The sequence below is a fragment of the Vipera berus genome (assembly GCF_964194415.1).
Source record: "Vipera berus genome assembly, chromosome: 3".
Classification (NCBI taxonomy): domain Eukaryota; kingdom Metazoa; phylum Chordata; class Lepidosauria; order Squamata; family Viperidae; genus Vipera; species Vipera berus.
The window spans coordinates 32,218,023-32,506,380 of record NC_138204.1 but is presented as its reverse complement, the minus strand read 5'-3'; the positions used below and the strand labels follow the sequence as shown (position 1 = coordinate 32,506,380).

The 288,358-nt window shown below is 38.7% G+C and overlaps 2 protein-coding genes and 1 long non-coding RNA gene across 6 annotated transcripts; 2 read left to right on the top strand and 1 right to left on the bottom strand.

The window, feature by feature from the left end:
• Nucleotides 1-34,784: 34,784 nt before the first annotated feature.
• Nucleotides 34,785-90,980, bottom strand: SNTA1 (syntrophin alpha 1). Its single transcript, XM_081325677.1, has 8 exons — nt 90,266-90,980; nt 86,352-86,537; nt 45,279-45,474; nt 42,175-42,382; nt 41,189-41,319; nt 39,161-39,357; nt 38,426-38,613; nt 34,785-36,615 (listed from the first exon to the last, which is right to left on the bottom strand). The coding sequence occupies exons 1-8, from the start codon at nt 90,537-90,539 to the stop codon at nt 36,523-36,525; spliced, it is 1,473 nt and encodes a 490-aa protein (XP_081181803.1). The 5' UTR covers nt 90,540-90,980; the 3' UTR covers nt 34,785-36,522.
• Nucleotides 90,981-152,734: 61,754 nt separating this feature from the next.
• CBFA2T2 (CBFA2/RUNX1 partner transcriptional co-repressor 2) lies at nt 152,735-237,562 on the top strand. Of its 4 annotated transcripts, XM_081324307.1 has the most exons (12): nt 152,804-152,820; nt 185,744-185,805; nt 216,337-216,480; nt 217,895-218,136; nt 219,208-219,297; nt 220,597-220,778; nt 223,071-223,321; nt 224,253-224,341; nt 226,751-226,946; nt 231,218-231,289; nt 233,483-233,673; nt 234,559-237,562. In XM_081324307.1, exons 3-12 carry the CDS (start codon nt 216,363-216,365, stop codon nt 234,847-234,849), a joined length of 1,722 nt encoding a protein of 573 aa, XP_081180433.1. In that variant the 5' UTR covers nt 152,804-152,820; nt 185,744-185,805; nt 216,337-216,362; the 3' UTR covers nt 234,850-237,562. The 4 variants fall into 4 exon arrangements, with proteins under 4 accessions (XP_081180431.1, XP_081180430.1, XP_081180433.1 ...); XM_081324305.1 differs by lacking the exon at nt 185,744-185,805 and having other exon boundaries at nt 152,735-152,820; nt 233,486-233,673; XM_081324304.1 differs by lacking the exon at nt 185,744-185,805 and having other exon boundaries at nt 152,735-152,820.
• Nucleotides 237,563-244,119: 6,557 nt separating this feature from the next.
• On the top strand, nt 244,120-259,334 carry LOC308667007. Its single transcript, XR_014026210.1, has 3 exons — nt 244,120-244,141; nt 246,219-246,256; nt 258,918-259,334. It is a non-coding gene; the product is annotated as an uncharacterized lncRNA (long non-coding RNA).
• Nucleotides 259,335-288,358: the final 29,024 nt, after the last annotated feature.

The window sequence follows — 288,358 nt, the reverse complement described above, 5'->3', positions numbered from 1 at the left end:
AGTGTGAGGCAGTGGTTAGAGTCCTAGATTAGGACACAGAGAGAGACTGAGGATCAGGTCTGGCCATGGGCATGGCAGCTCCTTGGATTACTTTAGCTATTTACTATTCCTCAGTCTAGTTTATATCACAGGATTGGGTGTGAGCATAAAATTGCAGTAGAAAGTTTAGGATTTGCTGGTGTGGACTCAGAAATGGTAGAATCCAAACCTAATCAATGAGTAAGTATCCATGTACAATTATCTCTGCCACAGGCCTATACAGAACCAAATGTTTCTGTTCTGTCACAGTCTAGAATGCTTCACAAAAATTGATCATTCTCTATAAATGGGAAGGACAGTCAGGAACATATACTGTACTGTAAAGTTCTGCCATAATCCTTCCGAGGATTCCACCTCCCACGCCTTCTACTTGAATTCAGGAATCTTTGGTGCATATACACTAATTCCTGTGAAAGCCTGACAGTGAAGCTACTTTTGAGTATCTTTCACATGTTTTCTAGAAATTTGATGGGGCAGAACTAGAGAAAACCTAGATTTTGAACAAATGGTTCCACTTGTCCCCTTTTTCCAATGTTACCCACATTGTTTTGGAATGTATGGTAGTAGTACAAAGCCCACATTGAAGTAACAAATATTTTGTTTGGGGTGGGGGGAAATAATAACTATAACAGCAATATACTTTGAGAATAAGGTAGCTAAGCCAGGTTGTAGAATGCTTAAATCTACAAAGCAATTCTAGCAATCATATACAAACAAAGAACTAGACAGACAGAGAATGTGAACAAAATTAAAACTACAATACTTTACAGGAAGTTTCAACAGGGTCTGAATGTATACAGAGCTTAGTTAGATATTTAAAGAGTTTTCTGGGGGAATTGTAGAGCTGAAAGAAAACTTGTCTGACTTCTCTGTTTTATTTAATTTAAATCATTTCAGTCTAATGCTAAAAGAGCTAAATACCCATGGTCCATAGATTGTTTAAATAAGATAAGAAACCTTTAGCAAAGAGTGCACAATTTCTTCTGACCTTGGGCCACAATTGGTTTTGAGTGTGTTATTGGCAGCACTTCAAAAAAATAGGACAAGGGCAAAAATTTACATTTAATAAAAATTAATGAGATTTGTAAAATCTCATAGTGATTTAAGCAAATACCTGGTTCCATTCATAACTCATTTTCTCCTTCTTTCCCATACCTCTCTAGATCATTCCCATGGATATGATGAAAATAGCATCAAAAATATTATCTCAATTTTCGTCCCCCACCCAAAAAGAAATCTCTCTTTACCTTGATGTTTCTCACAGAGTTTTCTCCATTCAATCAGAGCTATATTTGTTCAAATCCAAACTCAGGAAAAAAATATCAGCTAAAGGAGGGAAAAAAGAGTAAAAGGAATAAAATTATACTAAGGAAGTAAAGCCATTGCTACCTTTTCTCAAGAAATGCAAAATAGATTAATATTTATCTTTAGTATTTGGAATTCTGATTGTTCTAAGTATGTCTGGCATAGTGATTAAGGTGCTGGCCTAGAGTCAGTGGGAGACTGTGAGTTCTAGTCTCCCCTTAGGCATGAAAACCCAGCTGGGTGTCATTTGGGCCAGTAATTCTCCCTCAGCCCAACTCACTTCCTAGAGTTGTCATTATGGGGAAAGTAGAAGGAAGGAAGAATTAGGCATGTGAGCCACCTTGAGTTATTTATAAAACTAATAATGGTGAGATAAAAATCTAGAAAACAAATAAAACATAAATACCTATACTCAATATACTACAAATAGCTTCAAAAATATTTAAAACTTAGAAGAGTGAACTTGGTAAAAAAAAATTAAAAGGTAAGAATTGTGGACTAAAAATTAAAAGGTAAGAGTTGTGGACTAATACTGGTTTAAATAATATAGGGTCATGATTAAAAGATCACAACTGGTCTGGGTCAAATTAAGAATTCAAAATAAATTCTTTTCCAATTAACTGCCATTAGAAGACACACTAAGGGTTCTTGAAGGAAAGAAGAAGAAGGAAAGAGGAAGGCATTCCCACAAAATGTGGAAATCACCCCAGCAGTGCCATTAGTCAAGTAATTCTCATCCTCCTCTTTGGTTTCCTGTCATTTTCTTCTAACGAAAGCTTTCCTACAAAGAGATGGTAGGAAGGCTAAGATTCAGTCTGCTTGTTTCATTTTGAAGAACTTTCACTGGTGCATAAACAGGTTCAGGTGGTTTATCATCAGCAAAAACCAGGTGGGGATATGTGGTAGGATATGACTCTAGGCAGAATATCCAGCAAGATGGGCTATTGGTAATTTGCATGTCCAGCAAGAACTTGTTTATTTATTTATTCACATTTAGATGGGCGCCAATCTCACACAAAGTGACTCTGGATAGTGTACAACAATTAAGCTTAACTTGGGTCCTAAGGAAAAGTTTTGATTTCTTCAGGTCAATACTAAATGTGTTGCACAGGCAGAAATGAAGCATGGCGGCAATCATATTTTTAAAACCTGCACTGTTCTGCAGAGATAAAAATTGTACAGCATTGTATGGAGCCTCTAAATGTTGGTTGCTTGGTAACATCATGGGTCATCTTCCTGTGTATCATCAGTTAGCAGTAAAATTAATGGCTATTCTGGAACTTGAGGGGGGAGAAGAGATCTCCTGTTAAAATTGCTTTCCCCCCCCTGCTGGGGCTTCAGCCTGCTGGCTTTGTTCCAAGTGGTGTGAAGTGGTTAAAGTCATTAACTTCCTGCAGTTCTAATCTGGCTGTGAATGAGAATGAGCAGTAGGACACCACATGTTTAACTGCATGATCTCCTTGTGTTTATTATTCACACAATCTTTTGCAAGCAAGGGAATCCTCTTCTGGGCCTTTGAGACGTCAGAGAATTGGTAAATCTTTGTAACAGGTGCCTCCAGATAGAAATATGCTAACACCTTTAAGTTTGTTCCCAGAATTCTCGTGTGAGTTTGTGTATGTTTGCATACATGTATAGACACCTACCTGCAATAGAAACACTTGCATTGGTCAGGAATATTATCACTGAAAGATTTTACTTACAAGATTTCATTGCTAAAGACAAATATATCTGAGTAATACAAAGATCACTTTTACCAATCTGGGATTTTTCACTTATGTTAGATAACACCTTCTTGAATCCCAGGACTTAGAACATGCTAGCTAGAGAGTTTAGGAATTGATGCTCTGTTTCTAGCAGGCTGGGCAAGACTCCTCCAAGAGATGTCTAAAAGAATTGTAATTTTGTTTTAAATAAGTTTCTGTACTTTTGAGAATTCCAGCAGGTGTTATCCAGGAAATAGTGGAAGCTAGGTTTGTAGCAAAACAAACAAATTTCCAGCATAATCAAAGTGTTGGCACATTTTGTTCATCTATTCATTCACTGGAAAACTGACTGATAAACTCTTCAGGAGACCTCCACACAAGAACTCTGTACCTGCTTGAAATCAAGTTACCCTGAGCAACTATGGATTGTCAACAAATTGTGTGATGGGGTGGAGGAACTTTCCCCCCCCCCCCCGGCCCTCTTGCCTCTGTTAAAACTCTAACAAAGCTATTTTTTTCTTTGCAATCCTGCTAGCCTTGGGTGGGAGAGTTGTTTTACTATTAGTAGGAATTGCAGACTCATCCCATTCTCTGGCTCCATGAATTTCTTCCTTTGAGTCAAATGCTATCATTTCTGATTCAGAGGGTTTTTTAAGACTGCAAAGGAATACTGCCAACATATCTTAGAAATTTACAAACGGTCTTTGGTACATGAAGGAGGGGACACTGTGAGCAATTAATTCTGTGTCTTCCTTGTGTGAAGCACCTGTGAGGTCTCAATGTGTACATCACTGGTTGAATAAAGTATTTGGTCTCTCCTATTGGCAACTGCCAACCTAGCAGTTCGAAAGCACGTAAAAATGCAAGTAGAAAAATAGGGACCACTACGGTGGGAAGGTAACAGCGTTCCGTGCGCCTTTGGCGTCTAGTTATGCCGGCCACATGACCACGGAGACGTCCTCGGACAAGCGCTGGCTCTTCGGCTTTGAAACGGAGATGAGCACCGGCCCCTAGAGTCGGAAACGACTAGCACGCATATGCGGGGGAACCTTTACCTTTACCTTTTTATTGGCAACTGTAAGGAGCATAGATTAGCTCAGGAGCTCGTGATGCCCAGCATGTTCTCAGTGATTTGAAATTTGCAGTAGATCCCATGAATTTGATATTCTTTTGGTGGGAGATGATGGCTCAAAAATGTCTGTTGCTACTTTTTGATGTTTGACAATTATGATAGGCCGAAAATATTCATGGACTGAACATACCAATTGTTGACAATTCAGTTGAAAGAAGGTAAGAAAAGACTGCATGGAAAACCTATCTGGTAATTTTTAAAGCAAAAATGAGATCTCTCCAGTTTTATCTCATCTATTGCCTGCTATAATGTTGCTGCTGTGGTGCAAGAATGGTTACAATGCAAGTATTTCAGTCTAACTCTGCCCACAGCAGGAGTTTGAGTCTGACCAGCTCAAGGTTGACTCAGCCTTCCATCCTTCTGAGATCAGCAAAATGAGGAGCCAAATTGTTGGGGGACCATAGGCTGACTCTGTAAACCGGTTAGAGAGAGCTATAAAACACTGTGAAGTGGTATATAAGTCTAAGTGCTATTGCCATTGCAACGATCTGAGGCAAGTATGGCAGGGACTGCAGCACTTAACCAACTATAAGGGCAGCACGAGGAGCATGGCAAACACCAATGCCTCGTTGGCTGAGGAGCTGAATATCTTCTTCGCCCGCTACGAGGTTAAAAGACCAGACCCCGTAGCCTTTGCTGGCCAGCCTTCTGACTCTCAGCCACTCACCCTGTGTGAACACCAAGTGAGAGCTTTATTGAAGGCTGTGAATCCCAGCAAAGCCGCAGGCCCAGATGGGGTGCTGAGGATAGTGGTCAGGAATTGTGCCGATCAATTAGCAGGGGTCCTGACAAGGATTTTTAACATCTCCTTGCAAACGACATGTGTACCATTGTGCTTGAAAGCAGCTACCATTGTCCCAGTCCCCAGGAAAACTGCAGTTGAGTGCCTGAATGACTACAGACCTATTGCATTAACGTCTGTAGTCATGAAATGCTTCGAAAGATTGGTTCTCCAACATCTCAGGACATGCCTCCCACTGGACTTTGATAAACATCAATTTGCCTACAGGGGAAATAGGTCGACAGACGATGCCATAGCTACTGCTTTACACTCTGTAGCAAGTCATCTCGAGAAGCCTGGAAGTTACGTCAGGATGCTTTTTGTTGACTACAGCTCGGCTTTCAACACCATTTTGCCGAGCATTCTCATCGAGAAGCTGACTGACTTGAAATTCTCCCCCACCATCTGCGATTGGATTCAAGACTTTCTTAGGGATCGGTTACAAACAGTGAGGGTCGGCTCTGCTTTGTCCACCCCCCTGAAGCTTTGCACCGGCACGCCACAGGGCTGTGTGCTTAGCCCCTAGCTGTACTCTTTATACACTTATGATTGTGTATCATCTGACCCATCCACTGCGATAATCAAGTTCATAGATGATACAACTGTGGTGGGTCTTATTACAGGTGGGGATGAGACAGCATATAGGGCGGAGGTACAAAAACTATCCATATGGTGTAGTAACAACAACTTGCACCTAAACATCGGCAAGACGAAAGAGATGGTGTTAGACTTCCGGAGAAAAAAGGAGGAACCTGCCCCACTTTACATCGGAGAGAACTGTGTAGAGAGAGTTTCCTCCTTTAAATTTCTGGGAGTCTACCTCTGTGAAGATCTGACCTGGAAAGTTAACACAACTCAGGTGGCTAGAAAGGCCCAACAGAGGCTTCACTTTCTTAGGGTCTTGTGGAAGAACAGGGTAGAACAACAGCTAATGACCCTCTTTTACCGGTCTACTATAGAGAGCGTCCTCTCATATGGTATTGTGGTTTGGTATGCTGGTCTGACAGCCGCGGATAGGAAAGTATTACAGAGGGTAGTGAGCACAGCACAAGACATTGTGGGCTGTTCCCTGACACCACTGGATGACATCGCCAGGGCTCGTTGCCTTGGAAGAGTGAGGAAGATTCTCAGGGATGACTCACACCCTGGACGGTATCTCTTTACTCTCCTACCATCCGGTAGGAGATATAGGAATATAGCCAGCCGTACCAACAGGCTGAAAAATAGCTTTTATCCATGGGCTGTTAGGCTTTTAAATGGGACATAATCTTATGCAGAATTGACTTGGGAGGCCGGTGTGTGGTGTAGTTGGTTCACATAGTGTGGTGGGATGGAGGGTTTGTTGTCACTGTGTGTTGGGGGGAGAGAGCACGAGGGGAGGCTCAGCTAATCTCAATGTACACATGTTGTACTTTGACAATAAAGGTTTATTATTATTGCTACCCTCAGAATGACTTTAAAAGGGAGTAAGCTACATTGTAGTATTGCCTCAGTTTGGCTGAGGGATGTAAGCAAATACAAAATTCTGCATGTGAGTAGCAGTGAGCAGACCCCACCCTCCCTGCAAGTCATTCACAAATATATATAATAGTGAGGTGAGTAAGTCTATGGCTCTAGATGTATGTGTTTTTATGTGATATCAGTATCTGCATAGTCAGGGTTTGAGTTCAGATGGAAGATTTTGCACCTAATTCATTGCTACAAAACGTTGTGCTGTTCTTATGGACAAGCAACTCTCCACTGATATTACAATATCACATCGAGGGGGGAAATGGCTCAAGGATACATTTGTGGTAAATTTTGTATTGTTTTTGTCACTTCATCCAGTTACAGAATTATCACATTTGATACTTCAAAGGGACACACTGGGCATAAGTATGAACTTCAGGATTGCCATATGTGTCATGATAGCATCACACAATGATGCAGATAGCATAATTGGTGCCATGTGCACAATGCCATCTTGATGCAACTGAAGTTACCTACTTCCACACAAAACCCCTCACTTCAAGGTTGTTCATTATTTTAAGTGGGGGGGGGGAGAGTCACTGGCAGCTATGATTTCTTTTTCAAATCCTTTTGCAAAAATGTTATATAGCATTATTTTGGAACATGCTGGTTAAATGCAGTTAAGCAGACTCCAGAATAGCAATGAGTTTAATATCTTATACTTTAGACTTTTGCTCCATCTGTTGAAATAGTTGCATTCCCAATTGCTGTCTTGAAAGGAATTGTGGATGAATGTTTGCCAGTCAACTGTAGTTTGACAGTTTAAAAAAATTATCCAGGAAACAGGGATCAGACCACTGCAGACCAAGAGATGTCTGTTTGTCTATCAATCTATCACAGTTTTAGATTGCTGCAATTTTATTACTCCTAGGAGTGTAAAAAATAATTACAAATATAAATATAAAACATCCACAATATAATAGTGACAATATACAAAAATAAAAAACAATAACCTACACAGAGCAATGTAAACATAAACATTCATATGAAATTCATTCAACTAATTTAAAAAGTCATCTAGAAGAACTTTATTTTTAGTTGTTTGCAGAATATTATAAAAACTAATCTTGTTTCCCAAGGGAAAGCTGTTTCATAAGATAGAGGCCATTACCCCCAATGGCCTCAGCATTGCTAATTTCATGGCAGTGGGGATTATAACCTCATAGCCTCACCTCTATTACTAATCTATTGAATAAGTAAAAACTAAGTTAGGTGAAATCTTTCTTTGTTGTCATGTCACATGGTGTGCCCAGGGAAGTCATTTTGGTTCAAGAAAACTAAATGTATTTTTAAGGACACCGTGATTATTGTGTTACGGTACTTCAGAAAATTATAGCACAGGATTGGATGAATGATGATGGTATTGAGGACTTCAGGATTGCTTTAAGCACTCTTGTGAATGCTAGATTTAAAAGGACCTCAGAGTTTCAGTCCCTGATAGAATGTAAATGGGAGGGGGGGGAAACATTTTCCTGTATTTTTAAAATTTAGCTTCTAAAATACAAAGTCCATTGTCTGAGCTACTGAAAGCACAAACATTTCCTTAAGTATAAGGTTCACATATAAACCAATGTTTATCTGGATAAAATAGTATGTTTGAAAGACATCAAAACTAGATGTATCAATTTTTAATTTTTAATTCTATGATTTTCTGTAGACATTAGCACATGCTAATTGCTTTCATAGCATTAACTACTCCATCTTTTAGGCTAAAGTCATACCAGCTTTCTTTGATCTGGTACAACTCCCATGCAGTCATGGAATACAATGAATTGGGATTCAAAAATGTGGAAAGCAGTAAATTAATTACGGACATATAGAAATTAGGCTGCTGTGAAAAGGCACTAAGGTAGTTAGGAATTCCACAGGTATTCACACATATATTGAACAATGAAGCATCCTTCCAAGACTGTTACTCAAACTGATGGGCAAATGCTAACTTTTTTTTAATAGCTCTCAGGTGTTGTGACTTGAAATCATGTTAATCAGCTAGATAACCACTGTATTAAGAAGCAGCTGAAGAATTACCAGGCTTATATTTCTGACTTTTCAGCACCATTCCTCTTTTCTGCCCCATTTTTCATCATACTCTTCAACAAAATGCATATTTCCCTTTTGAGAGCTCTCAAAAGAATAATATATTTTTATTGTGACAGTGAGACTGTTGGTTGCCATAGTTACATCCCCTGGCTGGGATAGGAGCTCTGTGGATGTTTTAAATTCTGCTATTTTCAACCATCCTCCCCTCCCCTCCTCCACCTCTTTTCATTCTTCACACACACACACACACACACACACACACACATTGCCTTTATTGACATATTTACATCATCATCCTATGCAATACCCAACGTTTGCAAAATTCTGGAGCCTTTAGATTTGTTACCAACACAACTCATTCTAAGTGTTCTAAAAATGCAAACATGTAATAGTTCGTATATGTGTATACACGCAGACTGCAACCATGTACATAAATGAGAACCTCCAAAAGGTCTCATCTGTCTTTGTTTGCTCTCTCTATTATATACTAAATCCCATCCTAGTCTTCAAGACATTTGAATTAGTATTGCAAAATGAATTTCAATTTGTGTTGCTTTCATAGACTCCTTACTATAGAATCAGCTTATATCTTCCACTTGTCATCTTGCCCTTCTCTAGTCCCGTAGCTTTTTAAACTTAATCTGTTTTGAACTACACAGAGACGTGGGTGGATATATTTGCTTTTTATTTATTTTCCTTATGATTTACCAATTGGGTCTGTCAGCAACCAGCTAACTGACAATTTGCAGTATATATGAATACATTAAAGAACCAAGGAGTTATTTAATAGATTATTATGAATTGGAGTTCTTTGAAAGCAGGGCTGTGTTTTCTGACATGACATTGTAAAAATCTGAACCACAGAGGTCTCTACAAGATGTTATGCTATCAGAGGTGGATATATCTGTACTTTGGTTTGCAATTAAATCCTGGCTGAACATATTTATGCATTAAGCAGAAAAAAATGCAAGTGAAGTTTTTCTATCAATTGAATAAAAATAAAAATTAGCTCTGAAAAATCTGAGTTGCACAATTTTTAAGGACACAATGGTGCCCTGCTATGAGATGAAATTGGCATCTTTAATCTTTTATAAAATTATTAGGCTAGTGACCATTCAAAATTACAATGCCACTGAAAAAAGGGACTTATGACCATTTTTCACTCTTATGACTGTTGCAGCGTTCCTATGGTCAGTGGTGGGATTCAAATATATGAACAACCAGTTCTCTGTGTGGATGCCACTTCCAGATGTCCATTCTGGGCCTGGACAACAAAAAATTAGCTACTGGTTCTGCTGAAGTAGTGCGAACTGGCTGAATCTCACTACTGCCTATGGTGATGTGATTTATATTCGGATGCTTGACAACTGGTTCATATTTATGACTGTCATAGTGTCCCGGGGTCATGTGATTCCCTTTTGTGACTTCCTGTGAAGCAAAGTCAATGAGGGAAGCCACATTCATTTAACAACTGCAGGGATTCACTTAACAACTGTGGCAAGAAAAGTCATAAAATGGGGCAAATATCTCGCTTAGCAACAGAAATTTGGGGCTCAATTGTGTCGTAAGTCAAGAACTACTTGTACTAGAAAGAGTACAATTTGTTCAAAAGGAACAGACCCATCAAAAAGAGAGGTGGAGTTGCATCATGGAGTTGCATGATTATGCCTCTATGGAAATACATGCTTCCAAAGATCAAAATTATCTGGGTGAGTATTAAGGGAAAAAGCAGTAAAAGTGACATTGTAGTGGGTGTGTACTACAGGCCACACAACCAAACAGAAGGTATAGTTGAAGTGTTTGCAAACAAAATGACCAAGGCATCCAGGCAACATGATAATGATAATGTAGGATTTCAACTATCTTGACACCAACCAGGAATCAAAGTTGCAGTAAGTAGGAAACCTAACAGGTTCTTGATGTGCCTTGCAGACAACTTCATTGTCCAAAAGAAAGAGAAATGAGACAGAAAATCAGCTATATTGGATATAATAGACAGCCAGTTTGATCTGGTGGTTAAGGCACCAAACTAGAAAGCAAGAGACCATGAGTTCAAGTTCTGACTTAGCCATGAAAGCCAGCTGTATTATCTTGGGTCAGCCACTCAGTGATGACCTAGGGAACAGCACAGAGGCAATGCAGTCAGCTGGCAATTCAAACAGTCCTTTAATTGCTCCAAATTTTCCCCAAATGCTCCCACATTTCTGGCAAGCCTCCAACAAAAGAAACACCCCCCCCCCTTCAGCTGATTCTGGCTGCAAGTAGTTTCACATACATTCTGATTAGAAGCGGAATGTACTCAAGGCCACAGAGATAACAAGGAATAACACATAAATCATAAACCTAATGAGTCTGTGTGAAAACAGGCTTGCCTGAGCAGTTTCAAAAGAGAAGCCAAAATACAGTCCGAGGTCTTTAAACATTCAAGCAATGTTGTCAGTCAGTCCAATAGTCAGAGTTTCCAGGTTTCCAAGCAGAAGTCACAGAACAAGAGATCAGCAACAATACACAAAACTCCAAGGAATCAGCATTTGTTCCCAACAAATGCCCCTCCCCACAGCGTCTCCTTAAATCTCAGTCTCCACGTGTGCCTTGTGGAGAGGGGCGGGATGCTCTCCTCCCCAGTAGTTGAGCCTGCCTGCGTTGTTCCCTCCTCTGCACTCTCCGTGCTCTAGGATCAGGTGGGGGTGGCTCTTGCTCATCGCCTGAACTCTGTCTCTCCTGTTCATCCTGTCCCAATCCTGAAGGGCCCTGACCTGCCTTGGCCGGCTCCTCCCCACATTCCTCTGAAGCACAGACACCTCTCCCTCGACCTCCATAGGGTCCCATTCCAGCTCATTTTTCTCCGCAGATTCAGGGTCCAACAGAGGCATGACACACTCTCTCGCAGTCCAATCCACTTCACAGGGTCGTTGTTGTGTGGAAAATAAAAGGAGGAAGGTATGTTGGATATGTTTGAGTTGCTTGTAAAAATAGTAAAGATAGGATATAAATAAACATATTAAAAAATGCTTACCAGCAGAGAAAAAGTGATCAAAGAAGTGGAAATGATAGGGACCTTGGGGGAGAGTGATCATGCAACATAGATTTTACTATATTGCAGATAGGGAGAAGTAATGATAATCAAAAATAGTGTTCTAATTGCAAGAATTCAACAGGCTAAGAGGAAAAAAAATAGGAAAGATTCTGAGGCTAGAAATCTTGAAGAAGGAAACAGCTCAGTAAATCCTGTAAAATGAGATAACTGAAGCCCAAACACAATCAGTACCAAAGAGAAAAAAAAATGTAAAATACCTAATAAGACTGGCTTATCTGATAAACTGAGAGACAAAAAAGAACAAGTATAAAAAGTGGAAAGAGGGACACATAATAAAAGCCAGAATATTAGGAAATAGCCTGAATCTGCAAGGAAAGTATCAAGAGGGCTAAGACTCTGCATGAAGTAAGGCTTGCTATCAATGCCAGAAGTAATAAAAAGGGTTTTATGGTTTTATGTCTGTGGGGGGGGGGAGTGGAAAGTCAAGGAAACAGTTGAACCACTTGTTAGATGGCAAGATGGTGACAGGCAACAGGGAGGAGGCAGAACTGCTTACTTCCTTTGTTTTATTTCACAAAAGAAAATAGCAGCCCAGCTTGTCAGAAATGGAACTGTGGATAGCAGACAAGAAATGTGGATCAAAATAGGTAAGGAATTGTCGAGAGGAGACTTTGTAATTTTGAATGAATTCAAATTTGGAACTGGCAGATGTCATCTCAGAGCCACCAGCTGAAGTCTTTGAGAAGTTCTGGCGCACAGGGGAGCGGCCAGAAGACTGCAGAAAAGCCAGCATGGTTCCAATATTTAAGAAGGGTTGCTGTTCTGCCCTGGACTCGGGTTTCTTATTTCTAACCACTGCCTACATATAGTGGCTCTTCCTTCTGTCCTTCAAGGCTATTCCCTTAATCCTCTAGAGATAACAGTTTTCTGTTACATGGAGGAAATAGATTTATTTTCTCTAGTACCTGAAGGAAAGAAAAGAACCAGTGGGTGGAGGCTTTACAGTGAGGATCCAAATTTGATTTAAGGAAAAAATTCCTGACTGTGAGAAATATTAAGCAATAGAACAGCCTTCTTCCTGGATCTGCAGCTGCTTCATCATTGGAGGCTTTCAAGGAAAAAAAACACACATAGAATCTTTTATTTAGAATGATGTGAAGATTCCTAAACTGGGCAGGGGAGTTTATAGTAGAAGACCTTCAAAATCCCTTCAAACTCTATGATTCTATGAATATAGATGCCAGGGGAATCTTGCATATCAATAATCCAAATTATTCTATCAATACTAGGACACAGTCCTCTGAGGTCATGTTAGTTCATTCTCTTGCACTAACTTTCTCCAGCCTCCAGACGTCAACTGCAGGGACAGAACGTTTGGAAATATAGTGCTCAAAGTGCAACATGCTTCAAATCAATTGCAACAATTGTAACCAATTCGATGTGGGACAAACAGGAAGGCAATTGAAAACAAGGGTTTATGAACATCAACTGGCAGTTAAACGGCATGACCTAAAATCCCTGATCTCAAACCACATTGATAATAAACAACACCAGTTTGATTAGGAAGGAACAAAAATGATTGGGCATGCCAACACCCGCCTCACATGTGAATTTATTGAAGCCTGGTATTCCACCAAAGGAGCAATTAACAAGCATATTGATCTAGATCCAGTATATAAATATGTAAGAAACCAGACCATCTGAATGATCAATCGACCAGAGAACCAATCAGCTCCTCAGAATTTAAATATAGCCCCAAAGGAACAACCAATCACACGACTGCACTGGCACACAAGACATTGATAAGCTAAGGAAAATAGGACAGGAAAATCCTGCTGCTGCTGTTACCTAGTCTGGTAACAAAATGTTCAGAAAATAAATTGAAACAAGCTTGGAGAACAAACCACTGCCAAAATGTTTCGGCGTTCTCCTGTGGCTTGCTTTTGGACATAAATGATCTCATATGTTAACGATTGAAAGATTCATTGGTTTCTTCTTTTGTAACTTTGTAAAATTATATGCAGTTTGGAAATGATATAATTAAATTTAATAAATAATTGTATATTTGCTATATTTAATATGCTACCAACATTTAACAATCAAGGGAAAATAGGATAAAACTTATAATAGTGCAATGACATACTGTTGAAAACCAGACCTATCTTGTGAAATTTGGCATGTTGAAGAAGAGGCATAGTTCATTATGCCTAGTCTTAAACTTTATCTTCATTATCTTCTAGGCATAGCAAATTAATTTCTGGCCACCAACAGACATGCACATATATATGTGGAAATTTGTCCAAAAATACACATTTGTATTTTACACACCCAAACTACTAGTGCAAATTTGGAAAGCAGAAGAGCTTACAACAAGATCGAATTCCTATTCTCTCATTTGTCTTTCCTAAGCAGTTCTAAGAAATTCAGAAAGCAAATAGTTTTATTTCCCCATGCAGCAATCTCTAATTAAGAAAAATGCATTTTTCTTTCCATGTTATTTGGCCTTCTTTGTAGTCATTTACTTTCCTTGTACAGGATCTGCTCATAAATAATCAAAGCACTCCAATCTGGTGAAGCAGTGAGTATCCAAGATTTGAAGCAGAGATTCTAGAGTGGATAGTATAAAATTGTTAAAAAATAAATGAATTCAAAGTTTAAAAAAAGAAGCCAAGATTATAAAACTGTATAGCTGCATAATTCTTTGCAATTTGTTTCCTATAACTTTTAATATATTTGTCTAAGAAGAGCAAACAAGAAGCTGCAATTGGAAAAATGAGAGACAGATACAGAAAGACCTAAAGTATAACTTTTACATGTATTTCATTATTTCATTAATTTTTTCAATTTGTATGGCTGCCCACTTAACATACAACTCTCTCTGGGGTTCCAATGAATAATTAAAAAGCTAAACTCTGCCCTAGCCTATACTAATAATGTGTTTGTAAGTAAGCCCCCAAACTGAATAAATACCTTAGTTCTTGTCATACCTTTCCAAACAAAACAAGTACTTTTTAGCACAAATGTAAGCATTATATTCATTATATAAATATCTCTATTGAATTTTTTGGCTTATGGACTCCATAAATGCAAGAATGCATTGTTGAGTTTTGTCAGTTAGAGGCAGGTTATTTCACTTTTGTTCCCATCATTTGCAATTAAAAACTTTAAATATGTCTACATATAAACAATATTCACATGGTCATTTTTTCTATAAGTTGGTTGGTAGATAGCCCTTAGTAATGATTACCATTCCACATCCATGAAGCCTCCATAAAAAACAAGAGAACAAGCAGTTTGCTTTAAGTTCTGATGCCCCATGTGGGGGAAAAAAACTGAATTGTTGTTTTAGTAGAACACAATCAACTGAAATGCTTAGATGGAATATTTTAAGTGGGACCATTTTATTCCAGCACTATTTTTCCTCTATTTCATGCATACTTTGATTTGGTTTTGGTTTAGTATGTTGTGTTAACTCAATCGTTTTGTTTTGTATCCCATAGTTTAGTTGGTTTAGAATACTGCATACCCAGCTAATAATCCAGAGTTAATTAATTGAAGCCCTAATATGGTTGGCCTGCAAAGCCAGCTTGTCATTTGGTTCTTGACCTACTATACTGATCTTGTTCCAATGGGTGATGTATAGAAGAGTCTGCAGACACTTCAGTTGTTATGCCGGTTCAACACATGGAAGTTAATATTCTTTTTTTTTAAAAAAAAACTCTGTGGGAAAAACTGTGCACCCAAAAAACAGACAGCAAAGACAAACTAAGTGGCAAGGAAATTGGTTATAAGCAATCATCAAGGGAATGGAATGGGGAAGAAAACTAGTATCTAGTATTAGTTTCTTACCAGTAAATAATACTTCCATCAACTTGAAAGTACACTTCAAGTGGCACCTGCTCTTCTGTCATGTGATTTCTCAGCATTTGGGGCATTATTGTCAGAATGAGACATACTCCCATCATACACACCGTATCTGTTTTAGAATCTCTTTAGCAATGTCACCCATTTAAAGTGCATTTCATCAAAATGTGATTTACCTTTAATACCAATGGAGAGGAAGTTCAGAGAAAGGGAGGGGAGAGAGAAAGGACAAAAAGCGTATTCATGACTCATTTCTTGGTCTATCCATTCAATTTCACATCACAAGCTGTTGCCATGGAAATGTCACACATGTAAGACGGGAGTGGGAAGTCTAATGCAAGTGCTGATTGGTACAGGGAGGGATAAGGGAAAAAAAGAAAACATTTTTTTTTATAAACAAAGAAAGGAAGTGAAAAATGCTGGCAAGCAACAACTAAGCAGAGGCTGTGCCCTTAAAATGGGAACTAATACTAGGGAACACTTCAGTATATCTCAGGAAAGAGCAACATTCCTTCTATGGATTGGGGCAACAACTTTCCTTTCCTTGCATCCACCATAGGATTCCAGATTGAAGGCAAACACTCAGCAATTGTAATTTTGGTGTTTTTTTTGTTTGTTTGTTTTATTTTGTTTTTCTGTCAGCTATTTTTGGCAATCCACAGGCATGGATGCATGGATGATCATGTGTTAGCTGCTGCAGAGAAAGTGTAGTTAAAAACATAATTACAGCTGCTTGAGAATTTGGCACCCTAGCAATCCTCATATGGTATAATTTACATTTGCTAGCATGCAATCTGCTCTGCAGCTACAAATCAAACACTCTAGCTCTTTTTAACCTTAGCATCTCAGAGGGTTTTTTTAATAGATTTCTACTGATCTTTCAAGTACATTCACAAATCATACATGTAATCACACATCACCACCAAGACCTGATTTTTTTTTATTTCTGATAATTGGTCATGGTTTATAAATTACAGTGGCTGTGTTCATGTAAAATGCTAAGTTGGAAGCAAGCAAGCATCACTCTCATTAGTGCAATTTTTTATTATTATTATTATTATTATTATTATTATTATTATTATTATTATTATTATTATTATTATTATTATTATTATTTCAGTTTATATACCGCCCTACTCCCAAAGGATTCAGGGCGGTTTACAAGGCAAAATTTAAAAACAATACAATATAAAATTTAAATAAAATTAAACTAAGTCTAGCCCCAAAAAATTAAAATCACAATTTAAAAACATTAAAACCCCTCAGTCCAGACCAGATAGCTCAAAGAGCCAGGTTTTTAGGTCCCGGCGAAATGAATGAAGGTCCAGAGTTCCGTTGGCAGTTGATTCCATAGGGCAGGCACACCCACAGAGAACGCCCTCCCCCTGGGGATCGCCCGTTGGCAATCCTTGACCGGCAGTACCCTGAGGAGGCCGTCCCTGTGGGAGTGCATAGGACGATGGGAAATTGATGCTGGCAGCAGGTGCTCCCTTAGATAATCCGGGCCCATGCCATTTAGGGCTTTATAGGTCATCACCAGCACCTTGAATCTCACCCGGAGGGCAACTGGAAGCCAATGCAGCTCGCGGAGAAGAGGTGTTACACGGGAGTATTGGGAGACTCCCATCACAACTCGCGCAGCTGCATTCTGCACCAGCTGAAGCCTCCGAGTGGTCCTCAGGGGCAGCCCCATGTAGAGAGCATTGCAGTAGTCTAGCCAGGAGGTCACGAGCGCATGGGTGACGGTGCGTAGGGCATCTCGGTCCAGATAGGGCTGTAACTGGCGCACCAGGCGAACCTGGGCAAAAGCCCCCCTGGCCACGGCTCCTATATGATCTTCCAAACGGAGCCGTGAATCCCGGAGGATGCCCAAGTTGTGGGCCCTATCAACGGGGGGTAACACCTCACCCCCCATAGTTAACCAAAGATTGGTTAGTCTGAGATGCTGGTATGCACAGCCACTCAGTCTTGGCAGGATTGAGTCGAAGACTGTTTCTCCCCATCCAAACCCGGACCACCTCCAGGCAATGGGACATCACATCGAGGGCATCACTGGGTTGGTTCGGGGTAGAAAGAAAAAGCTGGGTATCATCAGCATACTGATGATACCCCACCCCAAAACCACGAATGAGCTCACCCAGCGGCTTCATATAGATGTTGAACAAGAGGGGAGAGAGGACCGACCTGTGAGGAACTCCACAAATGAGAGGCCTCGAGGCGGACCTCTGCCCTCCCATCAACACCAACTGCGAGCGGCCCAGGAGGTAGGAGGAGAACCACTGTAAAACAGTTCCCCCACTCCCAACCCCCTGAGACGCCGCAGTAGGATACCATGGTCGATGGTATCAAAAGCCGCTGAGAGGTCTAATAGGACTAGGACAGAGGAACAACCCCTGTCCCGAGCCCGGCAGAGATCATTCACCAGCACAACCAATGCCGTCTCTGTGCTGTACCCGGGCCTGAAACCCGATTGGTATGGGTCCAGATAATCAGTTTCCTCCAGGAACAGAGGGAGCTGAAGTGCCACCACGCTCTCAACCACCTTTGCAAGAAAACGAAGGAGACTAGACGATAGTTGTTCAAACTAGCCGGGTCCAGGGCAGTCTTCTTGAGGAGGGGCCTCACCACTGCCTCCTTCAAGGCGGCAGGGAAGGTACCCTCCCTCAAAGAAGCAGTTATTACTGCCTGGAACCAGCCTCGTGTCTCCTCCCGGGCTGCATATACCAGCCAGGAGGGGCACGGGTCCAATAAACACGTGGCGGAACTCAGTCTCCTCATGATCCTGTCCATCTCATCTGGGGTCACAGGATCGAATTCACTCCAGGTAACATTCTCTAGACCGCTCGATTCCTCCCCGTCAGTCTCTGCCCAGTCAGAATCCAAACCAGCTCGAATCTGAGCGATTTTGTCTGTCAGATGATAGCTAAACTCCTCGGCCCGCCCCTGCAAGGGCTTTTCCCTCACCTCCTGATTAAGGAGGGAGCGAGTCACCCTAAACAGGGCGGCTGGGCGATTATCTGCGGACGCGATGAGAAATATTAGACCTGATTTACATACTGCACTAAGCAATGAAGTGATCTGTGAGCCCCTTTATTGTGGTTTGCAAATCATGGTTTATGGTTTCATATTTGATCTAAATCCAACTATTCAATAGAGCAGACTTAAAATGAAGCATGGTTTGATACAGCGTATGGTATTCCAGAAAGACATTGCAGGTAGGAGATCACCACTTAAAATTATGGGCTACATTGGTTATTCATATGTAGATTGATTGTTCCACATTCTGGTATAAGATGTAATAACTCTACTTTGCAAGGTGTACTGGTTGTCAGTTTTTTCTTTTGGCTGGTCTGTACCTATAAAGCCATACATTGCATAGGACTTGGTTACTTGAGGGACTACCTATCTCCCATAGTATCTTAGATTGCTAAGGTCTAGTAACAGAAATTAATTAATTAATTGCCATCAAGTCACTGTTGACTCTTAACAACCACATAAATAGATTTTTCGCCATTTGCCCCTTACCTGGTCTTTCAGGTCTTGCAATGATGCATTCATCATCACTCTTAACAAAATACATCCACTTTGTTGCTGATTGTCCTCATCTTTTCTTTCCTTCTACCTTTCCCAGGTTTAAAGCCTTCTTTGGAAAAGTAGGTCTTTGCATAATGTATCCAAAGTAGATAATTTGAGGCTGGTCATTTTTGTCTCAAGCACTCTTAAATGATCCATGTGCTTCTTTTTGGGCCATCCATGATATTCTCAGGAGTCTTCTACAAAACCAAATTTCAAAAGCATCAATACTCTTCCTATCTTCCTTCTTCAAAGTCCAACTTTTACTTCCCTTGAGTATCACAGGTAATACTATAGCTTGCACAATTCTGATTTTTGTAGATATAGTCACATCACAGCACTTGAGTATCTTTTCCAAGACCTTTATGACTACTCTACCAAGGGGTTGCTTGTTGTTGTTGGTTTTATTGATAGTTGACCCTAAAAAAACAGAAGCTATCCATCACTTCAATATCTTCATTGTCAATTCTAAGGCAAGTTGTTGCACTTGTTCCATTTATATTTATATTTCTTCTTTATATTTAATTTCAGTCTCATTTTTTTCAGTGCGGTCCTTGACTTTAATTACTAGAGCTTGCAGATCCTTTTGCATTTTTATCTATCAGGGCAGCGCCACCAGCATAGCACAAGTGTTGATGTTTCTTCCTTCAATATATTTAGCATATAGGTTGAGTAAAATAAGGGGCCAGTAAACAGCCTTGCCTCTTTCCTTTACCAACCTGTGTGTAGCCAGTGTGTTTTGCCATATTTTGTTTGCACTGTTTCTCATGAGGGCACTGAAATGTTCTGAGATAACCATTTTTCTGAGCACATCCCATAGTTTGATAAGACTGATACAATCAAATGCCTTTCTATAATAAATAAAACACATAGTGACTTCTTTTTTATATTCCTTAGCATTCTCAATTATCCAGCATGCATTAGCAATATGTTATGTTCCACAGCCTTTTCTAAAACCAGCTTGAACATCTGGCACTCCTTTTTCCATGTAGGCCTTTAATCTGCATTGGATGATCAAAATAAGCATTATTTTGCTAGTAGTGGCAGAAAACACCACCTCCTAAACACTAATTGGCTGTGGAGCCAAGCCTTGCATTCATCTGTCATCATATCTGATAGAAAAGGAACTAGTGCCATCACATAGCCTTGCCCCGACCTTCCTGAAAAAAGACCTTATATGGCATACCAAATACTTTCTGGAGATAGTGGATGTGATTTTAAAACTGATGACTTTTAATTGAGTTGGTGCATTTATGTCCTGCCAAGAACTACTTGTAAAGAATTGTAATTGGGTTAACATCTGATAGGGTTAATTTTATGATGGGAATCAGGCTGTTACTGCTTAATACAAGGAGTGAACCCCAGTTATAGCTGGCTGTTGAGCATAGTATTTTTGATCCTAACTGGCAATAATGTTTTAGAAGCTGAAGAACAGCCTTCTCCTATTCGTTATTACTCATTCCTTTAAATTGTTGATACCAGAGATTTTGCATCCCAGGCATAAACTACAGTTTTCGTTCATTTATTCATTAATATTAACTTGATTTATATACCCATCTAACATGATTTTACAAAGCTTACAATAGAATACATAAAATGCACTATATAAAAAATAAAAATAAAACATAGTAGCTGAGATTTAGCCATACCATAATCAGCTGGATAGTTTTCCACTTGATTTCTCCCAGCCTGCATGCCCAGCTCTTAGAAAGCTATACAAAAAGACAGGGATATGATTGAGGCACTACACCAAGCTACAATAGAGTTCATTGGTTTGGGATCAGCTGTGCATGTGTTATTTCAGCCAATGTGACTTATAACTTATGAGTTGTAGCTTAGAATGAACTATGACCCAGTCAACCATGATGTACAGGTAGTCCTTGACTTACAACCACAATTGAGCTCAAACTTTCTGATGCTGAGACAGTTACGTGAATTTTACCCCATTTTACAACTTTTCTTGCCACAGTTGTTAAGTGAACAATTGCAGATGTTAAGTTAGTAACACAGTTGTTAAGTGGCTTCCCCATTGATTTTACTTCTCAGAAGATCGCACAGGGTGATCACATGATCCCAGGACACTGCAACTGTCATAAATATGAGTTAGTTGCCAAGCATCTGAAATTTGTTCACATGATCAAGGGGATGCTGCAATGTTCATAAGTGTGAAAAATGGTTATAAGTCACTTTTTAAAGGATAATTGTAACTTTGGTCACTAGATGAACTAAATGAGGACTATCTATAGTCAACAAATCAGGTTGAATATACTTTCATTCCATACAATGTATGAACTTACCCAGAATCTTCTTAAGGACTTCTTAGCCAAATTTGAGCACTTTCAATAGGATTCTTTCAAGTTATGAACTTAATAGTTTCTCCTTTTATTATATGTATTAAAATTAATTTGATAATAACTTTGGAAGTCTTTAGCAGCCTCATCCAGGGTATTCAGGAGCATTTTTTGCCACCAAGACCTTAAGTTCTAGCTTGCTGGACTATGCAATTTAGACCTTGGTTAAGAACACTGCATGACTCTAGACTGAGAATGCCTTCTATGGACCTAGGCAGGGACCCCCAGATAGAGTTGCCTAAAATCCAGTGGTGCCTTGTGTGGCGGTATATAAGGCACCTTTGCACCTTCCCTTTTAGGAGGATCCTGAGTTTGGTGCTTAATCCTAGGTATTGCTATAAGGATATGTATCTTTTGCCTTTGAACAAAATGTCAGGGGTAGAACCTCATCAACAGATATTCATACTGGATGAAAAATTATTACTTGCAATTATTGATAAATGCCTCCTTTATAGTCTTATTGTGATCTTAATTGATTTCCCAATTAAATTAGTTTAAGAAGTCATTAAAAACAACTCTTCTACTTTCCACATAAGTCTCCTATACAGAAGACGCATGTGCATCCAGAAAAAGGCATTCTTAAGGAGGTATGTTGCTGGTGGGCATAAAATGAGGGGGAAGGTTGCGATGGGGGCTGCATCTAAAACACTATGCCTTGCTGCAAAAACCTATAAATTAGCTTGCCAAAATCTAACTGTTTGGGGAAAAGAAATTCTTGCTCACTAATAGGAATGAAATGAAAGAAGCAACGATGTCAAGGAAATAGCCATTTCTGTTTCTATTGTGAAGCATCGCTTCGTAGCATCAGAGAAGACAAAGCCTTTGCTTTTCTAGGTTTCAGAAATTGAAGCAAAAAAATTTGCCCTGCCGAACATATCACACTATTCCCTTCCCCAAATATCAGTTGTTCTTCATGCTAATCAGATGCAATCTCCTCTCCTCAGCCTAGGAAATAGATGTGGTATCTTGGATACCTCCAAGTGCCAGTAATTCCAGATGAATATTGACTATTTAATGACAACTATTCCAGTACAAATATCAAGTGATATTATTCAGTCAGATACAGATGATTGAATAGGGATGACATACATGTTACTCAGCAAATGAATTATTGGATTCGCCCATGCCCTCAATGCGCTTGTCGGCTAGGAAATTTTCATTTGGCCTTCTAACTTGAGAACCAATTGTAAATGTCAGACCTAAATGCTCAGATTTAAGTGTTAGGTTGTCTTGTTTGATTACAGAAGTAAAAGGTCACAAATGACTAATGAAAAGTACAAGTGATATTGCCAGGGTAATGCTGTACGACTGAAAGAGGCAAACAGCGTAGGGGACAATCTTATTTGAGATTGCACTGTCTCTTTCTTTGAGAGGCTAGACGTTATGCTGCCCTCTCGTGGTCTCTGCAGCTATTCCCCTGGATTCTCCTTCTCCTGGGCTTTTTACATGCACCTGAGGGATGTTTGGGGCTCCAGCTTGTTCTTATTTTGGCCACCACTCAAACAGGAACATATTTTCTCACACTGTCTCAAACCTCTTGCTGTCCTTTCTGTCTCCCACTTGCTGTAGTCAGTTTACCAAAAGGCAGAACCTGGAGCTTGCCTCAGTTATTACATCAAGGGAATATCCTGCTTTCTATTGCAAACACCCGTCTTATTAACTAACTTTTGGGTTTGTTTGGCTAAAAAAAAGGCAAGATGCACTTCTAATTTTTATTTTATTTTTATTTTTCTGGCTCATTTTTCAAAATACATTAGAATTTTGTTTGATGGTGTGTTTTGGAGCACATTATAGTGTAAAGGGACAAAATGTGTTGTCGCTGTCTCTTCCTTTCTCCCCCTCCCTCCCTCCGTGTGTGTGTGTGTGTGTGTGTGTGTGTGTGTGTGTGTGTGTGTGTGTAGAAAGAGATAGATGGAGGGAGAGGGAGAGAGAGAGAGAGATGAAAACATCGGGGTTTTTTAATAGTTTATGTGGAGGGAGAGCATTATGGCTGTCTTCTCCATAGGGGCAGAATTCTCAAAGGGGTGGTGCTCTTCAATCTATGGTAGCTTGATTTCCAGTTTGTAAGCCTGATTGTTCAAGTTCACATATTGTACAGAGATCCTAGGAGAGTCCTGCTTCAGGGGTTCACCAATAATATGAGGGACATCATGGGAGGGAGAGAAAATATGTGCACTTCGCACTTCCTCCTCATCTATTACATCTGCTCAGATTGGTGGGCCATCTTCTTATAGTCTAATTCTAATAGGCAGCTGCTTTTAAAAATCTAAGACAGAGATAATTGCTTGTCCCTAATACAATATGAACTTTAAAACAATCACAGATGCATTAATACTCTGTGCCCCCATATTCTGTTCCTCTGCAAAGCACTCTTCTATTTTTCTGGCTCATTTTTCAAAACACATTAGAATTTTGTTTGATGGTGTGTTTTGGAGCACATTATAGTGTAAAGAGACAAAAAGTGTTGTCGCTGTCTCTCTTTCTCCCTCTCCCTCCCTCTCTCTGTGTATGTGTGTGTGTCTCTCTCTCTGTGTAGGTCTATATGGGGGGGGGGGGGAGAGAGAGAGAGCACTACACATCTCTCCATCATTCTGCAGCTTCCCAGTCTGAAAAAGTTCAGTGACTGAAGTTCCTTCCAATGTTTGCCCTTGCAGTTGCCCAGAAGCTAGAGATGCCATGGAGGTTATAAATCATCCCACAAATAATGCTGTAAAATATTGGACATTAATAGAATTCTTCATGCTCAGGAAAATTTCACTGAATTTTTCTTTTTCTTTCTTTTTTCAGGAAACAAAAATCAAAGACAATTCGAATACATTGGTCAATTCCTCCCCTGTTGTTACCCGATTCCAAAATGATTCTGAATAGCTCACAAAGCTATCTGAATGTTGAGGTAAATAGGTGTCCCCTATAAAAGGATAGTACTGACTGATGAACAGTAACTTACATCTTGAATGTTGGTCAGTAGCTCTTGACCTTTGAGAACTGCCAACCTAGATGCACAACTCTAAGGTACTATAATGTTAGCCCTTTGAGGCAGGAGTAGCAGGGATACCAGTAACACAATTTATTGCTGTAGGATAGAATTACAGAATCTTGAAAGCTGTCTCATTTTGTACCAAACAAAATCAAGATAGGGTTACTTTGAGTTTCTTTCTTATGCTCTTCACATTCTCAGGATTGAGTTGTTGTTTCTCCTTAATAGTTTGTTGCTTCCTTCCCTCTTCCCAAAACCAAATCTATGTTCTTCACAGATAAATATCAAAAAACCAGAGACACAGAAAATTAAGGCTTTTAGAAGTTTGAGAGGAATGAATATAACTCTCTTTGCTGCATGAAATAATAAAGGGAACAAAGATCTTGTAACATATTAGGAAAAGATCTTCCTGATATATGTAGGAAATGCAGTTTTCACTTTTTTTAACTTAGAAAATTAAAACAAAACCCAAAGACAAGGTCACTTGTTTTCTTTTACACTAATATTCTTTTAAGAAATAATATAGAGGTTTCTTATATGGTTGAATTCTTATAATTATACATCTGAGATATTCCATAAATTAGTACCATATGGGATTTCTACTACTATCTGTAAAATAATGTAATAGAGAAGCAAATATTTATGAAGTGTAAGAATTTTCTGTTCAGAAAAAGATATCCTTAAATACTGAGCAATTATATTTAAAAATAAGTAATACTAGACAATGAAAAACCAGGTGTATGTGTGTGGGGTGTGTTAAAAAAATCAAGATGGCAGTCACACTGTACAAATCCCCACCCCTTTTAAAAGATGTGATGGGTGCTTCAATTGTGTGGCCATAGTTGCTGTAAAAGAATCACGCCAAGAATTCATTGAAACTGGAGACCAGTAGTGAAGCATCAATTGTTTAGTACTATACTAAAGAGAGAAAAATTAAACCTAAAGAGGGACAGTGAGTAAGCCCTTTTATGTAGTGTTATGTACTGGGCTTGTGGTGTTACACCACGTGCGTTGCTGGAGCGGCTAATGGCTCCCCAGTAACCTAGACTAGCCGTCTCCGGTCCTGTAATTGGCTAGCCCCAGGCGGCAAGAGTGGGTTCAAACCTATTGGCTGCCGCCTAGGGGCTAGACTATATATTGCGGCTTGTTGCAGCCCAAGCTTCAGTACAGTTCTAGCAAGAATAAATAATGAGTTATTTTGTACTCAGCCTCGTGTCTTCCTTCCTGCACCAAAGAGTCCACGACGTAACAGTGGCGATAAGGATGGGATCCAGCTTTGCCATTTAAGAGCTGAAGTCAACGAGGGGTCGGCAGCACACGCCGGAGGGAAGAGGCATTTTCCCCCCCTCTCTAGGCCGGCTAGTAAGCCACACTAGAGGCCTTGCGCTCAGCAGACGCATTCCCTGAGCCTAGAAGCAGGATCCGAAGATTGCAGGAAGCTGAAGGAAGAATGCTGAAGGTCAGCAAATTAAGAGAATTTGACGTGAAGCATCCAGAAGAATGGCCACCTTACCTTTCACAAGTAGAAAACTATCTGAGAGCAAATCAGGAGGAAGGCCTGAAGGCCGCCACGTTGCTTTGCGTGTGCGGCCCAGCAACTTTCAACCTGGCAGAGAATCTTTTCGCACTGACGCCCATCGAAGCAGTCTCATATGCAGACCTTAAAAAGAAACTAACCGGGCACTTCCAGCCCAAGATGTCAGAGATGGCGTGGTGATTCAAATTCAACCAAAGAGTGCAGCTACCCAGGGAGACAGCTTCGGAGTTCATTGCGGGCCTAAGACAAGCTGCACGCCTTTGCAAGTTCTCAAACTTAGAAGAATGACTAAGAGACCGGCTAGTCTGTGGCCTTCAGGACAGAACACTTCATCAGAGACTGTTTGCTAGACCCAACTTAACGTTTTCTGAGGCACAGGATGAGGTAATGGCCAATGAAGCCACCAGGGGCATGGTGCAGACAGTTCAGCCTACCAAACCTTCCAAAGTTGAAGATTCGGTCCATCTAGAGGTCGCCAAATGCGCCAGAGAATCGTCAGAAGAAGAACCTGAGATCAACAGACTTCAAAGGCAATCCAATGCACAAAACCACAGCAACCATCAACAAGAGGAAGGGTACAAGGCAGTTCTCTTACCAAGATGTAAGGGGTGCAGAGGCAACCATTTTCGTGCCAATTGCAGATTTCGCTCGGCCATGTGTAGAGCTTGTGGAAGAACAGGCCACATCGCGGTGGTTTGCAGAGCCCACCAGAGAGACCGGCCACCCAAGGGCCCAGGGTCCAGTTAGTGTGGGATTCTGCAGAAGCCGTAGAAGCGTATGCTGCACCGGGGCTCGACGCCCCCTCAAACCCAAACTTAAGCTCTTGGTAAAGCTTCAAGGAGTTCCATGTAACATGGAATTGGACTCTGGCTCTGCAGTCTCAATCATTTTGCAAGACATGTTTGACTTCGTGTGTAGGTGCAGTAACAATTGGGCTAAACTAAGACCCTCAGATATCATTTTAACGGATTTTCAGAACGCTCATGTTAAAGTTAAGGGTGAAGCCATGTTATTGGTAAAATTTAAAGGGTTTTTGGGGCACCTGGATGTAATAGTAGTAGGGGGCCAAAGAACAAGTCTTATTGGACTTGATTGGTTTGATGCCTTAGGTATTCAGATTACTGGCATAAACCGGACACAAACTGCAGACCTCATGTCAGTGTGCGAAGAATACACGGACGTTTTTGATTCAACCCTGGGGACATACACAGGCCCGCCTATCCTAACGTTGTTCCAATTAGGGTTAAACCTCGCAGGGTCCCCTTTGCCTTAAAACACAAAATTGATTCCGAAATCAATAAGCTTGTAGTACAGGGTGTGTTACAGCCTGTCTATGGGGGGGAGTGGGAAACTCGTATTGTCACCCCAGTGAAGTCCAACAGGGAAGTTTGCATTTGCACTGATTATAAATGACATTAAATAAAGCCCTCAAGCAACACACTTACCCAGTTCCTGTAGTCAACCATATTTTAGCCTCTTTGCAAGGGGGAACCATTTTTGCTAAACCTGATTTAGCACAGGCCTATCAGCAATTGCCGGTTGATGAGGCCACAGCCGTGGCTCAAATGATTGTGACTCACAGAGGGGCGTTCAAAGTTAAACACTTACAGTTTGGAGTCAGTGTTGCACCGGGTATTTTCCAAGGAATTATGGAACGTACACTTAAAGGCATCCAGGGCATCTGCCCTTATTTCGATGATGTTCTTATTGCAGGGGAATTCCCAGAAGTGTTGGCCAGAAGGCTCAGGGCTGTTTTGCAGAGGCTCCATGAAGCAGGCCTCAAATTAAAAAAGAACAAGTATAGTATTGGGGTTTCATCAACAGAATTCTTGGGGTTCCAAATTGATGCTAACAGCATTCACCCCGCTGATTCTAAAGTGAAGGCCATTAAGATGGCTCCTATGCCCAAATCAAAAGGAGAGCTTCAAGCATTTTTGGGTCTCCTAAATTTTTATCATACATTCCTACTGCATAAGGCAGCAATAGCAGAGCCCCTCCACAGGCTACTTGACAAAAAAGCTCCTTGGAAATGGATGAATTTACATGCAGACAGAAAAATAGACCATCTCAACATTCTTGGAGATAGTCACAAACCAGGGAAGGAAATGGGCCACGCTGATGGCCTCAGCAGACTACCACTGCCACTAAAGGATCCAGATCTGGCTCCTGCTGCTAGAATACTGTCCATACAGGACATACCTGATTTTCCCCTCCATGCAGGGGACATTGCTGCTGAAACTGCCACAGATAAAATACTTAGTAGAGTGTTGTCATGGGTATACACAGGCTGGTTGGAAAAAAGTCCAGGCTCTGAATTTCAAAGTTTTTTTGTCAGGAGACATGAGTTGTCTGCACATAAAGGGTGCATTTTATGGGGGGGACAGAGTCATAATTCTCACTTCCCTAAGAGACAGGGTCTTACACTCCTTACATGAAGGACATCCAGGCATTGTCAGAATGAAAGCCTTAGCTAGAAGCTACCTTTGGTGGCCTGGCCTTGATAAGGCCATCGAGGGTCAGGTCCATGGTGGTTATAAATGCCAGCAATTGAGGCCTGAAATGCCACAGCTCCCAGTTCACAGGTGGGAGGAAATGCAAACTCCCTGGTCTAGGATTCACATAGAGTACGCTGGGCCTTTTCAGGGGCAGCTTTTCCTGATAGTAGTGGATAGCCACTCCAAATGGCTGGAAGTAATTCCAGTTCCTAACATGACTACTGCTAGGACCATCCAGGTGCTGAGAAAACTCTTTGCCACACATGGATTGCCTGATGTCTTAGTTTCAGACAATGGGGCCCAATTCACTGCTGCTAAATTTCAGGCTTTCCTTAGAACTAATCTCATCAGACATGCAACGTCTGCACTTTTTCATCCATCTTCTAATGGTCAAGCTGAACGCATGGTGAGGACAATGAAGAAGTCACTCAAGCGCATTGTTACAGGTGACTGGCATCACAGATTGGCAGATTTTTTACTCTGCCAGCATTCTACACCCTGCACGGCCACAGGTAAAAGTCCTGCAGAACTACGTTGGGGGAGGCATTTGATTACTAAACTGGACAGGTTGCATCCAGACAGAGTGGCAGCAGAAGCCTCTCGACCAAAGCCTCCGAGGGGGCTGCACATGGTCGATTGGGTTTGGGCCAGGAACTATGGTCAAGGGAATTTATGGGTTCCTGGTCAAATAACCAAGGCATCCAGACCCCTATCTTATGAAGTGGGGTTGGAGGGAGGGCAAGTTGTCAGAAGACACATTGATCAACTCAGGAAAAGATTTCCAGAATGGCCACTAAGTAAGGACTGCATCATAAGTCCCTCCCAAGGTCCTCAAACTTGTGGCCAAGCCAGCCCTCACTTGAACCACCAGGTTTTTTCCTTCTCAGTGGAGATGGAATCAGGAAAAATCAGGTAGCACGGGAGTGCAACATGGAACCCCTGACAAAGCGAGCCAGCTGAACCTCAGCAACCACTGTGCCTACTCTGGAGAATAGACTGACTCTGGGGTGGGCCAACCTGGTGAGGCCAGCCAGTGCATTTCGGTTCCCCTTGACACTGGAGCACAAAGGGACATGGGTCTACCCAGCCCACTGGGTAAGCTGGTAGACCACAAAGTGATAGGAACTCCAAGACATTCCTCTAGGCCACACAAGCCTCCTGCATACCTCACAAATTACATTGTAAAATAAATTGATGCATAGTGTTGTAAAACTGTACCACTAACTACAGAAACTTGTTCATTGTGAAACTGCCATTACTGCAATGTAAGCCTGTTCATGAGACATTGTTTAATCTCATTGTAACCACAGTGAACTTATTATTATTATTTTTATTATTATTTTATTGTTATCACTACAGTTGTATGTGAGTTGATTAATAAGTCTTAACAGCTGTCAAGACTAAATCACGGTTGCCATAGTCTGATCAAAGGGGGAAGGGGTGTTATGTACTGGGCTTGTGGTGTTACACCACATGTGTTGCTGGAGCAGTTAATGGCTCCCCAGTAACCTAGACTAGCCGTCTCCAGTCCTGTAATTGGCTAGCCCCAGGCGGCAAGAGTGGATTCAAATCTATTGGCTGCTGCCTAGGGGCTAGACTATATATTGTGGCTGGTTGCAGCCCAAGCTTCAGTACAGTTCTAGCAAAAATAAAGAATGAGTTATCTTGTACTCAGCCTCGTGTTTTCCTTCCTGCACCAAAGAGTCCACGACGTAACATGTAGTATTATACAAATTAAAATATGCATGTGATTGGGTTAAGCATATGTGTAATTCAGTAAATTCAGATAATGGGGTGGATTGGAAGAGGAAAGTGGGTGGAACTGCAAAACAACAATGTACTGGGAAAACAGCCATATAAATATGGTTATTTCTAGGGAAATGCTGCTATAGGTTTAAATTATACTGGCCTTGTTTCTCAGAGCCTATGCTTGCTTAGTGTCTTCTCCTAGCTTTATCAATTTTGCTTGTCTTTTTAAGTAACTTATGGCTGAGCTGACAACATTGTTTTCCAAGCCCCTGGGAAGGTAATTAGAAGATGGGATGTTTTGTTTGTGTCATCACCATATTTTTCTCCACAACAGCCAACTTCATTGTTTTAACTCTAAAGTTGGATTTTCTTGGTTTTTTTTAACAATTTACCTTATAAAGAGTTTTGGAGAAGCTGAAAATGTGTTCCTTCAAAAACTAATACTCTCTTGTCCTACGAAAAATCTGAGTATAATGTATGTTCCATTGTGTCTGCAAATGGAACTGAGTCAGAAAAAGTTCAATGCACAAGGAGTGTAGCTGCATGGAAATATCTGTGTTTTCTACAAAAGAGAAGAATTGCTCAGCCTGCATAAAATTTATACCGTATATAGTCTCTTAACTTTTAACATTTTCCCAACACTCGACTGCAATTTGAAAGGATGGGGGAATGATCTCATGTGAACATAAAGTACCTGATATGCTGAATATAAATCCACTACAAATACCATTGTAGTTTTGCTTAAGGGCAAAGGAAAAAAAAGCATGAAAATAGACTTTCTTTGGTGTGGCTTTTCTGTTTTGGTTCTCTTTTCTTTCTTTTTTTCTTGCACTGATTGTACAATCATAAAAACAGACAAGGTTGAACTATGAACATGAAAGTCTGAAGTCTGTCGAGAAACTTCAGTATAAATACAACTTTCAGGTCCATGTACCTTCTTTAAAAGAAAAGCATGGTGTGTTTGTGTGTGTTCCGCATGGGGAATTGATTGTGCGATCTGTATTAATCAGTCTTCCTCAACTTGTTCTCTCCAATTCTGTAGGCTTTCAGAATTCCCAGTGAGCAGGGCCTTTCAACCAATCTACATAGAAGGTACCAGATTGGAGAAGGCTAATGTGAATGATTAAGTGTCTGTATGTACTCATGCTGGTGATTACCTATAAAGCCCTAAATGGCATGGGTCCGGACTACTTACGGGATCACCTGCTGCCGGCATCATCTTCCCTTCGTCCTGTGCGTTCCCACAGAGAGGGCCTCCTCAGGGTGCTGTCGGCCAGAGAGTGTCGGCTTGCAGCCCCCAGGGGGCAGAGCATTCTCTGTGGGTGCGCCAGCCCTTTGGAATCAATTACCGGTTGACCTCCGGATGGCTCCCGACCTTCGCTCTTTCTGCCGGGATCTGAAAACCTATTTATTTGAACAGGCCGGCCTGGTTTAAGGGTTAGGGGTATTTTAATTATTTATTATTAGGGCTTAGTTAATTTAATCTCATTTTAACTTTTGTATGGAAAGCTTTTATTGCCCTGTACACCACCCTGAGTCCTTCAGGAGAAGGGCGGTATAGAAATTCAATTATAAATAAATAAATAAAATTTATTGCTAAATGTGGAAAGAATTGAAAACTAGGAAAATTAGCCAAGACAGTGAAAGTTTCTCAAAAGATAGTTTGTGATAATTGATAAGACACACGAAGAAGAAGAAGAAGAAGAAGAAGAAGAAGAAGAAGAAGAAGAAGAAGAAGAAGAAGAAGAAGAAGAAGAAGAAGAAGAAGAAGAAGAAGAAGAAGAAGAAGAAGAAGAAGAAGAAGAAGTTGGAAGGGATCTTGGAGGTCATCTAGTCCAACCCCCTGCTTAGGCAGGAAACCCTATACCATTTCAGACAAATGGCTGTCCAGTCTCCTCTTAAAAACTTCCAGGGTTGGAGCATTCACCACTTCTGGAGGCAGGTTGTTCCACTGGTTAATTGTTCTCACTGTCAGGAAGTTTCTCCTTAGTTCTAGGTTGCTTCTCTCCTTGACTAGTTTCCATCCGTTGCTTCTTGTCCTGCCTTCAGGTGCTTTGGAGAATAGCTTGACTCCCTCTTCTTTGTGGCAGCCCCTGAGATATTGGAACACTGTTATTTTTTATTTTAATCCCATTTATATCCCGCCCTTCTCTGAAGACTCAGGGCAGCTTACAATTTAAGCACAAACCAATGTGCTTAGCAATAGCCTTCATTCTATGTATATGCCTGCTTATTAGGGCTTTCGGCCCCCACCAAGCGGCATTATTACAAAGTCAGCTTATTGCCCCCAACAATCTGGGTCCTCGTTATCATGTCACCCCTCACCCTTCTCTTCATTAAACTAGACATACCCAATTCCAGCAACCGTTCCTTATATGTTTTAGCCTCCAGTCCCCAAATCATCTTTGCTACTCTTCTCTGTACTCTTTCTAGAGCCTCAACATCTTTTTTACATAGTGGTGACCAAAACTGGATGCAGTATTCCAGGTGTGGCCTTACCAAGGCATTGTAAAGTGGTATTAGTACTTCATGTGATCTTGATTCTATCCCTCTGTTAATGCAGCCTAGCACTGTTTTGACTTTTTTTGGCAGCTGCATCACACTGCTAGCTCATATTGAAGTGATTGTCCACTAGGACTCGGAGATCCCTCTCACAGTTACTACTATTGAGCAAGGTACCACCTGTACAATACCTGTGCATTTGATTTTTCCTGCCTAAATGTAGAACAGGGGTGTCAAACTCAATTTCATTGAGGGCTGCATCAGCATTGCAATTGCCCTCAGGGGGCTGGGTGGGTATGGCCTGGGTGGGCGTGGCCTACTGGGTGGGCATGGCTAGAGTGCGTATGGCCTACTGGGTGGGCATGGCCAGCTCTACATCATTCGCATCAAGGGTGCCTATGGGGGCCTGGGCAGGAGTGGGACAGATCTGAGGGTCTCTGGCAGAAGGAGGGTCTCTGGGCCAGGGCCAAGGCAGTGGGGGCCGTTCCCTCACTGTTTCCAGGATGACTTTGCGGGCCGCATGAAACTGCTTTGCGGGCCAGATCTGGCCCCCGGGCCTTGTGTTTGACATGTCTGATGTAGAACCTTACTTTTTTCACTATTGAATTTCATTTTGTTTGATAGCACCCAGTGTTTGAGTCTGTCCAGATCGTCCTGTATCTTAAGCCTATCTTCTGGAGTATTGGCTATTCCTGCCAGCTTGGTGTCGTCTGCAAATTTGATGAGTTCCCCATCTATCCTCTCATCCAAATCATTGATGAAGATGTTGAAGAGCACTGGGCCCAGAACAGAGCCCTGGGGCACCCCACTACACACTTCCTTCCATGTAGATGCAGTTCCATTGAGGACCACACGCTGAGTACGGCCTGTCAGCCAGCTACGAATCCATCTGGTGGTGATGCTATCTAACCCACATTTTTCTATCTTATCAAGTAGTAGGTTGTGATCTACTTTATCAAATGCCTTACTGAAGTCCAAGTAAATTATATCTACAGCATTCCTCTGGTCCACTAATTTTGTCACTTGGTCAAAGAATGCAATAGGATTTGTCTGGCATGATCTGTTTTTGACAAACCCATGTTGACTTTTAGTGATGACTTTGTTTGCATCAAGGTGTTCGCTGATTTGTTGTTTGATTATCTTTTCTAGAATCTTCCCAGGTATTGAGGTCAGGATGATAGGTTTGTAGTTTCCTGGATCTATTTTTTTTCCCTTTTTTGAAGATGGGAACTACATCAGCTCTCTTCCAGTCCTCTGGTAGTTCCCCAGTGCTCCAGGATCTTTGAAAAATATAGTTCAGTGGTTCTGAGATCACATCTGCCAGTTCCTTGAGAACTTTGGGGTGTAATCCATCTGGTCCTGGTGATTTGAACTCGTCTAGGCTGGACAGGTGCTCACTTACCTTACCTTAAGTACACATAGTTAGGAGACTGATAGCCAGAAATATTTCTTCTCATTACCTGTAGTTGCTTTGATTTTGCTAAAATAGAGTGAGAAACCTATTTAATGACTGTACCCCCCATCACATTTTTGTAATCTTCAGTTCCAAATATGCAGCTAAAATCCAATAGCAAAATAGCAAATTTCAGTAGTATGATTTTGTTAACAAAATACCCTCCAAAAAGGTACGTGAAGCTTCTCTTGATATTGCCAACATGTTCTTAAGAAGTAAAACAAAAGAAAGCCTGGCAAAACAGACACACTACAACAATAATCTAGGCTATAGAAACACACACAAAAGCCTTCCCTGTGTTGTGGCCAAAAGTGCAGAGGAGAATCAATCAGGGGAACCAGCTGATGTCTGGTACTTGATATCAAAAGATGGTTTACTCTTTTAAAATGGGATTATCAACTTTTAAAGAGACCATTCATCTCAGCAAGTTTTCCAAAGTCTCCTTTTGTAGGAAATCTGGGGTCAGTTGTAGAAACAGCTGGATCTCCTGGTACAAGCTAAGAGGCAGATTAAGACAAACACTATGATTTTGAAAACTCACAGTATGCCTGTTCGTAGCTCTACACACCTGGGACAAAGCTTTTTTGTCCTTCACAGTTGTAGGATCTGTGTATCTTTCCCACTGTTTATGTAATTCTCTTTCTTTCTCATTTATATACATAGAATGGATGTCTTCATAAGTCATTTCTATTATCCCATCAGCTGAAGTTATTTTTATAAGTGCAATATAATCATTGTTGGTTTAGCAACAATTTCTTGCAGTGTTATTTTGTGCTCTGGTGAATATTAATAGTATACATACAGTGATACAGTTGGAGAGTTATGTACATAAAATCATCCGATTCCACAACACAAACTTTGTACCCATAAAATCCCAGACGCCATTCTTGAAATGGCATGCTCTATCTGTTTGTTCATTGTGGCATCACTATAATCATAGGTAGGAGAAATATTTACCCCTTTGTCTTCTGCATTTATTGACAATAGTGAGGAAACAGCTGTGGTTGTGCAGGTTATAGAATTGAAAAGAAAAGCTGAATATATGGCTTTTTCTGGAATTGAAGAGGCACAATACATAGTTCCATCTGCCCCCCCCCCCGGTTGATGTTTTTTTTTAAGTGGGTACAAGGTGATTGGGTTGGTTGGATCCAGTTTAATCTCTGTGGGAACAATTTGCCCAACCTTCTGGATCCTGGGATGCAGTTTAAGAACCACTGTAATGACAACTTAAAATTTATATTTACATTTGACATTTAGAAAATTTCTCATTGCCAGTGTTCATTTAATTAACAGTCATGCTGTGTTTAGAATGTGTGTGTTACAGTCTGCCTAATATTAATTCACTAATATATAAATTAAAACTTATTAGAAGAGCAAAACGTGAAAAGTTATGTAGGCAGTTTCAATATAGTTAAGATTGTTAAACAACAGGATCCTGATTAGACTGATAATAACCATGGCAGCAGTTGGCAGCTAGAAAGCCACTCCAATTAAAATTAAATTGAGAGCCACTGTTGTGTCAAAAATTGATAGATTTCAAGCTCAATGAGTAATTCCAAACATTACTTTCAAGATAAATTGGAAAAGGTTTGTTTTAGTCATCTTCAGCAATCTAGATTTATTCTGACAAAAATGAAAACAAATTTCATGCACAGTTTTAGCTCATAAAATTAATTGCTTCCCCTGTCAAAAGCACCTCGTTATATTTGAGAAATAAAAACTATGGGGCTAGGATTAAGTAAAATTAAAGTTATTTTCTGCTCTTTCCTTAAAAAAAGCCTTTTGCAACTATTTCCAAATTTTAGATAAATAAAAAAGGTTGGATTTAGACAGTTAAACTGTGTCTGCTGCATGTAAAAAAATGGCTTTCTGCTAAATCTTACACACTTTCGCTGAATTTTCAGTTCAAACTAACGCATGTTCACTTAAAAATAAATCCTTCTGAGTTCATGGATTAATCCCAGATAGGTTGGTACAGTGTAGTATCTTGGGTCTAAAATAGTGTTGAAATGCTAGACTAAAAGCCACTAAGACAGCAAATGAACTATATATAAATATAAAACCTTGATACAAACAGATTTGATATATATATATATATATATGTATATGTATATATATATATTTATGTATATATAAAATATCCTCAAGGCACTAATGTGATGGCTAAATTGGATTGGCATGACACCTTCACCTTCTTTCAAGCTTCTGATGGAGGATATGGGATGGGGATGTCATATCCTACTGTATCTTGGTATCAGTTGTCAAGTCTTAAGATGGAGATTCTGGACAGCTGTCCATTTGCTTTCTTTAGTTGTCCTGGAAGTTTAACAGTTTTTTTATTTCAGCTGTGGATGTTGAAATGTTGTTCTTGTTCTAGTTTGTATTTCAAGCCTTTATTTTCACCATGAAGGTAGAACCATACTGCATAGCTTGCACAAAGTCTTGCTTCTCTCCAGAGTTTGCTCTATGTCCCTATGCCAATAATCCAAGCCGGGTCACCTTGGCAGAGAGGAATGAATGGATGATGAAGACAATTGTTTTGGGACAGGAATGAAGATCCAGTTGCTGCAGTGAAGGGAAATATAGATATTGATGAGTAAGCCATACACAACATTTCATCTCCTTACATTTCTCAAATTAGTCTATGCCACTAGCTGGGTAATAGCTGGCAAGTAGCAAAAACAGAAGTGTTTATCAAATTTATTGCTTCCTGAATATCTCCAGCAAAGAAGTAACTGAATCCAGTGTTCAGGGGGATAATCAGTTCTAATGTATTCATTAGTATATAAGAAGCCTACAGTCTTAACATATCACAGAACAATTTTTATTATGTCTTATAGGTAACAATAATTATAGACCAAAACTGTAAGAGCACAGTCGTTGACTAATTAAATTTACTCCAGCCATTCTTTACGGTGACTTGCAAACAACAACAACAATAATAATGAGAGCAGTACTCCATCTACATTTTAAATTCTCTACACGTACTACTATATCATTGTGAGGGTACTTGCATCTCTGCATAATCCATTACTTTATGTTTATTCTTAAATAGCGAGGGGACAGAAAGAAAGGAGAAGTCCTAACAATTGGGGTGGGTCAGAGCAGCTGAGGAGAGCACCCCTAAAAGTGTTTGAGGAACTATCCAAGATGCTGAATATTATTCACTGAAAGCAGTGAAACTAAATATTATGCATAGGCACAATGCATAGACCAAGATTTTTCCGTGACAGGTGTTTTTTTTTGAAAGCATGCTTCTAAATCAATTATTGTCTTGCTTATCTGAATGTAGCATTCTGATTTGGAATTCAAAATCATCCATGACTTTTTTGGCCTATAATAGTGTTATCTAATGTTTGCTCCCTCCAGATGTATAAAATTCAACTCCCAAAATTCTCAACATTGGCCAATAACATTAGGAATTAAAGGAAGTTCTCATATCTAAAGACCTCCTGAGTTGGAGAACATTGACCTGCACATTATTTTCACCATATCCATGTTTTGGCCAAGTGCTTTGGTCAAACATCTGAATTCCTGAGCAAAAAGGACTATATCAGATTCCCTCAAAAAAAGCTTTTTCCCTTTGGGGCACAGTTTAGGAAATTACAGATAACAATTTTTCAGTGCAGCTTCTATTACTTTTGTTTCTGAAAATGTTGCAGCTGGGAGAGCACAAGGAAAGGGGAAAATGTCTCTCAAATTCCTAGGCAAGGCCCTCCTTCCTGCCTCTGCAATAGTTCCAGGGGCTGAGGGCTGCAACATCTTTGGCACATCATCCTGTATTCAGTTTGATCTCCTCCAATTTCCACAATCTTTTGTTATTGGCTGTGCAAATAGTTGCCATTCGAAGCATCCAATGGCCTACCGCTACAATATAGATTACAGGGTATTTTGCTTTAAGAAATGTATCATGAAATAGCACAGCACCTTGCTTCTAAAAGCAAAGTAGCCACATTATATCACTTCATTTTACTTTTGAGGCCCCTTCCAGATATTGGGAGTATTGGAAGAAGATTTAGACAACCTAAATGGCCAAGGAGAATCATGCTGTTCTCTTGCACAGGCCTCATTAAGATACAGGAACCCCATATCACTTCTTGCAAACTTATTGATATAACAAAAGAAGAAAATAAAGCTTAGTTCGTGCTAGTTAAGGTGTGAATTTGGAACAGGCAGACTAAAGTTCATCCCCATTTGAATACAGAACATAGGGGATGACTCTAAGTGAATCCCTCTCTCAATCCAACCTGCTTCAAAAGAATGCTTAGAGTGGAGACAAAATTATAGACAACTTCCACTTAAGCTATTTTCAGTTATCAAAGTAAAGTCTACACACACACACACACACACACACACACACACAAAGAAAACCCACAATCTCTCCCTCTGAGCTGCCAAAATCCAAGTGAAGCATCTTGGCCCCATCATCTGAAGACATCTGTAGCTTCTCAAAGGGTTGCTGGAGAAGAACAACATTGGTGAGGCCTGGCTCCAGGGTGGAGATGGTGAAACCCTTGTCAATGTGGATGGACAGGGTGCAGTCCCTCCCGTTCCATGTACAGGCTGGGGGAGGGGGGGCAGGAAAAAATATATAAATTTACTTGTTAGGACAGGAGGCAATAATAATTTCAAGCCAAGAGGATAAAAACAAAATGTTAATTGAATTCAAATGTAACTCAAATTATAAATCAAATTACCATGAATATGATTACTTCACTATGTACCAAATTATTTTCTACTTCAATAATACAAACGCTGAAGGAGACAAAAAGAAAAAGCATTTCAACCAGAAGTACTATTACTCATTTCTTGGTCACCAAAGATATTATAAATAGTATTGGCAGCAACTAACCTACATGATGGACTGAGTTTGCTAAATTTGTTACCAAAACTGGCTTCTCTCGTAATGAGTTGCCCTATCCTGCTTGAAGTTACTGAATTAAGAAGCACAATAACATGCTTGACAAAGAATGCCTAATTCTATATTGGTATTACAATGCAGAATTGGCAAGCAGAAAAGTTTCACCAAGCAGGCAGACCCATGCTGTCACCCCAGTTCATTAAAGTTTCTATGGCAAACCCCAAGCATGAAGCCCATCTGCTTGCTTACCAGTTGACACTTCCTGGACACACTCAGCTGCATTATGGCAACCATCCACCAGCATTCTTGTCCATGTGGCTAGGTCCCGGTGTGTCTCCACACTAAAAAGATGTGTCTCCACACCTTTCTTAGTTCCAGTCCGCAAAGCGAATGAGAGTTCTGAGTCGTACAATAAAGAACCTTTTGATGGGCCAGAGTGTACAAGCCTGGATGGATCAGAGGTGGAAAAAAAGTAAGTTTTAGATATAAAAATCATTAATTGCAATTGGATATGGCTTTTTATCAAGTACAAAGAGAGGCTTATTGTAAGGTAAAATGTATACCAGTCGCCAGAAAAAGAAAAAGAAAAAACCATTTTTGAGTCTCTTGTTATTGACTAATCATGTGTGATAACAGCCACTAGAGGCCACTCTTGTACCGTTTTTGTAGCTTCATCAGTTCCCTATCTTGCACTGGAATACAAGAGAAATAACAAAAAAAAATATTAATTAGATCTCTTTTTTCCTTTTCTGTCTCTCTTTTCCATTCATGCAGAAACAGAGTTAATTAATAACTGGACTCCAATATGAAGTGCTTTGAAGTTGCAGATCCAATCATACTGTAACAATAAAAGACTGATTCTTGGAAATTATTAAAATGACTCTAGGCAATTCCTCTTTTTAAAAAAAAAATCAGCAAAAGGGGAGACTTACGTAATTACATTTAGAAATGAAATTAAAATCCCAGGAAAGGCCATGCTTACGATCTAGGCCCTTAAGTGCCTGGTGAAATTGTTGCCAGCAAGAGAAAAGCAGGTGTGAACAAAAGGCCGGGGGGGGGTGTCTCTTTGGCCACAAGAAAAGAGCACAATGGAAACCCAGGGAGCAAAGGACTAATCACAAGAATCAAAAATATTCTTTCTCAACTGCAGGGGCAACCTAAACATTTCCAAGTGCCAATTATTGAGGAGAATCAAGGGAATTCTCAGCTCTCTTCAGATAAAAGTTTTACCCAAATCTCAAGATAATGAAATCTCACATGTATACAGGATGACTGAATGGGTGGCTTTTCTTACACACTGGGGCTCAGGGAGATGTGTCATTTATTTAGCTTCCTATTTAGGCTGACAAGTTACGTCCCTCTTCTCTTGGCGCAAGGTGGCAGTAAAACCTTAGAAAACCTTTAAGGCAGCAAGACAAACGTTCTATTTCTGATACAAGCATTTGAGAAGCCAGCTTTCCCTACCTAACGTTTCCCCCTCTAAAATTCTCTAAGACTATTTAAGAGATTTAACATTGCCTGAATAATCAAAAAGCATTTTTGGAAGAATTTTCGCTTCCCTTTTTCCAATCAAAATAATCAAACTGCCAGCCTGCGGGCTGGATACATCATAGCAAAACCGCGCCCACCCCATTGCTGGCAATGGCAAAACAGTCACAATACGTCACTTGAGATTGCGAGTTTGACACCCCTGCTTTAAAATGAATGGCTTGCAACAGCATAGGATGGAAGTAACTTGCACTAACTGCCAGCAAAGAAACTGAGGATTGCATTGATATGGAGCAGTCTCTAAAAGCTTCAAGTTACAACAGAGATAGATACAGAGAGAGAGAGAGAGAGAGAGAGAGAGAGAGAGAGAGAGAGAGAGAGAGAGAGAGAGAGAGAGAGAGAGAGAGAGAGAGAGAGAGAGAGAGAGAGAGAGAGAGAGAGAGAGAGAGAGAGAGAGAGAGAGAGATATGCAGGCAGGCAGGCAGATAGACAGACAATGCATTTACATGAAGTTGCAACAGACCAATCTTTTATGATTTCCTGACCCACAAATGTACTTCAACAAAAATATTTTGCTACACAATTGTTTTACTTTGTTCCACTTCTAGGGTAGCTGCAATGTAAGGATCAGCCAGGCTGGAGAGAAGACAGTACTTGATTAAAGAGGGAACATTTCTTGGAGTAAGATGTTGCAACACACTATTCAAAAATGTATCTTTTCCCCAAATGCTTTCCCTGGAAGAAAAGAGAACAACATCCCTAAGCCAAACTGCTGTCATTTGTAGTTACCTGGTGGCTATAAGAGGGAATCTGTGAGTTGGCTTGTTCAGAACATCTCTGTTTTGGGGGAGATTGCCATAGAAAAGAAGCTCCTTCTCTGTGAGAATAGCAAGGATATTTTTTGTCCCATCACCTGGGAGCTGCAAATAAGAACGTAAAAGGTGCAGCTGTCAGAATGGCAGCCAGATTGACATATGCCACTGGAAAATGCCCACTAAGAATGGAAGTGATGTTCTTGCTGGCATCTTGTAAAAAGTGTATTTGAATAAATCACATCACTAGGTATATTGGAGTGACAAGCACCAGGGCAACATAATCAAAGGAATTCATGGAATTAGTATAGAATTATCCTCTTTCTATTATTCTTCTACCAACATGATTAATTTTTTGTTATGAGATCTTTCAAGATTCACAAAAGCTACTAAGTCAGTCCAGCTGGTCTAAAAAAATCTGTACAAAATGACAAATGCTCTCCTGAGTTTCATTCAAAGGCCTTTTTTCAGCTATACCTTAAATGCGAGGAACTGAACATGGGACTCAGAGCCATGCAAAATCTATACTATGATAATAAGATAATATATGGTAACCTTTATTGTCATTTTTTTTACTATGAGCGCACTGGCCCACATTAAAAATGAAATTCTGTTGCCTGCAATTCTGTCACCTGCTCTGATGAGGCACATTCCAGCAAGAACAACCTTAAAAATGTGTATATGTTCCCACCTTCAAATGAGCAGAAACTTGTGGACTCCAACTCCCAGAATTCCTCAGCCAGGCATGCTGGCTGAGGAATTCTGGGAGTTGAAGTCAAGTCATAAAAGGGCCAAGTTTGAAGAGCCCTGATCTAGTAGCTAAAAAAAGGGGGGGATTAGCATGCAGGTTCTGTGTTGCTCAACCCTGACTTTAACATGGCTTTGTCTTCCCTGACCAGTGAATACTACAATTTTTTTTCTCACTAGAATCAGTGCAAATCAAACTAGGAACCCCAATCTTACCTGTTCTGTGAGCCAGCCAATGTGCTTGATGTCTCTATTTCCTACAATGCCAAGTCCTGATTGTAAGGCCTTCAGCTCCTCTTTGACTCTTGGCAACAGAATGCTAACATTGCTATGAATAGCATTGAACCAAGACTGGGCAGATGCTTCCTCTTTTGCTCGAAGGAACAAGGAGATCCGTCCATCTGCTGAACACACTTCTAGGTACCTGCAAGATGAATTTTCCTTAAGACTGAAATGTGGGCAGCCAAAATGCAAACTGTTGTCATAAAATGCCCAGCAATATTTCTGAATTTCCAGTTGCAAAGCCTTTGTGTGTAGATAGTTCATGATCACACAAGCTCATAATTTTTATGATCTTACCAAGATAGCCCCCTACTTCTTAGGGAAACAGAGGATCAGGTCACCTTCATGTAGCATAACACAGATTCAGAGCCTTTGCTTTCTAAAGTCTGCCGTTTCGATGCAATACATCTACATCTGTTTTAGGCTCAGTTCAGCAAAATGAAATGGTTATGGGTTTGGGAACTATCTGATTCCAGAAAAGGAAAAAAAAAACCCACCGTATTCAGTTCTGAATAAGGTTAGACTTCCCTATATGGAATTGGAATAGAATTGGGAGGCGGGGGGGTTAAGGGCTCATAGATTCACAGTTCCTGTTCAGTGAGCACATAGAGATGTAGCTAATAGGCCATTGCACAGTTCCTTCAGTGCGCCAGCTATAACCCTGCCTGGAATGGAAAGGATTTCCTTCACAGATAGTCATTCCTTAGTCATTTCTCAACTGGGCTATTTACAATGCACTCTTCATAGAGCTACCCTTGAACAGTATTCAGAAAAGTGGATCCAAATGCAGCAATCTGAATAGTCACGAGCACCTCCTGATTTGTCTATATAAAGCATCACTACTTTGAGAGCTGGTTGGTTTCTGGCTTTAAGTCAAGGTACTATCACTTTTAAGGGACGCGGTGGCTCAGTGGGTTAGGATGCTGAGCTTGTCGATCAGATGGTCGGCAGTTTGGTGGGTCAAATCCCAAGTGCCGCATAACAGTAGAAAAATAGGGACCACTACGGTGGGAAGGTAACAGCGTTCCGTGCGCCTTTGGCGTCTAGTCATGCCGGCCACATGACCACGGAGACGTCCTCGGACAAGCGCTGGCTCTTCGGCTTTGAAACGGAGATGAGCACCGGCCCCTAGAATTGGAAACGACTAGCACGCATGTGCGGGGGAACCTTTACCTTTACCTTACTATCACTTTTAAAGCATCTCTTGGTTCAGGATCTGGGTATCAGCAAGACTGCCCGCTCCCAGTAGATTCTCTTCATATTCCTCTGTTTTGGGAATGCAATTCTCACTGATCATGGTTATTTTCAGTTATTAGCCCACTTCTCAGTTATTACCCCACTTTTGGAGAACAGTATTCTCCAGATAACTAGATTGGTTGTGGGGTTCAGAAAGGGGATTAAACGTGGTTATTCTAGCAGATCTTGCCTCTCAGAATGTTGTGATATCTTTCTCTCTAGCAATGGAATTTCTTGGTTTAAGACATTAATATTCCTGGTGACTTTTTGTTTTATTGTATATTTGCAAATGTTCGAATGTACGCTGTTCCGAATTTTTTGTGACCAGAGTGGCCTACAGGCACAGTAAAATAAGTAAATAAAATAGATCTATGTAGAGAGACCTTGTTGAGTGTATGCAAGAACTTGGCAAAAGAAGCCAAGACATTTTTAAGTTCTGAGAAACAAGATAATATTAAGAAGTGACAATGGCTGATGCCTCCTTGAGTCACTGGGATATAAGAAAGAGGGGAAGTACAACACAATCAGACTTGCAAGATTCTGTTCTTATAGCCAGTCTTAATAAAAGTAATTCTAGTCTTCCTATGGAGATGATTTCCTGGTCTAGTCTACATAGTGGGGATGACTATCTATGACACCTCTGACAATCCCAGTATTCTTTTAGGACCCATATTGAACACAGTTGTGTTTGTATTGTAGAGAATATCATTATACATCTCATTTTCCTATCCAAATGAGAAGTGATGACACCTCATGTTGACTGCTCAAAGCACTTTAATAGTGCTTTAATTTAACATCTTTAAATTATGATCATCCCCATATTGCTGGGGCTGAAAGAAGGATGAAAGTGACTTTTGAATTATGAATTTCCAAAATTACATTACCTTTTTACCAGAAATGCTTAATGGTGGTTGCCCGATATGTTAGTGTTAGGATAAACCCGCGAAAACCTCAGAAAACATATATAGGCAGCATCGGCGGAGCCGTCCGGCATCGGGCGGGAGCCGGCAGGGCAGTCCTGCGCACGCACGCGCTCCCCGGCTGTTAAGGAGCACTCCTTAGCAGCCGGGGAGTGCGCGCGTATGCAGGACTGCCCTGCCAGCTCCCACCTGACGCCGGACGGCTCCGCCGATGCTGCTTCAAGAGGGAAGAGCGTGAGGCACCTGCCATGGCTCCCCGAGGACTCCTTAGGAGCCGGGGAGCGTGCGCGTGCGCAGGACTGCCCTGCCGGCTCCCGCCAGACGCCAGCCTGCCCTGCTTCCTCCACAGTGAGAGGGGAGGGCGTGCCTTCCCGGGCTCGCTGACTTGCAGCCAAGCCGGAGCCGAAAGGGGCTTTTCCTTCCACCCACCCTTTGGAATAGACGCAAGAGGTCCCGGGGTCTGGTGTTTGCAAGGGGGAGGGAAAGGGGCTGAGAGGCTCTTGGGGGTGGGAAGGGAGAGTCACGTTGGAGGGGGGACTGGACTAAGGAGGCTTGAAGTTGCTTTGCAAGAACGGGGGCTCTCGATTGATTTATGTACTATTTTCCGGCGTATAAGACGACCCCCCAACTTTTGAGATGATTTTCATGGATTAAAAAGTCGTCTTATACGCCGGAAAATACAGTATATGTCAGACCCTATCATTTGTGATAATTGAGTATGCAAGTTAGAATTGATGAGATCTTGAGTCCACCATTACCCTTTAATACATTCACATACCTTTCCCAACAGACGAATTCTTCAATTCTTCGGAGAAGGGCGGGATATAAATGGGATTAAAATAAATAAATAAAAAATAATGACCTGAGTGATTGTTGGGTTACCTGTTTTCTGGATCATTTAGAAGACACTTCCTTGATATGTAGCACATTTTTAACGGGACATTCTTCCCTTCTTTGAGGTCTTGCAGGGAAAGAGTAGGAGAAGCTTGCTTCTGAAACCCTGGTGAAGAATCCCAACTTACAGTTGCACCAGTTGAAGAATTCTTAAAATAAGGAGAGATTTCCTTCATGTATTTGACTGGAATAGAGGAAAAACAACATAGACCATTCAATATGCAATTCATTAAGTCCAAGTCCTACTTGAAGATCGGTGAGCCATCAACAGACAACTTCTCTATAACATTTAATACCTAGATAGCAGACTAAGCAGATATCTGGTCATTATCCTCCCTTCTTTAAGAAGAATTGCATTTTCTATATTATCTATATACTTTCTTATAACTCAGTATAAAATTATGCAAAGGTCCTCTATTTGCAAGATTATTTTTCATTTTTAATGACACATTAGTGATTACCCCATCTGATGCTCTATACATAAATTAAAACAGTCATTAACAAAAATGAGTTCACAAGTAATGGAAAAAACAAATAATGTGATCACCATAGATAAGACAAACTTAAGTGAAAGATTCATCACAACCTTTTTTTTTGATTATTCAGTTCCTAGAGAGCATGAGCCTTTAAATAACCAATGTTTCTATCCTATCTAATCAACTATCCAACTGTATTTATGTGTTTCCGTGATAAATACCACAAATGGCCACAGTTAGATAATACATTTGAAACTGCATGTAATACATATATATAGTGTTGGTGTAATGGTTAAGACATTCCAGCTAGAAAGCAGGAGACTATGAGTTTTATCTTGCCTTAGACATGGAGGCAACTTGGTGATTTTGGGCCAGTCACTTTTTTCAACCCTAGGAAGAAGGCAAAGGTAAAAAGAACTTAACAAGAAAACTGCAGGAACAATCCAGGAAGTTAACAAGGGTCAAGACTGGCACACACACACACAAAAAGAAAAAAGTCATCTCTCTATCATCTAGCTATTCTGTCTGTCTGTCTATCATCTATCTATCTGTCTGTCTGTCTTAGAGAATGAAATAAAAATAATAAGAAAAATAAATCATACAAAATAAATTTTAAAATAGATGTAGGCTAAGCATGTGTAGATATGAAGAGCAATTTAAAACAAAAGAACTTTTGTGTTGTAAATCTGATTACAAAATATAACATGCAAGGTCTTCCTTCTAATAAGGATATAATTGGCCCAAAATGATAAAACTCCTGTTGAGACACAGTTCTTGGCCTCCACATACTGGACTAATTGACGTTTTTGAATTCTTTCTGAAGATAGGTCCAAATATAACATACAAAAAAAGTAAAGAATGCAAAATGGGTGTGGGATGACTGTTTCTTGAACTGACACAGTAGGTGCAGATGCCATTCTTCCCAGGTTTAACTCAAGCATTAACAAATAAGCCTGCACTTAGCAACAAACTTTTTTTTGCAGCCATGTGGTAGTCTGATAACTGAAGAGTAACTTTTCCAGTAGCAGCATGCACAATGAATCAATCATGCCATGACTATCACATGCCAAAAAACACTCAGCACAGATCAACTCAACCCACATTCTCAAAATGCCAATATCGTTATGCAAATACACCAGATGGTAACTAACCCAAAGCCTTTCTTTTTCGCTTCAGGCCAATTCCAATATTGATACAAAAAATAAAATAAATTTGTGTCCCATGTTGCTGCTTCTACTGGAAATGTTTCATTAAATGTATTCAGCCCAGTTTCTTTCCTTTTCTAGTTTGTGACATCCTCTTCAGAATAATCATCCCTTCTTATTAGATTGCCTTCTGATGTGTTCTAAGAAAATATTTTCTTTTCTTTAAACTGTCAGAGTTTATGAACCAGGAATATGTATTTCTGATATCTATATGTCATACACTACATTCACAAGGCTTCAACACACCCTTTTGTATTGGCATGTTCTCTGAACTAATTGGCTATGTGGCATGTTTTGCAGATGTTATTTTTGTGAATGATGGAAACAGGAAATTGCTTCAATGAAAACTATTTCAAGTGGGATTAGGTTTCCATGCATGAGGTTGGACCTTGAAGCTGAGTTCTGATCCTCATCATACCATTTTTGTGATTGGTGCACCCTCCAGCAGCCACTTAAACTGATTGAATGGAGCAGGGAAAGTGCCCAAAATTTGACAGTATTCTAACCAGATTACATTTTTTACGTGTGTCCCCAGCATGGCAGATAAAAATCTGTCATTGCAATGGGAAGCTAATCAGCTGATAAAAAGGAGTGAAAAATAGCTCATGTATGCAAAGCTACAGACTTCTGTACTTATTATTCAGCAGAAATGGGACATGCAAAGAAAACCATCCATCAAACATTTGGAAGAATGAAATTTGTTATATACTGGCTAAAAGATTAAGTGACAGACAAGAAACAAAAAAAAACAATTAGAATGACCTAGAATCACTTTCAAGAAGACATGGAGAGAATTACCCTTTGGGGGGAAAAAAACCGAGTGGAGCATTCAGAGACACAATAGAATGCTGCACTGTATCTCTGTTGTTCTAGAAGTAGGGTCTTATGTTATAGGAAAACAGGTTCATTTCAGTTTCTCAACCTTGATGGAGTTGGGCTCAATGAACTTTCGAGTTCTCTGGTTCTGTGATAATCCCACTGACGGAAACTGTGTTCTGGAAGACATGAATTGGCTATAGAGAAGCTACATTCTGCTGGTATCTTCTGCACCAAGGGTGAAAACATTCATAAAGCTAGTAAAATGTCAAGGAAAAAAATATAATATTGATGATATTTCAACATTATAAAATGCTAGATACGTGCTATAATTATAATAGGTATATGTTATTTACAGTTCCTCAGAAACAGCAGGTTTAGAGTTATGATTACAAGAAATATAGCACACACAGAAATACAAGAATAAGATAAGTCAAAGTGAAGTGTGTTTCAGGTGGGGCTTAATGACAAAGCATCCATATATTGAAAACTGATACTCCACCAGCTGCCTTAACAGGCTTCACAAGAATATTTTCAGAAGCTTTTCCAAAGGCTGAAGAGGCAAAGTGAGCTTTAAGCCAATGTAGAACTCTGGCTTGTCTTTTCAGCAGTGAATTTCAAAAAACCAAAACTACAGCTGGCTGCATCCATTATTCTTTCCTACAGATGCACATTTATAGCTGTTCTAACACTGAAAAGATTACAAGCAAAGGTATGAACCACAAACAGAAATCTGTAAACTGTTTGCTCAATGATAAAACATGTGAAAATTGGAAAATAATTTATAGTTTATTTAAGTTTTGGATCCTAAATCTGGTATTCTTTTTGTATATTATTCTGCAACCTATATTCCTTTTCCAGATTCCAGTAGGACTGATTCATGGTCATTATTCTCTGTATTGTCATGCCTCCATTTCCTAAATCCTGCACTTTGGCTATACACGCTGTACTTCATGGAGTTTGGTTATTAATAAAAGTATTATTTTAAAAAAATAGTAATCAAAATGAAATGCAAACAAAAAAAATGCCACCAGATGCTCAAAATATGTAAACCTGAGAATAGAAACAATGGTCGATTTGAAACAGAGCCAGCCTGCCTGGAGCTTTGAAGTTTCTAGTAGCAAACAAATAATGTCACAGCATCTCTCTGTGAGGAAAGGGGATATGGCCTGCTTTAAAAAGTAATAATATCCATTCCTGAGGTGGTCAATCTCTGGCGAATGACTCAGGCTTTCCTCAAATTAACTCAAATGCTTCCATGTGTTGGTGTTTCCTTTAGAAATGCAAAGCGTATTAATGCCAAACGTCTCTCCCCCTCCCTTCTCCCAAATCCAATTTACTTGGAGTTCAGACGGGGGTGGGGGGGTGCCTCTCTTTTTTGGTACATAAAAATGGACATTAAGCACAGAGCAAACAGTTTTAGCTCCATCAGTGGCATCCCTGCATCTCAGTTTCATTCCTGGTCCTTGGAGAAACTAGAGGGAAAAATAATACTAATTAAAATAATGCAGCTCACACTGAAAATAGAAATTTTGGCACTGTTGTGATTTTACAAACTGGGGTGACTAGGCATTTTTTACATGGCTTTGAGCAGCTCACAACAGTAAAACAAATACTGTATATATAAATACAAAATAAAAAGAGAAATAGAAGACACAGTATTAAAAGCCCTCAGCATAAGCAGGAAATGGGCTCCATCACACACCCAGAACCCCAAGCTTGACCACAGAACCAAGTCTTCAAGCCTTGCAGAAGGTCACAGTGAGGAGGCCAACTTAATCTCTGGAGGGATGATGTTCAAGAAGGTGGGGGCCATGAGAGAAAAGGCCCTATTTTTCAGTGTCACAGTTGAAACTCCTTGAGTGATCCTCAAGTCAGATTGGATAATATGGGTAGAAACAACCAGTAGTAGATGGTCCTGTAGGTAACCCAGCCCCAAGACATATAGGACTTTAAAACTGACACCAGCACCTTGAACTGAACCTGGAAGCAAACTGGTTATCAGCACAGCTCACAAATGTGTCACATTAGGGAAATAACTGATGCCATTAACTGCCCATGCCAGTGACACTGCATCAAACGAAACTTCAAATACTCTTCAAAGGCAGCTCCACCAGGTTACAATAGTCCAATCAAGGAGCCACAAGGCTATGAGCGACTGTACGCAGGACCTTCCATCCATACAACTGATGTATAATGTCAAGGTAATGATTTAAAAGCTAACCAGCTAATGTAATGTAAGATGTATGATGTAATGTTGGAAATGACTCAGCAGGGTCTACATCCCTTTAAAAGCCAGCTGGGTCTGTATCTCTTTAAGAGCCTTATATAAAAACGGAAGGCTCCGCAAAAGTGTGCTCTCTCTTCTGTTTTCCTGCTGTAACTGCTGTGTGTGCTGTATTAACACATGTATATATATTGTTCCTGGTGTATGATATTGTAGATAGTGTAATATAAACCACCATTTAATATAGACCACTGTTTACTGTATTTACTCCTGGGTTATCTCAGTGCAATAAGACTGTGCATGCTCTGACATATAACATAATTGCCCTGAAAAGATAACAATCTATGAGTTAATTGTAAACGTTTTATGTTACTGTCTGAGAGGGAAAGTAGCATTGTTGGTCTTTACAGAGGGTGGCAAAATAACTTGATCCAGCTTCATATTTTCTATCTTTTACTTTGGGATACAGTTGTGCTGTGCTTTATTCAGCAAGATGACTTTGGGTCTCTCTAGAACAGGAGTGTTAAACTGCTGGCCCATGGGCCGGATGTGTCATGCAGAAGCCGCACCCACCCCATTGCCAGCAATGGCAAAACCGTCCTGATATGTTGCGCGACGTCCCGTGACATCGCGAGTTTGACATGTCTGCTCTAGAACAAGGGTGGGTAATTAATTTTTGCAAGGGGCCACATGAGAAACTGGCACTGTTATGGGGGGTTGACCCAATGTAACTTGATCTGATGTCCTCAAACTCTATCATCTCTATCTATCAGCAGGTGAAGACTGCTGTGCAGATGCAGAAAAGCACTTTCTCTTCTCGTCTTCCCACAACTCCCAGCTGACTAAAGGAGCACATGGTGACTGTGCAGAGTCACCCCAATCAGCATCTTCTCCAGCCCTGTCTGGAGAATGCTTATTTACATTTGATTTCTAATTTCCAACTGACCTCAAGCAGGCCAGACAGGGACAGCCAAAGGGCCAGATGTGTCCCGAGGACCATAAAACCCCAGGTCTGTATACCCTGAGAAAGAATACATACAGAAACCATGTCACTGACAATGATTTAATGACAGATAAGAAGAAAGAAAATTAACAGCCATGTTGCAATCTTACAGTGTATCCTATTCATGTCCATTCAAATGTTTAACAGAAAAATATGCACATGGAAATGATCTTTTTAAAACAGTTTGGAATCTACTGGCCTTGAGTCAGAATTTTTTGGGAACTCTTTTATAGGATTTGTCCTTGATTAATGTCCAATGTTTGGAATTGCTTCTATTCAGAGATGTCTGTGAAATTCATATTGTATGTATGAATAAGACTGTTGCAACTGATCATCATTCTTTCCGTTTCTAAAATGTGAAGTTAATTATAGTCAAGACGCATCAGTGATGTCAGAAATATCCCAAAAAATAGATGCTCCAGGACTGTGTGTGTGGTCTTTGGGAGGGGTAACAAATTCTATATTAGTTGAAGAACTAATTTGATCTCACTTTTTAAAGATATACATACTTTTTCTAGGCGGAAACCTACACCATTTTGGACTGTATTCCCAAAAGAACATTCTAGTTCAGTATATTGCTCTCATGTTCAGAAGCAGCTTGCCAATAATAATTTCATTCCTTCCCCCTCAAGCGATGTCTCTCATACATACTGGAGAAAAGTTCACTAGAACTTGGCAAAAGTTATTTGTAATTCCTTTACAAAACCTGCTGAGCAGCATCACTCTGCTGGAATATCCATACATCCTCCCCAAACAGGTTTCCTAAGTCCCACTATTACTCAGTTTTTAAAGAATTTTCATGCATATAGAATGACTGTTTCCCACTACATTTCGTTAAAGCAGACACAAAAGCATGGAATTGAGAAAGACCATTCATGCCACTATCTCCCTCTGTGTTGGAATACAAACCAAACATTCAAACTCTTGAAACCAGCTAAGATGAGCTTACCATCTTTAATAGATAATTGAGTCTACTGGCAAACTACTCTTATTCTTATGATTTTCTTTCTTAGTAGTCAATCATAATCTGCCTTTGCTATATCTTCTTGTCCTACATTCTAGGATGTTAAAAAGGATGGTTATAATATAAAGTTGACCACCTTATCAGAATAACACATTATCTTTCTTAAAGAAAACTTAAAATCTCTCCAAATTGAGCCATTTCCCCATTGGTGAGATTCAGCTTAAAATCAAATGTTTCAAGGTTCTAAAATAGAGGTCACCAACCTTGCTTGGTTGGCGGACCAGAAGGAAAGAGATGGGGAATTCTTTTACGCGCAAACGCATGCACGCACACACACAGGGCCGTGAGCATGCATGTGATGCAAATGGGGCAGGGCTAGCACATGTGTGATACTCACTAGCCCTGTCCTTTTCTTGTGTACAGTGCCATTTCTGCACCCCAAGGTGCAGTGTCAGTACATTTTTGCACAGTATGGCGGTGCGGTGTCCCGCTTTTGTGCTGCGTGGTGGCAGGCATCCCATTTTTGCATCCCGCATTGCGGTGGCAGCCTATTTTTGCACCCTGCATCATGACATCCCATTTTCACGCTCCGAGTTGCAGCAGCATCCTGTTTTCATGCCCCTAGGTGCAGCAGCTGCCCATTTTTTCACTGCACGGTGCAGCATCCTGTTTTCGCACCTGCAGCCACGGGGCAAACATGAGTGGGTGGGTGTCCATGCACACGTGCACGCACGTGGCCCAGTGGCCAGCAGCCCACGGCCCACTACCAGGCCTTGGCCCACAGGTTGGGGACCCTTGTTTTACAAGGCTTAAGGCAAATCACTCCCCAACTAAATCTTGGCTATGCCTACTTCAGTGGCACCATGTTATCTCTCTTTCTCTCTTTCATAAACATATACAAAAAAAAATCTCATTCTTTTCTATTATCCAGTCATTTTTCTTAATCATCAAATCCATAAGTCATTAGTGCGTTTATTTCCATTTTATGCAAAAAAGTCTATAGTGTTTCCAGTCAACTTTTTCTCATCTATTATCTACCTATCTATCTATCTATCTATCTATCTATCTATCTATCTATTCTAATCTATACATGTTGTTGTTCAGTTGCCAAGTCATGTCCAACTCTGCAATCCCATAGATCATTGCACACCAGACCTCTTCCCCCATCCTCCATTATCTCCCGCAGTTTGCCCAAATTCACATTCATTGTCTCAACGACACTATCTAAATATCTCGTCCTCTGCCATCCCCTTTTCCTTTTGCCTTCAATCTTTCCCAATAACAGGGTCTTTTCCAATGAGTCCTCACTTCTCATTTAGTGGCCAAAGTATCTGAGCTTCAACTTAGGTATCTGGCCTTCCAAGGAACAGTCAGGGTTGGTTTCCTTTAGGATTCACTTATTTGATCTCCTTGCAGTCCAAGGGACTCTCAAGAGTCTTCTCCAACACCACAATTTGAAAGCATCAGTTTTTTAGCGCTAAGCCTTCCTTATGGTCCAACTCTCACAGCCATACATTACTAGTAAGAAAACCATAGCTTTGATTGTTTGCAAGGTGATGTCTCTGTTTTTTAATATGGTATCTAGGTTTGCCATACTTTTCCTCCCAAGGAACAAGTGTCTTTTAATTTCATGGCTGCAGTCGTCATCTGCAGTGAAAATAAAATCGGTCACTACTTCCATTTCTTCCTTTTCTATTTGCCAGGAAGTGATGGGACCAGATGCCATTATTTTGGTTTTTTTAATGTTGAGTTTCAAGCCAACTTTTGCACTCTCCTCTTTCACTGTCCTCAAGAGTTTCTTTAGTCCCATTTCACTTTCTTCCACTAAAGAGGTAACATCTGCATATCTAAGATTGTTGATATTCCTCTCGTCAATCTTAATTCCATCTTGTGATTCATCCAGTCCAGCATGGTGTAGTCTGCATATAAGTTAAATAAGCAAGGTGACAATATACAGCCTTGTTATTCTCCTCCTCCTATTTTGAACCAAGCAGTTGTTCCATGTCCAATTCTAACTGTTGCTCCTTGACCCGCATACAGGTTTCTCAGGAGACAAGTAAGATGGTCTGGTAGTCCCATCCCTTTAAGAACTTGCCACAGTTTGTTATAATCTACACAATCAAAGGCTTTAGCATAGTCAACGAAGCAGAAGTAGATGTCTTTCTGGAACTCCCTTGCTTTTCCCATAATCCAGCAAATGCTAGCAATTTGATCTCTATTTCCTCTGCATCTTTGAAATCCACTTCTGTACTTCTGGTAGTTCTTAGTTCACATATGGCTGAAGCCTAGCTTGCAGGATTTTGAGCATGACCTTGCTAGTGTGTGAAATGAGCACAATTGTTCATTTTGTGTGTGTGTTTGTGTGTATAGCTTTTTTCTCTATTAGGTCAGCCATCTCCACAAACTCCATCATCTTCACCAATCATTCCTCCATTTTGAGTAGTATTAAACCTTTCTACCTTTGAGCATAATACAGATAATTCTTGAGTTATGACAGTTAAGTTAGCGACCATTCGAAGTTATGATATAAATGCCAAGTACTTATGACAGTCCCGAAGTTATGAATGTTGCAGTACCACAGCAGTTGTTCACCCTTATGAATGACCGCAGAAGCACTGCAACATTCACCCTGCCTCCCCCCCCACCCCCGTCTGGGTCTCCACAGGCACTGGACCTGTAGATACTCACATTGTGAAGATCTAGCAAGCCTTCGGTTTCTTGGCCCACTTTGGTGCTTCAGGCCTTTGGTGCATTCGCAGAGAATGGAGGCCTAAAGTACCACAACATCATGTGAGATCAGTAGCGCAAGATCTTGCACTACTGATCTTGCATGATCTCACAGTACTTTAGGCCTTTGTTCTCTACTAACGGAGCCCTGGATGAGATCTCCAGCAACAGATCTTTGCAAATGGAGGGAAGGCCTAAAGCACCAAGGAAAGACCTAAACAGAGGCCCAGAGGGATGCACGAGCCCATCCTGACCTCTGTTCTCAGTAGCAAAGGCTTTTTGCAACAATGACCGGAGCCTATAGGGATGCAATCTCTCAACCCTGAAGGCCTCTGCAAGCATTTGCTCGGCAAAACCACAGCAGAGAGGCTGGAGAGGAGACAGCTCCCTTGATCATCAAGATCTACGTAAGGTAAGTGACCCAGTCAGGCAGGATGGGTAGGGGGGAGGGGGAAGCATGAGATATCTCAGTAGGTCGAGGGAAGGCTTAGGTGATTAGAAGCACTACCCCCCCCCCATGGCCTTCCCCTGCCCTAAAATACCTCGTGCACTTAACAACCCACACATTTGATTAGCAAATGCATGGGCGAAAGCAGGGAGTGATCACATTCAAGTTACGTGATTCACTCCTATGAATTCTTGGGCTACAAATATAATTGGCAGGCTCCATTACATTTATAACTTGAGGATTATCTGTAGTATCACTGCAAATAAAAAATCCACAACTTTTTTCTAGATTATTGTCTATCAGTTTAAAAAAAATCTGATTTCTATTGTACTTCAACCTTTAAAAACTTCTTAATTAATGTATGTATTTGTATCCAAAATTTTCTGGCTTTTTTACATGTCCACCAAGCATGTCCCTTGAAAATGGACAGCATGAAATGTCCCTTCATGCTGTTCACATTACCAAGCTCATTTCCTACAGCCTTTGAAAAAGGAAAACAGCAGCCATGTCAATGCAAAAGGTGGAATTAGAATAGGAGGTGGAAAACGAAGATCACGTTGATACCTATTCCTTTCAGTTGCTACTAGTTCATTTACTTTCTCTTGAAAGAATCAGCTTGTGGGGAAATATGAAAAAATACCTTCTAATTTCTCACGTTTCTACCACTGTGAAAAAAGATCTTGTTTTTTCCCACTTCATTCTCAGATTGCTTTAGAATTTCTTTTGATGGTGTATTGAACTTACGCTGATGATAGAGTACATAATGTTATTGTGCGTTTAACAATGACTTCGCTATCATTATCCTAGTGGACAATCACTTAAATGAGACCCAGCAGTGTGCAGCAGCAGCCAAAAAAGCTAATGCAATCTTTGGTTGCATAAACAGAGGGATAAAGTCAAGATCACATGAAGTATTAATGCCACTTTATAAAATCTTAGTAAGACCACATGTGGAATACTGCATCGAGTTTTAGTCACCACATTATAAAAAAAGATGTTGAGACTTTGAAAAGAGTTCAGAGAAGAGCAAATAAAATGACTAAAGGCCTGGAGATTAAAACATATGAAAAAAGTTGCAGGGAGTGGGTATGGCTAGTCTAGAGAAAAGAAAGGAATAGGAGTGACATGACAGCACTGTTCCAATATTTGAGAGGCTGCCACAAAGAAGAGGGGGGGGGGGTCAACCTGTTTTCCAAAGCAATAGAGGGCAAGACAAGAAACAATGGCTGGAAACTAATCAAGAGAGAAGCAACCTAGAAGTAAGGGGAAACATCCTAACAGTGAGAACAATTAGCAATGGAATGGCTTGGGTTCAAAAGTTGTGGGTTCTCCCTCACTAGAAGCTTTTAAGAAGAAACTGGACAGCCCCTTGTCTGAAATGGTACAGGGTCTCCTGTTTGAATAGGGGGTTGGACTAGAAGACCCTCAAGTTCCTTTCCAACTCTATTATTCTGTCTGTATTCTGTATTTCAGAATCTTCCAGTCTGCCTGTACTTCTGAAACCGGAGAAGTCCCCCTTTGGGATAAAATTGAAGCATGAAACAAAACAAAAAAAACTCCTTGTAGATCACTAGAGAAATACATAAATACATCAAAAAGATACATCAAATACATGACAAACCACACCCCTTTTCTTCCTTGTAACTAATATTAAGCAAATCAGCCCAGCATTTCCCCAATGAAGCTTTTATTGAAATGGTCTTCTCTGTTGAGAAGTGAATTTCTTTTCCATCCAGCTGAGTGAGAGGTTTAAACAGACAGAAGAAAGTGTGAAGAGCAGCAGTCTTTGTCTAGCTATTTTTTTTCTTTCTGAGCGGTCACCTGGATTGGATCAAATAATGGTGACCTTAAAGTTGGGAGTTGCAAGGTCAGAGAACATTTTGCTTAGTGAAAGGAAGTGATGAAGCCATCTAGTGAATACTGTGAACCATTTGGAAAATATACTTCTGCCCATAAAACTATAGATCTCATACACATTTGTTTCCAATGAGTGCTCATTTCAGGTTCGTATCAACATACATCTCCACTTCAAAGTTGAAGGTGCTCTGCGGGGAATTTACGTTTCAAGCAACTTGCTCATTTGATGTGCAATGTGAAACTCTTGCATTCCTTTGCTATACCACACTGTTTCATCTTTTAGCACTCCTAGGCATGAAAAGCAATTATTGGCTTATCCTGAGGCAACAATTAATTAAATGCCACTCATCCCAATCCTGACCTTGCTGTCCTGCATTTCACCTTTGCCTCATTCAAGGTTGATTTATATTATTCAATCACCTTCATCCTGCCTTTGGAAATTCCTTGAGATTTCATTAAACATGGACTTCATTAAACATGGGATTCACAACCCACTGCTTATGGGAGAAAACCAGGGTATGCATACAGTTGCACACACATTCAATGATCCTTTCTGTTGTGCATTCAACAAAAAATTGATCAACGGGCATTAACACTTGGAAACACTTTTCTTCCTCTCCACAAAAGCTTCACCTACTGATTTTGGAACATCAAGCTATTCCTAGAGTTCTTGGCAACCTAACTCTGAAATCAACCAAGGATTTCCTGTTTTCTAGCACAGTCTTAGAATGAACATCATCATTGAAAAGACTTGTTAGAAAAGAAGGAGGTCACTCTGTCCCACTTCCCATTCTTATTCAGCTAGGCAGATATTATATTTCTAATTGAATTTTAACGTTTTGTGCTTATTTATAAAGCTGGGCTTGTGATTTTACAGTCACCTGGAACTGGAAAGATAAAGGAATGGCAATTTTTGTCTCACGCATCAGTTAGAGATTCAAGAACTGCAGGAAGGCTGAATCCATTTCTTCCAGGGAATAACATCAAAGGGAGCTACATTGAACAAAAAATGTATGCATTGCCCTTCCCTGCCAAATCCCAGGGAACTCTGGGCCTGGAAAGGCAAGTTCAACCCCTCTAGTTCACTCCTCTCCTCTTTTCTGCATTAGCTCTATAGTCCGTGTAAGCCTGAGAGCAGAGTCTGTCTCTCTTTGACTTATGCAGGCCCCTCTAAGAAGACAATAATCAGAAAGATAAAACAGAACAAATCAATACACAGCAAGCCATGAAGAATTTATTTCCTTCATTTATGAGTTTCAGAACCTTCTCCCACGATTCCAGAGCTCTAGACTCTTTGGGGCTCCAAGTATACTGGCATGTAAGCCACCTTTGGAAAGGAAAATGGCAGTCCAACTTCATGCACTTAACTGTAGAATAAAGCATTCTATAAAAGGATAATGCTGCTGTTTGCAGAAAGCTGCTGCTGCTGCTGTATTGAGTTTCATAAATGAAGCCTCTGTCCCAGTGCCTGAGTGGGACCAGGGCCTGGGAGGGGAAAAGTTATGAGTGGGTGAGGGAGAGATCCTCATATGCCGTTAACTATAAATAGCACCCTCTTTCATTTGAGTTTTCCTCTGAATTCTTCCTGTGTCATTAATCCAGGCAGACAGGGCTTGTCAATGATGATTACAGTGTTCAGAAAGTCACTGGCATTTTATTTAATGATAATAGTAAAAATTACAGAACAGGGTTAAAACCATGCTCTAAAGGTTTACATCTTTTCAAATAAATTGTTCAAGAAACAGAAAATGATCTAGCTGAGTATCTCATAAATCAGAGTTCAATAACAATATATTAGCAGAATTAAGTTGTGTACAAGGTCCAATTTTGCGTACAAAAATCTATTAGGAAGAAAACAGGAAAGGCAGAATGCAATATTCCAATAAAGGTAAAGGTAAAGGCTCCCCCGCACATGCGTGCTAGTCGTTTCCAACTCTAGGGGCCGGTGCTAATCTCCGTTTCAAAACTGAAGAGCCAGTGCTTGTCTGAGGACGTCTCTGTGGTCATGTGGCCAGCATGAGTAGATGCCAAAGTCGCACGGAACGCTGTTACCTTCCCACCGTAGTGGTCCCTATTTTTCTACTTGCATTTTTACGTGCTTTCGAACTGCTAGGTTGGCAGAAGCTGGGACGAATAACAGGCACTCACTCTGTTACGCAGCACTCGGGATTCGCCCCACCAAACTGCTGACCTTCTGATCGACAAGCTCAGTGTCCTAACCCACTGAGCCACCGCGTCCCTAATATTCCAATAAAACTATACTATTAGGACAGTGAATGCAAATGTCATAAAGGCTTCCCTGAATTTTTGTCTACATATCCTACCTACGTAAATCATGGCATTTAGAGGAATCATTGGCTAGATACAGGCTGAAACTAGAGTAAGAATTAGGAAGTATTGCTGGATTCCCCAGAAGTTTATTTGTAACAGCAACCATCCAAATCCACTGAAAATCACTAGCAAGCAGTGCTTTTTTTGTAAAAGAAAAAGGTGCCAGAACTCACACATGTCATACAACCTGCCTTGCCTACCCTACAAGGTTCTATCCAAAAAAAGGTGCCGGAACTCCGTTCTGAGCATTCTATGAGAAAAAAAGCCCTGCTAGCAAGTAATGACATTGATGGATCTCTTCCATTGCTTAGAGGCCCAATATTTTTTAAAGCAGAGACAGTGTGTCATTAATCACGTTGTCCAGGAAATCTAAGAGTTTCTACATTTTTCCTAAATATTGCTGCACATCATGGATCAGCAACCTCTTCAGTTCCATGAGATCCTTTGGATACTCCATCCCTATCCCTAATCATCACTTGAAGGCTCAAAAGGTGTCAGTCTCAGAAGATCTTATGTGTAAACTCCAAAACCTCATGAATTCTGAATATTCCACTCTTTGTATAAATGGGAAACTGGGCCCACTCTTCATTTGTAGAATAATAGCATTGAGTCTTTGGACTATCCACGATCAACATCTAAAAATAAACCTGTAAGAGAAAACCAATATTGAAACTCAAAATGTAACCTGATGTCTTATAGACTAAAAGGAATAGCAATGGTAATATGATTTTCTGCCTTCCCGTTCATTAATATTTTATCTGAAAACTCCAGATAGTTATTAGAAGCTTTTTTTAAAGTAACCTAAAATTGAATTACTTTATACTTCTTAAGCTAGACTTTTTGCAGTCTAAAGAAGGATCTTAATCACGCACTGACTGGTCTGTAATGAGCTTTACCAGTAAGAAAGCTTAGAAACATCCATTAATATTATAAAACAAAAAGCGTGGGCTTCCTTAACACCAGATGGCAAAGATTTAAAATAGGCTATAAAAACATAAGCAACTGAATGGAAATACTACTGTCAACGTAATGGATTTACTTCTCCACCCACAGAAAAATATGCTGCAAAGCCTATGATGATATACATTCATTTTCATTTTGCGTAAATGGCCAAACATAGCATTTTTTAAAGTTCCAAGGGAAGACACAGAGATATATTGATTCAGAGTTTTTCTCCACAACTGCCTTTAGTCATTCTTCTCACTGCTGGCAATAGCAAGATCCAGTAAATACAATACTAGTAGGCTGTGTATGAGGAGATAAAGAGCTAGCAGAAAGAAAGACCAGTACTCAGTACCTTTGATATCTAGAAGTGACTGTTTGCCAAAGCTATGTCCAGAATTCCAGGCGTTGGCTGCTTTAGGGATGGAACTGGAGATCCATCACTGCCAAGGTCAATAAACTATTTTTCCCCCTTGGGATCTCATGAGGTTCTTTGAAATTAATTGAGGAGGAAATGTTCAGAAAAGAAATTACTTTTAGCAAGAGCCATCTCTGAGTGTTCCTACAATACAGCTAGGGGACCTTGAGCCACCTTGACTGAAACACAGGTAGTCCTTGAATTAAAGCCATTCATTTAGCAACCGTTCGAAGTTATAATGGCACTGAAAAAAGTGACTTATGATCACACTTATAGCTGTTACAGCATCCACATGATCACATGATCATCACCATCAATTAATTATTACAGCCAAAGGCTGTAAAGAGCTCCTCCAAAAGTAAAAGCTTTATTTTATTCTATTTTTATTTTAACTTTTAAACCCCTTTTAACACTGCATTTTAACCTACTTTTAACCCATTTTTAAATCTGTTTTAACCCTTTTTTGACTTTTTATAATAGTCAAAGACTTTTTATAAAGGATATACAGTATACTGGAGAGGCTTCCATTGTTTTACCTACATTTTAACAACTCTGGTCATGTGATCTGCTTGGTTAACTGGCATATATTTTATGACAGTTGCACCATCCTGGTGTCATGAAATCACCATCTGTAAACCACCTCCCCGCTCCCAGCCAGCTTCCAACAAGCAAAATCAATCAGGGAAGCCAGATTGGTTTAACAACTGCAGTGATTCACTTAACAACTGTGGCAAGAAAGTTTGCAAAAATGGGGCAAAACTCACTTAACACCTGTGTTGCTTAAGACAGTTGTTCCATTGCTTTTCAATGAAAATTTTGTGTTCAACTGCAATCGTAAGTCAGGGAGTACCTGTACATGTGATTTTGGATATAACAGACTTCATCAGATATACTTGCTTCTCAGTCAGCAGATAATCACGTTGAGATGCACAGTTTGTTCGTATGAAAATACAGCATGTGCATGCACATACCCACAGTATATATTTCAAACTTTTTTAAGCAGGTCATCCTAAATTATTTTATCCCGAAATCTTTGTATTTGGGAATAAGAACCATTAAATTCAATTAGATTTGCTTCCAAGTATAGAAGAATAGAACAACCATGGGCATCCATAGTATTGGCAATGGGGGGATATGATGATTCATGCATTTAAAAGCACAAAGTTATTGTATAAATGAACACTAGGAAATCCAAGTCAAAATATTAGAAGGGCTGAATTTGGCCATGCTGCAATTTTGCAGAAAATGAATTCTGTACAGACTAGAATTTATTTGAACCCAAAAAAAAGAGAATCAATAAATGGAAATATTTTTTCCTGTCTTGTTTTAATAACAGATAATTCTAAAAAAACAATAAGCCATTATTACATCATTATAATATGACCAGGCTTTAACTGTGATAGTAATCTCCGTATTCCTGTCATAGTATTTCATATGTCCTTTCCTATTCCATTACAGCTAGGGCATACTTCTATATTTAGAGTAGAAATGAACAACCTGTGGCTCTCCAGATATTTAGAGCTTAACTGCCGTAAGCCTTAGCAGGACAGTCAGTGGAATCCTAGGAGCTGCAGTTCAAAGCATACAGAATGTATCAAGTGGCTACTCCTGTTGAAATAGTAAGATGTATACATTTTCCTTACTTCTACGGTATTTCTATTTTTATGATGAATATCTTATGGAACTGAAACTCACATGCCACATTGCGTATGTACATGCATATAACAAACATATAATATTTTGAGAGACACAACATATAGTTTTCCTTTATCATAAACACACTACAGTGACTGTAATACTTCATTTAACTGTTCCTTCTGGTGACCAAATTGTCTGGTAACCACAGTGTCTGATGAAGAGCTCTCAGAACTTAAAAGCTTGCAGCCAGCTCCCATAACATTGTTTGGCCAATAATAAAGGCAAAAGTAAAAGTTTCCCCTGTCCAGTCGTGTCTAACTTTAGGGAGCGGCGCTCATCTCAGTTTCTTAGTCGAGGGAGCTAGCATCTGTGGTTGTGTGACTAGCATGACTATATGCCGAGGTGCACAGAACACTGTTACCTTCCCACTGAAATGGTGCCTGTTAATCTAAGTAGATTAATAGATACCATTCCAGTGGGAAGGTAACAGAGTTCTGCCTTGTACGCTTTTGAACTGCTAAGTAGGTAGGGGCTGGAGCAAGGAATGGCAGCTCACCCTGCTGCACAGCACTGGGTCTGGAACCTGGACTGTCGGCTTTCCAGCTGACAAGCTCAGCGTTTTTAACCACTGAGCCAATGCATCTCTATTGATCAATCATAGATTCGCTCTATAACTTTAGGGTTCTATTTTTTAACAATGCCTCCACTTTCATCCACATATGGCAACCCTGGGAATCTATAAGAATCTGTTTACTTAGAAATGAGGACTTAAGCTGCCCAGTCAGTAAGATAACTTTTAACCACCATTTCCCATTTTGGGCAAAGTGGCCTTACAATTATCAGATAAGAGGCAGAAGACAGAAAGAAGTCCTCCAAGTGCTCACTTTCAGCTTATGGGACAAGATGGGATCTCTGTCCCAATAGATCTGAGTGAAGCACCCTTAATTTGGAATGTTTGATGAGTGACAGGCTCTCTGGATTGAAATATACAGAAGTCCAGTATCTTTATCTTTATCTTTATTATATTTGTATACCGCCCTTCTCCCGAAGGACTCAGGGCGGTGAACAGGGCACATAAAAATACAAAATACAAAAATTTAAAAAGAATTAAATAAGAGCCCGAGCTAAAAACAGTAGAAAATGTCTGAAAAAGATATTGATCCAATAAAGACAACTACCAAAATTCAGATGGGAAGCAGGCTTCTACATGAATTTTTCTTCAGATTCCTTCCTTCCTTCCTTCCTTCATTCCTAAATATGCTTTCATAAATCAGGGTTAACTGCAGATCTGGATTTAAACTTAGATTTACATACTTGGCTATGCTCAGAATCAGACACACAGAATGTGCAGCCTCCTCATTGCAGATTATGGATTAAAAGGCACATTCAAAACTTCTTATGACTGGCTGAGCATAAATTGTTCATACATATATACCAAGGAAAACTTGTTATACCTGTTGATGGAATAGAGCCATCAATTTGTAAAATCAAGAATCATCTAAAATGGTCAAAAGACCAGATTTTCTTTTTGAAGAATCAAAATGAAGGCATCAGCTTCTAACTTTAAAGTACTTTTATTTAAGGCTTGCTAATTATTTGTGAAACTGCATGCTATTTGAACAGATTTATTACTTATATGCACATTAAGTACACAACTACACTATAGATGCATTGTTGATGATTATCATTAAATCTAGAAAGTGGCTTTGATTTAATTAGCATTCAGACAGAATTCACACTGTGAGTATTGAGGCTAAACTATGAATAATCAGAGTAACCAGAATAAATTCTCAATTTCCAATGCCTTTTAGGCCATATCTAAGGTCCTGGGTTCTTTAGATGTGATAACTGGGTGCATATCCTGTGATAAATGTATCTGATTATTTATTTTGCTATATTTATAATGAACCTTAACTCCAAGAGCTGAAGGCAGTGCACATAGCATGACCTCCTTCAACTCCCCCCTAAAAGGTCTTGGTGATGGTTTTTAAGTCCTTACATGGCATGGGTCCGGAATACCTCGGGGACCACCTGCTGCCGGCGTCGACTCCCCTCCGCCCCTCCGCCCTGTGCGTTCCCACAGAGAGGGCCTCCTCAGGGTGCCTCCGGTCAGAGAATGCCGGCTGGTGGCCCCCAGGGAGAGGGCCTTCTCTGTGGGCGCCCCGGCTTTGTGGAATCAATTGCCGGTTGAGCTCCGGATGGCACCTGATCTTCGCTCCTTCTGGCGCGGGTTAAAGACCCATTTATTCGAACAAGCTGGCCTGGCCTGATGGGGAGTCAGGGTTTTAATGTTTGTATATTTTGATTGTTTTAATTTGGGCAATAATTTAATCCTTTTTTAACTTTTGTACTTTTGTATTTTTATTCATATGCCCTGTTCACCGCCCTGAGTCCTTCGGGAGAAGGGCGGTATAAAAATTCAATAAACTTAAACTTAAACTTAAATAACCCTGTGTGGCAGGTGGGCTGAAGGAAATGAGGTGCAAAATTACTCAGTAAGCTTCCATAGTTGAGGGTGGACTAAACCCTAGTCATCCTAGTCCAATGCCAAATTCACTATTTCATGGTTTAGAGCTTAGCATGATATATGAACTCAACTGAATGTGTCTTTTCTAACAGCTGATCAGCCATGGCCATTTGTGAATGTAGCCAATGTTACCCATTCTCTTTCATACATCCTAGGGAATGTTTCTGATGAATTTTGAGACACCATTTTATTGACCTAAATTCTGACAAAATTTACTGATTGAAATGAAAGAAAACCAGTTGTTATGTCACAATACAGACATAGCAATCAATTTTCCTCCATAAAAATGCAGAGAAAAATTAAATCAACGTATTTCCCAGAATGATTACCTCCATTTCCCATTTTCTTAGAGATTTTGCTGGAGAATGCATTTAAAAATAAATATAATACTTTTATCTCTATGAAAAATATTCTCAAACTATTTTATTTATATTTGATGGTTGAAAATAGATCCTTTTTTCAAGTGAGAACATATCAAATTAAATTACTTAGCTATATATGAAACAGATTGCATTTGTTAAAGATCTTTATATTTAACAAATTATTAACAGCCAAAAAAACCTCTCAGACCAATCAATCTCAACTGGAGAACATCTGGAAGCCTACATAGTCATCAATGAGATTGTCAAAACAAGATAAAGGATTTGGGTTTTATTAATCTCCCTATAGCATTCCAGGATATTCCAGAATATGAAATCATCCAGTATTTAAATTTATGGTCCATGGAGCTTGAAATGCAAGTTACTAATTTACTAAGGATTTTGATACATTTGATGTGAATATTTAAATTCAGATTTGTATATAAACAACAAATGAATCATTATCAAGTCTTCAGGGATGGGTTTGTGTTCATTCATTTATCTTCCACCTTCTTTTTTGGGGGGCTTTAAGACTAGGAAAAATATGTTAAATATAATAGTTTCTTAAATCCAAAATCAGAACAATCCTCAGCCATAAACAGTCATCTGAAACATTCAGACACAAAATGATTACAGGCATATCTTCAATCCAACCAGACCTGTAAATCCAACATTTAATTTATCAAGCAAAAAACAGTTCTAGAGATCATGATGAGTTAGATAAATTTTCTCTCAAAAATTAAAGAATGATATGGTCATATGATTAAATAGAAGAGATTAGCTGTAGCTCAGGATTGAACTGTGGGATTGTTGGTGCTCTCTGAGCTTAGCTGTTTGGTTGCAGACGTTTCATTACCCAGCTTGGTAACACCATCAGTACTGGTGAATTTGCTGCTTTCTTCCTGTTTGCAATTTATAGTAGCTTCCCCTGCCAATTTTGGTGGCAGTACATTGGTTTTTGAAAACCGAAATTTTAGCTGTATTGAAACAAGCTTTCATATATTATTTACTTCTTAAACTGATATGAATACTTCCAAACCAGGGCCAGAACCTTATACATTTTAACCATTTACAAAAATATTCAGAAATATTTTTTATTATTTCCTAATCTCCTCCCCCAATGTTTGGAAAACAACAAGGCAAAAATGATGGTGGGAGAATGACTATTAAGCTATTATTGCCCCAGGACTTCCCATTTCTTTATAGGATGAACATTTTAATGTTGCTTGCATATTTCCCTTTAGATTCCAGCAAAAGATGTAATGCAAAACAGAACAAAAATGCTCCAAAATCATTCCATTCCAGAGACCATTCCCTCTCCTTCAACTGTGCAGTGTCAAATTGGGCATGTCTTCATGCCTATTGTTATTATTTCCTTTTAACAATCTGGAAAATGAAACATAGCCTTGGAAATCTTACTATCTGTTGTTAGAGCAATATTTGAAATTTTACCAATATTAACATTTTCTGTTGGAAGGAAATAGAAAATCAGAACTCCCTCTACTTGTACTGCAGATCGCTGAAAGTACTATGATCTGTTTTTTCCTCATGGTTGTTTCTGCTTAACCTAATATATTTGGTATGTCAGGAAACTAAAGTTCAACAAGAGACAATGCTTGTTCAAATGGGCATTATGCCATGCAAACACCTTCACAGTCCAGCAGGTTTAAGAGCTTTCAATGACCTCAAAGCCTTCAGAACACCTCATCATCCATAGATCATTGGCTAGGAGAGAGAAACTCAGTTAGAACAAAAGGCATTCAAAAACTGCATTCAAAAACTGCATTCAAACGCACAACTGGGAACATGTCAATCTGTCCTGACAAAGTTACATGCTTGCATTTTTGCTAACATGAGTAAGTAGCATAAATCATATGTATACATGCCTGACAACAGAATTCTGAAAAAAATCAGTTTGCAGGTTCTATTTATAGTATGTGGTGCATAAATTTGGAAAAAACAGTTTACAGATTCTATTTGCAGTGTGTCGTGCATAAATTCTAAAACATCTAGATATTTTTATCTCTACTTGTGCAGTTGTCATGTTTAGTTTACTGACGGTTAGCTAGAAAACTTTTATTTAGAGCTACTCCACAGCATAAGAATAATGAACTTTACTGTCATTTTCATAAAGAGATCAGCAAACATTTTTTTCTTCAAGTTAGGATGGCTATTGGACATAAATTGTCTCTCCTATCATGTCCGAAGCTGGTTTATTGTGACCCATCTCTTGGACAGTTTGCCTGAATGTCTCACAACTTTTCAGAAAGCTACAAAAAGGACATGTATTTCTAAATAGAGCAGAGATAATGAACATAAATTAACATATTTCATCTCCTTAATCAAATTGTTCTAAAAAGTTAAACTTCCTCCCTTAGCTGAACAGTTACATATTAATGCTATTTTAATCGGTGGAGTTCTAGGGCTACCTCAAAATATTCTATTGACCAAGTTTGATATTGTCAATATTCTATTGACTGGGCCAGTTTGAAGTGGCACATAGGAAGAAAATTATTTCCTGATAAAACAATAGTTTTAACTATTATGCTACCATTTTGACCTTACTTAGCATTGCTTCTGCACATAATAGTGGTTGCTATCATCATCATTCCAATCAATGTACATCCTGCATTGATTCAGATCTGTGTAGCTTTAATATGATAGCTTTAAACATGCAGCACTACCAAATGTGTTCCTGAAAACAGTAGATACTTACAGTTCATTTTAATGGGTTGATCAAGATTTCATGAGAATATTACTCAGACTTAACATCTATTTAATATTCAGTGTCTATATAAAGTTTGAAAATGGTTAAAAAGGAGATGCATAAATCTATTCCCAATCATTGTTGGGAGACCGACAATGAACTACACCTGAATAAAAATTACTAAAAAAGCAGAAATAGCAAAGTATTTTTTTAAAAAAATAATAATTTAATTAAGCATTAAAACATTACAATAAACATTTCTTTAAAAAAAGTACTAATATCATCTATAAACTAACTATATACAGTATTTTAAAGAAGTACTTAAAGAAACTATATACAGTACTTTAAAAAAGAAATCTAAGCTATTATATAGCGAATTATTTGGTAAAAGGGAGAAAAAAATATACCGGTACTTAATTTCCTAAGAAGGAAAAAAGAAAAAAAACAGCAACCCTAAATAACAAAAAGGAAAAATAAACTAAATGAAATAAAAAAACTGAAATATCTATATGAAATTCCAAAGTCTCTGTGTGGAATGAAATAAAACAGTTATGGGATTTGGTGAAACCTCTGAATGCCTTGCTGATTCAGCAGTTACAAGCTTGCCAATAAAACCAAGTGGTTCATGGGTTCTCAAGATGTCTGCTTATCTACAGCAGCACATTGGTAATGGAATTTCCATTTGCCTGACACAGAAAGGGCTTAAATATTCACAAGTAATTAATCAAGAATTGGAGGAGAAGTAGCCTTCCTTCTTAAATTGTTTGTTGATAGTGATCTTAGGTTACTGAAAATGGTATCTGGCTTGTTGTAAATGCAACAGTATCCAGTACGGTAAGAATTAGGCCTGACAATTGATTAAGGAAAGTAAAAAGTATGTTAAGCACATTTAATATAGGATATTACAATTTGAATAACTTCAAAGAGCTGAGTAACATATGCTATTTTAAACTGATTACTACTGAATTTGAGATAACAGCTTCCAAAAATATCAGAAAGAAACCTGAACAGTAGAGACCAATGTTTCAGAGCATTCAGTTAAGACAAGTAGAATAGTCTTACAGGATAGGTGCTGACGTAGGATGCACTAAACTTCATTAATTATTTTCCATTCCCATGGAAAATATATCCCATCAGTATATCCCATTTCCAAATACTAGTATACCTTGCCAAGGGGTATACACACACACACACACACACACACACACACACACACACACACAGTTACAGACATGGCCAAGAAACCTGAGTACAACAAGTAATGGAGACAAGAGAGAATTATCAACCACAGCCTTGACAAAAAATAGTCCTTGCAAGCCCCAATGGATATATTGATAGTGATTTTCATTGATGTCAAAAAGAATTTTCCTTAGAATGCAAGGTAGCTTCTATGTCAAGCAGCGTGAGGGTTAAATTCTATTTCTGCCCTTCCCCTGTGCCCAACCAGAGGTTGTGCAAGATCTTGTGACATCATTTCCATAACAAGTAACCAGTATAAACTACAAGAGAACTATGAAGTACATAAGTGCCCATATTTGTACATGTATAAATGAAAAAGAACAGGTGAAGGAAGGTACTTTTGCTTCACCTAGTCTTTCATCACTATTTTTTTAATTTGTGGGACCACCTCTCTCCAATTGTTTCTACCAGGCACATGAGATCCAGTAGTAGTGGGATGCTGGAGGTCCCATCAATCAAAGAGTGTCATCTAGTGGGACTCAGAAAGCAGAACTTCTTGGTGCCAGCTTCTTGGAACACCACGTTCCATGAGATTCAACTTATGTTGACCATGCCAGCTTTTCAGAAAGCCTTAAAGACTTGGTTGTGTTCCCAGGCATGAGGGTCAGAAGATAATTTCTGTCCATAAAATATTGTAACTTTTGTTGTTATGGATATTGCTGTTAGTGGCCATTTAGATATAAATGCCAAGGATCTAGTGTTGCATAGATTGTTGCCTATATTTACCTTTAAAGTTTTTATAGCCTGCTTAAAGTCACTGTGATGAGTTGCACAGCCATACAGATTGACTATATAAGTAAATAGTGCTCATCCTAGAGTGTAACTGCTAGCATTTTTAGATTTTGCTGAAAAATACACTTTTAGCTATCAATCTGAACAATCGTTCCATCTAAATTTATCCTTACTAAACTTCAGTTTAAGATCATAAAACATCAAGTATCAGTTTGTGGATTACAGCTGCCAGCATTTTATTAGCAGGCTACATGTGGATTCATTTAAATTAGACTCCCTGCAGCACTTTTTAGAAATTCCCTCAAATAGCTGGAATATAGATCAGTTTCAGTTATGCAACCAAGAAAACCAAAATGAAGGAGCCTGCAGTGCTTTTCATTTTTTAGAATATTGTTTCGTTATGTGATATCCTATAATCACAACAGCTTCCCTCAATGACAGAGTTCTTATTCATGTCAGTGGCACTGCACTAATTTTTTTTCCTACATGAAAGAATCAAGAAAAAGGAAGGAAGGAAGGAAGGAAGGAAGGAAGGAAGGAAGGAAGGAAGGAAGGAAGGAAGGAAGGAAGGAAGGACGGACCTACAACAAATGCTGTGTAGAAAACTTCATGAAAGGCTTCTCCAGAAAGGGGAAGAAATGACAGACAAAGGTCTATAGACAACTACAGCCAGAAATGTGATATTCTTATCCCATCCTTGCTCTGAATTAATTGCAGGGTTACACTGCAATTCAAACACCACCATTGAAGGCCTTCTCTTCCTGATTTATCTCAATCTGTGGTTTTCAACCTGGCTGCTTGTTTTTAGTTTCATCATAATGAGGACTATGGCTGCAGATATTTTTAAAAACATCAGTGTGATGATAGGATCTAATAGGGTATGTGGTCTTGTGAGAAACTGATACTAGGGGTTGATTAGGTAATAGTGGATAGTATTTATGACAGGCAAAGGTACATTTTAGAGGTTAGCCAACATGGTGTGCGGCTGACATAATGCACATCACAGGGAAGGCTGATTCAGCACCCTCTTTGTTGGTAAATTTCATTCTGGGCATGCTGAGGTCTCTGATGCATCTGGAAAAGTTTTGAGCTAATTGAAAAAATATGCAGTTGGATATTCAAGCCTGCTTGAAGCAAAGTTTAAGGAACTGTATCAGAGTAACATGGAACTATAAATCACAGCAGAGAATGTTTTTTATTAATATGTATCTGAGAAGCCATCTCACCTCAGTGGGACTAGCCTGCCCCTCTTGTGCCAGCAAGAGAGGCCTGCTAAGGAATTTTGGCAGGCAGAGTCAAGGAAAAGACCGTTTTCTGTTGTGGTCCCATCCCTGTGGAACATTCTACCACTGGAGGTAAGAACTGCTCTTACCCTTTTGGCATTCTGGAAGGGTATTAAAACTTGGCTTTGCCAGTTGGCTTAGAGCCCTGAGAGTGGCTGATGGGGTAAGAAGACTTCATCCCCCTGTCACCTGTTTCTTAGTCCTGTATTATTATTATTTTTGTATAGTTTAACATTTTAATTAGCTGTTTTAATGTTTTAATTACTTTTCTATTTAACTTTTTATAATCTGTAGGCCACCCAGAATTATCTTACAGTGCAGTTGGGCAGAATAAAATTTAATAAATAAATAAGTAAATGAACTTTGCAAAACTAATAAAGGCCCATATTTTGATAGGCATTTAGAGTTTCAGGAACTCATAGATGTTTTCACAAAACCACCATCTTGGAGAGAATCTGGAACGACAGAGAGCATCCTAGCAAACTTCAATGGTACAACCTAAACAGTTTATTTGCCAGCAAATGGTTGTTTGTTGACTACCACTGACACATCTCTTAGACCAGTGGCTACTGTGGTACAAAGAATTTGAGTAAACTCCATGGAAGTGAAGCTTTTCTGTGCTACCCTCAGCTTTTTTAACAAAATGAATGAAGTCTCCTTCCTTCAGTGCAATAAGAATCGTGGGCTGTGTGTGCAAATGGAACAATGAATCAGTAATAACTTGTTACTATGCAATGGTATAGTAATACCATTACCATTACATTAAATACTGAAACATTAATCTGTATCTGTTCATTATCAGTCATCAACTGAAAATGGTTTCTTCCAGGGTTCACAAATATTATTATTATTATTATTATTATTATTATTATTATTATTATTATTATTATTATTATTATTATTATTATTATTATTAATTTTATTTGTATACCGCCCTTCTCCCGAAGGACTCAGGGCGGTGAACAGGGCAGTACATATTAAAAGACAAAATACAAAAATTAAAAGAGATTAAACAAATGCCCACAGTTCTTACAATAAGTTAAAACACATTTAAAATAATAAAACCCAACCCCATCCCATCAGGCCAGGCCAGCTTGTTCGAAGAGATAAGTCTTTAGATCGCGCCGGAAGGAACACAGGTCGGGCGCCATCCGGAGCTCAACTGGAAGACGGTTCCATAAATCCGGCGTGCCCACAGAGAACGCCCTCCCCCTGGGGGCCACCAGTCAGCATTCTTTGACCGGTGGCACCCTGAGGAGGCCCTCTCTGTGGGAGCGTACTGGGCGGAGGGAAGTTGATGCTGGCCGCAGGTGCTCCCCAAGGTATTCCGGACCCATGCCATGTAAGGCTTTGTAGGTCAATACCAGCACCTTGAATCTCACCCGGAAGACAACTGGAAGCCAATGCAGCTCGCGGAGCAGAGGTGTAACATGGGAGTATCAGGAAACTCCCAGCACAAATCTTGCGGCTGCATTCTGTACCAGTTGGAGCCTCCGAGTGGTCTTCAAGGGCAGCTCCATGTAGAGAGCGTTGCAGTAGTCCAAACGAGAGGTCACGAGTGCATGAGTGACCATATGTAAGGCATCCCAGTCTAAATAGGGCCGCAACTGGCGCACCAGGCGAACCTGGGCGAAGGCCCCCCTAGTCACAGCCACTATATGGTCTTCTAAGGAAAGCTGTGAATCTAGGAGGACTCCCAAGTTGTGAGCCCTATCTACAGGGGGTAATAACTCACCCCCCATAGAAAGAGATGGGATATCCTGAATATCCCGAGATGCCGGTACACACAGCTACTCAGTCTTGTCAGGGTTAAGTTGAAGCCTGTTCCTCCCCATCCAGACCCGAACCGTCTCCAGGCAGCGGGACATCACGTCAAGGGCATCACTGGGGTGGTTTGGGGTCGAAATAAAAAGCTGGGTATCATCAGCATACTGATGATACCCAACTCCAAAACCACGAATGATCTCACCCAGCGGTTTCATGTAGATGTTGAACAGGAGAGGCGAGAGGACCGACCCCTGAGGGACTCCACAAGCGAGAGACCTCGAGGTCGACCTCTGCCCCCCTGCCAACACCGACTGCGAGCGTCCCAGGAGATAGGAGGAGAACCACTGAAAAACCGTGCCTCCCACTCCCAATCCCCTGAGACGCCGCAGCAAGATACCATGGTCGATGGTATCGAAAGCCGCTGAGAGGTCTAATAGGACTAGGACAGAGGAATATCCCCTGTCCTGGGCCCTCCAGACATCATTCACCAGAGCGACCAATGCCGTCTCCGTGCTGTACCCGGGCCTGAAGCCCGATTGGTACGGGTCTAGATAATCCGCTTCATCCAGAACCAGAGGGAGCTGATGCGCCACCACACTCTCAACAACCTTCGCAAGAAAGCGAAGGTTGGAGACCGGACGAAAGTTATTTAACACAGCTGGGTCCAAGGCAGGCTTCTTGAGGAGAGGTCTCACCACCGCCTCCTTCAAGGCGGTGGGGAAACTATCCTCACTCAAAGATGCAGATATAACCGCCTGAACCAGCCTCGTGTCCCCTCCCGGGCCGCATAAACCAGCAAGGAAGGGCACGGATCCAATAAACATGTGGTGGAGCTCAGCCTCCCCATAATCCTGTCCACTTCCTCCGGTGTCACAGGATCGAACTCATCCCAGATAACATCGACAAGACCACCCGTGTCCCCATCGTCAGACTCTGCCCAGTCGGAGTCCAAACCGGTCCGAATCCGAGCGATTTTGTCCGACAGATGTTGACTAAACTCCTCGGCACGACCCTGCAAGGGTTCCTCCCTCACCTACTGATTAAGGAGGGAGCGGGTCACCCTAAACAGGGCGGCCGGGTGATTATCTGCGGACGCGATAAGGGTAGCGAAGTGGTTAGACCTCGCCACCCTTATCGCTGCGAGATAAGACCTAATACAGGTTCTTAGTCGCAATCGGTCGGATTCGGATCGGCTGGACCTCCAACGGCTCTCTAGGCCCCGTCTCCGATGCTTCATCTCCCAGAGCTCCGCGGAAAACCATGGAGCCCGCTGGGATCTGCATCGGGTCAGGGGCCGCAAGGGTACAACTCGGTCAAGTGCCTCCATGGCTGCCCTTTCCCAGGCTTCCACTAAGGCATCCGCTGAGCTGTAAGCAAAGGAGGCAGGTAGTAGTTCAAAAGAAAAGCATTTTAATGAGCAGGTGGGCTAGTTTTTGAATGAGGAATTATGTTTTCCTAACCTTTCTCATTTTGCATTTCAAAAGCTTCTTCTTAAAAGCTACAACCTGGATTTTCCAAGGAACATCAATATGACCTTTTCAACCTATCCAAAATACTGAAGGGTTTTAATAGCTTTTTTAAAATTAAAATGAACATGAAAGCAACAAATAACTTAAAAAGAAACATCAAAAGGAAACCAAAAACAGATAGAAGAATAATTTGAAAAGGAATAAAAACATTATAATGCTCTATCAGATTGCATTGCTAAAATCCTATGGATGTTGGAAACACAAGAGAACTTACTAATTATACAGTTGTACAATTTTTGCAGACTGAAACTTGTTATATATAGTCCTTAATGTATAAATAAGCTAGGCTACTTCATCTGCCTACTTCAGAATTTATATGATAACCATTAGAAAAGAATAAGGAGAAAATAAATGGTTTGAAACCATGAACTTCAAAGTATGCTGTTGAAACAGCTTTTAGGTGTCTAAATGAGGAAGAGTCCTAAGGCGGCCAACCCCGTCTATTTTAGGATGCAATCCTGTGTACCTTGAATAAACCCCACTACACTCAGAAAAAGTTGTTCTGAACTCTGAGCAGGCCAACTGAATCATTCCCACAAATGTCAAATAAATAAATAAATAAATAAAAACAAGACATTTAAAAAGCATAAGGTATGACAAACTGAATAAGCTGATTTATTCTTTGCATTCAGATCATTTTAACTTAGCCAGGTCATAACCTTCTTGAGCCAATTCAAGGAGATAACCTAAATTCTGGAGCTGCATCTGTCTCAATTCTTTTTTTAGAAGAAGGAACTACACTCTAATTATTTTCACATGGAACCTGAAACCAGTTTCCACCCAACAGATCTGGACTGGAAATATCAATAGATGGCAGGCAATCACAGTCACTGGCACCATGTGTTGCCAGCCATCATGGTCACATGCTTTGACAGGAATCTAGATTAGTGCCAAATAACATTATAGATTTTGCTACTGTAGTTTTATCTATTAGTGGAGGCTTGTAAGAATCCTTTTTTTAAAAAAAATAAAAAACCAGGCTAGAAGAGAATTGCCTGAGATTCTACCTATGGCACAGACCCTACCGAACTAAATTTAATATTATTTCTGCAACTTTGCTTAAATGAAACAGATTTTGAAACAAAAATTCAGAATCATGTTCAAGTTACTATATAATATTAGATGGGTTATAACCAAGTAATCTGAAAAGAACTCAAAAGATATTCTTCTAATAAATATAGATCTAGAGTTATGCAAATCTTTAGAAAAAAGAGCTCTGCAGTGTTAAGGAGAGCGTACAAAACATCTCCATGGTAGGAAAAATACATGAAAATAAAACGGCATATTCATTGCATATGTATATAGAAAGCACAATGTGACCATGCTCAACATATAGAATAGTTCTATTCGTAAGATGTCAAAAAAGGAAAGTGGAAAGCTGGAAAGAATGTCAGTCAAACTGCATGGGAATGTGAGACGGCAGGAGCTGTGACACCCAGATCAACTAGACCCGTACCAATCGGGTTTCAGGCCCGGGTACAGCACGGAGACGGCATTGGTCGCGCTGGTGAATGATCTCTGGAGGGCCCGGGACAGGGGATATTCCTCTGTCCTAGTCCTATTAGACCTCTCAGCGGCTTTCGATACCATCGACCATGGTATCCTGCTGCGGCGTCTCAGGGGATTGGGAGTGGGAGGCACAGTTTTTCAGTGGTTCTCCTCCTATCTCCTGGGACGTTCGCAGTCGGTGTTGGCAGGGGGGCAGAGGTCGACCTCGAGGTCTCTCGTTTGTGGAGTTCCTCAGGGGTCGGTCCTCTCGCCTCTCCTGTTCAACATCTACATGAAACCGCTGGGTAAGATCATTCGTGGTTTTGGAGTTGGGTATCATCAGTATGCTGATGATACCCAGCTTTTCATTTCGACCCCAAACCACCCCAGTGATGCCCTTGACATGATGTCCCGTTGCCTGGAAGCGGTTCGGGTCTGGATGGGGAGGAACAGACTTCAACTCAACCCCGACAAGACTGAGTGGCTGTGCATACCGGCATCCCGGGATATTCAGAATATTCCATCTCTTTCCATGGGGGGTGAGCTATTACCCCCCGTAGATAGGGCTCGCAACTTGGGAGTCCTCCTAGATTCGCGGCTTACTTTGGAAGACCATATAGTGGCTGTGACTAGGGGGGCCTTTGCCCAGGTTCGCCTGGTGCGCCAGTTGCGGCCCTATCTAGACCGGGATGCCCTGTGTACGGTCACTCATGCGCTCGTGACCTCTCGTTTGGACTACTGCAATGCTCTCTACATGGGGCTTCCCTTGAGGACCACTCAGAGGCTCCAACTGGTACAGAATGCAGCTGCGAGAGTTGTGTTGGGAGTCTCCCGATACTCCCATGTTACACCTCTGCTCCACGAGCTGCATTGCCTGCCAGTTGTCTTCCGAGTGAGATTCAAGGTTTTGGTAATGGTTTTCAAGGCCCTACATGGCATGGGTCCGGAGTACCTCGGGGATCACCTGCTGCCGGCGTCAACTTCCCTCCGCCCTGTGCGTTCCCACAGAGAGGGCCTCCTCAGGGTGCCACCGGTCAGAGAATGTTGTCTGGTGGCCCCCAGGGGGAGGGTCTTCTCTGTGGGCACCCCGGACTTATGGAATCGGTTGCCGGTTGAGCTCTGGGCAGCGCCCAACCTTCGCTCCTTCCGACGCGATCTGAAGACCTATTTATTTGAACGAGCCGGCCTGGCCTGATGGGGGATGTGTTGGGGTTTTTTATTGTGGTTTTTTACATTATTATTTATTGTTTTAGCTTGGGCTTTGTATTTAATTCTCTTTTAACTTTTGTACCTTGTATTTTATATGTGCCCTGTTCACCGCCCTGAGTCCTTCGGAAGAAGGGTGGTATACAAATATAATAAACTATAAACTATAAACTTGTGAAATTCCCATAGACAGCTACTACTGTAGAAACAAAATCTGAATCATGTAAGAGCACTGGATCAGATCAGATCAGATCCAAATCTTATTCTATTTCATCTTAATTTTGGAATCCAGCAGTATCTGCAACCCCCTTGAGATTCATCACAAATTAAATAGAAAACATAATATATCAGTGCTATGCTTGGACTGAAAAACAGCAATTATATGTGCCTTTTAAAATTTGCCACTCAAAAGAACAAAAAATGCAGAGATCCTTTTTGTTTACACTCTTAGAATTGCCAGAAAAAGGAAAAATGTCAGCATTAATTATCCAAGTAATTAAAAGATAGCTGTCATGAAGCTGAGCATAGACTAACTGGCAAGATCTAATTTAGATCTTTAAACACAGTGTTAAATCCCATTTGATTTAAAAGATTCTTCTAGGTCAGCAGTAAGGAATTTGTGATGCTACTGAGCTTGCAAAATTTAATTCTCAACAGTCCCAGCTTGCTTACCTAACAGCGAAAGAGATGCTAACTATATGGAGCCATCCCCTGTCCTGGAGTTTTCCATTTTTCATGCCCCATCAGTTGAAATACAGATCTAAGGGAGATCTGTTGGGAGAACTTCTTCCTGCAGTGGCTCACCTCTTATAGCAGCTTCCTCTTTTAAGGAGGAAATTCATTTAGAATTTTTTCAAATCTTTTGAGGGGAATGCTCACAAAAGCTTTGATCATTCGTGAGGCGAATATTCGTGAGGGAATATTCACAAAGTTCTGCCTTGATTTATCATTAAACTTCAAAAAGGCTGTTTACTGGCACACTCTGGCTTCTTACAGGCACGTTAACTCTACTGTTGTCTATTTTCCCCTCTCCCTAGTTGGCTTGAAGACTCCCTTTTTGTGACTCTGTTTAATCCAATCCAATCTTAGCTAGGTTCAGCCCCATCTCTTAATTAGATCCTGTCCTAGCCTCCCCCCCCCATTCTTTTTCCTCCCCATTATCATTGTGCAGAACGCACAAGCTCTGCCCTCTTGGTCATGTCAATTTCATAACCCCAAAGGGAAAACAACCCTTCTTTCTCTGCAGACCTGGGATCGAGGCTTCTTCAGGCTAATAGCTGAATGCCACACTTTGTTTATTTCTTAGTAGGAAAAAAAGGATTGGAGTCCAAAAACTTTTTTTTTAAAGTGTGATTCTGGCCTAAAGACAAAGCTAAAATGATTTCAACATTTTTAGCACTGGAAAGTAGCCATCTAAAGATAAAAGTTGGCTTGCATATAGCAGCCCAAGAAGCATTCTGGAAATAAAAAAATATACTAGAGGCTAGCATTTTGCACTGCTTCTTTTCTAAATTATTATTATTATTATTATTATTATTATTATTAGTAGTAGTAGTAGTAGTAGTAGTAGTAGTAGTAGTAGTAGTAGTAGTACAACAGTAGTAGCAGCAGCAAAAATGGTGCATTGGAATACCTGCAAGAAATCCATGAACGAGGACCAGTGGGACCACAAAGTAGACAAAGTAATCGAAAATGAAGAAGCTAATGTATTCTGGGACTTTAGAATTCAAATACACAAATACCTGCCACATAACACCCCAAACCTAACAATTGTTGATAAGAATGACAAAAATATCTGAATAGTTAACAATGCAATACCTGAAGACAGCAAAAGAGAAAGAACTGAAGAAAATCACAAAATATAAGGACCTGCAAATAGAAGTAGAATGGCTGTGGCAAAAGAAAGCAAAGCAAAGGCACCAAAACATCTGGAGCCCTATGTGAATACCGCTGGCATTGACAAGATCACCATCAGTCAATTGTAAAAAGGAAGCTTTACTTCAACAGTTTACATTCTGCAACAGTACCTTTAATATTATTAAATATCTGCATTATCTCAGGTCCTTGGGAAGGAAGGCCTCGATAAATAAAAATGCCAAATCCAGTGTAAATATTTAACTGACTGTGTGACCAACCATCATACTACTAATAATAATGAGACATGGTAAGACCTGGCACTGACAAGACAAGAAGCATTAAGTCTTTGGCCAAAGTAATTACTTAGAAAGGAAGAGAGATATGCAAATCTCAAGGCTGGAGGAAAGAAAGCCAGGATTGAGTTCCTGGAAAGACAACATTTACTGCTGTGTCTGGGATAAATGTGACAGAGTGATGCCAGTTAAATTGGTTCTACTGGAATAATTCAGAAAGTTCTTGTTGCCAGGAATTTGGGACATGTACAGCAAAAACTATTAGTATTATACAGTAACATCTAGGTAATACAAATGGCTGATTAGTAGCTTGGTTGCTTCTTAACCCCTGGAAATTGCTCTACTATGAACATGGGAATACATTTACAAATTTAAGAAAGTGATGAGTAAGGAAATGAAATTAGGGAGACATATTAATCCATAGTCTGTCTCTTGTATGCTCAGAAACTGAAATAGCAATTTCTATCTTAAAATGTGAAATCTGAACTGAGGTGACCTAACTTGATAGAGACATCTGGTCTACATATTACATTGCTATTATTTGCCTCTGTTTCTCAGATTACCTTCCTGAAAATATTATTCAAGTCAAATATCTGCTGTAAATCTTCTGCAACAAAGAGGAAAAAGAAATCATTAGCTAGAATCTTGTTTATCTCCTTTAACAAATATGCTGTTGAGCCAAATTTGATTTGCAATGATTCTATGGACACTACCATATAGTTTCATTGGCCACAATATGTATATGGTTTGCCACTAGTTTCTCCCAGGATGTTTTAATTTCTCAACCTGTCCCACAACTCTAATAATCCTTAGTGTTCTCTCATCCTAATAGTAACTAGTTCCACTCCTTCTTAGCTTCCAAGGTTAACCTCTAGACAAGGTTAGCCAGAAGCAGTTTTACTCCCTTGTCATCTAATAGGCAAACATTCAATGTGCATATGTAGTACACATGCACAACTGGGCTCTATGCTATTTTAATATACTATTGAAGTGAATGGCATATTTAACCAATCAAGTGAACCTTAAATCAACTAAGATTGTTTTAAGTGTATGGCAGTTTTACAAATTAGACCACCAGGTTGCAATGATGTGTTTGAAAGCCTTCCTTTGGAGAAGGACTATAATAATACCAATGAAAGCAACATGCCAATCATCTGCAATTAGAAGAATGGCTAAACTATGGAAGTGGTATGCATTTTGCAAACATCCTTAATTACACACAGCATTTCACGATATATTCAGTGGTTATAATTCCTCACTATCAATACAACATTGTTAAGAGGTACTCCCTTTCTCTAGCTTTAATTCATCCAAGAGTAGCACAGGTTACTTCTGCCTGCTCAAAAGTCAAGGTACACATTCAGTTTTTGCTGAATGGAAGAGTACTAGAAGTTGTTTTATCCCAAAGAGTTTATTCATTCAACTGTAATCCAAATCAAAATGCTATTCTAGTAAAACAAAGTAACTTGAATAGAATCCCACAGAGGCATCCATAGGATAGTCAAGGGGGCAAATGATAAAAGCAGTATTGTGCATCATGATGCAAATTGTGCTCCTATTGCACACCCATTTGTCATTTTGATGAAAGCATCAGTACCTGCAGATACTTCTGCAAAATTATGTTGAGTTATACAACCCAAAGTTTAGGGCAAAAAGCAAAACAAAAAAAGACAAGTTCTCAAGTTTATCTACTTTACAAATGGAATCTCTCTGTAGTCTTTACATGGTCTATCTGCAAATACGGACTCACAAACTTACATATTTGATAATTTTTTCTGTTTATAAACAGTAAAATTAATATGGTACAATTATTTCCCCTCCTTTATTGTTCCCTGACTACTGATTAGTGTCCAAAAAGAATTGGGAATAAGCATACTATTTATAAAAAACTAGCAGGTGCTGTGTTTTCTTTGTGACTTGTGTTCTTTTATGTGAGCATACAGTATGTAGATGCTGGTCTTGGAAAACTATTGCTCTGATCCAGCAAAGTTTAGGTTTTAAGTTGCTGAAACTTTCCAAGCCATCTCATCATATTTTCCAGCAGATCAATTCTAACTGAAGCCACAAAAGGATCAACTTCCTCCACAGAGATCAAGAATTCAAGGTCTGACATTTTTTAAAAAATCTGTGTTGTTTTAAAAGAGCAAGTTCTATTAATTTTTTGTAACGTCTCAACAAGAGATCTGAACTTTACAGAAAGAATTTGCCAAGGCTGTAAGAATGGATTAACTAAATCAACTCCAGTTCTGAATATGAAATTAATTGGTTTTGCTTAAAGAAATTCCTTTTCTCATATTTTTTTGTACGAAGTGCTAAAAATGTAGAAAGAGCCTATGGTTTTTTTGGTGGCTGATGGATTTTCCATGCTCTCATGGACTTTTGTGAGTTGATTGTCTCTGAACATAAACTTTTGTAGGCAAAGTTCATGCACTTACTAGAATTGACTAATTAATAATAATAATAAGTTGGAAGGTACCTTGGAGATCATCTAGTCCAACCCCCTGCTCAGGCAAGAAACCTTATACCATTTCAGACAAATGGCTGTCCAGTCTCTTCTTAAAAACTTCCAGTGTTGGAGCATTCACCGCTTCTGGAGGCAGGTTGTTCCACTGGTTAATTGTTCTAACTGTCAGGAAGTTTCTCCTTAGTTCTAAGTTGCTTCTCTCCTTGACTAGTTTCCATCCATTGCTTCTTGTCTTGCTTTCAGGTGCTTTGGAGAATAGCTTGACTCCCTCTTCTTTGTGGCAGCCCCTGAGATATTGGAACACTGTTATCATGTCACCCCTCACCCTTCTCTTCATTAAACTAGACATACCCAATTCCAGCAACCGTTCCCTATATATTTTAGCCTCCAGTCCCCCAATCATCTTTGTTGCTCTTCTCTGTACCCTTTCTAGAGTCTCAACATCTTTTTTACATCATGGTGACCAAAACTGGATACAGTATTCCAGGTGTGGCCTTACCAAAGCATTGTAAAGTGGTATTAGTACTTCACTTGATCTTGATTCTATCCCTCTGTTAATGCAGCCTAGCACTGTGTTGGCTTTTTCGGCAGCTGCCACCAAGTGAGTGTCGACTCTTCACAACTACAAAGATAGATTTGATTGGAAACTACACATTATGAGAAATGAGGCCAGCAATATCTCCCTGCAGCATTTTTCTAGAAGTACTGCATAGAACAGATTAATAAAAGCAATGAATAAATACATAATGTGAATTAGAAACTTGGATAATCTCATGTTTTACACAGGGGCCAAAAACTAAGTTGAATTTTCCCTAATATGTGTTTTCCATCCACCTCCTTCAATGTATGTTGGGTTCCTTGTGATCTAAGAAAAATTCTTACAATTTTCTAAGCCTGCATAGTGTTGTATTAGTGTCATTATTTTAATTCCCTCTTCCAAATAAACTGAAATCCAGGTATCTACCTGAGTATATTATAATGCTTGAAAACTAACATGATTATAAATGTGATTATAAATGTGATGATTTTTAAATAGTACAATTTTTCTTGTTGTTTGGATTCCCTATTCTTCCCTGACTCTAAATTCAAATTGCAAAATTTCTTTAAAAATATTTCTCTGGAATCTTCTGTCAAACTCTACAACTAATTACTTTTTATATATTGGAGAGAAATTCTGTTCAATTAATGAGTATTTCTGACATTTCATTCAAGTTCAGGGACAACCATCAGTGGCTGCTCACAAGAATCAAGATAGCTAAACTCATAATGAAGTTCATGATAACTCCCTGATTATTTCAAGTAACAGGAACAGATGCTTTATCTGTCTTTCCCATATAGAGTGGGAATGGCAGCTCCAATCAACCCTCAATCAATGGTTAATGTCTAGGAATAAAAAGAAATGCACCTGATTCTCCACCATGCTATAACAATACAGATTTCTAAAGGTTTGTTGATGAAATGAGCAAAATTTGGTTTATTGTTACTCTACCTATAATCTGCAAAGGATCAGAGTAGTTTAAAGCAATCTTCCTTCCAAGTGGCAGTACTGAGGAATTCTGGTGAATTGGGAAAGGCTGATGTGGATATTGTCCCATTTGCTATATGCCTTCACAAAAACATTATACAGTAAATTACAGTACACTGGTTAACAACCAATGACCTTCAGAGCCAAGCAAGGATTTTAAAACCTCAGCTCATTATTTCACCAGCTCTCTTTCCTTGGATGCTCAAGTTCCACACTCCAATTTAGCAAATGGTTATGGGATGCCAATTTTCTCCTATAAAGATTCAGATGTATTCTGCAAGAAAATGAGAGCCAATATTTATTTTAAACTAGAAGAAGCTATTATATAATTGCAAATCTGGTAACCATAGTAATAGTAAACTAACCATCTTAAAGTTTGGAGTATTATAAGAAATGCAGAATTATAAATTAAGGTTCATGTATATAATGCACAGATTAGAAAACAAGAGTTGCTAAGCAAACACTACTATTCTTTAACATTATAAACAGACTTCTATTGTCTCTGATTAAATGTTGAGTTTTATGCTATAGACATCCTATCTCAGCCTGTAGAATAAGAACCATTGCATCATTATTCATAGACAGCAATATGGACAAGTAAGTTGAATAAATCTATACTGTATCAGCCATATAAAAAGAAGATGTAAGTGAGTGATAATTTTTCAAAAGGATTGGAGCTCAGACTCAAGAAGGTTAGCTGCACAACTTTACAAAATGGCACTGCAAACTGTTTCTTAAACATGGAAGAAATCCAAATCTTTTAAAAATCAAATCTATTTGGCTTTATCAAGGTAGATAGACAATTTATATATTAAAATGTTAAGATTGGGGTGTGGTAAGGATGTTGATTCCTTGTAAAAAGATTCACATCAAAAACACTCTACTAGATTCAGACTTCAGGAACTTGCTACCACCTTCTCCTTTCCTTTTATTTTAAGACACATGGAGTAAATTGACAAGTTATGGCACTGAAATCTGTTCCCAATCTCAGGAGGAGCATCCATTTTTTCCTAGGGTTGAAATTATAAACCCCAGCATTTCCACTGAGAAAATAATACTGTTCATGTCAGATTCTATAAGAAATATTGATACTTAGACTCAGTCTCAACTTCATAGAGAAAAAAAAGTTCCACTGTCTTTCTGAAACAACAGCCACTTTCTTTCAGTTTCTTGGGTGTTAAGGAGAAAGAGAAGGCAGTGAAAATTACTTATATCAAATTTTCATGATTGTACAAACCAAGCTTTTTGAAAAAGCTTGGATGTGCCTTCATGATTTTTTTTAGTTATTCAAATATTAAACCAAATTAACTGCATAATACAAATATAAATGGAAGGGCAAGTCCAGTGTATTTGTAATTATCCAGGTATTTGGGTACACAGGAGAATTAGTGACCTAAATATTTCAGGAAATAGTAGATTCCCCCCCCCAGATAACTAATTATTTGTAATACCTTAAAATTCCCCAAAATGACAGATAAATTTCAGCAGACACAACCTTCTGCTTGACAGTAGTAGCTAATCCATACTTCCCCTACCACCCCATCATCCAAATAATAGGAGTTAATAAATTCAAGTCTCTGTAAAATATATTTCCAGCAATCAATTACATATTTTCTGATCAGATAGTCTTGGTCATCTCCAAATATCAAGAATCAACAAATAGACAGAACCAGCACTTTGCTTTTGATATATAGTCCCCATAGTGTGCTTGCTTATTCTCTTGTAATCTCTTCCTCTCCTATCTTTCTGCTTTGCAAGAGGGAGGGAATAAAACCACAGATCAGGCACAGGTCTAGGCATACTGGCTGTAATGGTTGGAATTACAATGGTTGGAAACTGACCAGAGAGAAGCAACCTGGAATTAAGGAGAAACTTCCTAACAGTGAGGACAATTAACCAGTGGAACAGTGGAACAGCTTGCCTTTAGAAATCATGGGCGCACCATCACTGGAGATTTTTAAGAAGAGACTAGACAGCCACTTGTCTGAAATGGTATAGGTTCTCCTACTTGAGCAGGGGGCTGGACTAGAAGACCTCCAAGGTCCCTTCCAGCTGTATTCTATGTGACTGAAAAACACTGCAAAGATAATGGAAGAGGAAAGCTTTTTTTCAGTTGTTGTAACTTTGAAAGGGTCACTGAAGAAGGTAGGCTCTCAGCTTCTTTGGAAATATATATGGCTTGAGGTTTACAGTTGGCAGTTGTTAGTTTTCTGTTAGTTTTCTAATATCTGTAATAAAATTATCTGTAATTTTATCTGTAATAAAATTAGAGTTCTGTCCCTGAATTTCTGGCCACTGGTCTTTTGAGTTTAAACAACTGTCTGGGTGAAGACTGGAAGCCAAGGAGCTGTGCCCGGCTAGAACAGTGTGCACCATCCCAGAATGCAATTATGAGATATGGATCTTAATTATTACGGTGAAAGAATAGGAAGGTTTCTGCTACAGCCAGGTGACTCTTCAGCTAAATTTGGTGTTCCATATATAACAAAACCTACAGTTCAAGTTGACTTAAGAATAAGAACAAAGCTATAGTCATTCTTTCTCTTGCATAAATTTTGAGCTGGCATATTTTGAGGATGTGAGATCCCAGATCACATCTACAATTAAACTATTATAGGAGATAGAAGCATTTCTAGGAAAGAGCAGATGGGTGACATTTGTTTGTTTACCTACTTCTCTATTATATTTATTACCACACTCCACAAACATTCTTGGTAGTTTATAATATAATCAGGTAAAATCAATGACACCTATGTATAGTTGATATAGTAACCATAGCATAACACTGGGTGATGTCAGAAATGGAAGTGGTTAGGGCAGGGGTAGGCAACCTTGGCTCTTTTATGACTCGTGGACTTCAACTCCCAGAATTCCTGAGCCAGCCATGCTGAGGGGAAAGGGAGGTTTCCAAGCTGAGCCATGGGGCTCAGGAATTCTGGGAGTTGAAGTCCACGAGTCATAAAAGAGCCAAGATTGCCTACCCCTGGGTTAGGGCCTTAGCAACTTTCAACCACCTTAAAATGGTCTGCTTACCTTCCAGTACCACTTCCTTGCCAGTCTTCTTCAGAGCTTGCACTGCCTCATCATGGGAAGCATCGGACAGGTCAGCACCATTGACGGAAAGGATGGCGTCCCCTACAAACAGTGCTTCTGTCTGGTCTGCAGCCAGCCCCTTAAAAATCTTGGATATCAGGATGGGCATTTTATTTTCCCGACCACCTGGAAACAGAATCCAAATAAAAGCCACTAAAGAAGATGTCATACAAACATACGAAAGAAAACAGAAGATTTGTTCTATGCAAACCTTCTCTGGTTTTTTGTACCTTCTTTTTGTATTTTTTGTTTATTTTGTTTTTTGCAGTGGTGGTAATTAAGGATAGACTCAGTTACATTTCTGGAGGATTTCTGGAGTTGTTACAGGGAGAAAAGATATCTGAACAATAGCAGTTTTTATAGAATGGCCCAGCTGTAAAAATAGAGATAAGTGCAAAACAACATTGTTTTCTGATGATTCAATTTTACAAAATAAATGTTGTCCTGAGTAATGCATAGAAATACTTGTCCACATTCCAGATACAATTCTATAGATACGCTTTTACATGCTTTGAGTAATATTGTATTTATTTAGTCCGGACCCAAGCCATTTAGGGTTTTATAGGTCATTACCAGCACCTTGAATCTCACCCGGAGAGCAACCAGAAGCCAATGTAGCTCACAGAGAAGAGGTGTTACACGGGAGTATCGGGAAGCTCCCATCAAAACTCGCGCGGCTGAATTCTTACAAATATATTTTAAGCCTAAATATTATGAGTTGAAGACCCAGCTCTGTGTAAAAAGCTCTATTGCTGTGAAAGGTAGAAAGAAAGAGAAGAAGATGAGGAGCAAAATAGACACAGTTTACATTGGTGATCAGTGTACGGTTGGGAGGCTTGAAGGATCAAGTTAGGGAAAGGTCATCACAGAAAAATTGTTTATCTATGTGGCTGCTAGGAGTCAAAAACAGCATGGTCTCACATAATCAATTATCAATAATGAGTCTAAATATAGTTGCCCATCTTGACTTCTGTAGTGGCTGAACAACCACACAAATCCAAAGGTATATTCCCCTGTTTTTTAGGAAAAGCAAAAACAAAACTTTTCCCATAAAGAAATATAGCTCTAAATCCAAGTGGGGTTTTAAAGGATAAGATTGACCTAAAAATATTAGATAACAGCACATTTGAAATTTTATGTAAATGAACTATTTTTAGCTATTACCTGAAAGTATCTGCATAATGAAGAGAATGTGTCTGCATATTTAATATCCCTCTAACTAGAAAGCCCAAATTATTTGTTTTCATTAATTGATTTGACCTGGAATGTCACTAATAAGATTACACACAGAAACAAGATTAGATGTTCCCCCACTCCCAAATCCTTGTAGCACCTTCAGGACTAGAAAATTTATTGTAATACAAGCATTTATGGACTGAAGCCAGCTTCTCTAGATGTATGAGACAGGAAAAGGCTGACTCCTTCACTTTCCATTCATACTTACTGACCAAGCTGAGTATTGTTTATAGATGTGGTGATAACTTTGTTTTCTACAATTCCCATGACACTTGCATGCAAATGAAAACCCCTTGTCTCTACAAGGTGTGCTGTCCCTTCTCAATTTGAAGGTCAAAGATAATATGGCATCAAATGCTTTAGAAAATATTATCTGAGAAGATTTGATTCTTATTTTACTATATATCACCTGTCACCCATAGACAAGGCCTTCTGTCTTTTACATCTGTGCAAGTCTCATGGAGAAATGTGTTCCCTTTTGTATTTCTGACCCTTTCCATTCAAATGAAAGAAACATTCATTGGATATCTGATTTTACCCTCTTCTGCTTTTGAGGCCACATGAGCAGTCACAAGAAATAAGAACACAAGAGCCATGCTAGAGACTAATGAAGTGTGACCTTCTCTTCTCCCAGGATGGCAAAAAGCTCTTCCAAGCAACAGTTTTGAGAAGTGGTATGTAAAGCATTAGACCAGCCTTCTCTAAACCAATTGCTCTGCAAATATATCGGTCTATTACTGTTATAATTTTCAGCTGGCATGGCCAAACCTATGTGGTACGTATGATAATTGTAGAGGTTTTTGCATGTCCAATTTTGAAATTATTGTATCTATATCTATCTTTCTATCTATCTACACACACACACACACACAATTAGTCTTGGAGCTTTTTTAAGAACTTCTTTCATCCTTTCAGCAATGTAAATCTATATAGTTACCCAGAAGCCAGTCATCATGAATTTAAAGAAATATATTTCAAGGCAAGCGTGTATAAATTTTTAAATAAGATAACCTTTATTGTCATTTTTTACTGTGAGCACAATGGCCCACATTAAAAATGAAATTCTGTTGCCTGCTCTCAAAAGAAAATATGTATCTACCCATATACATATATAACATACATATACATGCTATATACATATATACAAATATGTACACACACACACACACACACACATATATATATAATTGTCCATTTTGAATACAAATTTAAATTTGTAATTTAAATCTCTATTAAGGATACTTAACATTTCCTTTGCATATTTCATATGTCCCTCGGGAGAAGGGCGGTTTATAAAAACAAATAAATAAATAAATAAATAAATAAATAAATATTTCATCTGCAATTAATTAGACAATTTATATTTTTTCTTTGTTGTGCAAAATAAATTGTTCTTAGGAGTTTTAATATGTAGTCTTGTGTATTCTTAACTGGGTATAGGTATATATAGGATCTGCATTGTTAATATTGTTCCACCCTAAAAAGTTCTTCCTATATTTAAGAAACTCCTGCATAGTACAATTGGACTAAGCTTTGAACTTGATGTCAGGGCAAACATTATACACACAATATACACACACGTACTATGGATTTACGTATTCATAAGAGAGAGGCAGTGGCAGCAGCAACAGCTTTTGCAGCCTATGGATCCAGAATCTAGGGAAATGTAGGTAGCCACACCTGACTACCTGTAAACAGCAGGCAGCCCTGGACTTTCACCAGTGCAGCATTGAAGCAGAATCTTGGTTCATGCATTGCACTAATTTATGTTATGCCTAGCTCTTGCTTATTGAATAAAATATGATCTGCTGGATCCACACAGCGTGTTAAGCATGTTAAATCAAACAAGCTAGTATCTATCTGCTTTACCCACTGCACAAGTCCAGCCAGAACGTTCAGTCTGAAAACCTTCATCTTAAAAATCATTATTTTTTAAAAAAATAGAACCTAAACATCAGATCCTGCAGAACAAAATTTACATAAATTCCAAGGTTTATGGGATTGTTGAATACTTTCTCAGACTGGATTTTTAGTCTGCAAACCATACACTTTGCAGCTGTCTAAGATCAAGCTAAGAGAAGAACGCAGCACTATTTTCCAAGCTGTTACTTTCAAACTTTAATACAGTTCTAGTTCCTTAGGGCGGATGAACTTGACTGCAATTAATAAATTCCTTAATTTCGTCTCAACTTCAGTGGGGACTTTCCTCCACTCCTTTCCACTATCCTCTGGAGTTTTGCTTTCTTTTTTCTGAAGGCGGGAGGAATGAAACTGATTTCAAAGGTCATTACTGCATGAAACCAAAAGCGGCTTATAAAAAAAAAAGAGGTAGCAGAGCTCTTAACTCTGGAGAGATTCCCAGTCCCGCTACAGGAAGGCAGCGCTAGATCTCGAGTGCCCAAAAATAGCCAATCCCCTAGACTGGGGGCGAAACGGACAGCTGTGCTGTACTATGAGGGGAATCCACTACTGTAGCTTGGCCCAAAGCTACTTGGAGTGGCAAGAAGCGGCAGGTTGACAGCAGGGTCGCGAGCGGGGTCGGCGGAGGAAAAGCAAAAGTGTGATAAAAGTTGCTAGGGAGAACAATGGAGGCGAAGGGACCTCGCCCTCCCGCTTACCTTTGATGCTGATGCCGAGCCCCCCTACGTCCTGCTTCACGATCCGCACCGTGCGCTTGATGTTGGTTATCGAGTCTGGGACGAGGGCGCACGCCTCGGCACCGTTCAGCTGCACGGGGCTGGGCGGCGGCTGCAGCGGCTCCTCGGAGCCCTTGGTGCTGGGGATGACGCTCAAGAAGTCTTCGGAAAGAGTCACCAAGACGCGCAGCCACTGCTCGCCCGGCGCTCGCAGCTCCAACAAGCCGCTCTTGGGCGCTCTCCGGCCGGCCGCCATCTTCAGCGCATTCCTCGGATAGCTGCCTGCCGCCGCTTCAACGCCTCCTCCTGCTTGCTCGTAATCGGGCCGTGCGTACGGCGAAGAGCTACCGAATCGACCCGACGGCCAGCCGAGCGCCGAGTGAGCTAGCCGTCCCCGGCAGCGCTTCCCCGCCCAAGGAGCCGCCCCTGGACCCTCCTCTCCTAACCCCGGGCGGGGACTCGGGAGCCGTGCGCGACTCCCCGTCTGGCGAAATACCCCAAGCTCGTTTGGAGAAGAGCGGTTGCTTCCTTGGTCGGGCAGAAGGGCAGGCGCGAGCGGTGGGCCTAGCCCTCATCTCTTCAGAGCCCTGTCCACGCATTTGGCCGCCGTCGTCTTCAGATGCCGTTGCCAGCTGTACCGTCACGTCTTGCTTCAGGAAACCGGGGGTGCCAGTTTTGTGTGTGTGTGTGTGTGTGTGTGTGTGTGTGTTTGTGTTTGTGTTTTAGTGTCAGAGCTCCACTGTTAGGGCAGGCCAAAATTTAACAGGTGAAGTTTCTATACCAGGGGTCTTCAAACTTGGCCCTGTTATGACTTGTGGACTTCAACTTCCAGAATTCCTCAGCCAGCATCGCTGGCTGAGGAATTCTGGGAGTTGAAGTCCACAAGTCATAACAGGGCCAAGTTTGAAGACCCCTGTTCTATACCAATGAATTTTAACAGTAACGAGGATGTGCTTTCGATGTATTTCTTTGCAGAACGTAACTTTGTGCTTTCCATTCTACCAGTCAGTAGCGAAATCAGATTGGTGCCATTTTCCTTTTCATTTAAACTTACAGAAGAGCTTGAACAGTTCCCCCCACCCCCACCCCACCCCAAAGACACAACTGAGCCTGACATTTTGATGTAGAAGTGCCTCCGAGCTTCATGTCTGTATCTCTGTGTCTGGATGGCAAATTATCTGAGGCTCCCCTTGATGCTAGCACCAATATTGCTTTTTCAAATTGGGAAAGGATTAACCTTTCCTTGCTGTGAAAATCTTGTAAACCACAGTTTGAAAACTTGTTGAAGCAGTTGCAGTATTCCATAATGCTTATGATCAGTAGTGACTTTCAGTCTGTGGCTAAGCACAATTTAGGTAGAATTCCAGTGGTATTAATATTTAAAATGTGAAAAACATTGGGGCAGGTAAGCTAATGGATCCCAGACTTTTCAGTTTGAGTCTAAAATAATAGAAGCAAATTGAAATTTGAAATAAAATAGAACATTGTTGCTATTTTATGTTGATTCTGCTTCACTTTCTCTTGAATGTTGTGTTGCCTGTGTGTGTGTGTCTATACAGTGAACAGCGCTGCAGCATTGTCCTATTACAATATAGAGTTTCCGATATTTCCTTCACCCATATTCGTTTCTTAGATGTACTGCTTGGGAATAACACCCTTCCAAGACTGTCCAGATTAAAATAGGTACACTTGCTTAATATGCGTAACCATAAAAGTAACTCTCTCTTGAGCCACAATTAGCAAATGTCAAAAGCAACCTCCTTCCATGAAGTCCTATGTGTGGCATAATCTGCTGAAGAATTTCTGAACTTTAACATGTACTTTTGTTACCATTTATATAACAGAGATAAGAGAAAGAATGTAAAAATAATACTCCTTGAATGCTTGTGAAGTGCAGGGATGGGGGAGATCTGAGTTCACATTCAACACTGATGGTATTAACTAGTTGGGTAATGAAACAACTACAATCAAGCAGCCAAGTTCAGAGAGCACCATGAACTTCATAGTTCAACCCTGAACTACAAGTATTCTCTTCTGTTGGAATCTGTATTATGCAAGGTTGAACAAAGGTCCAAGATTGGATAAAGGACAAAGGTCTAAGGACAAAGTTTGGAGACAAGGGAAGCTCATGTTTGGAACATATTGGATGAAGTATGTAAGGATCTAAATATCAGGATCTAAGGCTTAAAATACAATTAATTTATAAGATATCCCACTGGTGGGCTTTAAATGTGTTATATTCTAGGTTTCAAATATATGACAACAAAGTTGATAGCACAGTAGTGGAGGAAGAAAGGTGGCATTTGATGAATCTGGAAACTGATTTTATATATTTTTCCCATTGAGATGCCCTCTGGATATGTTGGGCTATAACTGCCATTATCCTTGTGCTGTACTGATTTGAGATGATGGAAATTACAGTCCAATACAACTAGAGCAGGGGTAGGCAACCTCGGCATAGCTGACTCAGGAATTCTGGGAGTTGAAGTCCATGAGTCATAAAAGAGCCGAGGTTGCCTACCCCTGAACTAGAGAGTACTAGAGAGGCTTCTTTGCAGCAAGCTATAAATTAATGATAAAACAGGTTCTATGGCACTGTCAGAAAGAAACACTGAACAGAGGTTTTTGTTAAAGGATGAGGAAATACGCCTCAAAACAGTACTCAATGCACACAAACTAATTAAAATTTTCCCAAACTATTTCTGTGGAAAAACATTGTTTTGTTGCAACAGTTTAGCAAAGCAACAGAGCTCATGCCTATTATCCCCACTTCAGAATTCCTGATGCAATCTACTTTGTTATAGAGTTGTTTTGGGAGATTCCATTATAGGAGCATGCAGTAAATTTCCTAGAAAACTCACTGTTTTGTTAACAGAAAGCCAGCTAAGTTCCCCACCTTGGAGATCATGTTAGTTAATACTGGGATCCATCATCTAACATTTGGGTTTCTTTCACCATAAAGTCTTTAATTGCTGAGATAGAAATTACTACAAATCTTAATATCATTTTACATTTTATGCTGTGCTGACTTTGGCTGTTGATATTCATATATTAATTGGATTTTAACCATGATTTGCATTTTAGATATATTTTTTATTTAAAAAATTTACATGAGTAAAAACAGACATGAAAACATATATAAAGAAAAATTAAGGAAAAGATAAAAGAAAAAGTGGGAGACAATAAAAAGGTAAAAAAAAACAATTAAAGAAGTAACTTCTGATCTTTACAGCTGTTAAAATTATTATTCCTCCTTTTCTCTAAGATTAGATTGCACAGTTCCCCTCTGTCCTATATTCAACTCTTTTTTACTTAGCAAATTCAGAAATTACCATTTCATATTTTTCCATTTTCAGTAAAAAGTCCATAAAAAAGTTTCTAGTCTTTTATAAAAGTACATAGGGTTTTACCTATGATCAAGCAGGTCAATTTTGCCATTTCTGCAAGTTCTGCCATCTTCACAGTCCATTCCCCCTTGTTGGTATATCAGTATTTCTTCAGCATCATGCATAAAAAATTTTGGTGCAGTAAGACATTTTATTTTTTAAAATGGTAATATTCAGTTACTTCAGATATAAAATACTGAAACATTCTTCTAGCAATGTTTAGATGATAGAAATATTGTCACTGCAGAATGTATAGAGTGTATTTGCTATTATTGTGCAGTGCAGTCATTTTTTATTCTAAATGAAATGGCTTTGAGGGCATTCCAGCATGTATGGATAGCAGTCTGGATCAGAATCATACCAGGTTAGCCATCTCCTTGGTCCCACCACTGAAAATGTTCATGTACACACACATGCATCACTTCCATTTCAGTATTTGAGTCATATACATCTAAAGTTGCTGTTTGGCAAACAGCAATATCGTATCGTATTATATCGTATCATATATCATATATCATATCATATCCTGCCCCACAGTACTTTACACTGCGCTCTCTGGGCAGTTTATAATGTAGAAGCATTATTTGAATATTTCCCCCAACAATCTGGGTCCTCATTTTACCAACCTCCAGAAGGATGAGTCAACTTAGACCTCCATCAGGATCGAACTCCAGACTGTGGCCAAAGTTTGCCTGTAATATTACACATTAACCATTGTGCCAACCACTGCACCATGCAACTGTGGAATGAACAGGGTTTTTTGTATGTGGCTTGTAATTCCAGAAACCTGTAGAGCAGGGGTGTCAAACTGCTGGCCTGTGGGCCAGACGCGTCATGATGAAACTGCTCCCACCCCATTGCAAGCAATGGGAAAAAGTTCTGATACATCTCATGATGTCATGTGATGTTGTGAGTTTGACATGTCTGCTGTACAGGATGTAGCAGTAATACAATGATATCATTAGGAGCCAAGACTAAAACCCATTTCCCCTTTTCCTGTACTTTCTATGGCTGGGGAGTACTGAAACAGGTTATTACCGTAAGTCTTGAAGTTGATACAAACAGGAGAGTGGATGCCAGATTGCTAACACCTCATAAGATAGGCTGAACAGTGGCCTCTATCCAACAAAAAAAAAGGTTGACTCAGCCTTCCATCCTTCTGAGGTAGGTAAAATGAGGACCCAGATTGTTGGGAGCAATAAGCTGACTTTGTAATAATGCCGCTTGGGGGGGGAGCCCTAATAAGCAGGCATATACATAGAATGAAGGCTATTGCTAAGCACATTGATTTGTGCTTTAGATTGTAAGCCGCCCTGAGTCTTCAGAGAAGGGCGGGATATAAATGGGATTAAAAAAAATGCTGTTCAAAGCAAGAAATGTAAGGTTCTGCCTCTAGGCATGAAAACAAATGTGCACAGGTACAAGATAGGTCATAACTAGGTCAGCAATAAAATTGGTGAGAAAAATCTGGGTGTCCTGTAGTTTTGTAGTTTAGCAGTCTCTTACCTTTCATATTCAGATTTCCAAAACATTTTCCTTGTTCATGCTTGCAAAAAGCATACACTCAGTTTCCATGGTCTAAATACCACCGTAGTTTTAAGTAACTGAATATCATTTTGCACTTCAAATGACGTCCTGTTTCTCAGCTCTTTTCTTTTGATCAGTTTAGCTTAGAAATTGTCAACATGCTTTTAGGTGTCATTTTAAAAGATTTTTTCTTCTGGAAGACTTGGGAATGGAGGCAGACAGTACAGTGTGAAACAACAGAATGTATTAAAAAAGCCTCTTTTGAAATCTTGCCTTCAGTGGAGGTGATGTCTTGAATGAATAAGCAACAGTCATCTTTGAAAATGTAATCCTGCAACTCTTCTTCACATAAAAGGTAAAGGTAAAGGTTCCCCCGCACAAGCGTGCTAGTCGTTTCCGACTCTAGGGGCCGGTGCTCATCTCCGTTTCAAAGCCGAAGAGCCAGCACTTGTCCGAGGAGGTCTCCATGGTCATGTGGCCGGCATGACTAGACGCCAAAGGCGCACGGAACGCTGTTACCTTACCACCATAGTGGTCCCTATTTTTCTACTTGCATTTTTACGTGCTTTCGAACTGCTAGGTTGGCAGAAGCTGGGACGAGTAACAGGCGCTCACTCTGTTAACGTGGCACTCGGGATTCAACCCGCCAAACTGCCGACCTTCTGATCGACAAGCTCAGCGTCCTAACCCACTGAGCCACCACGTCCCTTTCTTCTTCACATGGTTGTCAGCAAAAAAATGTTTTAAAGGACCTAGAAAACAGTGAAGGTTTATTACAGTGGTATTTTCAGATGTATTCTTTATATATTAAAGATCTAATACTCTTTGAAAAATGTAAAAATGTATGGCTGTCAGGAAGTATTAATACACTGGTACTTGCTTTTAAGATAGGCTTTGAGAATTACCTGACAATTGGAATAATTTTGATTATTGATGTTGTTAGCCCTAGACTTCTGCCAGAAGGTATCTGCTCTCCACAATAGCCTCCCCAATATGGAGAATGTATTGGAATTCAACTTTCATGTTTCCCAATGTTCACAATAATGGAATAATCTGAGACTTGACATTCAAATCATCTGAGGGCTTAACTGAGGAAGGTTGACCCAGAGGGTTCCCATGTTCCCCAGTGACTGATTTCCTTTGGAAAACAAAGCATATATTTACTAGGTGCAGTTCCATCGCTCAGATTCTCAAGTACCACACTGTTGTCATCTTTGCTTCCCAGACACACACTGGACGCTCACTTTACAATGGTAAAATGTGACTGAAGCCATAAGTACTTTCCTAATCAGTCTGTCTGCTGTCTAGATCATTACTAAAAACATTAAACTGTCTTTGAAAACTAGTTTGAAGATTATTGATTATATCTTCTCTGTCCAGATTCTACTTGGCCTGGCCTCATCTCCACCATCTTCTTTCCCTTCCCAGCTCTGCTACCCTTTCCATCACCATTTTGCTGTCTTTCCTCCTCTTTTTATTGTTTCTGTTGAAAAGAGGAAAGGAAGTGTGTGCATTTTTAAGAGAAGGATTTGTTGAATGGGATACTACAACAATTACAGTAGGTTTTTATGGCAAAGAGTCTATGAATTAACCCCAGGCTGAAAATCCTGAATAGATGGAACTCCACTTGCTTGCTTGTTTATTTATCAAATAAAAACATAACCAATCCATTCAAACCACAAAACATCCATATAGAAACTATAAAAAATCTCAGCTCTCCCATGTCACGAGCAGCCATGCTATAGCTCTGGTAACTCACATCCTCGCCTCAGTGCTGGACAGGATCAATCTTCTCATGGGTTTTTGAAAGGCTAGTAAAATCAGGGCCATCAGTATCTATTACTACTTCACTAACGACCCAAAGCATGCTTATTCTGCCATATCTAAGAGGATGGGAGAAAATATTGGTGACAGGTGGTCCTACCAGTAACCTATGGTTTATACAACTTTAAAAGATGTCAACCAGCAACTTGAATTGCCCCGGAGAAGCTTTCTGAAAGCCAGTGCTTTCATGTAGCAATGGTGTAACATGGGCACATTTTGGTGCATCAAAAACTGCATATCCTGCTACACTCTGGACCACCTGAAGTTTTTCCATATGCCTGAATATTTTGCATATGCCCGGGGGTAGAGTGCACTCCAGTAGTCAAATTCCCAAAGAGCCTCTCTCTTTATTCAAAAATGCACTTTTATCATTCTACCAAGAATTGTTGGGAAAGAAGGCTTAGACCTAGATAATTTCTGATTTACTGCCTACAGCCAGGATATCATAGTTGGGGCATGTCTTTCATTTGACAAACCAAAACTTAGGCTTCTTAAAGAGGCTGTGTTCATTTATTTCCTGCCTTCTCCCCACCCAAAAAAACATAGATTCCATAAAGCAGAATATCCTCCAGAGAATGTTTAAAACAAGCAATATTAAATTTATTATGTTGAGAAGTACAAAAAATAAGAAAACTTTATTTTGAAATGGGCTGTGAATGTTCCATTTTGGTTTGATAACCATCAGTGGATAGTTTTTACAAAGTGAAAAGCAAAATGATTGAAACTGGGCTACCTATTGCCATTACAGGAGACAAGTGAAAATAATCTCTCCCAACCAAGAGTGGCTTCAAACCTATTATGCCATGTAAAGTGAGAGGAAAAAGGTGCTAGTATCTGAACCATTTTTTTAAAAAAATAAACATACTTGAATCTGATAAATAGCAGTTTCTGTAATTCTTTTATAACAGCTTAATCAGCCCTTTTGTTAAAATAAATAAATAAATAAACCTACTTAACAAGACTTTGTGTCCTTAAATGCCTTGTTGTGTCTTCTTTTTGTCTAGCTTTTTAAGAGTTGCCAGACAAGATTGTTAAAAATGGTGATGAAAAGTTCATTACATTTTGAAGATGTGAATATAGTTCTGATTTATTCTCCAAACATTTAGAACTTGTCATTAAATGAAAAATTCTCAATTGATCAAGCTTGGATAGGAAAAAAAAATCACTGTTCAGTGTTGGAAAGATAGACCCATCGCAGATACGCTAGCATGGATTACAGATATGTGCTCACTTTCTGTTTATGGATAAGCTTTTTATAAAAGAACTGACAGTATTACTTTGTGTGTTTAAAGGTTTGAGAATAAGGCTTGAACTGCATGTAATATAATAATGTTTTGCTTTGTTCTTTCTATATTTGTTCTTTCTCTCTTCTTTATAAAAAAACCCACACCCAATGAGAACTGTCTAGGACAGAGGGATAAAGGAGGGGGGAGACAAAAGAGTGTGGAGGCTCTTGCTATAAATATCTAAGCAAAAGGCCTGATGGATTATCCTGACATCTGCTGGAAATCTAACTGCCAACAGACAGTGGTCCAACAAACTATTGTTCTCTCTTGCTAATAGCTTCATTTGTCATAGATGGAAGGAAAGAGTCTGCTATCCTGAACCTACTTCTCAAAAAAGAGAGGAATTGATTGAAGAAATAAAGATGACCAGCATTTGTTGGAAAGTGATCGTCTTCTATCCAAAGGAGTGATTGAAGAGTTCAATCTGCATGCTGGACTTAAGTCTTGAAAACCTGCATCAGGTACCTTCCAGATGAAATATTTTAGTTATTTAATAATAACAACCATCACAACAGTAACAGTAACAGAGTTATGTTATCTTATGGTCTACTCTAACATTAGATTGTCACTTTAATCATTTCTGGTCATCTTTTTTGTTAACTACTTCTTTCGATATTGAAAATTTGCGTTTTGGATATTTAAAATACCATGTTTTCCTGAAAGCAAGACCTACCCTGAAAATAAACTCTAGCTTGTCATTAAATATAAGCCCTATCCCCAAAATAAGCCCTAATTTGGGGATGAGGCGCATGCCTAAAAATCAAGCTAGGGGGTGGGGGGTGAAACTGCCTCAGCCCTGCACCCACTTACCAGCCCTCCCATGAATTGACACCCGCCTCTCCTCACCAGCCCACTTCTTCTGTGGCATCTCCAGCCTGCATTTCTCAGTCAGAGGTCTTTCCAGAAGGCCTCTGCAGCCAAGAACCGAGCTATGGATTCAATCTGTAGCTTGGTTCTCGGCTGCAGAGGCCTTTCCAGAAGGCCTCTGACAGTGAAATGCAGGCCGAGCTCCATTCTCAGCTGCAGAATGAAGCTGTCCCTTCGGCTGCAGAAGAAGTGAGCAAGCTGGGTGGTGCTGTTGGTACCACAGCCGTGAGGTGAGTGGAAAACACACACACATACACACCGAAAATAAGACCTGTTGCCTCTTTTGGAGGCAAAATAAAAAATAAGACTGGGTCTTATTTTTGGGAAAACATGGCATATTTTGTCTTTTTTTTTTTAAAAAAGATTTTGTTTATCTCTTATGAGATTGGTCTAATTCCCACAAAAGAGAAGAAAGGAACCAGTAATTCCACATGCATACCGTATACTACAAAGCAAAAGGAATCTACTGCAATGACAATAATCTTTTATTTAACAGAATAACAGAGTCGGAAGGAACCTTGGAAGTCATTTAGTCCAACCTCCTGCTCAAGCAGGAAATTCTATACCAAAGATGCTTTTTCATGAGGCAACTGGACTTTCTTGTTTTCATTTGAAGACATTTCGCTTCTCATCCAAGAAGCTTCTTCAGCTCTGATTGGATGGTGGGGAATGTCAAAGCTAAGAAGCTTCTTGGATGAGAATCGAAACATCTTCAAAGAAAAACAAGAAAGTCCAGTTGCCTCATGAAAAAGCATCTTTGGGATAACTATAACCTGGATGACTGAGAATCTCCATAGAAATCCTATACCATTTGAGACAAATGTTTGTTCAACCTATGATTTCACTCACACATTGGGGTTAGGAGAACGTCAGGTGATGTGTACTCTGGAAGATAGGTGATGGCAACCAGGACTATCAGACTACTAATCAAAGCAAGGAAGCAAGACGTGGGTGTTAGACTTAGGGAATTCAAGTTCAGACATGCCACAACACTGCCTTTCCTTGCTTTAGTTATATTTCTTTTATCCCAATAAATATTTTATACATAGTGATTTGACCTCATTGAAAGGAATTAAAATCTTCTCTCAGGCCAGGGTGCCTTTGGCTATACTTTGTGTTTCAGGACTGGGACAAGGTTTGTTAAATTCTGTAACTCTGGCCTTTGGGTGAGAAGATCCAATTCATCTTCCTTGCTATGTTACTTTTCCTAAGGCTGGCCAAAAGGGAGAATTTCTAGGCAAAAGGACTGAGAACTTCTCAGCTGAACAGGCCAGCAGATGTCAAGAGATTTAATTCAACTGGTAGCAGCCCTCTGTAAATAACTTTTATGGCAGAAGTCTTAGAATAAAGAATCTTTCAGCAAGCGTTAAATTGTCCTCCTGGTTTGCAATAAATGCTTAATGTCACAGGGAAATAATTTTAATTAATGATTTTAATTTAATTAAAATACAATTTTATTGTCCTAATCCTGCCAGTTTTAGTGTAGCTTTAAAAGTGTTTGTATTCATGCACACACAAAAAGTGTGAATATTTATGCATACGCATATATATGTGTACCACAAGCAGATTTTGTGTGTGTGTGTGTGTGTGTGTGTGTGTGTGTATTGGGGAAAATAAGTTTGGAAATTGACAACCAAGGCTGACATGATAGGAAAATTGAGCATTGCACAAAATTTTTGTTGGTATGTATTGCCCTGCCTCCCCCAGTCCTGCTGTATGGTCTCATTGGGATGTGGGGAAGGAGGTTTCAGCTGCCCAGGTAAAGCAAACAGGGACCTGTAGCGGGCACAGTGATGTAAGAAGTTATTGGAGGCACAAGATCTCTCTAGTGACAAAGTCAAGGGGATACTTTCATATTGGGCAGGAGAAGGTAATGGTTACCAAGAAAAACACATGAATAAAAATCCAGTGACTGACAATATAGCACTGACTGATAGTTCCTTCACATCAAATGGTGCTCAACTTGTTCCAGAGGAAGAGCTAAGGATCTGTCAAAATACTAGTAGTGTTTATGATGTGGCTAAATTAAAATCTTTGGGATATCTAGTTCTGAAGTTGCCATACAGGAAAAGAGAATCTAAAGCTGCCAAACCAGAATGACAGTGGGGATATAGTATATCAGTGTGGCTCTGGGAAAGCTCAATACTGTGAAATTGACATTGACATCTTAGCCAACAGCAAATTGAGATGGATTGGAATTGAACAATTTCAGTCAAAAGAATACATTGTTTTCTACACAGGACATGTAAAAGACAGTGTTGCTTTCATAGTTAGGAATCACATAAAATAACAGAGTTGGAAAGGGGCCTTGGAGGTCTTCTAGTCCAACCCGCTGCACAAGCAGAAGATCCTGCAGTATTCCAGACAAGTGGCTGTCCAGTCTCTTTAAAGCTTCCAATGATGGAGCACCCACAACTTATGAAGGAAAACTGTTCAACTGGTTAATTATTCTCACTGTTAGGAAATTTCCCCTTAGTTCTAGGTTGCTTCTCTCCTTGATTAGTTTCCATCCATTGTTTCTTGTCTTGCCCTCTATTGCTTTTGAAAATAAGTTGACCCCCTCTTCTTTGTGGCAGTCCCTCAAGTATTGGAATACTGCCATCATGTCTATCCTAGTCCTTCTTTTCTTTAAACTAGATACAGCAAGGCCAGTACTTGGCTACAATGTAGTCAATAACCACATAACATAAATTAGATTTTGTGGAACAATCCTTTAATATGACAATTATTTATGCTTATTTAGTAGATTTTTTATTATTTATTTATTTTTTATTTATTTATTTATTTATTTATTTATTTATTTATTTATTTATTTATTATTTAAACTTGTATACCGTCCTATTCCCGTAGGACTCAGGGCGGTTTACAGGGAAAAATTAAAAATACATACATACAAAGTTAAAATTGATTAAAACTAAAATTAAATTAAGTCCCTGAATTTAAACTAAAACCCCATTAATAAATAATTAAAACCCCTCAGTCTGGGCCAGACAGCTCAAAAAGCCAAGTTTTCAAATCCCTGCGAAATGAGCGAAGGTCGGGGGCAGTCCTAAGCTCCGTGGGAAGATGGTTCCAAAGGGCCGGCGCGCCCACAGAGAACGCCCTTCCCCTGGGGATAACCCGCCGGCATTCCTTGACCGGCAGTACCCTAAGAAGGCCCTCCCTGTGGGAGCGCACGGGACGATGGGAAGTTGATGCCGGCAGCAGATGTTCCCTTAGATAATCCGGACCCAAGCCTTTGAGAGCTTTATAGGTCATTACCAGCACCTTGAATCTCACCCGGAGGGCAACCGGAAGCCAATGCAGCTCATGGAGAAGAGGTGTTACACGGGAGTATCGGGAAACTCCCATAACAACTCGTGCAGCTGCATTCTGCACCAGTTGAAGCCTCCGAGTGGTCCTCAAGGGCAGCCCCATGTAGAGAGCGTTGCAGTAGTCTAGCCGGGAGGTCACAAGCGCATGGGTGACTGTCCGTAGGGCATCTCGGTCCAGATAGGGCCGCAACTGGCGCACCACCTTTATTATTTTTATAAAAAAATTCAGGGCAGCAAACATACATAATACTCTTTCCTATTTCTATTTTCCCCACAATAACCTTGTGAGGTGGATTGGGCTAAGAGGCAATGACTGGCCCAAGGTCACCCAGGCACCCAAGGCAGGACTAGAACTCACATCTGCTGGTTTCTAGGCCAGCACCTTAATCACTACACCAAACTGGCTTCTCTTTGTTTATTTATTTATTTATTTATTTATTTATTTATTTATTTATTTATTTATTTATTTATTTATTTATTTTTATAAACCGCCCTTCTCCCGAGGGACTCGGGGCGGTGTACAGAATAAGGTGGGCATACAGAATGAACAATAGTGAAAAAAACAATAGTAAAATACAAACTGGGACCCCAATTAGAGCTATCAGGCCAGGCCGGACTGGTGGAACTGGTTTATGCTCCAACCAGTAATGCAGAAGAAAAAGTTTATGGGATTTATGATCACATTATATTTGAAACTGATAGAACATGCAAGCAAAATGTGTTGCTTATTGTTGGATAAAGAGTATGCCAACATTGGAAATATGAAGGAGGAAAATATATTTGGACTGTGGCCTAAGAAAATTAAATGAATCAGAAAAATCATGTATCAATTTCTACCAATCTAATAATTGCTTCATTGCTAACAGATTCTTCAGATAACACTTATATGCATAAACATCAACACCTGGAAATCAAACAAACTGTGTTATTGGTACAAAGGGGTGAACAACCTCTGTTAGCAAAAATCTGTGCCAAGGGCTGATTGTGGAACTGATCACAAATTATTCATATGCAAGTTCTAAGTCAAGCTAAAGCAGAAGTAGAAAGCCAAAGTTTCCACAATATGATCTTGATTTTATACTCACCATTTTCAAGGAAAACATTAGGAATCATTTTGAAGAATTGTATATAAGCGTTATATAAATCCGCATAAAATGTGCACGTGCATCTCTTCTGCATCTGAGGTTGAAATAACACACATAATTGTCACATAAAAGGATTGCCCACAAAGTCTAAATTACTAGCTGTCAAAATTCGAAATGTGACCACTGTGTCCTAAATCTTGGAGATCCCTCATTCTAAATCATATTGACAAATTACAGTATAGCAACATATAACCAGATTCAGATTATATCCATCAAAGAGATTTTAGAATTCAATTTGAAATTACTGTTCATATAGTTAAAGTAGAACTCTCATGCCAAAGGAATAGAAAGTTATCAGCAGAACCATAATTTGGAATTGGGAGGAGAGGTAGATACAGAAATATTATATTATAATAAGCTTTATATTTGTTCCAAGTACATCACTACATAGTTTATTATACTTAAATGATCAAGCACTCAAAACAGCAAACCTTGCTAATGACAATCAATATGGGTTCTATCTCACTACTTTTTCAAATTTTTAAAGAATGCCATATCAAATATTTGAATGGGCATAATCCCACTTGCAATGTATGGCAGTGAAAGTTGGACCATAAAAAAGGCTGAGCGCCAAAGAATTGAGGCCTTTGAACTCTGGTGCTGGAGAAGACTCCTGTGAGTCCCTTGGACTGCAAGGTGATCAAACCGGTCAGTCCTAGAGGAGATCAACCCTGACTTCTTTTTAGAAGGCCAGATCCTGAAGCTAAAACTCAAATACTTTGGCCACCTAATGAGAAGGAAGGACTCACTGGAGAAGAGCCTAATGCTGGGAAAGATTGAGGGCAAGAGAAGAAGGGGACGACAGAGAATGAAGTGACTGGATGGAGTCACTGAAGCAGTAGGCGTGAGCTTAAATGGACTCCAGAAGATGGTAGAGGACAGGAAGGCCTGGAGTAATGTTGTCCATAGGGTCACGATGGGTCGGACATGACTTCACAACTAACAACAAAAAAAATCTGTTAGAGATGATTTACTTGGATTTTCAAAAGACTTTCTTTAAAATCCTTCATCAAAGATTCCTTATGCAATGTAGATAAATCAACCATACGAACTTGGTAATCTCTATATTTTTTGGAATTTGACTCCTGCACTCACGGAATTCACCATAGTGAAGTCTAGGAACTCAGGAGCTGAAGTCTAAAGAACATCTGGAGAGTACCAGATTTCGGAAAGTTCTCTTGTAAATAGATGAGTAAAAAGCAAGCAGTTTAAAGAGCAGGAGCTGTATATCAGTGCTTCACTATTTAATCATTTGGGATAGGAGTGGCCGAATTTGAAGATGCCAATCTAATTAGAAGAAAAAGAAGCCAAACCCCAAGATTCATAAGTTCGGTCAACTGGAATTGTATAATGTTTGCAAATATTCATGTTTATTACAACTTCTCATCAGGCTTTTATTATTATTTTAAAACTTCCTGATGTTAATACTGTTTTCACACTGAATGCTAGTAATCAATGTACATGAATATGTTTTCACAAATAACTCTTTGACCCCAAGAAAACAGAATGCTTGGACTTCCTTTATCTATAGTAAGACTTTCATGGCACAGCTATCTTCGTCTTCTCTTTAAGTCCTCCATACTTATACAATGCACCTACTCATTCCTATACAGGCACATAACCTGATTCCTCTTCTGTACTAGGAATTTTTATGTAAATTCACTTTATGTAAAAATCTTGTTAGAATGAGCAGAGATACAGAGACACAGTATCTTGTACTGACTTCATAGTACCAGCTTGGTATCAAAATGTTCAAATTATTTTTTTGAGTGAACATGTTCTACATCTTCAGTTTTATTTGAAAGTCATGCAGTTTGGCCTGAATAAAAGAATAGAAGGATGGAATGGGTGAGAAAAAATCATGATTAAATAAAGTGACTTATAATATGAATTGACAATTCGGCTACTGAATATTTGTTTGGTAACTACCCAGTATGTGAATTTCATTGCAGCACTTTACCAATACTAAAAACTTGCTAAATAATTATTTACATGAAAAACGTATTTATTGAGAGGATGTCTGAGAGTTTCAAGCATCATTCTACAAAACATAAGTCTTTGAATTAAGATCATAATAGTTTTCTATATCGCTCCAGTGTAACGTTTTGGCTCCCTCTACTGGCCCAAAGTACAACATTCAGAATACAATTTGAAAATAATGAGCCTTGGCAGATGATTCTAATAGAAGACCATAATTTAAAAAATACAGATCGTCCTCGACTTACAACAGTTCATTTACTAACCTTCAAAGTTACAACAGCACTGGAAAATGTGACTTATGACCATTTTCCCACTTACGACCATTGCAGCATCCCCGTGGTCATGTGATCAAACTTTGGACACTTGGCAACTGACTCATATTTATGGCGGTTGCAGTGTCCCGGTATCATGTGACCATCTTTTGCAACCTTTTTATAAGCAAAGTCAATGGGGAAGCCAGATTCACTTAACAACCATGTTACTAACTTAATTACTACAGTGATTCATTTAACAACTGTGGCAAGATAGGTCACAAAATAGGGCAAAATGCATTTAACAAATGTTTCACTTAGCAACATAAATTTTGGGTTCAATTGTGATCATACTAGTGAGGAGTACCTATACTATACTTTCATAAGTTTTCAGAATGTATGCATTGGAGATCATTTTAGTAATATCATTTTGCTTTGATCACAAAATGGGATGATCCTGGGGATATCTCCATGGGGGAACACTATGATTTCAATAAATAATTGGTGAGATTTATTATATTCCTGTTTCATTCAATGTGTTCTGAATTATACCCATTTTGCAAATACCCGTTGTTCAAAATTTTGTGAGTAGAACTAAAGCTTAACCTCAGTTTTCCCTGACTGGACCTGCATTGAAATGTCTGCACTAAGTTGTCATTTTGAAAAGTGTGATAGATATTTATGCCATAATCAATCCAGTGATGTGAACAATTTCTCTTCCAATTAATGTACACGGTTAATCACACACGTCTAATTTGTGCCCTCTCTTTTGATATGGCTGTTGGGCATAATTACCCTTTAGAGTTGTCATTCAGAGATGTCATAGGATTAATTGGACATTCCGTAGCTTATTTAGTTAGTAGAGCATACTCCCCATACAGACTATGTGCAATTCTTTAACTGATATTCAGAATCAGAACCAGATTATGTATTTGGGGATCCCCCCCAATGTTTGTGAAGATGGAGAATGATCTTTTAACCATGCTTGTAGTAGGAAAAGATGAGCTATATATCTTATCTTGGGGAAGGAATCAATTAAAGCAGGAAATACATTTGTAATTATTTCAATCATGAAATTTAAAATGAGTCATTTGGGATCTCACACTCATGCAATATGTCTTTGGATGGGAGCCTAGGATTGCTGAGTTATACAGCAAAAATAGTTTAACTCATGGAAAGCATTTAATATTTAATATATTCAGTTGTTCTGTTATATTCAGAATTGAGAAATGTTAGCCAAGTATTACCAAAATTTAAAGCTGCATTTTTTATGAAACAGAGAAATAGTAAAATAGGATGGTCATATCACACGTTGTCCATAATAATCCTCAGTTCAGTAGAAGGGCAAAAATACAAAGAAGACAACGGTCCTTCAGTCCTATTAAATTAGAAGTGGGGAATCCATGACCAGCATGGTTTTAAAGTGTCTCTGCAAATCATCTAGGCCTCTTCCAAAATGAATCTTTCTCTAGTGAAAAAGGTTTCTCTTCCATGGGATAGATACTGTTTTTAAATATATATCAACAGCCCTTATCCCAAATCTATAAAAACACTGTCTCCTGATTCCTAAAATTATTTCCTCAACTTATGACCACAATTGAGCCCAAAATTTCTCTGGCTAAGTGAGACAGTTGTTAACTGAGTACTGTCTGATTTTACGATCTTTCTTGCCATGGTTATTAAATGAATGACTGCAGTTGTTAAGTTAGTAACACGGTTGTTAAGTGAATCTGGCTTCCCCAATGACTTTGTCAGAAGTTTGCAAAAGGCGATCACATGACCCCGGGACGCTGCAATCATCATAAAGATGAGTCAGTTGCCAAGCGTCTGAATTTTGATCATGTGACCGTAAGGATGCTGTAACGGTCATAAATGTGAAAAATGGTCATAAGTCATTTTTCTGGTGCTGTTGTAACTCCAAATGGTCACTAAGTGAACTGTTGTAAGGGGAGGACTACCTGTACTTTCACTGTATATATTTAAGGTCTACAGTATGACATCCACAGAAGCTTTTGCTTAAATGGGTATAGCGGAAATGTGGAAAACCATTGTGCTTCCAGGAGATAGTGACAACTTTTCCTTCATATTAATAAGGTTATAGAAGCTTAGAGTTCATTCTGAGCATAGTTGTTCTGTTTTTACTTCTGTCTGGGAAATAAGACAAAGTCAGGAAACCTTCACACGGCTGTTCAAGAACCTCAGGATTATTTTGGTTAGTACTGGCTTATCTGTACAGTATAGTTCATGAGCTTTTGATTCCTATCACAGGGTTTTGTCGGTTTGCACCCTCTGCTCAGGATTGGGTCCTGCTGTCTTGGCACCATGGAAACAAGGTTTTAGACTCAGTTTTTGATAAGACCCTGGTATTACTTCTTGGGTTTGGAGTACGGGCACAGACCTAGCACTGGCTGTTGTGTCAGCTGGCTGCCTTGGAGGTATCTCTGATGTCATTCCACTGGAACTCTCAACTGCTAAAGAGAGATTGGGGATCCTCTTGCTTTGGTATGTTTATCCTTTCTTGCATTTCTGTTTAATTCGCCTGCTGCAGTTAAACAACAAAGCTTAAAATCTCCTTACGCACTGTTGATTCTGGATCCAAAAAAGAGCCAATTGTTTAGACATCTGGTCACTGCCTGGGCACTTGGCAAAATAAATGAGATACAGCTATCTCTAGTTGCACTGAATTTTGGAAAGTCAAAATTAAAAACAAATTATATAATATAAACCAATATATAAAGAGGTGTGGGGATCCAGTCAATTACAAACTAGGTAAAAAATAGTAGGGGAAATTATTCTCAAATTTTTCACTTCGGTTTTGCTTATAACAGTTTGAACTTAGAGCAAATTCTAAAAATTCTTCAAGTGCAAATTACTGAATTAAAATGCTGGAATTTTCAAATGGTAAAAATAAATTTTAAAATAAATTATTTTAAATTTACTTTGAACTTTTATTTCATTTCTCGTTATATTTCAAGCTTTATTTGTCACCTTTGCTTCTTCTTCATCACCATCATTTTAGCTGTTGTCTATCCACTGCAGGATGAAGGCCTCTTCCGCATGTTTCCAACCAATAGGGTCCCAAAGTACTTGCTGATGTTGTCGATCCATCTTTGCTTTTTATGATGTGCTAAATTACATCTTGTAGCCACTTGATATAGAATCTTGCTTTACATCAAACTTCATAAAAGTCCTAATATAAAGTGCAAAATGACCCAGTTGGTAGTACAGAACTCCTGTTGGCCCTTTCTCCCACTATGCAGAACTGCTTTTATCCTGCTCTGTTCGCTTCCTACAGGCCATGTATGGTGTGTATGCAGTAAAGTAGAACTATCTTGTATTATGCCTTACTAAGTAGCTGATCACAGAAAATTGACTGATCATAGAAAATTAATTAGACTCAGACCTGATGATACTAGGAGAGGAGACCATTACAAAGTATCAGACCAGATTAGACAGTTTTTAAAAGATTCCCAAAAAAGGCAGTGGCAACAGATTCAATAGTTTTGTCAAAAAAACAACTACGGTATACAGATGGGTTTGTGAAATTGCCACAATTTTAATTTCAAAACATTGCCTTCTATCTTGTACAACTTTTTTTTTCTGGGATGGGGGACACAACAAATATATAATTTAGGTCTGCCAGTAGGGGGCAGCCAAGAGCTATTCAGTGAACAAAAGAAAGAAAGAGGCCTGCCTATCTGTCTTGAAGGAATTCAGTCAAGCTCATAAGACAAACCTAGGATGTTTTCTTCAAATGTCTGGGGGGAAAAAAAGATCACATGAATAGCTTTGTAAATACTTTCTCCAACCTCTAACATGAGCAAACTTTCAAAGAAATTATGGGGCTTAAATTTTCCGGAAAAATTGCCTTGTTAGTTGGTTACAGCAAATATGACTCTACAGCATATTCAACCCGTGTGCCAAGGGCCCCAAGCAGCCCTGGACATCTTGTAATGTGGCCCCAGGAAATCGTAAACTTTTAACATTATATGATTTTATATTATAAAACTATATTTTATATGTGGCCCAAGACAAGTTCTCTTCACTAAATGTGGCCCAGGCAAGCCAAACATTTGGATAACCATGCTCTACAGCAGGGGTGGGGAATGATAGCCCCCTTTATGACTTGTGGAGTTCAACTCCCAGAATTCCTCAGCCAACCATGCATGGCTGGCTCAGGAATTCTGGGAGCTGAAATCCACAAGTCATAAAGGGGCCATTGTCCCCCACTTGTGGTCTATAGGGTTGATGTAGGAGAAGGACAGTTGAAGGCTTCTTTGACAGGCTGCTTGGGACTTAAATAGGTTCATGACAGATGACTGGCCAGGAAATAAAATGAATGTTCAGGGGGTGAGCAATAAACTGATGCAAATGACATAATGACTTCTAGGTTTAGCCATCCAACAGACTGTTAGGTGAGAAGATACCTCCCCACATCAAGATACCCTAGACTTAATTGCGTGGAGCTAGAAGCAGATACTGTAGCCAGATATTGCTTAGTTTATATAGCACTATCTTCTATCTTAAGGACTGTTCTATCTATCTTCATCTTAAAAGTTGCCTGTAAGCAGTTTATATTAATGTTTCTCAAACTTGTGTGGACATCAACTCCCAGGATTCCTCAGCCTGCTGGAAGTTAATGTCCACACATCTTAAAAGTTGTCAGGTTGGAGAAACACTGTCTATAACTTACAGTAGGCATGTATGTAACCTAGGCATTGTTTTTTCTTACTGTGATGAGATTTCTGTATTTCTTTTTAACTTTCTTGCACATCCACTTTTCCTTTCCCCCTTATAACTGTTCCTTCTTTTCAGAGCCACATATATGTAGTTCTTTTAAATCAGAAACCTATTGGTGCTATTTGGTTCTTGCCAGAAAAAAATGGTATTATTTTTGCTTAACCTTTTGAGTTCTTATGACAAGTATGCTAGATTCCCATATACTATGTGGTTTGTGGCTGAGTGGCTGTGTGAACACAGGCAAATGGCTTGTAAACCATGGTTTAGTGGCTCAGAACATTGGGCAAAAGCAGCAATTGTGATTTAATCAAATTCTGGTTCATCAAGCCATAGGTAAAGGTAAAGGTTCCCCTGCACATGTGTGCTAGTCGTTTTCAACTCTAGGGGGCTCATCTCCGTTTCAAAGACGAAGAGCCAGCGCTTGTCCGAGGACATCTCCGTGGTCATGTGGCCGGCATGACTAGACGCCAAAGGTGCATGGAACGCTGTTACCTTCCCACCGTAGTGGTCCCTATTTTTCTACTTGCATTTTTACGTGCTTTCGAACTGCTAGGTTGGCAGAAGCTGGGATGAGTAACAGGCGCTCACTCTGCTATGCGGCACTTGGGATTCGACCCGCCATCTTCTGATCGACAAGCTCAGCGTCCTAACCCGCTGAGCCACCGCATCCCTTCAAGCCATAGTTTCATGTAATATACAAGCCATGTTTCAGTCGCTTATAGTACATCCTGAAGTATCTGAGTTTGTGGCTGGGTCAACCACATCCAGAATATTGATGATGATGATGATGATGATGATAATAATAATAATAATAATAATAATAATAATAATAATAATAATAATAATAATAATAATAATAATAAAGTTGGAGGGGACCTTGGAGGTCATCTAGTCCAACCCCCTGCTCAGGCAGGAAACCCCATACCATTTCAGGCAAATGGGTGTCCAGTCTGTTCTTAAAAACTTCCAGTGTTGGAGCATTCACAGCTTCTGGAGGCAGGTTGTTCACTGATTAATTGTTCTGTCAGAAAATTTCTCCTTAGCTCTAGGTTGCTTCTCTCCTTCACTAGTTTCCATCCGTTGCTTCTTGTCCTGCTTTCAGGTGCTTTGGAGAATAGCTTGACTCCCTCTTCTTTGTGGCAGCCCCTGAGATATTGGAACACTGCTATCATGTCACCCCTCACCCTTCTCTTCATTAAACTACACATACCCAATTCCAGCAACCGTTCCTTATATGTTTTAGCCTCCAGCCCCCTAATCATCTTTGTTGCTCTTCCCTGTACTCTTTCTAGAGAAGTTCAGCACTTACTGTAATAGCTCCCAAAGTGTAATTCATCTTCTCTCAGAACATGGCATGCTATGCAAATAAAAAAAACAGAGAGACTGAATGCATGGCTTTTTAAAAAAAAAAGAAAGAGGGAGAGGGAGAGAAGAAAAATCCCTCTTAAAATATCCTATTATTCCTTTGAAAACAGATGTTTTCATTTGCTGTTCACTAGATTTCATCCAAAGCAATTCCCTAGTAATTTCTTCAAATCACAGTAATTACCTCATTACTTTGATATTAATAGAATTCATACGGCACTAGGCAGCTAATTGAAATTAGCTCACTGCTGTCTTTACCAAAGAGAGATTTACAGGCTCTGAAACTCAAGGCCTAGTCCAGATTATGAAAGTGTCTGCAAACAGGCAGTCAGCTCTCATTCATATAGTCCAGCACTGAAAAGCTTATGCCTCGCATTGTGAAGGTGACCTCTCTCTATATCATGAAAAAAAATAATTTTAAGATTTATTTTTTTTACAGCAGAAAGAAAAGCCTGTGTTTCTGCTTTTATGCCAGACAAAGTAAAGGAAAAGTCTTGGTATAAAGGATTTATAATACATGAGAGTTACATTTTGAAAAATAATGAGGCTACCTTAAATAATAAGGTAGAGAGAGCAGTGGGCTAATGCCTTGGTGGAGCAGTGGGCTAATGCCTCCTTAAGTAACACCAGCTGCCTGCAATTAGTGCAGGTTCGCATCCCACCAGGCTCAAGGTTGACTCAGCCTTCCATCCTTCCGAGGTAGGTAAAATGAGGACCCAGATTGTTGGGGGCAATAAGCTGACTTTGTAATAATGCCGCTTGGGGGGGGGCGAAAGCCCTAATAAGCAGGCATATACATAGAATGAAGGCTATTGCTAAGCACATTGGTTTGTGCTTAAATTGTAAGCCGCCCTGAGTCTTCGGAGAAGGGCGGGATATAAATGGGATTAAAATAAAAAAATAAAAAATAATGCATGTGAAAATAACCTTGTTTTGAAGAGTATTTTTGATTCTTGTTCAGTTTATAATGGTACTAAAAAGTCTATACAGTATTGGAATAAGTAAAACCAAAAAAGGTCACTTAATATTTCAACTTGTTTAAAGTTTGACATATAGTATTTGGTTATTCATATAGTTATGTCTCCAGTGGGACTCCAGCTAAGCTACAGATAGATTAATTATGATCTGTTAGGCATAATTGCAGAGCATAATTTCAGAGCATAATTGGTAGAGTCACAGATAATTCATTAATTTTAAAACATGACTTAAAAAATATACTGGCTGACTTCTCATAAAACATTTACCCATGGTTAGCTAAGCCATGATTTTCTCAGCTAGCAATATAGCTAACATGTCATGTCAAGTTTTAATCACCATCTGGATTTACACAAGATAGTAGACATAGTTACATCTATAGAAACATAGTTGGCTAGTTGGTGGTTGAATGTATTGTATATACCCAGCCCAAGTGGTTATCTTACGGTTTATCATGTTATGTGAACTAGCTAAATTAATTAATTTTGTAACTGTATATTGTATTATATGAACACAAAGGCTGCAAAATTTGGGTTTTTCTAGGATGGACTTGAGCAAAAGCTGTAGCCTCTTGTACAAGCTGTCCTTGTGCAACATCAAGCCATCTCAACTTAAACTGTAATGTACAGTCTTGCTGCTGGAGATTACAAGTGTTACCCAGTCTTATGTATTTGATGTTCAAGCCAGCTTTTTTGTTGTGGTGTGGAAGGCTTTTGTTCATGCAGTAGTTATAGAATTTTGTTTTCTCTGCCAAGTAGAATAAGCAAGGACAAGAATCAGAAGTTTTTGAATAAATCTCCTGACTGAATTTGTATTTTCAGCATCCCTTGGTATGCCTGTTATGGCTGAGATTTCTGTAATTCAGCAACATATAGAGAGCCACAGATCCCATACACTTGCTATGAAAACCCAATGCTTGGTAGAGACCAAGAACTTACTTCCCTACCCACAGATTTCTGTAATTTGCATCTAGATTAGGATTATCGTATCAGAACTACAAAAAGTAAGACATCCACTAAATGGCAGTGGTTTTCTATGGCACTGGGCTTTAACCCTAATCTTAATAGCCTTAATTGGAATGCCATGCTTCCAATTAGCCTAGAACAAGCATGTCAAACTCGCAACGTCACATGACATCACTATATTCATAGTAGAACATTACTAGGGTCCTGGAGAACATGAGTCTAGGTGACCACTAATAACTATGGGTGAAAACAAATAACATAATTGTCTAATGATGTCTGAATTACATACTCACTTCTGAATTAGGTTATTATATATTACCATATTTCCCCAAGATCAATGGCAATGATAAAAAATGGCTCTCATTAGACCTCACTGATATATTTGCTGATATATATTTTTTTAAAAAAACCAATCTTTTCAAATTACAGCCAAAGATCTATTGTACTTGTTGAAAGCTCCCCTTTTGAAAAATTCATGATCAGTTTGAATAGTCCTGATGTCTGGTTAGATAAATGGTGTCCTTCTTCTCCACGATCCTTTGGGGAGAATTGAGAAAGAGAGCATTGGGAAAGATGTGGTTATTGATTTAAATGGATGTGTTCTCCACCCCTCTGCTGCCCACTTAAACTGAGTACTCTTGGCCATTGTGGTCTGGAAAAAGACACTGTCATTTGGAGTTCACATAAGTGGAAAGATTCTACTTTTTAACCCAAATGTATTAATTATCTATCCAGGGAACAAAGGTGGTGCATTTGCAGAAAGTGGTTGTCCAGACATCCTCATCACCCCTGAGACTATCATCTCCCCGACCTCTTTTATTTTCACAGTTTTGATTGAATCTTGTCTGTCCCATATTTCTATGGGCTGTGGCAGCTTCTAGCATCTTATGGAGCTATTGAGAGGATCATCCAGGGAACAGCTTTTCTCCCACCTGCTCCTCTAGTCAGATGGCAAATGACCCCAGAGACAAAGGGCCTGGTCACCCTATCACCCTTTTTCCTGTGTGCCTTGCCCCAACACATGTCTCTTTAACCTCTTTCTTGCGGCCAGCTGTTCAGAAGGCACCCTCCTTTGTCATGATTAATAGGGCCCTGGATCACATGATTATGCAGACATATCGCCCCATCTGGTCAATGGTCTCTTGTTTGTTTGAGACCTGGTGCCCTCTATGAAAATGATATTAAGTCTACCAGCATAATGCAAGCTACATCCTTCCCTTAATCTGCTGTAGAAGGCAACTGCTGGGGATGAGAGATTTGAAGAGGCTGAGTTGTGTATTGACTCTGCAAAGGTTCCCAGCAAACATCACCCATACTCCACAAAGGCAGAGATTTATAATTGACATTTGATGTGCCTTGCATCTCCTTAGCTAGACTGGGTTGTTCACATGTGCTTCCTGCTAGTTTTATCTGTTTTCCTATAATTCTGTTGCGAGCCATCCTGGGGATAGCAGACCGATAAGAGGCTGAAGCTCAGGTTCAGATACAAGTCCCTTCTCCAAGCAGCTGACTCGGTGATTTTTTTCAGTCAAAATTTCTCAATATAGTCTATCTCACAGGTAGCTGGAGAAGTTAATGTAAAGGGAGATGGCCCATGTATAGAGTTCTGAAGGGGAGGCAGATATCTATGTAATAAAATTGTTTCATTGTAGTAACTCTGTTGCACAACCCTGATGACATGCACGTGCTTCTTTCTGTCATGACATGGGCCTTATTAGTAGCTCATGTCATCCACTTGTACAGCTCACCAGAGATCTGAAGGCCAGGACCTCTTATACAGCTTCTACAGTTCCTCCCCCCCAGGCTCACCAACACTTTAGACTTGATTTGGTGATTGTTGTATAAGAATACTGACCTTTCCCTTCACCTTGCTCAACAGCTTCAGCACAAAGTTTACTTTCATTTCATGAATCGAATTGCAAGGTGCACTGCATCTTTCTATGGAGGTTTGCCAACCCTACCTTTCTAATGTGTTCTTCCCTAGCATCAGCTGTATTCATCCAGTGTGATGGGAGATGTGCTGAATTAAACTTAAAAACAATCCATTTTTTTCTAGCCAATTAAATGTTTTATGTAATTTGAAAACATAATTGCAAAATTATACCTGGCTCTTAATGAATTGGAAACATAAAGGTTTAATTGTGCTATGTATTAAATTTCCTACCCCACAAATGATACTTTCGTCAGAAGGTCACTCCCACAAATATGGAGTAATGTGCTTCTCTCAACAGGAAGGAGATATGCTTAATAGGTTAGGAACTATTGCAAATAACTAGGGAACCACCTGCCTTTGCTAACATTGGGCGTGTACCTCTTCAGAGACTAAAATTGTATTTCACAGGTCTCCAACACGTGAATATTATGAATAAAATCAAGGAAATTTGGAGACAGCGGGGAAAAGCAGAGCTATGCTTAACCTGAATAAACTTTCATCTTTATTTATATGACCATAGGAAAGATTCCTTTAAAAGTAGTTACATCTCCATATCATTTTCTTGGCAGCAGTACAGAAGTGCTTTTTCAGGATCAGCCAAAGTAAGGCTCCATTTATGAGGCAACCTTTAGAGGTAGCATGGCTCATTACAGTATCCCATGAATACATGAGCAAGATTTGTATCCCTCTACCAACATGGACTCATGCTTTATACTGCATGGCTTGGTGATAGAAATTTGGATCCCAATTACTGTCATTGAGAACTATCTGTATTTTTAATAATACTGGATATTGTAAATCACTAAAAATCATCAACTTACTAGGTTCAAATAACACCCTATGTACCAATGTGATTAACTACTTTGTGACTGTCAGGACCCACCCCAAACCACGTCTTAGGAAGACAAAAAACTCTTGGAGTCAGTTCTAGTCCACAAGGAATCTTTACTAGGACATGCTTGGTTGTGGGAATACAAGACAGGACTTAGTATTGTTTTACAAATTGAAATTTTATAAAGGGTACCCAGTTCAACCCCCCTTCCCTCAACCCCATTTGGTCAGCCCCCATCCTTCTACTTTGTGTCAACCCTTTCATGGGAGAAAAAAAAGGAACTTCGAATCTTTATGGTTATTGCCTTCTTCCTCTCCCCCTCCCTTTTGATCCCCCTAGTTCAAAAGGTTTCCTTGGTCTTTGAAATAACCTAAGGCAGGCTGAATCCACATATGCTCCTCCTTCCTTAGGAGATGGCAGAATCCATATGGGGAGTGATAATGTTTTAAATATACATTTATGAATGTGATATAAATGGATTCTGACATCCCGCTCTCCTTAAAAGAAAGATATGTCCATCTGTAGGGAAAGAAAGAAAGAAAGAAAGAAAGAAAGAAAGAAAGAAAGAAAGAAAGAAAGAAAGAAAGAAAGAAAAAGAAAGAAAGAAAGAGAAAGAAAGAAAGAAAGAAAGAAAGAAAAAGAAAGAAAGAGAAAGAAAGAAAGAAAGAAAGAAAGAAAGAAAGAAAGAAAGAAAGAAAGAAAGAAAGAAAGACCTGACCTTCGCCCAGGTCCACCTGGTGCGCCAGTTGCGGCCCTATTTAGACCGGGATGCCTTACGTACGGTCACTCACGTGCTCGTGACCTCTCGTCTGGACTACTGCAACGCTCTCTACATGGGGCTGCCCTTGAAGACCACTCGGAGGCTCCAACTGGTACAGAATGCAGCCACGAGAGTTGTGTTGGGAGTTTCCCGACACTCCCATGTTATACCTCTGCTCCGCGAGCTGCATTGGCTTCCAGTTGTCTTCCGGGTGAGATTCAAGGTGTTGTTAATGACCTACAAAGCCCTACATGGCATGGTTCCGGAATACCTTGGGGAGCACCTGCGGCCAGCGTCAACTTCCCTCCGCCCAGTACGCTCCCACAGAGAGGGCCTCCTCAGGGTACCACCGGTCAAAGAATGCCGACTGGTGGCCCCCCAGGGGGAGGGCGTTCTCTGTGGGCGCGCCGGATTTATGGAACCATCTTCCGGTTGAGCTCCGGATGGTGCCTGACTTCTGCTCCTTCCGGCGCGATCTAAAAACTTACCTCTTTGAACAAGCTGGCCTGGCCTGATGGGATGGGGTTGGGTTTTATTAATGTGTTTTAACCTACTTTTTAATGTGTTTTAACTTATTGTAAGAGTTGTGGGCATTTTGTTTAATCTCTTTTAATTTTTGTATTTTGTCTTTTAACATGTACTGCCCTGTTCACCGCCCTGAGTCCTTCGGGAGAAGGGCGGTATACAAATAAAATTAATAATAATAATAATAATAATAATAATAATAATAATAATAATAATAATAATAATAATAATAATAATAATAATAATAATAATAATAATATAAATGTTAACTCGGTTTGTTCAGATATTCTGTATGAAATCTCTTAAGCAGCTTTGGTGCTTTAACGTGGCGTTTGCTGACCCATTCATTTTCTGAGGAGGGGAGGTGTTTCCAAGCCACTAAATATTGGGTTGTTCCATGATGTTTCCTGGAATCCAAAATTTCTTTCACCTCAAAATGTTGTTCCCCTTCCACCATGATGGGAGGTGGTGGTGGTGGGATTTTTGTTCGTAGGGGAGATTGTTGTTCTCTCTTTATTAGGCTGCAGTGAAAGATTGGGTGTATTTGTCTAAGATTTTTAGGTAGTGCTAATTCAACTGTTACTGGGTTTATGATTCTTTTAATTGGAAAAGGTCCAATATATTTTGGTCCTAGTTTTTTGCAAGGTTGGAGTGATTTAAGGTATTTTGTGGACAGATATACCATCTCTCCCACTTTGAACGGTATGGGATAGGCTCTTTTCCTGTCTGCCTGTGTTTTGTATGCTAGTCTAGCATCTGTTAACGCTTTTCTGACAATAGGCCAGGTGTATTGTAATTGAGCAATCCATTCCTTTAGTTCTGGAATTACCGGTTCTTTTGGGGTTAGTTCAGGTATGGGGTTGAAGCTTTGGCCTGTAGCTACTTGAAAAGGAGTGTAACCTGTGCTGGAGTGGACTGCATTATTATATGCCACTTCTACGAAAGGCAGCAGGTCTGTCCAATTGTTCTGCTGAAAATGTACATAACATCTTAAATATTGCTCAAGTACTGCGTTAGATCTCTCACATTGCCCGTTACCTTGAGGACGATGACTAGATGTCAATCCTTGGGTAGTTCCTAACAGGGATAAGAATTCCTTCCAAAATGCCGAGGTAAATTGCACCCCTCTGTCACATATGATGCGTAGTGGTGCCCTGTGCAATCTGTAAATATGCTGTACAAAAGGTTTTGCTAATGCTTTTGCAGTTGGAATTTTTTGGCAAGGTATGAAATGAACTTGCTTAGAGAACAGATCTGTGACAGTCCAGACAACAGTGTATCCGTTGCTTTCTGGTAGTTCTACGATAAAGTCCATGGCTATTTCTTTCCATGGGGCTGAGGGATTCGCCACTGGTTGTAACAGTCCTGGCGATTTCCCTTGCAACCTCTTAGCCATCGCGCAAATTTGACAACTGCTCACATAGCTTTCTATGTCTTTTTTCATAGATGGCCACCAAAATTGCCTTTTAGTTAAGTGTAATGTTTTTACAAATCCAAAATGTCCTGCTGATTTTGTATCATGGCACAGTTGCATGAAATTGATCCTCTGGATGGTAGGTATGTATAATTTCTCACCCACCCAAGGTAACCCATCTTTAATTTGTGCACACATGTCTATTTTTCTGGAACCATTTGTCACTTTCCAAGGACTTTCGGAATTCTATTCTGGTTTGGCTATTTACTTCTGGCTTCATTTTTACTTGTGCCCTGGTGGTAACTGGTGCTGCTAGTTGTTGTTCTGGTACAAGTGGTTTAAAGTCAGTTACTCGTGTGCTGTTATATTGGGGCATGCGAGATAATGCGTCTGCCAGGAAGTTCTTTCCCCCCCCCCCCGGCAAGTGTTTGAGAGTGAAATTGAATCGGTGAAAGTGTTGGGAACAGCGGGCTTGCTTAGGAGTGAGTTTCCTGGGCATCTTTAGTGCTTCTAAGTTTTTGTGGACCTGGAAAGGTATTTTATTCCCTTCCAAAAATTGTCACCATGTTAATAATGACCACCTTAATGAGAACGCTTCCTTCTCCCATATTGGCCACCGTTGTTCTGTTTTCGTGAGTTTTCTGGATGTATATGCGCAAGGTTGCAACGTCCCATCATTTTCCTGTAATAATACAGCCCCAACTGCCACATCACTCACATCTGCCTGTATTACAAAAGGTTTGTCGGGATCTGGGTGTTTTAGTACAGGTTCAGCAGAAAAGAGTCTCTTTAGCCTCTCAAATGCTGCTTGACATTCCATTGTCCATTTTAGAGGCTGGCTGGATTTCACAGCCCCCCCCCCCTTCATTTTTAACAAGTTTGTCAGGGGCATGGCTATTTGGCCAAATGCGGGGATGAATTGGCGGTAGAAATTTGCAAACCCCAGGAAACTTTATAATGCAGGGGGGGTGCCCACTCTAATACTGTCCTGACCTTCTCAGGGTCCATTTCGATGCCCTCTGGAGATATGTGATATCCCAGGTAGTCGATTTTTTCCTGATGGAATTCACACTTCGATAATTTAGCATATAAGTGGGCAGCTCACAACTTTATCAGGACTGCTCTGACTAGTTTGATATGTTCCTCTTTGGTCTCCGTGAAGATAAGAATGTCGTCCAGGTAAACCAGGACCCCCTTATATAGGTGCTCCCTTAGTACGTCATTAATTAATTGCATAAAGACTGCGGGGGGCCCTTGCAGTCCGAATGGCAATACTTTGAATTGGTAGCACCCCATTGGGCAGTTGAATGCAGTCTTCCATTCATCTCCTTCCTTAATCCTAATATGGTAATATGCTTCCCTCAGATCTAGTTTAGTAAAAATCCTTCCTTTCGATAGGTGGGATAGCATATCCTTCATTAGGGGTAGAGGGTACAGATTACATTCGCTTATTGTGTTCAGATTTCTATAATCGACACACAAGCGAAAAGAACCATCTTTCTTCTCCCTGAACAGGACTGGGGCGGCCACTTTGGGTTTGGCAGGCTTGATGAACCCTCTTTCTAAGTTTTTCTTTATGAATCTTTCCCTTTCTGCCATTTCCCTTGGGCTCATGGCATACATCCTGGGTTTTGGGAGTTTTGCCCTGGGTTTGAATTCTATGGCCCGCTCCTCAGTGAAAACCTCAGCAAGGTCCCTGTATTCCTCTGGTATCTCTGGTAACCCCTTCTCTTTCCCCACTGCTGCTGTCTCCTCCCTTCGGGTTGGGGGGGTACTTTGGGGGGTTATGTTTTCCTGCTCCCCTTTTGGGAAATTGAGTTCTGTTGTCCTCCAGTTTATCCCAGGGTTCCATTTCTTCAGCCATTCCAGTCCTAAAATCATTGAGCATTCCATGCCTGGGGCCACTATAAACGTCATGTCTTCCTCATGAGACCGCAGGGACAAGTGGATCGGTAAAGTGGCTAGGGTAGCTGGTCCCCCCCCTGCTATTGATCCATCTAATTGACTAAAGGAGATTGGTTGTTTTAGCCTCCTCACTGGGATGTTCAGTCTCTCCACCAGCATTGGGCTGATGAGGCAGCGGATGCAGCCACAGTCTATCAGAGCTTTTATTTCAAAGGCTTTAGGCATAGAGGAAGCTAATATAGTCACTGTCTTAAGTATAGGCGGAAAGGGTCCACTTACCAATGGTTCTTCCTCTGAGCTGTCTTCCGAGGTGTCCACCGCCCCTGCGGTGTAGGCCGGAGTCCAATCCCAGTTCCTGGCAGGAATTGTGGACTCTACAGCCCCTGTCCCCTTCATGGAAGATTCTTTTGGGTTGCCTTGGGGTTTCCCTAGTTTCTTGGGGGGTGATGACTCTGTTTTACACTGGAGGGTTTTTGAGTGGCAGTCTGTGGCGCGGTGACCCTCTCTCACACATTTGAAACAGCCTGTTGATTTTTTAGCTGTGGGCGGTGGGTTCTCCCTCTCACGTGTTGGCTCAGTTGGCGGGCAGCCCCATGGTTTCCCCCGACGGTGTCTCTTCAGTAGGTCTATCTCCCCCTCCTCTGCCAGGACATACCAGTCATCAAGATGGTGTGGGTCTCCTCGAGGCAGGCAAGCGTCATACAGGTCATAGTTTAGCCCATCTTTGAAATGGCTAAGGAGGATGTCTTCTGGCCAGTTCAGCTTGCTGGCAATGGCTCGGAATTCTTGGGTGTATTCAGCCACCAGCCGTCTGCCCTGCCTGTTTTGATTCTTTCCCGGGCTTTACGATCAGCCAAGGGATCTTCGAAACGCCGCCTCAAGGATGCCATGAACTGGTTGAAATCGTTGAGTTCTGGGGCATTGGAGTCATGTAGGTTCACCACCCAGTCTGCAGCCGGTCTGTCCAGGGTGGATTGCACAATTCGGATGCGGGTTTTGTCACTGGGGATGTCCCCGTCCGTATTCTTCCATATAGCTAAGGACTTGGGTTAAGAAAAACCCCAATCGTGATGGCTCCCCCTTGATTTTTGTTTCCAGGGGCAGGAGTCTTTGACTGGAGCATTGTCTGCGCCGCGGACGGTCTCTCTCCTCATCTTGCTCCCCGTCTGGGATTCTGGGGGGGGTACTGCTGAGGCAGCGACTCCTGTTCAGTTGGACGGCCCCGCGGATTCAGGTGCTGGATCCCCTCTGTTACCTCTCCAGTTGCGGCCCCAGGCGCTGCCTCGGTTGCATTTTTCAGCCCTCTCCTCCCTTAGTGAGCTCAGGGTTGCTTTCATCCGATCAATGGCTTTTTCCAGGATCCGCTGCCTTCTTCCTCTCCCCCTCCCTTTTGATCCCCCTAGTTCAAAAGGTTTCCTTGGTCTTTGAAATAACCTAAGGCAGGCTGAATCCACATATGCTCCTCCTTCCTCGGGAGATGGCAGAATCTGTATGGGGGGGGGATAATGTTTTAAACATACATTTATAAATGTGATATAAATGGATCCTGACAGTGACTCTGTATTAGCCAGTGTAGTGTTTCAATGTATTGTGGGAGCCCCAATAATTTGCTTGACTCACTAAAATATAATGTGGTAAGCACATTGAACAAACATACCCTTTTTCTTCCTCTGCTAATATGCCTCCATTTCTTGCCTTATGTTTTCTTTCCCTTCTGTTTCTGAACTATAATTTTCTCAGCGCAGAGAACTGTCTTCTTCTTCTTTGTGAAGTGCCTAGTGTGTACTGCTATCTTGATTATTATTCATGCCACTACATTTTAATGATTTGGATAATTATGTTATGCATGAAAGCTAATCTAAAGTTATCCCCCACTAGTTAACAGAATCATCCAAATTCAAGTTGCCAAGACAGTCAGATGGAAGGAGTGTCAATATTCCATTGTTAGGGTGGAGAAGTCAGCTTGTCACTGAGGGTGGCTTTGTTCAATTCTTGTGTGACAGCCTAGCAAGAAAGACAGAGGAAGTAGTGAAAGGGTGGACTGCAAATAGTGGTGAAGAACAGAGGGATGAAGGAGACAATGGCTGCTTCTTCCTAACCTGGCTCTTGAAAAGATGGTTGGGTTTTGCACGTGATTTAACAATAGTTTATTCAAAAGAAACAATTGCCTGAGTCTTCATAGCACTCAGCACCAAAACTAAAAAAAAGCATAATGGGTTAGCATGTTGGGAGAACCCAACAATATGAGCAAGACTGCTGCCCTTATGAAAGAGAGAGAGAAAAAAATGACATGCTTTTACATACTTATCCATGATGTTACAAGGCAATGTCCTCTTCATTCATCTTGTGAAATGTCTTATGTATGTAGCTATATATGTACAGATAGCTCTCAATTTACAACCATAACTGAGCCCAGAATTCCATACATAAGCTATTGCAGTCATAAGTCGAGGCACTACATAACCAGAAGTAAATATGTGTCTTTTTTGTGGTAGTCATTAAATGAATGCTCCAGTAGTTAAGGGAATTCATTTGTTTGAATGGCAACAATGTAAACCGGCCAAAAATATAGAAAAACCTGATCTCATGACCACAGAATGCTGCCACTGATCACATGACCACAGGATGTGTGTGACTATTTGCAACAGCTTGAAGGCACCCAAGTCTTGACTGTCATAGCTTTGAACAGTAGTAAGAGTAGTAAAACTTTCTGACAATAGGATTGTATTGCTCTTATTTATGTTTGATTGAATTCATTCTTCCTCTTACTCCAGAACCACTTTTCTTTCTTGGATCTCCTTAGTACCTTCCTTGGGCTGGCCGGAGAGGCCACTGTATAGTAATCCTGTGAAGCATCCCTGTCAACCACTTACTCCAGTAGCTCACCAAGCACTCCTCAGAAATGCCTGTCTGCATTTTAGGAAATTCAGGGCATCTGTTAGATCCCTCCTCCCTTGGAAGGCTGGGGCATTGGAAAACTCTAATGAGTCTTACTTGGAAAATATTTAGCGAATGCAAATATTACATTTTTATTTTATATGTAAACGTATTTTTTTTGGATGAACCATTACAAGCAACATTTTCATTGCTGAAGACCTTTTTATTGTAGGTGAGACAAAACTTCAAACTAAGTGCTAACTACTTTAGGGGTGAAAATACAGAGAATTCTTGCGATTCGTGTGACTTACTTACACTCTATAATATACTGCCAATTCTGAATCAGCATATTTTGAAACCTCAGCTGGGAATGTGCATGTTTCACAACTAAAAATTGCTACAAGTATTGCAAAAGTGCTATGAGTATTGATTTTATGGTTACAAACAAATAAATGTTGACCAATAGGTGAATCTGCAAATATGAAATCCATGAATAACAAGATCTGACTGTATTTATGGGTTTAGTTGGACTTCAGTAAAACATTCTTAAAACTGTCTACATACTAACTTTGGGCAAAGCATATTCTCAACACCTGAATTGAAATGCAAAGTCTGAATTCATGCTATTACCTGCTGAATTACTATACTATGTTATCCTGTTATTAATGGATTATTTTTTTGGATGAACCATTACAAGCAACATTTTCATTGCTGAAGACCTTTTTATTGTAGGTGAGACAAAACTTCAAACTAAGTGCTAACTACTTTAGGGGTGAAAATACAGAGAATTCTTGCGATTCGTGTGACTTACACTCTATAATATACTGCCAATTCTGAATCAGCATATTTTGAAACCTCAGCTGGGAATGTGCATGTTGCACAACTAAAAATTGCTACAAGTATTGCAAAAGTGCTATGAGTATTGATTTTATGCTTACAAACAAATAAATGTTGACCAATAGGTGAATCTGCAAATATGAAATCCATGAATAACAAGATCTGACGGTATTTAACTCAATTTTCTGAGTTTGCAGAACCATGGACTATAAACTAAACACCCTGGTCTAGTATGTTATACAGATCCAAATCGTGGTTAGTTTGTGACTCAATACTTTTGTGAAAATTGAGTTAAATGAGTAAACCTTGACTGACACATCCAATAACTGGCCTGCTGGAAACACACTGAGCCAAAATCTAGTGAACTATATTTTAAGTCAGGATTTTGAAGTCACTTCATGAGATTAGTTTGGTTTATTGTGTTATACACACCACATCCAGAATAGGATTATTTTCATTTATTGAATTTATATGGCCGCATATCTTGCAGTTTGAGGCAACTCTGACCAGATTATTTAATTAACGTCAATTCAGATAGCTATATATAAGCACTCTGAAACCTAAATATTTAATTACTTTGCTTGTCAAAGCCATTTTCTTTTATTGTCATAGTTATTCCTCATGAGTGATATTTTTTACTTTTAACACATCTAATAGAGTGATTATAAGCAAAAGACTCATGGATCCTTAATATATTTAATAATTTATATATAAAGAAATGTACGGTAGGTATGATTAGTGAGAACAGTTGCATTTACTAACCATTTCTTTTCTATGAAGTTCTTATAAAGAAGCCAATGTCTACCTTGGCTTCTAGCCATATTTACTTTATACATTGTGAACCTATACATTTTATTAGATGAATTTGTAAGATATAGTACATCATGTCCAATGAGAGTTTTACTTTTGCAGATCATGTTCTCAGATTTGATTACAAGCCTAAATAAATAACCCAGCAATCTTGTGCAAAAATAGCTGTTGCCAACCACATTCGCAAGCAGCCCAACATAATGTGTTAATTTTCTCCTGTTTGGTTAGCTCTGTTAATCTTGCCCATAAACTATGGGTTATGATTTCCAATCCACATGGAAACAGGCTGTGGCAACTAAAACATCTTTCTTGGGCTTGTCTCCCAGGTTTTCTACTCAATATGGGGTATGATCAGATCAAAGCACTCATTAAACAGCACATAATAAACAAAAAGCACCAATTGGATTTGGCCAGGACCTCAGACTTTATTGCCAGTGCATCCAATAGGCACTCTGCCTTCCCAGTGATATGTTTAGCTTGCCTTGAAGTATCTAGAGCCTTTATTCTGGCATGATGTCATGCCCTCCCCTAGCTGCCCCTGAAAGCTGATATAGGATGATTCTTACTGGGTAAGAAACAATGTTTCTGGACACACAGAAACAACACATGCATTTCTAATCCTGTACCACGGACACATTTGTGCTAACCTCATCTCACCCTTACTGCATAGATATTCAGCATGCACAATTTTACACCATCCTATCACTTTCTGACACCAACCCTGTCACAGCATAAAATGTTGCAAAGTTCTTTGCAGCAACACTCAAATTAGTTGGATGATGACCTGTGTTTGAGACTCTATCAACTAGATTTAAGGAGGACCCAGTTCACTAAATTGGAGTGCTTTGTAGCTTGATACAGGGAATCCTTGAGTTATGAATATAATGCCTATTTCAGTCATAACGCAGGATAGTTGTAAAGCAGGTCAGTCACATGACTGACCAATTTTATGACCCTTTTTCCAATGGTTGTTAAGTGAGCAACTATGGTCATAAAGTGAATGTTGTGGTCATTAAGTGAACCAGTGGTTCACTATGGGCTCAGTTTTGCTGAAAACTGAAGTAAATGCTGGTTTTCAGCAAACCTGATATAAATGTCATCATGTGACTGTGGGACAATGCAAATGCAGCATGGTTATTAAGAGCCTGAATTGTAGTTACATGACTGTTGGGGCAGTCATCAGAACTTTGAATCTGTATTGTAAGTACACCCCCAGGTAGTCCACCCTAACTTTAAAAGGTCACTAAACCACAGGTCATAAGTTGAGAACTACCTTAGTGATTTTAAATATTAATCTGTTATGTTCCCACACTCCCATGTAATACTCCTACCTTTTCTTTTAGATTCTCATTTTGATGTATATTTTTTAGTTTTTAATTGATACATCTTTTATATCTCCTGGTTTTTAACTTCTTTTTTTGACCTCAATGTATTTGTTAAGATTTTTTCCATTACTGTACTGCACCCTCCTTATGATGGGCTACGACAGCAAAAAAAGATTGGATTTGGTTACCTTATCATGTTGGGCTGCTCGTGAACTTTATTGGTAGAGAGACCATTCAGCATTAGTATTGTGATTTTGCAGTCCTCCAGAAATGTGTTTGGATCTCCTTTTTAAAAGTTATCTGGGCAAAATGGGAGCCCTTCATTCCTGGGAATCACCTTGCTGGAATTTATGGGCAAACTGTGGTTCAATTTTGATTTCTTCTGATATGCAGTAAGAAACAACAATTAGACAATGGAGACCAAATTTTTCTTCTGCAGGCTGAAATTTTTAGTACCGTACTTAAATGGCAATAATCAGTCCATTGAAATTTGAGCCTAGAACCTGGCAGGGTTTTGGTGTGTGTGTGTTTTTTTCCTCTTTCACTTGTACTGTTGAAGCAACACTGAGATATTTTAACATGAATGGGGTATTTAAAAAAATGGAAGAGTAATTAAGGAGCAACAAGGCTGAGTTTCATCTATTGCTCTGAGCTATTGCTTTATTAGAGGTTGTATCCTGTGGCAAATCATTCATTACCAGAAAGAATATTGTTGGTGGAAATAGACCTTCCTCTCCTCTTTGTGCAACTGCTACACTTTAAATTTCTCCAGGGAGCTGGAGGTCTATCAAGAACAGATTGGAGGGAGGTGGCAGTGTAGTGAGGATGAAAGCAAGGGGATATGTAGTTATGTGCTATTGGATGTAGCTTTACATGTATGCAGCCTGCTTGTCCTCCAAAGAGCTGCAGGCAATGTAATTCTCCCTCCTTTTTTATTCCCACAGCAGTCTTCTAGGAGATTGTTTAGCCTGGTTTAAACACACACTTGTTTGGTTTAGGTTTTATCTATCCTTTCTCTTCATACAGACACAGCTGCTAAAGAGCAACAGTGAAACAGGGCTTTGACTTTCCTATACAAGTTGGGTCCTCCTGGATTAGGGAGCCTGGTCCAGCAGGGGCTGACCTTCTTATGTTTAAATGATAATTTTACAGATCCTGTGTTTTAAAATGTATCTGCTAAATTTCTACATGCTTCCTCATAAAAATGATATCCGATGTCTGAGATAGTCAAGTTGTTCAAGTTGTTCTTTTATATAGCAGTACTATATGCTGCCCTTGAATTCTGGTGCTACATGGACACATCTGTGTAGTTTTCTTGGCAAAATCATGAAGGTGTTTTACTTGTCACTGCTGCAACTTTTCAAAAACATAGAACATAGAATCATAGGGCTGGAAGGGACCTACCTCAGAGGTCTTCCAGCCCAACCCCCAGGGGATCTTATTTTACCTGACTTGTTTGAAATATATTATTTATTTCAAATTGGATTATTTATTGTCCAAATTGGACCTGCAATTTACATATACTTGTGAATGTTACATATCTTGAATCAAGTTAATAATATCAGCATTTCTCCTTTATTATGGAAGAAAGAGAAATTTGAATGCCTAGGATCAAAGTGTTAACAAACAGAACAAAGTATTCTAGAATGTTTAGGACCCATTGCATTTCATGAGACATTTGAAAAAGCATAAATGTTTATAGTGTGTATTTTCTCCTTATTTCCCCTTATTTATAATTCCAGAGATCTTTACAGGATATCCTCAGGTCTGTTTCTGAAAATTATCTGCTATCTGTTTTACCCCAGTAACTAATCCTTTCTCTCTGATAACTTAGTGAGTTCTATAGCAATGAACAACTGCGTGATGTCACAGTTAAGGGATTATGACTTCAGAAGTAAAAACAGAGGCCTGGGAAAGAGTCTGCTTTTGCTACAAATATCTTTGTATATAAGGAATGTAGAAAATGGGAATATAAAAACTGACAGATAAGGAAACAATCTGAATTCAATATGCAGAGAGTTGTAAACTGTGCAACTGTGCTCTTAATGCAGGGGTAGGCAACCTTGGCTCTTTTATGACTCGTGGACTTCAACTCCCAGAATTCCTGAGCCAGCAGGAATTGAAGTCCACCAGTCATAAAAGAGCCAAGGTTGCCTACCTCTGTCTTAAGGGGTGGGTAAAGTATACTCAAAGGATATTTTTAAAAATAAAAAAGATATTTTAAACTGCTGTTAAAAATACAAGATACATTAGAATGAGAATAAATTTACTCTGAACAGTGAATATGTTTTAAAGAGCCTTGGTGGAGCAGTGGGCTAATGCCTCCTTAAGTAACACCAGCTGCCTGCAATTAGTGCAGGTTCGCATCCCACCAGGCTCAAGGTTGACTCAGCCTTCCATCCTTCCGAGGTAGGTAAAATGAGGACCCAGATTGTTGGGGGCAATTAAGCTGACTTTGTAATAATGCCGCTTGGGGTGTGTGTGTGAAAGCCCTAATAAGCAGGCATATACATAGAATGAAGGCTACTGCTAAGCTTGTAAGCCGCCCTGAGTCTTCGGAGAAGGGCGGGATATAAATGGAATTAAAAAAATAAATCATCAAACAGTTCTCTGGCATGGCACGTAGAAGCTGTAGAAGCCAACTGCCAGGCTGACCCATCTTATCAGCTGGTCTTAAAGGGTTTTCTCAAAAACTCTAGTCCATGTCCCCCAGCTGGAGTCCCTACAAGAATGAGTATCTCACCTGTCCTGACCCTTCCAAAAGAGACAAGATCCCGGATTCCACACCAGTTGGAATGCTTGCAAGTTCAGCTTCCTCTTAGACAACCTGCACACCTCTGAAGAGGGACAAGTGTGCCATAGTTCAGATTGGCCCAGAATCAAGTAGAGCTGCCCTTGAAAAGATAAGGCAGAAGATGTGGGATAGCTGTAAGAGGAAAAAAAAGAAAATATTTGGTCTTGAACACAGTTCTCTTTTCTTGCAGAGGAAGAAAAGTCTTCTTTCTCTTATCTTCTGCAAAGAAAAGTAGATGATATCAAGGGTCAGAGTTTTTGATGGAGAAGAAGGACCTCCATCTTATAAACTCTGCCTCCGTGAGCCATCCAGTCATACAGATAGATTGAATTCTTCACCCTGGTCTAGCACTTACATTTCTCTGTTTTCAGAGCGATTTGTCATAACTTTATAAATAGTCTTCTCTTGCGCTAGAATCATTAAAGGCATTCTTTCAGGCATTGTTTTGTTTCCTCTCTTACTGTTTTTGATATTGTTTCAAACAACACATCCATGTTTTCTTTTCTTAAATCCTCAAATAATTCCAAACTTGGAAATTAAAAACTAGAATATAGCTTCAGATGCAACATTTTGCTTTGATATAACTGGCTCCATCTTTGTTGATTGGGAGTGCTATCTACAAAAAATACAGTTAGGCTTTGGTCAGATCCTGTGATTCTCATTTTTTCTTGTGAATAGGGGAAGGAATGCTACTTCTTTGTATCTTTTTTTCTTTCTTGCATTTTTAGCTTTTTTCATTTATTTTCTTTTTATTATTTTATATTAATTTGCATTAATGTTTATTTGCCTTTCTAAAATATTTAATAAAAATTATATAAACTGGAACTGGACAGATTCCAGGGGTATTAAACCTTGTAAAGGTCAAATGTGAACACCATAAAGATGATGAGAAATAACCTTAGCGAGAAACACTCAGTGACATTGAGTAAGTTGTATTCTTCAGCCCAAATGTGTTCATAGTTTGTTGTGTGGAAAAACATAGGGAAGAACAAACTCATAGATGTGCAAAGGCAAATTTGGGGTAGATTACGGGGGGGGGGGCTTTGCTACAGAAAACCATGCTAGTTAACTGCTAGCATTCTAGACAAAAATATGATAGTGTCAAGTGCTGGGGAAATCAGGAGATTTAGGCAGTTCAAATGAGTATAAAGATTTAATGCAAGTTTAAGGTCTCTACAAGAATTTGAACTACTCACGGTCAAGGGAAATTAGTGGGAGTTAAGAATTCAAGCTGACTTAGATCTCTGGTGGGCATGCAAGGACTCATGACTAATGATACGTTTGATTCTTCTCTTGGGCTCAGCCTGGTCATCTCCTGCAGATACAGTGACAAGCAGTGGAAAGACCTTGGCTTGGGAGCTAAATTAAAAAAGTGAATCAGATGAATAAATGGCCTGACTGCATTGCCTGTCTCAGTATAAATTTCAAATTGTAACCAATTAAAGAGCTAATAACCAAAGAGTGAGCAAGGAATCTAAAAGTTCTCCATTTTGCTATTGCCATTCATTCAGGCATACTTTTTCTCTCTTAGGCCTTTACCTGAAACGTTTGACTTATCATACTGTATGTTTTAAGGCTTACAGTTTGATCCATTTAGAAGGACAATTTAAATGTGTATTATTATTATTATTAAACTTCTTACTCCTTGACTAGAAGATCACTTGCATTATAGACAGTCTTCAACTTATGACCAGTCACTTAGTGACTGTTTGAAATTACAACAGACTTCCAGGGGCGGGGGGGGGGGGGGAAACAACACTTATAACTTGGATTCAAAGTTAAGGTGGCTCTCCCTCTATGGCCACATGAGTGTACTTTGGGCACTCAGAAACCAGGCTGCATTGTGACTGCATTTTGCAATGGTTTTGCAGACTGTCACAAGTTAAAAGCTATATTGGTTAGGCTCCATTATAGTTGTAACTCAAGGACTAACCATACTTCGTAATTCTTTATAATTCTACAAATATTGGATTCCTCAAAACAGATGATCTTCTGCCTTCAAATAATGTGAGAAGGATCAAATACCTTATTTTCCTCATCTTTGTGCCCAAGCTGGGAATCCAATAAAATATGCCATTCATTGGAGGTCAAAGAAAATATATTTATTCAACTCAAGGTTGCCAAGTAATATTAGGTATTATCCACAATAGACTGTCCTCTGTCTTCTTTTTTATAAGGTTTTAGTTTAAAGATTTAGTCAATCATCTGTATATGTGTTGGCTTATTACAAAGTTCTGTTCTATTAGCATGAACATCTTTCTCCTGTGTAGTCCTTCCTTCTTTTATATTCTGTCAAAACAGATGTTTCCTTATCTATAGTTAACCACAATGTCTCTATATATGGGTATTTTATCTTTCCTATACATATGTCTTCCTATGCATAAGATATATATCTTCCTTTATGTAGGTTTTGCTATGTGATGTGCTCATTTATCTATAATGGCAGGAGCCAGTCTTTTCCTTTAATGAAATAGACAATCTTTCACCAATTCTTAATTTAGACTTATTGTATGCATATAAGTAAAATATGCCAACAGTAGGACAGGATAAGTTAGCAGATATTTCCTTATAGAGAAAGGTATGGCTTTAAAAGGACTTAAACGAGGGCTGCCCAGCAGAACAATTTAAGTCATTGAATTGTTTTTACTCTGGCTGGTCCCAGTCACTAGCATAGCAACTATGTTTTCTCCTCTCTGAATTTCCACACCCTCTTCAAAGGCCTCATAACAGCAGACCTTGTTGTTAAAATATGTTGGGCATTGGTTGAGAGCTGTGTTGTGTGATTTTACAGCATTCGCTCATCAAGTTGGGCATTGGAATTAGATGTAAGGATAGAAGAGTGGACTTTTAAAGGCTCTTCTGACTTCACTGGTACTGCATTTCACCATATCCCAGCTGTACATCTCAAGGAAAAGACAAAAAAGATGTGCTGGCAATTGCCTCCCACATGGAGCATCACAAAAACAGAGTAAACAGGATACATTTTACTTCTTTCAACTCTCTTTCCAGTATTTAAATGACATGCGCTGAACTGAAGACCATCTCTATATGATTATATCAGAAAGCAAGTCCATATCTTTGGCCTTTTAGTAATAACACTATATCAGGAATGCATTACCTTCTTGTATCTTAAATGAGACCATATCTGAGCTTTTAAGGCCAAGTATTGTTGCCAGATGAAATACAATTATCAGTGCAATGCTTCAGTGACAAAATGCTGCAGGCAGAAGTGCATCAACTATTAAATCCAATCCAATACTTTCACCTTCATAAGGGATTCACTGTTTTGGAAGCAGTCCATGACTCAGAAGTAAAGCAAGTTCTTACAGACAGAAACCACCAGATTCATCTTTTGGCATTTTCAATTAGAAAAGTCTCTAGAAAAGCCACCCATTAAAGCCAGCTGGGTGACTTTGTGCCAGAAACACTCTCTCAGCCCAATCTACCTCATAGGTTTGTTCTTCTGAGGAAAATAGGAGGCAGGAATATTAGGTTTTTGATGCAGGAATATTAGGTCTTGAGTTGATACACACACACACACACACACATATGTGTAAAAATAAAAAGGTGGATAAAAATCTAATAGTAAACCAGGGTTGATTATAAAAGGTTAGAAGGATTCTATGTGTCTCAGTATGATTAAATACAACACAATCTTTAACTTTTTAACTATTTTCTTTGATACTACTGAAACTCTCAAAAACTATTCAAGTGCATAGAAATCATTACCTTGATATTCCCTTTCTGAAAAGTGATTTCTAAAGGTGTCTGTTGTAGTAAGGACAAAGATACTTTTAAAGGCATCTCTCCCTCCCTCCCTCCCTCCCCCCCTCTCTCTGTAAGCTTTTTGAACTGTGTTAACTAGCACACAACATGCAGATACATTCATTCAGCTGGGGTGCTGGTTACAGTTGCCTCTTCTTTCTCCATGCTGACATCTTCCCCGAGTCTTTGTCAGCCTATCCCTCAATGTAGGGAAGGTGACTGGAGCTCAGGTCCCCAAGGTGGTCAAGGTAGAAAGGAGTTTGGGGTTAATGTCATGGTTCCAATAGATGAAACCCATCAAAAGAACTTCAAGGCAAGAATTCTTTCAGCGTTGACACCAGTGCCCTTCCTACTTACAACACCTTGCAACACAGAAGTCACACTGAGAACAGAGAGAAGTTTAGTGCCAATATCCAAAGTGATACCTTTCAAGGAAGAATCACCTCTAAAATATGGGGAAAGTGAGACTAGGCAAGAATGACTTGATTCTGGTCAAAGTTATGATGATAGTAATGGAAAGCAACTACTACACTGGGGGAAGCTGTTTAGGTGAACTGACATTTTATGGACTGCATCTGACCTGTAGTCTAAAATTTACCATCTTGGGTCTAGATCACAGATCCCCAACCTTTTGGGCATCAGGGACTGGTTCTGTCGAGAGGTTTTTCTGTGGACCGGAGAGTGCATGGTTTTGTGTGCTGCCTGCATCCCATGCATGGGGCTTTGCTTGTTTGTGCAGACCAGTTACTGGCATGCCAGGGCCCGGTACCAGTCCACAGACCGGTGGTTGGGGACCCTTGGTCTAGATAACCTGCATGATCTGGAGAGGAGAACACACCATGGCCTGGGAGCAAATATTGTACTATCTGAAAGGAGAAATGATAGGAATGATTGGAAGTCTATTACAGATAAAGAAGGACAGGATAGAATATGCTGTCTGGCTTTCCTTCATTCCAGCTACAGTCTCACCAAGGAGATCCAGGTGATAGCAAAAGTGGGTCTCCAATCTAAAAATCTTGGTTTTTAATACCCAGGCCACTTAACTGCAAAATATCTAGCTGTTTAATCCTAGATGAAAGTTTTTATTTGACAAGTATTATAGAAGCCTGGCTGAGAGATGAGCTTATTTCCCCTATTCTGTTTTCTAGGCTACTCACTGATTTAGTAGGGAAGATGGGCAGGCTATGTGGTCATAGCCTATAGGAATTCCATCACACTGACGAGACATTCTGTCTGGTAGTCTGCCAATTTTTAGTGTTTTGCTACTATTTTGGTTGGCCAGAACAGTGCAAAGATACTGTTCATGTTTCATCAATCCAATCGCACAACACTTTCTTTTTTTGGCCTAGCCAGGCTGTTCCCTGATGGATTAGACTTTTTGTTCTCTGTGATTTCAGTGTCTGTGCCAAGGCTGCCCAGTTAGGAATGGCTCAGTATTTCACGATGGCAACTATGGACTGTCCACGTGCACCTGTCCCCATTCCAGGACATATACTTTATTTGGTATTCTGTCCAACTGGACCTAGTGAACTGAAATGGAGGCACAAGTTATAAGTGTTTTGTTGGATGCAGGACAGAGGACTTCTTTGCCTTATTCTAACTACACAGAACAGGGGCATACTGTTTAGCATTTATTCCATTAAGACGTTGAGAGAGGTGGACAATGCAGGAGGAGCTTCTCATCCGATTATTGAAACAGGGCATTTAAAAATATATGCTGAATTTTGGGCTTCTATCAGAAATGAGATAACTGGGTGACCTTTGCATGCAGAAACTTGTTGAATAGGCAGGCAGGTTGTCTTAGGAATAGAATGAGGCCATGACAGGAAATGTAATGAACCGTCTAAGGAAAAGATTCATTATGAAAAATGGCATAGACATCTGATAGATCAGTAACAAAAGTCAAGGCAATTGTGTTTTTGATGACCCTATGTAGGAAGTGGTTTGAATGAACAATCCAGCTTGTTGACAGGAGCCTTGATATCTCTGGCCTGGCCTGATGCAAAGCCACCAGAAATAACAACATATTTGATATACTGCAAAATGTCCAGCTGTCATGGCAGAACTGCAAGATTTCTTTTCTTAAGGATGCAGGAAGCCAGACATTGTGAGCCATTTCTCTCCATCCTCTCCACCTATGTGCAGAATGGCCTTATCATAATAAAAATCATTGGTAATTAAACATCCATGTTCTTCTTTCATGTCAATTTGAGGGTAACCTGATAACATACTGTATGTGAGTTGTCAACGCTGCTAACATCGGATGTTCTTGCTTTGACAACAGATGAAAATGCAGCCATTTTCTCTATGCTTTTAGAATTAGTTGGTGCTGGGAGGGCGGATGACAATGAGAGTTCAGTTAGTCATAATAATAACAACTCTGCCGTGGGAATTCAAGGACAAACTGAGTCCAGAGCTGATAATGTTTTGTTGGGCTGGAGAGCTGGGGAGAAAGCCCGTACTTCAAGCTAATTGGGGAATGTGATTTATGACTGTTTATTGGGGGTGGGAATTGTACTTTGTTACTTTGTATCCAGGGGAGGGGAATTTAGTTTTTCAGTTCAACTATGTAGTGCCGATACTTTGTTTCCCGAATAAAAGATTCTTTAAGGAAAACAATGCCTTCAAGTTCTTTTGAAAGGTTTCATTTATCGGAACCATGACATGAGTATGAAGACATTTGAAGAGTCCAGAAATTATAAGAAGAGGATAGTGGTTTCTAATAGTTACAGAGTTCAGATGCTGATAATCATAGAGCACTAATTTGGAGTAACCTTTCTTGACAAATACGATGGCTGCATTTATAGGGGAGGAGGATGGGCAGATACAGTAAAGACTTTCTGTAAGTTTTATCCTTCATGAAGGGTTTAATATTGGGTAGTGGTTTTTGTAGGAATCTGTACTCTAGGAACAATATTGAGAATAGAATCATAAAACATCTCTGTTTCCAAACATATAAACAAAGTCTTCATTTTTGGTAGAAAGGGCATCCTAATGTGAGGTGTTGGGAGAACATAAGGCCACAGGGCTGGGAATTATACAGGCCAAATAATCAGAAGCTAAACCCTCCTGGTTATATGAATATGCAGATTATGAGTCTGAAAGTGTCGCTAGAGAAGCTAAATAAATTGCAGAAATTCCTGATACTGATAGCAAGACACAAAAAATCCATTTGCTCAAATCTTGGAATGAGCATAAACACTGGCCAAGGATACCGAGAGGCTAAGTGGAGAGTGCATACTGTATGTCAGACCTGTGGAAGATTCAGTGAGTCTGCTACAGAGTGCAGGTCTATTTCAAAGCCTACTTGAGCCTATAATATAACAGGAATGACTAAATGATGGAGCATCACATTGAATGTATCTGATAAAATAAATTTTTGGGAGACATGGTACCTGGTGCCTCAGAAGCGGAGACTGCATTATTTTCAAAAAGACCAATCTTAGAGAATTTTAGATACCTTTCTTTCACTATAAGTATTGCACTTTCAGAAGCAGTCATGCACAAAATGATCAGATTCTTCATAGAATAAACAATAAGATGGGATATAAATGTAATAAATGTGAGAGTTAATTATCTGATGCAGTATTTCACATAATTCTAGACAGTTGTGATTTAAAAGTATAGTATTAATATCATTCAGGGACATCTTGTGTATGTTTATTTGAATATTAGCCTCTTTACAGTCAGTAAAATTTACTCCCTGGAAATTGTGTATATAGAACTGCAAGTTTAATGTCTTTTATTGTGGCCTCAGTAATCTTGTTTAAAATCTCATTGTTACTTGAATGCTATTTTGAAGAAGGTTGTTGTACAATTATAGATCAACCATCAAATCAAATTTTCAACTTAGGGTGGGGGAGGCAGTCTATAAATGACATACTACAAAACCTCCAGAAGGAAGTGGATTCAGAAACATATAAAAATGACTGACAACTGAGTAGGAAACTCTTGGACCATATGGCAGCCTTGAATGGTTATTGCAATGTTAAAAGAGAGCTGACCAGCTGGGGAGCTAGTAGTTGTTTGCAATGGTAATAATGGGTATCAGATGGTTGGTATGGAATAGTTTATAGAAACGAATAGACAATAAGCTACACTGTTTGTCAGGAAATAATTTCTGAGTTTTTTGACGCTGAATTTTTAAAAATATATTTACATTTTCATTTAGCCCTGTGACTATATTTCTTACTGTGGGAAGTGTGCTATAACTGCCAGAACTTTTCTGTAAATTTAATAGAATGTATCATACACCAGCCATTAAAAGTTATTCTGTATAAAATAATATGCAGCCATTCCCAAAGCTAATATAAATAGGATCTCATCTTAAACATAAGCCTAATTATCCCCTCAGTATCTGTGAGTTGTATAGGATTAGGAATGTAACCAAACTGAGCAAGAATTCAAGGAGAGGAAAAAGAAAAGCAGAACTCTTATTATATCCAGATATTCACTGGCTTCTTGCTGAAGGAAGGAAGTTTAACTGCTTCTTAGAATAGCAAGCAAATGCCAGATGCTTTTCTGAGCCATAAGCTTCTGCTGAGAGCCTGAGGAGTTTCTACGTGCCAAGTTTTCAAAGTGCAAGGAATATGGCAATTGGGAGACAGATTGGTCAGCTACAAAATTAGGATCCCACTGGACATAACTGCATCTTTCACACTTAATGAGATCATCTATGGCCAGAATCAAAAGCAGAACTCTGGGTCTTGTACCTAAATTTACCAGCTTCCTTTTTGGAAAAACAAATGATTTTATTAGTACTATTATTATCTTTGTTCCACACAGTATTTCATGTGCAAATGAAATATTACCAGATCCTTACTGTGGAACTCTAGACTGCTAGTAGATTACTACTGTAGCAGCAAAGAGTTAAGAATTGTCTACTTCTCTTTGCTACCATCTGGTGTTCCTCAGTATTTTTGCAGCTCAAATCTGGTAGTCTTAGCAAAATGTTCTAACAATAAGTATTGAAGTTATAAACATTTTATTTCAGATTTCTTTCAAAAAGGTTTTTTTATCCATAATGCTCCAGTCTAAATGCTTTAAAGGACCAGGCTCCAAGAAGTCAGTATTACAGATCCACAATTTATATACTTTACTTTTAAAATGTGGATGCTGCCCCCTCCAAGGGTAACTTATATATTGATTTACAAAGTTTATTTATTGATTTATTTGATTTTTTATGCCAGCCAACTTCAAAGCTTATTACTGAACAGAATTTTAAGACTCTTATTACAGGATCAGGTAAATGAAGTAAAAAATTAAGAGATTTGAAAGAAAATGGTGCCATTTAATAGCTCCACCCCAAGGATGAAACCACAGAGATTTGAATTAACTCCTCAGGTTTAGCTCTTTCCTACCCTTTCTAAACTGTTTCATAGATGGAATGGGCGCAGGAGACAGAGTATGCTACTTTTTCTTTTCTCTACTATTATGCTCCATTTATAGAAACTTTATGAAGCAAACACCCTCCTTCAAGGTAGACAGTTTCGTGCTTCTAGTCCCTCTTTTGCCCCTAGATTCCTCCTTTGGTGCCCACGGTTGTTCTCTTGTTCTCTTGTCTTAGAAAGCTTATTGTAATTTAAAAAGAATTAATAATCTGGGATCCTGCAAAGGACAAATTGTAGCATCAGTTATAAGAATGTGTTTGGCTCACATAAGTTAGATGTTCCTTTGGCATGTAAAGAAGATGAGGGATAGTTTAATTTCTGGTAAATACAAGCTTTGTGACCTGTCAAATTGTAAAATTCATTATAGTAGTTATCTTGTAAACAGGCAAATCTTCCATTACCCTGGGTAGTGCATTCATCATAGGTTCTCAACATTTCAGAAGTTCCCCTGTGTAATCTCTCCCAAATGTTTTCTACCTCTTATGTCCATGAAAAGTCTATGCATAATTTAGAACTCTAGAAAATTGAACTGAAATTGAGAGAGTATCCATCAACAGAACATGCTGTATCCTACAAAGAACTAACTCCTACATGTGCATGATAATTAGGGGTTGTATGTCCTTCAAATTCCTGGAGATTGCTGCTAGATCCCACACAGCTGGGTGAAATCAAGGAAGTAAGAACTACACAGTCTTCAGTAAGTTTTCTTTAATTATACTCTTGGGAGCTATACAGAATCTTGGAAACTACAAGAGGAATTTCTAATCCTCATTTATAGTAAATTCATTAAGGCAGAGTTTTTTGAATGATTTGAAAAGTTTGTTCTTAGTTGCTCTTTTTTGTCAGCTGGCTCAATTTCCATTTATAAGAAGCTACCAATAGATTTGTCTTTTATCTGTTTATTGTTTATGTCAACTTTCCCTTCCATTACTTTCCCATCCTCCACATCTTTGCTGACCTCAACCTTTGAGTGTCCTGCAACATGAGGAAAAACATCCTATACATGTCATTTTGATTTAAGGTGTAAACCTAGGCATTGTGGTCTTTATGTATTGTCTATTCTATGTGGCAGTTTCTCTCCAAAGTCTGACACTTTGTTTGGTTCTTCTCCCAAAGGTGCTTTCCAGCTAGTGAACGGAGCTTTGTTGCTTTTCTGCTTCAAGCAAGATTTGCAGCATTAGCACCACTGAACAGCTTGTCATAGGAGATCGTCAGTCTCAAAGCCTACTTTTTAATTTGCAATGAATGAACCTGAGTGTTCTGTAATTTGAGATTTTATTGCCCTGCTTTCCTGTACAGCTACAGAGTGGTGCATTCTTCAATTTTGTTTGGTTGTGGTTTGTATGTTTTCCAAACTGCTCTAATTCAGACTGTCATGCAGAGGGTGTCATCAGCATGAGAGCCAATGGAATCTGCTGTCAGCTTGTCAGAAGCCAGATGGTATCTAAAGTAGCCATTTGTCTAGTTTGCATGACTCCAACCTGAATGAAGTAGTTTGGGAAACAGTTGCATCAGCAATGAAATCAGGGCCGGTATTTTTTGTGGGGGGGTATATTCAGGTATCCAGGATGAAAACTACTTCTTTTTACTCTTACACTTTCCCATTTTTAAACATGCCAAACATTACAGAAGTTCTATCGTATAAAAGAAATAACATGGGCTCAGGACTGGTAGGCTAGAAGGTCTTCAATCACCTTGAATTTCATTGATTAACACTGGACATAATGTATTCAATATTGTACCAAGTAATGTATACAGACCAATACTGCAGCAGGGGCAATATTGGCCATATTATTCCCCAGAATCCTTCCAATAGGCTAGAGAAGATAGCTATTCATTTCAGAGAAAAACCTGGTTGGATTCAGGAAAAATGTTTTAGAATTTAAATGACAAACATATTTACATTTCAAGACTGTTTTGAAGTAATTCTATTCAAGCACCATTCCAAATATTTACCTAAGCACATGGACAGAGATGGAACTGTATTAAGTATCCCTATTTCCAGCATTGTACAGATGGTATAACTATTTTCTAGATATTCACATGAGCCAGGGGAGTTTTGTGTATGCATTTCTGTGAAAACAGGAACTTCAGTAACATAGTTGCCTACTCATATGGAAGCCTCCACAGATGCAACTTGATATGCAGACATCATGGGGAGTTGTACATCAGGTTTGCAATGTCAGGGACAAGTCTGCTTGACATAGTTCTGTTTCTATTTGCATGTTTTCATAATAAAGCTAATTTTTAAGGAAAAAACTAAGCATCATCTCTGTCTATTTTGATCCATATTAGATCAGGATTGGGATACATTAGGGAAACACGTGTTCTATATTTATTTTTCTATGTCATTTCACATTATCAGTTTTCTTCCCAAGAAATGGAGGGCTAAGGTACATGAAGCCCTGATTAGCCTATGCTAATTACTGTATGTTGAGCTATCCTAATATTATTTTCTCCTTGCCACCAGTACAGTGCAGATGGAGATCTAAACCATGATAACTCCCAAATGAGGAAAAAATACAATTCTTTTTTCTTTCAAATACATACACAAGTTATGGAATTCAATTCTCTAAAGGTTTTCAGAGAGAGAATATGTCATCATGGTTCTTACATGTTTTACATATGCTTTCCTAATGGCTAGCAGGATATTTGTCTATAGGGCTGCCCTCTGCCCATGTAATAAAATTGAATCTGGAGTCATTCCAACATACAGCTCTCACCTGTGACTCCTTGAAATACTATTTGTATATTGATGTCACACCCCAGCACATATACTAGCCAGCTGTCTTGTCTTATTTGGTAGTGAGGATTGGATGAAAGAGGGTCTTCTTGAGAGCTGTGTACATAAGTTAAGGAATAAAAATGGCACTGAGATGAAGTAGCCAAGTGCAGAAATAGTAATAGGTATAATTAAAGATAACTTCTTTTTCTCAGAATTGTTTCATGTTATTTGGAATCCTCTTGATCAAAATAATGTGTTCAGCTCCTGTTTATTTCATCTCAAAGTGCATGGAAGTACAAATGTAATTCCTATTTGCGGTACTCCAAAGCAACTGTCTTTCCCCAATACCAAGCAAGCAAAGGAAGAGTGAATAAACAATGAAGATAAAACACAGAATGGGTTGCTTCATACTTGTATTTTATTTTTTAATATTTCCTCATTTTCTGTTCCCAGGATAGGCAGCATCCTGTCTATATATGAGGCAAGAAAGCACATGATAATACTATCTAGCCTCCATGCATTTGTCACTTTAAATGCTAACTAAAAGGGCAGGGTGGCTGAAACTATGACCCCAATTGTACTGGTCCAGATCCAAAGAATCTCTACAGATTGACAGGATGTCTGCTTGTGTAGGTTGGCATCTCTACCATCAGCCAGCCATCTGCAACTCCTTCTGCCTACTCCCATATGAGGAAAGAACCTGCACTGTATCATCCACTGCCAGAAGCAGAAATACTACAAATTGACAGAAGGCCTGCTGCTATGGGGTTGGCATAATAATCACCAGCACCCTGACCCCGAGTCCACCATCTGCAGCTCCTCCTGCCCCTCCCTCTGGAGGGGAGAACCTGGAACATGTATTCTGACAACTGCCAGGAACCAGGAGAGAACACAGATTCGTGGAATTGTTGCCTTGTCTGGCATCTACCTCGCCACCCAGTCCCTGTGTCCATTATGGCTGAAGTTCTTTCTGCTTCCTGTTTCTGGAGAGAAAAGCTAGAACTCAGTCTGTACCAATTAGGATTTTTTATTGAATTTAGTGATTTAACAGTGTTCTGAAAACCCTGGGATTTCTTGGATTCTTATCCAACGCTAATCTGTGAAAAGATCAATAATGAAGACGTTTTCTTTACCCTGCCAATATTCTGCACGGTTACTGTTCTATTGATTATGTTCTCTGGCAATATACTCTCAAAACATGCCAAACAATGGTAAGGCTGATAGTCTTGACATGAACTGATTTGTAACACTATTTGCCTGTGGTATTCACCATTCCCTCCTTGCCTTCTTCCACCACTGTATTCTGCCTGTCTTGCTCTCAGCTTGTTTTTTCTCTCTCTCTGTGCTGTTTCTTTATCCCCCTTTCTGTCTAAAGTCCAGCCCTGCCTCTGCACATGACTCTTCCCTGCTATGGCTTCCTCATCTTCTTGGCACAACAGGCGTTACTATGTTGGGTGACCGGGCATACTGAATTTTGTCTTTACCTGCATCGGTCTGTCATCTTTTCTTGGTAGCATCTGCATGCATGCATCTCCAGAGGTATATAAATGGTGGTTGGGGGATATAATTTTGCTTTGAAATGTTTCCAGTCAAGTTGGAGGATTTTTCAAAATTTTAAATGAAAAAAAAAACACATCTTTGTGCATACCAAGAGGTGCACAAATGCTAGCTCAAAGCATCAAAGAGTAATTTCTGAAGAGAACTATACACAGATGGCCCTTCTGAATGAAATGAACTGGGGATGGCAAATAAAAATTATGGAGCAGCTGGGTTAACTGTTTTCACTGAATGTAGCTTGGTTAGTTGAACATTGTAAAATCATCATGAAGCTCACTGTGCACAGCAGCATATCTGACAATTTTTTCTAATCCAATGCAGTTCTGAAGAATTTCTTAGCTGCGTGTATATACAAGGGAGGGTCAGTCTTGAGAATCTATCAGTGGAAAATTAGAGAATAAAATTTTCCCTGGAAAACTAAAATCTTGACTGGAAAGGAGGGATATTTGATTTTCTAAAATGAAAATTCTAGAGAGAATCTACCAAAATATAGCAACCAATACTTTGTCTTATTGAGTACATTTTCAAATACCTGGATTATGAAGGATCTATTATCACAGCATTCAAAACAATTTAGACATGGGCAGATGATGCCGCTCAAAAAAGCAAGACGGGCAAAATTCTCAAGTTGTTTAAAAGGGTTTATTTTATTAGTTTCCACTTTCTCCTACCATTTTTCTGCTTGTGTCTCCTGTGCTTGTGTCCAACAGATGTGCAGGTTCAAGTGTGATTTATATAATTTTTGAATGGCAATTGCACCTTCTTATTGACTTTGGCTACTAGTCCAGGTTATCTGCAGCAATTAGTAATGATATATCATTTTCTTTCCTCCCATAGCTACCCATCTAAATGAGTCTCCTAGGACTGTTGAATGACATGCTGAAATCTTCAGTCCATTTTTTATTTGTTTTGTAGGGTGGGTAGGTGGGCAAGGGAAGGATTTTAACAAAAAATAGATGTTCTAAGCCTCCTGGAGGCTAATATGCCTTAACATAAATTGTTTAAAAATAAAGCAAAGCAGGATCATTTTCCTGTTAATTTTGGTGACAGATTCCAGGGTCCTTCTGGAAACCGTACAAATGAGTTTTGAAGAGCTAAAATTTCTCTGCCCCACTTCAGCCCAGTGGAATTCACTAAGTAAGAATATAGCCTGGCAAAAAAACTATCATTTTGTAGTTACAAAATCATAAGGGCTGAGGAAGGAAGGAAAAAATGGTCTAGCATTTTGTAATTGGCCTCAGAGTTAGAAAAATGGCCAGGTAAGCTCTTTTTTTATTTGGGTAGCTTGCCTGCAGAAATTCTCTTGATTAATTTTGCCTCATGAATAGACTGGGCTGGACTGCCTACATTTTGCCCTGAAAAATGCTTCCTTTCCTTCTCCACCCTCAGAATCATGATGCAACCTTCCTCTTTTGCCTTACAGAGGCATTGAATTCCACACTGTGTTTTTCCTTGTGGGCCCTACTCGACTTTTCTTTGCTATGCTGGGTTACAGTATAGTGGGAGGAAACAGCTACCAAAATTGCCCACTTTTTGTTGGCTTGCATTTTCCTCAGCCTCCGAGCCCACATACAGTACCATCTCTTAGGTTAATGGGTTTACTTTATCATGCCTAGAAGGTAATGATCTTGGCAAGTGGATGTTAATTTGTTATTCTAAACCAGCAGCTGTGTGGTGGGTTTGAAAGAGCAGGTGGCAGCCTAGCAGTCACTGGGGAGAAGTGGGAGGGGGCAGCCTAGGAGAGAAGGTTACTCAGGAGTTCACCATGTCCTGTATTGATGGATTAAGCATCTTGTGACATCAGACTTTGGATTCATGCCAAGTCTATTTATTCTGTTTCATATGCATATTCCCCACCTCCCAAGATTTACTATTAACCAGTCTTTACCTCCAGATAAGTTCTTTGATGCTTCAGCTGTTGCCAAGGTTTTTTGCTCTAATTTCCTGATCTGTTGTTTCTTTAAAAAGAAGCTTGAGAATACAATAATGAGTTAAAAATTACAAATTATATGTTGGAGTCCTCTTCCGTAAATGTTACGACTTCTAAGCTCAAATTGGTAGGCTTTGACTGGACAAGGAGAGAACGTGTCTCAATTTTCACTCCTAAAGAAATAGCAAAAGAATGAAATATATGTAGAAGTAATCAGTCAAATTACTGATCCCCACATGAAATAAACTACCCAAATTTTTCAGTTGTTAATTCAAATTTTGATTTTATCTTGTTTTCAGTTGATTTTAAAATGTTACGGTATCAAACAATCTTCTTCGCTTAACATTTCCCATTTGTTTGTACTGTACTCATTACTATCCATCTGCAAAAGATGCTGGCTTTCCAGAACTATTTAGACTAACACTACAACAAATTTGCTTAGAAAGGAGTTAGATCAGACATGTCAAACACAAGGCCCGGGGGCCAGATCTGGCCCACGAAGTGGTTTCATGTGGCCCGCGAAGCCATCCTGGAAACAGTGAGGGAACGGCCCCCACTGCCTTGGCCCTGGCCCAGAGACCCTCCTTCTGCCAGAGACCCTCAGATCTGTCCCACTCCTGCCCAGGCCCCCATAGGCACCCTTGATGCGAACAATGTAGAGCTGGCCATGCCCACCCAGTAGGCCATAGGCACTTTAGCCACGCCCACCCAGTAGGTCACGCCCATCCAGGCCACACCCACCCGGCCCCCTGAGGGCAACCACAATGCTGATGCGGCCCTCAATGATGTTAGATGATTTGAAGTTAGATGATTTGATGATTTGAAAGATTTCAGGCCATATACTAATTCCTAAAATATAAATAATTTTTAAAAGGTAAAAACCAAGAATTTCAAATTAACTATTTCAGTATTAATGTACTGATATTGGCCTAAAGATTCTTAAGCTATATATGGCATGCACACGATTTGAAAATACAAGATTATTATTTTACAACACAAAATATACCTCAAAAGGAAAAGGACATGTTATGGGTTGAATATATTTGGTTGTAGGCCTATACCTGATACTAAGCCCATTGATTTTACTAAAATTTATGAATAAATGAGCATTCTTATTGTAATGTTATGCTTAGAAGAGAAAAATCAGATATACCTTTGAACTTAAAAAAATTTCTTTAATTCTTTGTAATGTAGTAAAAGCAACTGGAAAGACTGTTTTCAAAGAAGACCAATTCCTCTGAAACATCATGACAAAGAGCAGTACTAGTACACCAGGAAGGGATGAAATAATTACAAATTCAAAATATTTCATGACATATAAATTAATCAGATAGGGAGATAAACCCAGTTATAGTCCAATTCATATAGAATATGAGTGAAAAAGTCCATAACTTATATATAGTAATAACCTGTAATAGACAGGATATACAGATTAAAACAAGATACCTAAACTCAACTATGCATAGGACAGTAGTATTAAACTGATAGTAGTAAAAGTATAACTGGTCTATTTATTAATCAATATGATCACATAATTTCATAAGAGCCTTGGTGGAGCAGTGGGCTAATGCCTCCTTAAGTAACACCAGCTGCCTGCAATTAGTGCAGGTTCGAGTCCCACCAGGCTCAAGGTTGACTCAGCCATCCATCCTTCCGAGGTAGGTAAAATGAGGACCCAGATTGTTGGGGGCAATAAGCTGACTTTGTAAAAAAGCTGCTTGGGAGGGGCTGAAAGCTCTAATAAGCAGGCATATACATAGAATGAAGGCTACTGCTAAAGCTTGTAAGCCGCCCTGAGTCTTCGGAGAAGGGCGGGATATAAATGGAATTAAAATAAAAATAAATAAGCCTCAGCATCTTATTGGTTTAGCATTCTCCAGCTTTACTTCTGAAACACATTTTTACAGAATTAAAGAAAGTAACACTCCTGTACTATCATACTGCATTTATAGAATTGGTTTGTCAAATTTATTTTGACCTTGAATTACACATTTTAAACATTCGTAAAGAGCTATTTGCTGCACCGTTTTTCTGATTTTATGTCTTGTTTAGTGGGCTAATTCTTCAACCACACTCCCTGTTTCCTCTTTGAAAGTATCAGCTAGCAAGCAAAGATGTTAAGAATATACAAACTTATCACCTGATTAATGAAACAAATTGTCTATGGATCCCAATCTGGAGCACAGTGGGACTTCAGTTCCTCTAGGGTCATCAAGCAAATTTCCCCTCAGGAAAGAGCTGTTGTTCCTAGCATCTGCTAGGCAGAATGCTCCCAATGTCTATTTACTTTTCAAAAAGCAAATACTAATTTCAGGATGCTGTTTACGTAACAAAGCACATATAGCTTTAAGCCATTGCCTTTTTCTAGGTGTCACATGGCATTGCTGTGTATTTAACATTTTACTGTATGTTGTTTTGCTAATGGCAGATGGCACGCAGTCTGCTAGACTAGGCATTGAGATAGGTTCCTGCCATTCTGCAAGTGAGAAAGTGAGAAGTTTGTAAAATACAGGACAGAAAAGCTGAAAATTTGAGGAAGGATAATTAAAAACTGCTGACTGGGGCACTGAAAGAGAAGTTACCGGTAAATTTGTTCTGTGACTGACTGTTCTGTAAGCAATATTATCATCCTACACAAGTCTTTGGGATTCAACTTTACATGACCATAGTTATTTATGTGTGCATGTGTGTGTGTGTTTGCCCTTCTTTTTCCCCTGCTTTTCTTGAAATGTGTTAATTTTGGGGGGAGGCTAAAAATCAAAATGATCTATATGCATTTTTATTTCATATTAATTCTGTCATGTTTTCATAATCCAACTTTGGGAAAACATGCATTTTAGGCAGACCAGGGCAGCATATTAGTGATACTAAAAACAAAAACATCAGTTAGGTCAGAGACTTTGCCTACTTTGTTTTAGATTTATTTGACAATCATCCGTCACTATGGGATATCGTCAGTATAGTATGCTCATGATACTCAGTTATATATCTCCAACCTGGATGAAATTAATGATTCTCTGGACATTTTTTCATGGTGCCTGGAGGCACAACAGATTTCAGTTGAACCTTGTAAGATGGAGTGGCTGTGGATGGGTCCCGTGGCATCCAGGAGTTTATTATCTTTGGTTTTGGATGGGGTTGCACTGGCCTCACAGCTCCTGCTCAAACTGCAGGTGGCAGCTGTGGCTAGCAGTGCCTTTTGCTCAACTTCCTATTGTGTACCAATTACACCCTTCTTGAATAGAGAGGCTCTCTGCTTGGTTACTCATGCCCTGGTCATCTGCCATCTGGACTACTGCAATACACTTTACATGGGGTATCCTTGAAAAGTATCTGGAAGCTTCAGCTGGTAAAGAATGTGGCCATGCGAGCGATCCTGAGAGCCCAAAGAATTGTTGTGTGAGCTGAACTGGGTGCTGATTTGCTTCTTGGAAGGAATGTTGTGGCCCTCATCAGGTAAAGAATTCCAACTGGTGGGCTCTGAAAAAGAACTTTCTCTGCCGTTGTCCCCACCCTTTGGACCACCTTCCCTCCTCCCCCCCCAAAGGAGCCAGGCCCCTACTCTCTTGACCTTCTGGAAAGATGCAAAAACATGGCTTTGTGGCCTTGCTTAGGGAACGCAGAGGAACTCACTTTGAAGAATCCTTTCTTACTAGAGGCTTCAAGAAGTATGACAATGTTTTTGCATCACAAGGTGGAAAAAGGAGGGGAGGGGAGATATATTTTGCTGGACAGAGAAACTATAGATCTGGATCTAGCCCTCAGGACAGAATTTGTTCATTACTGGTATGATTGCCTTCAGTATGTCAATGGGCCAAATATATTCACACAAGCATACATACTAAATGATTGAAATTTTGCAAGAACTTTTTTCCCCCTTCCCAGCATTTTCCCCACAGATAGTTTTTTGTTTGCAAAAGAAATTGACTGACCAGGTTGTCACCCAAGCCTGAGAGACTGAATGACTGGCCCAAAGTCACCCAGCCAGATTTCGTGCCTAAAATGGAACTAGAGTGCACAATATTCTGGTTTATAGCCTGGAGTCTTAACCACTAATCCAAACTCCCCAGGAAATTTGGGAGATCTTATGAGAGACATGAAACTCCATGCCTTTTTAAACTGTCTTTGTCTTTTATCCTTTTAATTTTTGTTTCTAATTTTACATTTTAAGTACACACTGGAGGGTGATATTGGAACTCATGATGTTTTAAATTAATCAGGCAGAATGAACACTTCACTAATCCTCAGGTCCATCCCAATTTACCTCAAGATGTAATTTCAATGACCAAAGAAAATTTAAAGGTGTTTCTAAAAGCTATCTCTCTGAGACAAGTCAGTATCCTTATCTTTAGTTTAGATCGGGAAGCTCAGATTGACAATTGATAACTTTTCAAACTAGCTTCTAAGTTAAGTTAAATAGAAGTTTCACATTATATTTGAACAGTCTTTCTGTGCTGATGTTCATCCACTTTGATATTGGAGGAGATTCTTGAGAATAAAGTGGACAATTAAGAAAACAAATTCTCACCTGAGATACAAATGTCCAGATTCAAATTATCTTACTTCAGACACATTATGTGAAGGCCTAGCTCTCTAGAGAAGGCTCTAATGCTGGAAAAGGTGGAAGAGTAGAGAATGACCAGCAACAAGGTGGCTAGATTCAGTTAGTGGTGATGAATACACTGTGAGAAGATCAGAAAGAGCAGATTAGAGACAGATCCTTTTTTTGTTTAAGGTGTCACCAAACTCTTTCCTGTTTAAACCCTTTAATTTTATCCTGGAGAACATAAACCATTTGAGTTAACTATCATATGACTGAATGTGTTAAGAATTTTGAGCTATTTCTGAAAGCAAATCCCAGCCATACAATCTTGAGTCCCTGGTCCAAGTATTTCTTCCATTATAATTAAGGATAAGTGAAAAGGGATTTGTTACAAAGAATAGGTGGGAGGAGGAGTTTGCCAATCTATCAGTGTTTCCTTGAAATTCCATTTTAAGTGCTCAGAAGATACCATGCAAATTTCAGGCTAGTTTTTCTAGTTTCTAAACCAAATTCTTTGTGCATTAGAATACAGTATTTCTTTTAATGCTGATAAGAAAATAAGCATGTTTCAAGTGTCTATGGAGATTCTCTGTTATCCAGATCATAGTTGTTCCAAAAATGTTTATCAAAAGGCAACTGGACTTTACTTTTAAAACAAAGTACATTTGCCTTTTGAAAAAGCACCTTTGGGACAAGCACGCTTCAAGATTAACTTATATATCAATATGCTTCAGGATTTTTAAATTTAAAGAGGCAGATGTCAGTCATATCATTTAGCAAAGCATGAATTGTTTTAACACAGTAAAAATTTATATTTAAGTATATATATGTATGTGTGTTTATATCCTGTCTTTATTGTTTTTATAAAGAATTCAAGGTCGCAAAATATCTAATACTCCTTCCTCTTCCTATTTTCTTCACAACAATCATGTGAGGTGGGTTGGGTTGAGACAGTGACTGGCCCAAAGTTACCCATCTGGTAAAAATAGATAGCATTTCTCTATAATACTTTATGTACCCACACTTTTTTCTTAGCATTTTTTCAGCAAGTGCAACTCTTGTGGATCATTGTTGATCCATTGGTTGCAACAGGAATTGACCAACAGGCTTGTCCTCTAAGCCTGATGTTGTAGGCTGGGAGAGAGTGACTGGCCCCAAATCACCCAACCAGCTTGTATTTTTCTTGTATCCATATGAATATCAATTTCATACCCAATCAGTACCTTTGTTATATTTTTAAAACTATATTGTACTGTATACTGTAAACAGCCATAATAAAGCAGAATTCTATTATCATTTCAAAGACTTTCAGAAAAGAGTTAAATTTCAATAATTCCCTACTACTGGGAATTAGGGGAAGGAAGGAACATTTTTCACACAAGTTATATATTCCTTTGCCTGGACTCTGTTCAGGCATCTCATGGCCCGTTATCTGCAAAAGCTTGTGATAATAAACATTGTGAACCTTTGTGACAAAGTTTATTTATTTATTTATTTTTATTTATTTAATTAGATTTGTATACCGCCCTTTGCCGAAGGACTCAGGGCGGTTTACAGGGTAATTAAAACAAGAAATACAAAAGTTAAAAACGATTAAAAAAAATTACAAGAGTCCCTGAAAAAGTAAAAGCCCCCAATTAAAATCAAAATTAAAATTCTCAGCCTGGGCCAGAGAGCTCGAAGAGCCAGGTCTTCAGGTCCCGGCGGAATGAACGGAGGTCGGGAGCAGTCCTAACCTCCACGGGCAGCTGGTTCCAGAGGGCAGACGCACCCACTGAGAAGGCCCCCCCCTGGGTGTTACCCGCCGGCAATCTTTTGCCGCCGGCACCCTGAGAAGGCCCTCCCTGTGGGAACGCACTGGACAAAGGGAACTTGATGCTGGCAGCAGGTGTTCCCTCAGATATCCCGGACCCAAGCCATTGTTCACCGCCCTGAGTCCTTCGGGAGAAGGGCGGTATAAAAATTTAATTAAATAAATAAATAAATTTAATTAAATAAATAAATAAATAAATAAATTTAGGGCTTTATAGGTCATTACCAGCACCTTGAATCACACCCGGAAGGCAACCAGAAGCCAATGCAGCTCGCAGAGTAGAGGTGTTACATGGGAGTATCGGGAAACCCCCATCACAACTCGTGCGGCTGCATTCAGTTTGGTGATACATTTTAAGATAAACCTCTTTTTACATTTTTCCTTATAATAATGAAAAACCAATGAAATGTTAGATTGATAGAGGAACAGAGGCAGAAATAATACATAAGTAAATAACAGGGGTAGTCCTCTTTTGAGTCAAGCTCTTGCTGCTGAACTTTGTGGACCAGTCCTTTTAGTTTGCCTATCCCTTTATTCCCTCATGCTTTTCCAATCTAGCCAACAGTCCTGATATTTCCTTGTGGTCTCCCATCCAAGTACTAACCAAGTCCCAACCTGTTGTATTTATTTCAACTTATATAGCCACCTATCTCACCTACGCGATGTAAATTAAAAAATAACAGTATAGTAAATAATCAAAAGCGTAACAAGTAATAAAATACTAAACATTTAGCTTTCCAAGATCACTTAAGGTCGCCTAGGTAGTGCCTCATGGCCGTGTTCTCCAACAATACATTTCGTTAGGAATTAATTTCCACGTCTAAAACGCCTAAAAGTTCGTAATCCTTCTTGGGGAGGAAAGTTCAACTGAACTCGGGACAGGCAAACTCCTCAGTAGAAAATGCGGTTTCAGGGACACGAGTCAGTCGCCCCTTTTGGCGCCGGGAAGCCCCACCTGGATTCCCCTCCCCACACAAAAAAAACTGCAACAGCGCAAAACCAACCGCTCCCCCTCGAGGCAGACCGAGATGGGAGGAGCAAGTGACGTCTCGGGAAGGGGTGGGGTTTAGACAAAGGCCTAGCGCGGGGCCGGGGGGCGTCGCTGCTTTCTTGCTGGCGCTGGTGTTCGTCGCCTCGGCCGGATCGGCGATGGTGGGCATTCCGGGAGCTTCTCAGTGTAAGATCCTCCTCCTCCTCCCTTTTCCTCTCACTTAGCGTTTCCCACGTCCTTAGGACCGCAAGCCCGAGCGACGCCGAGCTCTGTGGAGGCTTTGAAAGCTGCAACCCCAGAAAGGGGCTTAATTCTCGGTAGACGTGGCTGCGGCAGGCTGGGGGGGACTTGTCTCCCTCTGACATTGCCCAGGCAACGTGCGCACACTTTCGCTCCCCTGTTCCGCTGCTACCCGGCCATGGATTTCACTTTTTTCAACCACTCTTCCTTTGCTTCTTTTTTACCTTTGTGGTTGGAATAACACTGCGTATCCTTCCTTACTCCTGGACCTTCTTTTCGCCGTCCTCTGTTCTCTTGTTACTTCTTCCCTCCCCTTCCTTCTGAATAGTTTCCACGTTCACTTACACCAGCCTATCCCCAACTTGGTGGCTTGTGGAGGTATGCATTATACTTCCCTTCACCCTCCAATGAGGATGATGAGCCTTGTAGTCCAACACATCTGGGGGTTAACTTAGTTAGGAAGTCTGCTCTGTAGGACCCAGTTTATATCAGGTAAGCAGCGCCTTCTCTTTTCTAAATGGTAGTTTCTTATTTTCTGCAAACCCGTTTAGGATTTTGCTTATTGCTTTTTGGTACTCCTCATCTGTGAAACCTTTCATCCTTCATTCTTTCTTTCACCAAGAACAATTTTTGTAGAAGTCTTTTATTTTCTTGATTTGTTTATAGATTGGGTTATCTAATATTTTGGATTGTGCTGGTATATGTTTCTGTGACAGTATTGGGAAATCAGAAAGAAAATAGTTCAATAAAGAACTGATTTTTAGAATTGATTTGCTAAAATATAAACTAGGCATTGACCCTGCATTTTTCACTCTTGACAGTTAATTACTGTGGAATTGTTTCTCCTCAATAATACTCCAACAGTAAAAAGATGCCTGCTTTGTGGAATAATCAGCTTTATTAAATAAATATGTAAGAAGCATTTGTATTAGTGTTACAGAGCTGAATTACTTTTGGAACAGATTACTATTGGGAATGCCTGGAAACATTAAAAATGCTTCATTTCCAGTAGAGAAATCTTGCTGTTGGGTTCAATGTTACTAGTGTTGAACAGCTCAGGTAAATGTGATCTTAAATATTCCCATCTTGTTGTTTGAGAATGATAAAATATTGAAGCTTTAAATAACATTGCCTGTCCTAGATTTAAATTTACACCTTTCACCTTTAATTATGGCATTTTGTGGTGTGTTTGTGTTTCAAATTTATCTTCTTCCATGAGTTTTCATTCATTTTGAGTATGGAAAATAAATCATGAAAAATGACAATATTTTAAGTTGTACATAAATCCACAGAAATCAGGTTATTAGTTCTTTATTAGTACCATAGATTAAAATCAGCATGTTACTCACTGAAACCATAGTAGAAAGAAAAATTAATGCATTTTTGGAGGGAGTACAGTGTGTACTATTGTACTATTCCATCAGCTCAGGTGGCTTTAAAATTTATTTTAAAAACAAACTTGTTAATCATCTTATATTCAGCAGTCTTTAATAGCATTATGCTCAAATGATTGTAAAATTTATTCATCATTGTTCCATAGTGTGATTTATTCCAGCATTACAACCTGAAATCATTCAGTGGTCAAAGTTGTTCATCTCCAGACAATATTGCCAACTGGTTGAGGATCATCAGTTTTGTAGCCTAAGATTGTTGAAATATGCCTGACTAGAGGAAAATGATTTATACCAAAGTTTTGATCTTACATGTATAGTATCATAATTCTTTGTGGTGCTCTGAGACAGCAATTTTTATTTATGCAAGACTTAGCGAATCAAAATAGAGGACTATTTTGCTAATTTTATTTGTCCATTTCAGACACTTATATGCTACATTTTATGGCAAAACTCTTAAGGCAGCTTAAAGTCATAATACATCAGGTAATCAATAATCCTGCACTTTTAAGTTGGATATTACATTTGAAACCATGCTGAATTTACTCACTAAGTGTCTGCAGAATAGCCCCACACATTTCCCTCAAATATGGGGGATATTGGCTTTCTTTCTCTTTCTCTTGTGCCTACCAGTCTAATCATCTGATACAAAAATTGCCTTATGAACAGAAAAGCTGTCATTACCTGATCTTGTAATATACAGCAAGTCAATTTCTGAAAGATCTGCATAAATATATAATCAGTATAGTTGGCATGCTATAATTGGCTTCACAATTTTGCTTGCATTTTATGAAAAAGTTAAAAAGACTGCAATACCTATGTTGCAAGCCTAATAATTTAGAAATATATAACAGAACCCTTGCTAGATCAAACCAAAACTCTGTACAATTCAGCATTCTGTTTACACAGTGGCTAACCACTTGTTTTTGAGTAATACATAAATAAAATATGGGAGGAGTGGCATTTTGGTAGCTACATTGAAAAGCACAGTTCTTTTAACAATGTATGATACTGAGCTATTATGATTACTAGCAATTGCTAGCACTGTCTTTTATAGATTTATCTTTTCAAGGTATCAAAATGGCTGGCCATTGTTAAATTCCACATTTTAATTCTGTGCTTAATTTTACTTCTGTGCTTTATTTTAACATGAATCATCAGCATGTTTAGGAGTTATATTCTTTTTGATGTTTACCAGAATTGCAATGATATTCAAATACTATTAAAGGTAAAGGTTCCTCCGCACATGCGTGCTAGTCGTTTCCGACTCTAGGGGCCGGTGCTCATCTCCGTTTCAAAGCCGAAGAGCCAGCGCTTGTCCAAGGACGTCTCCGTGGTCATGTGGCCGGCATGACTAGACGCCAAAGGCGCACGGAACGCTGTTACCTTCCCACCGTAGTGGTCCCTATTTTTCTACTTGCATTTTTACGTGCTTTCGAACTGCTAGGTGGGCAGAAGCTGGGACGAGTAACAGGCGCTCACTCTGCTACGCGGCACTCGGGATTCGACCTGCCAAACTGCCGACCATCTGATCAACAAGCTCAGCGTCCTAACCCACTGAGCCACCGCGTCCCTTCAAATACTATTAATTGAATTTAAATAAAAGTATTATACTAGTGGTTTTCTAAAACTATAATTTTCTACTGATGTCCCATATGTGTTTGCCAGTGTGGAATAAGCATATATAGGCTAGATGTTTGGTACACATCCATTTTATCCTATAATCATTTTCCTTATTCCATTAACATATGTGTGAAAGATTGTTCTCCCATTATGTATGACATTTTATATGGGTATATATTGCTTCCTGCAGTGATGCTCATTTTCCCATTTACTGAATTCTTAGAGATTTTTTGTTACTCCTTTGCACCACTGAGAAATAGCTTTGCTCAGACTTAATTCCTGTTCCAATTTGATCAGTAATCTTGCTCTCTACTTCCTATTACCACACTATTTATGGGTCAATTTCTGATCCATCAACCTCCTAGCTATTTCCCAGGTTTATAAAATTTGCTTAGAATGTGGGAGCCTTTATCCACTTTAAAAGTCCAAGATTTGGGTAATTCCAAACATATATTATACTTAACATTCAAAGGTTATTGGGGGAAACATTTGCAAAATCATATTTTGCATTACATTCTACAGGAAAGGTTGTCTTTATGAGTACTGATAATTTTCTCTAATAAATCTTCCCTAGTTTTCCCAGAAAATATGTTAATCTGATCCATTTATATTTATTTAATCTAGTTTTACAAAACTTAGCATTACATTCGTTACATTTCCTAGTTTAGTGACTATTCCTAGTTGATCGACCCGCCAAACTGCCGACCTTCCGATCGACAAGTTCAGCGTCCTAACCCACTGAGCCACCGCGTCCCTTCTTGGTGTTTATACTGTACCTCTTTTCCTTTCTATTTTTCCTAACTTGCATATCAGTAGTACTTCCTTCCTTCCACTTCCTTTAGTGGACACAGATCTTCAAGTCGTTCTTCAGTGCAGTGGTCACTTAAATCATGGTTATATCAAAGGTTGTGCTGAAGAACAGTTCATCCCTACATTGTAGTAGACACCCATCTGTTCTAAAAACTATTAAGAGTACAGAGACATTGTAGTACTCTTATTTGCCATTCTGACCCATTCAAAAAATATTTCAAAAACAGCTTACCGTAGTTTTGAATTTAAAACACTTCCAGAAAGATACAAACAACATATTTTGAAATTGAGGCAACTCTTTGGAATAAGAAATTGAATGTTTTCTGCTTGAAACTTTTCAAATTTGACCCTTTTGCAGACATTAGTGAGAGGTAAACGTTATATGTGATTTATTTTGCTATGGCCAAAAAGGATAAGACTACTTAATATGCCATTATTAGGATTCAGTAGAAAGTTACATATCTCTTCTTTTTGACATGAAATTCCTGAATAGAATTTATTAGCAGGTGTGTTTCTATTCACTTAGCTGACCATTGACCATCTTTCCCCACTACAGATGTGAACAAGTATAGAAATAATTCAGATTACGTTGTTGTCTGTTAATGCTCTTTGGAATGAGCACTGTGCTTGCTTTTTGTACATTTAAGCAATAAAATAGTATTGTTAAAAACAATTCCAATTCCATGCATTTTAGGTAAATTTAGTCCTATTTATTCCATAAATGCCTCAACAATTCTGCTTGCATTTGGAATATGCACTAAATTCTTTGTTTGATGCAGTAAAGTAACATAGTTCTTCTTCTGAAAATTCTTGTATCCATTCCTGAAAGTTCAAAACACAACATCTTGGCTTTCTGTATCCTATTTTCTCTTAAATCAAGCCACATCTATTTCTTCCTCCCTTTTGTTAGGGTTTCCCAACATCTGTAGAAATGTTCCCATTCTTGCTGTTGCATGTGTCATTATAAGGGGGTTCCTTCTTTGTCCAGTACTCCTATCTTCTTCCTCCCCAAAAGAGGATACTTTAAAGTAATTTTCAGAATATTTCTATATTTGTTTTCCTGTTAAAGTAATAGTTTTCCGAATAGCTTTATATTCTATTTAAAACTGTTTTTTCCCTTTTTTCACAATTCAGTGGCTGAAATCTAAAAAGGTCTAATTAAATAACATTTTTGTGGTTAATAATCTGACTTCTTAAGGAATTAGAAACGAGAGTGGATTTGAAACATTTTCCATTTCCTAGATGTTATTTCCATCTCTGTTAATGTAACGTCAGAAATATTTTTGGTATTAAACAAGTCATTTGAAACTTGCCAACTCTCTAGTCCTGATCTCAGACAAGTAACTATGGTGATTTTGTTAATTATGATTAGCGCTAGTATCGTGCTGCCATAAATCTTTCATAAATCGAATGTGCTCCCATGGGAGTTCAAATAAGAATTTTATTAGATTTTAATGAAAAGGTTATTTTATTTGTATTGTAATCTTTCTTTGAGAATCCTAGATTCACAGTTGATCTTAATTATACTATAGTCAATTGAGAAAAAATATGATAGACACATAGTTACCAAATGGTTTTCTGATCTGTGCAGTAGATTAAAGCTGGATTGCTCAAATCTAGATCCAGCATTCTATTCCCTGTACTACTTTGGCTGCTTTAGGAACTTACTATTGATAGGCATAAAAAAAGAAAGATCCTCTCTAAAGATGACAATAAAGAAAGGTTCAATAGCATTCAAGTAGCTTTCCTTAAAGAAAACTTTTAAAAACTTGAATATTCATTACAAGTCAGTGTTCATGTGATGCAGTTGGCGCTTAAAAAGATACTGCCTCTGGGCTTGAAATCAACTTAAAAAAACCTACCTTTGATAAAAGACCCAGTGAGAATAAATAAAAACTTGTTTCTCTTTGTGATGGTTGTGCAAAGTTTGTCTGTCTGGCAATTGAATAAGAATTTACTTTAGATTCTTAAGGTTTGGCAAGTTTTGTTTTCCTTTATTGAAGGCTAATACTATAGGATTCTTTACTCAATTGTTTGAGCTTAAAAGCAAATAAAAGGAACATTAGCATGTTTGTAATGTTTCCATACTGTGTTTAAACTTTTTCTGTGCCTGTGAATATCTTAGGTTGGGAAACTGTAATAATGATTGCCAAACTAGTGCAGGGAAATACACAGAGAAAAACTCAGTATCTGTATTGCATTACCATCCTGGGGGCATCAAGATTCATAGTGATGCATCCCAGTGGTACCTTCCTGTTCCTGGAAATGGGGCTTTCTTAGTATTAGTTCTGACATAATTATCCATTTGTGAGTCCTGCCAGACAGCTCTTAACAACATATAATTTGCTTTGCTGGATCAGACCAAAGTCCATTTAACCCTACGCCTTGTTTCCAACAGCAGCCAGCCAAATGCCTCCCGATATTCACAGTAGGTAATAAATAGTAAATCTCCTTTGAACTGAATTCTACTACTGATGACTTCATGGACATGTCCAAGTTGTTTTCTTGGCAATACCATGGAAGAGATTTGACACAGCTGTGGGAATCTTCCCCAACAGATGTTTACATATTTAATAATATCCCCATCCCAGGACTGTACTTCATGCATCTGATCTATGAAAGCTTATGTGAAAATAAGTATGTTAGTCTTTTAAGACACCACAGCTATTAGAAACAGATAAGCATTAGATAATATATATTACTAATAGATATTTTGGATACAGCTCAAGATTGATTGGATTCTGCTGTTTTAATCTTTGGATACCTAAAAAAGCTTTTGTTGTAGTTCAGATTAACTTCGTAAAGCTAAAGCAAGTCATGTGTAGGTATGGATTTTGCCTACTTTGGTTAAATGGGTTGCAATTTACTATTCACAACCAACAACAAGAAAAATGGCAAGTTTGCAAATTAATTTATAAATGAATTGAGTTCTAGTGTGAAACCAGTCAGGGCTGTCCACTTTGTCCATTACTGTTTAATTAATTAGTCAAGCGTAATATTTAGGCAATATTGCATAATTATTCTGCTTCATTGCCTAACTTAATATTGATGGTTCAGCAATTTGGTAAAATAGTCTGATTGTAAGATTAAATTGGGATATCATAAGGCCGCTTTTTCTGGTCTTTTCAGATTATTATATATAATAACAAAAATGAACAACATAGTAGCTTTGGAAAGAAACAGGTGGAAATAAAATTAAAGTGGATATTAAGGAAAGCTGTGTGTTTAAAATATAAATTCAAATCTACTAGGCAAGTCAGACTTGATTTCATGGAGACACCCATGTAGTTTTTTTGGCAACAGTATAGAAGTAGTTTGTCATTGCTTTCTTCTGAAATATTGTATGTTTTGATTTCCTGGTTTTGGTTTGTACTCCTGGCTTTACATACGGATTCTGAATAGGCTTGACCATACAACTCCCAAGCCCAACAAAAATCATCAAGGGGCTTATTTATACCTACCACACTACGTAGGGATCTTGTCCCACTCTTCTTTGCAGATCCTCTCCAAGTCATTAAGATTTCAAGGCTGACGTTTGGCAGTTCGAACCTTCAGCTCCCTCCATAGATTTTCTATGGGATTAAGATCTGGAGACTGGCTAGGCCACTCCAAGACCTCAATGTGCTTCTTCTTGAGCTACTCCTTTGTTGCCTTGGTTGAGTGTTTTGGGTCATTGTCATGCTGGAATACCCATCCACAACCCACTTTCAATGCCCTGGCTGAGGAAAGAGATTCTCACCCAAGATTTGATGGTACATAGCCTTGTCCATTGTCTCTTTGATCTGGTGAAGTTGTCCTGTTCCCTTACAGAAAAACACCCCAAAGCATAATGTTTCCATCTCCAGGTTTGATGATGGGATGGTGTTCTTGGAGTCGTAGGCAGCATTCCTTCTCCTCTAAACATGGCAAGTTAAATTGATGCCAAAGAGCTTGATTTTAGTCTCATCTGACCACAACACTTTCACCCAGTTCTCTGAATCATTCAGATGTTCATTGGCAAACTTCAGATGGGCCTGTATATGTGTTTTCTTGAGCAGGGGGACCTTGCGGGTGCTGCAGGATTTCAGTGCTTCAGGGCATAGAGTGTTACCAATTGTTTTCTTGGTGACTATGGTCCCAGCTGCCTTGAGATCATTGACAAGATCTTCCCGTGTAGTTCTGGACTAATTCTTCAATGTTCTCATGATCATTGAAACTCCATGAGGTAAGATCTTGCATGGAGCCCCAGAGCAAGGGAGATGGACAGTTATTTTGTGCTTCTTCCATTTGCGAATAATTGCACCAACTGTTCTCAGCTTCTCACAAGTCTTGTAGCCCATTTCAGCCTTGTGTAGGTCTAAAATCTTGTCCCTGACATCTCTTTGATCTTGGTCATGGTGGAGAGTTTGGAATCTGATTGATTGATTGATTGCTTCTGTGGACAGGTGTCTTTTATATAGGCAACAAGCTGAGATTAGGAGCACTCCTTTAAGAGAGTGCTCCTAATCTCAGCTCGTTACCTGCATAAAGTTGGTTTTATGTTCTTGTTACTTTCGGAAAAACAACTAGTTATAGGTGTCCTCTGAAACCTGTTTTATTTATGGATAATATTGTATAATGTCCAAGTTGCCCTTGCATCTATTGTTGAGTTTCTTTCATTCAGTTCACAGCTCTGGTCATCTTGTTTCTTGTTATTAATTTACTTATTTTTGTAGACCCTTCTGCCATTGAACTCTACTACTTAAATCCAGAAAATTCCTAATCCAGGACAGAAGAATGCTGTTGACCTTTCCTTGAGTATGATTTACTTGTTCTACCCTCATTAAATGGCTGTGACTAGAGTTGAACTTTTAGAAAGGGCTTGATGAGGAACATAGCGATTGCCATCATAAGATTATCTCATAGGATGCCACATCTAAAATCAACAAGTATTTTAGAATTTGAATATTTTCCATTGCTTTGCTGATTCCTTCATAAGTAGCTAACTAAAGTAAATATTTAGTGTCCTTTATTTTATATTTAATCTTTCATTCATTTGAAATAACACTGCTGAAGATGTCAATAATGATCTCAAAATAATTTAAAATTTGGACTTTATTAAGTTGCATATGTGTACTGACACATTTATAAATCATTAGTGTTTCTTTTTGCTCTTTCCTTATGCTCATGTTCTTAAGAGCAAATTCATTTCTCATTTGTAGCTGATGTATCTTATAAAATATTTCTATTTTTCATATTACTGGGTAAAGTCAGATTTCTCACTAAGACTGCCTTATCCATGGTTTGTTGTATCAGCTGCAGTAGGCTAGGTTCAAACATGCTAAGCCCTAAACCATGGTTTATAATAGACTAATCTGAAATTATGTCAGAACAAGTTATGATATTTGAACTAAGCTTTGAATCATCACTGTTTCCAAATATGGAGATTTATGTATTAATAGTCACACTTTCCCATTGTTGGTATGAGATACTTTGTTGTTCTTGATATTGTCCAAGTTATGGGACTGATTATTGAGCTTCACTAAAAGAGTGATTAAAAGAGCTACAGTGATGTAGAAAGTCTGTTGTACTTCTTCCATTATTCTCCACATAGGAAACCACTCCACCATGTATGAAATGAAGGAAATTTTCTGAGGAAAAATTGATACTGTACTCAAGACGTTACATTAGCTTTGCAATAATTAAGCTGACCTTTATAAGAGAAAGGATTGATCTATTGAATATGGAATATTCTAGATTCCTTTTTATAAACCATTGATTTCAGTCTTTATTATGTAGAGATCTTTAAATATCCGAGCAAACAGCCTTTCACTACTTGATGATATTGAAGTGAAATTAGGCCCTCTTAATTCTTCGATAAGGGACGCGGTGGCTCAGTGGGTTAGGACGCTGAGCTTGTCGATCGGAAGGTCGGCAGTTTGGCGGGTCGAATCCCGAGTGCCGCGTAGCAGAGTGAGCGCCTGTTACTCGTCCCAGCTTCTGCCCACCTAGCAGTTCGAAAGCACGTAAAAATGCAAGTAGAAAAATAGGGACCACTACGGTGGGAAGGTAACAGCGTTCCGTGCGCCTTTGGCGTCTAGTCATGCCGGCCACATGACCACGGAGATGTCCTCGGACAAGCGAGGCTATGAAACGGAGATGAGCACCGGCCCCTAGAGTCGGAAACGACTAGCACACATGTGCGGGGGAACCTTTACCTTTACCTTTAATTCTTCGATAGAAATAATTGTGTCCCCTCATGCAAACTGAATTCCTTTATGCTTTTTTAAAAGAGTAAGCAACAGTAGAATTATTTTTTCTTCTATTCTTTCATTTCTTCATCACTCTTAGAGCAATTACATTAATATTTTCTTTTGGCTGTCATTTTCTCAGAATAACTTTCTGTGTTTTCTCTACTTTTGACTCCTAAGAGTCTTGTCCCATCTTCAGTTATTAACATGGAGTATTAGGCACATAAAACTTTCCAAGGTCGGAAACTAAATTTATCTGATGACATCACTGCCTTTTCTGGCATTTCAGTAACAGAAACAGCAATTTGGACTAAGCTTGCTTTATCTCTGGGCATGTTTTTTTGATTAAAGGCAAGTTCTGTAAATATTTTTTAAATGATTGAATGTTGGAGCTATAGAAAACACATGGCAGAAGTCAGACACACTGAACACCATGTGTGTTCAGCTGTAGCCTCATCTTTGAGCTTAAGAGTGCGAATGCATATCTGAGAACTGTGGGTGATAGGTTTATCTGGGATGATTGGCAAGGATTTATAAAGCAAAGGGGGATTTTCTCACTGACCTCCTCCCCTTCCCCCCTTTTCCCCTCCATTTCTTTTTTTTCTCAGAAAAAGGAAATTGAGATCACATTAAAGCCTTAATTGGTTTGGCTCCAGGACTAGTTCAGTGGCTGCCAAACAGTTAATTTATTGTGTGAGTTTGGCCATGTGTTGAACAGTAAATTTGTCCTAAGCAAAACATGATCTTTGTTCTTTCTGTATACATATATTTGTTCACCAGATTCTTTAAAAAACAAAGTGAATTGTGCATGGCATAGGCCTTGTAGGAAATGCATAAGACAAGTCCTGTTTTACAAAACAGACTCTGATAGAGTAGATTTCATATACTATTGGTGTCATTCGTTGAGGCAGTAGCATACCTCTCTGGATTTTTTTGAGGGATACCTTTGTTAGTCCAGTTTTTTCACTTGTCAGAAGACTATCTTAGAGAAAGATTAAATTTCACAATTTAAAAGAAGACAATGTTGATACTATGTCACCAGTTGAAACCATCTTTATTTCTAATAGGTTCACAAGTTCTGTGTGTAGAATATTTCTTAAATAATGCCTGAAATGTATTTTATGAAAAATACATTTATTGGCAAATCCTGTAATGTCAGAGGGATGGGTTTAGCAAAATAGAAACTATGTAATATGGCTTGCTGGCTGCTTGCCAGTAAAATCTACTTGGCATTGAAATAGCACTTTTAAAGATCACTGAGAGTTGTCAGAATTATGAATTTTTAAAAAGGCTTAAAATAGATCCTTGTGGAAACTTGGTTTAGGGCCTGCAAACACTTCATGTGAACTGCTGTATAGGTATTTAGATGGCTGTGCACCATAGCATTCTTACATCAGCGTGTGATGCAGGTGTGTCATATATGTTGGATTTAACAATTCTAGACCTGTAGCAGGGGTGTCAAACTGCTGACCCGCATGCTGGTTGCATCATATGGAGGCCGTGCCCAACCCAGCACTGGCAATGCAAAAAAAGTGATGACATGTCCCTTGATGCGGTGAGTTTGACACCCGTGACCTATATTATTAGTTGTATCCATTTCTAAAAAAAAAAAAATCTCCCCTGCTATACTGTATTATGTGATATGATGTAGTAGGCTACGCTCCACAGCTACTGTATATATCCCCAAAACATTTAGTCATAGATATTGCTTACAAGATATTTCGCATCTAAAGTTACATAGCTTTATCATTCTAACCCAGTCTGTAGCTCAGTATAGAAACTATTGAGTTTGATTCAGATGAAATGTTTGTCTTAACTGTTTTCACATCTGTGGTATGGGCTGCAAAACTCCAGGCACACATTAGATGGTAGGAAAGAGACACAAGTTGTTTTTATGTAGTAGGTCATCTGGATTTTTTGCAATACAAACATGATATCCCTAATCCTGATGCAAGTTACAGGCCTCAATGCTGTTCTTCTGCTTTTGGAATGAGGCTGGTGATTTGGGGCTACTGTATTCTCACAGATTGTAGGATCAATGGATGGTAGATTCTCCTGGCATCTAGTGGATGTCTGGAGTTTTATAGACCAGGTATGACTAATCTAATTTTCTTCATTGTAGGGATCAGTTACTAGGCTGAAAGAACAAACAAGTGCTTCTTTTAATCCTCATATTTGGGGTTATAGTAATTATTTCATCCAATAGTAATCTTTAAGGCAAATATCTAACAAAGCCTTACTATTTTTGTTTATGTCTGCTACATCTGAAAGCTCCAAGGGCTTTTATGAAAGGGTAAAAAAGGCTCCTCCTGCACCCAGTTTCCTCTGGAGGTACAGAAACATCAGCACTAATATAGCTAAATGCTAACCATCTTTTGCTCTGAACTATAGGGAGGAAGATGAGATCAAGCTGTTGAAGTTCTTTGTAGGCAGTCGGCTTTTGCTTGAGGCCGCCTGGAGTTGCCACATGTTCTCCTGACATACCAGCTAACACACTCAGCATGTGTCAGTTTTCAAGTTTTTAACAAGGCCATGCAGAAGTCACTGCTTTTATCCAGAAAGTCTGGAAGTATACCGAGCCAGGCAAACAATAAGAATCTGCATCATTCACATATGATAGTCTCTCCTCCTCCCCTTTTGATTCTGCTGCCAAACTAAATCCAGCAAGTTACAATTAATGAAAACATTTGATTGTCAGTGGCTCCAAGGAAAGAAGCAGAATACACTGATAGAAAGTAGGCTGTATTTGGCTGTACATTTTCCTGGGGAGCAAGTTTGCTTCTTAAAATAGCATTAAGTGTTGGTGAGTCTTATTGAGAAAGGTTCATATCTGCATATAGATTCAGGCCTTCTTCCCCCCCCCATCCTTTGTGTAAAGATAGTGGAAGACATACATATATTTGGGGAGGTGAGGGAATGGGGGAGGGTTTTTGCTTTGAGATAAGTAATAAGGTAAATAGGCTTGTTAAATGAAAAAGATTATGGAAGCCTGTCCCACTTACTCAACTTTTTAAACCTACATTTTTAGCATACCAATTTATTAACTTTATATTGAAAATAGATATGATGAATTAAGCATGTTAGCGGCAATTCCAGCAGCATAGCTCTCCTTTCTTTCCCATTTTTTTCTGCCTACTGCTGTAGGTCTGGCTCCCTTTTTGGGTGCCATACCAATTAGGGCAATGATATATATATATATATATATATATATATATATATATATATATATATATATATATATATATATATATATATATTACAATAATGACTCAGCAAATTGCTACTTGTATTTCACTATATTTAATTTCTAATTTTGTGGGGTGGAAAATAGGAAAAGCCCAATAAATTATTTTCAAAAACTAAACAGCTTATCATGAATTAGAAATGGAAGATGGAGTCTTTTGTTTGGAGTTCATTAGATCAGCTACATTCTACATTGGTACTGATGAAGTTATTATCTGTCAGTTGCCTGTTGGTCTATATCAGGGGTGTTAAACTGCCGGCCCGCAGGCTGGTTGCATCATATGGAGGCTGCACCCACCCCAGCTCCGGCAATGCAAAAAAAGTCGCAATATGTTGCAACACGTCACATGGTGAGTTTGACACCCATGGTCTATATTGAATGAAATCTGGTATTATAGTAGTCCATGTCCTATTGGGCAAATTTTCTGCCATAATTGATTCTTCTATACAGCCATATTCAGATTTTTAACATAATGACACTGCCTAAAGTTGGTTGAGATACAGCTCTTTCTTAGCTGTAGTATTGTTTCTGCCATAGATTCTAGTTCTAAGACAGGGGTGTCAAACTCACAATGTCACGTGACATGTTGCGACGTATTGTGATTTTTTCCCCATTGCCGGCAATGGGATGGGCGTGGTTTTGCCATGACGCATCTGGCCAGTGGGCTGGCAGTTTGACACCCCTGTTCTAAGATGTCAAAGAAGTACTAAAAATCTTATACATTATTATGCACACTCTTACTTGTATGTGAAATGATTTTTACTATAATTTATCAATTGCTTGCCTGGTTGAGCAGTTTATTCTTGCCTGGTGACCAAATAGAGTATCTTGTTTGCAAGCAGTTTGTAGTCTCAGAAAGATGGTTTTGAAATCCTGAGACAAGATGGACATTATTTTAAGGTGTTATGTGGAAAAATATAACCTGCTGTATATCCAATTATTTTTTATTATGTAGGATCAAATTTACAAATAATGTTAGAAAATCATGTATTGTTGGAGTATCTGGTTTTTTTAAAATCCCTTCTACAAGTTTTGCCCATTTGTGCTGGGTATTGGTACTTCAGTCCTAACAGGTCCAATGGCCTTGGGCATATTGTTTGTTACTGTTTCGTTTAGAGAATATAGGTAGGAGAAAACTAGCTAGGAATTGGATGTGCTAATGAAAGTGTGATGAGAATCACTGAGCTAAGTTTCTATTGAGCATAGATTTCTGGGGACGGGGGAGAAGGGAGGACAGTGTGATGCATGTTACAGCACAAACCATTTTACTTGCTACAGGTGTTAAGATACAACTATAAAAAGCAAGGATTTGCATTCTGATATTATGCATGTTTTGCAATTTTTCATCATTATGACTTGTAGCAGATGCCAATACCATTAATAGTTCCATAACCCTTAATAATAAGCATGGTAACTTCTTATGGTTTACTAGCTTCTTTTCTATTATGCGGTATCTGCGTATTTAGATAATCTGAAGTTGAGCTGCATATATATTTGGCTTTTCTAGGTGCAAAAGAATTAAAAACATTATTGGTTCTTTTCTGGAATGTTTGTAGGCAGAGGATTCATTCAGCAAATAAAACCAGTCTTGTTTAATAAGTCTTATTAAATAAGCTGAAATTTAAGTTCAAAATTGTCTAATCCAATAATGATGATTTATCTGATTGTAGTAGCTGGGCTTATATTACATCAATTAAAACTAAACAATCCACATTATCATAGTATCATTGAATTGGCACATACCCTCAGACATTGTCTAGTAGTTAGTACAATCCTCTGGCCAGTATAGGAAATTATTACTATGGCTGAATGTAATGCGTGAACCCATTAAGGCATGGGTGTCAAACTTGCCATGTCTTGTGATGTGTCGTGACATAGCGCAACTCTTTTTTACATTGCTGGCAACAGATGGGCGCGGCTTCAGTATGATGAAACCGGCCCGCAAGCCAGCAGTTTGACACCCCTGCGTTAAGGTAATCCTTAACATTTGGCTGAATCCATGCTGAAGCTGAATTTTTAGATTGCTGCCTATGAAGTCAATATAAAAGTGTGAAATTTATAGGGCATGGGTGGAAAGAAACAAGGAACAAGCACTTTAATTCTGTCTGTTTCCGTATGTATGTATGTATGTATGTATGTATGTATGTAAATCTCAATCTTAGATGTATGAAGTACACAGATGGTTGCTTGTCCCATGTCAGGGCATTATTATTATTATTTTTATTTATAATGCCCAATTGTGGTTTTTCAGGTTTTAAGATTGGAATCTTTCTCAGATCAACCCTGAAATGCCAAGGAGTAAATACAGGATCTTTTGAATGCAAAACTATGTTTAGACTTTAACTGGTTTTCTGTGTTTGATTTAAATGATTGAAGAATGGTTTATAAGAAAATTCTTCTATTCTTTTGAGTATGTGTTTATGATGGGACATTTACTTAAAATTACTCTGTAATGTGGGTTAATTTGGTTTAGCTTAGTATGATATTAGATCTTCACATGATAATGCTAAAATATAATGATTTGAGCCTGGTCGTTTGTTCTTCAAGTGAAAATTTTAGATTGTGTTCAACAGTGACTTAGCTAAAGTTAGGTCCACCAAAAGGCTTCGTGATCATTAATTTCTCCTTATTTAGGACATTCACATCTCACCTCTCTTCAGTTTTGTAATTGCTGATAGTAGTTATATGACAGTTCATTGAAACTACCAAGAACATATTGACATGAGAGATAATACAAATCAGTGAAAGAGGAAGTCTTTGTGTTGATATATTTTTTTCTTTAAAGAAATCTTTACAGTACCAAAATTAAATAATAGCTAAAATGCTAAATATTGAAGCAGGACATATTGTATATTTTTTAATCAGCTGCTACCTAGGTAAAATTGTCTGCATTTGTGCTTTCTCTCTTTTAAATACTTACTGTGTAAATGGAAAAGGCCAGGTGTTTGCCTAGAATTGTAGCAGCTGTAGAGCAGATGGAGATGTTTAAAATAGCAAGCAAAATTCACCTGGTCATAGTTAAGGAAAATCAACAAGAGAATTGTTCTCATCAAGATGGAATTAATCTAAAATACATCTTTGAATACTGAGAATCCCAGAATCTTCAACATTATTGTTTTAGCGCCTCTCAATCCATTTTTCATTTGTTTGCTTCTTCCTCACTGTGCTGCAAGCAAGATCCCAACACTCTATCTAGGCTATTTGTAGAGCCTGCATTTGTAAGCACAGACATACTCTCTGACCTGCAGAGAAGTAATTCCCACTATATTAATTGGTCTGCAGTTTTGAAATAAGTATTTATGGAAGTACAGCCAAATGATGTAGTCCTCCATAGTTATTTGGATATAAAAAAGGGTACTTTCCCTCAAATCAAGCCTGGCTCCTGTTGCCTAGATGGTCAGAATGATGTAGTTTCCAACAATATGGAAATCCACTTCTTAGGGGTTACAGTTCTTTTGGTAGATAGCTTCATGTACATTCCATTCAGAATGTGACTAAAATTATAAAAATTGAAATAGGAAATGAATCACTGAGATATTTTGAAATGCATTTAGCAGTGCCTATCTCTATGAGGAAAGAAAAAACGGGAAAAGAGGGAGCAGTGGAATAAACGCAGAGAAGGAAGGATGAAATGCAAAGAACACATTAGTTCCCTCTGAATAGGTTAATGGGTAGTAATGTAACAAAATTGTCCAATAAACTGTTCATCAATTCATATTTCCTGGGCCAGTCTGGAAGAAATCTTGCAGTTCTTTTGACTTCTGTTCTCTTCTCTCCTGACTCTTCTCTTTTTTTATTGGTTTCCTGTTTTAAGGGAAAACCACAACCTTTCGGCTTTTTCTCTAGCAGAGAATGAAAGGCACATGGTGATGGTGTAAGAGGAGACCCTCTCAGTCCGTCTGTGCTTGGGTGGGCGTGCTGGTCTTTTCATAAACTAATCACTTCCAGCACTGCTGCGGAATCAGACTTTGTGGAGCCAGGAGCAGGGAGCTTGGAATGTTAGGGCAGGCACAAAAGGTCTGTCTTTTTTCTGATCCTGGCCATGTTTTTTCCTCCACACTAGTAATCTATTCAACGATAGGAGCAAATGTTAATACTGTTGAGAAAGCACATATAAGTGTGTGTGTGTGTGTGTGTAGTATTCATCTTTTGGCCTTTGTAGAAACTATATAGGATGGCTTAGCTGGAAGAAAGAGATGGAAATACTGTTGTGTCTGCACTCATGCAGTTCTGACTATATGGAGAATTCCACTATATAAATATTTGAGGGAGCTATCTAAAATTATTGCAATATGCGTGTGTGCCTCTTTCTGCATCACACAAACACTATGGAAAAAGTGGACTTTTCTTACTGGGTGTGAAAACATGTCTAAAACTTAAAATATGTTGTTTTAGATCAAGAAAGTGGATTGCTAATTACCAAATGAGCCAATTTTTGTTGCATAGGCAGGCTGGAGTTTATTACTTAACAAATAAAATCCCTAGTTCATGCCAGCCCTATCTAAAGAGTTGCCCTTGCTGCCTATTTTGCAATTTAAAAAAAGAGTGAAAGTACTGTTGTCTTGCATTGCAAATTACTATATTGGAATCACTGTCTGTGAAGCCTCTTATTCATTACTAATACCTCACTTTGACTGAAAGGTAAAAGCCTTTCTTTATGCTATCCAGGACATAAAAAAGTGAAGAGCCAGATTGGATAATTGAGAATACAGAGACGAAAATGAAAAGTGCTCTGCAGAGGAAGTATATTATTAGCTTCTTTCAGGAATTCATTCGGTTCATTGTACTTGTTCCTTTTCAGAACTTCTGTTTCCTTTTTGGGGACAAACATAGTCTTTTGCATCATGAATGCCTCGTGATGTGTCTGTGAGCACCATAGAAGTGGAACTTAGGTTTGTGTTGGGGTGGTTGTGGCTGAATTTGAGGACAGTTCTATTCTTTGACCTGATTTGAAGCCATTACTGTGTTAAGTGTTGCTTGCTTACGTACTACAATATATTCTACTGCTTCTGATGTAAAAGTTAGTTCAGCAGTTTAGGAATATTTGCATAAAAGTACATGTTCTCCAAAACACCAAGCTCCTTTTTGGGTCATCAAAAGTGCAGCTGTTAATGTGTCCTCCTGAAATTGGAAGTGAGAATTCTTTTACCAGTGCACTGAAATATGTTCCCAGGAAGTGCTCTGGTTTTCTTCTGTCCTTGACATTGGACATTAAATAAAACCCCTGCCATTTTGCATAATGTCTGGGGCTAATCAAGATTGTATGTTTTTTCCTTAATTTTTATGGGGCACTCATGTTTTGTTTTGCTTGGTCTGCTTTTGTTTTACTTTGCTATACCTTATTTAATTGGTGATGTTTTTATATTTGGGGAATCCTTGTTGGGTGCGAAGATAGTCTGTACCCTTCCTTTAAAAAAAGTATTAGTTGGTATTTTTATTTCTAAATTGGTTTTTCTCCTCATTATATTAAAATTGCTGCTGTGAAAACACTCCCCACATTATTGGGAGCAGGATGAATAGTCAGTTGTATTGAATACCTCTACAAGTTTGTTTCATTTTAGTCCCCAAATCTCTGATGAAAAGAATATAAGATAATAAGCATGAAAAGTAACTGGGCCTACAGTTTGCTCCTTCCATTTGCTGCAAAACTCAATCCTGAAAGAGAGTGGTTTCACAGAGTTACTGTTTTCATGATATTGAGCATATTAGATGATCGAACTTTTTTATGTTTGCAAATGTGGACAGATAATTTCCAGAAATATTAAAGTTCAAAGCATCAACTTTTTACTGCAATGTCAACTGTCAATTGTGATCCTGTTTAAACTACTTATATATGTACTACAAGCCTTTTGAAATATTACCGTAGGATCATAAATGGCAAAAGTTCTTGCATGTCTCTTGTTCCTTTTAGAAGTGAGCAGGGAAACAAGATTCAACTGGAATTAGTCTCAGGGAAGTGTGTACCTCTGGTTTCCTAAAAGCTTCATCAAGGCATGGCAAGCCTATGGTTGCCTTAAATAATCAATTACTTTTAGTAGCGGCAGCAAATCTGTGAAAACAAACCTAATGATGTCACATCATGAACATTAATACAAATCAGTACAAGTTCAGCTTTGTCGCAGTTCAGGAAATGTACTATGATAGGAACAGAATTTTTGGCTCAAAACTTGATATACCATATTTTTCCAGATTTACTTGTGTTTCCTTATAAGCCTCATTAAAGTACAAGCATGAATAGCCTTCTGTCCTCAGATATTGGTTTCCTAATAAGCTGCTTGGAAAGTGTGTGAAAAAAGTAAAAACCAGATTCAAGTGTTTTTCCTACTCATTTGAGGCACTATTTATTTTCATAGAATTTTTGCTGTCTGGATTACAAAATTGCTGGCAGTTGCTAATATACTCACTGAGCTAGAATTCATTTATTGATGCCCCAAATGTATTATGCCATTTTTGGTACACATCTTTTATTTCCTGTATGAATTTGGGAATAGTTGATTGGGCATATTTGAATAGGCAACACTTTTAAAGTTTTAAAGTTAGATTCCATAAGAGACAAACAAACCTATTACCATTTTACTAGTTTGGCTGAGGTACCAAACTGTCATGGACAAAGTTGATATTCCTGAAAATAGTGAAGTAATTGAATTCATGCAAACATTTAAAAGCAAGGTTAACTAACCTTCAGACCATGAGCTGTTTATCACTTTACTCAGTCAGTTTGCAGTCAGATAGCTTGGTACTTCCCAGGCTAATGAAGACGATAATTTTAAGGCTGAATGTCTGTCTGTCTCATATGTTCTTGTGCTGAGCAGGCAGTTGGACTAGATAATAAAAAAGTTACCTTGCTGTGATTTTGTACATGCATTTGTAGTCCATGTGAGAATTCAGAATTCATTCATTGATCAGAAATAGTATGCATGAACTTTTGAAAAACTACCTTTGTAGCTGTTCTAAAAGTTATCTGAGATGAAGAGGACAATCATATGCTCACTATCATGGCAGTTGTCATTTCCTTCTGTTAGACCTCAAGTGCCTTTGGACAGCTGCATGCCATGCTAACATGTAGCAGATCAAAGTGTTTTACTGTGGGGGGGGGGAGAGTGACACCTCTTGCAGTTCTACAGACAATTTCTGTTGGGGAAAAGATAGGTCATCCCTCTTATCCTGGAATTGATGGACTATGCTCAACTACCTACATAATGTGCCTTTTCTGAAAATATGTTCCGAAAGGTTCCTCAGTATTCCAGAGCAGCTTGAGAACTGTGGAGGGGGACGTGGAGAAATAACTGCCCATCAGTCCTTAAATGGACAAGATGAAATTTGCCATGCTGTAAAGAAACCAAAACATGCAATAATCTTGATGGTCACATGAGAGAAAACCTAACTTTCAAATACTACAAAGGGAGGGAACTTGCCATAGTGCATATATCAATGAACTTCCCAGCTCTCCTTGTTGCTGGCCTGGCAGCCTGAGGCTATAACATAGTCTATTTTCTGCATACCAGGTTTGTTATTTTTTGGCAACTACGGTCAGGGCTTTTTTTCCTCAAAGAACACTCAGAACAACGTTCCGGCACCTTTCTTTTTGCAAAAAAAAAGCTTCCTCTATTGCAGGGATAGGCAACCTTGGCTTTTTTTTTATGACTCATGGACTTCAACTCCCAGAAATCCTGAGCCAGCCACGCTGAGGGGAAAGAGAGAGGTTTCCAAGCTGAGCCATGCTGGCTCAGGAATTCTGGGAGCTGAAGTCCTTGAGTCATAAAAGAGCCAAGGTTGCCTACCCTGCACTAGAGGAGGACATTAAAATTATTTACAGGGTTACTTCTTTAGGAACTAAACTTTTAGAATCTAAAACAGCTAATTCAAAAAAGCCAACAGGAAAGAACCTCACATTTTTCATCTGCTTCTGTCTTTTGGAAGGTAAAATTAGATAACAATAATCTATCTCCTATGTTAACATCTCTGCAATGAAATCAATAAAGGTAACAGGAAAGAAATGAGAAACATTTTTCTCAATGTAATATGTCTAATTTAGCTGATGCTAGAAAAAAATAGTATCTTTTGTAAATACTCTTGAAAACTATTTTGAATCTATAACCATCTATTACAACTAAACCACTTTAAACAATTCTTAAGAATGAAATATTCTTAATTTGAACTTTACTTTTACTGTTTGGACTGTTCTGTGTTTTGAAAAATAGATTATTTAGAATCTAGTTATGTTACACTTCAGTCTTTAAATAATTAACCTAGTATATACATAACAATATTTGATGTTTTCCATGGTGAGCTTAACATCAATAACAACATTTATTAAAAAGGCTAAAATAATTTCTGGTGGTATTATCTACATTAAAATTTTGTTTAGTCACAATCTTTCACTGTGCAATGTTGCACAGGCAAGTTGTCTGCAGCAAAGGCAGGAACTTTGCACCTCTCCCTGCTGCCCAACTACACCATCTCAACTAGGTAAGATATTATTTGCAAATAAGATGGCAGTAAACAATTTAGGCTGCATTTACATCAGGGGTTTTCAACCTTTTCAGAAATTGTACCACTTTTAGGACATGACAATATTCAAGCACCACCAGTGCTTAACAAGGTGTCAAAAGCTTGATGACAAAAAAAGGGGGGTATTTTGGGTTTCATTGGTTAGATTCATTTATTGTTATAGAAATGGCTAGTTTATAATATTATATAAAAGCAAAAAGTTGAGGTTCAATGTTAATGCTTCCTTCTACTCCTGTAACAGAGGAAGTCAGAAGTCAGTGCCTTTTCTTTTTCCCTACTCCCCCTCACTTTTCCCTTTTTCTCTCACCCTTCGCTCGCAAAAGCCCCCCCCCACTCACACTTTGCTCACAAAAGCCTCCAGTCACTCTCACTTCTCCGTCTCTTTCAAAGGCACCTCGTTCAGTCTCCCCCACTCACTTCCTCTCTTTCAAAGGCCTCTTGCTCGCTTGCTCACTTACTGCCCCATCGCTTCCAAACGCCATTTGCTCGTTCACTTACTGCCCCGTTGCTTCCAAATGCTTCCAAATGCCACTTGCTCGCTCACTCACTGCATTTGGAAGCGACGGGGCAGTAAGTGAACCAGTGCTGGTGCCAGAGGCCATCAGCTGTTTGGCGCTGGAGACCACTGCCACGAGGAACACAGCTCTGGGTTGGGGTTCGGAGCAGTTCCAGATGGGGTGCTTAGCATGGGCTGCGGTGTGGCAACTGCGGGGAGGGGAATCCCCACGGCGGCTGTGGGGAGGGGAATCCCTGTGGCATGTGGCTCCGAGCTGCAGGGGCAGGGGCGCAAAGTATGGGCGGCAACGCCGTAGCAAGACACTGGCATCGCTTCCAGTGACAGCACCTCAGTACGTTGTGGCTTGTCATATTTCCAGCAGCTCATTCAGGTGATGTAAAAATGCTTTGTTTAGATCTTATGAACTGAATATTATATTACACAAATATAAGAGTGAAGACCAATCAAAGTAGGTATTACAATGCTATTTTCAGGAGACGTGCTGAAAAATACTAGTTAGTCCTTGTGTTAGTTTAGAAGGCATTCACTTGGGAGAATAATATACAATAGAATATGCTTGGCAGCTTGTAAAGAGCATAACTATTTCAGGAAAATTGGTGGTAGGAAAATATAGCATAACTATAATTATATTTTTATCCCACTTTTTATATATTTTGGCCAACTGAAGATGGTGAATGTACCAAATACTTATGCTTCCTGTTTTCTTCGCAACAACCCTATGGAGTGAATTGGGCTGAGAGAGAGAATGACTGGCCCAAAATCATCCAATCGGCTTTCATACCTAAGGGATGGATTAATCAATGGATTAATCCTAACAATGTAAGATTTACAAAAAAATGGTTATGTTATGCTAAGCTACAAACTGGTCTAGTCCAAACAAGCAAACCATTCTACTATCTAGCCTCTATGTTTTTATTTGAAACTTCTATTCTTTCTGTCAGGAAATGAGTTTATTTCCCATTGCTGGAACAATTTTCTTACAGCTCTTTTTTAATTCTCATGAAAACCACTATAGCAAAAGTGATTGAGTGGTTATGTCACTTCAAATATATTGTTCTGAAGAGACTGGATTTAAATGGTGTTTGTAATTAGTGGGATATTCTCATCAGATAAAAATTGGAACATAATTTTTCTCATTTGTACCTTCTGTATGTCCTACTGATTTTGGTGATGTTAAACATCCAGAGTGTTAATGTCTACATGTATTTCTAGACATGAAAAACTAAAAAGTTCAGGGCTGTTGAGATATCCATTATCTTGTTGAATTCTGAATTGTGTTGCCTTCATCCATTATTGTTAAGCACAGGATTTTTAAGAAGTTTATTGGAACTGCCTTGGGAGCACACTGGTGTGATTTTGACTCCAGGAATTTTAAAAGCCTGCTTTAATCATTGGCACCCATCTTTAGATGTATAATTAATGGGAGCCAAGCCTTCTTAATTTATGCTGTATTTGCTGTGATGGCTCAAAAATCCCAGAAGTACTAAGCCATTAATACGTGGCTATGGTCTGAAACATATTTTCTTAACTCAAACCACTGGGACTTCCTATTAGGGAGGGGGGGTCTTCTATAAGCATGCAATTCCTGTGTTTAGTATTTCTCCCCCAACATCAAAAGCCTATCGTTTCTTCCCCTTCCCCACACCCTGCTTGCTAATTGCTTGCATATGTCACATTTGAATTGTTGCAGATATTGTGGCCAAGATAGGGGAGGCAGTTTTTCAGAAAAGATGTACATGCTGTTGGATGTCTTCCGAGAATGAATGTGCTAACTTACAAAACTGTTCCATCAGATCTGGTGACAGTTTCAGAGAGCTTCCATATTGGTCTATGCTATAAGCATGTGTATTTATTTTCTATTTTAGCCCACAAAAGCTAAAAGTGCATAGGTTTGAATTCTTTCATAAATCATCTTAATAAGAATTAATTTAACATATAGGTCTCAGGTTCTTCTCCTTCTCAGTAGTAAGTGTGGCTTCAGCCATCTAAAAATTGCCTACCTTTGGTTTACAGCATGGGGATCGTTACAAGGCAACCCTGCTCTTAAAAGATTATTTGATGGAAATAATTGGAGCAGGTATTGCTGATCAATTGAGCACATAGAACAGCATCTTCAGTCACAAGTAGCTTCTTGAGATAAGATAAGACAAGACAAGATAAGATAGGATAATCTTTATTGTCATTTTTTACTGTGGGCACAACGGCACACATCAAAAATTAAATTTAGTTGCCCGCTCTCAAAGTGAAACACATACATGACACACACCTAAAACATACTAAATACAACATATGTATAGACCCACACCTCTACATATACATAACAATAAAAAATACTGTCCATGTTGAATATATAACGGAACATATAACATGAAAGTGGAGGCTATAAGAGTACATTAATATGCTCTTACTACTAAAGACTTGGAAGTTTCTGAATACCCTTTAAGGATAGGTTTTTATGGGAATCAAGCATGGAAGTGATTTCAGCATAAGTTATGGCAACAGGTTTTAACTTACACAGCTGGAAAATCAAATGAAAGAAGTCTTTAAAACTCTTGGAATTTGGATTCCATATAGGATGGAAATATATTACAAAAGTAACTTCCCATATTTAGTTATTTTGTTATACACATTTATGGCTTCTACCTGGATTGAGCTATACCACTCTAATGGATTGGCTCTTGAATTATTTGATGACTCTTTCTGATGTCTCATATCACTTGGGCATTACTTTGTTAAACACCACAACCTTAACAATTTGGCAGTTAGTGTGGCACAAGGTAGCACCAGATTCAAGTCTTCCGTCTGTCTTGAAGGCTCACTGGACCTTACTCACAGGATAGTTAAGAGCATGCTGTACTTGCTTCTTGAACTCCAGAACAAATGGGAGGCTGAAATAAAAAATCTAAGGAATATCGTATATATTTGTCCATTAAAGTATTTACCAAAAAAAAGTTGTTATAGGAAGTCAGCCACAACTGTTGGGCAATTCTTATTGCTATATGGAACTTTCCTCAGATTAGCTTAATTTAAATAAGAGTTTGGAATTTATTAATAAAATCTCAAATTCTGCAGTCAAAGAAACCTGTGTAGAATAAAATATACTCATAATGACTAAAAAAAAATATTTACATACACACACACACACACACACACACACACACACACACACACAGTCGGGTGAGACCTGTGAAGGTTTATATGAAACATATTTCATATTTGTTAGTTTGCCAAGGTTTTGTGGTATTTTTGCTTAAGAGGTTTCATGAAAGTTACTTTTTATTTACAAAACTCTCAGAATATGCCCTCCTCCTCCAAAAAAGGCTCCAAAGCAAACAAAAAACACTGGGCTTTTGAAAAGGGGCAGTCCATTGTCCACGAAGTGCTGTCCTGGTCTTTGAAGCTCTTGCTCACTTGGGATGCTGAATAGTTCTAGCACAATATCGTTTGTATCAACCATTGGCCATAAACAAATTACGTTTCTTTAACACATTAATGTCAGATTAAATGAAAGCTGCTGGTAGGTGTGGATTTAGTGACATCAGTTGGCAAAGATCCCTGGTAACAGAGAGCAAACAGCGAGGAAGCTAAAGAGAGCTAGTTAGAAGGGGTGTGTGTGTGTTTGTGGGCATTTGTGTTTGTATGTATGTATAGGTCTATACATAGATACACATATCTAGAGATTCTGGCAAGGTAAAGAGCTGGTCTGTTTGGCAGGACTTCCCCATCTGGGATCCATCTGTGTTTCTCTGTAATCGGACAGGCAGCTCTAGCCAGTGAAAAATCGCAGATGTGAGGGAGCTGACACATGTCCAGCTAATGAAAAGAGAAGGAAGGCTAGTTGCAGGCTGAGCTTGAAGATTAAGAGCCACAAAAGAAGGGACCATTTTTATTCATATTTTTAAAAAGCCTTTTGCAACAACGGCCTGGTTTTAGCATTTGAGTATAAACGGTAAGCAAACTGCTCTGGAGATTTATCTAAAGGTCGTAGATGTCAGGATTGCTAGGTATTTATGTGTACACATTTAAATTAGAAGCGTAATTTTCTTGCTGTAATGTGAAAAGGAAAATGTTAACAGATGATGTGCTTTAATCCTTCATCCTCTTTTCTTTTTAACTACCCTCAATTTGAGTGCAATGTTTGGTGTGTCAAAACTTCATTAGAAGAGCTGAACGCTTACGTGGATTTTTTGTGATTCCAAAAATAGCTAACAGCACTAAAGGTCCATTTTTCTTTTAATGTACCTTGAAAGGGATGCTAGCTTTCCAAACTCTAATTGTCTTCAAAAGTGTTTGATTATTTTGTGACATTTTTATATTTCATATTTCTTAACCATCCATCTCCTTTGGATGTGTATGTGTATTTCACAATAAGAAGTTGTTGTTATTCATGTGTCATGGCTCATATTCTCTAATAAGTTTGAAATCCAGTGGATGGGCTTTTATCATAAATAATTGTAACTTAGTATGTTTACTTTATAGGACATAGGTTGTAAATGATTGTTATGTCTGACTTGTGCATATTGGATTTAAAAGGCAATTGATAAGAGTTACTCAGGATACACACACACACACATACACAGGACAAGTTTATTCTCTCATTCTTTTCTGTTTTGTAGCAAAATAATAAGGCTTTATTGAGATGAAAAATGATAAATTACAGACTCTGGTCTTTTTAGTTGTTTATGATTAATTTCTCAAGTGAGACATATTATAGTAACATAATGTCTTCTTTAACAACCTAAATAAATAGAATTTCCTTTCCTGAACCAAAAATATTAGGATTGTCTAAGGGTTACTTTCACCTTAGTTATTATTCAAAGATGACTCCACCTATGTGCATATACTCTGTTGCTTATCCTTCAGGGGAAGGATGCCTTTTTCAATTTGTAGTAATATACTGATGGAAAACAAATGCAACAGCTAAGCATTATTGTTTCTTCTGAGTGGTCCAGTTAAAGCAGTTATTTTCCTCCTCAACTTGTCAGTTACTATGCCATCCTTTCTTCTGCAATCCTAGAATCTATTCAGTTTCAGTTCTATATAATACTGTGGTTAAAATACAATTAAGCGTGTTTTTTTAATTGAAACAAAGTAAACATCAAAGATAAAAATAAACATACAAGAAGGACAGACTTGGAAGAAGCCATATATAATCATGTCCATTATAGGGTTGTTGTTGTTGTTGTTTTTTAAAAAAAAATAGGATTTCAAAGTTTGAGATACTACAAAAAAGTAGAGGATGCTAGGTGAGACAGGATACAGAGAACAAGAAGTAGATACAGATGAGGACAGAAGTGGAAAATACCTGAAAAGGAGGAACTATCACTAATTTAATGTCACAAGATATTAAATTTTGTAAAATTTTGAGAAAGAATGTAAAGTATTCAAACAATCCTGCTAAAAGGGCTAGTCCCATTGAATTCATGGAAACAATATCTCTGACAAGGTATGGAAACAGGTAGGACGAAAGAGTTTATAAAAAAATTCAGGTTATCTGGAGCCAAATTTTTACCTGTTACTTCTTAAACCTGATTAAAAACAATTCAGTTACTCAAAAGTTGGGATGAAAAAGTTTCTTTTTGCTTTCTCTTGCACCTTATTCATAGAGGACAGTGACATTTAAGCAGTTTCTTTGATTCTTATTGCTTGTCTTCTAATGATACAGGCAGAAAAAGCTACAATTTTAAGAAGTTTCCTCATCTTCAGGAAACAAGTTGGTGTTCTTTACCAATTAGGGTCATGAATAGCATAGCAACCTATCTGGAGGAGGTAATAAGCTCTGAAAAGCTTCTTTTAAATTGCTTTTTAAAATATTAGTACATTTGAAGAAAAAGATTTAGTAAATACAAAATGAAGCCATAAGTCACAAAATCAAAAGTTTGGCATCTCAGTAAGTCATGTTACCCATTCCTACATAGTGGGTACTGCCAATTTGTTCCATGGAGAGTGACCTTTTTTCGTGTCCATACAGTTGTGGAATATAAAACCAGTTACTAAAAGAAGAAATAGGGAAGACATGATAGCAGTATTCCAATACTTAAGAGGCTGCCACAAAGAAGAGGGGGTCATGTTATTCACCAAAGGGAAGGATGAGAAACAATGGTTGGAAAATGATCAAAGAGAAGCAACCTGGAATTAAGGAGAAACTTCCTGACAGTGAGGACAATTAACCAGTGGAACAGCTTGCCTCCAGAAATCCTGGACGCTCCATCACTGGAGATTTTTAAGAAGAGACTAGACAGCCACTTGTCTGAGGTAGTATAGGTTCTTCTTGAACAGGGGCCTGGACTTGAAGACCTCCAAGGTCCCTTCCAGTTCTCTATTCTACTATTAGTCCTATAATTTCCAATTTCAGCAGTACTTTTCAAATGAACTTGGTTTTCTTTCATCTGCACCACACAGGTACTGTGACTTTGAATATGGCCTTCACTAGAATCAAACAAAGGCTATTTAGGTTGGCCATAATGAAAGCTTATGAGATAGCCATAGAGAAAGTCTTTATCTATTATGAGGGATTATGAGGTTTGAAAAATAATGGGCTGGACTGTACTTATTCATTAAATTCAAAAAGTGTAGTAGACATCTTTCATCTACATCTACAGATATTCACCACTATTGCAAACTTTGTTGATCACCAGATCCTATAAAATTCCCAAATTATAGCACATTCTGATCATTTTCAGCTGCAGATGATCCTTGACTTACAACAGGGGTGTCAAACTTGCAAGGTCACGAGATGTGTTGCGACGTAGCATGACTTTTTTGCCATTGCCGGCAATGGGGTGGGCGCAGTTTCGCTATGATGCATCCGGCCCAGGAGCTGGCAGTTTGACACGCATGACTTACAACTATTCATTTAGCGACTGTTTGAATTTACAACAGCACTAGGGGAAAAAAGACTTATCTCCAGCTCTCAGAGTTGTGACTGTTGCAGCATTTCCATGGTCAGGTGATTGTGGTTCTGCAAATACTGAGAAGCAAAGTCAGTGGGGGAACCCAAATTCACTTAACCACAGTGGTAAAAAAAGCCATAAAATCAGAGTCATGTGATGACTCACTTAACAACCACATTGCATAGTGATGGAAGTTCTGCTCCCAATCGATTATAAGTCAAGAGCTACCTATATAAATTTAGAATAGACCTGAATACTTTTCATAATCTGTACAGTGACTCCAAAATATACACCAAATTTAATGTAGTTATATCTTGCAAAGTTAGTATCTTAAAAGCAAAAGATATTCTGATCACAATCATATTTAACCAAGCAGTTCCTTTTCAGACATTTTTATTAGTGTGAATCTATTTTAAATTCAAGGTATTTCATGCATTAGTTTGCAGAATATTCTGGACCATTTGGGAAAATGAGAGGATAAACATGGAGTAATAGGTTGAATTGTTTTGATATTGTTATCATAGCTGTCAGAGTAAGAAATTTTGATACCATACATCTGTAGACTTGGAAAACATCCAGTTCTGCAATGCACTGGTGCTTAGAATTTTGATGCTGTTACTCATGAATTTTTTCCTCGCATTGCTAATAAGGTTTCTACAAATACAATCAAATTAAAAAATTAGTTTGGGAAATATCACCACTTCTTATGATATGTTACTGGCTCTATACCTTAGGCATTTTGGTATCAGAATTCCAAACCCTCTGCTCCGAGCTGCGTTTAAAATCCTAAATAAGATACTCACAAAGGACAAAACAAAATATTAATTTCTAAGATTTGTAAAACTACTTCACTCAAAAACAAACTTAGATGTCTTTTTTTTACAGTATATACAATAACAGTAGAAGAAATAAAGCCATGGTGCAACTTCATATTTGGCACCAATTTCACTTCAACTGTTAAGTTTCCAAAATGTTCCAGAAAATGTTCCAAAATGTATATCTGGAAGTGGATCACTCTTGCTTTAGGGAGTAAGTAGTTCTCAGGGCCAGCTGTACAAACCATGCTTGCTTCTGCAAGCTAGAACCTGTTTAATACTAAAAGGCTTATCTGTCACAAAAAGCAGTACAGTAGGTTTGCAGATTTTCAGGTCCTTTTTAAACTTGATCTTCATGGTTTTTTCCTGTTCTATGAGACTGGTTGTGACAGCTTCCTTCTATGGAGCTGGAGCAGGCTAAGGGAGCTTTTAAAGAACTCAAACTTGTTGCTGAATAGCACAAGCTGTGAATGTTTAAAGATCTTGTATGACTGGTGGGGAAGGAAAGGGGGATGGGCAACTTGTGGAGGGTAACAGATGTGTCCTATGCTGTTAACACGTGCCAGCTCTGTTCCTCTGCTCCTAACACCAGGTGCAACCATTGTTCTGGTAGGTCTCTATTCATCCCGGTCTTTTCTGCTCTTTCTAGTGCATTATTTTGGAGGGGAAATTAGCATTAAAAACCAATCCTAAATCTCCATGTCTCTCAACTGCAGGTGACTGTTATTGGCCCCAGCTGCTACTCTTGTGCTTGATTAATTCCATATGGGCTTGTAGTATCCCCTTACCAGTTACTCCAACCTGCAACACATACACTTTTTTATCTGCAAAGAACAATATTCTGAAATCAATTAGACTACCCCATAGGCTTCCTATCAGCCCATATTATAACTATAATGAATCGTTTATAAGTGAAGCTAATTATACCCTCTTTTGCCCTATTTTTTTCTTCCCAAATGGGCAATAAAATTGGCTAGTGAATGAATGCTCTAAAATAATGTTCTGTGAGGATTCTTGCTGACTTGAAAGAGTCTGCCAGCATTTCAATGATCTGTAGTGGAAAATATTTAGTCAGTGAAGTTGAACCACTCCTATAAATGAGATGAACAGGATGATGCCACAACATTAAAGTGATAGCAGAACTCGTTAAGGATTGTATGATAAAATGGGCCCAAAACATCCAGGAAGTTATCACAATGGACACGTGGGAAAAGATTTGGGTGAGGAACGTAAAATTCACACAAGCTCAAAATCTAAGAGAGAACTTTTACAAAATGTTTTATAGATGGCATCTAGATCCTAAAAAGCTTGCAAGTATGTATCCGAATTATCAGCCTAAATGTTGGAGGTGCGGTGATGAAGACGCAACATATTTTCACATATGGTGGACTTGTAAAAAGGTTAAGGCTTTTTGGATAAAAGTCTGGTGGAACATGCAGAAGATTTTTAAACAGAGGATAAAGTTTTGTCTGCAACTTTTTTTGTTGGGAATAATTACAGATGCTACAGTTGTGGACACTAAGTTGATGTTGAATTTTATTACGGCAGCAAGACTTTTGATAGGTCAGTATTGGAAGAAAGAGGAACTGCCGACCATAGAAGAGTGGACTTTAAAGGTTTCCGACCTGGCAGAAATGGCGAAGATTTCGGCCTATTTGAAAGATCACTCGCAAGAACGCTATATTATGGAATGGAGAAAATGGATTGAGTTTATCCAGAACAAGTATAGGGTTAAGAAGTTTTATGTAGCATTTGAATGAGTCTTCTTTCTTTTTTTCTTTTTTTCTTTTAGTTTTTTTTATATATATTCAATATTACTAAGGTTTGTTTTATCCTATATAAGCTAGAGAGTGATGGATTTTAGAGTTTATAGTTGTTAGTATATGGTTGTTTATGATTGTTTTTTTTATATACCTTGTATTTAGCTCTGGGAAATCGGGGGGGAGGGGGGAGGGGGGAGAGGTAGGGGGGGAGGGAGAAGGGAGGGGGAGGGGGGGTTTTAAAGGAAAATTGTATGTTAAAACTTTTCAATAAAAAAAACCAAAAAAAACATTAAAGTGATAGCATGTTACACATTATTTTGTTAAATCTGGTTGAATACAGACAAAATTTATACAGTTTTTCTTTTAGACTTAGTTGGTCTATGGTAGGCAATCTTGGCTCTTTTATGACTCATGGAGTTCAACTCCCAGAATTCCTGTGTCAGCTATGCTGACTCAGGAATTCTGGGAGTTGAAGTCCATAAATCATAAAAGAGCCAAAGTAGCCTACCCCTGGCCTAGGGCCTGGGAGACCTTCAAGGTCCCTTCCAGCCCTTTGATTCTGTGATTCAAACTGACCAAATGTTCTCCTGTATAAGTATTGGTTAAATGAATGGTAGCATATTTCTGCTTATGCCTTAATAACATCCACTGAAAGAAATTAAATCACAATCAACAAGTTCTTCTGCAGACCTACAGAGAATAATAATTTGTTGACTATGATTTAATATCAATGGATGTTACAAAGCTTAAGCAGAAATATGAGGTGTTTTTGTATTTATATCTAAACATTTCTAAGCTGGTGGAAATACTTATTGCTTTGAATAACTAAGAGGACATTTTATTTTTTAAAAGGTTAGAAGATAGGCAGTGTAATCTGAACAAGAGAATGCTGTAAATTTAGGGCAAGGGTAGGCTAAATTTTATGGCCAAAAGCTGTTCTTAAAATAATTGTGTCTTGGGGTCACATGAGATGGAGTAACATAATAAAGTAATTGAATGCAGAATTAGGATTTGATTCCGATTTCTTTCCCTTATAGGTACATAAAGACTTTCTCCCCAATTTTCAGAAAATTATGCTGTTCTTACTTTGCAGATTGCTGTTGAATTTAAGGAACATAACTTTGATGGCCTATGCCCTATGAGGTCCATAAAAAGGTACTTGGGACTGCATGCATCCCATAGGTTGCCCACGCTCCCTTTAGTTTTTACAGGCAATAGTGAAATTTTGTTATATTTAATAAGTAACATGTTTTTCAGGTCAGTACATTATAATTTTTTAATTTTGTAATATGTAGTTGGTTCATATATAGAAGTAGATTTTCCTGTATATACAAATAAACCAAAACAATGTATCCATCTTATTATTGTCTAAATTTCCTGGGAAAATTTAGATTTCCACCTCTTCTAGAAATATCAAGTTGAATTTAATGTTTTGTATACTATTAAATGCATCATTGCTATCCTTAAAATATAAACTTGAAGAAACAAACTCTTGCAAAACTTCTGAAAGATATTTCACCAAAGATGTTAATGTATCTTCAGAAGTAGTTTTTATAATTGGGCATAACTACCATTTCCTTAAAGCTGCCTAACATTAGGCAGGGCAGAAGGAAGAATCCTTGATGTACTTTTTAGGAACAAATGTGTAAGGTTATATTTTTGAACGGTTCTCCTTTAAAATCAAGGAAAGTAGAAGGTGTAAGTTTCTGGTACCTTAAATTTACTCAGCACAAGTAGCATTTCGGAATATGTTTGAAATACATTCCTGAAAATATTGATTGAAATCAACATTGCTGAAGTCCCGTATAACTTAATATGAATTGCTATGTAAGATGGATTTTAAATAGAGGTTCCCAAGTGAAATCATTTACCCTGTGAATTTCAAAATATATATGCATATTAATATTTCCTATAACAATGTAATTATCCTAGTTTTTGCAGAAAATAGAGCTACTTTAATTATTTCAAAATGTGTGATTGCATATTTAATATGCATTAATGAGTTTAATGGGCAGTTGCACATTGAATTAATATTATCAAAGTTGTTATGGTTTGTTTAGTTCAGATGAGGCTTTTTAGGCTTTTTTCTGGGATGAAACTATATATGCAGTGGGAATAATGAGTTGCTATTTATCCACATGCTAGCACTATGTTAATCAGTCTTTGCATCCTTAAGGTGAGTGGATTTCAACTCCCAGAATTCCCCAGCCACATAGCTAGATGACTTAGGTAGCCAGAACTACATGATTAAAATAGACAAAACATTCCAAGAGCTTATGTGTTAAGCTTCTGGACAGAATATTTTCCCCATTGATTTATGTTTGCTAAATATGTCATAAATAAACATTATGTGAGACACGAGCATGATACAGAACATAACATTTATATGAAAATAATTAAATAACTAGAAAATTTTGGGGAGGAGTCTTTTGTGTGGTATGGTGAGATAGAAGATTATTTAATGGAATTTGATTTTGTTTCTGGATCCATTAAAAGACCTACATTTAATTAATGTGACACATTAAGTGTTGTCATTTGTGATTTTTGACCTAAAATAAATGGTAAGCTATCTAGGATTGAGCAAAGCATTTGAAAAGGTAGGTACATGGTTGTAAGCAAAAGCACACAGTGATGAGACAGCTTCATCCTTTGGAAACTTCAGTCCAGCTGCTGAAAGGTGTGAGGGCCCAAGCTGAGTCCATGTGCATAGGCATGCATAAGTAGTGCTATCACCGGAACTGGCAGAAAAGTTAAGTAGCCACACTTGCACTTGTATTTGTACTGGCACATGAAAAAACTTGGGAAAGTCCTTGAAGTAGCTCTGTCAACCCTTCCAACAGATGTATTCAAGTAGACGTTCTCGTAGTATCCCTTCAAAGTGCTTTGCCATATTAATAAGCATAGCACAAGATCTATCCCTGATCCAAAAGTTGGTTTGAAGCATGCTGTTCTCAATCCTGCCCTTCTTATTTTTTTTAATCCAGGTCATTCCTCTGATTTGCTTGTTTCCATATTTTGAGCAAAACCTTTGCTTGCAGTTGGCAAAATATAATTTACACAAACAAGAAAGTAGAAAATTAGAATCTAGGAATTAATGGAGTAAAGATAGGGAGAGTGACAGCTTGTAGCACCTTCCTAGACTTCCAAATGGAAAATAATGTCCTACATTAATGAATGGTTTCTTTTAAAATTAGAGAAATGTGGTGGCTTCTAGTATGTGTATTTTCATTCCAATCTTTAAAAACTGTCTGGAGTTGATGAATAGAAATACTGATATCTGTCTTTATAGTCTGTTGCCCTGAAGTAATAAATGATATACATATAATGTGCCTTTGATGCTTATTTTAAAATAATAAGCAAGTTCAACACACTTGTTCATTCAGAAGGAAAATATTTTTATACCCACCAATTAAGAGTGGTTGAGGCTTGGTCATGTGTATTATGAAAATAATGTGGAATCCTACATGTGTGTATTTGTAGAACCAACCAGGACTTCTGGGTACTTATATATCACTTCTGCAAAACCTCTTCATCTTAGGAAATGCTGTGATTGCTGGGCATATCCCACAAAGAACTCATGAGTAAAATCTCTTTTTTATTCTTAGAGCATTCTTATAGTACTGTAGTATATTCTTCAATTTTATCTAAACCAAAATTGAATAAATTCCAAGAGATGGATTAGTTTTATTGTGCAAGGATTTTTTTCTGCAATGTAGACAAAAATAATATTTAAGCACACATAAGAATAGCTATTTTGGGACAATGATAGGAATATATAATGCATATTATTGACCTCTTAATCTTTGCAGTTTTTTTAAAAAAAACCCTAAAATAATGCTCACAATGTGACCTCAGTGGGTCAAAGGTTTCTATTCAAATTCTCTCCAAACAGAAGGAGAAATATGAAGCTGCTTTTATGGCAGCTAATGTTTTGCAGTTTCACAGGGAAATGCATAATGGTGTCACAGATGAATGAAAATGGATGAGTATTCCTTTCTAGAAAGTATATCCCCATAAAAGGAATGACAACTGCTTCTTATTCTGTTATTGTATTACATGTTTAGGCAGTTTATGGGAATATATTTGACATGGTCAAAGCTGTTTCAATGCAGGCTATTCTGTGTACGTGTGTACACACAAAAAGACAGATTCATACCCTAGGTATTTTTTAAATTGCAAAATATGTAAAATATCAAAATAAAATAAAATGAAATGAATGTTGTCTAATACAGGGCTTTTCAACCAGTGGTACAACCACCTGTGGTACATTGGTACCTGGCAGGTGGTACGCGACCATCCTAGAAAAGTGGTAGTGGAAGAGGGGAATGAGCTGCACCCGTGGCAGCACCGCACAAGCCTGAGCGAGAGATGGCTGGATCTGCAGGGCTGTCAGGGCTCAGCGGAAGCGTCAGGATCAGCGCTTCTTCAGGTTTGTCAGGGCTCGGTGGAAGCTCCAGGATCAGTGCCAGGCTCCAGCTGGACCTCAGCGCTGATCCTGGTGCTTCTGAGCCCAGAAGAAGCACCGATAAGCTGGAATGTTGCAGCATCCCCAGGGTCTTGTGATTTACATTCAGATGCTTGGCAACTGATTCATATTTAAGACGGTCACAGTGTCCCAGAGTCATGTGAAGTGACCAAAACCTGCTGCAACCACCCAGCAGACGGGGGGAATAAAAACCAAACACCCCCCACCCACCTCCACTGCCAGTCTCAACAGAAATGCTCACAATAATGAAAACCTCAGACAGGAGGAAGAGCACTGCCGGGTGGGCAGGCAGGTGTCTTGGCTGTGGCTTTGGGGGCACTTTTTCCAGTGCCATTGTAGCTTCAAACAGTCACTAAGCGAACTGTTGTAAGTTGAGGACTACCTGTACTTCATCACTTTTTTACTTTTTTCCTTTTTTTTTTTTTGGTCATCAAGTTTTTGACACCTTGCTGGGCAGCTGGTGGTACTCAGATGTTGCCATATCCTAAAAGTGGTACAATGGGTGAAAAGGTTGAAAAGCCCTGGTCTAATAAATAAGTTGAAGTCAGCTTTTACTTCAGTGTTTTAGAAAGTACTTAATGTAGCTTAATAATTGTGGCATTTGTTTAACGACAGGGTGTTTGCTTAACTGCTGCAAAAAGGTTGTAAAAATCCTGATGACCGATTTAACAACCAGCATAACTTAATTTTGGATTCAGTTATAGTCATAAGTCAAAGACTACCTGTAGAACAGTGTTTCTCAACCTCAGCAATCTTAAAATGTCTATACTTCAATTCTTCAGCCAGTGTAGAGAAGCATTGATATAGAACACAACCATTATGTTCAACCGTAATTCTTCAAAATACTCATCAAGAATCAAATGTATAGATTATCAGTGTCCTCACATAGTGTAGTGCTTAGCAAATCTATTTCTTGTGAATTATGTTTAATAGCATATTATATGGTATAACAGGCTCTTAGAAAAACTAGGTGGTTTGTGTGTTTTGAACATACATTATATTATATTAATATAATATTGCTGCCTGCTGGTTAACCTGGCTGTATGATAAAATGTAAGTATTATATTGCCACAGAATAGTATTCATAATGTATAAGCATCAGTAAATACTATAATTAGTTTGCCCAACCTGATAAGCACAGTTAGTTCCTGCTGTCAGCTTATAGGAGCCTGGGCAATTAATAGCTTGGTTCCACCAGTTTCTAACAGATCATATTCTAATTTAATTTTTTCATAACATCTCCTGTATTAGTTGTCACTGTGTGTTGGGGGGAGAGAGCACGGGGGGAGGCTCAGCTAATCTCAATGTACACATGTTGTACTTTGACAATAAAGGTTTATTATTATTTATTATTAGAGCTGAAAGAGAATATTTGGGTCCTCCAAGACCTTGGAATTCATCTAGTACAGTTAATTGCATTAAGCCTATTGTTCAACATTTCCAAATACCAAATCCTCGGGTTGTTTTTTTTTAACATTTTTTTACATTCTCCTACCATTTTCTCCTTTGTTTATATCTCTGATTCTGTGGGGGGAAAAACAGATTCAGGGTTATATCCATCGTTGGTTAATGTGTGAGTGGGACAAAAAAATTTCTGCTGTATTTTTTAAATTAACATGAAAATCTTCCTAGCTAGTAGTAATTGAGAAACTTTGCTTGCAATAGTTGACACAATCTTAACTAAAAATGGCTGCAGAAACTTCCTTTGTTTGAGGAGTAACCAGAGGAAGTCGTCGGATGCTAGAATTCAAAATACTGTCAAAAGAGAATTTGCAGGTGACTTTACCTCTGTTTTCTGTGCTGCTTCTGTAGCACATAAGCAAAAAGTTAACATTAAAGTATGTGTAAGATACCATAGTAGTAACTGCAGAAGATATGCTCAATTTTCTCCTTGTCATGTTCACAGAAAGTACAAATCTTTTGTGTAAAAAGTACAAATCTTTTATCATGCTCTAATTCAGGGGTGTCAGACTCGCAACGTCACATGACATGTCGTGACGTAGTGTGACTTTTTTTCCATTGTTGGCAATGGGGTGGACACGGTTTTGCTATGATGCATCCAGCCCGCGGGCTGGCAGTTTGACACCCTGCTCTAATTGTAACATTTGAATTTTTCCACAGATGTTATTCTTAACAGATACAAAGTTGCTCATGATATCTATCAAATATATCTGGGTTTTTCCCCCTTAATATTGCTATGAGAAAAATAGAATAGAATAGAATAGAGCAGAGCAGAGCAGAGCAGAGCTGGAAGGGACCTTGGAGGTCTTCTAGTCCTGCTCAAGCAGGAGAACCTATATTGTCTCAGACAGGTGGATGTCCAGTCTCTTCTTAAAAATCTCCAGTGATGGAGCACCCACGATTTCTGGGGGTAAGCTGTTCCACTGGTTGCTTGTCCTCACTGTCAGGAAATTTCTCCTTAGTTCCAGGTTGCTTCTCTCTTTGGTCAGTTTCCAACTGTTGTTTCTCGTCCTTCCATCTTGTACTTTGGTGAACAACCTGGCCCCCTCTGCCTTGTGGCAGCCCCTCAGATACTGGAACACTATCATGTCTCCCCTATTTCTTTTCCTTAGATTAGCCAGACCCAAATCCCATAGCTGTTCTTCATATGTTTTAGTCTCCAGGCCCCTGATCATTGTAGTTGCTCTTCTTTGAACTTTTTCCAAACTCTCAACATCTTTTTTGTGGTATGGTGACCAAAATTGGCTGCAGTATTCTAGGTGTGATCTTACTAGGGCTTTATAAAGCGGTAATAGTACTTCTCGTGATCTTGATTCTATGCCTCTGTTTATACAACCCAGGATTTTGTTAGCTTTTTTGGTTGCTGCTGCACACTGCTGGCTCATAGTCAAGTGATCGTCCACTAGGACTCCAATGTCACTCTCACAGTTATTGTTTTTGAGCCAGGTCTTGCCCAATCTGTATGTATGCCTTTGGTTTTTCTTGCCTAAATGTAAGACTTTGCTTTTCTCCACATTGATGAATTTGTATTTTTAGTTCAGCTAAAATTTCTTTTTCAGCTCCTTGAGGCATCTGTTACAAATATACTCTGTGGCTGTATTAGCATTCTCCAGCAGCAATACTCATGTTGTGTCTTCTGTCTGTTCACTGTCCCTTATGGTGACATGACCTAGGACAGGGGTAGGCAACCTCGGCTCTTTTATGACTCATGGACTTCAACTCCCAGGAATTCTGAGAGTTGAAGTCCATGAGTCATAAAAGAGCCGAGGTTGCCTACCCTTGGCCTAGGAAGAACTTTAGGGCTGGGTAAATCCTTTACTGCCACAGGTAAAGAACTGTTCAAACTGTTGAGATGGCTGCCCCTTCTGAAAGTTTGGTGTGGCTGCTTTCAGAGGTTCCCAAATTGGCTAGGTGTATAGGGAATGGTTTTCACCAGGATTAACAGCAAAGCATAAAGTAGGAATGCTATGATCATGGTGTCCATTTGAAGGATTTGCCTAGGCTTGATAGTGTGCTTGCATTCAAGCCTTCATGATCGTTTAGTATTGTTCAACTCTGGACAATAATTCTTATGTGTCACTCCCAAGATTCTCTTATTTGTGAAATTCTCCTTTCATTGTCCATTTCAGATTTCACTGTGTTCACATATTTCATTCTGTCAACATTTTCTTTTAATTTTCTATCAAGTGTTCTGTAGTTGATTCATATAAGTGTGAAGTTTGTAACACTATGAAGCATTATATATTAGGTAAATTAAAGATTAAACTTGTTGCTTGGCCTGTTTTGCTCCCTAGTAATAGATATGAAGAGAGTCCAGCTTTCAGCAGGAAAATAATTTCCAGCATCTGCTTGCATAATTCATGGACATATTGTATCTATTTTTCTTAAGGCCTCTTTGTTGTGATGCTTACCTTTGCCTGTGTATACCCAATTTGCTTAATAGCCTTGTAAATGTAATTGAAAGACTTTCTGTCCTAAGTAATTGTGTGAAAGTTCACCTGTGTCCGATCTCTGATGTGGCTCCATCTATGTTATTAACAGTATTACTGGCCCCATGTTACCAACTGTCTGTTTGAAAAATGAGGAACGTTTATTGCTTTTTGTCTGGCTCTTGTGACTGCAGCTTTCAAGCGCCATTATAAGAATGTGTTTTATCTATTTTTGTGATTTTATTAAACTGTTAATAAAATAATTATCAATGTAAGAAATATGAAATCAAAATTGGTTTATTCCCAAATAATAGGCATGTAAACAAACTAAAAAAAAATAAGTTGATGTACATAAGCCATAATCTATCATGCTGTAGACCGATTTATTATTTTTTAGTAAATTTATCAATTGGTCTACTTTTGTTTTTCACATTTATCAATCAATTTGACCATAACAGTTTATTTCTACAGTATGATTGAATTTTCCCTAAGCTTTTAAAAAAACTGCAATGACAACTATTAGATTTGCAAGTCTTAGAATCTTCTGGCCCTAAATATCTCCTTTGTATTTCTGAGTAGCTTGTGTTTATCACTTGAATTAATTATTATGGGGATGCCTGAGCTAAATTCTTTTTGTCCTCACGATTCCTTCTGTCTTTTTCATAATGAAGGTCACATTGGTGGCTCATCCAGTAAGAAACAGGACTCTAGTTTGCATCTGAATTTTTTCAAAGAGCTTATTTAACTTTATAATTAGTGACATTCTATTGGCCTTTATTTATTTTTAAAAAACTGACATGTAATACAACTTCATTTTGTAATTGTGCTAGTCACTTTGTCTGCAAAAAAATGTGGGGGGGGCGTGCATGGGGGTTGGGGATTGCAGACTGCTCACCTTGATGAACATGATTTTCCCCATTTCCTAAAAATAAAAGTTTACCAATCACTGATCATAAAGACTTTCACAAAGGTTGAATTTTGACATCGTCAGATTCAGAGGGAGAGTTTTATTTGTAATGGTTTCATACCCCATTCATAATAATATGTATAGTACTTAAGCAAATGCCTTTTAAGTTGCTGGAGTGGATAGGTCTTTAGTTTTCAGAATTGCTGCATGAGGAGAGTTCACTTGTTAGACATCAAGAAAAGTTAATTTTGTTTTCTTATTTACCTTTTTTTCTGCTTGCAAACCTGTTTAAATATTCCAGAACTTGAATATTTTTTGTGTGGTAGCAAGTCTTCTAATCCCTACTTTTTGAAGTGTTATGAAATTCAGTAATACTACCTTTAGTGAGATGTATAAGGTGGACTTATAGCATTTAGTTGGCTTCTTTTATAGGCGACTCTTATGTAATTGTTGTTCAATTTCCCAGAGATATTCAGAACTTTAATCTGTTGCATAAATTGGTCAAATCTTCATCTGATACTTGGATATGTGGTTAAGAGTCTTGATGACTTTTCACTATTCTATATATCATTGAAGAATCTGGAAAGAACGAATTTTTGAATGGCAAGAGTGTTCTAAATTATCTATAAGGATGTTGTCATATTGTTTAAAGGATAGTTGTTAAAAGTGTTGTTTCTTCTCTATCAACTATTTCAGTATGGATATAAATATTAAATAAATAAGTTGTTATTTGTGGCTTTGTTTTTTGACTGCAATATTCCTTTCCTAGTTTTATGTTTGTATTCTTTTCTCTGAATTGATTTCCTGTTGGGACCCAAATTAACCAAGATCTCTGCGTTCCAAACCTAGATAAACTGTCCAAAATGATTAAAAGTGGTTTCTTTTTCAGTTATGACACATGAACCCATTAATGGTTTTACAGACGAAATGACTGAGCTGAGGTCAAGCAGTCAATGCAAAATGTTATTTTGAAAAAGGTCCATTTGATTCTTTCTGGTTAACAATTCATGATGAATATCCTGTGGGAGCTAGTGAGGCCATGATGCAATCATTGCTATTTCCAAGCAAGTTACATGGATGAAATAGGATTTTCCACTCTTACCTTCATAAAGAGCAAAATTCAAAAGGTTTTGTCAAATCCCCAAAGTGGTGGATGGAGGAAAAAGTTTGGGGAGTCCTGCCTTAATGAATCCATGCAATTTAAAGGGGTTGGATTTTAATAAATGTAAGTAGGCCTAGGATGAGCGTAGTAATGCCAGGAGATTAAGATTTTAATACTGTACACTGTAATCGAGGCATGTGCTTGATGAAATGGAAGTCAGGGGGTTTTGCATTCATATCAACAGAATCAACCAATCAACCTGTGTGGCCATTTCTTTTCATACTTGGCTCTCCATGAAGTAATTCCCTGAGTATTAGAGATTCTGCAAATGGGAAGGGTTGTTGGATTGAGGTGATTTAACTAAATATGCCTGCCTAGGGGGAAGACCACCTATAAATCTGGGAAAAGGTTATAAAGTTCTTTTAAAAGTATGCTTTAATTAAGCCTCTTGGGCAAGCTTGCCACTTACATGTGAGAAAGAGGCCTTAAACTCAGTTTGTTGATGAGGAAGTCATTTTGACCCTTCCTGTGTCTGTGTTAAGAGAAAATTATAGAAACCTGATACCACCTACATTTGTATGAAGCTGGATTTAAACACTATAGTCTCTCCTGACCCTTCATTTTCTGTAGGGATTGAGCCTAGTTGAGAATGGCAGGCAACAGTTAAAAGGAAATTTCTGCTCTTAAATAAGACTTAGACAGGATCTAAATTTAGAATTAACAAGAACATAATATAAAATTTTAAGGAGAAGAGAGAAAAGATTGTATTTAAAAATCTTAGCTTTATCTCAAACTCATTGAGAAAAATGGAAATATGGTTGAGTTTTAGGGTTTTTTTTAACACACCACCCCTTCTGCCAGTCCAATCTTCAAAAGAGAATCAAAAATGACATTACATACTCTAATAATTGCACACAAAGTATAATGAACTTTTTATAATCCTCTTCCAGGTAGCTCAGTTCTTTCCTTCCAGTTTAATTTTTTCAAGAACTTTATAAAATAATGAAGATGAGATATTATGTGTAGTCCAAAATTTAATTTTATATTTGTTAGGTATTATCAATTGTTAATGGAAATGGACAGTACTGAGGATGAAGCATATTTTTGCAGCTTATTTGATAGAAAATTGCACCTGTCATCCAATTTATTGAATATCAAGTAGTAAATATACAATTTTCTAAAATGATCACATCAGGATGAATTTGATTTAAATCAAATTTACTTAAATCAATGCTGAGGAATATTTAATGATTCAAATCACAATTTATTAGTCAGGAAAATCTTATCATTACTAATGAAAGTGGATTTTTTCCTGAATGTATATTTTTCAGTACTCAGAGACAGATGCAGGCTTTATTTTTAAAAGGTATATACCATACAAAAGAATTATTATTAATTAAATTGAATTAAAATAAAAGGGTATATATAAGCAATCACACACAAAAAAGTTTGTACCTATCCCATTTTGGAAGGGTTGCTAATCGCAATATGGAAGAAACAATAAAATATCCTCAGTATGAAGAAAGTTAATTGAACTTGATTTCCATTGAAATTGATAGTAGTTACGTTGGTCTCTGCATTAAATTAACTCATTAATTTTGTTGTTGTTGTTAGCTGCGAAGTCGTGTCCGACCCATCGCGACCCTATGGACAACGTTCCTCCAGGCCTTCCTGTCCTCTACCATCTTCTGGAGTCCATTTAAGCTCACGCCTACTGCTTCAGTGACTCCATCCAGCCATTTCATTCTCTGTCGTCCCTTTCTTCTCTTGCCCTCAATTTTTCCCAGCATTAGGTTCTTCTCCAGTGAGTCCTTCCTTCTCATTAGTTGGCCAAAGTATTTGAGTTTTAGCTTCAGGATCTGGCCTTCTAAAGAGCAGTCAGGGTTGATCTCCTCTAGGACTGACCAGTTTGATCGCCTTGTAGTCCAAGGGACTCGCAGGAGTCTTCTCCAGCACCATAATTCAAAGGCCTCAATTCTTTGGCGCTCAGCCTTTTTTATGGTCCAACTTTCACTGCCATACATTGCAACTGGGAAGACCATAGCCTTGACTATACGTACTTTTGTTGACAGGGTGATGTCTCTGCTTTTTAGTGTGCTGTCTAGATTTGTCATGGCTTTCCTCCCGAGGAGCAAGCGTCTTTTAATTTCTTGGCTACACTTCCCATCTGCAGTGATCTTGGAGCCCAGGAAAATAAAATCTTTCACTTACCTCCATTTCTTCCCCATCTATTTGCCAGGAATTGAGAGGGCCGGATGCCATGATCTTGGTTTTCTTAATGTTAAGTTTCAAGCCAACTTTTGCACTCTCCTTCTTCACCCGCAACAAGAGGCTCTTTAGTTCTTCTTCACTTTCTGCCATTAGAGTGGTATCATCTACATATCTTAGGTTGTTGATATTTCTTCCGGCAATCTTAATTCCAACTTTTGATTCATCTAACCCTGCCTTTCTCATGATGTGGTCTGCATATAAGTTAGTAGGCCATAAATACAACTAATCTTTTTTATTGGAAGTGGCAAATTTTAAGGTAATTTAAGCAATGGCTCAAATCCTGAAAATGAAAACAGATTTGGTTTACATTATTTTTTCCTGTTTGGTACTGTGCATTTCCTGAACTTTTCTGAATTTTGCCATGGGATGTAATGGAGCCAGAGAAAGTTCAGAGGAGGGCATTTAAGATGATCAATAGTCTAGAAAGGTGGTGAATGAGTGGGGACCTGATTGAGGTGTACAGAATTATACATTGTGTGTATAAAGCAGACAAGGATAAGTTATTTTCCCTTCCCCAGAATATTAGAATCAGAAGTCACCCAATGAAACTGAATCTGAAAGAATGAGGACAGGCAAAAGGATTTTTTTTCTCCACAACATGTAATTAAACTTTGGAATTCACTATCATGAGATATGGTGCTGGCTACCAACTTACCTGACTTTTAAAAATGGACCAATTCATAAAAGTCATGGGGACCAGCGGTATTTGATGGTTGTATGCCAGGGAACTTGTGGGTTTCCTTGTGTACTTAGTGGGCCAGTGTAAGAACGAATTGTTCAACTAGATAGGCCCATGTCTAATCTAGCAGGGCACTGCTTAGCTTCTTATGTTTTAACAAGTGTGCGTACTGATTGGAAAACATAATAATAAAATATACTGATTGGCAAGTAGAGCCTTGAATCTACAAACATGTGCTTTGACCATGTGTAGAGGAAAAGATGGACTAGTAATGAAAACTATTGTGAATTAATGGAATTCTTGTTTGCCCTCCTGAAGTGTGTAAGAACATCAAATGCTAAAAAAGCTAGAACTTTCCAATGTTGGGTGGAAGATATAATGATTTAGGAGATTATCAATAGTTAACATATGGTAATACAGTGTGCTTGCATTTGCAAGGAAATTGGCTGATTGCTTTCCTTGGCAGGAGTGAGGTGGAGCTTTGGCTACAGAAGCATGATTCTTGAGCAATGGAAGGGAAAATCAATGTAGTTCTTTCTGCAATGCATATGGAAATATGTGATATGTGAAAAATTATGCCTTGAATTGAAGCTATCAACATGTGCTACAGTTTGAAATATATTTCTGGGAGTAAAAGACTTTATTTTTATTTTTGCATTTTTAATGCAATCAGACAGCCCCTCCCTCCCCTTAATAATTTGAATTTTTGGATGTGAGGCATTTTTTTAATTAAGCAGACAAGATTTCCCACACATTAAATTAAGCTAGCATATACTTTAGAGACCATGTCACATTGCAAACACATTGTTCGATGTGCCATGGCTAATTTTATCGATGCTTGTTGAACATACTATGCTTGCCAGGTTCACACAAAACAGTAAGCCATAAACCATCATTTGCAAATCACAATGGCCAGATTTGGTTATGAACCCATAATCAAGGAAATCACAGTATGTAGCATGGTGATTGAACCCAGCTTCATTGTTCTAGTAAAATTTAGTTTTGGGGATAGGAGATCAAGGCACTAGAACTGGGCTGATTCTTTGAAAGTAGTGCTCTGAAATGTGTGGGACTATACAAATCCAGTTTCTTTTGACCAGCCAGGCAAGTAGCTTGGATGAATAAAGATTTATGGTTATACTTACAGCTCTCAATTTGTTCAAAGCCAAGCCACCAATACAACTTATTATGGTACTATGTTGAGCTCACTCTCCAATTTTGCACAATTAGAACTTATCTAATCCAAATTTTTAAGATTAGTTCTTCAAGTCCCTAATTGTTTCCCTAATACAACTAGAGATAGGATTCAGAAAAGCGGTGGGTAGAATATGGGCAATAGTATTTGAGTGATTATACTCAATCTTTCCCCCCCTCCCCCCCAGCCTAGCCACATTAATTGTGAGTTATTATTTTCAATCTACATGTAAGCAGGCAGTGGCAACTAAAGTCTAAATTTGGGCTTCTCCCCAGGTCTTCTACTTAGCATGGGATATAATCACATCAAAGAACTTATTAAAAAGCAGATACAGAGCACCAATTGGACCTGGCCAGGACTCCAATCTTTATTGCCGATGAATCCAACAGATACTTTGCTTTCCCATGGTATACTTAACTAAACTTGAATAATTAAACCCAACATGCCGTTAGTTACTCTGTCATGTTGCTTAGCAGTCCTTGAAGGTCAATATAGGAAAATTCCTTACCTCAAGAGACAATGCCTCTGTGACTCTGGACATACAGAAACGATAGAGCATGTGCCTACATTACAGAGACTTTCATACTAGACTCATCTCACTCTTACTGCAAAAATAGCCACGGTAGGAGGTCAATTATACATCATCCTGCTGCTTTCAGATACTAACCTTGTCACAACATACTGTGTTACCAGGTTCTATGCAGCAGCACCTAAAATTCATCAGATGACATCTATGCTATAACTTAGATTTAATGATTTGCCGTATTAGATTGCTCTGTAACTTCCACATGCTAACTTTTTGGGCTTTCTTACACAAATCTACTGCTTCTATCCCTTCTTCTAGATTCTTGGTTATTATACATTGTTGTTGTTAGTTGCGAAGTCGTGTCCGACCCATTGCGACCCCATGGACAACATTCCTCCAGGCCTTCCTGTCCTCTACCATCTTCTGGAGTCCATTTAAGCTCATGCCTACTGCTTCAGTGACTCCATCCAGCCACCTCATTCTCTGTCGTCCCCTTCTTCTCTTTCCCTCAACCTTTCCCAGCATTAGGTTCTTCTCCAGTGAGTCCTTCCTTCTCATAAGGTGGCCAAAGTATTTGAGTTTCAACTTCAGGATGTGGCCTTCTAAAGAGCAGTCAGGATTGATCTCCTCTAGGACTGACCGGTTTGATCGTTTTGCAGTCCAAGGGACTTGCAGGAGTCTTCTCCAGCACCATAGTTCAAAGGCTTCAGTTCTTTGGCGCTCAACCTTTCTTATGGTTCAACTTTCATAGCCATACATTGCAACTGGGAAGACCATAGCCTTGTCTATACGCAGTTTTGTTGGCAGGGTATTATACATACTGCCAGTTTTTAATTCATTTATCTTTTATGTCTTCTAGCTTTTCATAATTTTTTAAATTTTTTAGTTATTTATGCTTCTTTAATGACCATACCCACTTTCTGTATGCTAGTCTATGACTGTAATAAAGATTTGATTTGATTTGATTTAAAGATTTATGGAGATTTATATAGAATTGTTCCAAAGGAATTCCATCTAGTGCTGTGTAGTAAATGCAAGTGCTATTTCTAGTTTAGATTCTTGTTTTCTTTTTCCTGCCTGCATGATATAACAGTCTTGAAGGCATTCTGTTTTGGGCACAGAAATTATTTCCACTTGGCCCTTATTTGGCTAACAGACTAACCTACCTCCAGACTGTTTGCATGTGATTCTGTAAGATTTGGTTCTTGCCCACATCTGTTTCCAAGTTTACATCCTTTCAAAGCTGCTCCCAGTTTGTATGCAAAGCTACTTGGCATTTTTCTAAGCATCTCCCATGCATATTATAAAGCAACTCTGGGTGGTTTACAATTGTTAAAATATATTTTAAAAAACAAAGAATACCCAAAATATAAAACAGCACAAGACAAAGAACAATAACGCTAGAGGGGAAATAAAAGAAGAAAGGGGGACCAGTCATCCTCTCCAAAGGCCAAGTTCTCAAGAACCAGGTCTTTAAAGTCTTTTGAATCCCAACTGTTCAAATTTCACAGGGGGCGGGGGACCTTCTCCTAGAGTTCAGGCATTGCTACAGAGAAGGTGCACCCCTGGGCTCTTGATAAGATGGGATTATTTAATTGATGGAACCCAGAGTGTGCCAACCCTGCTAGATCAAACTGGTTTGGCAGATATTATGGGAGACAGGAGATCCCTCATTCCAAAGGATTTGCACATCCTGGCTTTTATAACACCCCTTCAGAAGCCAGGTACAATTCCTAGGCACATGGAGTGTTAAGGGGGAGACTTGCATCTGTAAATCCCAACAGCAAGGTGGTGAGAAACAACTATTAATTGGATTAATTGTAGATAAGACCTGGCTGAGCAAGGCAAGCAGTCCAATGTCAAGCCAAAGATTTATGATATCAGATCAAGGGATGGTTGCCATGTTAACAGAATCTTATAGTTGTTAGAGGAGGCAGCTTCCTGCTTCTTTCCCACAACCAAATGTAGTGAGGAGGTCAGTAGGAAGTTGCAAATTCCAAGCCAGCAGGCAGGTAAGTGACTCCTGCCAGGGTGGGAGAGGGAGTGTGGGGATGCTCGGGAGAGGCAGTGAGGGCCAGGTGTGGTGTAGGGTCAGGGAAGGTTGCATGAGGGTGCACTAAGGTGTTCAACTGTTCAACACAGAGCAAGAATAGAGAGGCTGGGGGAGGATGTGTAGGAGGGAAAGATTTACTCCAGTGATTCAAGACCTTCCCTGCCAGCTTCACCATTGATTTTCTGGAATCAAAGTTGCAAATGATGATCACATGATTGCTGGTCTCTACAATTGCTTATAATTGTAAACTGGTTGCCAAATGCCCAGATTGTAATTGCATGATGGCAGGGCTGCTAGGATGGCTGAAACAATGAAGATCAGGCATAACCTCTATTCATTCAGTGCCTTGTAACTTAACGGTTGCTGAACAAATGGTCATAGGTCGAGGACTGACTATAAATGCATCCTGTTCCATGTGCATTACTTACTGCTCAGGCAAAACAGTACATGGACTAATTTGCCTGGGTGCATGAATTCATAATATAAAAAATGAGTAGTTTCTGTTGCAGAGATGGTGAATACCTTTTCTCTTCAAGAGTGTACTCACCAACCAGCCACATAGAAAGGCTGATGCCTTCAGTGGGTATAGATCACAAATTACCGGTAGGTAGATCATTGATTTTTCCTTCCTTCATTCTCCTCTCTACTTCTTCATAACAGAATAAATCAGATTATTCTAGCCAGAAATCTGACCTGGCTGCTTGTTGAGGATTATTGAAATTTGGCTGTGGGCAGCATAAAAATGTAAGTTGAGTGTGCAGGTTACCTGTCTCAATTTATTCTCACCAGCATTAGTGCTCCAAGGGGCAAACTAAGAGCTTTCCTTTTAACTGGGGCTTGAAGCTGAGACCTCATGCTAAGCATACATTGTGTCAATGAACTGTGAAGCAACACAGCACATTATTTTGTGATGAGCACTGAGCTTAACACTGAGCTAGTACCAAATGCTGCTGCTCTCAAAAAGCTCTCAGAATTGCTGTATTGTTTCTGTAGATCACTACCTATTTCTGATGCATACTGTCTGATGGCCCTGTGCTATGGGAGTGAGTGCATTTCTTTGCAATCCATATTGCATGGCCTTTCAAGGATGCAGCAGGGAATAGTGTGACCTTGTAATCATCTTAGACTGCAAGAATAATTGTTGTAATCCTTCCAAATTTTATTGTCAGGCATATTGTGCCACTTCAGTTTCCTTTGCATATGGTGATGGATTTTTTTTAAAACACAGTCAACCTTCCACACTATGATACTTCCAGCAGAGTAGCTGTGAATCCTGGAGCATTTAATCCAATGCATTAGAAGAGGCCCAGAGTAGGAAAGGCAGGACATACTTGCCCAGAAGCTGAGCAAATTTTCCTGAGGTAACCCACGCCTTACTCTCAAGTGTGAGCTCTCACAGTCCATCATATGTTCCTATTCACAGTTTGGCTTCTGGGCTGGAGAAAATGCTTATCAGGTAAATAGCATGTCCTTAGTTTTGAATGCAAAAATATAAAAATTAGGCAATGTAGGGTTGTGCACCAAACTTCTACTTTGGATGATGATTCTAATCATTTCAGAGCTTAGGGTTTACTTGCTTGCCAAATCTTTGATTTGTGGGTGGCCTGGAATTGCTCTTGTAATTCTTATAGATCCTAAGTTGTTAAAAAAAATGTATGTGAAGAATGTTGCTCCTCGCCCTACGTTTCAAAGACAGCATAATTATATTTCACTTTAGAATAAGAGTAAATATGTATTTCATGTTGAAGGGTTGGAAGATGTGTTGGGTCTGGAATTTAAAGGAGACTTAATAATGGGAACTATCACTCCAGAGTATTCTTCAGTTTTCCTTGTTATGACTGACCAGTTCTGTGCTTGGAGTCATTAATCTTTCTCATGTTTTCTTGGTTGAAGCGTATGAGAAACAGATGTTCACATCTGGAAAGTTTGTGCTTGGTTTCTTTGTTGAAGTAAAATAGAGATTGCTGGAGGAAAAAGTAAAGCTTGGACTGTATTTTGCCCAATACGTGAAACTTATCTGCCACATTATTAAACTTCTGTCATATTCAACTTTAGTCAATATTTAAAGCATAGGGATGGAGATTAATGCACTTTTTATTAGATTTCTAGAAATTTCCCAAAGACCATTGTCCTCTATATAACTACTGTACAATGAGCTCTTCTGAATTTTAGCAGCCAGGTCTTCGGACTAACAATTTTTTCAACTGTTGAGTTAGAGCAACCTTTTTGCAGATCTCTGTTCTATACCATTGAATTATGGATGTTTCTAGAAAATGTATGTACAAGTAACTGTACTAAGAATCAATTATTGGATAAGTAGTGTAATCATGAGACTTAGCTGTGAGTGCCTGAGTCCTTGGTATGCTGTGCCACAATCATGAACTCATATAATTTTTTTAAACAAAGTTGTGATTCTCTTAGCTTAACTTTTACCACAATCTTTAATTTGGATATAGTAGTGATTCCTCTTTCAGGGTTTTCATAAGAAAGTGTGGTTTCTCATAATGTACACACTTGTGACCATGCATAAATTAGCATGAAATAGGCAAATCATGTTGTTATTTTGAAAAACTTTGTCTCACTTCTTGGTCATCTCATGCTTACAATCTTTTTTGGCATTCTTTTATGTCACTTTACTTCCTTCACACCGATCCAGCACTCTGCTACCATAATAATTTATCCTCCTGTGATCATGTGTAAATCTATATTGGCATAATTTTATTTCCTGATTGTCTACAAACTATGGATTTGATTGTATAACTTACTACACTGCTGCCTACGATTTTTATTCTACCCTTTTCTGTTGCCCAAAGATTTACTGTGCTCATTTGAAAACAATCATTGCTTTTTTATTATTTTTGCTTCCCTGTATACTTCCAGAACGCTTTGCAGTATTATTTTTCTGACTTCATTCAAAATCCGTCTTTAACATCTCTTTTCACAAAGCCTTTGGCATAACCTATTAGTTATCATTCCCTGTCTTGACTTAGCCAATCAACAAAGATTAAGCAGCATATGTAATTGAAAATGCTATTGTGTTATCATAATCCCCCTTTTTTTGTATCCATCGGGTTCAATCTTAACTTGCATGATACTTGGAGCTGGGAAAGGATTAGGCTCTATTTTAAGTTAAATAGATCAGGGCTTTTCAACAGTGGTACAAGTACCACTGGTAGTACTTTGGTACCTGGCAGGTGATATGCAACCTAGACAAGTGTAGCAGGGGCAGATGAGCTGAAGTGGTGGCAGCACAGCACAGGCCTGGGGAAGTGTCAGTTGGAGCTGCGGTGTTTCTGGGGCTCTGCTGAGGGCCCAGGATCGGCACATACAGCTCCAGCTCCAGAGCGCTTCCGGCAGCCTCTGCTATCACCGGGAATAGCAGACAGGCCTTGGGGTGAGAGAGTCAGCTGGAGATGCAGGGCTTGGCAGAGGCCAGGATCAGCGCGTGCAGTTCCAGCTGATCAGCGCTGTGTGCAATGGCCCACCAGGCAGTGGGTGACTGCATGGGAGAATGAGACTGGGGTTGCAACTATTGCTGGAGCTTTCCCTGAGCCCCAGAGAGTGGTGCATCTAGAAGAAAAAAGGAGGGGGGGAGAGGAGAGGATATAAAAGGAGGAGGTTCTGGTGGGAGAGGGAGAGAAAAAAAAAGACGGGACGGACAGAGAGAGGGAAAAGAGGAGAGGTTTCTGTGAGACAAGCAAAGGGATCAACGAAGGAGTAGAGGTTGTGAAAGAGAGAGGAGAAGGAGAGAGGAAGGAGGGCCACCTGACCACCAAGGTAGTGATGCATATTAATAAATAGGGATAAATTTGTCATACGTTCATCAGTGCAAAGGGAAAGTGATTCAGCAGAGGAAGAAATTAAAATGTACCAGTTTTAATTTCTTCTTTTGCTAAATCACAATCCCCCCCTTTTTTTTGGCCATCAGGTTTTTGACACCTTGCTCTGGTGATGCTCAAATATTATCATGTCCTAAAAGTGGTACAATCTGTAAAAAGGTTGAAAAGCACTGATATAAATTGTTACTCAGGAGATAAATAAACCAGTGGCTTACATGCATAGAAGAAAGTTGATGACATCACAATTTTGATGGGATTATATCAGACTTGTAGATAACCCTATTATCAGTGAAGAATGTTGCTGAAAAGATGCTCTTATAGCAAGAGTCTAAAATTGCAGAAATTTTCGACCATTGTGGAAATCTTTGTATAATGACAAGTAGTTTGCTTTGATTGTTGATTGCTTCTGTATCTGAACATTTTATTGTTCTTATAGAAAAGATGGGATAAGAAATCATTGTAAAGATACAATTTATGGGTATGTGACATTTCTCCAGTATTATTGGAAGATAGCTTCAAAAAGATTTGATGACCTGGCTCTGCTGACTTGCTGGTGCTTACAGAGCAGTAATCAACCTTGGGATTGGTTAGCACATTGAAAACACTCCCCCTGCCATTTTAACTTTTAATTCATTCCATCCTTGTTTTACCTGGCTCCTTTTATTGAAATATGGTATTTTTATATAGCTTTAATGGCTTTTAATTGTAACCGTCCAGAGCCGCTCTGAGAGATGGACGGCATCTTAATTTGATAAATAAGATAATTAGTAATTAGTAATTAATATCTTTATAGCTACAGAAAGCTCTTAGTTGAATGAAAGCAGATATATGTGTCCCAGGATAACGTTGCAGCATCCAATCTGGATCGGTCACTGGGACCGAAGTTTAGTCTTCTGAGCTTTTGGACTCGTGCTGGAGCCCATCCTCAGGGAACTTCCTCTACATGTATGTATGTATGTATGTATGTATGTATGTATGTATGTATGTTTTTAAATAATGGAATACACTGCTCTGTTAACCTTTGCACATATTTTTATTGCTGAATTGAATATAAAATGAAGCAGCTGTGTGTGGGAGAGATACGTATTTATTTTCGAATTATCTAGTATCTTGTCCATGCTTCAAGGGTTGAATGCTACAAGCTGTGAGAGCTCACAAGAGGTGTGAAATCCCTTCCCCTCCCACTACATCCTGTGAAATCTGAATGCCAAGGGATTGCTTTCCATCAGTGCTCTGACATTCACTTCTCTAAACATTATGATCATATATGGCTTTCTGTGAGGAAGGAGCATGGAAGAAAACAGCAATATGATTAATAATATTATAGATACTAATGTTGTTTCAGTAAAGAGGCCTGTTTCCAAAATGCTGCATGTACTTTTTCAAGTCTATCATGGTTAAGAATATAAAAATATCTTATCAACAGATTGTAAATAAAATATATTTTCTGCCTATCTGAAGTGACAGGCACCAGTCCAACTCATTTTACCAGCTGTGAGCAAGGTAGTATCCTCACCCTTTTATATTCTATCTCTGAATAAATCCAGATCAGATCAGTTCTAAAGGAACAGATTAGGCAAACCATCCAAATGTTTTCTCTCTCTGCTTAGATTTGGGAACAGTTTGTTTTTCTCATTTATTCCTTCTTAGCCTCATCAAAGTTTTCAGGAAATGATGAAGCTAAACTGCAGAGGGATATAGAGATTGGTGAACTATCTATATTGAAAATACTTCTATTCAATAAGTTTATTGAAATATGTAAAAGAAAACAATGGAAATCAGTGATCTAAAAGGAATAATTTGTATGGCCTTGAATCTTGAAACAAATCTGGATATTTTCTATAAAGCATTTCTTTCAGGCTTTCTGAAAACAATTTTAATTAAATGTTCTACTTGGTTCTTCCAAGATTTCTTTTCTTTTTTGAGAAGGAGAACCCTTTTTTAATGTCAAAAATGTGGATTCCTTTGTGGTAGTAGTTATTTTTGTTGTCTGAAATAAATTCAGTGACGAAGTAGTACTATCTATGCACATTCCATGAGTAAGTGAATTTGTATATATTGATTAAAACAGCACCTATGTACAATTATTATTTTCTTGTAGGGGTGAGAGAGCTCTCTGAAACCCAAGTAAAATAAGATGGTGACACACTACTCCTTCCCATTCCCATATCAGACAGACTTGTTCAATAAACAAACAAACGACAAAGATTTTTTTAATGTATTCTTTCCTCGTGTCCCTCATTATTTCTATTCTGGTGAGGAAATCCCATTTTGCATGGTTAAAGAAACCATTGGTTTCAGTCAGAATAGCCACTCTCTTTTGTTACAGGACACATTAGGCAAGTGGTGTCAGGTCATCCAGTCAAGGACTTGGCAAAAAATTATAGAACTCTTGACTTTTCACAGCTAAATTCTAGGATTTAACAGACGTTTCATTTGTCCAGCTTGGCTAAATAAAAATCATTAGTGCAGGTACGAAGACATTTGATTGTAATAAGTACCTCTTATTCATGTGAGGGCTCAAATCTTTTTCTTCTTACTTATTAACATACTGTTTAGTGTTTAGTAGCCTTGAACACTTATTCTGTCAAGCATTCAGAACCACCAGTCCTCTGCTTATCACAAATGGATGTGGGCAAGGCTGAGGTTCCCAAGAACGTTTGTCTTTGCTCCTCAGATGTGTTTATGGTACAGCCACTGGACATGCAGCTGCGAAAATGCTGCTCGTGGGGCTGGTCCTTTCCATTTCTCTCCTAAGCTATCTCTGTATTTCTTTCATCACCCCAAGCAGTGAACTACATTTTGTGCTCAACAGTATGAGGGGATTGTTTGATTTTCCATGTTTTATACTTATCAGGGACATCTTGCAATAAATCAGGTTCTTCAGGGATCCAAGTCTCACCATTTGGAACTGCTATTTTACTTGAATCAGAAACTTATTGGTAAAATGTCCATTTTCTTTAACAGAAAGAACTGAGTTAAAGAACTAACCTATATGTGTTTTTTTCTTTTTTGAGATAATGCCTCCCCTTTCAAATGTGAAAAAAGTAGCTTGATGGAAGCTGAAAACAGATGGTGAGCAGCTGAAGTGTGTTCAAAATAAGCATTTAGGTTGGGGAGGTGACAAGCCATATTTACTTTCTTACCCACTCACAGTAATATTCTCTTTTAGCTGTTTTAAAATACTTAAGACACCAACTACCTGGGAAACACAACAGATTGATGTTGTAGTATGAGGACTCCTTATTATGTTGATGAAAAAGCAACACAAATGTCCAGCCCTTTTCAGATACTAAGTGAAACTTTTGTTCTCTTTTCCTAAATTGCCCTTCTGGAATATCTTGCCCTAAAATGTAATTTATCATATTAGGATAGGTTTTTATTTTTAAAATATTCCTTTTTTAAAAAATGAACTGGTAGCAATAGGTTAATAAGAACATATCTCTTTGGAATTCAAAGTAAAGTCTCTGACTTGCTTTGAATTTCAACATGCCAATCATGTGAGGGGTTTTTTTAAAAGAAAACTCTATGTCTCCCTGCATTCTGTTTTACTAGAAGTGAAGTGAGTAAAGCACTGCAATTAGAAGCATGAGAAAATGGAATATGCATAATATGGACCACTAGCAATGCATAAAAATGGAGGAATTCATGGTGGTTTTTTTTTAAATCATTGAATAGATTTGTTTTTATGGGTTATTTTTCAGGTTAATTTGAGGTGCTCTCTTTAAGTTTTCTCTCTTAGAATACTGATTTAGACATTGTTTTTCCAGAGAATGATTCAGTATTATATATGTATTAGTAAATAAAGGGCACCGATGTAGACTTAAAACCCGTTTTAGTAATTTATATACTCTGGATTAGCATACGAAAGTTATTGAGCTTTTCATTGTGGCTTGATAAAAGTAGGTGTTAATTGGTTCATTAATGACAAAATGCCATGCTATCTTCAAACAATTATTTTGTAAATGACCACTATTATTAAACTAATTATTCATCCTGCAATAAATTTCCCTCTGAGTTCACTTATAAATCTTCTGCCCTGATTCCTAGCCATGAATTTAAGAGGGTAGATTATAGCTGGCAAAAGTTTAAACTGGGAGGTTAGACTTGTAGAGATTTACTTGACCTCTGAAAATCCCAAGGGAATCAATTTTTTCTTCAAAAACGTGATGCTGTTTTCAGGCCCTTAAGTTAGGATAAACTAAAGCTATATCAGAGTAGAAGTTCATTTTCATTTGATTGAAATAACAATAACAATATTTACTGCTGAGAAATACAATTTCTATGCCTACCTAGTGGCAGTAACATAAAAAACAAATGGGGACAAAAAGGGTAGGGGGAAAAAAGCAACTTATGCTGGATATCATAGGTGAAATTTCAAATTTCAAAAGAGTTTGTACGTTTGTAATAATAATAAAAAACATGATGGCAGTCAACAGGACATAAGTGGGAGTAAGCCATGAAGATTATGATTTCTAGGTACAGAGCCTAGAGTCTAGGCCCTAGAGACTGTAGGATATCTTTCCCATTGGTTTCAGTCCATCACTATAATGTATCAACCTCAAGAAAGGAATAACGGCCTGGAAGCAATGGATGACAGATTTTTATAAATTATCAATTTGGTAAAATAGTCAACCTTAGTTTGTCTCCTGCTGGCCCTTGAACTATTTTTTTTCTGCCCTACTTTTTATACTAGTAGAACTAAACTATAGTTCTTGCCCAAGTACTTGAAGCTCTGTTGCTAAATGGTACAGTAATAAAATAAAATGTCACATAAATGCTGCTGCATCCATTGTAAATGCATGCCAAACACACAAATCACAACTGTGTGACCTATGTGCAGTGATGGCCTCAAATTGGATTTGATTCAGATTCTTCTTTTTCACCTCCAGTGTAACTTTGAACAGTCTGCATTAATGGTCAGTACGCAAGGATTACATGCACTTGAACACATCCATGCAACTTTCTTGGCAGTTGTAGGAATGGATTTTGCCATTGTTTCTAATGGATTTGATTTGATTTGACTTTCCACTCAAGGCTATAATCCTGAGACTCCCTGGTGGTTCCCCCCCAAAATTCTCACAAAGTCTGGCCTTGATAGTTTTTGTGTCCAGACAAAGGTCTGCCAGGTGCTGCAGTCTGCATTCAAATCATTTAAGTGCATGGAATTGTATGTTAGAATTCTGTTTCACAGTTGCATATGTGCCTATAGAATATGAATCTTGCCCAACAAGCTCCTTTTTTAAGGAGCAGTATAGTAGCTCTTGAGGTATGTTCATCCATATTAATAGAATTAATTTTTCTGCACTGAACGCAATGATAGGGAACGTACTTCAATGCATGTGGTGGGTACTCAGTTTGGAAGGGCTGGTCCCGGATTCACTGTTTCCTGAAATTCAAGAACTTTGTGAATAATTTTCTCAAGTTCTTAATGCATAATGTTAAGCAGAAAACATAATAGATATCAGTGGCAGTTGTTCTAATACAGGGGAAAGCAAACATCTGGGTTAGGGGGCCACAACTTATGAGTTGGAGGGCTGCAGGAGATCTTCCAGTGGCATCATTGGAAAGTGTGGGATTCAAAAAATTGGCCCATTTGTTCATAATTTAGAGGTTTTTACAAATGGAAATAGAAACAACTCCTCCTCCCGCTCTTATTTTAACTTCTTTTTAAAGTTGTACAAATTCATTGGTTATTTTGCAGAATTTCAGTATCCTGATATTGATTCAAGGGCCAGTGGGGAAATGCATGTGGCCAGCAGTCAGTGGGTTGAGCATCTCTCCTAGTGTGTTATAAAACAGACCTTTCCCACTGTAATTTTGTAAATAACAGGTTGCTTCGTATCTTTTGTCTGTTATGTGACAAAACTTTTAATGAAGAGCTGCTGTCATGACTATTATTATTGGAGAGAACCCAAACCATTTTTTCCTTCCTTTGCTGTCTTAGTTTGGTTTTTTTCTTTTCAGAAATAGGGTCTGCCAACTCCAGCAGAATGTGTGACTTAAACAGGTGTTTTGAATTTCCACAGGGTTTTTAGGTGAAGGACAGTAAAAGTCAGCACTGTCTACAGAAGTGTTCTTATGCTAGTTAAAATCCTCACCTATTTTCACACTCTGACACTTCTTCCTACTTCTAAATCCAATGAACAGATTACCATCAGAAGATGTACGATAGCACTTTATTATTTATTTAGTTAATTTCTATATTACATTTCACTGAGGCAACTTTAGGCGGCTTACGGTCTTTCAATAAAATACCATATAAAACATTAAAATAATAAAAGACCATAAATTTAAAATTCAGATTGAAATGCTGAGATTCTATTTTACTTGACTTTGGGTTTTCCATTTTCCTGGCTTACCAGTTCTTGTTTCTCTCTGGAGAAATTTTCCTGATACAGCAATCAAAATACCTCAGGTTGCTAGAAATGCCTTCTTTAACCATAGTAGAAAGCGCAGTTGCTTTCTTACTTGCTTTTACTGTATTACCCATTTTTAAAATTAGATCAGTTCATGATTCTGGGATGACTTCATGTTTTAGATTACTTGGTCTATTAAAACTAAATTAATAATACAATGGCAAGAACATCTCCATATGATGAGTGTTGTGGCGTGTCAGCTTCCGCAATTCCTGCATGAAGCGGACTATCTGGACCCGTACCAGTCCGGTTTCAGACCCGGTTACAGCACGGAAACGGCATTGATCGCACTGGTAGATGATCTCTGGCGGGCCCGGGACAGGAGCTGTTCCTCTGTTTTGGTCCTACTTGACCTCTCAGTGGCTTTTGATACCATCGACCATGGTATCTTGCTGCGATGGCTCGAGGGGTTGGGAGTGGGAGGCACTGTTTTACGATGATTCTCCTCCTACCTCTCGGGCCGTTCACAGTTTGTATTGGCAGGGGGGCAGAGATCCACCCCGAGGCCCCTTTCTTGTGGGGTGCCTCAGGGGTCAGTTCTCTCCCCCCCTCCTGTTTAACATCTATATGAAGCTGCTGGGTAAGATCATTCATGGTTTTGGGGTGAGGTATCACCAATATGCGGATGATACCCTGTTGTTCATCTCCACCCCAAACCAACCCAGTGATGCCCTTGACGTGATGTCCCGGTGCCTGGAGGTGGTACAGGTCTGGATGGGAAGGAACAGGCTCAGGCTCAACCCCTCCAAGACCGAGTGGCTGTGGATACCGGCATCTCGTATTGTCCAACATGTTCCATCTCTTTTGATGGGGGGGAGGTATTGCCCCCCCTCTGAAAGGGCTCGCAACTTGGGTGTCCTCCTGGATTCACGGCTTAATTTGGAAGAACTTTTAACTGCTGTGACCAGGGGGGCCTTTGCACAGGTTCGCCTGGTGCACCAGTTGCGCCCCTTTTTGGACCGAGATGCCCTATGCACGGTCACCCATGCCCTTGTCACTTCTCGCCTGGATTACTGTAATACTCTCTACATGGGGCTGCCCTTGAAGTACACCTGGAGGCTTCAGCTGGTGCAAAATGCGGCCGCGCGGGTACTTATGGGAGTTCCTCGATACTCCCATGTTACTCTACTCCTGTGCAAGCTTCATTGGCTTCCAGTTGTCCTCCGGGTGCGATTCAAGGTGCTAGGAATTACCTTTAAAGCCCTATATGGCTTAGGCCCGGGGTATTTGCGAGACCACTTGCTGCCATTGTCAACCTCCCATCGCCCGGTTCTCTCCCACAGGGTCGGCCTACTCAGAGTTCCGTCAGTTAAGCAATGCCGGCTGGCGACCCCTAGGGGGAGAGCCTTCTCTGTGGGCGCGCCGACCCTCTGGAATGAGCTGCCTCCAGAGCTGCAGATGGCCCCTGACCTTCAGTCCTTTCACCGTGACCTGAAGACGTGGATGTTTCAACAATCGGGCCTGGACTGACTATGGTTTTAAATTTGGTTTTATGGGGTTAAATTACTATGTATTGAACATATCTACTGTTTAATTCTTTTTTAAATTTTGTATTTTCATGTTCTTTTTTAGTTTTTATTGTTGTGAGCCGCCCTGAATCCTTAGAGAGAAGGGCGGCATATAAATATAATCAATCCAATCAATCAATCAAAGTTTTTCCTGACTGTGCCAGTAGTGTAGGAGCTTCTAGAAAGCCACAAACCTAATTGAACACCACATATTGTATGTTTTTATCTATACTGTAATCACATAGAAAGGATATTGCATACTTTAGCTTTGTGGCAGGCAAAAACTTTTCAAATAAGATTTTAACACTAGTGATAAGAAAAAGAGGAACAAGTTGAGTTGGAAATTGACGTGGCAGTGATTTAAACTCTGGCTGAATAAATCTGTTCTGGCTTTTGGTATGGGTGTAATGATTAATTCTTTTTGTTGCATTTTTTGTTAATATTGTATTAAAAGAGTTCAAACAGACTGGGATACTGGGATACTCAAACAAATTAATTAGTCAACAATCCTGATCAAACATTGTATTATTTTGGTAGTGATGCAGAAATCTGTAAAAACAAGAAATTGTCTACTACATGCAAACATTTATTTATCTTACCATAATTACACCAGGCTGGTATATATGCAATATGTATTGCTGTGGAAGAGTTATGGCCTCAAGTGTATCTTATTCTAATTAAATTAGAATTAGTAGTAAGGTCTAGTGTACTAGGAAGAAATATCTTTTTCTGTATGTTTACTGAATAAGCAATTAACTTATTTATATACCAATAAAAACTACAATTTCCACCCATACTAAAATGTGATTAAACCTCTCTGTATTCAAATTCAGATTTTGGTTTGCACTTATTCTTACTTTCTGTGCAAGTTGTTGTGTACAATCTTGACTGACAGTTACTAATGACAAGAAATCGAATCTATGACTTCATGTTTAAACTTCTGATTGGGCAATTCAGTCTGTCTGCTAGTGAATATTGCTGAATTCCAACATTGTGCCGAGTCTTGAAGGTTGGTTGCAATGTGACTAACTGCTAAGATTTCCTGTGGGCCTTTTCACACCCATTGCTGAAAAAGCAGGTGGTTTGAAGTGAGGGTTCCCTCTGGGGTTTCACACTATGCACAACATGCAGAAGTGAAAGACAACCATCCGTTCTGTCCATTCTGAGTTCCCCATTTAACAATGAGAGAACAGGGAGGGGGCAGAGAAGTTGAACACAGATGGATATGTTGGAAATCTGTCAATATATTTATGAAGGAAATGCTGCAGCAATGTCCCAGATTGCTTGGGAAGTAATTAAATGAGACAGACAACCATTTGTTTATTGAACAAATAATGGGTGGGTGTGTTGTTTAAGCAGATAAGGAGTATACATTTTGATAGGCAACATTATAAGAACATTTCTTGAAACAGGTTGGTTAGCACAATGGATTTGGCATGCTCAAAATAGCTATAAGTATTAGGTCCTTTTGTCATTTTAGAAAAATGTTTCAATTAAATTATTCACAGTTTTAAATATAATTGTAGATTCCTTAATTTTATTGTAAGTATAAAAATACCAATCTTCTCTTCCGTGTTTTGTAAAGGATGTTTTATAGATAAATACTCCTTTGCTAAAAGGGACGCGGTGGCTCAGTGGGTTAGGACGCTGAGCTTGTCGATCAGAAGATCGGCAGTTTGGCGGGTCGAATCCTGAGTGCCGCGTAACAGAGTGAGTGCCTGTTACTCGTCCCAGCTTCTGCCAACCTAGCAGTTCGAAAGCACATAAAAATGCAAGTAGAAAAATAGGGATCACTACAGTGGGAAGGTAGCAGCGTTCCGTGCGCCTTTGGCGTCTAGTCATGCCGGCCACATGACCATGGATGTCCTCGGACAAACGCTGGCTCTTTGGCTTTGAAACCGAAATGAGCACCGGCCCCTAGAGTTGAAAACGACTAGCACACATGTGTGGGGGAACCTTTACCTTACTCCTTTGCTAGCATGTTATAGCTCTTCATAGCCATCTGCAAGTAGTTCCCTCCTTTATTCTACCTCAACATCTATAATATAATATTGAATTGAGAATGTTCAAAATTAACATTATTGTTAGTAACCTGGATCCATGGAAACATTGCTAACCTCTACTATCTTTAGTCATTTATTTCCATTCATTTATGATGTTTTCCTATTTGGTAATAGAAGGAAATAGATTACTATACTCTTTTGAAACAGACTTATATATGATTATGTTGTTAAGAACCTTGCACATTATGTCTATACACTAAAATGCTGGATTTGTTGGATGCTATTGAAATATATCTAACTGCAGGCTAATTTCAGACATTCATTTCTCTAAGGTGAATTCTAATAATTTTCATCAAGTTGGTCTGCCTATATATTCCATATAGCTAAGAAATTTCTATGACTAGTGGATCCTGAGCTGATCAAGGGAGTGGACTAGATGAGCTTCAATGGCCCTTCCAGCTTTACATTCTGTACTGTGTTTGACTTGAACCAATTAGTTGAATTTAATCTGTGTGCCTTTGTTATTCTCTCCCTCTCCCTCCCTCCCCCCGCCCCTCTCTCTTATAATCACACTGGCTTAGAGACCAGATTCCTCAAAGAGAGTTGTTATGTAAAGATTATTGAGATATAATGTATAAAAGTGTTTTAAACTCTCTGAAGCACTGTATAAAAGATTAGTATGATTCAAATTTGCTTTTTCCTCTCTGCTCTACTTTTGTATTTTTTGCTAAGACTCACCAGAATATCAATTTCAGGCAGAATTTTTTTACTGTATTCTTGTTGTTTTTTTTCATATACCCAACTTTAGTTGCTGGTGAGAAGAGAGTATCAGTAATGCCAGGATCCCCTGTGGAAGTCAAGATACAGTCAAGATCATCTCCATCCAGTATGCCACCGTTACCACCTGTCAACCCCAGTGGCCCCCGGCCTGTTTCATTTACCCCAGCAGCATGTAAGAAAGTTGAAATTTGTATTTGAGCCTATTACTCCTGAATGTCTCTCTTGTTTTTCTATATGAAAATAAAATATTTTAAGAAACTTACTACATATCTTTTCGTTTTAATGCCAACAACTATCAGATGTCAAAAATTAACATGACGGATGCAGTGTTGCGATCCATGCTCCCCCACCCACCCTGTGTGTATGACTGCAAATGTTGACCTCTCCCATCTCAAGTGCTGATGGCCAGAGGTTGGAAAGAGCTTTTTGAAATAGAGTTGCCTTTTTATTTTTAACCAAAAATGTGTAGAAGCATTTTTCTTCAGCGGAATAATTTTTGGAGAAAGTTTGGGTGATTTTGTCATACCCATTGCCTGGAGAAAGGGACAGTAAGAAGATCAATGTTTTTCTACCAGTGATATCCACAGATGAGATATTTCATCATTTTTGGAGGACAGAACTCATAGTTATTAAGTAATAAAATTCCCCAAACTAAGTAAAATAACTTTTTTATATGTTTAATTTTAAACTAAATGAGCATTGGTTCATTTAGTCTGGCATTGCTAATTCTAAGTACAGTCTCCTGATTGTTCAGAAGATTCCTTCTAGCCTTCTGAATGTTCACAAGAATGGCATCCACTCTGGAAGCTTTCTTCTAAACAATTGTGACAATAGCACCCTCTGAGAAGAAAACTTTCGAAGCACTGCAAGAGCAGATGCCATTCTGGGGATCATTTGGAAAGCTAGAAGAAGCTTTCTGAATGAATGGGAGAAGATGCAGAAGCCCTCTGTCATCAGACAGAAGCAGCTCAACAGAAGCTGCGGAAAAAGAGTGAAAGTAAATGGGATGCTTTACATGCACCGGTGAGCCCTGTAACGAGCTGAGGCCTCTCAGGCCTGATCAGATGGGGAACAGTCCCAGGTTTCCATTGCGGCGTGTAGGTTTATACATGTTGGTGAGCTGGGCGCCTGGTTGATGGAGGAAGAGAGGGGTGGGTGGGGTGTTGCAGCACCCCTGCAGTCATAAGGGCAGGTTGGATTGACAAGCACCCAAATTTTCATCACATCACTGTAAGGGTACTACAGTAGCCTTAAATTTGGCCAGAGAAACTGTTACAGTTTTGAATGATTGCTGAATGAAGACTGCCTGTACTTGGTATTGTCCAGGGTCTTAGGAAAAACAATTCTTCAGCATTGGGCTAATTCGTAACTAGAGATCTAGAATTCTAAATCCTGGAATTTCATATGTTCCTACCATTATTGTGCTAAGGTATCCCATCTAAAAGGTTTATGTAAAAATGTTAAATGTGACCTGCAGATTGCCTTCCTTACAATATTGCCTTCTCACCATTTCAGAAGCTTTTTGCAGCTATTGGTGAATATAGCATATTTCCTCTTCATTGTACATCTTCATTTCCTCACTGTAGTATCTAATGGGATGAATCATTCCCCCCCTACTTTGAATGGAGCTCCTTCACCCCCCCAGAGGTTCAGCAATGGTCCTGCATCATCTTCCTCATCTTCACTGACGAATCAACAGCTCCCAGCTACCTGTGGGGCTCGTCAGCTGAGCAAACTGAAACGCTTTCTTACCACCCTTCAGCAGTTTGGCAATGATATTTCACCAGAAATTGGAGAAAAGGTCCGGACTCTTGTTTTGGCATTAGTGGTGAGTATTAAAATAACAAAGTCAGCAAAAACTGCAGGAGCAGTGGATTTACATTTGGTTATGACAGCGTTTGTCAACCTCAGCTACTTTAAAATGAAGAGACTGCAATTCCCAGAATTCTCAGCCAGCAGGCTAACTGGGAATTCTGGGAGTTGAAGTCCACACATCTTAAAGAAGTTCAGGTTGTCAAACACTAGATTATGGCATTAGGGTTGGTAGGAAATTACTGTTGCTTGTTTATATTACCAACTCTGTTCTATTATTTATCTTTGCAATTTTGAGATGTTTGGTTTCCAATAACTGCTGTTATCATTTAGAGCATGGGTGTCAAACTGCCGGCCCATGGGCCGGACGCATCACCAGGAAACCATGCCCACCCCATTGCCGGCAATGGGGAAAAAGCTCTGATACCTCGCGCAATGTCACATGACATCATGAGTCTGACATGTCTGATTTAGAACATGGTGAAACCTGGGTTTGCAGCAATATAGTGCCAGTAGTGGGATCTGATTGCTAAAAATGCTAATGATTCTTGGCCTGCATTCATAAAATCATAATGTCCAGTTCTGTACTGTGTTGATAGGTTCTTACATTTGGATCCCAGTGATCCAAATCACTGTAAATAATCATCAGGGTGTCGTGTTTAAAGATAGACATTAACAAATTGTAGTATGTCTAGAAAATAGTAACGGAATGAGAGTAAACTGGAAAACAAGACTTATGAGAATTATAGAAAAAGCAAAGTATATTCAGCCTTTATGAGTGGTCCTAGCAGTTATGACTATTACAGCATCCCTGTAGTCATCTGATCAGGATTGGGGCACTTCAAGACCGATGGGCATTTACAACCATCATAGTGTTCCAGGTGATCACTATATGCATGCTTCACAGTTGGCTTCCAACAAGCAGAGTGAATGGAGAAGCTGGCAGTATAATTGCAAGTCAAGATCATATGTTGGCTTGCTTAATGACTGCTGCAGGAGTGAGGTCATAAGTCTATTGTGATCATGTGATGTTTTGATAAACAGAGTTGCCAATCATCATTTAATTCTGATTACTTTCTTTTTGCAGAATTCAACAGTGACAATAGAAGAATTTCATTGCAAGCTTCAGGAGGCTACTAATTTTCCTTTGCGTCCATTTGTAATTCCATTCTTAAAGGTAATTATTGTACCCTGTTGGTAAGATTTCATGACACATTAGAAACATTGGACTAGATGATTATCATCATTATCATCTCCCAAAGGATGTTAATATACAGCAGTAGCTTGCACCATACTTGTGGAATACTCAGATCTCTCTCTCTCTCTCTCTCTCTCTCTCTCTCTCTCTCTCTCTCTCTCTCTCTCTCTCTCTCTCTCTCTCTCTCTCTCTCTCTCTCATTTAAAATTGCAGAGATAATAAAAAGAATAGTTCTGTTTGCCACAATTTTATATAACAAAAAACAAAACAAAATTTTCTCTGGATAGCCATTGCTAAAATGGTAGGAAAGTGCTTTTTGCTCAGCAGATTACAGTAGAAGCTGTAAACTAAATGTGTTAGACTGCTCTAAATAATAATCTTCTAATTTGTTATAAAAACTAGTTTTACAGAGGAAGCATTTGCAAGGATTGGATGAAGGTTTATATTTTAAAAAACTGATAGTTAATGAAAAAAGTGAGAATTGCCACATCCCCAGAAAGACTCATTAGAAAATATAAAAAGTCAGTTTCTTCTAGATCCCTAATATGAGGATAAAATAATTAGTTTAATTAAATCATTGAGGTTTATAAATAAATGAGAGAAACGTGCAATAGCAACTGATAGTTGTGAAAGTCTGTTAGTATGTATCTACTTTTTGCCTACAATATTTCACCTGGTGTCACTTTTTTATCTAGGTTAAGGAGTAGTCAATGCATAAGTTTTCCTTTTTTCCCAATTTACAGATGCTTCCTATATATTGGAATATGGAATATTATTGCATGCTCAGTACCGATTTGAGGCCTGGTTCTTTACTTGTTTCAGCATTGTTCTCACTTCTTATGGATGAACCTATAACTCTTCTGCACATTTCTCCTTTAAGGAAAGCAGAAAAGGAAAACAAACTTAAATTCAGACTTTTCTTATATCTGATGAGGTTGTTCATTGGAGCCTATTTTTTCATCTTCTCCAAGGGACAGAATATTATTTTTCCATAGAGCTACGTGGGGTTTAGCCTCTTTCTTCAAAATGGTGATGTCTAGAACAGGACGACTGCTAATTATCACTCAGTTGATGACAAGTGTTATCTATGCTAATGGAAGTCACGTTATTTTGTCATAGGAGTCCTTAGAAAGGTTAATACCATTTATAGCTGAATGTTATTTGTATTCCGAGAACCTCTGTTTCAAACTCATGACTTGCTGCTTTTACCTAAGGAGTACCATCAACTTCTCCATAGCTTCAGAACCTAAATGGGTAACTGTACCATTTGTTTTATAGGCCAACCTTCCTCTCCTCCAGAGGGAATTGTTGCATTGTGCTAGAGCAGCCAAGCAAACCCCTTCTCAGTACTTGGCCCAACATGAGCATATTTTGCTGAATACAAACACAGCATCCCCAGCTGACTCTTCAGAATTGTTAATGGAAGTAAATGGAAATGGAAAGAGGCACAGTCCAGACAGGTAAGAGGGTTCAAATAACTCAGAAATCTGCCACTGGAGATATGGAGGTATACAGAGACACTTGTTGAGATGAGATGGGTGGCTATAAAAATAAAACGAATAAATAGGCCTCATGCCTTCTTTGAGAGGTTTGCTCTATGTTCTCTCCTAAAGCTTGTATCTGTATGTTTAGAAGTCCACTACTAGCCTGAAAGGGACTCAGACTAACTATTCTCTATCCTTTCCTGTTACTTTTTTCCAGAAAAAGGAAGTAGTGAGGAAGGGAAAACAATGGGAAGGAAAAAAAATGCTAAAAGCGCTTAGTAAGAGTTGGGAATTAGGATCTGGATATAAACCAAATGTCCCAATGAGGCAATGGGATTTATAAGATGGAAGAATGGAAATGAATATGTATGCAGAAGACATGCCCTGAAACCCATTGAAAAAAAATAGAGACCTAGTAAGCAAAAAGTTTTATCACGCCCAACATGTTTTGGGTAGGCAGCTTTTCAGCTAGATTATGGAAATGACCTTATCTACAAGACACCATATTGTCTGGAGAACATGAAACATAAAGGCATTTTATCTGCTCTAACAAGAGGATTTTTCATCAGTATAAACACAGACTTCAATATACAGTTTTGTAAAACCAAAGCATCAATTTTAGATTACAATAATTAAACCAATTTATTTTAAGTGATTTAATCGGTGGGCAAATGTCTGTATTTTAGTGTTTCACTTTAATTGTTGAGCAGTATGAATATTTGTTAGTATTTTCCTAAGACTGTATGTTCTTTTTTTTCTTTTTTGGGGGAGTTTTTGAAATACCAGAACAAGAAATATATGTTAAGTATTATGTTTTTTTTCCATTGTTAGTCATTGTAACCAAATAGCACCCGAGTAGATAATTTTGACCCATTTGTTGTAAACAGCCATCTCACAGTATACTGCACTAGTAAAACCACACTAGGAATATCGCATCCAGTTCTGGTCACCACGATACAGAGTAAATGTATCATGTGTCTAGAAAATGTGCAGAGAAGAGAAAGAGGTCTAGTATATTTAGGCTAATGAAGGGAAGGCTCAGGGGTGACATGATAGCCATCTTCCAATACTTGGAGGGCTTTCACAGGGAAGAGGGGGGTCTATTCTCCAAAGCATCTGAGCATAGGACAAGGATCAATGGGTAGAAGCTAATCAGAGAGAGATCCAACTTGGAATTAAGGAGAAACTTTCTGATAGTGAGAACAATTAGTCAATGAAATAGCTTCCCTTCCAGAGTTTTGGGTTCTCCATCGCTGATGGTTTTCAGGAAAAGATGGACAAACTATTTGTCCGGAATGGCATAAGGATTCCTGCCTAGGGCAGGCGGTTGAACTAGTAGTCCTTCAAGGTCCTTTCCAGCCCTATGATTCTATGATATATTTTGTTCTGTATTATGCTTTTGAAAAGGCTGTCTTATCTGAAACATGTTGAAACATGATTAATAAAATTTTTCATTACTGTCCCTTTGGACTTTTTTTCAACTTCCCGTTTTTATCAATGCTTGGAAGGAATTGGGCATATCAGACACATCAAAAGAGGCTTTGTAGTAATATGGGGGAGCTTTGCACATCTTCTTTTTCAGGCAAGTGTCTAGAAAAGTTGTTTAATAGGAAGAGTTTTTTTTATCCCCCCTCCCCCGCCCCGCATTTAGCACTTTTTATCTTTCCACGGGTAATAGTGAAGAGGCTATTCCGGGGATTTTAGAAAACAAATGCTGGCAATTGGCAAATACTATTCTGTGGGAACTGAATTCAATTCTGCAAGTTGAAACAAAAGGGTACTTCATAATTTACCACCCTCCTGATTCCAACAAGAAATTACATAAAAATGTAGTAATTGTGTTTTGTGTTGGCTTTACACACCTTCAGAATGATTGGAAATGCTGAACACAATTGACTATTATTGTCTGTATGATATCATGATACTATTAGGGCATTGTTTTTCAAATTTGGCCACTTTAACATGTGGGAACATCAACTCCCAGAATTCCTCAACCAGCATAATGAAGTCCACACATCTTAAAGTAGCCAAGTATGGAAAATACTGTATTAGAGTACCCAAATAAATAAAGCTATGTACGGATGTCATACTTTTGTATGTCATCAATATATGGGAACTTTCTATTTTTCTTCTTTTACTGAGTTTGTGCCTTGTTATTAGTTTTCTTACTTGCGTCATGGGCAATATATGAACCTCTCCAAGTGGACAGAATAATGCAATAATTACCTGGATGATAATGGACATCTTTCTTTCTTGTCTTGCTTACAGAAGGGAAGAGAATAACTTTGAGCGAGAGCCGATCCCTTCAGAGCCTCCTGCCAAAAGAGTTTGCACCATTAGCCCAGCACCTCGACACAGTCCATCCCTCATGCTGCCTATCATTAACCCAGCTGGGCAATTTCATCCTACACCTCCTCCACTCCAGCATTATACCCTAGAAGACATTGCAACATCCCATTTGTATAGAGATGCAAGCAAGATGCTGGAACACAGGGATTTGCGAGAAAGACATAGTATAGGTAATGAGATTTGTCCAGCGAGACAGAGATGCCTATATTTTCCAATGTACTGTATTTCCAGTCCAAATGCAGATTACCAGGATTTGTTTTCTAGTTTTGTAATACCTTGGTTATTCCACACTTGGAATACTGCATCCAGTTTTGATTGCCAGGATATAAAAAAGATGTTGAGACTCTAGAGAGAGTACAGAGAAGAGCAGCAAAGATTATTACAGGACTGGAGGCTAAAACATATAAAAATGGTTGCTGGAATTGGGTATGTCTAGTTTAATGAAAAGAAGGACTAGGAGTGACATGATAGTAGTGTTCCAATATCTAAGGGGCTGCCGCAAAGAAGAGGGGGTCAAACTATTCTCCAAAGCGCCTGAAGGCAGGACAAAAAGCAATGGATGAAAACTAATCAAGGAGAGAAGCAGCCTAGAACTAAGGAGAAATTTCCTGACAGTTAGAACAATTAACCAGTGGAACAACCTGCCTCCAGAAGTTGTGAATGCTCCAACATTGGAAGTTTTTAAGAAAAGACTGGACAGCCATTTGTCTGAAATAGTACAAGGTTTCTTGCCTGAGCAGGGGTTAGACTAGAAGATCTCCAAGATCCCATCCAACTCTGTTATTCTGTTGTTCTTTTATTCGTATTCTAATATAAGATATAAATTTAACAAATTTTAGCAGAGGCTAAGCATCTCAGGGTGAAGAACTAAAAATAATACGGTAGTTTCTGTTATTTGATAGCAAAAGTTTGTATTTTTTATCATTTGCTCACTATTATTGATCTTATAGATGCCTGAAGCTTTGTAAATCCAATATGTATTTATGCATTGTAAATATTAATATGTGTTGATAGAAATAATCTCATCCTCCTTTTGTATCACACTGTAAGGATTCTAGACTATACAATTTTCAGATTGTAGTATTTCCTTACATTTCATAGCAGGATTAAATGGAGGTTACCAGGATGAACTGGTGGATCATCGCCTAACAGAGAGGGAATGGGCTGATGAATGGAAGCATCTGGATCATGTAAGAGCCTGGGGTAAAAATAAAATAATATGTACAAATATGACTCTCCTTCTGCTCGTCTAAGCGTGGACTTCATAACATTCTATTAAATCAAAATTATGTACATAGGAATCAATTTTATAATAACTTGGGTTGTTTGTCCATGTAACCTGATTAAATTCTTGCAGCAGCTCTTCAACATCTTGGGCAGAGGTCCACCTTTTCACTTTCTACTTGACTCTTTTATTTGGAAGTAAATCTGGATTCTTGATATACAAAGCATGTGTTGTATCTTTGAGTTATGGCAATATGCGTATGCACACAGCCAAATACATGTTTGTATGATTAGGTGATTGTTTAGTCTAGAGAGGATTTAATTTACTGCTAGAGCACGTGTAGCACATATACATGGTTCCAAGTTTGACTCCTGCATGCTGTTTAGCTGTGTGTAAGTGTATGGGGGAGGGGGACACATTCACATGCCTTCTGATATCCTGGAAGGGCCACTGCCAGTTAAATAGCATAGTGGATTCAATGGATAATTTGTTTGACTTTATATGCTTTATATATGTGCCTTTTTTTGGGCAAAGTTTGCATGCTGTTTTCTATAGGGAATGATGTTAATAGAGGAAAACAACCCCATACTGCTTTTCAAACGTGGTTATTGCTGAAACCACTCAGTAGGGAGCAGCATTTTCCTCTTAACAATTTGAATTAAAATCCACATGCTAGAATTCCTAGATCGGTGGTTTCTTAAAGTGTAGGACTTCTGGGGTCCCCCAAAACCCACTAGGGGGTCTGCAGAATGAAAATTATTAGCCAGCTTAAATTGAAAAATAATACAATAAATCCCATCAAACAAACACAAGTGAGGTCCCTTCCAACATCATCATCATTATCATCATCATCATCATCATCATCATCATTATTATTCAGCAAATACAGAAATTTTAATTTTTAATACGGTAAATATCAGTGAATATAATCCATAAAATGAAAGGTCATCTTAGGTCATCCATAATTTTTAATGAGTAGGAATGAGTCCTGACATAAAAAAGTTTAAGAAACACTGTCCTAGATATGAACATTAGATATTAGATGAGGGAATAGAAGGTGAAATCATCAAATTTGCAGATGACACTAAGTTGGCAGGAATAGCCAAGACCCCAGAAGACAACTTAGGATCCAAAAAGATCTTGACAAACTTGAACAATGGGCCCTATTCAATAAAATGAAGTTTAATGTGGAGAAAAGCAAGGTTTTACACTTAGGCAGGAAAAACCAAAGGTACAAGTACAGATTAAGCAAAACCTGACTCCAAAAAGAGTAACTATGAGAGAGGGACCTTGGAGCGCTAGTGGACAATCACTTAAATATGAACCAGCAGTATATGGCAGCAGCCAAAAAAGCTAATATAATCCTTGATTGTATGAACAGAGGCATAGAATCAAAATTACGTGAAGCATTAGTACTGCTTTTTAAAAAACCTTGGTTAGAACACACCTAGAATATTGCATCCAGTTTTGGACACTACACTACGAAAAATACGTTGAAACACTGGAAAAAGTGCAAAGAAGAGCAACTAGGATGATTAAAGGCCTGGAGAACAGTTGCAGGAACTGGGTATGGCTAGTCCAGGGGTAGGCAACCTCGGCTCTTTTATGACTCGTGGACTTCAACTCCCAGAATTCCTGAGCCAGCATGGCTCAGCTTGGAAACCTCTCCCTTTCCCCTCAGCGTGGCTGGCTCAGGAATTCTGGGAGTTGAAGTCCACAAGTCATAAAAGAGCCGAGGTTGCCTACCCCTGGGCTAGTCTATAGAAAAGAAGGACTAAAGGTGACATGATAGCAGTAATCCAGTATTGGAGGGGCTGCCACAAAGAAGAGGAGAGTCAACTTATTTTCCAAAGCACCAGAAGGCAAGACGAAGAAGCAACGGATGGAAACTAATCAAGGAGAGAAGCAACCTGGAATTAAGGAGAAACTTCCTAACAGTGTGAAGAATTAACTAGTGGAACAGCTTTTTGCCTTCAAAGGTTGTGGGTGCTTCATCACTAGAGGTTTTTAAGAAGAGTCTGGACAGCCACTTAAGTGTCTCAAGTTGTATAGGGGCTCCTGCTTGACGAGAAGGTCCCTTCTAGCACTATTCTGATTGATTGATATAATTTTGCTTATATTTCAAAAGCTCCTGAATAATATCTGTTTTATAGACCAAGATCCTCATTTTTAACACCATTTATTTTTACACAGGCTAGATTAATTATTGGGAAGTAGCTCATTATGTGTTCCAGAAGCTGTTTCTGCAAGATAAATCTGTTACAGAAAAGTATAACAAAAAACTCTTACGTAGGCACCAGTGCAGGAAAACTCTGCTTACTGTCCTTTTGTGAAGCCGACATGTATCAAAATGTTATTCTTTTCCCTGTTGAAGGCATTGAATTGTATTATGGAAATGGTAGAGAAGACCAGGCGTTCCATGGCTGTCCTCCGCCGTTGTCAAGAAGCTGACAGGGAAGAGCTCAATTACTGGAAAAGGCGATGCAGTGAGCCCACCGAGCCACGGAAAGGAGGGAGCGATTCAACCATGCGGCAACATAGTCCTGGGAGCTCAGACTCAATCAGCAGTGGTATGCACTGACGCCCTGAATTTAAGGCAGTGGCTTTGTATTAGTATACTCTAGATCAGTATTTCCCAACCGTGGCCATTTTAAGCTGGGGAATTCTGGGAGCTGACGTCCATGTGACCTATAGTTGCCAAGGTTGAGAAACACTGGTCTAGATTTTTGTCTGAATAAAAGAAGAATGAGGAAAAATTGTTTGAATTGCTTTACAGTGCTCCATCTGTAAGCTTAAGCACATTTAAAGGAGTTAAAGAGTACACTGTTACCAATCAATGTAGAACAACGTAAAGCAGGGCTTTTCAACCTTTTCACCCATTGTACCACTTTTAGGATATGGCAACATCCGAGTACCACCAGTCATCTAGCAAGGTGTCAAAAACTTGACCAAAAAAAGGAAAAAAGTGATGAAGTACAGGTAGTCCTCTACTTACAACAGTTCACTTAGTGACTGTTCAAAGTTACAATGGCACTGAAAAAAGTGCCCCCCAAGCCACAGCCGAGCAAGACACTTACCTGCCAGCCCGGCGGCACTCTTCCTCTTGTATGAGGTTTTCATTGTTGTGAGCATTCTTGTTGAGGATTGGGGGTGGGGGGTGTTTGGTTTTTATTCTCCCCCCCATCTGCTGGGTGGTTGCAGCAGGTTTTGGCCACTTCACATGACCCTGGGACACTATGACCGTCTTAAATATGAATCAGTTGCCAAGCATCTGAATGTAAATCACAAGAGCCTGGAGATGCTGCAACATTCCAGCTGATCGGTACTTCTTCTGGGCTCAGAAGCGCCAGGATCAGCGCTGAGGTCCAGCTGGAACCTGGCTCTGATCCTGGCGCTTCCGTTGAGCCCTGACAGCCCCGAAGAAGTGCTGATCCTGGCGCTTTCATTGAGCCCTGACAGCCCTGCAGCTCCAGCCATCTCTCGCTCAGGCTTGTGCGGTGCTGCCACCGGTTCAGCTCATTCTCCTCCCCCGCTACCACTTTTCTAGGATGTTTCCAGGTACCAATGTACCACAGGTGGCACCCGTACCACAGGTTGAAAAGCCCTGACATAAAAGTACCTTCAGGCAAATCTCAAGCTAATGTTAACAAAACTTAATGCAAAAATAACGAATCAGTTGTTATTCTAAACCTCTTCAACATTCTGAAGTAGAATGAAATGCTCTGTACTCTCAACTACTATTTCAGTAGCATTTTAAGCATAACAGTGTTTTTTAATCTTCCCCATTGATTTGCACCACCTTACTATGAATTAAATCATTGATGTTCTGGTAATATTGATGCAAAGTTTGGCTTCAATTTCACTTTCCCAAATGCAAATGCAAATTAGCCCTGGGAACTGGATCCAGAACTGACATGTAATTTTTTTTTAAAAAAAAAACACCTTACTCCCCCTTCAGAATCAAAAAACATAATGAATTTGGAAAGGATATTAGCTGATATTTTGGGAAGGACACAGTACCTAATTTATTTGTAATGTGCATCATTTGGATGCAGCCTTCATCCAAAAAGGTTTTCAAAGTGACCTGCATATAAGTCAGTGCCAGAGGCTAATAATCTAAACAACAAGTTACAGCAGGGGGAGGGAACCAGGTAACCTCAGAGGATGTTGTGATGGGAAGCAGCTCCTTTTCCCTCTGAATTGCTTCCAGCTGGCCATTTCTTTGGGATGAGTACTTAGTTTAAATATTGGTGCCTGAATTTGCACATTGCATCAAGATTGGAAAGAAAAATAATAATGTGTGTTTCATATTCCAAGCTACTTCTTGGCTTTAGGTTCAGAGTAAATTTTACAGTGATAAAAATGAACATTCTATTTTTTCCCCTCCTTGTTTAAAATGACAGTTTATTCTGTTGCCTACCAGAAAGATAGGGTATACATTGAATAAAAAAAATAATCAACCAAGCTGGCTTTGCAATATAAAGTTTTGCATTGGGCTTTTGTTTACATTTCCAAAAACGTTAGCTGTAATAATTTTCAAGATGCTCCAGTTCCATTTCTGCTGTGTTTTTTCTTTTTATCCTGCCGGTACTTTGACATAATTTTGCTAGCGTTGAGTTTGGTCAGTGGAAGCTTGGGGGTTTCTCTGAGCATTTAAGCATTTTGGCTGTGTAACTATCCACACTTAGGAAATGAGTTTGCTATTAGTATACATATTGAATGCAGTCTATATTTGATGAATGGTAATCTGGAGGCCAGATTTTCTCTCAATAGCATCTGTGCAGCCCTTGAGCATAATGTATAGGTTTAATTGAACTTTTAAAATGCTTTGCTAAACTAAAAATCCATTCCATTCTTTCTACAACACTTGAGCCAAATACCCCTTTTGATTGTCCTCATAGCATTTGGCAATGTATGTTGTTTCTGAATAAATGCCATTTCTCCTACTTTGGCTAATAAGGATTGATAGGAGTTGAATTCTAATATTTTGAGCTACAGACAAAAAAAACACCTTTCACAATGCTCTCTGTACTTTACACTATTTTTGAAGCTGGAACTTTTAAGTTTGTACAGGTAGTCCTCAACGTATAACCACAATTAAGCCCAAAATTTCTTTTGCTAAATGAAACAGTTGTTAGGTATGTTTTGTCTCATTTATGACTTTTCTTGCCACAATTGTTAAGTTATAACATGATTGTTAAGTGAATCTGTTTTCCGCATTGACTTTGCTTCTCAGAACGTTGCAAAAGTTGCTCACGTGACCCTCAGACGCTGCAGCCATCATAAATATGAATCAGTTGCCAAGCGTCTGAATTTTAATCACGTGTCCTTGAGGATGCTTCAATGGTTGTAAGCATGAAAAACAATCATACATCACTTGTTTCAATGCTCATATAATTTGAACAGTCATTAAATGAACAGTTGTAAGACGACAATAAGGTACCTGTATTCTACCTTGTTATAGTATACAGGATCCCAGAGACAAGAAACAGGTGATAGGTTAGAGATGAAGTATGCCTATATCTGGGTAAAACAAAAGCATTATTTTCAACTTAAAATATGCAAATTTTACATCTAATTACCATATTATTTTGGATTGAGAATATAATCTGCATGAAGCCTTGTGAATATTTCACTTTTCAACTGGAAAATAAAGCTGTCTAAGGTTCTTTGAAATAGGTAAAGGTAAAGGTTCCCCCGCACATGCGTGCTAGTCGTTTCCAACTCTAGGGGCCGGTGCTCATCTCCATTTCAAAGCCGAAGAGCCAGCACTTGTCCGAGGACGTCTCCGTGGTCATGTGGCCGGCATAACTAGACGCCAAAGGCGCATGGAACGCTGTTACCTTCCCACCGGAGTGGTCCCTATTTTTCTACTTGCCTTTTTACGTGCTTTCGAACTGCTAGGTTGGCAGAAGCTGGGACGAGTAACAGGCGCTCACTCTGCTACACGGCACTTGGGATTCGACCCGCCAAACTGCTGACCATCTGATTGACAAGCTCAGCGTCCTAACCCACTGAGCCACCGCGTCCCTCTTCTTTGAAATACAAGGCACCATTAGCAAAGATTACTGTTCTGAACCAGCCAACTACCGGCCTTGTAATAAGGCAAACCCCTGTTCAAGTAGTAGAGACTGGAGAGCGTCTGAGGCTGCAAAGCGTCTGCCAAGTTTAATTCACAAGCAAAACAACAGAACAAGAAACACAAGAACTTGAATCCTCAAGCGGAAGGGTTGCTTTCAGCAACCAGCCCCTCCCCAAACACTCCTTTTATTTAGAGTTCAGGGCGTGGTCTCCCTGTGCCTCCTCCCGAGGAGTCCCGCAGCCTTTCTTTGTTTGTTCCTGCTCAACTGCCTCCTGCGTCGGGCGTCCTTGAACAGGGCCAGCTGTGGGTCATCATCCTCCGCACTATCGGGCTCACGCAGCTGAGAAGAGGGCCCCGGCTGGGAGCTCTGCCAAGCCTGCAAGCCATCATCAGCCGGTTCGTCTTCCACACCCTCCTCCTCCCCCTCATCTGAGTCATCCGATACATCCGAGCCGGCTGCCGGGCCCACCGGCTGGCCCTGAGTCACAACAATTACATTGTGGAATTTAAACATGGAAATGAAATATGCTGTGCAATAAATTTTGCAGTGATCTAAATTAAATTAAAATTAAAAGTGATCATCTGTCATTTTGATATTGCTGAACACACTTTAATTGCAGGCATCTCTTGGTTTGGTTTTAGCGATTAACCCATTCTGCTCTCTTGCTACACAGATGCTGAATATAAATTTTTTCTTTTTAGTTTAGCAGGGCTACATTTCCATGCTTAATATTATTGCCATCATTGTTCCTTTTGCAGAATCTCAGCGGGAATTCAGTAGCAGGCAAGGAACAGCTGGTTATGTCACAGAAGAGATATGGAAAAAGGCTGGTAAGTAAGGAAGCCTGTTTCAATACCTTGCTGTGGGATGTTATTTTGTTAAGAAACATCTGGAAAGTCCCAAATTCCTATCACTGACCTAAAGAGAAAATACCTGGAGAGCCACAGTAAATCAAAAATTCCAAATACATAGCTGAGGTGGTTCTGAATTACAACTAAACAGGCAAGCAGCCACTCTGAGAAGCTGGCATGAGGTCCAAGATCCATCTTAGCATGTTCCGACTAGAGATTTTTTGGGCAACTAGTGGCAGTGGCAGTATCCACTCTGTTTCAGAAAAGACATAGCAGAATTGTGAGGAAACAAGTAAAAAAGGAAATGGTCCTGTCCTGAAGGGGCAAAGGAAAGAGGACATAAATAACAATCACACAATCCTATTTCTTGGTTTGTTAAAGGTATACTTTTTCAAAACACTTTCTGCAAATGTCTTTGCAGCATTCTGTCAGGCAGTAAGGTATCTAGCTATGGATAAATGTTTCAGGTAGTTAGGGGACCTTTGCTTTAAATTATATAAGTAACAGTTTCACAACTAATTCAGATATTGACTAAAATATGTCTATGTATGACTGGTTTGCCTTTATCTTTTGGGGAAAGGTAGCTAAAGGTATATGTAATTAATGACTAAATCTTTAAATAAAAGAAAGCTCAGTTGAAATGAAGGTACACAGTCCATAAGTACAAGTATTTCTCCTGAGCAATGAGAGTAAAATGAAAACTGTAACACAGATAATGTAGTTGAACCTGTAAGTGAAGGAGTTGCCAAGAAAAAGTAGAAGCCTTGAAAAGGCTTGAGTTTCAATGTCTACAAAGATTTTTGTATAACTTTGGACAATTCAGCATTTTTCAGACATGATTACTTTCCAAGAGACATGGTGATGTAGTGGTTAGAATGCGGTATTGTAGGCTAGCTTTACCCACAGCCAGGAGTTCCTGACCGGCTTAAGGTTGACTCAGCCTTCCATCCTTCCTAGGTCAGTAAAATGAGGACCCAGATTGCTGGGTGCAGTATGCTGACTCTGTAAACCAAGAGGGCTGTTAAGCCCTATGAAGTGGTATATAAGTCCTAAGAGTGCTATTGCTATTCCAATCTTTTTGTAAGGAGGGGATGAGGTTTTATACATTAATTCATTTTTTTGTAAGATTCTTCCCATCTTCCCTCTCTGATAAGTGAACTGACTTCTTTCATAGCTCATGTCTGAGGCATTTGCTCTAACTAGTTTGGGGTTAAGCTAATACATATAGCATAGCTTGCAAATTTTGCAGCTCTAGAAAGATCTTGTCTGTATTGCCTAGTTATCTTGTCTTCAGAACAGGCCAGCAAATGTTTTTGTTGGATGATATTGCCCTCTGTGCATCCCCAACTCTTGATCAAAATGGTCTCAGGGTGTCTCTTACTGCTCTACTTCCCAAGTACACTCCCTTGTCACTTGGAGCACTCTGTTCATTTGGGAAAGAGTGCTTCCATCGACTGCAGGTCAATCCAGCCGTTTATCAGCTATTTTGCAAAAGAAAGAACAAATTTTTGTTCAATTGGGTTAGCACTTATCATTTTTAAAGCTGCCCATTTACCATGAGTAACTATAAAACCATAATAATTCTATGAATGCTTTCAAATAGGAGGTTGTTGGTTCTATCCTTAGCAGAACATTTTTAAGTTACAGTGGTACCTTGGTACTCAACTGCTTTGAAACTCATCCCATTTGGTATTTAGCGCATTTTGACATGTAAATTTCCCCCCCCCCCCCGCTCATGGTTTGTTTGTTACCCAACACAAGCTAGAACTTGTAGGTCAGTTGCCTTGTGACTCACTACATTATTCCTTATGGAAAAATTTGTTTGGTACTCATCATTTTTTGTATTCGTTGTGCCCCCTGGAACCAATTAACGATGAGTAACAAGGTACTACTGTGTTATTTTTTTTCCCCTGAGCTTAACTTCCCTGCCCTGTTTTACTTGTTTTCCAGTAACCTGTGGTAAAAAGTGTTCACCTCAGTTTCCAAATAGCTCAAATATTCTAAATAGTAGAATGAAGGTGATCCTTAAGTTCAGGAGTAGTTCAGGGAAAACTAAAGTTATGGGTGACTTTGCCCTTTTATTACACAGTTGATTGGAAGTGTCTTCTTCAGTTATTACATTTTATTTTCCATCATGAAGCTGTTTGATGTACAACCTTTGTTTTCTTTCAGAAGAAGCTGTGAATGAAGTCAAACGCCAGGCTATGTCTGAAGTCCAAAAGGCAGTAGCAGAGGCTGAGCAGAAGGCATTTGAAATGATTGCATCAGAAAGAGCTAGAATGGAGCAGACCATTGCTGATGCCAAACGCCAAGCTACAGAAGATGCCTTCTTAGTGATTAATGAGCAAGAAGAATCAACAGAGGTGAGGACTAAGCAGAAATACCTGGTTTTTGGGGAGGGCATAGGGAAGCTCTTGGATATCACCTTAAAGATGAAGTGACTTTCTGTTGGTTTTGGGAGGTGGGGTTGTCTGATTTTTTTTAAGAATTTCATCACTCCTTTTTATGTTATAAATTAATCTCAGTTGTCTTTGGGGATTCTCAGTCATCTAGGTCATGGTTGTCCCAAAGGTGCTTTTTTCAAAAGACTTTGTTTTTTCTTGAAGACATTTCGCTTCTCATGTAAGAAGCTTTTTCAGTTCTGACTGAATGGTCGAGTATGGAAAGAATTAAGTATATTCCTTGCAGTTATCTGGAAAATAGGAGGAATATAAATCCTTGTTGGGGAGATTACAGTGTCAAAGCCAGTCTAAATAAATACTGTTCCAGCAGCTTTTTTTTTTTGCACTCTGAATGATTTAACAATTTATCATTAAATTGTTTTCCTGGTAAAGGAAAACGTGCTCTTCAGAAATATGTTATTTGAGCCTGTTACGTGGCTTACTTATGGTTGCTAATTAAGTTATTCTTCTTAAATTTGTGCCAAGGAGAAACATTGTTGGAATTGCTATGAACATCTTCACTAAAATGTAAATTCACAAATCTACGAACATATCATATGACAGTTACAGCTGATATAATTATAGCTAGATTGCCATTTGATAGAATTTGGCAAACTGTTCTATGTTATTCCGGACAACATTTGAATTTGATTATACAAGGAATTTTCTTACTACTGTAGCAGTATTGAAGCACTATCTTAATAGCACCTCCCTCAAGGCCTTTTTCCTCCTTGAAATAATAAACCAACTTCAAACTGTTTATTCGTCAGTATACTTAAAGGAGAAGTTTGTTCTTTGGTTTTCCAGAGCTGCTGGAATTGTGGCCGCAAAGCCAGTGAGACATGCAGCGGATGTAACATTGCTCGTTATTGTGGCTCCTTCTGCCAGCACAAAGATTGGGAGAGACATCATCGAATCTGTGGCCAAGGCCTGCACAGCCAAGTTAAGCCAGTGTCCTTATCAGCCAGTCGTTCTTCAGCAGCCACCCTCAATGTAGTTGACGGAAGAGCAAGTCCAGCTCTGGAAAAAACATCCGCCACCACTTCTCGATCCTCCACTCCAGCTTCTGTAACAGCAGTAGATACAAATGCACTCTAAAAGGGAACTCTGCATTCAATACGTTTTTTGTTATTTTGTACTTTGGAAAACAGAAACCTCAATACATTATTAAAAATTTATATTCCCGCACTTTGGAATTCAGGCTATTTGTTGGGGAGGGCGGCTTTTTACAGTGACATTTTTAGAAATCTGTGTTAGCCCTTCCAATTTGGGATCTCAGAATGATCTCATTGTTTCCTGGAATATGGAGAATTTGTTTTAATGGAACTATCTCAAAAGATACTCTATACTGATATAATTTTAAGCTTCTAACTAGCAAGTTGTTCTATTTATCATCAAGCAAAGCTGCTTGGAAAGCCTTTTCTCTTCATCTAATATATCCATTCTTCCTCTGTTTAACCTGAACAATTGGGTTTTCACTACCACCACCCATTGCTATTTGAGTACCTCTAGGCTTTTTACATATTGTGACAGAATAAGTGGACCATTTCATTATCAGACAAAACTATGTAAATATAATATAAGCCGCTTGTTATTTTTACCTTTATACTCCAGCATTGAAGATTTTTTTGTTTTCATTTTCATGTTTTCCATCATTCTTGAAATGGACACATGACTGAAAGATGCTGTTCTTGTGCTTTAAAAGGAAGATCCAAAACTTGTTCAATTCACTGGTTTTTCACTTACCAATTTTGGGAACTTGTGGATACAGAGCAGAATGCTTATGAATTGGTTGGAAGGATTAAAATGTTCTGTCCAAAATTTTTCCAGAACGTCTTATTGTATCATTTAACAAATCTGATTATTTTGCCATCCCAACTCTGTCACGCACTCTTCTCTGCATAAATGTTGATGGCTTTATATATTTTGTTTTAAAGGTGCATTAGTGAATAAATTCATTGGCACATACCACACATGACTCAAACAGTTATATCCTATATCCAGGCTTTCATGTTCAGGTGTCCTCTAGGTACATTCAGTTTTCATATTTCCCCAGATTAGATAGCCATTGACATAATTGTCTGTGGGGTTTATGGAACTTGAAGTCCAATTGCTGTGGAGGGTGTTGTGTTGGAGAAGTTAAAGCTATTCTCTCAAAACATGTTAGTAAAATTATATAAGATTCACATCATTTAATAACATTCATGAACAGCCAAGGCTAATGAATTTAATTCTCTTTTTCTGTGAGCAAACTAAAACTGTTGACTCTATTGAATAATTTCATGTATTAAAGTATTATGGCATCTTTCCAAGATACTTCATGAATTCTGTAGGTTCCAAGTTTCCAAGATCTACCCACTGTGTCTTTATAATGTATCTAGCTCTTTTGCTGCATTTAAGAAGGATTTTTTGTGATTTTTTCAATCTTAAAACATGCCAGGTTGATCTTTATTCAAATAGATCAAGATCAGCAGAGAGTAGGCAAATCACAACACAGATGGAAAGCAAGTTTTGTTAGCTTTAAGATGCAAATTCCGAGAAAACGAGTCAATATGGGGATGGTTGAAAAGAGTTATTCTCTTACAATTACCCCTAATATAAATAGTTGCTTTTTGCCAACACTAACATCAGAAACTATTGGGAGATATATTTATGCATCTAGTTCAAATCTCAGAGGAGTGGCTTCATATAAAAGCTTTTATTTTTGAAAGGTTATCAGGATTTATTCAGATTCATGCTTATGAAAATTCAGTACTCTTGACTTCTAATCCCCTATTTGTGGTTTACCACAAACATCTGTTTTGCCTTACTCAGATATAGTAGTGTGTCTTAATATTAAATTGAGGGAATCAATATACAGTACAAAGGAAGAAGGCATTTATATATAAGTAAAGGCTTTATTCATATGATGCCAAAATCTCATGGTTTGATGTTATGTCTGACCTAATCCATTGTAGCAAAATAATTTTCAGTGTGTATTAGATACTCTAAAGTATTATTTGGTGCTTTGTTTTTGTTTTGCAGATTCCTGTGTTGCATATTTCCATGAATGCATATGCATTGCTTGGAGAAAAATATTTGATTTATACCTGGAACTCATCCTTTAGTGGTGATTTACCAAAGATGGATTTTTTAAAATTCATGCTGTTTAATAGAAATCAAAATCCAAGGTCATGACTTCACACATGTTTATAAATACATTTTTAGTGTTCATTTTAAGAAAAGGTTTGTAGTACTCCAAGGAACTATCAAGCTTGAACTGTTCCCAAGATTTTTCAGCAAATGTGAAAATATGAATTAAAGCTGTGGTGCTAACATTACTTACTTGCTCCAAAACTGATTGCCACCTAATTCTTTCCATAGAACAGAATGATACAAGATCAGTTCCAAAGAAAAGTATGCATGTTTGTTTGTCTGAGAGCGAGAAAGATTATATGTGTGTGTGTGAAAAAACATTCATTGGCATTCTAAGACTATATGTAAATAGACAGTCTTCCATAATTTAACATGCAACTACAATAGATTGATGTGTATTAAGTAAAAAATACATCAATGTACACAGATTACATATTACCAGTCATAATTTTAAAATGGTTTTTGAAAATGGAAATGAAAGATATGAAATGCTACTATGGGAATACTTTGTGGATTTTGTTTTCTATATATTTTTGTCATTTGATTCTATATTAGGAATTTTTGTTACCAATTTCATGTGCATAACTTATTTAATATACTGTATAAAAGAACCCAAACCGTTACAGATGTATTTAGTTTGTTCTACTCATAGTAGTCAATAAAGACTATGTTCACCTTATAATACTTTGACTTACCTTGTTTTATAGAATATAATTTCAGCTAAAGGCTGGATTGACACATTATTAATATTATTTAAATCCTATCCCACTTTTTCTCTAGGAAATCAAGATAACTTACATGAGAATCTTCTTTTGTTTCATCCTCGTAAGCATCCTGTAAGGTAGTTTGAGAGAGAGAATAGTCTAACATCTCATTCAACTTCCGTTGTTGAATCTAGATTTGAATTTGAGTCCCTCTGATATTATTCCAACACCTTAACTACTACACCACAGTGACACTTCATAAGCAGTAGTTATGCCTTGGTTTTGGATGGCATGTTGTGTGAATCCAGTCACTGTGGTTTGTAAACCATGTTTAAAGCTTTGCGAATGATGTAAACTAAGCCACAGTGGATTCAACAAATCAGGATTTAAAAAACCAGTATAATTTAAACCTAACCAATAACAACTGTTACGATTCTGCATGCAAAAAATGCAGAGATTACTGCATGTAAAAATCAGTCTGGCATAATTACTTTTTAATGTCTGAAAGTATGTTTAATTGCTGTTGTGTTCTCAAAGCCAGGTTTGAAAGGATAGATTACGAGGTTTCATAGATCAGGAAGAAAAACTAGAAATATACATGAGAACAGAATTTTAACAGATTACAACAAACCTTCAGTATAATGTGAAAAAATGCAGACTTAAGATTTATGAAAGAGAGGTGAAAATGTATTTATTGTTTTAAACTTAAAATATAACCCTATCTAGAGCATCCCCAGATTTATGTCTGTAATTGATTACAGGCATTTTCAGTAGACTCATGATTAAGAAATTATCTTTGGAACAATTTTAGATAACTAATGCTGATTCTAAAGTAACACATATGTAAAGTGAGCCCAAGCAAAATAGTTCTTGCATATATTTGAATAGACATTCATCCTTGCACACAGAAAACTCAAGATGCATTTAATCTTCACATGGATAGACTATATGATTTAACTGTCTAGATATAATATTATGATGTGCCTTCAGTACTAATAAAATGCTTTATTGCACATTTTATTTGACAATGTTTCAAGAATGAATCTTTTAAGTGGGCACAGAGGAAAGAAAGTGTAAATTCCCTGATTTAACATTGATTTACATAATGTAATAATCCAGGAGTATTTAAGAAGTCTTAAAGGAATCTTTTAAAAGCCCATAATTAAGCAAGTTTTTTGACTCAGTAGCACAGTTGAAATTTGGAAAGTTACAGGTGCTTTTACAAAATAATATGTTCAGTGAAAGAATCTTTGTTAAAGGAAGACAAACACATTATTCTCAGCCACGCCTTCCTATTTGGACAAATGATCACAATTAAAAGCAAATCTGGATGGGAGGGAGGGAGGGAGGAAGGAAGGATACCATTTGCAATATGTAACTTCTATGTAATTTTTATTTCAGTAAACTTTTGTTTTAATTTGGAGAATGGATCACAGTGCCAAGGGTTTGTGGGCATAGGTATGGGCATATTGGTGCCCAGATGTGTCCTAAAATTAGTGCCTTAATGTGGGCATTTAATGTCCTGGAAATCATAAGTGTATACCTTTCTACTCTGTAAAGGGTAGGAAAGCACAGAATCCCTTTGATCTTGAGCAATAATCAATGACATTGGTACACTAAATTATATGGTCCCAGCTGTGGGAATCTTTCAGAGGTGTTGAGAATTTAGCTTTCAAAATTACCAGGCAGTAGTGCAGTTCCCAGAATCCATAACTTCTTATGTTAATTTTGGGAATTAAAGTCCCATCACTTCTACATGGCATCAAACCAGAAGGCAAGGATATTCTCATTGGTAATCTCCAATAGTCCATGTAAAATGTTTGAGATTAACAGAAGAAAGACAGAAAAGTACCATTTTTGGATTGCAATTGCATAATATACTTACTAGATATAGTCCAGAGTATACTGTAAAGTATATTAAACTCTGAAAATAAAGTGACAAAACAATTAAATATCTTTAGTACATGGAAAAGTAAAGCAATTGTAGCCTTCAGCTTAAATGAAAAATAAAAAGCAAAATGAAAGTAAGGTTTGTAAATGCATAAATGACAAAGAAGTCTTACAGAATTCATAATGTTCTATACATGCATAGATAAATCATTCCACATACACAAATATACACATACATCACCACTGTTGTCATCAGCTGAAAATGTTTTGGCAACCCTGCTTTTTTTCTGGCTTGGCTAAAATAGCTTTAAAAGCATATTCATGGCCATTTCTTGTAGAATGTGCTTATCATCTGGTTTTAACCATAAATGGAAGTGTAGTTTTTTGTTGCTTCAGAGAGGCATGCTTTCACAGAAGATGTGGCTGGAAAAGGATCCCATAATGAAATAAAGACACAGGCATCTGCACAAGGGGAAAGTTAAAAAACAAAAAGGTATACTGTGATATGACCCCCACCCCATCCTGTGAGTGATGGGATAAAAATACAAAATGGCAAAGCTTGAATAATGATACCATAACACACATTTCACATTTTATGAGTTTAGGATCACATGACTACATTTAAGCCATTGTTACCTGCATGCTGTCTAATTTAGCAGCATCTAGATCTTCATCCTTGTTCTGATCAGAAAGCTCCTTCCCATAATTATTGAAAAAGATAATCCACTACGCTGAACAAAATGTCTAATAGTATAACAATACTTGGGGTTTCAGCCTTATCTGGAAGCAATTTGCATTATAGTACAAAAAAATCGACACAGCCTCTGGCTTTCTTCCTGAGCCCCTCTTCTGTCTAGTGAATTTTCTTTTGCTGGATGAAGATGAGATTCTAGGAAACTTTTAGAAACCTTTGTCCACCTCAAAGTCAAAATCAATATCATATCCCATTTGTACCACAGTGTGGCGTCTGAAGTCCATCTTGAAGGAAACTTTAAGGCTTTTGTTAGTTAATTATTTCTCTTTCTCTCTGAGTGTGTGCTTAATTTCCATATATCTTGATAGCTCAGAGAAAAGCCAAAATGATATTTGACTAAAAGAATTGCTTTCAGCATCTAAAACTTGGCATTGTAAAATGTAGAACTTCATAGGCAACAGACTACTTACCGGTATTTAGAATCTGACTGGAAAAAGTAAAACTATTTAAAATTGAAACCAATGCATTTTTTTTTAAAAAAAAATCCAGTAACATAAAAAATTCCATTGAAAATGTAAAAAAAAATCATTACCCTTTTTCAATATCAAACAGGGAGCCTAGTTAAAACACTAAACAGGACATCACCTTTGCAGCGTGCATTCTCATTTCATTTTTAAAAGCTTTCTTGCCGTTTGAGATTTTTTTCAGAAATCTCAGCCTGATAAAAATTATAGAGATTCAATAAACTGCTGGCTTCATTTCCTCAATAAAATGCAACCCTCTTAAACACACATTTGTTAATGACCTTTCATTAATTTGCTGATTGCTAAGTATTCGTTATTATTGTTAATTAGTAGAATTTCAGTAGAGCCTGGAGACCACTCAAAGAGATTCAAGTTTTTTATAGTTTTAACTTGCAGATGAAGAAGGATGTTAGCAGACTGATTAAACTTTTTTGTTCTAGTAATCACACATTGGGATCCACAGCACAGCAAAATTTAAAAAGAAGGGCAATTCTGGAATACTCTATTCACTGGAATACTCTGTTCTCTGTTCACCCCTTTGTTCTTTTAATATCTTTAAAACGTGAGCAATTTAATAATTATTGTTACTATGCAGTGCTTTTTTTGTAAAAGAAAAAGGTGCCAGAACTCACACAAGTCATACAACCCGCCTTGCCTATCCTACAAGGTTCCATCCAAAAAAGGTGCCGGAACTCCGTTCTGAGCATTCTATGAGAAAAAAAGCCCTGTTACTATGATATATTTAAATAATAAAAGTTAAAATTTATCAGGCCTGTACAGAAATCTTATGACAAGCTAAGATTACACATCCCTTTAATCTATGGTTTGCTTAATATGTCTTGTAGATTAAGCCATATCTGGTCAACATGTTTCACTAGCCCAAACCATGGCTTCAAATCCACAATGCATAAGTTCGCATGAAACAACTCAACCCCAAGATGGCTTAGTGCAATATGCTAATCCACTATGCACTAATCTGGATCCTTATTTTCTTTTGGGATAACAATTTTTTAATAATGTTTTTTACTTTCTTAACTAAAGGCATTTCAGGCAGCTGATTTTTTTCAATTTCATTGTTTTAAAAATCATGAGACATTAACTTGTGATTAATTGAATTAAGGCCTGGATTCATACAACTCATTGAACCATAAACTAACCTCAAGGGCTAGATTCGCATAAACATTGAACCACAATAAGCCAAATTTTAGTCTATCAGGTCATTCTTTGATTCATTTGATAATAAATAATGCTACCAATTCTGGCCTACAAAAGTCTGGATGATCAGTAGATGAAAGAAAAGAGATAAAACAAATTCTCAATCTCTACTGCCATTTAAAGATCATCTGCCCAGATGTAGCAGTCCTAGAATAAATAATTAAATCAGGATATAAAAAATATCTCCTTCATTTATGGTAACTGGAAATGTGATTGTAGATTATCTTTGGAGCTGTGGAGTATGTCCTACTGAACTACTGATTATCAGAATTTATTACACATCTCTGAAAAAAATTAAGTTGCCACCTGCCTGATTCAGATTTAAGGAATAAATAACATGTCTTTTGATTACATAAATATTAAATTCTAGTAAAGCATATTTGACATTATTTGATGATTAGATATTTATCTTAGAGGAACTCCAGCTTTTTTCAAGAAATCTTTCTCAAATTGTGTTGGGTAGTCAGAATTCCACGGAAAACAGGTCTTTGATATGCTTTTTATATAAAAGTTAGCAGCCTGAGATAAACATATAACCAGGTGCAATTTTTTTTGAGCAATGTTAAATTCAGCACAAATCAAAATAGTGTTTTCTGACATTCTTTCATGAAATGCAATTTACTACAGTCCTGGGAATTAAGCACGTCATAAACTGTCTCTCTTTATAATATTTATAATATTATAATAATATTTATTTATTATATTTATAATTTCCTCTTGATGTATCAGATTCTAGTTCCTCAAATTTCTTGCATGCAATACTGGCTAGGGATTTTGGAAATTGGGGTCCAAAACTCTGTGGCACCAGATTGCAGAAACTGCATGAGAATATTCCTTAACTTTCAGAAATAAATCTGTTCATCACGCCTATATAGGTCAAAGTTTTTTCATTTGTTGCACCCAGACCAAGAAATATTCTTTTTCAAAGGCTGTGCTTGGTCCTGAAATTTTTGCCTTTGCAAAAACACACCAGTCCATTAAATAAGAGTATTTTTAGAGTTTGAAATGTTATGTTTTATTTTATACAATATTTTTTAAAATATATTTAACTGTTTTCAGCATTCAGATAATGGAAAGTCTTTGGACTATTGAATGAATGAATGAATGAATGAATGAATGAATGAATGAATTCTTCTGAAGTATTTCTTTTCTTGGATCAAATTAGGTTGCAAGTTAAATATTCCAAACTGAAATTGACCACTTATCCCCTGAGCTTGTGGAAAAATGTTTTGATCAATGAATTCAAGGGATTTGAGAACACCTCATAGCTGCATGGTCAGCTCCCAGAGGGAGAATGATAGGAAGCTGGACATAGATAGAATTAAATACTATTTTTCCATTGCAAAAGATGAGAATTAAAATAACTATCAAAGTATAGACATTAATGTTAAAGCTGTTAGTAGTTAGTAGTTCTGTTATAAAAACAATAACCAAAAATATCTTAGGGTCAATTATTTGTCCAGATTGTATTTTAGAGTTAACAGAAATGGGTTGAAAAGTCTAGATTACCACCAAAGGGCAGCAAAGAAACTGATTGGTTATATTGGAACAGCAGTGTCAATAGGGGCTAAGGGGCTGCTACAAAGAAGAGGGGGGTCAACCTATTCTCCAAAGCATCTGAAGGCAGGACAAAAAGCAATGGATGGAAAATAATCAAGGAGAAAACCACCCTACAGGTAAAATTTAGAAAAAATTTCCTAACAGATGAGAACAACTAACCAGTGGAACAACTTTCCTTCAGAAGTTGTGGGTGAGATTGGACAATCATTTGTCTGAAATGGTATAGAGTTTCCTGCTGAGCAGGGGCTTGGATCCCTTTCAACTCTGTTATTTTGTTGTTTTGTTATTCCTATTCTAATATAAGAAATAAATTGGATAAATTTTAGCAAAGGCTAAGCATCTCAGGGTGAAGAACTAAATATCATATGGTAGTTTCTGTTATTTAATAGCAAAATTTTATGTTGTTTATCATTTGCTCACTATTACTAAACTTATAGATGCCTGAAGCTTTGTAAATCCAATATGTATTTTTTTTTTGTTGTTGTTAGTTGCAAAGTGATGGACAACGTTACTCCAGGCCTTCCTGTCCACTACCATCTTCTGGAGTCCATCTAAGCTCATGCCTACTGCTTCAGTGACTCCATCCAGCCACCTCATTCTCTGTCGTCTCCTTCTTCTATTGCCCTCAATCTTCTCCAGTGAGTCTTTCCTTCACATTAGTGGCCAAAGTATGTATTTATGTATTATAAATATCAAAATTCAATTCTGTCATCCTGTCATCTGGATTTTTGCAGTCCAGATATGGCATCCATGCAATCTAGGATGCTGGAATGAATAGACCTAATTCCATAATTAGTAATAAGTTATTAAATTGATATGCTGTCTGATTTCCAGTGACTCCAGACAGCATATCAGTTTAATAATGTTATTAATTTATGTTAGTTGTATTATTTATTATTAAATTTACTAGTCTACTCATGACCAAATGGAGCATGCAACCTGAGCCTTCAAAACTGTTGCTCCCAGACCTACTTCCAAATTGTTGAAAATGGGAACTTGATATCCCAGCAACTCTGGTATAAGTTCTAAATAAGTTTAACTTGGTTAGGAAAAGGCTGGATGGAATGGGGAATCCCAGCATTTCCCTAGCATAAAACCTAGGCATTAAGAATAAAGTTTGTCTGACCTGTTTCAACATGATCCAGCTTATTTTGTATCATAATCCCCTAAAATGATATATGTGTTCCCAAAGTTTCCAAAAGGTTATTTTCAATATCTGAACTTCACTTCTAACTGTTCCAAGAATGGTCCCAAATCAATAGCAATAGAGTGAATTATAATAGTTAAAGCAAATATACACAGATGCTATGACCACTGCTAAAGATGCTTACATGCCGTCTTATCAGAGAACTAATAAATGCACATCTGACACCTTAATACCAATCTAACATGAATTGTTTACTTTTAGCTTAATATATGTGTATACCCAACAATTGTGATATATAAACTATGATTTATATTTTAGCCTTACCTATGAGCCAGCTCACTATGAGTTGTTCAAGAAATATGCTAAAACAAGCTATAGTGTAGGGTGGAATAAACATAGACCATAAACAGCTTTGAGTAGAATATAGTGGGGGGAAAGGATAAATTATCAGAGTCATGAGTCAATGCAAGTAAAGATATCCCTTATCCAGGAAAAATATCTGCCTATGCACCTTCCTTAATACTTTTGATGGGACAGCAGGGTTGGGATGAAATCTCTTTTAAAAATTTGGGTTGTTTTTTTTTAACAGACTTCCTACACAGCATTGCGCTGGCAGATATGTCAACCTGTACACTGCACTGAGGCTTCATCTATTTGTTTCAAATATTTACTGAGGAGCCTTTGTGATTATGGTATAAAATAGCTTGTGATCATTCTTAGCAAAGGTGACTAATAATTCTTTTAAAAGCTAAATAAAAATAGTCTAAACATCAAGGAGACATTTGACTTTGCTGATTCTCCTCACTATCTAGCAATAGAAAAAAGACTGTATATTGAGTGAAATCATATCAATGTCTGACAGTAGTGTCATAAAACTTTAAGTCCTGATCGATCGCCCCAACATCTGTTTTTCTTTTTTGATATTTCCTGGGAGATCTTATTCTCTCTGAAATATTATAAGTGCAATCTTCATGGAGATGTTAAAGAGGATTCAACTAAGTAGCAAGAAATACTCAGCTTGTGCTAAAAATCCAGTTTAAAGTTTAATGGTGATCTTGTTCTTCTTATAAAAGCATTAAGAAACAAACACAAATGTGTATTCATAGACTTTGCTCTTAAAAGGGAAAAAAGCAGGCATCTGGAAGAGATAAGTTTTTTAAACTGTAAAACCATCCTAGAGAAAGGCCTTAGGTTGGTTGTTGCTCCTTCCTTGATGCCACAATCTTTTCTTGAAGAGATGATGTTTTTTAGAGGAGGGCGATGTGAAAATGATTTGTATATATTTTTCCTCTCTAATAAAAACTGTGTCACATGTTCTAGATTGGGGTCAAGGTCTGAAAACGATCTCTTCTGTGGCTCTAGAGGCTAATTATAGAATCCAGATAATGCCAACAACTGGGTTGGCATTTTCACAAACTGTTCCATATGCAAGACAAAGAAAAGATATAAAACCAGCAAGAAATATGCAGTTCAAGGAACTCACTTTAATATCTATTATATTCATTACATTCATATTTCCCCCATCACTCTCTGGGTTCCTGGTGTTTTGCAGCAACATTATAGAAGGCAAAAAAACAGCTGACACCTCTCTATTTCAGGTAGATGAAAACAGTGTCTTGAATCCTGTCTTGAACAGGTGAGTCATTGTAATTTCCTACTTGGTCTAAGATTCAGAAAATAATTCTATTAACGCAGGATAAGAAAGAACTTAATTGTGTTCCTGCTCCCCTGCAGCTTTGATGTAGGTGCCGCCCCCAAAACCTTTGGGAGGAGATTTTGGGGGAGCAAAGGTTTCCAGGGAGAAGTTGGTTAAAGTTGTTTTCCCCACACCCCATTCCCCCTTCTGACGGGAGTAAATTTAGAATCTCAGCTAGTATCTATCAGAATTATTTTTAAGGTGTTTTCCTCTCTTAATTTTGGCACAGCAGAGAAAGCAGATGGCTCAAAAACAATGCCTGTTATTAGTAAATCTGTTGATGATTTTGTGAAACAGAGCATGACTTTCCCAGCACCTTCCTAATGTGCTGGAGATTAACTGGTAATATATATATGGAGATGGTAGGAGTTGAGGTCCAACGTATCTCACTGGCTTTCATGGAAGAGCTGGGTTCAAACAGCAGATTAATCTAAAATGTAACTAGCTACGGTAGTTCTTGGCTCAGTACGTTATGCCATTGGTTAATTCAGTAAGCATTGGCTCAGTTAGTCATGTATGTGGATTGAATTTAGTTTCATTGTGTTAGTGATGAAATTTCTGCCATATCTAATGTCCTCTTAATAACTTAAAATTGCTCCCTCAAACAAACAGTTTTTTAAGTCAGATAGAAGAAGCAAGAAGAGGAAGAGTTGCTGAAAATCAATGTAGTGATTGCTAGTTAAAAATAATTTGCAAGTAATCAAAGCTAATTCCCTAGGGGTTTATTTATGCATGCAGGATCTCCAAATAAAAGTACAGTATTTTTTTCCTGAACCATTTTTAAGGAACATCACCCACTGCACGGATTGATTCCTAAAGCACAGCATAGTCTGCTGACTGAACTGGAATGATAAAACACACAAAGTTGTAAATTGGGATTTACAGACCATTAAGGCTATATTTTGCTCAGCTAAAAAACAGTCAAACAGTACTGAGCCTTAGTACAATGTGTGCATGTGATCAGTATATTAATCATTAGCACTGAAGATATGTAATATTCTATACCCCCTACCCTGAGATTAGATTGGCCCTAATACCACTAGCGTTTCACAAAGCTTGTAAACATGGTTTTACATTGAGTAACCTGGATGTGTGGCAGAACCTGTGCAGTTAAACAAACAAACAAACAAATATTAAAAAAATAAAAAAAATCCACAAATGGGTTTTGGAAAAGAAAGTGATCCTTTTTCAGTTCCTTCATATTGTTTAAGCTTACACATGCTAAAAATATGCAAGATGCACCCACTCTCTGAATACATAGAGGGAATAAGTTATTCTTAACTCTGTCAGAGTAGTTACCCATGCATATACAGTGCTGACGTTACAGTGAACATGTCTGCACAAAATGCTAAGCCCTAATGTACTTTGCTTGTTTGTTTATAACTTAATAGTAACCTCAGTGAGAGTCAGTTTGGTGTGGTAAATAAAGCACTGGGCTAGAAAGTGGGAAACTGTGAGTTCTAGTCCTGCCTTAGGCATGAAGCCAACTGAGAGACTTTGGACCAGTCACTCTCTCTTAGCCCTAGGAGGGAGGCAATGGCAAACCATTTTCAAACTCTTGCCAAGAAAACTGCATATACACATTCATATTAACCCTAATAATGGTGGTTATTAATTGCAATATATTGTTTGTCAGGAAAATACTAGGAATAAAAAATGCAAATCCAGCCAACTATAACTTAGACAATAAATGATGGTTATGCAAACAGTAGCATAATTTGATGCATGTACACAGATAATGGTGGCTTGTGTATTGCATTTAGCCATAAAGATTGGTCACAATGATTGGACTGGCATAATATACTAAGTAACATTGTCCCCATGGGTGCCAGAGTGTCCTCAGGTCCTTTCCTTGATGTTCACCAGGTTCTCTGTCTCTGTAAATTTTTAAAGAGCATTTGAAAAATAAAAAGTAGATATCAAATTGACATGCCACAGAGTGAAGAACCAGAATTTGATATCAGATTTATTTGCAATAATTTGCAGAGACAGCCTTTTGGTAAATGGACATTTTGTGACTAGAAACCATTCTATGGAAAGGTCAGTCTTCCATGGTGTCATTGTGTGAGTATGCTTTTGCTTACCTTAAACTAAATGTAGCATAGTATCTTAAGTTCACTCAACATTTTTTTTATGGCTTTGTGCAATGTCTGAACTCAGTTAACACAGAAATGCACCTCATTATAGGTTTTCCTATAATGATGACACTAAACTGGCAGGAATAGCCAACCCCCCAGAAGGGAAGCTCAGAACCCAAAAAGATCTTGACAAACTTGAACAATGGGCCCTATTCAACAAAATGAATTTTAATATGGAGAAAAGCAAAGTTTTATATTTAGGCAGGAAAAATCAAAGATTTTAAAAGAGCTAATTTCAATAAACTTGGAGAGACCTTGGGAAGAATTCCATGGATGAGAATCCTAAAGGGGAAAACAACTCAAGAAGTTTGGGAAATTTTGAAAAGTGAGATAATAAAGGCCCAGTCTAGCACAATACCAACAAAGAAGAAAAATAACAGCTCTCAAAAGAAACCAGCATGGCTGCATAAAGAACTGTCTGATAAATTGAAAGATAAAAAGGACAAGTATAAGAATTGGAAAGAGGGGCACATAACTAAGGTAGAATATCAGCAAATAGCCCGTGCCTGCAAAGATGAAGTGAGGGAAGCTAAGGCTCAAAATGAACTAAGGCTTGCGACCAAAGTCAAAAATAACAAAAACAGCTTCTTTCAACATATATAAAAAACAAGAAAAAAGTTAAGGAAATTATTGGTCCATTAGTGGGGGAAAGTGGCAAGAAGGTGACAAGCAACAGGGAGAAAGCAGAACTTTTTAACTTGTTTTTTGCATCTGTCTTTACACAAAAGGGAAAAAAAACAGTCCAACCTACCAAAACCAGTGCCATAAAAAACAGAATAGAAACGCAAGTTAAGATAGGCAAGAAAATGGTAAGTGAGCACCTGTCCAGCCTAGACAAGTTCAAATCACCAGGACCAGATGGATTACACCCCAAGGTTCTCAAGGAACTGGCAGACGTGATCTCAGAACCACTGAACTATATTTTTCAAAGATCCTGGAGCACTGGGAAACTACCAGAGGACTGGAAGAGAGCTGATATAGTTCCCATCTTCAAAAAAGGGAAAAAAATAGATCCAGGAAACTACAGACCTATCAGCCTGACCTCAATACCTGGGAAAATTCTGGAAAAGATAATCAAACAACAAATCAGCGAACACTTTGATGCAAACAAAGTCATCACTAAAAGTCAACATGGGTTTGTCAAAAACAGATCATGCTGGACAAATCTTATTGCATTCTTTGACCAAGTGACAAAATTAGTGGACCAGAGGAATGCTGTAGATATAATTTACTTGGACTTCAGTAAGGCGTTTGATAAAGTAGATCACAACCTACTACTTGATAAGATAGAAAAATGTGAGTTAGACAGCATCACCACCAGATGGATTCGTAGCTGGCTGACAGGCCGTACTCAGTGTGTGGTCCTCAATGGAACTGCATCTACATGGAAGGAAGTGTGTAGTGGGGTGCCCCAGGGCTCTGTTCTGGGCCCAGTGCTCTTCAACATCTTCATCAATGATTTGGATGAGGGGATAGATGGGGAACTCATCAAATTTGCAGACGACACCAAGCTGGCAGGAATAGCCAATACTCCAGAAGATAGGCTTAAAAAACAGGAGGATCTGGACAGACTCGAACACTGGGCGCTGTTAGAATATGTTGTTGAAAAAATGGTTTGTTTAACAGAGTATTATTAATACACAGTGGAAGTTGTACTGGGACTTTTAGGCAAACAGTAGCGTCTAGTCATGCCGGCCACATGACCACGGAGACGTCCTCGGACAAGCGCTGGCTCTTCGGCTATGAAACGGAGATGAGCACCGGCCCCTAGAGTCGGAAACGACTAGCACGCATGTGCGGGGGAACCTTTACCTTTACCTTAATGCACTAACACGAGTTTTATAACTTATTTTTACTCAGACAACAAAAAGAAACACAGTAAGAAATAGTCCAAGTATCAATCCAGTATCATGCACATAAAAGTCAGTCCATAAAAAACATAGTATCAAAATACAAAAGCTGCTTACCAATATCAAAAACAATATACACTGTAGCAAGCAGTTGGTTCTTGAGAGAATAAATATCAAGTTAGCAAACAAGAGAACAAGAGGTATCCAAACACTAACATCAAACACATATACAAGAGCAACTACGTGTAACATCTAACTCTCTTTTATGTGGAATAATTACAGCCACACCCTTAGGCCGTTTAACTCCTTAAAGGTGCTTTTACTCCATTATATAATATTGTCACCCAAATCAAGTTTAATCTCTAACAATCTCCCCTTTTGGGTGGCATATTATACATATATTTTTACAATCTCAAATTACACATATCACAAACAGATTTATGCTTTATAGCACCCTGAGCTTTAGTAAACTGGTCAGCAATATTATCTTCAGTTGCACAATATTCCAGTTTAATCAAATTATCTTTAACACATTGTCTGACATTTAGATACCGTAGATCCGTATGTTTTGATCTAGTTTTCACTGCAGCATTAGTTGCTAATTTTATAGCTGCTTGATTGTCTTCATACACTTTTATTGGTTCATTACAATTTAAACCCATATCAAACAATAATTGTTTCCATACCAATAGCTCAGTACATAATAAAGATAAACAAGAAAATTCGGATTCAGTTGTTGATAAGCTTATATGCTTCTGTCTGTTAGACCTCCATCCTACTAAAGCGTTTCCCAATAATACAACCAATCCTGAAGTGGATTTCCTGGTTACAGTATCAGATGCAAAACTAGCATCTGCAAATGCTTTTAGTTCCAATTCCTTTGTTGGCTCTAGATATAGAGAATAATGTATGGTGTGCTTCAAATATCTTAAAACTCTTTTCGCACCTTGCCAACATCTGGTTGTAGGATTCTCACAATATCTAGCTAAATGATTAACTGTAAATGCTATGTCAGGTCTTGACCAGTTACATAAATACATCAAGCTGCCTATTAATGATTGATATATCTTTTTATCAAAGACATTGCTGTTATCTGCTGAACTCTCAAAACCTTGAACCATAGGTGTTTTTACTGGTTTACAGTTTTCCATATTATAACGTTTCAGCAAACCATTAATTTTCTTAGCTTGAGACAGTTTAAATCCTTTACTAGTCCTGACAATATCCAGCCCTAGATAATGACTAATAGCTCCTAGATCTTTTACTCTAAATTTTCCTTTTAACCCTGAAATTATTCTTTCAGTTTCTGTTTCATCTTTTGCTATAATAGCAATATCATCAGTGAATAATAATAACAATGATAATTCACTATTTTGCTGTTTTATAAATAAACAAGGATCTGCAATATTAGCTTTAAATCCCAAACTATTTAACTCTTTTACTAAACATCTATTCCACTCATAACCTGACTGTTTTAAACCATACAAACTCTTATTCAGTTTCCAACAGTACCCTACCTTACTTTCTATTCCTGATGGAACTTTCATATATATATCATGGTTTAATGTTGCATGCAAATAAGCAGTTTCAATATCTACATGTTTTATACTATAATTCTTATTTGCTGCCCAAACTAAAGCAGCCCTAAGAGTGGAAGCTCTTAACGTTGGGGAAAATACTTCATCATAATCACTATTATTCTGTGCAAATCCTTGAGCAACTAATCTTGCTTTATGTATTACCTCTCCTGTAACACTTTCTTTCAGTTTAAAAACCCATTTACATCCAATTAACTTTTCTGTTTTAGGTATTTTAACCTCTTGATAAACATTAAGATCTTGCAAAGACTTTATTTCTTTATCCATAGCTACTTTCCAATTCTTTCTTTCATTCTCAGGATACATTTTTATTTCTTCAACATTAGAAGGTTCAATGTCTATTTGACAAATTAAACCTGCCTCGAAACGATCAGGCTGTCGTCTTTCCCTGTTAGACCTTCTGAGAATTATTGGACTTATAGGTACATTTACATTATTATCTTCTTCCTCTCCTGTCTCCACTATCAGTGGTTCTTGTTTGATCTCTCTAGCAGGTTCCTCCTCTTCTTTATCACTTTCATTTGAGGAGTTAGTTAAATCTTGTTGAGGAATATATACAATATCTTCTACCCTTTCCCAGCCTGACTGTTCTTGAAAAACAGCGCTAGAACTACAATAAATGTTTTTAGTACCTTTCTCCCAGAACCGATAAGACTTATGGTTTAACTCATAGCCAACAAAAAATAATTGTTTAGCTCTATGTTCTCCTTTATTTCTTATTGAACTTGGAATATGTACCCAAGCAGGTGTCCCAAATGTGTGAATATAACTAAGATTTGGTTTTCTCTTATACCATAAGGTATAAGGAATTTTACCTGTAGCTGAACTAACCACATTGTTTAAAATATGATTAGCACATTTTGCTGCTTCTCCCCATAAGCTATCAGGTAAACCAGAATCTTCAATCATAGATCTAATCATAGCTTGCAATGTTTGGCCCCTCCGTTCAACAAATGCATTATGCTGAGGTCTATAAGGAGCTGTACGTCTATGCTCTATTCCCTCTGAAACTAACAGCTCATTGAACTGTTTATTAACAAACTCAGTTCCATTGTCTGTTATTATGGTTTTTACATTTAACTGAGTTTTCCTTTGTACAAACTTGAGCCAATTAGATATTGTTTGTATAGTTTCAGTTTTTGACGTAAGGAGATAACAGAACCCATATCTGCTATAATGGTCTAGAATATTTAATATGTAGCAAGCACCCCCTAAACTGGGTTTCATAGGACCTATCAAATCCATAAATACCAGTTCTAATGGAGTTGTGGTTTTAAATCCATCTAACCTATTAGCTGGTGCTGCCCTGCTCTTTTCTCTACCACATACATTACACTGCAGATATTTCTTACAAGCCTTTAACTTAAACCCATTAGACAAAGCTACAGTTCTTTTTAGTGTATTAAAATTCACATGACCCAATCTTCTATGTAATAAATGAATACATTCATCATGTGGTTTTTGATTTGTACAAGTAGTAGCCATTATAATAGGATCATTGCTAATTACAAACAAACCGTCTTTCATATTAGCTATTAAGTTCACTTCATTCTTTTGAATAAGACATTCCTCCCCTTGGAAAGTAACTTTAAAACCTGCTTCCAATAATACCTTAACTGATAATAAATTATAATCACATCTGGGAACATATAGCATTTCCAAATTTTGTTTTAAAAATGAACAGTAAACCTTACCCTCTCCAGAGACCTTGACTCTCCAGCCATTAGCCATAGAAATATATTTTTACTAGACCTTATATTCTCAAAATCCCTTTTTATTTTTGAAATACAATGTGTAGCTCCACTATCTACCACCCACCAATTGTGGTTATTAGTAATTCTATTAGCTACAGCTACATTAATCAGCTTTTTATTCTTTCTATGGCTTTCCTTTCTCTGACAATTACTATTCTGACAAAACTTAGCAATATGTCCCTTTAATCCACAATTAAAGCATTTCCTTAAAATATAAGCAGATTCAGTCTTCTGTATTTCTTGTTGCAATGGCTCTCTCAACTGTTTTCTCTCCATACGACATCTTGATTCTTCCAACAACCTTCCAGTTATTGAAGAAACAGTTAGGTCTTCTTTGGACAAAACCTCCAAGGACGATACAAATGCATCGTAGCTCTCATCCAATGATGATAAAATGATGTAAACCTGGTGAAGCTCTGAGAAAATAAGTTCTTTTTCTTGCAGTTCCAACAAAGTTGCTTTTATAAAGTTAAGGTGAGCTAACATATCGCCATTCTTTTCCAGTCTAGCTCTAAATAGCTTTCTGGTAAGATTTATATGAGCACCAACACTGTCCCGAACAAAAATCTTTTTCAACTTAGCCCAACATTTAGCAGCAGATTCTTCTCCACGCACATGGACTAGCTGTTGGTCTCCTAATGTTAGCCCAATGATAGATAAAGCCTTATCATTGTCTTTATTGAAGTCTACAATCTTCTTGTTATCTTCTTCATTAGTTGGATCCCAGGCAGTTACATCAGGAGGATTATGGACTATTTTCCAAAGACCTTGATTTTGTAATAGCAAACTACATTGTGTAGACCAGGATACGTAGTTTGACCCATTAAGCCGGGTAATGCAGAATGGATTGAATAGTCCTTGCGCCATTGTCTGAATTTGAAAACTCAGTTAGGAAATATAAATACAATACTGTGCCTGTCCTCAGCACCACACTGGATCTGGGCCCATAACCAATGTTAGAATATGTTGTTGAAAAAATGGTTTGTTTAACAGAGTATTATTAATACACAGTGGAAGTTGTACTGGGACTTTTAGGCAAACAGTAATGCACTAACACGAGTTTTATAACTTATTTTTACTCAGACAACAAAAAGAAACACAGTAAGAAATAGTCCAAGTATCAATCCAGTATCATGCACATAAAAGTCAGTCCATAAAAAACATAGTATCAAAATACAAAAGCTGCTTACCAATATCAAAAACAATATACACTGTAGCAAGCAGTTGGTTCTTGAGAGAATAAATATCAAGTTAGCAAACAAGAGAACAAGAGGTATCCAAACACTAACATCAAACACATATACAAGAGCAACTACGTGTAACATCTAACTCTCTTTTATGTGGAATAATTACAGCCACACCCTTAGGCCGTTTAACTCCTTAAAGGTGCTTTTACTCCATTATATAATATTGTCACCCAAATCAAGTTTAATCTCTAACAGGCGCTATCTAACAAAATGAAATTCAATGGTGAAAAAAGAAAGGTTCTACATTTAGGCAGGAAAAATCAAATGCACAGGTATAGTATAGGTGGTACCTTGCTCAATAGTAGTAACTGTGAGAGGGATCTCAGAGTCCTAGTAGACAATCACTTCAATTTGAGCCAGCAGTGTGCTGCAGCTGCCAAAAAAGCCAACACAGTGCTAGGCTGCATTAACAGAGGGATAGAATCAAGATCACATGAAGTACTAATACCACTTTACAATGCCTTGGTAAGGCCACACCTGGAATACTGCATCCAGTTTTGGTCACCACAATGTAAAAAAGATGTTGAGACTTTAGAAAGGGTACAGAGAAGAGCAGCAAAGATGATTGGGGGACTGGAGGCTAAAACATATAGGGAACGGTTGCTGGAATTGGGTATGTATAGTTTAATGAAGAGAAGTGTGAGGGGTGACATGATAGCAGTGTTCCAATATCTCAGGGGCTGCCACAAACAAGAGGGAGTCAAGCTATTGTCCAAAGCACCTGAAAGCAGGTCAAGAAGCAATGGATGGAAACTAGTCAAGGAGAGAAGCAACCTAGAACTAAGGAGAAACTTCCTAACAGTGAGGACAATTAATCAGTGGAACAGCTTGCCTTCAGAAATCGTGGGTGCTCTATCACTGGAGGTTTTTAAGAAGAGACACTAGACAGTCACTTGTCTGAAATGGTATAGGTCCATGGTGGTGAACCTATGGCATGTGTGCCACAGGTGGCATGCTGAGCTCTCTCTGTGGGCACATGTGCTGTTGCCTCAGTCCTAGGCCTTCAGTGGGGTTTTATAAAACCTTTTGGCTTTAGGCCTCCAGCGCCGTGTGCAAAAAAAAAAAAGTTCAATCAGTGAATCAATTTCAACTTCTCACAGGGAAAAAAAAGATCTCGCAAAGTTGGAATTGATTGAACTCTTAGTCCCACCCAGTCTGCCATTACCACTGCAGCCATGCCCACCCAATGGGCTATGCCCACCCAATTGGCCACACCTACCCAATGGGCCATGCCTCCTGTCACCCAACGATACATAAGTGGGTTTTGGGTTGCACGTTGGGCACTCAGTCTCTAAAAGGTTTGCCATCACTGGTATAGGTTCTCCTGCTTCAGCAATGGCTGGACTAGAAGACCTTCAAGGTCCATTCCAGCTTCTATTCTATTCTATTCTATTCTATTCTATTCTATTCTATTCTATTCTATTCTATTCTATTCTATTCTATTCTATTCTATTCTATTCTATTCTATTCTATTCTATTCTATTCTATTCTATTCCTATAACCTTAAGTCAAATAATATTTTATTGTGAATTATGAATCCACTGTTAATATGCCTAGACTTCTTTGAAAAACTCAAGTTTTATCTGGGACTTATGAAATGATATCTGGAAAAACCAAATATTTGAGATGTGTTTGGTCAACATCTATTCTTCAAATCCTTTTAATACCTATTCTTTGTTTATCAGCATCAATTGCCAAAGGAATTCAGGAAGCAAGTTTAGTTTAGTTTAGTTTTATTAAATTTTTATACCGCCCTTCTCCCGAAGGACTCAGGGCGGTGAACAGGGCATATAATAAAAATACAAAAATACAAAAGTTAAAATAGAATTAAATTAATGCCCAAAATAAAACAATAAAATATACAAATATTTAAAACCCTAAATTAACTCCCCATCAGGCCAGGCCAGCTTGTTCGAATAAGTGGGTCTTTAACCCGCGCCGGAAGGAGCGGAGATCCGGTGCCATCCGGAGCTCAACCGGCAGTTGATTCCACAGAGCCGGGGCGCCCACAGAGAAGGCCCTCCCCCTGGGGGCCACCAGCCGGCATTCTCTGACCGGAGGCACCCTGAGGAGGCCCTCTCTGTGGGAACGCACAGGGCGGAGGGGAGTTGACGACGGCAGCAGGTGGTCACCGAGGTATTCCGGACCCATGCCATGTAAGGACTTAAAAACCATCACTAAGACCTTGAACCTCACCCAGAAGACAACTGGTAACCAATGCAGCTCGCGGAGCAAAGGTGTAACATGGGAGTACCGGGAAACTCCCAAGACAACTCTCGCGGCCGCATTCTGTACCAGTTGGAGCCTCCGAGTGGTCTTCAAGGGAAGCCCCATGTAGAGAGCATTGCAGTAGTCAAGACGAGAGGTCACGAGCGCATGAGTGACCGTACACAAGGCCTCCCGGTCTAGATAGGGCCGCAACTGACGCACCAGGCGAACCTGAGCGAAAGCCCCCCTAGTCACGGCTACTATATGATCTTCTAAGGTAAGCCGCGAATCTAGGAGGACTCCCAAGTTGCGCGCCCTATCCACGGGGGGTAAAGACTCACCCCCCATAAAAAGAGATGGAACATTTTGAATGTCCCGGGATGCCGGAATGTACAGCCACTCAGTCTTGTCAGGGTTGAGTTGAAGTCTGTTCCTCCCCATCCAGACCCGAACCGCCTCCAGGCAACGGGACATCACAGCGAGGGCATCACTGGGGTGGTTTGGGGTCGAAATAAAAAGTTGGGTATCATCAGCATATTGATGATACCCAACTCCAAAACCATGAATGATCTCACCCAGCGGTTTCATGTAGATGTTGAACAGGAGAGGCGAGAGAACCGACCCCTGAGGAACTCCACAAACGAGAGACCTAGGGGCCGATCTCTGCCCCCCTGCCAACACCGACTGCGAACGTCCCAGGAGATAGGAGGAGAACCACCGAAGAACCGTGCCTCCCACTCCCAATCCCCTGAGACGCCGCAGCAGGATACCATGGTCGATGGTATCGAAAGCCGCTGAGAGGTCTAATAGGACTAGGACAGAGGAACATCCCCTATCCCGAGCCCTCCAGAGATCATTCACCAGAGCGACCAATGCCGTCTCCGTGCTGTACCCGGGCCTGAAACCCGATTGGTACGGATCCAGATAATCCGCTTCATCCAGGACCAGAGGGAGCTGATGCGCCACCACACTCTCAACAACCTTCGCAAGAAAGCGAAGGTTGGAGACTGGACGAAAGTTGTTCAACACAGCTGGGTCCAAGGCTGGCTTCTTGAGGAGGGGTCTCACCACCGCCTCCTTCAAGACGGTGGGGAAATTACCCTCACTCAAAGAAGCAGATATCACCGCCTGGAACCAGCCTCGTGTCCTCTCCCTAGCTGCATAAACCAGCCAGGAAGGGCACGGGTCCAATAAACATGTGGTGGAGCTCAGCCTCCCCATAATCCTGTCCACTTCATCAGGGGTCACAGAATCAAACTCCTCCCAGATAACATTGACAAGACCGCCCGTAAACCCAAAGTTCAAAATATTCTGTTTTCTGCAGTTATTTACCTTGGAATGTTGTTGGAAACATAGATTTGCTTACCTATAATTATCTAGATATGCAACCCCTTCATTAAAATATACTGTTATACATAACAGTAAAAGTAGACGGCAAAGGAAGCTTGAGACTCATTGGGGAGAACTTACCTCCAGGTAAGAGCTACTAGTCATGTAGTTATTGAGGACAGGGTATTCAAGAATAGATATCTTAAGAATGTGAAATCTGCTGAATCACAATGGGATCCAAGTTCTTTCTTTTCTATAGTATTCATAATATTTAATTTGCCATAGTGCTGCTTCACTACGTTTAACATAATCTGTGAAAAGTGTGCATAGAATGAATAACCAAGGGCTGAATTTGTATTCAAGAATTATATGAAATTGGGTATGTTGTGACTTTATGCAAGAACATTACCACCAAATTCTAAGAGAGAAAAAAGAAAGGCAAGCCAGGTGAGTTCTGACGATAAAATTAATCTACAGAACAGAGGATAAGCACAATGATGGATTGTGAAAGACAAGTGAGGAGGCCTTTTGGGAGAAGGAAGCTCCTCTACAGATCAGAGCAAGCCATTCAGATAAAGGTACATTTTTCTTCTTCTAGTCAAGCTTGACTTCTGGTGATTTCATCAATATAGTTGCTTTGACAACAATATGAAAATGTTTTACTGCTGTCCACTTCCATGATTTTTTTTTATTTCTCAGTTTAGCTTTCAACTCCAATATTCTCTGGAAATCTCCCATCCAAGTATTAATAAACTTACCGGTAGCTTTCAAGATGAAACAAAGTCAGTTAGATATTGCCACCTAGCTGGGTAACCATTAAGAATGGAGATGAGTAGGACTTTTTTTTTTAAGTAGAATTAATGTATATACTTTCTTACCTTCTTGAATTTTGAAACTTCCTTATGCCTTTCCCAGATGTTCACCTTTATTTTCATTATAGTGTTAGCTGGGTTTACCTAATACAGATTTGGTTTAGGCATCACACTAAGCCAAAACCAAATGAACCATCTCTTGGATGGTCCTGGAACCAAGCAAAAGATAATAAAATCTGATGGCTGGTTTCGTATGAGTTTTGCCTTCCCAGAAAGCTGGACAACTATATGGGGATACAGATTTCATCTCACTTATCAATGAGCATTAAACTTATATTGTTCCAAATTTCCTTACTGTCCAGGATAGGTTTTAGTGATCAAAAGAGACAGACAAGAGATATTTTGATTCACACAAGGGTAGAAACGCAAATCTTCTCAGTTGACAGATGCAGGTTGCTTCAGATGAGGAGACTGATAAAGATGGTAAAATGGCAATAAATGATAAGGTAAAAAGAACCTGTGGCTTAGCTGGTGCAGGCAGCTGTCAATTCCTGGCAAATTTCTCTCTCTCTCTTTGTTTTTTTTTAAAAAAGATGATTTTTATTAAAGAAATTTAAGTGGTAGTAAAGAAAAAGAAATGAAGAAGAAAGGAGAGAAATAGTAATGTTAGTATAGCTAATCCATGAAGGACTGAATTGCCCCCAGGGTTGGAATTCACTAAAAGGTTTGAGAATTTTAGTGGCAGAGAAGCATATGGTTATAGAAATTAACATAAACTGGGCAAACTATTAGGCAGAAAGACTGGGGGATCTGAGGGAATCTGAAAGCAGCATCTGGCCTGTGAACAGCGTGCCAGGTAGTATCCTCCAAAAAGTGAACACAACATAGCACAAAGCAACATTCACTCTTTTATGTCCCCTTTCTTTTTCTAGGCATTATTCCAGAAGTTTCTTTCTTCCTCTAGTGCCATATTGGTAAAAGATGGCTAAAAATGCTGCAATTTCACAATGAATTGGTGGAGAAAGGAATGGTTTCATATCCATCCATGGCAGCATTTGAAAATGACATTTAATGCGCTTATTGATGCTGATTTCTTTTTCTTTTCTTTTCTTTTCTTTTCTTTTTTGAGTTTTCAAGGTATTGGAACCATCTTTGGATTAGATCATTCTTCATTTTTATTCTCTTTGCAAAGGTTCTTTCTTCTTCAGATGAAGAAGGACACCAGGATTCTGGTACCTGTTTCTGATCTCTCTTCTCTGCAAAAGCCGAGGCAGCAGAATGGATTCAACCAGCAGGACAGAACAGGAAATCAGTCTGCTTGGAAATACAGCCCACATACTAGAAAGTCAACGGGAGAGGTCCATCAGAGCTGCCAAGAGCCAAGGTGATTCAGCCTCTAGTGGAGCACTTTGTGTCTCTGTCACTGTTGGCATCAGTGATACCGCATTAAATGCCTGTAAGTAAACAACACAACACACAATACAGTACTTCTCACTGTACAGAGTAATTACTAGAAACAGTTCTATCAGAAAGGCTTTTTGGGATGGGTGGGAAATAGAAGGAAGATGGAAAAATGTCCTAGGTCTAGGAAATCATTTTTTCAGACATTTCTTTATTACTGAAGCTTTTTTAAAAAAAAAGCCTAAAAGTCTTCTTTGCATCTGGTGATCACGTGTAAAGATATAAATTGCCTTGAGGGAACAAAACTAATGCTCAGTTAGTCCTGTTTTCTGACAGCATTATATGGTCGTTAAAAAGGTATGTGAGTGAAATACTTTTGTTTGTACTGTTTTCTTATAGTTCTAGTGTTCCAGTTAAACTGTTATCTTATAAATGAAAATTGAAGTTAATAACCATTGATAAATTTTATTTAATCCTATTACAGGCCACCTAAGTCAATGTATACCATCACTATATTTTCAGTGCCAAATTCAATGAATAATTGGGATAAGTAGTTATCTGTGATTACTGCTTATCAAGCTGATTACATAACTCTATAGGCTTAATTCCTTAGGAGTCACTGTGCTAAATGAAAGATAAGTCCAGATAACTCAGAATTCTCTTTGTAAGCTGGTCACAATAATATCTAATATGACAACACAGACTGGCTCCAAAATATTTAATCAAAATAGTCTATGTGTTTGTTTTGTTTGCTTGTTTTATTTAAGAAATTTCAAAAATCTTATTTTAAGAGCCATTTGGAGCAAGGTCCAATTTGTTCATCTTCCATGCAGGACATCTGGACCAAATTAGGATGTGAATAAGATAAATGTCTTCACTCTAATGCTCACCTAGTAAAATAGTATTTTCTTTGAGTTTTTTCTTCTGCTACATAAATATCTGAAAAAAATGTCATCAGCTCCAATCCCCTGTATTCTGTAAGATCTGCCTGCCTCTGAGCACTATCTTCCAGAACCAATCTGGTTTGGGCAGAATGGAGATAGTGATTCTTTCAAATCTTCCAGTTCTCATAGCTGGTCTTTGGCAATTCACCCACACATATCAACTGTTGTTTGGGTTACTTGGAACATAGAGTTAATAGTCTGCTGGAATAGCACCAAACCCATGTCCTAAAGGATTGCTGACAGAGAAAGTGGACAAATTTGGCACAAATGTTTTGCATGGATATGTTCAAAGGGGATCCAATAATCAAGTGATATCAGGTGAACACTTGGTTTCTTATGGTCGTTAGTTTAGAATTGTCCCAGAAAAACTAGTGCCAAATCATCAACTTTTGTCAGCAGGGTATAGCTGCCATTCTAGACATCAAAACTCAGTTCTTTCCCAGGTCTACTTCCATTCCACATTGAAGAAACATTATTGATGGATGTTTTCCTTTTGGCTAATGGTCTTTTGTACAGTAGGAGAGAAGTAAAGCCAAGCGACACCACCAATATTTTTGTTTACATGCCCTGAACACTATAAAAAGCACAAGATCTTTTACTGAGAGTGTAACTTTAGTGGGAAAGAGATTGCCAATGGATTTTTTTTTGCATTGATACAGTAGTTTTCTGCCCACACAAGGACTGATGGATACCATTTCACCTCTGCTATGGAAAGAAAGTTCTTCTTCATTTTAATATATTTCCCTCTTCCCATCATTTTAACAAAAATGCAGAAGAGAATACCCTTGTTTTACATATTAATTATCTCTACTCTCCTAGATTTTGGATCTAGGATCTTTTAACCAAAAGACTGAGCAGGTATCTTTCCTCCATTCCAGCAGCTTTTTGACAATAATGGAGAAAACATGAAGTACACAAGCTGCTCATCTCCTGCTTTATCCACACACATCCTTTTTAGGAAGAGACTTTGTTTAAGAAAAGTAACAGATGCCTCAAATCACATTCAGCTGTTTCTTTGGAAAAGTGTCAGGTTATTAACTTTGATGAATCATAGCACTGAGTCTTTGAAAGTACCAGTTTTGAGTACGTTGTCTGATTTCCTTATTTTTAATACATCACCCATTTTTAGATATCCAAGATTTACTGTCAGAGGTAATCAAGCAGTTGTTGCCACTGGACTTAATGAAGTCTCTACCTAAGACAATGAAAGGCATAAACAAGCTTTTAAAAAGCAGAGAAGATTCAAATATAATTGGACATTTGGAAGGCAAGGTTGACAACAACGATATGCTCAAACTGATACAAAGTATGACACAGTAAGTATATCCATCATGAGACTGCTCACATGCAATATGATTTTAATTAGGTCTTCACCTGACCATGTTAAGTATGTTGCATGATCCTAGACTTTCCAACTATTTTTGTCATAGTATTGCATTCCCAGAAAGGCTGTCCCCAACTTGTACCTTTTAGTTCTACTGGATTACAACATTCATCATCCCATGATTGTCGAAGTTTTGTAAGCAGTTGTAAGAATGTTAATAACAAATGAAACCAACTGGGAGATATAACAATGGACAATAGTTTCCATTTCAGATTGTAAAGAATTAACTAATACTTAAATTTACTTTAAAAAATAATAATAATAGGAGAATCCAACAGAGATTTTTGTTGTAAAAAAACTGCATGCCTCTCTCTTTTCACTGTCTCTTTTGCTTTTTTCTCCCAGTTTGGCCATTGCAAAAAATATATTTCTTCCAACATTGATGAGATTTTCACCTGATGATGTGGTCCATCTTTCTCTCCCAGTTGAAATTGGCATAGAAGGTAAAAGGTAAGTAGCCAAGAATCATGGAGATATATAATATAATATATATATGTGTAAATTACTAACAAAGAATTAAAGGGAAACTGGGATGCATTTCTGACTCTTTAGTCTTCATCAGTCAGCTATACCCTTCTGAGATTCGAACCTGGGCTGATTGCATATTAGGCAGTGTTATTTGCCTCTTAAGCCACAAGGTCTCTCTCGCTCTGTTAGCTTTTTTTCTGCAAGGGAAGATATGTTTCAAATGTTAACTATTTAGATTACCTTGCTAGGCCCCAAACATGGGGCAAATCTTTATTTCCTGTTTTCAGCCTATCTTGAAGGCCATCGAACAGGCTGTAGTCACACTGGACAGTTCATATATTTGTGTAAATTACTAACAAAGAATTAAAGGGAAACTGGGATGCATTTCTGACTCTTTAGTCTTCATCAGTCAGCTATACCCTTCTGAGATTCGAACCTGGGCTGATTGCATATTAGGCAGTGTTATTTGCCTCTTAAGCAATATATATATAAAGGCATTTTGAATAGTCTGTTTGGACAATGTTGTTCTGTCAGCCGGAGAATTTGTTCTGTCAGTACTTTGTGTCTAAACTCTATAGATCAGTGCTTCTCATCCTTGGGCACTTTAAGAGAGGTGGACTTCGATTCTCAGAATTCCCCAGCCAGTTTGCTTGCTCTCTTAAAGTGGCCAAGGTTGAGATGCACAGATCTTGATGAAGCTTTTCTTTGGTTAATGCTATGCCAGCTGTTCCATTTGTATCTTGACTGTATTAACTCAAGGAATTCAGTGCAACAAATTGCCAAGAACTCATTTCTATCCATGGATTAAATATCTGTTTTCTAATATCTTTTTTTCCAATAAGAGCAAACAATTATGAGATGTCCATGTTTCCAGAGGAATGATCAATCCAAGATAACTACATTGATATCTAATAAAACTATGGTTTGATTAAATGTTCAATTATCACTTAAGTTTTTTTTATTGTTACAAGTCTTCAACTTTCTTCTAGGAGTAAGGTCCACTGAAATCAATGGGAAAATGAACATAGTATTGTGGTCCAAATGTGCATAAATCTCACCAATCTTATAAAACAGTTATTTAGTTCACCCATTTTTTTGCCATTTGCTGACTGTCCTACATTTTTTTTCAAATAAAACAGGCAGTAATTTTTATTAATATGTATTTTGATTAATAGAATACTTTGAGATAAAGTGCACCTTTAAATAAGCATGTAAATGGCAAATATAGATATGGAACAGTAGAATTATAGACTGAAACATTTGAAACTGACTTAGACCAAACATAGATTTTCCCATGTTTTGTAGACCTGGCTGTAATTCAGACCTAATTATACTAAAATTAAAACTCAAGGGAAAAAATATTAATGTCAGGAAAGAGGTGGTGATGGCTTTTAGAAGAATGTAGGTGCGTTCAGTAAAGTTCATTTTCTGCCCAAATCCACAATTCCTGTAGCTATTTTTTTTCTTTTTCCTTTATTCTTGGGATTTATTTTTTTATTTTATTTTTTTTATTTTAATTCCATTTATATCCCGCCCTTCTCCGAAGACTCAGGGCGGCATACAAGCTTAGCAGTAGCCTTCATTCTATGTATATGCCTGCTTATTAGGGCTTTCACACACACCCCAAGCGGCATTATTACAAAGTCAGCTTAATTGCCCCCAACAATCTGGGTCCTCATTTTACCTATCTCGGAAGGATGGAAGGCTGAGTCAACCTTGAGCCTGGTGGGATGCGAACCTGCACTAATTGCAGGCAGCTGGTGTTACTTAAGGAGGCATTAGCCCACTGCTCCACCAAGGCTCACTGAGAATGGTTTCTTTGCAGCATCAGTGGAAGTCAAGGTTGATATTTTATTTTTTTTATTTTTTATTTTTAATCCCATTTATATCCCGCCCTTCTCCGAAGACTCAGGGCGGCTTACAAGCTTAGCAGTAGCCTTCATTCTATGTATATGCCTGCTTATTAGGGCTTTCACACACACCCCCAAGCGGCATTATTACAAAGTCAGCTTATTGCCCCCAACAATCTGGGTCCTCATTTTACCTACCTCGGAAGGATGGAAGGCTGAGTCAACCTTGAGCCTGGTGGGATGCTAAGCTTCTATGGGATCCTTCCAAAGATCAAATATTCCTCACTGAAGTTTCCAAAATTTCCATCAGTGAAATTCAAATCAAACAGCAAACAAGGTGAGTGGTGATTATTATTCATAGGCAAGGATATATGTCCAGAAATCTGCTTCCAGGTAAGGTGTTAGCCATAGTAATACTGGTAGCACTTAGATTTATATAGCACCAGCAATAGGAGTTAGATTTATATACCACCCCTTAGTGCTTTACAGCACTCTCTGAGCAGTTTACAGTATCAGAATTTTGCCCCCAACAATCTGGGTCCTCATTTTACTGACCTTGGAAGGATGGAAAACTAAATTGACCTTGAGCCAGTCAGGATAAAACTCCAGACTGGGAAGAGAGTTAGCCTGAAGTATTGCATTCTAATCACTGCACCACCAGGGCTTAAAATTAATGAAGGTAATGATGGAAATATAGGAGCTATATAAGTGGCCTAATCATAGCTCTTTTCTGAAGTTGTAAGGAGTGAGGAAGATAACCTTGATAAACATATGGAAGCTCTAGTGCTAAAGTGACAAGAGGGAAACTATACCTTAAATCCATGACAGGGAGATAGCATTCATAGGCACCTCAGACATTCCCTAATTCACAAGAGTATGAAAGAGGAGGAAATTCAATACAATTAGACTTGCAGCATTCTGTGGTTATAGCCAATCTCATTAGTTTTAGCTTTGAGGTCCAAGTTCTTTCCACCAGGATAGATTGTTCATAGTTAGCAGAACTTTTGATTAAACCAATGACACAGCCAAAGGGATAAAAGAGATGACAATGCCTAGACCAGTGGTTCTCAACCTGTGGTCCGCAGACCCCTTAAGGGGCTGCGATGTCATCACAGGGAGTCTGTGAAGGCTTGAAGAAATAAGATTTAAATTGTGAGTTAAATCTTGGTAGTCCATGGCCATGATCTGTGCCACAAAAGGTATCTAAAGGGAGTCAGTAGTGGAAAAAAAAGGTTGAGAACCACTGGGCTAGACACTTCTAGTCTCATCCCAGTCCTACTTAGTCAATTTAGCTTTAACCTCAAGATTACAATATAGGGACTGAACATTTATTTTAACATTAAAAGTCTTATGTGCATAATAACACAATAAAAATAATGGCAAAAATATTTTATCTTACTCAGTCTAGCTGATCCAGCTAAAAAGAACATGAAGTTTATACTCTGGACAATGTTGATTGATGTGGTAAGTTGGCCAATGTATCACCACATAAAGTACACACAAATATTAACATTTTTACTTTAATTAAAGTGATCAATTGTACCTCAGCATAGGTATGAAAGATGGACAATATATATCGAATACAGAATGTATCTTACTATCTTCAGTTTATACCAGCTTTCCCTTATCTGGTGTGATCTAGAAGTGCTCTACCCCACCATGCTGGTTAGCAGTACCAGTAGTAGTATTCCCCAAACATCTGGATGATACTCTACTAGAGAAGGCCAAGTTATGTTAAACTAAAGGAGTAAGTTTCAATTGATAGATATCAATGTAGAGTACTTAAATGAGATTTAATCACTCCAAAATTGGAAAGTAATACAAGGGAGGAGGTTAGTAATGACTTGCAATATATTTTTATCATTTAGATACATGATGTTTTACCCCTAGCTTTTGACTTATAAGTGCAGAGTAGTTACAGATGTTTTTCTTGATTTTCAAGTATATTTTGAATATAATTAAGCTTAGTTTTATTTATATTTTTATCCTGTCTTTCTCTTTAAGATCAATCAGTGCACTCAACTGGTGGCTGATCTTCTTAACGTGTCATTTATGAGTATGTTCACTTGTAAGTTGCAGATGATATATACTTAACGTCAATCTTTATTATGCTTCCGACAAGGAAAAACTTTCTGAAGAACAGCATAGTGGAGCTAACTGATAAACAAATCTAAGAAGGAAAATCAGCTGATTATCCAAGTCCTCTATGCTCCAAGGAAGACAGCTGGTATTCAATTTCACAGGGTTTTACTAAAGATAATTCAAAATAGTATTTGTTCCGGAACATCCACTGCTTCTAGGAATTGCTTCTGCACAAATCCTGGAGGAGCACAGTTTTCAACAACAAATAGCAATTGCCTTATTGCCACAAAGAAGAGGGAGTCAAGCTATTCTCCAAAGTGCCCGAAGGCAGGACAAGAAGCAATGGATGGAAACTAATCAAGGAGAGAAGCAACCTAGAACTAAGGAGAAACTTCCTAACAGTTAGAACAATTAACCAGTGAAACAACCTGCCTCCAGAAGCTGTGAATGCTTCAACACTGGAAGTTTTTAAGAAGAGACTGGCAGTGGCGTAGCGTGGGTTGTCAGCACCCGGGGCAAGGCAAGTAATTTGCGCCCCCTAACCCGTGGATCGAGTCTCTTCCACTAGCTCAGGAATTCTGGGAGTTGAAGTCCATGAGTCATAAAAGAGCCAAGGTTGCCTACCCTTGAGTTAGGTTCAAGGCAAAAAAGGGTCTCTGGAGAAGAGGGAAAATGCTAGTTTAAAACTGAAACAAGGCAACTTTAAGGTGCCTCAGCTGTGATTTAGGATGAGACAAAGAGAGGACATGGCGTTGAAAATGGTTAATGGGGCATGTTTGTTCCACTCTTAGTGGATGTCAAGATAAACCCCACGAGAGAATGACCTTACAACAGATGTGAATAGGCTTGGACTACGTTTGTAGATTGAGTGCATACATCACATGGAGCGATGATGGGCTTCATCAAGATTTATGATCCCACAATTGGCTAGTTTTCTCCATCTTGTCCTAAACCCTGGATACCAACCACGGTTTATGGCTTAGCATGTGGTGTGGGGTGACCCAACATGTTAGGCAACAAACAATGACTTCCAACTTACAATGCCTCAGCTTCCCAAGGTTATTCCAAATTGTCCATATTCCAGATTGTTGCCTCCTGCAGACCCACAGTCCAGGCTACCCCCTTCCTCCCCCTTTCCCCTCCCAACCCGGGCTCGCTCGATGTCCTGGATTTCAAGTCCCAGTCATCACCAATTCGTCCAGGGTCAATCAAGGATGAGGGATGCTGTAGTCGAACGTACTGGGAAGTCTCTGCTTACCTGGGAATGAATCTCACGGAACTTGCTTCGGCTACTTCTCAGCACGGAGGGGATTGGACTATAAAGTGACCTTATTAAATTCAACACGGATTCGAGAGTGGGTCTTGTCAATTTCTCGGACCTACCCCCCAAAGGGAAAACTCTGAAGTCCCGTTGACTAGTCAATTTCAGGCAGATTCCTCTTCCCAACTAGGACTAGGACAAGCGCCGTTCTCTTCCTTCCTTTTCTGGCAGAGATTTCAGGAACTTGGCGCTACCTGGACTTCCTCCCTCTCCAGTCACCTTCCTCCTCTCCTCAATACCTTCCGGACAAGGTACATTGCCCCCCTCCCCCTCCTTACCCCACAATAGAAACCCAGTGAAACCAATTGCCCAAAGATAGCGGCTGTCTCAAAAGTGAACTTCCACGGCCGAGGGGAAGCTCCTCCGAATTCTCAACCTGGGAGCTCCCGTTTGTCTTGGTTAAGAGGAAGTTCAAGATCAGGGGCAGCCGCCGAGTGATTTTGAGAACCGCCTATCCGTTCCTCTTGCTTAAATGGAGGGTGATGGATTGGTTATTTAGATTTAACACCGACGCCTTCATTCAGGCCCCGTGAAGACGGGCGCGACCCGGCGAGTTCACGACTTCAGCAACCGGGTCTTCTGAATCTAAGAGAGATGGGGGGATCTCATCTTTACCTTTACCTCCGGGAAAGGAGATGGGGGCGGGAGCTGGGTCGGGGGGGGCGGGCTTGCAGGTTGAGAGCCAAGCGGAGGAGAGCCGCGGCGGGAGAAAGAGAGGGAGGCGAGACGCTGCCAAGCCTCCCCACCCCCACCCGAGAAAGGAGGCGATCCGCAGCCGCGAGAGGACGGGATCCCGCTCTGGCTGGGCGCAGCAAATGCGGTTGCTTTCTATGCTCCGCCCACTCGCTCGCTCCTCCGACCCTCGGTGAAGCAGAATCGTCCCCCTCCGGCGAGCTTAATGGGTGCCCCCCCAGATGTTGCGCCCGGTGCGGCCGGCCCCCCCTGCACCCCCCACGCTACGCCACTGGAGACTGGACAGCCATTTGTCTGAAATGGTATAGGGTTTCCTGCCTGAGCAGGGGGTTAGACTAGGTGACCTCCAAGGTCCCTTCCAACTTTACTATTATGATTATGATTATTGCATAAAAAGATGGCTCAGATTTCATTACCTATATGCAAATTGGCTACTTACCTCACTTCATGGAGGGCAATCATTTGTTGAATTTGAAGGGCTGACCCAGTTTACTATAAATCTTGCTTTAAAATAAAGAGTTATAAGAAAGTGGAGCAGAGCTGGTGAAGTTGTTTGACCTCAATTAGCCTCTAATGAGCAGATGGTGTAGGTATATAGCTGACTACAATGTCCTACCCTAGGGTGGAATGCAGTGTATTTATTATAGCTCTTCTTAAAAGAGCTCTATATTTCTCTATATAAAAATTAACATAGACATTTTTTGCACAAATTTGTGTCGCCTTTTGTGCTATTTCTTTGGAAATGCGTAAGTGTCTATTTTCCATGAATTGACAAGATTGTAGATCATGTTTCTTAGCCTTAGGAACTCTAAGATATGTGGACTTCAATTGGCTGGGGAATTCTGGGAATTCTTAGAGATGTCAAGGTTGAGAAACACTATTGTAGACACTCATATTGAAGTCAATGATTTCTTTTAATGTCTCTGCAGATTCAGCTCCAACTGGGATATTTGGGGCCATCCAGTATGATTTAACAGGGTTCCCCCATTGTAACTGAAAAACATTTCCTAATCCCATATCAGGCAGGTATTACTTTTGGCTTTTGGTTCAGAATCTGATAAGAACTGCTTGTGTTATGAAACTACTGTTAATCCTCAAGTTTTGAATTTCAATAAGCTTCTTTTCTGCCTTTATTATTAAAGAGGTTTGCTGTTTAAAGATAATTTTGATATCTTTTTTGATTCCATTCCTGCATATATCTCAAAAGGGCTGAATTTATGCTTAAAGTCCAGGCTGTAAAAAATCCCAGGAAGAAATTCAGAACATTCTACCTGAATAAACTAGGGCTGGAGATTGCTATAGATGTCTCCAAGTTTTTATACTTATAATTATTAAATTATTAATACTTTCTTGATCATGTCCTAAAGTAGAGGATTTGACGGTCCCAATAGATTATTCCTAAGATGATACTTGGAATCACAAAGATAGTCCATCTATGTAGTGAGGGATATAATGCTATGCAAACTTGAGTCTGATATAGCTTGTTTATCCTTGCCACTGATTTATTGATTTATTTAGTCAGACACAGTCCAGTAATGTCCCTGTCTTTCTCCTGATCTTGTTACCTCTATGAGACTGATCTTACACGGTTGGCTGTAATGTCTTTGTCCATTCTGCAAGACAGGATTTTATGTTAATTCATTCTGGATGGTATGCAGCAGTCAGAATTGGGTAAACCTACATTAGATGTATATTTTTATATAAATAAATATTCAGATAGGAAATACTTGGCATGCCATGCATCCTTAATTCTTTTTTGTTCTTAATAAGGCCCTTTTCCCATAGCACTTTCTCTTTGTTGATTTCTCAAAGACCCACCTTCTCAAATGTGCTCCAACTCCTCTAAGGTGCATGTTTCAGAGTTTTGCTCCAGTGCCACTTTTTTCCCCCATGAAAACAAAGCTGGATCAACAGAGACCTGAAAGGGAGAGAGCTTGGCTTTCTTCTTATTCTGCAAATGTGTTTATCTAAAAATGAACAGTTTCAATAATGTAAGCCCACATGTATGGTTGAAATCATACCCTAACGTCTACAAACTTATTGATCTCAAAACAACCAAAAGGCACAGAGGTACGCTGAGCTTTTCAATGTTAAAAGTCAAAAAATGGGGAGGACGGGTTTAAAAATTATCAGAGCGGTCAACAGACTCAATTAAAATTATTGGAAGAGGGTAGCATCACTGATCCTGCCTTCAAAGATTAATGAATATTTTCATGTAATTCCCATCAGGCAACATTCAAGGTTTCTCTGCCTGGAAGACCACCTACCACTGCACCATTCCATGTAATGCCACATTCTGGAACTAACCTGTACTTGGTCTTAAGCAAGGATTATATCGGCTATGGGATTGCTGCTATGACTGGTGGAAGCAGTGCCACACTTAGCAAAGAAGTAGGGGTGAGGTCATGATTGCAACTGGTATTGAGCTTCCATGTTGTCCAAAGATACAAGACTGTTGATTCAATAGTTCTTGCAATTCTGTGTTTCAGGATCAGTAAATGCACCCACCAGCTGTTATGTAGGAAAGAATTTCATATATTGTTTTACTTATGTTTTCTTAAGATCATATTTTTGGCCACTCTAGAATGATGATAGAGCACATGGATTTTGGATCAGGTTGTGCTGTGTTCAATACTCTTTTTACCTCACTTTTGGATCTATTGTTCCCATTTGTCTGGGTTCAAATCAAAATCAACAGTAGCTGAAAGAAAAACTGACTATAGGCAAATCCATGAAAGCATTTCAGAAATTAAGCCAGTGACAGATGCTCAAATTTAATTCAGTTATCAATATTTTTTTGACAGGAGAAGCAGCTCGTGACAACTGCATTAACAAATGCAATTCCTAAGGTCAGTGAATTTCCTTTTGGGGCCATTGTTTTATGCAGTCTAAATCAATTGCTTTATATTCACTATGTAATAGTGTATTTTTACATTTAGTAGTTAAGTTCCAGTGAATTGGATGGGGATTATACCATAAAGACATTACTAAGATTGGAAAGTTGAACTTTGGGTCCAACATTTCTAAACTGAGTTTTGTTTACTTCTAAGAAAATAAAGCTGTCATCATCCACTGGCTTTTACTACATATTCATTTTAAATTATTACCTTTTTATGTGCACTGACATATTTGAACTTGCATTAACATGTTGTATGTCTGCAAATTCATTTGTCAGATTTGAATTCTGTTGAATATGAATTATTCATAATTATAGCTCTTCTGTCAGCTCCAACAACTACTGAGCCTACACTCAAAACCTCATCCCATGAGAAACTTTTTAGGTTTATTATATATTTCTGGAAAAATATAAACCTGATCCTGTTCTTACAGGTAAAATGAAGAAATATAATCCAATAATTTGCTTAATTGTAGAGAGGTGGAATGAAGAAATTAATTCTCAAAGACAAATTCATTCAGCCATTACAAAGCCTTCAAAACATTGGTAGAATGACATGGTGTACAATTATGATAATGCAAGCAATTCACCATTGCAAAATATGGTTGGTTTACCATAGCCAATGCGACTCTAATTTGATTCTAAATCCACTGTGATTCCTTCTTAACTTATTTATGAAAGAATCCTGAGGTAATATCTTTTTATATAATCTCTATAAAAATTATAGAATTTATAGAATACAATGTAGTAGGCCAGAATTTATTTATTTACATCACACAAATTCTTATATTGTAAAAGCCACTAGATGGACAAAATAAAACTTGTATATCACTATTTGCAAGAAATACAATAGATTTATTATCCTGGTGAAGTACTAATCCTTTATAGAAGCGAACTCATGTTTTGTTTTCAGATATCTGAGTGCTTTCCAGCTCCACAGCCTCTGGTAATACAGACAAGAGACTCAACATTCCCACTTGTTTCTATGGATAGTCAGAACATTAAAGTGAAACAAGGTTTTTCCACTGAGGTGCTTGTACATGGTCAGCCTGTTCTACAACTGGAAGTTGTGAGTACATAGATCTTGATTTTTACCAGTCACGATCTCTCCCAATGGCCCAATTACTTGTGAAGCCCTCAGCACATTACTTTGACCCTACAGTATATTCACTATTGGCTCCACTGCAGTTACATAGTACCAAGGTTTATGATTTTCTTTAGAGATTTCAGCTTGAATGATCCTGCTTCAAACAATATTAGCCATTAGGCTATTATGGTCACATCATGATTAAAATTGGTGTGGCATTCATGTACTTAAGTTAGTGTTGACTTTTGCATGAATTTAGTTCACCTTAATTAAGAGTCAGAAAATTAAACCAGAAGCTAAACTATGGTGTTGGATGCCATCAGATTCAGTAATGGAGAACATTTTTAAAGGGATTGAACAACTATGGAAAACTATACAAAACTGGTTACTAATCTCTATGTATGTTTACTACATACACAGTCTTACATACCAACTCTCGGGGAGCAGCTGTGGGAGAGGACCACAGTGTCTCCTACTATCCATAGTAGCAGGCTCTTCACCAGTGGCTTCTGTTCTTCTGAAGGCAGTGTTAGGAATATTTTATTCTTCCTTACAGGCCTGTGCTATCTTTCCCTGTTAGTTTGAAAAACCCTCCAAACCTCTAGTACAGTTTTAGGGAAGCTGCAAGAGGATTTTCCTTATTCTGTTAATCAGAGCTTTTGCTGGATGCAAGAATTTTAAGGAATTTCTTATTGTGGTTATTGCCTATAATTCATTGGCTGAATTTTCTTGACTAGCCCTATGAGTTATTGAGCCAGTCTGGTATAGTGGTTAAGGTGCTAGCCTAAAAACTAGGAGACTCTGAGTTCTAGTCCTACCTTAGGCAAGAAAACCGGCTGGGTGACTTTTGGCCAGTCACTTTCTCTCAGCTCAACCCACTTCACAGGGTTGTTGTGAAGAAAATAAGCCAGGAGGGAGGAGTATTATGTGTGTATGCTGTCTTGAATTATTTACAAAAATAATAAAGCTGGGATAAAAAAAACTAATAAACAAACACATAAACAAACAAATACATATCATTTGATTTCATGTGCGTAGACACTGATTTGGTCATCTTCTAAAATGCTTTTTCACTAAAACATAGATTAATCCATGCCACTATGGTGGAAGCAAATTGTAGAGTTTCTTTCATATATACTATAAGATCCACCACAAAACTAATGCCATCATTAAAAACACAGCATTTCAAACCATGAAATGTTTTCCCCTTTTTTTATTGCAGAGCATAATCTTCCAAGCAAGTCTTTCAGCTTCTAATGGCAAATTATTCATTACTTTGTCAAAAAACAGGTATGGATGTATCTTCTAGTTTTCCCTTCTATTAATATCAAGGAAATATTTCTTGGAGTAATAAGATACTGTAAATAGCTTGCAATGTTAAATATTAGAACTAGAAAATATGGCTTGCTATTTAGAATGAAAGGGAGTTAATTCAAGCTTTCATTAATGTTATTTCAGAATATAAGGGACATTTCCTCTTTCAGCTCTCCTTCTTCCTTGTCCCAAAGGTGCTTTTCAAAACTACTTTCTTGGTTTTCTTCCTTGAAAATGTTTCGCTTCTCATACAAGAAGCTTCTTATCCAAGAAGCTTTTTCAGCTCTGGCTGAATGGTGGGGAATGGTAGAATTTATATTTCTTAACAATCATCTGGTTGTTAGCACCCTGAAGGTCAGTCATTAGCTCTCTGAGAGTCATTGAGGCCACTTGGGGGTTTAAGGAAAAAACCAAGAAAGTCCAATTGCCTTTTGAAAAGCACCTTTGGAACATCCATGACCTGGATGATTGAAATCTCCATAGACTGTCCTTCTTCCTTGTGAGAGCAGCATGAATTAATCTACATCAGATTATAAAGATGAAGAGAATTTTGAGGTGCACAACCTCTTCTTCCTCAGTGTATCACCAGCAGCAAATGCAATACCTCTGATAGAAAGCTTCTTCTTAAATAATCCTAGTAAAGTCAAATCCATCATCTCCCAAGACAGTTTTCTCCTAGTATTGCCTGTATGTGTCTGTCTGCAATGTCCAGCCATAATCTAGACTTGCTTTCTGTAATTGTATTCATTATAACAGAGAATATGTGACTAAAGTGGTGTCCGCTGCAAGATATATTACTAGTTAGAGGGCACCATAGTGCTGATAATTTTAATGTATATATACATGGACATTGAAAGGAAGTTAAATAGTGGTCAGAAAAACATTCTTTTAAAAAATAAAAAATAGGGAATTGAAGTTGAAAGAGAAAATCGGGTGGGCTAAATCTTGCCAGAACTTTTTTAGGTTGCTCCAAACCAGGGCTATAATAGCTGCCACAAAGTCCAGAGGATCAACAGTATTATTAACACCAAAATAACCCATGGCCAATTGGGGTCATAATTTCAGAGATATTTTCTTACCTAACCAGAGAAACAGAATGGCCACAGATGGGCAAAAAAGCAATGGGAGTGGAAGCAACTTCTGACTTCCTGCCAGCTTCTTTATTGAGTTTCTTTATGGGAAAGTGTCAGGGAGCATCAAAAATAATTCCTTCCTTCCTTCCTTCCTTCCTTCCTTCCTTCCTTCCTTCCTTCCTTCCTTCCTTCCTTCCTTCCTTCCTTCCTACCTTCCTCTCTCCCTCCCTCAAATTCCTGCTGACTTTTCCATTTATTTTGCTTATGGGAAGCTTGGAGGGAGAAATCAGCAGGATGTGGCAAGTCCAAGTCAGCAGGCACATAAAGGGATACACAGGGGTGCAGATCAAGAATATATGGGGTGCATCAGAGGTGCCATGTTGATCAGAGAAGGTGCATGGCAGGTGGTGTATGGGTTGGGATGAGTGCATGGGGTTGTGCAGGATGCTCTGTGCAGGTCAGGGAATGAAGACGGGCCTTGTAGATTGGGAAGGGGGCATGGCGGGCATGCAAAAGGTGTCACATGGGTCACAGAATGTGTGTGGAGATGCACAAGTGGTACTGCATGAGTCAAGGAAGATGTGTTGGGGGACAGCATAGGTTGGTGGACCACATGGGTAGGAGGTTGGCATGGTCAGGAATGATGCATGGGGGTTCCTTCCTCCCTTTTTTTCTCTCCATCCCTCCCTCCCCTTTTCAGCAAGCAAGTAAATGGCTGCTGCTGGGTGGGGGAGAGAATAAGAGATTGAGAGACTGGCTGGAAAACTCATGGAATGTAGAAAATGATGGCTAAGTGACCACAGCAGCAGCCAGTAGCTCTGAAGCAGCCACAACTTACCCAAATTTCATTCCCTCAGGATTTTGGACTTATTCTATAAGTTAGCTCATGTGAGGTACCTTGGTTCAAAAAATGTTTCCCTATGATGCACCATTTCACCAGTTATAGGTCATGAAAATGAGATTTCTAATAATACAGGGGAGTTGTTGGAGTAGAGCTTCAAAAAGACAGTAAATACACCAGAAGTAGGAAACTACATGGGCAAGCAGTTGTAGAACTTAATGATGTAGGAAATAATAAAGGTCTAAAATGGGGAGACTGTTTAGAATCTGAATTAATTCTTTCTGTTTAATGGGAGTTGATCCAAGCATGAGGGAACCAGATTGCTTTAATCTTTTTTTAGAGCTTTAAAAAAAGAGCAAAACATTTGTGAAAGATAAACCTTTCAAGTTTATATATTAATTTAATTTATGAAATTTGTTATGGCTACCCACTCCATTAGATTCTGGGAGGCTTACAAAATCCAAATATTAAAAATAAATTACATATATTACCTTCAATTTGGGCAGTTGTGTATCTTAACAGAAATTGCTGGGAGCAGTGAATGGATTTGAGTCTGTATGAATGGACCACTTGATTAGTCACTGTGGACAGAATTCGTAGACTAGATAGGATTTTAATCTCATTATCATGGTTTCTCTTATGATCTTCCACACTGGAGTTGGAAAGGAAAGTTAGAGTATCATTTCCAATTAAGAAGATGGCACAAGGCCACAACACTGTCACACATAAAGTAATGCAAATTTGGCTGGGTTGGAGTTCTTTTTATCTTCTTTCCCTATTTAGTTTTTAAATATTTAGGAGTGTATATGTAATATAGTCTGGAAGCAGACTAAGAAAAAAAACAATCTAGAATGGTCTGTAAACGTTTTTACTATCTACAGTAATCAATTGCTAGTTTATTTCTAGATTCAATTCAGAATTCTGTGTTTGGCCTTTACAGGCTTAAAATGGTTTAGTTTAGGACCTGAAGTAGCAAGTTCTCCAGCATGTACCTATCGGGAGTTTAATATCATTTAATGACAGCCTCTTCCAAAGAAGTTCAACCACACTAGCAGTATTTTGGTACCTGAAGACTTTTCTTTTTTCCCCCATGACTTCTAACTGGGTTTTAATTGTATTTCAATTACATTTTAATTCATATTGTTTTAGTTTTGCAATGACTGCCATGCAGCTGCTTAGTTTTATATAATGACTTCATTTTGCATTTTAGGTCTATGTATTCTTATTCAGATTATATATTTTGGTGTATTATTATAATTGCCCAGATTGTGTCAGCTATTTGGTGGTTTAAAAACTTAAATAAATAAAAAAATACTTACAACATTGAAGCTCTAACCAGATAGGAAAAATGCACTCTTTCTCTGCATATTAGCTTTTAAAGAAGTAATAAAACATCTGGTTGTCCTCCAGAAGTTGCTGAACTGACTGATAAAGTTGCTGTAAACTGTATTTCAGAAATTCTGGTGAGCAATGTCCCTATTTTTTAGCAGATGAGATTAAAATAAAAGAATTGTCAACATCGTGTTTGAAATAGTTTGGCAGTCTGGGAATTGGTGCAACTACCAGGCTACTTCTCTTTTCCACTTTCATTCAATTCATGGTATGCTTCTTCTAATTGGATGCACCTGATTTTTTTCTTTACAGTTTTGACATTCTTCAAGTATCTTCATCTGTTGGCCCTACCAATGTAAGTCTCCTTGAGTTATGTCACAGGCAAATCAAATTGTTTTACATTAAACTTTATTCATGATATAATGAACCCACCATGGCATGCTAATAGTAATGTGTAGATCATAGAAACTGCAAACCTGATGAAAAGGACCTGGTACACTGACTGCAACTTACTAATTTAGTAACTCAGTTACTAAAATTCTCCTCACTACCTTGGTGCCACTGAGTTATTTTGGGGCTGCCATGTTGACTGAAAATTTGGGTTCCAGCACAATTGCAGGACATTAAAATGGGGAAGATTGCCCTAAATGAGAAGTTTTCACCTTTATAGTTACATGCCTTCTTGTTCCCATAATTGTGTGTATTTATTTCTATCTGGTTTAGAAACAGCATAATGTAAGAATTAAAATTGAATTCTTTTAGCTATTATGTTCACCCCTTCATGGATTACTGCCTTGTCGTGGCGAAGGGGCTTGCGTAATTCAATGAAGCTATGAGCTATGCCGTGCAGGGCCACCCAAGACGGAAAGGTCATAGCAGAGAGTTCTGACAAAACGTGATCCACTGGAGAAGGAAATGGCAACCCACTCCAGTATCTTTGCCATGAAAACCCTATGGACAGTACCAAAAGGCAAAACGATATGACGCTGGAAGATGAGCCCCTCAGGTCGGAAGGCGTCCAATATGCTACTGGGGAAGAGCAGAGGGCTAGTACTAGTAGCGCCAGAAAGAATGAAGCGACTGGGCCAAAGCCGAAAGGACGCTCAGCTGTGGATGTGTCTGGTGGTGAAAGGAAAGTCCGATGCTGTAAAGATTTTTTCTCCATAGGAACCTGGAATGTAAGATCCATGAATCAAGGAAAGCTGGACGTGGTCAAACAAGAGATGACAAGACTGAACATCGACATCTTAGGCATCAGTGAACTAAAATGGACAGGAATGGGTGAATTTAATTCAGATGACCATCAGGTATACTACTGCGGGCAAGAATCCCTCAGAAGAAATGGAGTAGCCTTCATAGTCAATAAAAGAGTAGGAAAAGCAATACTGGGATACAATCCTCAAAATGACAGAATGATCTCAGTTCGAATCCAAGGCAAACCATTCAATATCACAGTAGTCCAAGTCTATGCCCCAACCACCAGTGCTGAAGAGGATGAAATTGACCGGTTCTATGAAGCCCTACAGCACCTTATAGAACTAACACCAAAAAACGATGTCCTTATCATCATGGGGGATTGGAATGCTAAAGTAGGAAGCCAAAAGATAACTGGAATAACAGGCAAGTTTGGCCTTGGAGTACAAAATGAAGCAGGGCACAGGCTGATAGAATTTTGTCAAGAGAATACGATGGTCATAGCAAACACTCTTTTCCAACAACCCAAGAGACGGCTCTACACATGGACATCACCAGACGGTCAACACAGAAATCAGATTGACTATATGCTCTGCAGCCAAAGATGGAGAAGCTCTATACAGTCAGTAAAAACAAGACCAGGAGCTGACTGTGGCTCAGACCATGAGCTTCTCCTTGCAAAGTTTAGGCTTAAACTGAAGAAAGTAGGGAAAAGCACTAGGCCACTCAGGTATGAATTAAATCATATCCCTGTTGAATATACAGTAGAGGTGACAAATAGATTTAAGGAATTAGATCTGATAGACAGAGTGCCTGAAGAACTATGGACAGAGGTTCGCAACATTGTACAACAGGTAGCAACCAAAACCATCCCAAAGAAAAAGAAATGCAAGAAAGCAAAATGGCTGTCTGAGGAAGCTTTGCGAATAGCTGAGAAAAGGAGGGAAGCGAAAGGCAAGGGAGAAAAAGAAAGATACGCCCAGTTGAATGCAGAATTCCAGAGAATAGCTAGAAGAGATAAGAATGCCTTCTTAAATGAACAGTGCAAAGAAATAGAAGAAAACAATAGAATAGGGAGGACCAGAGATCTTTTCAAGAAAATTGGAGAGATGAAGGGAACGTTTAATGCAAAAATGGGCATGATAAAGGACCAAAATGGCAGGGACCTAACAGAGGCAGAAGAGATTAAGAAGAGGTGGCAAAATTACACAGAAGAACTATACAAGAATGAGCTTAACGTCCCTGATAATCACAATGAGGTGGTCACTGACCTCGAGCCAGACATCCTAGAATGTGAAGTGAAGTGGGCCTTAGAAAAGCTGAGCAACAACAAAGCTAGTGGAGGTGACAGTATTCCAGCTGAGCTATTCAAAATCTTAAAAGACAATGCAGTAAAAGTGCTACACTCAATTTGCCAGCAAATTTGGAAAACTCAACAGTGGCCACAGGATTGGAAAAGATCAGTTTACATTCCAATTCCAAAAAAAGGCAATGCCAAAGAATGTTCAAACTATCGCACCATTGCACTCATTTCTCATGCTAGCAAAGTCATGCTTAAAATCCTACAAGCTAGACTTCAGCAGTATGTGGATCGAGAACTACCAGAAGTACAGGCAGGATTTCGAAGAGGCAGAGGAACTAGAGATCAAATTGCCAACATACGCTGGATCATGGAGAAAGCTAGAGAGTTCCAGAAAAACATCTACTTCTGCTTCATTGACTATGCTAAAGCCTTTGATTGTGTGGATCATAACAAACTGTGGCAAGTTCTTAAAGAGATGGGAGTACCAGACCATCTTATTTGTCTCTTGAGAAACCTATATGCGGGTCAAGAAGCAACAGTGAGAACTGGACACGGAACCACTGATTGGTTCAAAATTGGGAAAGGAGTCCGGCAAGGCTGTATACTGTCGCCCTGCCTATTTAACTTATATGCAGAGCACATCATGAGAAAGGCAGGGCTAGATGAATCAAAAGTTGGAATTAAGATTGCCGGAAGAAATATCAACAACCTAAGATACGCAGATGATACCACTCTAATGGCAGAAAGTGAAGAAGAACTAAAGAGCCTCTTGTTGCAGGTGAAGAAGGAGAGTGCAAAACTTGGGTTGAAACTTAACATTAAGAAAACCAAGATCATGGCATCTGGCCCTCTCAATTCCTGGCAAATAGATGGGGAAGAAATGGAGGTAGTGACAGATTTTATTTTCCTGGGCTCCAAGATCACTGCAGATGGGGACTGTAGCCAAGAAATTAAAAGACGCTTGCTCCTTGGGAGGAAAGCCATGGCAAATCTAGACAGCACACTAAAAAGCAGAGACATCACCCTGTCAACAAAAGTGCGTATAGTCAAGGCTATGGTCTTCCCAGTTGCAATGTATGGCTGTGAAAGTTGGACCATAAGAAAGGCTGAGCGCCAAAGAATTGAGGCCTTTGAACTATGGTGCTGGAGAAGACTCCTGCGAGTCCCTTGGACTGCAAGGCGATCAAACCGGTCAGTCCTAGAGGAGATCAATCCTGACTGCTCTTTAGAAGGCCAGATCCTGAAGCTAAAACTCAAATACTTTGGCCACCTAATGAGAAGGAAGGACTCACTGGAGAAGAGCCTAATGCTGGGAAAGATCGAGGGCAATAGAAGAAGGGGACGACAGAGAATGAGGTGGCTGGATGGAGTCACTGAAGCAGTAGGCGTGAGCTTAAATGGACTCCAGAAGATGGTAGAGGACAGGAAGGCCTGGAGGAATGTTGTCCATAGGGTCGCGATGGGTCGGACACGACTTCGCAGCTAACAACAACAACAACAAGCTATTATGTTCAACAGAAATCAGTGTGTGAATTGACTTCTGGTCATCACAGGTATATTGCTTTCTGAGTGGTAATATGGAAATGGTTTGCCACCATCTTTTTCTATCTCAGAGTAGTCTACAACCCTGGGATTTTGTTTTGGTCATCCAAGTATTAATAGACGCAATCTTGTCAGCTTTCTGATATCCTCCAAGATTGCTTGGAGGATATCCAAACTTACAGTAGCATACAATAATGCTACCACCTATTGTAATTCCTGTGTAGTTTTTCTTAAATATGGGATTCATTTGTCTTTTTGATTCTAATTAGAAACTGTCATACATTCCAGGCCCAGAAGCTCTATGAGTACATCAATGATGTTCACACAAACAGGTTTCTACCAGTTATGAATGGTAAGGACAGTCTACCAAAAAAGATGACTTCATTTAAGAAAGCTCTCATTAATGCTTACATTATAGAGAAAATATGTCCAGACAAAAATCACCAACTGTTGCTAATTAGATTAACATATAATCACATTTCTGAGCCTGTGTCCCTGAGAAGTGTGTTTTTTCATTCTGGTCCAGTTGTGTTATTCTGTCTCGGGTTGTTAGGATGGTGAGCAGGTTTTCTATAGGGCTGGACAGATCATCAAAGGAGTCCTTTCTAGACATGGCCCTCCCTCTCCCCCCAAAAAACCTCAAGCACTTCTTGACAAAGGACCAACTTGGAGAAGCTTTGGTGCAGATGATAAAAAAAAACAATATAATAGCATATTTAGCATATTTAGAACTGCTTAGCAAAGTAAAACCAGGTTCATTCCAAAAACTGGTTATTTTATCTTTTAGGAATGCTTCGCAGAGGAATTGTATTGCCTTCTGTTCTAAACATCAAATGGACAAAACTCAACATTGCCCTTTCTGAGGTAAGCACAGATGTAGAAATCCATCCCCCATTGACACAGAAGTAATCATCTTGGTGTTGCAGACATAACACATTTCTAAGAGGAGGAAGTGATTGTTCTTGATATACATTATGTATGTCATACTTCTTTCTGTTAATCAAGTTTCCATGTATGTCATTAGGGTAAACCATGGTATGCCATAAAATTGCACATATACCTATAACTTTTCTTTTGTAGGGTGGCTTGGTGATATCGGTGTGATCAATCCAATGAAACTGCATCATCAACAGCATCCAGTAATCAGAGGACATTAAAAGAGATCACTAATTATAACTCTTAATACGTCGTCATTTTTCAGCTTCTAATTTTTAGAAAGTTAAGGCTCTTAATGCAGACTATTGTAAATGCATTTCCAGTATATCATAATACATTATTCATGTAATTCCCAAATGTGCAAAAATGGAGAACTTCACCTCTTGGTGAGAGAGTCATCTTTAAAATACCTTGTTACTTGTATGAGATGTTATTTTATCGAGATTTTGCATGTAGAGAAACAAATCAAGTAGACAATGTACAAAAATTCATACCAAACTGAATACTGAAAGTTACATAGTTAGATTTTAATTAGTGGTCTGAATGTTGCTGGAGAATATCCATCTAGGGAGGGCTGTGCTTTAACCATGTTACCTGGTTTGTGACAACATGAAACCTGTAGGTTGAGAACATCCGTGATTGTGTGATGCAATGTGAGTCCACCCAGCTTAGTTGTTCCTGTTTGAGTTGGAAACTTTCATATTCCCTTTTTCTATACATGCATCTATATGTATAAATTTTCATATGAAATACTATTTTCATTTAGAATGATAGCAGTGATTATGATTGATAATGATCCAGTAGCCTCTAATTATAAGTGTAAAAGCGAAGTCTATTGTTATTATTACTAGATTTTAATCCCTCCACTTATCTATCTGTCTGTCTCAGGGGGCAAACCTACCTAATACTCAAACCTCTAGTTTACTTACAATAATGAAGTGGATCAGGCAGAGAGAGAGAGAGAGAGAGAGAGAGAGAGAGAGAGAGAGAGAGAGAGAGAGAGAGAGAGAGAGAGAGAGAGAGAGAGAGAGAGAGAGAGAGAGAGAGAGAGAGAGAGAGAGAGAGATTGACCCAAAATCCCCTAGCTGAGTTTCTTGCCTAAGGGAGGCCTAGAATTCACTCACAGCTTGCTGGTCTCAATGCTAACACCTTAACCATTATACCAGACTCAGATTTCAAATCTGTTGCTATATAATCTCACCAACTCCTTCTGTGTTGAGTATTTGAATTCAAGATTCTGTTTATCTAATGCTTGGATTAGTCCTAGGGTTTAATGGCAGTATATTACCCAGTTTCCAGAGTTGTTTGACTTCACCATGAATGCAGTAACCTAGATTGATAAGCACTGTGACGTGTTTTGCTTATTAAACATGCCAAATATTTTCCCCATCATCTCTGAATTGACATTTTGCCCTAATGTTATGCTGAGAGAAAAAAGGGAGCAGCTCCCTATAGTCTCAGGTAAAGTCTTGGTTTATTTATTATTCAAAAGACATAACAAGATTTGTAGAGTGAGAGATAAGTGTCAAGCTCATAGCACACAGAGTAAAGTAAGACTTTCTATAGTTTCCTCCCTCTCCTTGCTGTGAGCATCTAACTTTGGTGTAAAGTCAGAAACATGGGATTTAAAGAAAAAGATATGTAGATTTATGCAAACATAATGCTAATAAAGGCCCAAAGGAGGAGTTGCAAAAGAATAAGCTAAATCACCAGATAAGGAAACAGAGCAACATATGAAATCCATGCTCTACTGAAATAATAATGCCAAGGTACTGTTGATACTCTAGTTATACAAGCAGAAAACCTATTCTATAGGAAGGTTGTTTACCTATGGATAACCCTAACTTATTAATTATCTGAAGTGCCTGGGTTTGCCCACGTTATTGAACTATACAATCATATAGGATGGGTTCACACAACACAATAGGCTGAAATGTGTTTCCCTAGGTTATAATTCAATGTATAATGGAAGCAGAGCTGCTATGCTCAAAGAAAGGGATCATTAAATGGGGTGCTGAATGAGTTTATCAATATATTAGTGGTGAGAAAGTATTACTAGTTAGCAATCCTCTTTGTAAGTCAATTAACTCTTAGCTAATTGATTCCAACAAGATAATTATTAATGTTCTTTCTCTAAACCAGGCATGTCAAACTGCCAGCCTGCGGGCCGGATGCGTCACGCCAAAACCACGCCCACCCCATTGCCAGCAATGGGGAAAAAGTTGCGATACGTCGTGTGACGTCACATGACGTTGTGAGTTTGACATGCCTGCTCTAAATGATTGATGTATTATAAAGTGCAGTCTAAAGTCACAAGAGACTTTAGACTGCACTTTATTGCTCTGTTCAGAATTGCTACAGAAATTGGGAGTCTGACCCAGAACTCTTCCCAGAATCCTTGACAATCAAACAGGGGTGGGGGGTGGGGTCAGGGTCCAGGAGACTCTATGAACATGTGGTGGGTCTTTTTTTGCAGTTATATTCATATGAACATTTCTCTGACATCATAGCTTTTGATACATTCTGGTAAATGGAAATCAGTGGAAATCAAATCCCACTGAAACAACCTAGGGTTGGTTGTTATGTTTAATTGTATGATTGCCTACTCACCAAGAGCATAATAACATTAAAAATAACCAAATATGGACAATCACTTAAATATGAGCCAGCAGTGTGCTGCAGCTTCCAAAGAAGCCAACACAGTGCTAGGCTGCATTAAGAGGAGGATAGAATCACATGAAGTATTAATACCACTTTTCAATGCCTTGGTAAGGCCATACTTGAAATACTGCATCCAGTTTTGGTCACCACGATGTAAAAAAGATGTTGAGACTCTAGAAAGAGTACAGAGAAGAGCAACAAAGATGATTTGGGGACTGAAGGCTAAAGCATATAAAGAACGGTTGCTGGAATTGGGAATGTCTAGTTTAATGAAAAGAAGGACAAGGGGTGGCATGATAGCAGTGTTCCAATGTCTCAGGAGTTGCCACAAGAAAGAGGGAGTCAAGCTATTCTCCAAAGCACCTGAAGGCAGGACAAGAAATGATGGATGGAAACTAATCAAAGAGAGAAGCAACCTAGAACTAAGGAGAAATTTCCTGACAGAATAATTAATCAGTGGAACAACCTGCCTCCAGAAGCGGTGAATGCTCCAACAATGGAATTTTTTAAGAAGAGACTGCAGAGCCATTTGTCTGAAATGGTATAGGGTTTCCCGCCTAAGCAGGAGGTTGGACTAGATGACCTCCAAGGTCCCTTCCAATTCTATATTATTATTATTATTATTAGTACTAGTAGTAATATTAGTATTAGTAGTAGTATTATTAGTATTAATTATTTATTATTATTAGTAGTAGTAGTATTAGTATTAGTATTAGTAACAATAACAACAACAACAGGCTGGGATCAAAATTCATCTCATGTATATTAATACATATTGATGGCTCATGCAACATCCTAGCCCAATGCCCAAGGGAAGAGCCAAGTGTTCCAGACCTTCCTAAATGTCAGCAGAGTCAGAGCCATAGGGAAGGGCAGTGACAGAGAAAACATGTTTGTTGGGTCGCTTCAAATGGTGCTGCTTAATAAACAGGACTTGGAGCATGCCAATTCTCTCTGATCTTTTAGAGTGAGCAGAGATAGTCTCTCAAATATTGTAAATCCATGCTACAAAGGGCTTTGCAGATGATCACCAGTGCCTTGATTTCTATCTGGAAGCTACTCAGCAACTAGTGCACACATAACTAGATATTCTGCTGCATTCTGTGCCAGCAGGAGCTTTTGAATAATTTTCAAAGGGCAGCCCAAAACACAGTTCACTGCAGTAAATAAAATATTAATGTCATCAAGTTATGTTCTTAGCCCTAATACAAGCTCACTCTAGTTTGCACCCTTTCACTGGTACCTACCTAGTCACGAGGGTTTTCTGCATGTTAAGGTCAGGCACACTGATGTAGCACCAAATGTCACCACCCCACAATGAGCTTGGTAAGCTCACCTCCATCTCTACCAAGCATTTTGTTTGTAATATATTTTATTGATTTTTTAAAAAAAACATAAATTCCACATAATGGTTTTAGTTGATTTCCTCTTTTCCCAAAATATCCTCTTTTGCAAACATTGAGTTAATACAATTCTTCTTGTTTTGATAGATAACTATTAAATATATATTTTTCCCCAATATTCCTAAAAATAATAATCACATCAATATAATATTTCTTTTCTATCCAATCATTCTGGTTGTCTTATCATAGATCCTGTTACAGTCCTTATTTTAGTTTGTTTCTCCCACCAAATTCTAGGTATTCTTACTGGTTAAGATTTTCTCAAAAATTAATTACATTTAAAAATGTAACTCTATTTTTCCATATGAACCATCTCACACTTTTACATTTCTTAAGGAATAGATAAAACAATGAAAAAAAGAAAAGAGACCAAGAGTAAAGAAACATAAAAAATAGCACACTACTTAAAATATATATCCCTTCTAAGCTAATATATATTTATTTCCTAAATTTCTTATTCTTTTTAACCATAATTAGAAATATGTTTAATCTTTAAACATTCCATTTAATACTAGTCATCTAGTACTTTAACTCTTATTCAAAACACTTTTTACCATTATAATTTTCTTAAATTCAATCACATTTAAGTATCTAAAACATTTCTTTTATCTAAATCATTTCAACTTTTTTATGTTACTCGTATCAAGAAAGAAAACAAAACAAGGGGAAAAAGCATACTATATTATTTCAGGAATTCATCCCTCTTAGAATGACATATACATTCCAAAACCTTTCTATTTCTTTAACCATATTCAAACAAATGTTATATTTATATTTCCAAAGTTATTTTGGATTTCTTTGTAGTTTAAAGTCATTGTTGTTTGAATTAGTTGCAGTATACTATATATCTCCTCCTGTGAAGTATTTATGTTTTCTTGATATGTTCTTTCTATGTCTCTGATCCATGATGGCCAAGAATTTGAGTTTTTCTCTTCCTTTCTTTTCTCTGCAAGTAGCTTTAGAGTCCCAATTAAATAGATATTTGAAATCCAAATAGTTCAAAATAGACTTTTTCCCCCTCTGACATTTATAATTCTCTCTTTGTCTACAACCCAGATTATTGTCTTTTTTTGGGTCACAGCTGTTCTTTGTTGTTAAAACTTTGAAGGTCACAAACACAGATTAGCTTTTGCCAGGTTTTGCCACGTCTTATATTAAAGTCATAGCTGTCATAGTTTTCATCCACCACTAGGTGTCAGCAACTATTTGTTTTTCAATTTCCAAAATGAACCATTATCTTTAAAATGAGAGTCTTAACCATTCCAACAATTTTACATTTATCCAGATTTAAGTTTTAAATTTCAGGCTTTATATTTATTTCACTTCCATATATTTTTATCCTCCATAAAAAGATTAATTCGCTGCTTCTGTTAATATAAGG

Excerpts from the sequence above, each read along its gene's own strand:
- SNTA1 (XM_081325677.1), bottom strand. The coding sequence starts at position 90,539 with ATGGCGGCCGGCCGGAGAGCGCCCAAGAGCGGCTTGTTGGAGCTGCGA. Across the intron at positions 39,358-41,188 it reads TTCCCTCTTATAGCCACCAG|GCTTGTACACTCTGGCCCAT; the intron begins GTAACTACAAAT and ends TGATCCATCCAG. Across the intron at positions 38,614-39,160 it reads TGTCCAGGAAGTGTCAACTG|CCTGTACATGGAACGGGAGG; the intron begins GTAAGCAAGCAG and ends CCCCTCCCCCAG.
- CBFA2T2 (XM_081324304.1), top strand. The coding sequence starts at position 152,793 with ATGGTGGGCATTCCGGGAGCTTCTCAGT. Across the intron at positions 224,342-226,750 it reads AATGGAAGCATCTGGATCAT|GCATTGAATTGTATTATGGA; the intron begins GTAAGAGCCTGG and ends TCCCTGTTGAAG. Across the intron at positions 231,290-233,482 it reads AGAGATATGGAAAAAGGCTG|AAGAAGCTGTGAATGAAGTC; the intron begins GTAAGTAAGGAA and ends GTTTTCTTTCAG.